The sequence below is a fragment of the Ictalurus furcatus genome, chromosome 3, assembly GCF_023375685.1.
Source record: "Ictalurus furcatus strain D&B chromosome 3, Billie_1.0, whole genome shotgun sequence".
In the NCBI taxonomy this organism is placed as follows: Eukaryota; Metazoa; Chordata; class Actinopteri; order Siluriformes; family Ictaluridae; genus Ictalurus; species Ictalurus furcatus.
In genome coordinates, this window is record NC_071257.1 from 9,372,957 (window position 1) to 9,661,314 (window position 288,358).

At 39.3% G+C, this 288,358-nt stretch overlaps 3 protein-coding genes across 7 annotated transcripts; 1 reads left to right on the forward strand and 2 right to left on the reverse strand.

The window, feature by feature from the left end:
* Nucleotides 1–10,117: 10,117 nt before the first annotated feature.
* arid4b (AT-rich interaction domain 4B) lies at nucleotides 10,118–176,074 on the reverse strand. 4 transcript variants are annotated; one of them, XM_053620692.1, is made up of 25 exons: nucleotides 175,621–176,074; nucleotides 171,008–171,045; nucleotides 153,272–153,382; nucleotides 151,520–151,585; nucleotides 141,143–141,233; nucleotides 139,586–139,665; nucleotides 136,378–136,469; nucleotides 134,290–134,431; nucleotides 105,586–105,879; nucleotides 105,043–105,122; nucleotides 97,327–97,403; nucleotides 95,730–95,878; nucleotides 83,247–83,319; nucleotides 70,344–70,438; nucleotides 63,866–63,963; nucleotides 63,500–63,683; nucleotides 61,499–61,710; nucleotides 33,619–33,801; nucleotides 29,925–30,009; nucleotides 29,640–29,832; nucleotides 26,205–27,398; nucleotides 25,595–25,708; nucleotides 25,087–25,314; nucleotides 24,794–24,940; nucleotides 10,118–11,412 (listed from the first exon to the last, which is right to left on the reverse strand). In XM_053620692.1, exons 2-25 carry the CDS (start codon nucleotides 171,011–171,013, stop codon nucleotides 11,276–11,278), a joined length of 4,131 nt encoding a protein of 1,376 aa, XP_053476667.1. In that variant the 5' UTR covers nucleotides 171,014–171,045; nucleotides 175,621–176,074; the 3' UTR covers nucleotides 10,118–11,275. The 4 variants fall into 4 exon arrangements, with proteins under 4 accessions (XP_053476667.1, XP_053476666.1, XP_053476669.1 ...); XM_053620691.1 differs by having other exon boundaries at nucleotides 10,118–11,415; XM_053620694.1 differs by lacking the exon at nucleotides 105,586–105,879 and having other exon boundaries at nucleotides 10,118–11,415.
* Nucleotides 176,075–176,136: 62 nt separating this feature from the next.
* Nucleotides 176,137–202,695, forward strand: ggps1 (geranylgeranyl diphosphate synthase 1). 2 transcript variants are annotated; one of them, XM_053620695.1, is made up of 4 exons: nucleotides 176,137–176,397; nucleotides 190,845–190,945; nucleotides 195,505–195,575; nucleotides 201,774–202,695. In XM_053620695.1, the coding sequence occupies exons 2-4, from the start codon at nucleotides 190,873–190,875 to the stop codon at nucleotides 202,524–202,526; spliced, it is 897 nt and encodes a 298-aa protein (XP_053476670.1). In that variant the 5' UTR covers nucleotides 176,137–176,397; nucleotides 190,845–190,872; the 3' UTR covers nucleotides 202,527–202,695. The 2 variants fall into 2 exon arrangements, with proteins under 2 accessions (XP_053476670.1, XP_053476671.1); XM_053620696.1 differs by lacking the exons at nucleotides 176,137–176,397; nucleotides 195,505–195,575 and adding an exon at nucleotides 188,483–189,148.
* Nucleotides 202,696–274,688: 71,993 nt separating this feature from the next.
* On the reverse strand, nucleotides 274,689–279,073 carry LOC128604866 (protein NYNRIN-like). The gene is made up of 2 exons (XM_053619973.1): nucleotides 276,229–279,073; nucleotides 274,689–276,119 (listed from the first exon to the last, which is right to left on the reverse strand). The coding sequence occupies exons 1-2, from the start codon at nucleotides 276,230–276,232 to the stop codon at nucleotides 274,969–274,971; spliced, it is 1,155 nt and encodes a 384-aa protein (XP_053475948.1). The 5' UTR covers nucleotides 276,233–279,073; the 3' UTR covers nucleotides 274,689–274,968.
* Between the last annotated feature and the right edge of the window lie 9,285 nt (nucleotides 279,074–288,358).

Below are 288,358 nucleotides of genomic sequence, written 5' to 3' on the forward strand. Positions count from 1 at the left end.
ACAGCCTCACAACATTAAGCTCCTTACACCCTCCCTGCTCCAGCTACCTCTAAAGGTTGCTGGGGAAGAAATGAGAGCAATTATTGACACTGGTAGCTCATATACCCTAATGCAGCACAATGTCTGGAGGAGACTCACCAAGAACATGGTCCACACTGGCCCACAACACCAGCAGCAGCAGAAATTTGCTCTCTAGAGGGTGGTATGATCAGCTGAGCACACCATCCACACTGAGCTCCCTGACGTGCAGTCTATCTAGAGCAAGCAGTGCTGGACCAAGGCCAAGAAAATAGTGAAGGACCTTAGCCATCCAAACAATGGACTCTTCTCTCTGTTATGTTCAGGGAAGTGCTACCGCTCCCTGAAGGCCAACACAGAGTTGGAGCTTCTTCCTACAGGCAATTTGGGCCATCAACTAGAACAGCACCAAGGACTATAGCTTGGACTTGCTTACACAACACAGATACCACCTACATTCCTTTAATACATCTTCTACTCAATCATCTTCAGTAACCACTTTATCCTGTATTACCCTATATTTATAAATATTTATCATATATGTGAGCAATTTCAACACAACTACCTCAGCTTAATATTGTACAACATTATATTGCACAAATAATTGCACATATCTGCACCATATCCTAATTATAGCCAGACTGTTGCTGCCACCCATCTTTATATCTTTAGAAAATAGATCCAATTACATTTATTAGATGAACTAAATTTATTAAAATACTGTGGACAGGTACAAAAACAAAATAATAAAGTGCACATGTGGGATTTAAAAAACAGTACCACCCATATCTCTAGCTAAAAAAGAGAAGAGTTTAAAATATGGGCCCATAGCTAAAAATCTCCTTGATAGATTAACCAGGGATTATATTCTTGGGGAAGTTAAGGACTATTTACGCCAATTTTAATTTGCATACTGTACATGACTGTGTTTGTAGTATGCTACTCCAACCATGATAAATCTGGTGTTAAAACATCTGGAGAGTTTAAAGACCCAGGCTTATCTCTTGTTTAATATTTATTTTTATTAGAAATATTTGAGTTCAATACTATTTGTCCACATATCTATACATATTTTAATATCTTAGGTTGGATAGAGAACTTTTTATGAACACGTTAAGGTAGATTAGAATTCAAGCCACACAATGCAAGAGTGAGAACATAATGTGCATTCTTTTCACTCCTGCATCGCTGCAGCCTTCAATGCTTCTTAGTTAAAATGTATGATTTCCCATGCGTTACATCTAACAACTGGAGAAGACATTAAAAAATGTCCAGAGTATTATGGACGACCTCAAAACAGACTTCTCAGATGCGTTCAATGGAAATGGATGCCTTGAGGTTACAGATGGAATGGAAGCAAATTAAAGTGTAGAACTGTTGAAGTTGCCAAAGAGATCACACCAGTAGAGGATGATGACCACAGTAGATCTGTAACTATCAGACTATTTTGCAGATTCTGATTCCTAAAAATTTTGAGCTTCCCTTGCATCTGATGAATATATAAGTATCTTTCCTGTGGTCCTCTACTAAATATAGAAGAAAGAGTGTATACCCAGGAAACAATTCGGCGTAGAATAGTCGGCGAAAAGTCGCAAAGATTACCGTCGATATGACATATAATCAAGCCGCTTTCAAGCTGTAAAATGGGGACACTTTTATACGCATTTTATCGTCGAAACCAAGCCTCTAAATGTAACGGCTCTAAGCGGATATTATACGTCGAATCCAAGCCTCTAAATGTAATGGCTCTAAGCGGATATTATACGGCGAAACAAAGCCTCTAAATTTAACGGCTCTAAGCGGATATTCTACGTCGAATTGTTTGCTGGGATCAGACTAGTATATTTACATAGATTTGAAGTCATTCATTACACAGGGAAATTTTCCCAAGAGCTAAGAATTAATTAATATTTGCAAAAATTGTAGTTAAAATTTGGAACAAGAAAAATTAGACGGTTGACAATAATGCTGCAGAGGGACAATCACTACATAAGGATAACTGCAACATATACATGAAGTTCCAGTTTTTGATTCCAGCATTGCAAGATATTAATAAAATTTTGTAATAATTCATATACAAATATATGCTCAATGATACACATGCATATAGTATTTTGTAATTGGCTGTATATACTTCATAATGTGGTGTAAATACACTACACAAATATTTATACACAAAGTTACACACATTACAATGCTATTTTTTCTAATCAGATGTGTAATCCTTTTTGTACCTATAATTTCTTGAAAAGTACACAAGTCCTCATTTTCCAACATTATGTGGCAAGATACAATTAAAGCATATAACATACCACATGCTTTAAAAAATCCATAATTAAACAATGCTTCAATAATGTGGATGTTAGATTCTGGTCTATGGAATTCCCATGACAAATCTTATGAATGACAGACAACAATGATGTAGTTTAACAAACTCCTTGAATATTTTTAATAAACATGCATGAATTTTAGTAAATGCAGACAAAGTGAATAGCTGAAAAATGACATTCAATATTGCAACACACAAAACAGCCAGATATAACTATGTATTGCTAATCAATGAAAACAATTTATTAATCAGACATCAAATAAATCCCAATGGAATTCTCAGTATATAGAAGCTCATTAGAATTGTACTGTTTGTAGGCTGTCACGCAAGGGAGAGGAATGAGATTCCAAAATTGGATCTGAATTGGACTCCCGCCCTATTCTTGTAGGATGCACTAGAGATCCCACGTAGCCCTGATGTGAACAGACAGTGGATATATCTGAATATATGACATTTCATTTGTATATACATATACTATATGACGCAGTCTGAACCAACAATTTCGGAAACAGTACACTACAGACATTAGCTACACATTCCTGAACGCAAGAAAGTGAACCACAATTCACTCATAATTTGAAACCTCCAAATCAATTATCAATATTCACAAAAGGTTTGGAATATGTATGCACTTTCAGTCATATGCATAGTGGAAAGGTTTTTGCTTTTCAAATGGATATAAAAACTAATGAATCAGACAACAATGTTACACAATGACACATTTGTATGAATAAGAAGAGAAAAAGAATCACAGAAGTTGTAGATTTAAATTCTAAACTTAATCATAAACACTCACATTATGTTTCTTGCCACCTTTCCTGGCTGGGGCATTTTTTAGGTAGCTGCCGATGGCCTCTCTGCAACTGGCAACAGTATATTCACGTCCATGGGCTCGTTCGGCAATATCTGTAAATATCAACAAAAACATTCAGCCTAGGAATGCAATAACAGAAAATGTCCAATTTCTGAAGGCAAAACTTTCTTTTCAAGAGTTTGCAAAAGGAGGCATATACTGTCATATATAAATTTTTTATCCTTCATACTCACAGTGTACAAAGCGATACACTTCCTCATGATGGTCCAACATAAGATACAATTCCGTCATTTAGTCACATAGGATTGTATGACATAATTTTGATATTATGATCAAAAACATCAGTTCATGTAAACATATAGATTTATTATTCTGAAATTTCAAACTCTGGGTGAACAGTAAAAAGGTTGGCTTACAAAAGAGTTGCGAAGTTTTTCGCTATTCTTCAGTTGTTGTTTATTGTTGTTATTGTTCAGTTGCAAACATACAACTGTATCATCAGCATAACAGTGGAAGCTAATGCCATGTTTATGAATAATTTGACCTAGAGGTAGCATATATAAAGTAAAAAGCAGTGGGCCTAAAACAGAACCTTGTGGAACACCAAATTTAACCTTGGTATGCGTGGAGAAGTCTCCATTTACATCTACGAACTGATAACGATCGGTCAAATAAGACCTGAGCCAGGAGGACTGTTCCCTTAATGCCAACAACATTTTCTAATCTATCAGGGAGAATAGTATGATCTATAGTATCAAAGGCTGCACTAAGGTCAAGTAACACAAGAAGCGAGACACAACCCTGATCAGAGGCCAGTAGTAGGTCATTCACTACTTTAACTAACGCTGTCTCTGTGCTATGATGAGGTCTAAATCCTGACTGATACATTTCATGAATGTTATTCCTATGCAAGTATAAGCATAACTGCTATGCAACAACCTATTCTAAGATCTTTTAGATGAAGGGGAGATTTGATATAGGTCTACAGCTGGACAGTTGAGAGGGGTCAAGGTCAGGTTTTTTAATCAGGGGTTTAATCACTGCTAATTTAAGTGATTTAGGTACATAGCCAGTGCTAAGGGTAGAATTGATTATATTTAAAAGCGGTTCAATTACTCCAGGACAAATCTGTTTAAAGAAACATGTAGGTAAAGGATCAAGTATGCAAGTTGATGAATTTGCTGAAGAAATTAACGTAGTTAGTTCAGTCTCTCTAAGGGGAGTAAAACATTCTAAACGTTGATCTGATATTGCTATATTATCATCTATAGGGTTAGTTACAATACTGTCTGGTTTTAATTTAATAGCCTGAATTTCACATCTAATATTTTCAACTTTACCAATGAAAAAAATCCATGAAATCTTTGCTGCGATGTAATGATTGTGTGTTTCTTTCTGTAGTGGTTATATTCCTAGTTAATTTTGCTACTGTGTTGAATAGAAATCTAGAATTGTTTTTGTTATCTCCTATTAAGGTGGAGAGAGAGACTTTAGTTCAGTAGACACTCCTTCCATGCTATTTGAAATATTACCAGTTTGGATTGACGCCATTTACGTTCTAATTGTCGAGTGGTCTGTTTTAAGGTACGCGTTTTATCGTTATACCAGGGTGCTAGTTTTTTTCTCTCTAATTAATTTTCTTTTGAATGGAGCCACTCTATCTAGCGAGTAGCGGAGTGTTGACTCTAAGCATTCAGTCGCCTGATCGAGTTCTTTCAGATCAGATGGTGATCCAAATCTAAGTGATGTCTCTAGGAGGTTGTTTATGAAGCTCAGTGCAGTAGCTGATGTGAAAGTACGTTTTACGCGGTAGCGAGGCAAGGTGGAAATATTATGATCAATACGTATTATGAACGAGATAAAATAATGGTCTGAGACAACTTCAGACTGTGGAAAAATTATAATATTTTCTATATTTAATCTGTATGTTAGTATGAGGTCAAGAGTGTGACCACCATTATGAGTAGGTCCGATTGACCCCTACTGAATCTAAGATGGACATAACCGCTGTTCTCAGAGGGTCTTCTGGGTTATCAAAGTGAATATTAAAATCACTGACGATTAATGCTTTATCTACAGAAACAACCAGGTTTGAGATAAAGTCTGCAAATTCACTAAGAAATTCAATATATGGCCCAGGGGGTTTCCAAATAGTAATTAGAGGAATTGACTTATTTTTTGTGGCTACATAAGTTATACTGGTATAAAGAATTTCAAAAGAATTAAATTTATGACTAGGTTTTTGTGTGATGCCTAGATTTTGACTATGGATGAGACCAACACCTCCTCCTCTACCAGTTAAACAAGGATGATGTACATAACTGTATCCAGGAGGACTGGCTTCATTTAATGCTATGTACTCGTTTGGTTTAATCCAAGTTTCCGTTAAACACATTAAATTACATTCCCGATCAGTAATGATTTCATTAACAATTGGAGCCTTAGACGCAAAAGATCTAATGTTTATTAGTCCTAGCTTCAGATTAAAGGTGCTGGATGTGCATTCAGTATGATCTAATTTTATGTTAATTAGGTTACTAAAACAAACATTCCGAAATTTTCTATGTATTTGTATAGCTCGGGGAACAGACACAGTCTCTATACTATGTACTACAAGTGTTAACTATTAATGTTAACTATTAACGTGTTAACTATTAATTGAACATTGCATATGATGAACGTTGTTATTGTAGGAAGATGTACTTATGGTAGGCAGTCACTTGGTGTGTAGTGACCTGGAGATTTTGTCTGCAGTTCGTCTCCGAGGCTGCTGGGGTGCAGGCCATCAGGACGAAACAACCTAGGATGCTCCCAGAACAGATTCCAGTTATTAACAAACAGCAGATTCTGTTCATTACACCAAGAAACTAACCAGTCATTCAAAGCAAGAAGTCTACTGAACTTTTCAGCTACACGTCTGTATGAGGGAAGAGGTCCAGAGATGATGATCTTCGTGGTGGGTGATCTGCGTCGTACCGTCTCCATCAAGCTGGCGAAGTCCCTCTTCAGAACCTCCGTCTGCCGCAGCCTGATGTTATTTGCCCCCGCGTGCAGCACGACCACTCCAATGCGCTCGTCCTTCTTCAGGATACCGGGTACCTGCGCAGCGACATCAAGGACACGAGCACCAGAAAAACAATGTGTGTGCACCTTACCCTTTGTTGAAGCGATGTTTTGCACAATGGAGTCCCCGACGATCACAGCGTTTGGTCTGGTCTGACGGAGAGGGGCAAAGCAGTTCCTGGTTGGGATCTCAAATACATTGGTGGAGAGGTCCTCGCCCAGGGTATGGTTCTCGCCTTTTGCTGCTGGTGCACCCAAGGTCCATGGTGTGTCGGCCCCGGTGTGACGGAGACCTCGGCTGGAAAAGTCTTGGGTGCACGGTCCCTGCACAGAGAAACACACGGCATAGAGGGGCTGGGAGTGGTAATACCACGCTGCGTGCTTACCTTGGATGAGTAGGCAGAAGCACAAGATGTTTCCAGCGTGGTTCTTCGCTCCAGCAGCTGGGCCTGCTTGTCGAGTAGGTCACGGATCTGTTTCTCCACATCCTCCAGTTCCAGCAGCACCATGTCCAGCTCGAGCGAGTCCTCATCTGCACTCAAAAGCGGAGAAACAACCGACATATTTGCTTTAAAAAACAGCGGTAAATGAGATAAATGTGAAATGTAAACAAGGCTAACGGTAAGGTGATGCTAGCGGGCTACAAGCTAGTTGCGGATGTTTGTAAGAACCAATAAAACTTAGCGACAGCGCAAGGTTACGATTGTTTTATCTAAAGTAGTATAAGTGATATTTGTAAACGTTGTAAAGATAAAAAAAGTATCATTTTAAAGTATAGAGATTAGAAGAAAATAGCGTCAGCTCGAGGGACACTGCTTCCTGCGACACTTCCTGCGACACCAAATTCAGACATGCGACACATTCAGATCCTCTAACTCCCTGAGAGTTTTGAGAGGCCGTGGTAAGAGCTGCAATATTAACAAACATTGAGCTGCAATATGAACAAACTATTTATCAAAAACAGAATACATCTTTACGTGACAAATTGTCATACATCTGACCTATGAATATTCACAAAAATAGCACAAAGTACTCACACAGAACGCACAGGAGTGGACACCAGGAACAAGTCCATCTCTGTGAAAACTCCACTGCCATCTAGGCCATTGAATGTCTTATCCTGTGGAGTAGGGTGAATGTCCACCTCATTCATTAAAGTCATACATATCAGAAAACAGTAAACTTTCAATCTCAGTGGTTAATATTCAAACAAGAGCTCATAAAGACTATGGAAATGTATTTTTGGTATTTTTTATGATATTCACCTGTTTAGTACGTGTGTAGTACTGGAAACACATGAAAAACTGTTTTTCTGAATTATACCCCTCAGAATTAACACACTGAGGCACACAACAATAAAGTGAAGAGCTGATTTAAAGTCTTTGGTAAGAAAATCTTCTCTGTTAAATGGTTAAAACGCTCATTCTGATGACAAACAACTTCTTAACAAGTCACATAAAACACCTCTCTCAGAAAGCGGCAGCAGTAACGCGCGCTCGTAGCCCCTGAGGTAAGACAGATAGCGCCATCTTGTGTGACTAACTGACTGAACTTAAGCTAGCAGCAAGCTAGTGTTAATATGTTCACTGAGAACTTTAAGAAACATAAAAAAAAAAAATCAGCTATTTACAACTTCAGATAAAATGCTGTGATTTAAAGAGGAATTGTCCATTTTAAGCTCATGTTAGCTAAAATTCATGCTGTGCTAAACTAAACTAATCTGTTCAGTAGCATGTTAGCTAGAAAGCTAAGATTTTGGTGGGGAAAGGGGTGTAAAAATAAAAACAAAAAGGTCCACAGGAACAAGTAAACCTTGAGCCTTGAACTTTAACATGTTAGATTTTACTCAAAAGAAGTATCTACTCTCTACATCACAGCTTAAATAATTTTCGGTAGATTTAATCTTAGGGCTAACCGCTAGTTAGCTGTTTTCTCTTTAAACTGTATAGCTGAAGCGCTGTTTAACGATTTAATTTAATTAAACTACATAACAGATTTAGAACTATATGTAAAGATAAGGAGAAAAAACATTACTTGCCTTGAGTTGGTGTCCAGCTGTGAACTGCTGTTCCTCCACTCAGATGAGAGTGTGAGAGAGAATGAACTCCAGCAGGAAAAGATGTTGTTTTCCCTATGGGGGAGGGGCAACTCTCTCTCAGCTCCTCACCTATCACTTCACATATTTATCTATATTATTAAAGTTAATACCTAAATCTGATGCTGGGTTTGATACGACTTTTTTTTTATATGATATTATGATTATTATTTCTTGAACTATTGATCTGAATTCTTCTGACACTTAGTGATAAGTTTCAGGCATGATCTCTGTGTCTCTATTATCGCTCAAGTGCGATCTCGACCACTATCAGATCAACTTACGTATTTATTAAACGCGATTTCGACCACATATTAGCAACGAAGGGATTGCGACTTCAGAATCTTTTATTCAGTTATATGAAATAAACAACATTTTTACACGTCATGGAAATACCTAGAGTATGATCTACTTAACAATCCATACATATATAACACAAACATACCAGTTCAAGATAAAGCTTATATGTACAATGAAATGCAACGTGGTGTAGGGACAATATTTGCGCATGCGCGTGCTTAGTTTCGTATGTTTTTCTATTTCGTATGTGCAGTTTCGTATGCAAGAGATGTCATATTCCCATAAAAAATGAAATAAAAATAAATCTTAGTGAACAATGAACAATCACATCTAGATATATTTCTTTGAAATTGCACAGCAGTAACTTCATTAATCAGTTTTTCCCCCCGCATAATTTCAAAGTAATATAGCGTTTCAAGAATGTTAACATTGTTCAAGCTTCTTTTCTACGTATATTCGACATCGATGATTTTTTTCGTCATGATCAAGCCTCTTTTCGACTAACTGTAGCTTTCATTTAAACGGCGGGGGTTCGCTTGACTTCGTCGAAAGCGCGTTTGTGTTTGTTGGGTAAGCTGAGTTCACATTTAAAGGTGTCTGAAAGGTAAAAAGGCAAAAAGATTTTTTGAAGATTTCTTTTTAAAAAAAGGTTTTAAAAATGTTCAACTGAAATACATTCTACTTATTCCTTCCATTTAAATATATCTAAGGATTTGCCTACAATAGCTGGGTTTCATGTCACTGTAGATAACACACTTAACACAGGAGAATGTGGACTAATAATAAAGCAAAACTGCAGGGTTTTCATGAAAACATCCATCCATTCATCCATCTTCTATACCTCTTTATCCTTTTCAGGGTCACGGGGAGACCTGGAGCCTATCCCAGGGAGCATCGGGCACAAGGCAGGGTACACCCTGGACAGGGTGCCAATCCATTGCAGGGCACACAAACACATACACATTCACACACCCATTCATACACTACGGACACTTTGGACATGCCAATCAGCCTACCATGCATGTCTTTGGACTGGGGGAGGAAACCCCCGCAGAACGGGGAGAACATGCAAACTCCGCACACACAGGGTCACGGTGGGAATCAAACCCCCAACCCTGGAGGTGTGAGGCGAACATGCAAACCACGAAGCCACCGAGTTGTAGGCAAAAGTTAGCTGTTGAAACTGTTGAGTTACTGAGACAACACCTAAGATTGTTTTACAGTGGACAGAGAAGTATGAGCAGGCACGCCTAGACTATAAGACAATATGAATTGTAGACATTCCCGCCCTCTCTCTTTCTCTCTCTCTCTGTGTGTGAGTGAGAGTGTGTGAGTGACTAATGCTCAGGGTGACATTGATCTGGAGGCTATCTCAGGAGCACTGGGTCTGAGGCAGTAATACACCCTGGATGGGATCCCAGTCCATTGCAGGGCAGTGTATAAAATATGCAAATATGCATATGCAAATTTTAATATATAACAAAATTACAATTAGAACTCACAAACTATTGGCATTTATTTAAAACTGGTGTTTTTCTGCTTACATTTGTACAATAAATTACACAATTTCCATCGTCTGATGTACTTGATAAATACAACTTAATTTGTCACATTTGCACTGTTATACATGGTCTCAAACTTTACAGTCCATGTACAGATTGGAAAATACTTTAAAAGCACATTAAAAAGCTAAGCACAAGAACTAAAAGGAGATACAGACAAAACAGGAAAGAAAAAGCATGTGCAACAATATGAAAACTAAATCTGAAACTTAAGTGTGCCACAAAAAGCCATATAATAAAAAAAAGAAAAGAAAAATGGTTTTACCACAATCATACACAGACAATACAGTTAAAAGTATAAACTGTACAAAAAAAGTAGAATATTATTACCAGTGCAAGATATTAAATAGGTCACCTCAAAACACACCTCTCAATATACAAATGTATTACAAAGGCATATGATTCCATACTTGTAGCCATCCAGTATAGATCTGCAAGTTATAGAACAATGGGGAAACACTGGAGGCAACTTCAGTATTTTGCACATACATATTTTTCATTATGAATAAAGATCTACATCATGGTAAGCTTTTTCCTGGTCAGGGAATAGCAGACCAAACCAACTAATTGAGTAGTAACATTTTCAAGGAAACATAAAGGTAAAGCGCGTTGCATAAGAGTGAGAGACATTTTTACAGAGCACCACAATTGATTTAATTTATGAATGCAGGACTTTAAGTCATTCTTGTCTTAATAGGAGATAGACAGACACAAAGAACTAATTCACTGTTATTCCAGTCTATAAATGCAGTATTGTTGACACTTCACAGAAAGGATATATTCTACATGGGCATGTTTATTGCTCAGAACTTAAAACATGTAAAAAGACTGTTGCATGCATTCTGACACCATATTCCACCCAATTTATCATGAAAAAAGTACACTTGAGTGTATTTAGCTTGCAGAGGAAACAGTTGTCAATAGAAAATAGTGCTTCCTGTTGTCTGGCTCCATTTTGAATCCGCTCAGTTTTTTGTGCCTCAGGTCAGGTGACTCTATTCATCAGCGTTAGTTTTGTCCCATAGCATGGGGGAATGCCACAGGCTTAGCTGGATGCTGGTTAAGTGCCATTTGCTGCAAGACAATTTTTCCCATCACCTGCACTCCAGCGAGACCCCAGAGTTCTGTGAGGAGCCTGAGACTGTGGGCTCAGCAAGTGTCAACATAACAGCTGCTGTCAGTGAGCTGGATGACGGTGAGGAAGAAGAGGAGTACAACACTGCTGCTGCACCTGCTTAAGTGAAAGTACTCAAGTTTAAAATTTGCTGCACTTTCAAAACAATGTTATTGGAGATGGAAAATAACAGATATTTAAGAGATACAAATCACCAAATAAGTACTTGCACAGTGACAATAGGACAGTTTTGTGCAGAATTTCAGCTTTAATTTGAGGTTATTGATATCCATACCGGGTGAAACGTAGGAATTGCATCATTTTTAGAGACGATGCCCCTTTTTTTAGGAAACCTTAAGAAACTGGACAATTTTCTGCTCAGTTGTGGCTGTGTGATCTCGTAGGACGTGCATATGACACCTGGTGATGTAAAGGGTTGTACCAGCTATATAACCTATAACATAACTTTTGCTCTTCATCAAGCAAAGACCACTGTGAGGTGCAGCCCAATGCTTATTCCTTTTGCTGTCCCACATTTGTCCAATGTGTGCCTAGCTAGTTTGCAAAAGCTTTTGATACATAAAAAATTTTAAATCAGCTACTTGCTCCATTGTGTTATAACAACAAACATCTTTTATTTGGTGAGTCCACAGGGGCACTGCTTTTGAGAGTTTCTGTCAACTTTCTATCCTGCTGTGGCAGGTCTCTAAACTAGCTTATGAGTCTCTAAACTAATGGAGCTTGTGGTCTAGCCAAATTTTGGCTTTAATAAAATAGGCATTTGCTCCTGTCCTCGGTGCTGTGGATTTTCTTTACATAAGAAAGAACATTACAATGCCTGCCCTACATTGGAATAGCCAAGGAAAGCTCAGATGCCACCTGATGCACATGAATTTTGCCACTGAGCTCAAACAGTCAACTTTTGAAATACGTGTGATGTTTGTTGGAATAATGCTCAGACAAACAATAGTGGAACGAGGAGGACCCTCTACTGTCCAAGTCTGATGAGTTACCCAACAGATAGTTAGAAAGAAACCTAGAGGAGTCTGGTGCCACCTGGGATGAACTGGTGGAGCAGCTATCAGGGATGTGTGAGACAGAGCAGACACATCCCCCTTAACTTCAGTTGCTGGCATTGGTCACAGCTTACGATGTGAATATCTGTATCTGTATATATGAACTCAACCTCTGTAATAACAGGCAATACCATTCAGAGGAAAAAAGGAGGACATAAGCTAGCCTGCCTGCAAAGAATGCAAAAGATACTTCGTTATTCACAGTGTTTTTTCATGTAGCTCAAAAGCAGTGGCCTACTCCCCCACTTGCTAAAAACCTACAAGAATCACAGTTGTTTCCCCTTCTCTGGTCCCAACAACAGTTAGATAGCATCTACTGATGTTTCCATCCATTTGGACGAGTGATTATGTTTAGCTTTCAAAAATTCACATGGTACATTTAAAAAAAAAAAAAAAATTAAAAGAAAATTACTGAGATTTTTTTCAGGAATATTGCCTGTAAAATACTGCCTTTATAAGTGTACTGAACCCCCCCCCCCAGAAATGCAGGAACAGTACGTGAGTTAGTGTTTGTTCAATGAGCCTATAGCCAATGTTTTTTTTTTCTTTCTACTCTGTCCGGTCCAGTTATGTGGAAACTTAGTTGCTGATGCTACCATTGCCATATCATAGCCCTGGGCCTGGTTATCCTCAGTTTACTCTCCACTGTTCTCTAGCAGTGCAACTTCAGCAGTGAACAGGCAATGTGCTTGTATCCTATGTTAATTATGGAGAACTAATATTAAAGTTGATGTGTTGAACAAATAAATAAAGATTATAGGTGTATTAACATAACTTTTCAGTGTTCTAAAATGGTTAATACTAATTCCAGGTTAATTCAATTGCATTAGTGCATGAAGCCACAAAAGGTACTGAACTGTCTCTTTAAGAGGAGTTCATACTCTCACCTGTGTGCATAGCTCCACCCTAAATTACCGCTTGCAAAATCTGCGGATGATTAAAACGTAGAGATGAAGTAGGATTTTTCAAAATAATTGTTCAGCCAACAGCTACATTTTTATTAACCACCATGTCGTTCTAGGGCACCCTAATGACTACTTTTCCTTTGTGTTCCAGTAAATACAATTGGAATGGCCTAGGCCTAATTATTAATCCTGACTGGATTTTTTTTTTATGCCCTGGTATCAGTGGTGTAGCTGTTCCTATTACTTTTCTGGATCTATATTCTGCCCAGAAAAGCATACTCATCAAATCTCGCATATTTTTATATGCTTAAATGGAGATCTGTTTTAGGTTTTCTGGTGAGGAATTTCGGTTATAGAGAGCAGCATATAGAAATTAAATTATTGTACTTATTGAACTTATTGTTTTGTTAATTGTTTTATTTCATGCATTAAGGAAATGTTCATTATAACCTACAGTGAAAGCTAAAAAAACAACCTTAACAATATACAGTCCTTTCTGAAAGTATTGTAACAGCAAGGCCAATTCTTTAGATTTTTCTATTAATTGAAGACATTTTGGTTTGAGATTAAATAAGATGAATATTAGATGATAGGTCAGAATTTCAGCTTTTATTTTCTGATATTTACATCTATATGTAACTTAGAACAAGACAACTTCTGTTTGAACCTACCTATTATTCAAGTGATGAAAAATATTGGAAAATGTGACTCAAGTGTGTTAGATTGATTGTTTAAACAATTAATAGCTCTGAATATCTTCCCTTGTTAAAGAGGATAAACCAACATGAACACGAGTGCTGTATATGGGAGAAAAGCAAGCCATTTTGAAGCTGAGAAAAGAGGGAATATTGTTCAGAGCTATTGCACAAGCCTTAGGCATAGTCAATACAACAATTTGAAATGTCCTCAAAAAGGAGGAAACCCCTGGTGTACCAACAACCAAACATCGAAGAGGTCAACCAAGGAAGACAACAGTAGCTGATGACAAACTGTTTGAGAGCTGGGAAGAAATACTTCAAGACAACAGTCAGTAACATCACTGACAACCTCCACAGAGCAGGGAAGGATTTATAATCCACCATTTGAAGAAGACTTTGAGAGCAGAAATATAGAGGCTGTACCACAAGATGCAAACCACTCATGAGCAGTAAGAATCAGAAGGCCAGGCTGGATTTTGCAAAGATATACAAAGATGCACTACAAAATTTCTGGAACCAAGATTACTCAGACCATAACTGAACTGAGCATGCATTTTACCTCCTATAGAAGAGACTGAAGGGAGAAGCCCCCCAAAACAAACAACAACTGAAAGAAGTTGTGGTAAGCCAGAAAAGCATCACAAAAGAAGAATGCAACAATTTGGTGATGTCAGTGTGTCTCTGTCTTGATGCAGTTATTGCAAGCAATATATATGCAGCCAAATAATAAGTGTTATTTATTTTAAGACGATCTGTTCCAATACTAATGATCACATAAATGACATGTCAGGAACGTATCAGGAAATGAAAGCTGAAATTCTGATCTATCGTTTCATGCTCATCTTTTTGATCTCAAACTCAAATGTGTTCAGTATATAACAAAAAATAATTAACTGACCTTGTCATGCCAATATTTTTGGAGGGGACTGTAGTTTGTTGTCTATTGTACAATTTAGAGTCTACTGTATACTTTAGTCTGTATTTATTATATTTGTTGACATGTTGACTGTCTCTGTGTTACTTATCCTCTTCTCCGACTTGTCATGCTGTCCCATGTTAATTGTTGCACCATGATTCTGGGGAAACTATATTTACAGTCCCTTCCAAAACTATTGGAATGGCAAGGCCAATTAATTCTTTGTGCTATACACCAAAGACATTTGGGTTTGAAATCAAAAGATGGACATGAGACGAGCGTTCAGGATTTCAGCTTTTATTTCCAGCTTTTTATTTAGATGTGTTAAACAACATAAAACATAGAAACGGTTGTATCAGAACACCCATTTTTTAGGTAAGCAAAAGTATAAAAAAAAAGTACATTAATGTCTTTAAGTACATTAAATAACACACATTCTATTTGGTTGCATATCCCTTGCTTGCAATAACTACATAAAGCCTGTGACTCATTTATATCACCAAATTGTTGGTTTCTTCTTTGTGATGCTTTTCCAGGATTTTACAGAAGCCTCTTTCAGTTGTTGTTTGTTTTTTTTGGGGGGGGGGGGGGGGGTGTGTTCTCTTTTCAGTTTCCTGTTCAAGAGGTGAAATGCATGCTCAACCGGGTTAATGTCTTGTGATTGAATTGGCTGGGATAAAACTTTCTACTTTTTCCCCCTGATAAAGTCTTTGTTGAATTGGCAGTGTGTTTTGTATCACTGTTGTGCTGAATGATAAAGTTCCTGCTAATTAACTTGGATGCATTTCTCTATAAACTGGCAGACAAAATGTGAATTCATTCTGTTGCTAGCTTCATGAGTTACATCATCAATAAAGATTAATGAGCCTGTTCCAGAAGCAGCCATGCAGGGCCAAGCCATGATACTACCTCCACCATGTTTCACATATGAGCCTGTATGTTTTGGATCATGAGCAGATCCTTTCTTACTCCACATTTTGGCCTTTCCATCACTTTGGCAGAAGTTAATGTTGGCTCTGATTCTTACTGCTGATGAGTGGTTTGCATCTTGTGGTATGGCCTCTATATTTCTGCTCTCAAAGTCTTCTTCAAATGGTGGATTGTGATACCTTCACCCCTGCCCCTTGGAGGTTGTTAGTGATGTAACTGACTGTTGTTTTTGGCTTTTTCTTCACAGCTTTCACAATGTTTTCACAATGTTTCATCTTGCTTTTTCAGGACATTCCAAATTGTTGTACTGGCTATGCCCAATGTTTGTGCTATGCCTCTGATTGATTTTCTCTCTTTTCTCAGCTTCAAAATGGCTTGCTTTTCTACCATATACAGCTCTCTGATCTTCATATTGGCTTATTCTTTTTAACAATAAATGCAGTCTTCACGGGTGAAACTGAAGGATAAAACCAAGAGTCGATGTTCAGAGCTATTTATTGTTTTAAAAAAATAATTCTAAAAGGACACCTTGGTAAAAAGAAACACTGGTCAGTAACATATTTCCATATTTTTGCTCACCTACAAATTGGGTAGTCTGATACAAAAGGCTCTATTTCATTTCTACTGACCGCCAGGGGTGGTGCTTTTTCAGCACCTGGATGTCCATCATGTGTACGTGCAGGTCGAGTGTTTATATCAACAAAGTCACCTGTGACCTGGGTGACATGTACCTTTTGCCCCGGTACTAAAGGCACGGTCACCCTGGAAACGACCTCTTGTTATCTTCTCACATTGGTGAGCAGGTTTCAGGAGTGCAGGCACCGCTGGTAGTCTTGTAACCCGAAGTAGGGTTGGAGCTATGAACTGTCGTCCTCGAAAGACTGTGGTTAGCGTTTTTTGTGATTATACAAATTCAGATAGTATGCTATCCAGCAAGAGGAAAGTGACTCTGCTATCAACGCCGTTTAGGAGTGGGCACACTCTAATTCGGCAATCAGCAGTTTACAGTTCATTTTCAGTTTGGTGTTTCTTGCTTTAACGCTGATACAATGCTAAATACTTGAGGTCGGGTTGGAATCCCCTCCCGTAATTTTCTGTTTATATGTAATGTGGAGTTATTCCCCACGATTTTGGTTGTTTCATTTTTGAAAGCGCGCTGTTGGTAAGCAACGAACCCCGATTGGGATTCATTGAATTGTGTTTCATCCCCGTGATTTAGTTTGTCAGTTTACTTAATTATTGGCTATATTGTGAGCATGTTCGCTCTTAACTGCACCATATTGCATATAATGCATAGTTACCATAGAGGGATCATTCCCCAATATTGTTATTGTTTAATTCACATAATTGACTGGTTGTGGCTACACAATGCCCCTGATTGGGGTTGATTGAAACTGGTGATTGCTTTCGCCCCCCGTGATTTAGCTCGTGAATTTATTTAATTATTGGCTACAGTTTGAGCGTGTTCGCTCTTAACTGCACCATATTGCATCGCAAGGAATAGTTATCATAGAGGAATAATTTCCCAATATTGCTATTGTTTAATTCTCATAATTGACTCGTTGTGGTAGGAGAGGCTACACAACGCACCCTGAAGGGGGTGATCAAAATGGAGGATTGTTTTTCGTCCCCGTGATTTAGTTTGTGGATTTCTTTAATTTTTTGCAGAGATACGGCAAAGTTTATATATTTCTCTCTTTGTGCTCAATTACCACCTGGCAAAGTGGTCACATGCTAAAACCCATGTGGATAGTAATTACTGCTGGTACCCATGTTTATGAGATGTGTTGATTGCCTGGCCCCTCTGGAACTAGAGGATGGCCATGAGAGATGTCCCTCTTGCCTGGGGGTTGACCACTTAACAGAGGGATTGACGGAGATGGCATGCATGAACTGCAGCTCCATGAGCTTAGCAGCACGGGCAGCCAGGCTGGCCCAGCTAGAGGGCAGGTTGGGCACTCAACCGCATCCTACACAGGCCATGTCTCCCAGCTCTCATAAGTGCTGTAAGACCGATTCGCAGGGGGCCGCTGGTAAGGGGAAACTCAGAAAGGTAGACACCTTGGCTTCTGAATTTGCAAAGATTAAGTCTCTGCTCCCTAATCTGCAGCCACCCAGTGCACAGCCTGCTAGTGGTCCCACTGCAGCTGCATGGCAGTCTCCTCCCAGGGTGCTGCCTCAATACTGTCACCAGCCTTTGAGACCCAGGAGGAGGATGCACTCTTCACTAGGGCTTCGGAGAGAGTAGTTATCGGGGGAGGTTATGACGAGGAGGGGGCAGGTGAGTGCTCCGATTCATCTCATCCCAATTCGCAGGCGACAAGCCACAGTACACTGAAGGACTTGGAGACCAGTCAGACATCAGTCAGGCCTGTGGTATAACTGGCCTTGGCACGTCTGGAATTAGATGCAGCACCTGTCCAGGTGACTCCTCAGAGCACCTTTTTCAGGAAGACCTCTCAGTCCGCAGCTCTGTGTCCCACCCTCAGCTCCATATACCGAGGAGCTGCAGAGGTGCTGGCAGACCCCAGATGTTTCTCTCATCTACCAACAGACTGTAGAGCACTAGTTAATATGCAGGATGCATCCGACCATGGCCTTGACCGCATGCACAATATATATGTTGCCGCCCTTGTGCTATCACCTGATGAAGCACTTCAGCCCGATGCATGCTACCCCCGGCCACAGTGCCAGTTGTCAGATGACAACTGTGACATGTGTCCATGTCACACCCTATGCTGGCCCTGTCCCAGACATTGCAGGCTTCGGAGGTTGACCCTTTTGCCCAGAGTCTGAGTGACGCCTCTTTGCAGACATTCGCCTATATGACCAAGGAGTTGGGGAGGCTAATGTCTTCGTTAACCCTCGCCCGATGCCAAATATTGCTGACCCAGTCTCCACTTTTGGAACCCTGCAGGAGAGCCCTCTGCTCTCTCCCTGTTATTCCTGGGGAACTGTTTGGCCCGGCTGCACAGCAAGCCCTGGAGCGCAGCCCACAGGTTACACAGGCCAGACAACAGTTTGCTAGTCTGCATCGTGAACAACCCGCTGGACAGAGGCCCTCTGAGGCAACAAATACGGCTCAGTACATACCACAGCCAATTACCCAGCCGAGAGCACAATGCCCAGAAAGATTTCGTCAACCAACCCCCACCCAGCCCCCTCGCTTGGCACAGCGAGGCCAGACTTCGTGCCGTCACCCCTCCAGAAATTATAAGGGGCGAAAGGGTAGACAATGACTGTGCCGTGGTTGGGTGCTTGACCAACCAGTAGTTCAGATGCTGGGAAGCACTTACATCAGACCCCTGGGTTGTATCAACCTTGTCACAGGGCTACAACATTCAATTGAGACGTCGACCGCAGAGGTTACAGGGAGTCAAAGTGATCTTAGTCAAGGACCCAAACAAGGCTCTGGCCCTACGCCAGGAGGTCTGGGCTCTCCTGAAGAAGGGTGCCATTGAGCAATTAGACAGTGCTTTACAGATCAGTGGATTCTATTCCACTTATTTTATTATCGCAAAGAAAGATTAATCGTCGGAGACTTTAATATTCATTTTGATAACCTGGAAGACCCTCTAAGATTAGCGGTTGTGTCCATCTTAGATTCAGTAGGGATTAATCAGAACGTAATCGGGCCTACTCATAATGGTGGTCACACTCTTGACCTCATACTAACATACGGACTAAGTATAGAAAATATTATCATTCTTCCGCAGTCTGAAGTTGTCTCAGACCATTATCTTATCTCGTTCATAATACGAATTGATCATAATATTTCCACCTCGCCTCGCTACCGCGTAAAACGTACCTACACATCAGCTACTGCACCGAGCTTCATAAATAACCTCGCAGAAACATCAATTAGATTTGGATCACCGTCAGATCACATAGAACTCGATCAGGCGACTGAAAGCTTGGAGTCAACACTCCGCTACACGCTAGATAGAGTGGCTCCACTCAAAAGGAAAATAATTAGAGAAAAAAAAATTAGCACCCTGGTATAACGATCAAACGCGAACCTTAAAACAGACAACTCGACAATTAGAACGTAAATGGCATCAAACCAATCTGGTGATATTTCAAACAGCATGGAAGGAGAGCCTACTGAAATATAGGAAATCTCTTGGCGATGCTAGAAAAATCTATTTCTCCGCCTTAATAGGAGACAACAAAAACAATTCTAGATTCCTTTTCAACACAGTAGCAAAATTAACTAGGAATAAAACCACTACAGAGAGAAACACTCAATCATTACATAGCAGTGAAGATTTCATGAAATTTTTCATCGATAAGGTTGAAAATATTAGACGTGAAATACAGGCCATTAAATTAAAACCGGACAGTACTGTAACAAACCCATTACATGACAATGTAGCAATATCAGATCAATGTTTAGAGTATTTTGCTTCACTTAGAGAGACCGAACTAGCTACATTAATCTCTTCAGCCAATTCATCAACTTGCATACTAGATCCCGTACCTACATGTTTGTTTAAACAGATTTGTCCAGGAGTAATTGAACCACTTCTAAATATAATCAATTCTTCCCTAAGCACTGGCTATGTACCTAAATCACTTAAATTAGCAGTTATTAAACCCTTGATTAAAAAACCTGATCTTGACCCGTCTCAATTGTCCAGCTATAGACCAATATCAAATCTCCCCTTCATCTCTAAGATTTTAGAAAAGGTTGTAGCAAAGCAGTTATGCTCGTACTTAGATAGGAATAACATTCATGAAATGTATCAGTCAGGGTTTAGACCTCATCATAGCACAGAGACAGCATTAGTTAAAGTAGTAAATGACCTTCTACTGACCTACGATCAGGGTTGTGTCTCTCTGCTTGTGTTACTCGACCTTAGTGCAGCTTTTGATACTATAGATCACACTATTCTCCTTGATAGATTAGAAAATGTTGTTGGTATTAAGGGAACAGTCCTCTCCTGGCTCAGGTCTTATCTGACCGATCGTTATCAGTTCGTAGATGTAAATGGTGAATTCTCCATGCGTACTGAGGTTACTTTTGGAGTTCCACAGGGTTCTGTTTTAGGCCCACTGCTCTTTACTTTATATATGCTACCCCTAGGTCAAATTATTCGTAAACATGGAATTAGCTTCCACTGTTATGCTGATGATACACAGTTGTATGTTTCAGTGAAGCCAGAGGACAGACAGAAGCTTAGTAAAGCTGAGGATTGTGTAAAGGACATTAGACATTGGATGTTAACTAACTTCCTTCTACTTAATTCTGATAAAACAGAAATACTTTTATTAGGCCCACGTGTAGCTAGAAGTAATCTTTCTGATCACATGGTTACTCTGGATGGTCTTTCTGTTTCATCATGTGCAGCAGTTAAAGACCTTGGAGTGATTATTGACTCCAGCCTATCATTTGATGCTCATGTAGATAATATTACTAGGATAGCCTTCTTTCATCTCAGAAATATTTCTAAAATAAGAAACATATTGTCACTACATGATGCGGAAATACTAGTTCATGCATTCGTCACCTCTAGATTAGATTACTGTAATGCCTTACTGTCTGGATGTTCCAGTAGGAATATAAATAAGCTCCAGTTAGTCCAGAATGCAGCTGCTAGAGTCCTAACTAGAACTAGAAGGTACGACCATATCACACCGATATTATCAATACTGCATTGGCTCCCAGTAAAATCTCGCATTAACTATAAAATACTTTTATTAACCTATAAAGCACTAAATGGTCTCGCGCCACAATATCTAAGCGACCTTTTGGTTTTATATAATCCGCCACGCCTACTTAGATCAAAAGATGCAGGCTATTTGACGGTACCTCGAATAGTGAAGGCTACAGCAGGGGGAAGAGCTTTCTCTTATAGAGCCCCACAGTTATGGAACAGTCTTCCTATTAGTGTTCGGGACTCAGACACAGTCTCAGTGTTTAAGTCTAGGCTTAAAACGTATTTGTTTACTCAAGCCTACCCTGACTAGATTCTGTTCTACTACTTCGCAGTCATAATAATCTTTTTTCTCCCTCTCTCCTTTCGCCGAGCCCCACATGAATTTATGGAGATACTAGAGATCCAGATCCTTTCTGCCTCTGGATGGAGCTCAAATCTTCTCTAATTCCAGACTGCTGGGACTACGGCTGCTCCTAAGGCCATACAGACTTCATATAAATCCATAATGAACTTTTTCACACTATCTGTTGTTACCCAGATGAGGATGGGTTCCCTTCTGAGTCGGGTTCCTCTCAAGGTTTCTTCCTCTTAAAACATCTTAGGGAGTTTTTCCTTGCCACCGTCGCCACTCAGTACTTGCTCAGTTGGGATAAATTCGCACCTTTAATATCTGTATACCATGTTGATATTTCTGTAAAGCTGCTTTGAGACAATGTCTATTGTAAAAAGCGCTATACAAATAAAATAAAATTGAAATTAAAATTGAAAGATGGTGGATTTCACCACATTCTGGATTTAAGACCTCTGAACACAAACCTCAAGCGTTTCAAGTTCCACATGCTACGTACAGTGGACGTGCTGCATGGCATCTGGCAGAACGCTTGGTTTACAATCATCGGTATTTTCACGCTCCAATCGCGCCCCAGCACAGGCAATTTCTCCGTTTTGCCCTCGAGGGAAGGCTTACCAGTTTTGTGGGCTGCCGTTCGAGATTTCACTGGCACCAAGGGTCTTCACCAGGTGTGTAGCAGTAGCATTGTCTCCATTACAGGCCAGGGGGATTCGAATTTTCCCATACCGGGATGACTGGTTGATCTATTCCCAGTCAAGGGTAGATGCCCTCAGAGAATCAGCATTGCTGGACTCCCATGTTAGCAAGCTAGGGCTTACAGTGAATTATGGAAGGAACTCATTGATGCCCAGTTGGACTCACAGTTGATGATGGCTTCTCATTTCTGAGACTGCTAGGTATTCTCACAGCAGCCTCATCGGGGGTCCCTTTGGGCCTTCTGTCATTACGGCCTCTCCAGATCTGGCTGAACGACCTCAGCTTGCATCCCACACAACACAGGCACAAGCTGGTCAGAATCACTGCCAGTGGCCTAGGGTGCCTACGCCCATGGAGGAGAAGAGCATTTTACCCAGGGGGTTCCCTTAGGCTGGCACAGCCTCCACCCTGGCGAATGGAAGCTACACCCCAAAGAAGTGTAAGCAATCTGGCACAGACATGACAGGGCAGAGGTGGACCTTCTCACCTCACTGCTAACGACACACTGTCCCCCTTGGTTTTCACTGGGGGAACCAACAAGGCCCTTGGGCCAAGAGGCGCTGGCCCATGTGTGGCCAAATCGACTGCAGTGTGCTTTCCCTCCACTACCGCTGATACTGCCCTCCCTAGACAGGATCCTCACGGGCAATCACAAGGTGCTACTAGTAGCCCCCAAATGGCCAGGGAGGGTGTGGTTTCCAATATTACACAGATTATTGTACAAGAAGCCTTGGTGCCTCCCTGTGAGGAGGTATCTCCTCTCACAGCTGGAGGGTCAAATCTGGCACCCGAACCCATCCCATCTGCAACTTTGGGTCTGGCCTCTGAAGGGCCAGAACCATTACTAAGGCTGTGTGATCCAGCAGTTGTTCAGACCATCCACAACTCCCATGCACCTCCCACCAATGCAGTGTACACTAACAGATGGAAGCTCTTTTCTGTGTGGTTCCAGGCACAAAATCAGGAACCAACACGCTGTCCCATACCGGTAATCCTCAGCTTTCTCCAATCCCATCTTGATGGAGGCCTTGCAGCCTTGACCATCAAGGTATACATAGCTGCCATCTCAGCCATGCATAATAAAGTAAATGGCATGACGATTGGGTCCCACACCCTTGTGACCCACTTCCTTAAAAGGTGCTCAACGTCTGAGACCTCCTCGACGAAACCAAGTATTCTCTTGCGACTTGCCTCTCGTATTAGAGGCACTGTGTCAGCCTCCATTTGAACGTCTAGAGAGGTCGGAATTGAGGTGGCAGTCTATGAAAACAGTTTTCCTCTTAGCCATGGCATCGGCTAGATGAGTAGGTGAATTGCACACCTTATCAGTAAGCCGAGAGTGCCTACGCTGGAGTTCTGGGAACACAGGGGTAATTTTATGGCCGAACCCTTCATTTCTCCCAAAGACGTTTTCTTCATCTTATACGAACCAGCCCCACAGTCTGTCAGCTTTTGAGCCCCCAACTCAGGAGGATGAGCAGGGGTCGAATGCGAGTCTGTTGTGCCCAGTGTGAGCACTAAAGTGTTATACCCAAATGACTGCTGAATTCCAACAGAAATCACCGTCTCTGGCGGTCATCTGAAATTCATAGAACCGCGGTTACGTACGTAACCATTGTTCTATGTCGTTTAACACATCTACATGTAAATACCAGGAAATAAAAGCTGAACTTCTAAACTTTCTTCTCATATTCACTTTTTTTTTTTTTTTTAAACTCAAATCCAAATGTCTTCACTTTTTAACAGCAAAATCAATTGAATTGGCCTTGCCGTTCCAATAGTTTCAGAGATGACTGTAATTTGATCCTAACTTTATATCTCTTTGTTATAAGAGGAACAACAATAAAAGCCTACTTACCTAATGATGTATATCGCATAAGCATTTTAGAGAGAAGCATTTTAACTTTTCTACCTTAATCCTCAAAACTCTGGAAATCAGGAAAATGTACAGACTCATTCTACTACAACTACTACTGAGTTTTTAAAGCCAAAAATATTCTTTACTGGCCAAAAATAATCTAACTTAAGCCCTAGTGAATGTGTATTCACATGGTAAAGGTAAAATGAAAGGCAGGAGGCAAACTGGATGTGAAACACCTGCATTACAGACCTCACAGTACTACTAAGAATTACCCATGGGCTGTCGATAGTTAGACAAATTGCAGTCACTAGTTAGACAAATTAGATTAGAAAATACCCTTTAATTAAATCTAACATTTTACTCTTTAAGCTAATAGACCCTTAATTAAAAACCTGAAAACTTACTTTCTCTTTCCTTTTTCTTCATACGTTTCCGTCTTCTGTCAATGGAGGCCACTTCGGATTTGAGCAAGAGATAGTGATTCCTGATGTCTTGCAATTTCTCCTGAAGGAATGCTATCTTCTCTAGACTACTCATCTTTTCTAAATCAGCTACAAAAGCAGGTTTGAAAGAGAAATAAGGCCAAATATATGAATGCATTTAACATGAACAATCTGATGACAGAATTCACTAAGCTAATAGGGTGATTTCATTGAAGTCTTTAAAGTGATTACGTTGAACTGCGTAAATTACTCACACATTTGAAAACTCCACTTGTAAGTGCGGGAACCCCGGCTGCTGCTATGCTGTTCTTTGGGATGCAGATGCTCAGCGTCCCCATGTTTGTGGTATTTATGGGATGATGGTGTCCGAGCAGAGCCCTTAGGTGGAGTTATGGCCTTCATGTCCTGTGTGCTGCTCTTGGAGATAAATGATTTGGCAGCGCTCACACTGAGACATTGGTCCTCACTGTCACTGCTGTTGGCTAGAGAGTAAGAAGTGCTTCTTACACCTGATTGAGCCTGATGTAAAATTAGTTTTTACATAGCTTAAATGCCTGAATTGTTCATTATCCCAATGTGTAATCTTTCACAGTGAATTGTTATTATTATTGTTATTATTATTATTATAATTATTATTATTATTGTTCCCTCTCTGTTGTGCATGCAGAGGATTATAGAAACTACAAAAAAAAGTCCTGTTAATCAATATTTACACCAAAATTTGCAACAAATTTAAACAGTTAATTGTGTTATTGATGTTACCTGTTTTGTGGTTCGTTTTGGGATGCAAGTTCAAGGTCTTGTGACTTTGTTTGTGTTTCTTTGATGCTCCACCTCCCTGGGAGTCTTTATGCCGCTTCTGATTAGATGATGAGACTAGGTAATGAACCAGCAAGCAAGAGAGAAGCAACAATAAGGTTACATGCTCAATCTTTTTAAGAATTGATGGAGGGTTTATTGGAGTAGCTTACTGAGTACTTGAAACCAAACCTACTGTATAATACTGATCAGCAAAATATGTTTATTACTTTTTTCATTCATTCATTCATGCATTAACTGCATTGTGCTGGTCAGGGACATGGCAATTCCAGAGCCAATATCGGCAACACTAGGCACAAGGTGGGAGACACACACACACACACACACACATAAAATCTACATTGGCATTGCCAATCCACCTACTGCAATGTTTTTGGACAGTGGGAGGAAACAAGAGAACCTGAAGGAAACCGATGTAAACACTGGAGAACTTAAACTCTGCACAGACAGTAACCTGAGCTGAGAATCAAACCCAGGACCCTGACGCAGTGAGGCAGCAATGCTACAAAAAGAAAAATGTGTAAAAAAAATAACATTTTAATTTATTGCCTACCTTTGGCTTTCTGCTCACTCTCCTGCTGACTGCTGCTGCTCAAACTCAGGCTACAGCTGCTGTTGCTGGACAGGTTTGCATCAAAAGCTTTGGAGGAGGATCCTGACTGCTCTTCCTGAGGAAGCATGTGAAACTCACAGCTCACAGTATCCATCTCTACCGTACTAGTGTCAGACTCACTGCGCCCACCAACACACTCCTCAATCAAAGGCCCAGCTGGTGAGGATGTGGCTGGAGAGCAGGATGCCAGGACAGAACTCTGAGGGGGTGGTGAGGATGAGTGCATTTCATGCAAGACCTCAGCAGACTCTGGCGTGGTGGGTGGTGTGTTGAGGATGGAATTGCTTCCACTGCTGGGATACTCCTGGTTGTTCTCTTGGCTCTCCTGTGGCTCCTCAGGTTTTTCACTTTTCTGCTCGCGCTCGGGCTCAGGATCGCTCAGGCCAGGTACCACTGGAGGAGGAGAATTTGCAGCTTCAGTGTCTGAATCAGAAAACAGCTCTTTGAGGGTTTTCTTAGGCCACTGAGCCTGAATACTGGACCATACATCCTTCTGGCCTTTGGTACGGCAGCCAGGTGTCCTGTCGTCCATTCCAGAGGTAATTTTAGCTCGCTTGTCAGGGACTTCCCAGAATGTTGAAGACCGGCCACCCTTGGCTTTTTCCTTCAGGCCATTGTACTTCTTTGAGGGCATGCCCTTGGCTTTGTGGTGCATTAGTAGCTCTTCTTTCGCCTGGGATTCCATTAGAGGATCACCCTCATCCTCAGAACTGCTGCTGGACTGCATGCCTCCATCCCGGGGACCAATGTTTCTCTCTTCCAGCTTCTTAAGTGAACTCTCTGACAGCCAATCACTCAACTTGCTGCCCCTGGTTTTGCCTTTGAACTGGATTTTATGTGTATGCTCAGTAGTTACATCAGCTTTTCTTCTCCTGATGCTTGAGGCCTCCCCCTCTGTTACTAACTGTTTATTTGTTTCTGGACTGTATTGGCTGGATGATACCTCTGCAGTGCCCATACTCACTGAAGCTTTGTGTCCCTCAGTGGATGGCTCACTTTCCCATTGTAGGGCTGTATAATGGAGTTCTGGAGGAGCTCTTCTCTGAGGGCTTAGCTGGCCTGCTGGGCAGTCATTATTATGCTCACCTTTCTCATCCTGCTCATGTATGCTGTGATCTCTGGAGCTCTCAGGTGCTATTACAAACATACACACACACACACACACACACACACAAAATACTCAAGTAACTGTCAAAGCAGGCTTTTGCCTTCATCAGGATGAAGCAACAGTGGTGGCTCTGTTATGAAGTGATTTTGAAGGGAACCAAGGGCTTCATTTATCAACCGTGCATACACATACTCTTGTGCGTAAACCGTGCGTACGCATGCTTCTATGTATTGAATGGGATTTATTAAAAATTTTGCTTATGTGTGAGGATGTGAGTATACTTCCACACGCTCCTGATCATGCATATGCAGGAACTAGTTTTAGAAGAGTAATTGCAGGTAAACTGACTATTCCACTTATTGTTAATCATATCAGTATAAGTGAGAGTAATTACTGATTTTGGTGTTCACAAGATGTGGACAGATGACAATTGTATATAAGGCACATTAAAAGATAGATTGGTATTATGCCTTATTTGAAAATTTGGCTAATGCAGCTTTGCAGAGGGAATGTGTTTTTAGGCAACAATGGAAACTCTGTGCTGAGAGTTAGAACTCCACCTCTGTTACAAACTGGCAGTGGAAATGAGCAAAAATGACATATTATCTTGCCATTGGAGAGTTATCAAATTTGTTATTCGGAAATTGAATGCATACGCAAATTTTTCTATTGTATTTAGATATTAGACAAACATGTCAGAAAAGTGCCAAATAAAGCATTCTTCATGCCACAGTACCTTTACTTTATTGTCAGTGAAGTTCATAGTGAAGTTTATAGATCTTTTGACATGCTTCATGTCGTCCGTAACAGGCTACTGTGCTTTTTAAAGGGAAATAGTTCAGTAATTTACCACATAATTTGGGAGCAGTTCTTTATGTGGATGTGCATGAGCACATCAATTTAGAATGTGTGGGGATTTATCAAATGGCCATATGTGCATAATGCATACGTGTGTGTGATGTACCAATTTTCTTGTGCATATGTGCAGCTCTTACGCACACATTTAGAACTTGTACTACACACGCTTTGATAAATGAGACCCCGATTATATCAACTAGAATTGTTTTTAGCAACTGTGAGCTACAAGCAACAATATGGAAAATATCGAGTAGGCAAAAGTGTTGTGCCTAGGAGACAGGTCAGTGCACTACTTTAATGAATAAGCAGTTCTTCCAATTAATTTTTGTTTTACAGTATGAAGAAAAAAAAATCATTGTGCACCCTCTTATTTTCTGTTGGCCTATGCTTCCAAGGCTTGCAAATTCAAAGCCTTAAAATACACCTAGATATATAGTGCCCTCCAGAATTATTGCCAATCATAAAAATTAGCTAAATTGATTGCATGAAATGAACAAAAAAAGGATTTTACATTTAATTTGGTATTCATGGAAATCTGTTTGTGTGCATGTGTTTAAATTCATGCATAAGAAGACTAACTAATGTAAACGTCAATTGATCGACTTCAAATCAAATAATTTTCAGGGATTACAAACTTTTATCTATGGATTATACTATCAAGCTTAAACTGCTTATTTACTGACATTTACAGCAATTAGCAGATGCCTTCATCCAGAGTGACTTACAGAAGTGCTTTGTAGTCTCTATCAAAAAGATGTCATCATTCTAGTTCACTAGGTGAGGGACTAAGGATACTACTGAGAAAATTTTGTTCATAAATTAAGACAAAAAAAAACTAGTCATTATGACAAAAGAAATGCCACAGTATAAACATAGAGCAGGCTGGTCTGTACATAGCCATATGCTATTAATAAAATATGCAGCTGACTGAAGATTTAGCATACGCCATGCTTATGTTTAAAAGAAGTTCCATGTACATGCGTCTTCAACTTTGTTAGTATAGGAAAAGACTCAGTGTTGAATTGAACAACTCAATGTTATTCTCTCTAGGGCAAGAATGATAGCATAGAAATATAATAAAATGCAAATAAAATGCACAATTAAAAAATAAAATAAAACTATACAATGTCAAAAATATCTGTACTTCAATGTGCTTTACTTATTTATCCTTATTTTCACGAAGCATGCCAATAATTCTCGATGGCACAAAGCAAAACTAAGGACTACCAGAAACAAACTTGTTCGTCACATCTACTGTCCTTTTACATTCAAGTAAACTGACTTCCTTGCCAGGATATGTTTATTCCTGTTTATAGCCCGTGATGTTACAAACAAATGTAGGGGACTAAAACAGTTAAAGGTTAAATAAAGCATGCAGTGCAAATGATGACCAGCATCTCAGAACTAACCTTGAAGGCCATTGAGATTGGAGGTGATCTTAAGGGATTTAACAGGACTCTTCTGGCCATCTGCATCTATAAATTCTTCCATTTTGGGAAAATCATCATTGCCAGAGACAGGTTTTGACGATCTGTTTGTAGGAGGAAGGTCTTCTCTGTCATTTAAATTTTCTATTCGGTCTCTTTCTCTTTCAGTTTGGTTCTAAACAAAAAGAAGAAAAGAACATTTTGTCCCAATCATTTCATTTTGGAAAAAAAATATTTTAAGGTGCAAACGGGTAAGCATTTTTTTACCTTTATTTTTTTCCTATGCTTAATTTTGGGAACATTCTTATTAGCTGGTTGGACAATCTTGTCGGCTTTAATCCACTCATCGTACCTTTTGAGAAAGAAGTAGTTACGTGAATAGTCTGCACTAAAGTTCAGCTAGTCTAAAAGACATGACAGAACAAATACACACTCAACCTGTAACAACTAGAGATGTATCGATACAATTTTTTTTCAGACTGAGAATGAGAACATGTTTTTGATACTTTCGGATACCTAAATGAGTAACCTTCTTATAAGAGTCATGTCAAGACCTCAGTCAGTCCACACCGGATACATATCAGCTGCATTTCCATAAGGACTACTGGCAGGAGAAAGAGAAACAGCGTACTTCGCTTTTAATCTGTCTTGGCAACTCCTATTCAATCAATCGTTAATATCCGTTAAGAGTAGGTGAATTTACATTTCTGTTGATTGGGTTTTTTTGTTTGTTTGTTTTGAGAGATACACTAACTGTTTAATATTTAATAATTAATGGGATAAGCCTAGTTCAAGAGAATCTCCGCCGACAACCATGCCCCCCTCTCAGCCAAGCCAAGCTAAGTCTCCTGTTTACCATTTATCTTAAGTACTTGAATGTTTTTTGCCCAACTGTCATGAATCAGGTGCTAATTCTGGATGTAAAGCATCCAGAAACTAAAAGAAGTCCAATTCACATTGCTAAGTCTCCTTTGCTCAAAAGGATTTACTACTAAGCCTATTTTGTGTATAGTTATCTGCTGCTGGCTGCAATAACAAAAATTGTTTACCCAAGAACATGACCTAAAACAGTGTACAGAAAGTGTACAGTCATGTGAAAAAATAAGTACCACCATATGAATTCATTTATTTATTTACATATTTGGACAAGCAAACATTTAATCCTCTTTGAAACCGTGCCTATTAATAAAGTTGATACACTATCAAATGGCATAAAATTGAAATTTTGTATTAATTTTCACAATTTATACGAACAAAAAACAGATCAGTCACATGGAAAAAGTAAGTACATCCCTACATTTATCACACCTTTAAATCCATAAAATTAGAATCAGGTGTTCAAGATTGGGTGCCAGTGATTAGAACCTGCTTAGTGTCTGGGGTTCCCTTTGCTATTGAGTAGTGTCATCATACCAAGGGATTTAAAAAGATCTCCAAATTATTTGAAATACATCATTCCACTGTAAGGAAAATAATCAACAAATGACCAATTTGTCCAGGACTGGCCGTCCCAGCAAATTCAGCCCAAATTCAGCCCAGACTGTCTGATGCAACAAGTAGTCACCAAGAACACCAATGCTTCTACAGTCAGAAAGAGATTGCACAAATTTGACTTGTATGAGACGCGTGTCAGGAAAAAGCTTTTTTTCCTACTACAGTTTGCCAAACAGCATACAGGCAAAGACTATGCCTTTTGGAACAATGTGTAGTCAAATCAAAGAGAGTTGTTTGGCCATAGTAACAGCAGAGATATTTGGCACAGACCAAAGACAGCTTTTCAGGAGAAGCACGTCATACCAACTGTGAAGGACGGTGGTGGAAATGTTATGGTTTGGGGTTGCTTCACTGCCTCGGGGACTGGATAGCTTGCATTCATTGATTCACCTATGAATTCTGAATCATATCAAAGAGTTCTTGAAGATAATGTGAGGCCATCTGTCCGAAAGTTGAAGTTGAACTGTGGAAAGTGGACCTTTCAACAGGATAATGATCCTATGCACACTAGCAAATCCAAGTAATGGCTCATAAAGAAGAAATGGAGGCCTATGGAATGGTCTAGTCAAAGCTCAGATTTGAATCCCATTGAAATGTTATGGGAAGATTTGAAACAGGCAGTACATGCAAGAAAACCCTTAAACATCTTGCAACTGAAAGAATATTGCATGGAAGAGTGGTCAAAAATTCCACCAAGTCTGGTGGACAATTATCCAAAACACCTACAAGAGGTTATTTCTGCTAAAGGGGGCAATGCTAGCTTCTGAGACCAAGGGTGTACTTACTTTTTCCACAGAAGAATATCACATCTATTGAAAAAGCTAATTTTCCTTGTGGTTTTGTTCAAGTATATCAACTTCATTAATAGGCACTGTTTCAAAGATGATAAAATTTTTGCTCGTCCAAATATGTCAAAAAAGGCGACAATTTCCATGGGGTGTACTTTGTTCTGCAACTACAGGTTACACAGTCACAACATCTTTGTAGATTATGATTTTAAATAATGTGCAGAGTGCATAGAAAGTGTGATTTTAAGATCTCAGTGGGTCTCCATTGAGTTTACTCTTCACTAATGTGGAAAAAACAAACTTGAAATGTACAACAAAGGCACCACCTCCTCTAGAAGGTCTTTAATGGCTTGAAATGCATTTTCAAAAGGAATTGAATGACATATTTACACAATGTGTCCGATGTAAATTGGCCTAAAGCATTAATCAATCAGTTTTGTTATGGATGTGTGTCACGAAAATGTCATTTAGCTCAAAAAATCAATTCTGTACACTTGTGGTAAAGTTCATTTTTGTCATCACTGCGAAGAAATCCCACAATGCCAATGACAAATAATGGAAAGATCATCAAGAACAACATACTGAGTAAGCACTGTTATTTTCACTCTTCAGGCTTGTTTGTAAACATTTTTTCTCACCTAGTGTATGCTGTTAGCAACGTACTCCTTGGGTTGAGTTTTATATTTACAATGTTTTATCAGACAAAGATGCAAAGTTCCACTTGATATTTTCACAGAGCACAGTTTTTTGCTTTGACTGCATCATTACTCGTGTAATATGTGCAGATCGTTGGCATTTCATGTTACATCACATAGCATCACTGTTGGTATTGGCACATATTTTCCGAGTACAAGTAAATGAGCATGGTATTATGTACCATATACCTGTATCGATGCATCCCTTGTTACAACTGTTAACTTAATAACATTAACACTGAAACATCACACAGTTCTCAAAATACACCATTATCTTCATGGTTAAGATGAGGTTGGCAGTACAATTGTGCTGAAAATGTTCATGATGTTTTTTCAACATGAATAAAAATATGACAGCTTGATTAACACATATATGAAGGTTTAAGTAGAGTTCTGTCCTGAAAGAGGAAATGATGATTATGATTAGACTATTCCTTAAATGTTAAGTGTATTCAGTCAAACATATTGCACAAATAAACTTCTTCTAAATCTGTAAAATCCTAATGCTTTGTGTAAATATTGCCAATAAAATGAGTGACCCTGTCACAGTGTTCCGACAATTCAGTGAAAAAACCTAGTCCACCTGCCCACGTTATATAATGGAAGCAGTTTTCCCCAACACTAACACATATTACTAAGAGATCCTAATCCATCAGAAACAGACACCAAAGTCATGCTGGGGATTCACTATTTCCATAACTCGAAATCATCTCAGAGCATTTGTTTTCCAGACAAGTTCAACCTATGGATAAACAGAATGCCAGTACTCCATTTAATTAAATGTCAGAGAAACACATCTGAGTTCATCAACTACTAGATGGCCACAATGAAACGCTATAGATGCTTTGAGATTGGGCTAGAAAAAGCTGACACAGTGACATCAGGGTTTAACTAGAAATTGGATCCTTTTCTCAGAAGAAGCGACCACTTTTTTTTTTCTTTTTCTTTTTTAATACATAAGGAATTCCCAGGGTCCTGCCTTACCTGACATTCCAGCCACAGTAGTGTACCAGGTAGAGCACCTCTCCCCCCTCCAGGTCTGACTCTTTCACAGTGGCTTCGTACGTCTTCTGATTGCGACCTCGCCCATACCTCACCTGCACCTTCATCCCAGGGGGGTAACACTCAAACTCCTCCCCTTCCTCCCACTCCTGACTGCTGTCATCCCTGTAAGAAAGACAGTTCAGCACTTCCTTTCCCTAAGCCTGCCCCAGAATATAGACAAGAACCCATCTCCACCCTCATAAAAAACCTGAGTCATCAGCTTCTATAGTGCCATCACTTGGTTGAATACGAAAATTCTACAGCCCTGAATGTATTTGTTGTCTATAATAATAATAATAATAATAATAATAATAATAATAATAATAATGTTTTTTGCTTGCCTGCGTCTCTTGATTCTCAATTTGAAGAAGTAAGGGTAAACTAAGGATTTATATGTTGATCATCACTATTAATCAGCAGTTACATTTATTTTTGTTATTTTTGTCATTATGTCAAACAGCACTTTCCTGATTATTACACAGCAAATGGGCTGCAAATTCATTAATGCTCTCATAATGCCAGGCTTCTGCTTCTACAGCTCAAAGTTATACACAGGTTGCATTATTCAAAAGGTGAAACTTGCAATTTACCCATTGGTTTCTCCAGTCTGTGACTGATGCATAGGTGCTGAGAGAACTTTAGCTCATACATTCTGGCTGTGTTCAAAGGTATCCAGCAGCTGGAAAGATAATTTTTACTGGTGCACTACGATGTTCTACATGGATATTATTGCAGATACTCAATTAGCCCTTCTTGTTTCCTCTACTGAATCACTGTCCTTATCATAGTTTACATAATCTAATTTTCAAAGCTGGCTTAATGAGAAGGTCTTAAACTTCAGCATGTACTTGGTAATTTTTTCTAATTTGAATTAACTATTTATAACATATCATTTATTGCATGGGTGCTTTATCAGGACACACCGATATCCCAAGACTGAAGCCACAGTAGGTTCAACAACAAAGTCTATCCTAGCTGTAGTGCTGCAGTGGTTGTCTTATGCTATGCCTTTAATCGCAAAGTATGGCCTTATAAAGAACAGTACAGAATAGTAGAACACTAGCTAAACATTACGGAACATGATAGCTTAATAAACAGGCTCCTTGTGATGCAACAGCCCTGGCATAATTTATGGAATCACCACACTTAGAGGTTGTTCACCCAGCTTTTTCACTTTGTAGGAAATAAACAAATGAAATTATTTTAATTGATTGCATATTTTTTTCCAGATGAAGTAGAGGAAAAAAAAAAAAAGGAATCACTCAATGTTGAGGAAAATATTATGGAATCAACAACAACAAAAAAAAATTACAATTAGCACTTTGCTGCTCCTCTTCAGGCTTTTATGACAGCCTGAATTCTTTGAGGCATGGACCTCACTAATGAAAAACAATATTCTACATCAAACTGGTTCCAACTTTCTCAAATAGCAGTTGACAGATCAGCTATGCAGGATGGAGCCTTGTTATGGACCAATTTTTAAAAATTTAAACCATAAATTTACTGGTGATGTTGTTGCACGGATATGCCTTTCCTGAAGAAAAAATTCAACACTCTTTACTCTGTGGCAAGACACATTACCATCCTGAAAAATTACTTCATCACCAAATCTATTTTCTATCGACATAGTGAGAAAAGTGTACAAAATTTCAGTCTCCATCTCGACTGGTCCTTTACCTGACATGCAACCCCATATCATAAATAAGTGGGGAAATTTTATTGTTTTCTTCAGGCAGTCATCTTTATATTTTTCATTAGAACACACGAGATAAAAGTTCCAGCATCATCTCCTTGGCCAATGCAGAATCATTATTAATCACTGAATACCATTTTCATCCAATCATCCACACTCCATGATTGCTTCTCTTTAGCCCGCTGTAACCTTATTTTCTTCTGTTTAGGTGTTAGTGCTGGTTTTTGATATACGTGAATCCCATTTCAATCAGCCGATTTCTTACAGTTCTGTCACAAACAGTGACTACCTTTACATGGACAGCAGTAATCTAATTATTGACCTTAATCTGAGTAAGATAATAATGTGATTAAGGTGTTTACATGAGTCGCTTTTAGAATACTCCTGTCATGTTCCCGTTTTACATGTTTTAGAACATAATTAGATTAACAGCCCGCGTCATTACGTCACCGACACCGTCCGACGTCCCTCCAGAATTTCACGTATCAACATACAGTTCGTCTTCGTTATGGTACCGTATACAGTTTTGGGTGTTTTTATTTATTTTTTTTACGAACGCTTTAAGTGCAGTTAATTATTTGTCATGCTATACGTGCTAATAGACAACTGCTTGAAGCAGTGGGTGTGTCCCAAATCGCGTAGTTACCGTCTATATAGTAGCCGAGATACATGTATTTTTCCCCACTACAGGCCTATAGTAGAAAAGTTTGCGATTTGAGACACAGCTGAACTCTCTTGTTCGCCGTAAAACGTAAAACTGCCGTGTTTGTTCGTGTCCTGTCGCAAAATGCGGTGAAAACTCTTACACGACGTTAATAGTGTGATTAAGGTGTTTACATGTCACTACTACACGTCCATAATGCGACTAAAATAGGAGTACTCCACCTGTCTTAATTAGATTATTGCTTACTTCGATTATCACCTTAATTAGATTAAGGTAAGTAAAAATTGCTGTTTACATGGTAGTTTCTTAGAGTATGGTCTTAATTGGATTAAGAGTGGATTATTGTTGTCCATGTAAACGCAGCTAGCGACACCTGCTTCTGCCCATTTGTTGTTCACTTGTTTTATTGTGCATTTTCTATTTTCAAGGCATACTGCTTTGAGTTTCTATCCTGATGCTTTGACATCTTCCTTGGTCTAACCCTATGTTTTCCTTTTATAACCTTCCCAATTTGTTTCTACCTGCACCAAATTTGATATGAACAACCAACATCTTTTGCCACACTCAGTGTTGGATTTCATTGTTTCAATTGACAACTCTCTTGGTGCCATGCTTCCTTTCAATTAGCCCAGTCCAACAGCTCGTTAAGGTCTGTAAGCACTCTCTTTTAACTGCAGACTAGTTGCATTTTTAGGTTTGTGCTTGTATTTGTTTTAGAAATGCAAATTACAAGGTGATTCCATAATTTTTGGCAAAAAATGGCAAAAATATGCCATTAATTACAACCCCAATTCTGAAAAAAGTTGGGACACAGTGTAAAATGTAAATTCAAAATCCCTTATTTTTATTTTAAAATGGTACACTTACTCAGTTTAAATATTTTCTATGTTCTATTGTGAATAACATATGGGTTTATGAGATTTGCAAATCGTTGCATTCTGTTTTTATTGACATTTCACACAGTGTCCCAACTTTTTTGGAATTGGGGTTGTAAAATATTTTAATCTAATTTGATTTAGGTATGTTTACTTTGTTCTGTTTCTGATTAAACTTTATGTTTACGTTCAGCCGGTTCCCTCCTCCTCCTTGCCCATTGTGACGTTCATTACCCTAGTGCTGAACGGGTGAACATCAGGCCTCCGGCCTGAATCTGGCCGCGGTGGAGTGTGACAAGGATGAGGGAAGGACCAGGCTGTGAGGATGCACGTCTAGCACCAAGTTATCTAATCTGTGGGAGAGAACAATGAAGGAGTGGCTGGAAGCGCCAGAGGGGAAGAGAGAGAGAGACGCACGTACGCTTTGCGTTCCGTTTGTGTTTCTTTTATGTTTGAGTTTTATTTATGATTAAACTTTATGTTTATGTTCAGCCGGTTCCTGCCTCCTCCTTGCCCTTGTGAAGTTTGTTACAGATAAATAAGACACCTACATTTTTCTACGGTTTAATAAATCCAGTCACCAAATTATAAAGTTGAAATTCTAGGGTCTTCAGAGGACTCAAACACAGTTATCTCAGTTTTACTCTCATTCAGGTGCAAGAAAGTGAAAGACAGTCAGGCCTTTACGTCCGAGAGACAGATCAAGAGATGATCTAAATCATTCCTATTGTGTCTGAGGGGCAGACAGATTTGGATATCATCTGCATAACAATAAAAAGACATACCGTGTTTCTTAAAAATTGAAACTGAAGGAAGCATATACAGTCATGTGAATAAATAATAGTACACCCCATGTTTTTGTTGGGTTTTTCTTTTTCTTTTTTTTTTTTTTTTTTTTACATATTTGGACAAACAAACCTTTGATCATCTTTGAAACAGTGCCTATAATGAAGTTGATATACTTCGTACAAAATTAGCTTTTTCAATCATTTACTCAACTGATCAATAGATGCCATATTAGTCTGTGGAAGAAGTAAGTACACCCTTGGTCTCAGAAGCTAGTATTGCCCCCTTTAGCAGAACTAACTTCTTTCAGGCGTTTTACATAATTGTCCACCAGGCATGCTGGAATTTTTGACCACTCTTTCATGCAATATTCTTTCAGTTGCAAAATGTTTGAGGGTTTTCTTGCACGTAATGCCTGTTTCAAATCCCCCCACAACATTTCAATGTGATTCAAATCCGTGCTTTGACTAGGCCATTCCATAAGCCTCCATTTCTTCTTTTTGAGCCATTACTTGGATTTGCTAGTGTGCTTAGGATCATTATCCTGTTGAAAGGTCCACTTTCAGTTCAACTTCAACTTTCGGACAGATGGCCTCACATTATCTTCAAGAACTCTTTTATATGATTCAGAATTCATAGTTCAATGACTGCAAGCTGTCCCAGTCCCTGAGGTAGCAAAGCAACCCCAAACCATAACATTTCAGGTGTATGAAGTGCTTCTCCTATAAAGCTGTCTCTAGTCTATGCCAAACATCTCTGCTGTTATTTTCCTTAAAGTGGAATGATGTATTTCAAATCATTTGGAGATCTTTTTAAATCCCTTGCCAGACTCATAAGCATCCACAACCTTTTTTCTGAAGGCCTCTTTAGATCTTGGCATAATGACACCACACACCTCAATAGCAAAGGGAACACCAGACAACAGATGTGAGAGGTGTAAATATGACAGGTTCCACCTGCACTCCCTAAGCAGGTTCTAATCACTGCCACTTAATCTTGAATAACTGATTCTAATTTTATGGATTTGAAGGTGTGATAAATGTAGGGGTCTACTTACTTTTTCCATGTGACGGATCTGTTTTTTGGTCATTTAAATTGTGAAAATGACTACAAAATGTCAATTTTATGTGTCATTTGATATAATGTATCACCTCCATTAATATGCACTGTTTCAAAGAGGATCAAATGTTTGCATCTCCAAATATGTCAAAAAAGCCAACAATTTCCATGGGGTGTACTTATTTCTTCACATGATTGTACAAGGGAAACAGAGTAGGGGCAAGAATAGAGCCTTGGGGAACATCCCAAGTAAGATGAGCAGCACCAGAAAATAAATTACCAATATTAACTGAACACCTTCTGTTTTTAAAATATGATTGAAACCAGTTAAGAGTATTCCCTTGAATGCCTGCATATTGCTTTAAATGAGAAATAGAACAGCATGGTCACCTGTGTCAAACGCAGTGTTCAAATCTAAAAGCACTAGCACAGCAAAATCACCAGATTCTACAGTCAATAACACATCATTTAAAACTTTTACCACTGCAGTCTCAGTAGAGTGATATTTTCTAAAACCTGACTGAAATACTTCAAAGATTTTCATTAAAGAAACTCTGTAGTTGTCGAATGACTTTTCTCTTATTTTTTTATTTTTTTTTATTTTTATATAAAAGATTTTGGTAAAAGGTTTGGATAAAAGCATCTGCTAAATGAATAAATGTACTGTAGGTCTAAAATGAGAGAAAACTGTAGGCTGTACACTTGGGGATGAACCTTTTGCTTCAGATAATCTGGAACAATACCAGTTTCAAGGCATTTATTAATAATTATTAGAAGACTAAATCCAACCACATCAAAAATTTGTTTAAAAAACGTGGGAGAATAACTTCAAGGGGAGAGCCAGTAGGCTTAGCTGACCCACAATTTCTTGTAAGAGAGAAAGAGAAATAGGTTCAAATTGGTTTAAAACACCAAAACAAGCAGGGGGAATAGAAGGATCCCATGCAGATAGGACAATATTAAGACTAATATCCCTAATCTTGTCCACAAAAAAATAAATAAAATAAAGACACAAAATACTAATAAATAAGGACTCAGCTGGGTACACAAACAGAAGGATTTACAACAGCATTTATAGTAGTGAAAAGTATTTTAGGTTTGTGACAATTTTTTTCAATGAGGTCAGAAAAATACTTAGACTTAGTAAGTATTTCACATTTCTCTGGAATTGAGTTATGGTGTCCCTTAAGATTTCATAAAAGACTTCAGCTTAAAACGAGTTTCAGCTCATCTACAGACCTGTCTGAGATCACAAGTAGTGTCATTTAGCCAGGGTTCAGATTTAGGTTTATTATGTTTAGCCTTCAATAGAGCCACCAAGCCTATAATGTAAGTGCAGATAAAATAAAACAAACTAAGGTGCTATTCGGAACTCAAGTCATGGAGAGAGAGAGATTAAGAGACAGACACCTCATTAAAGGCTGCTGAAAAATCACCACTGGTAGTTGATGTGATCAGATGAGACCAACAAACATGTTTATAAGATTTGACGATATGAAACAGTTGATGGATAGTAAACAAAATAGTCTTACGGCCAGAGATACTATAGTCATATATTTCAATGTCACAGACGGGCCATGGGGATAACAAAATCAAGTGTATGTGAGTGTGAGCTTTCACCAGTTGAACCAAATCAAATGTGTCACTAAGGCGCATAAATTCTTTAGCTAAAGAATTTGATGGACATCAGACATGGATATTAAAATCCCCAAGAATTAAAAGTCTACCACAATTAGAGAAAATTCATTTATACAATCTTTGTGATATTTAGGTGGATGATATATCACTGTGGTCTATTTCCAGTACAAGCAGTTGAAGTTCATAACTACAGTAGTCATCAGTCGTTAAAGTCCAGCAGCAAAGATTTTGTTTAAATATAGAAGCCAGACCTCCACCCTGACCTGAGGTACGAGGAGAATTGAAATATTTACAGTCAGAAGGTACCAGTTAAGAAAACAGGCTTAAATCCCCAGAAGTACACAAAGTTTCGGTGACAAATAAAAAGTCCAATCCGCATGAGATAAAAAAAAAGTCATTAAGAATAAAGGTCTTGTTTACCATCAATCTGGTGTTGATCAAAGCCATCCTTAGCTGCAGTGAATCCTTAATTGGCTGTGATGCCCGAGACAGCAAATGGAGATGGTGCAAAGACACTGATTATCCGTTTAGTTGAGTCTGACTCTCGGTCTTGGACTTTCCCTTTTGGCTGTTCTGCACCTAGGCCAGTGCCCGTTTTGCTGGTGTCAAGCCAGCGCGTTTTTGGCGGCTTCGTGTTCTTGTTCCACTGACCATTCCCAGCATCATTGCTTTCTCTGATAAACCGCATTGCATCACGTGGCCAAAGTAAGTGAGCCAGAGTCTGGTGATCTTTCCCTCAAGCGACATTTCTGGCTTGATGCTCCGGAACTTCTTTGTTGGTAACCCTTGCTGTGCATGCTATTCGTAAAAGTCTTCTCCAGCATCATTGCTCGAAAGCGTTAATCCTCCTTTGGTCAGCTTTTTTCAGGGTTCATCTTTCACACCCATACACTGATATGGGGAACACAGTAGCATGGACCAATTTGCATTTGTTTGTGAGGCTGACTGATTTAGCTCCTCCAGATTTGGTGCATGCTCAGCATCATACTACGGCCTAAGGCAATTCGTAGCTTGATTTCAGGGCCACAATCTCCAATTCGATGCATCATGGATCCCAGGAAGCAGAAATCCTTGACACATTCAATCTCTTCACTATTGATGGTTATTTTGACTGCTCCCTTTCCAACTGTTGTCATGATCTTCCTCATTTTGATGTTGAGGTGGTGGCCCATCATTTCGCATTCCTTTTTGATTCTTAGTATGAGGTGTTTCAGACCATCTTCCGTTTCTGGGAGTAATGTTGTATCATAGGCATAGCGGAGATTGTTGATATTTCTGCCGCCAATCTTGACACCGATTCTTCCAGATCTAATTTCCTCATGATTATTTCTGTGTAAAGATTGAAAAGAAAAGGAGACAGGATACAACCTTGTCACATGCCTTTCCCAATCTTGACCCACTTAGTGTCTGTGTTGTCTTCGGACAGTTGCTTCTTGGTCTGCATAAAGGGATCTTATCAGCTGGATCAAGTGTGCTGACGCTCCCAGTTCTTGCAGGGCCTTCCATAGCTTATCATGTTCGATGCAGTTGAATGCCTTGCTGTATTTGATGAAGCACATGTAGATGTTTTTCTGATACTTGTGACATTTCTCAATAATCAGATTTGCGATATGGTCACAGGTACCACGACCTCGCTGGAACCCAGCTTTTGAGTCAGGTAGTTCTACTTCGATGACTGGATGCAGACCCTGCTGTATGATCTTCAGAAAGACTTTACTGAATCAGTGCTATTGTACAATAGTTGCAACAGTCCCTTGCATTGCCTTTCTTAAATAGTGGGATGAATGCTGATCTCTTCTAATCCTTTGGCATCCTACTGGTTTCCCAGATCTTCTGGCAGATCGCTGTGATAGCCACTGGTGGAACAGCCCTCAGCATTTCTGCTGGGATGCAGTCAATACCAGTTGCCTTGTTCTTTGGTAACTGCTTCAGTGCCCATACAACTTCCTCGTCCAGGATGGCTGGCTCCAATTCCACTGGGTCGTCATGGGGTGGCTCAGGGTCGCTGGTGCTTGCATACAGCTCTTCTGTGTATTCTCACCATCTGATTCTGATGCCTTGTTGGTCAGTCAGGACCTTCCTGCTCTTTTCTTTGATTTGTTCCTTTGTGGGCAGTAAAGGGAGTTCGAATTTTCTTAACCTGTGTAAAGAGACCTTTTCGACAGTGCTCCTCCATTTGCTTGCATAACTGATCCCAGTATGCTTCTTTGTCCTTCCTTGCTGCACTTTGAAACTTCGCATTTAGCCTCCTAGCCTTATCTTAGTCCCTGGCAGTTTTGGCTGCTCTTCTTTTCTAGCTGTGATTTTGATGGTTTCTGCCGACAGACATTTCCTCCTTTTCTCTGGTTTCTTGTATGGTATGCGTTTCTTCACTGTTTCAATAATCATGGATTGGATTTCCTTCCACAATCCGTCTGGCTGTTTGCATGCCAAGAAGTTAGAATCTGTTCTTCACTTCAGTTGTGTATGAAACAGGAAACTTGGAGACATCAAATCACTTTTTTTGGAGCATTCTTTTTGATGTTTCAGAATTTCACCTTGATGGTGGCTATAAGCAGCTCGTGGTCAGAACAGCTGTCAGCACCAGGAAATGTTTTGATGGCAAGGACAGAACTTTTCCAGCATTGACTGCAAAGGTTGTACTGTACTGCAAAGGTTGTACTGCATCTGATTGCGATGCTGTCCACTGGGGCTGTCCAGGTTGACAGATGGCATTTCAGTTGCATGAACCATGTATTTGAGACGCTGAGATGGTTTTCATGACAGAATTGGACCAAATGATCACCAGCATCGTTCCTTTCACCCAGTCCAAACTAGCCTATGATGTTCACCTCTTCCTGACTGCCGACCTTCGTGTTGAAGTCACCCATGATATAAATTATATTCTTTTTTGGCACCTGTTCCAGTGCTTCCACGATTTTGGCATAAAAGTGTTTGATTTCATCTTCTGTAGCATCTGTCCTTGGAGCACAGAGCACATGTAAGACCATGATACTGGTGTAGCTGTCAACTGCACGGGCGATGTTCTTGTGTGTTATAAAGGTCGCTACGTTCCTTTTAAGTTCTTGACCAGAATAATAAACTGAAAAGTCATCCGATTGGAAGTGCCTGTTATATTTCCACTGTAATTCACTGATTTCAAGCAAATACATGTTGAGTCTGGTACTTTCTCGCTTGATGTCCAGTTTCCCTTGACTCATTCACATGCGATCTTGTGCGTTTTCATGCAGTATAGATCCTTTCTTTTATTGCAGGCAGCATCAGCAGCTGGGCTTCCCAAAAAATTTCATAAGTTCCCAGATTACTCACAAGTGATCTTTGCTCTTCCCCAGTCACTTTTTGGGTACTTACTGGCCTGGGGGGCCCACCATTGGGTACCAGATTTTAAGTATGTGAGAGAATTTCATGATTTTTCCAAGATTTTCCAGGGTAGGTCACCAGGTCTTCGCCCAACCCTCCCCATCTGCCAAGGCTTGGGACCGGCATGCAGGAGTCACCCTACACGGGAGTAAACACACTACACTTCGCCAAACACCATCGCCCTCACCTACACCATCACCTCGAGTGATGCAGAGGTAGTTCATCTGAAAAGACTGAAAAAAAGGTCTATTCCCAAAATGCACTGGTTCTAGCGAATACCAACGGATAAATCGTTTGCAGTCAGTTTCATGGCTGGCTGGAACAAGGCTGGAACTCCAACTTAGATGCCAAGAGAAGCTTAAGCTTAACGGCAAGGTCTCCTCATTTTCCTCATGTTTTTGGTGCTTCATCCCAGGTAGGAAACATGGCAGGTGGCACAGATATGCAGGTATGGACACCAGTAGAGGAGGGGGAGCGTAATGTGGACCTCTCTAAACTTGCATAAACAACTCATCAGAAGTAATTTAAATGTTCAGGAGTGTTTGAGGATCATATACCAGAAGCAGCAAGACATTTTGAATTGTAAAAGACATAAAACAAGCCGGGCAGCAAATGGTAAGCCACACACAACAGCACCATCTTGATTCCACTAAACAACATAACCAAGCCTCCTCCATGTTTCACAGTAGGGCTGATGTGACTTCCCAAAAAGATCCAGTTTTGTCTCATCTGTCCAGAGGAGAAGCAATGTGGCGTGTCAATATGCATTTTAGCATAATTCTAGTCTTTTTTTTATGCCTTTCAACAGTGAAGTTCTCTTGTCTCTTCTTTCATTAGTTCAAAAAGCAACGGATGGTGCGATCAAACACTGATGTATCTTGACCATGGAGTTCAGCTTGTATCTCTTTGGAAGTCTTCCTTGGCTCTTTCTCTACCATTTGCACAATCCTTCTGTTCAATCTGTGGTCGATTTTACTCTTGCGGCCACGTCCAGTGAGGTTGGCTACAGTCCCATGACCTTAAACTTCTTAATTTTTTGCAGCTGTAGTCACAGGAACATCAAGCTGCTTGGAGATGGTCCCAAAGCCTTTACCTTTAACATGATTCTCTACAATTTTCTTTCTGATCTCCTCAACTCTCCTTTGCTTTCTCTGGTCCATGTTTAGTGTGGACACAATAGTGCACACAATGATACCAAACAGCAGAGTGACGACTTTTCTCCATTTAAACACGCCGAAGGACCGATTACAAGATTGAAGACACTAATTAAAGAAGACAGTTAGTTTGAAATATCACTATTATCCAATTATTTATAATCTTTTCTAGGGGTACCAACAAATCTGTCCATGTCATTTTAGAATATCTTTGTAGAATAAGCAATAATTTATCTCTTTTCACACATCCTTTGTTTTACTCTATGACAGTGGTCACCAACCCTGTTCGTGAAGATCTACCTTCCTGAAGACTTTAGCTCCAACCATAACCAGCCATCTAATCATTGCCTTAAGAAGTCCTTGATCAACTAAAACAGGTGTATTAGATTTGGGTTGGAGAGGAAACCTGCAGGAAGGAAGATATCGAGGAAGAGGGTTGGTGACCACTACTCTATGACATCCCAAAGGCATGCAGGTATACATGAGACAATTGCTTTTAATTTCATAACTTTCCAGGAAGACTAAAGCATTGTTTCAATTAGCTGTAAGGGTACCAACAAATTTGTCCACAAATTTGTTTATTTGCTACGAAGTAAAAAAGCTGGTTAATATCCTCTAAGTGTGATGATTCTATAATTTTTGCCAGGGGTTGTAATTTTATCAAACCATTATGAGTTTATTAGCATTAAGGGAGATTCTTGAGAGCCTAATTTATTAGGACATTTATATTCATCCAAGCTTTTATGTATTGTGTATTTTACATTTTGCATAGTTGTACTGCTGAATCTGGCTGTAGTGATATCTGTGTATCATCAGCAGTGTCAGCACTCTGTTGTAAATAACGGGGACTGGATATAAAAGTTTAAATTGAAATCTTGATAGACACCATACTACACACTTTTGTGCAGTATGGCAAATGGTATTGACCATGTTAACCTCTTTGTACATATTTTCCTTAAGCCTAATCTCCTCTATTGAAGCATGTGCTCAGACAACACTGTTGTTACATCTTTGAGCTGAAATATCATAGAGTGCATATGTGGGCTAACCTGTAAGTGGACCTTTGATGATGACCCTATTACTTAAAAAAAAGGCCACCATTGGCCAATTAGCTTTCAACAAGCATTTAATAGGTTTAACACTGACCTATTGTCATGAAACTTGAATGGTAGTTTCGGGTTGGGAACCACGACTATCTGATGCAATCTTATGCAAATTAGTTTGTTATTTTTGCTCAAAATATAAAAACAATTGCCTTTTGGTCCATTTAGCTCTGCCTATGGAAATTTGTGATAATTTGTGATTGCATAATATCCTAAACTACCTTTTCAAAATGGTCCTAGGATTTTTAGCCAACTTTCACAAACTTGATGAAAAAATACTCAGGTGTGTGTGTGAACCACAATAATGATCAAAACATGACATTTCTAAACAATATGACCACCATATCTCAATTAATTCTAAGGAGGTGGAGACTAATTTACACATACAGCTCTAACTCATGTTTGCTTGCATGGTTTCATACAAAACTTGAAAGGCATGTACAGTACTAGTAAGCCATGCAACTTACTCAAATTAGCCACTGAGGAGTGGTGTTCTTAGTTTTTCCACACAAAAACAAGTACATTTCTGAAAAAGGTTAATATTGAAATTTCATTTTTCTTGTAATCCTTTGGCCGAACACATAAAAAAAATCCTTTTGGACCATTTAGCTACACCCACTCCAATTTAACTATATTTTTGCAAACTAGTCCTAGAGGTTTTTGTCCTATGTTCCCAAAATTGGTGGCAAATTACTCAGCAGTGTCTAATATTCAGGAATTATCAAAAGCATGTTGAGAATTGCAAAAACAAGGTGGCAGAGCTTGATTAAGTAAACCAGCTGTAACTGGAGACTGGTTATATGGATCCACAAGAAACTTGAAAGGCACATTCAGGCCAATGTTATGAGAAGGTTGTTACATGTTAAATGTTACAATTTCATACTTATAAATTTATGTTAATCTCTGGCTGTGGATATATTTATTACTATGATTATGATGATCCATCCATCCATCCATCCATCCATCCATCCATCTTCTACCGCTTACTCCTTTTCAGGGTCATGGGAAACCTGGAGCTTATCCCAAGGAGCATCGGGCACAAGGCGGGGTACACCCTGGACAAGGTGCCAGTCCATCGCAGGGCACAATCACATACACACTCACACACCCATTCATACACTACGGACACTTTAGACATGCCAATCAGCCTACCATGCATGTCTTTGGACTGGGGGAGGAAACCGGAGTACCCGGAGGAAACCCCCGCAGCACAGGGAAAACATGCAAACTCCGAACCCCGGACCCTGGAGGTGTGAGGTGAACGTGCTAACCAGTAAGCCACCGTGCGTCCCCCTATTATGATGATAATGATGATGATGATGATGATTATTATTATTATTATTATTATTAAGTGTTATTCTACTATATACTTTGTACTAATCAACAGGACTAGTTTGTGGAACATACGTGTACATACATTAAAGTAAAGCTAAATAAAAATTAATATTAATCAACATATAAAATGTATAAACAATAATATTACTGTATGTGAGGTTAACAATATGTTAAATTGTGTAGAATAACACTCAGGTGTGTGATTTGAGGCACAGCTTGGTACTGGAGGCTGAGCAGGACAGAAAACTTGCATGTAGACAATGTTAAAAGAAAGTACAGATGTGGCCATTAAAAATGAGCAAGAAAGAGAATGTGATCTTGCAGTACGCCGTGATACACTGTGGTATGTCACTCAGTCAGTCAGCGCTGGCAAGACCGTAAGGTGGCAGTCATGTCACATTCTTTGACCGAGCAAACTGATTTCTAAAGGTGTAGTAGACATGACATTGCATTACATTTAAACAAATTAGAGTTAAACGAATTTCCTCATCTTGATTGATAATGTTATTAAAAAGCTAAGGCTCTGATATTTGACCATTGTTTTATTCTAATGTTAATGTTAACAGTAATTTCATTAAACAGTAACAGAAGGTAGCTGGTAGGTCACTCCCCTGGCCTCAAGAGACACACTAGCGACCTACAGTATGCTATAGGCTATACAGTTGAGAGTTCTTTAGTGCGTACACCTCCCATACTTATGGTTGACGCTGGTTCAAGCCCTGCCCTGAGCAGGTGGACCGGCAACAAGAGAACATTTCAAAAATAAAGTTGTAGCATTATGAGATTGTGGTCATAATATATTGAGAATAAAGTCATAGCATTATGAAAAAGTATCATTTTGAGAATAACACATATTAATGGTAAAAATACGGCATGAATATCACAACAATAGAAAGCCGAGCCAGCAGCTTAATCAATGCAAGAAATGGATGTCAAGGATTTAGTTGAATCTGACTTCAGGATTGTACAGAAGCCCTAAGTAGCCATGCATTATTAATATTTTTCTTTCTTGTTTTCTCATGATCTCAACTTAATTTTCTCGTGATCTCAACATAACAAAAGTTGTTTTCTCGTGATCCCGACTTAATTTTTCTGTGTACTCGACATCCATCATCCAAGTCAATGGGTTTTTTGAATGGGTTTTTGGTTAAATGCTTGAAATAAGGTCTGTGTTTAAAAAAGCTCAAGATATGTTCACGTTTTATACTACGACATAAAATACATCAGTAATACGCCACTGGTCATTTTGTGAAGCTTTTATGTGTCTTGAAAAAGATGCTTGGTAACAAGTGGCTAAATGGAACTACAGAGGTTGTCAGGGACATTAAACGTCATCACGTCAAACAGGAAATCTCATTTACTACAGCCTTGTTGTGTTTATATTTGTGCTCTTACAAACTATTCCAACTCAAACTTTCGAACTTGTAGATTTATCAGTTTATAATATTTTCCAGTTGTAGTGTTTTTTTAAAATAAAGGTTGAAAGAGTTGTTGGAAGCATCGTGGTGGTGACACTGAAGTCATGCGACCATGGTGTAGTTTGTTTATAGCTTAACATTAGCTTTTACTTCTGCCGATTGTATTTACACTGCAAAATTCATAAAAGTTGTGTTCATTTGTGAAGATTGTCTTAAAGAACAAAAGTTTATCATAAACTTTAGTTGGTCACAGAGCAACTTATTTTCTGCAATAATCTAAAAACCAATGAAAAAAATCCTATTGGCTTTTTGTTGAGGGATCCAGGGTGATGCTAATTTCTGGGGTGGCCTACAAAAATACACCATCCCTGCAGGATTGATGACTTCCTCAATAGTGTCCAACACTTCAGAAGGGGCCATCCCTCTCTCTTAATGCGGAGATACAGTCCATCTCTACAGTGGCCAATTAAATTTATGATGGTGAAGATACCAACGTGCATGTAATACCAGTACCTTTCACAAAGCACAAGATTTTCTCGAGATAAAATTACGTCATGAGAAAACAACTTTTGGTTATGTCAAGATCACGAAAAAAATTAAGTTCATATCACGAGAAAAGTACTTTTAGTTATGTCGAGATCATGAGAAAATTAAGTTGTGATTAGGAGAAAACAACAAAGAATAAAAATTATAATGAATGGCGGCTTAGGGCTTCAGTTGGATTGGGTTCAGCAACAAAGAAATTCTTTGGCGGCGTCCGAAATCGCATATTATGACAGTACATACTGAATTGGAACAGTACGTACTAATCATTATGTGTGTATTATGACTACAATCTCTGACATACTACATCCGCCATGTTAGCACTGTCATGTAACCTTCGACGTCATCATAAACACAAAAATCTTACACAAGTTAACAATTTATTCTGGTATTGTAAACAAGTCCTGTTTAACCAAGGTTTAATACTTAAAATGAGCCGACGCAGTCTTCCGCATTTTTTTTCTGAGCTCGTCCGCACCAGTCCCGTTGCATCATGGGATTGTTTGACTTGCGTAGTGTGCATTGGTCGCATACTACAAAATCTCGCCGGAAGCGATACACCAACTGGGTATTTCTCACCTACTGTTGCTCACATACTTAGAATTCGGACATACTACCCCTCTGGTGTACTGCTTTTCATCTACTATATAGTAGATCAGTATGCAGTTTCAAATGCAGCCTTTATGTTTTTGAAGAGGATGAATCCTGTTACTTTTTCACCAGTTACTTATTGATGCGTGGAGCTCCCCTTCCCCTCACTATTATCACCTCTCAGGAATAAATGACTCCCCACCCCTCCTGTGTGATATCAAATTGAAGAATAAAACCACAGCAGTCTGGGCAATTTTAAAGCATCAAAGCCATAGAATGAAAGAATTAGTACATTCAAGCATTATTTTATATTACATGTTTAAATTGCTATGCATTCTTGTCTATACTTAATACAACACAACAAAACATTATTGTTTCAAAGACAAAAATATAATCGTGCCAGTAGCCTGTATTAATTTCTTTCATTACAAAACTAAAGTTTTAATTAAAATAAACAAATAAATGGATGATGTGTACTGAATATTAAAAAGCAGCCCATAGTTTTATATTTTTGCATAGTTTTTAATTTGACTATGTAATTTTTGAACTACTATGTAATTGTAGTTCATTCTCACGTTGAGGACATTAAGTTCACGGTCTTGAAATCATAGCTAGCCTAGGGCTTTAGCCCCGCTGTTTTTCCGGTTGTTGAAAACAGTAGCATTATGAGAATAAATTCATAATATTCTGAGAATAAAGTCGTAGTATTATGAGAATAAAGTATCATTTTGAGAATAACATATATTAATCATAGAAAAACAGAATCATCACAATGATAGAAAGCTGAGTCAGCAGCTTAATCAATGGAAGAAATGGATGTAGAGGATTTAATTAGCTAAATCAGACTTCAGGATTGGGTTCTGCAACATTGAAATTCTTTGTATTTTTGACAAAGAGTCTGACAAACGGGATTTACTACTATTATCACCTCTCAGGGACAAAGGACCCCCCACCCCACCTGTGTGACATCAAAGTAAAGACAAAAATACATTTTTTGCCAACCACAACAGACCACCGCCATACTGTATAGGTGGTTGCTCAGTGGTTAAGACATTGGACTACTGATCAGAAGGTTTTAAGTTAAAATCCCAGCTCTGCGTAGCTTCCACTGCTGGGCCCTTAAGCAAGGCCCTTAACCCTCATCTGCTCAGTTGTATAAATGAGAAAAATGTAAGTCACTCTGGATAAGGGCATCTGCCAAATGTTGTACAATTTAAATGTCAATGCTTACAAAAATACATTCAGCAATTTTTTTTTTTTTTTTTTTTTTTAAAGAAATTTTTTAATTGCTATGTGGGATTAGATTTTTAAACAAAAGCACAGCAAAGCGGGCTGGCCTTGGTCTCCTGTCTGGTTCCACTGAATCTAGGTATAGTTTTTTCTCTTTCTCCTGGGACACAGTTAAACACAGATCGGGTACAATCAAACCCGGGAGGATAGACCGACGAATGTGATGATGTGAATTTGAAGAAGTGTTTGGGGTTTCTGGCAGTCTCAGACAGAATGGGGAAATTACTGAAGAGTAATGGAGTGAAGTGTTAGGCAAAGGAGAAACTGCTGATGTACATCTTTGAACTGGTGGCTCACAATACGTGTTGAATGATGAAATTTCGGCAAGTGGACCCATTAATCGCCCATTAAATTTGCATGTGAATCCCAAGCTACTCATAAGCTATTCAAGCTACAGTAAGTGAGCATATGCATTTTACTCCCTGGATTGTTCAATGAAACAAACTGATTTCCTTTTCTAAAAAAAAAAGTTTTTAAAAAGTTAGTGATATTTTCACTTACTTTTCAAAAAAATTAACAACATTCGTGCTAACATATTTATGCTAACAATATTTGTGCTAAGTGCTAACAATGTGCTAACAATAATTAATGCTCTAAAGATGAAAAAATTCTTACTGCATTTGGAATACGCAGTGATTTGTCATTGTAAAATAATGTTACAAAGCCTTTTATTATATTTATGCATAGTTTTTCATTTCACTGTCATTTGCAATGCTTCATGGGATTGTAGTTCATTCATACGTTAGAGATTAAGTACACAGACTTAATCCATTTTTGTTATTTCATACAGTTGTTTGCTGGAGTTAATATTATTCTAAAATGTGAAAAAAAAGTAGAATAAGCAAGTGTTTCAAAACTTTTGACAGACAGTGTACCTTTATTAAATAAACTTTGTTTCTTTTGAACAATGCAGAAATTTGTGTAAAAAAACCCCTTTAATTTTAAATAAATAAACAAATGGATGAAATCTTTCACTACTACAGGTTCTGGAAGTAAAAATCGCGGAACTCTGCAGCAAATGCTCACTCCCAAGAAGCACTGAGAATGACGTAATCAAGTTGATGTCCTTACACTCTATAACTACTTAAATGTTTGTATATACCTTAATATTTTGCAATAAACAAACTGTATTGTTTCTATATTTATAACCAATGACCACTAAATAACAGTAGTTTTATATTTCTGCACAGATTTTATTTTTATTTTATTTACTTTGCACGTCAGAGGTTGTCAACCTTTTGTAACTAAAGCCCCCTAAGCCTCCCCTATCATGTGGCATGCCCTCACCCCATATTGGAGGAGACCAGATATAATGATTATCTATTCTATATAAAATCTCTCTATCTATCTATCTATCTATCTATCTACCTATCTATCCATCCATCTATACCTATTCTATAATCTGTTTTTGATAGATAGATAGATTTTTTTTGCTTTTGTGTTTGTTTTTTTTTTACTTTTTTAATTACTTTTTATAACTTATGATTCTTTAAATAACTTTTATAAAACTATATAACAGACAGGTATGGAACATGAATGATATAAAATGTTTCTGAACACTATAACTACTTTGAACAAGAGAACTGGGCTGTAATAACATATACTATTTAACATGTTGCATTACATTCGTCTTGCATTCTAAAAAAACATTTGCATGTGAATTATGAAAATTGGGATGAAGGGTGTGTCTCATTAGCCATGACATTGTTAAATCTCCGGCTCTCAGCCACTCACTGAACAGAGCAGATGCAGAGAGAGTTGAGAGTGCAGCGGGAAAGCAAGACCTTGCTCTTGCAGGACAGTACTGACGACATATGGAAAGTTGCTAAAGTTTGTCCAAAAAGTCGCTAGGCCCTTTATTTTTCAAAAAAAAAAAAAAAGTAGATAAAAGCTAGATAAAAGGCAGCTAAGCTCTGCCTCTCCCTAGCAAAAAGAAAATACAGAGGGAGAGGGAATGCAGGGTTTTTCCATTTATCCACAATCTATTTGAAAAGCGATAAAATATACAGTGTACCCGAATGATGCCCTGTCTGTTTTTTTTTCTTGAAAACAATTGGCACCCCCCGACTGATCTCTCCTGGTTGAGAATCACTGGACTACGTCATTCACAATGTTTCAGGAGAATGTAATTCAATTCCACATTGAGGACGTGGTCTTAAGTACACAGTCTTGTAGGCGTAGCTAGACCCTTCAGCCCCCTTGTTTTTCCATCTCAACAAACAAGATCCATCCAGTAAGTGTCAATGTCACATAGCTCAAATAGCTCCACTTGATAATGCAGTTCATCATCACCGTGAAAAATTATTGACCGACAAGTTCGAATCTCATGAGAATGGGAAATTTATATAAGCTTCTTTTTGGCTGAATTAGTGTAATCAAACCAATTATTTCACATCTTTACAATGACACCTAAACTAACATGTAATTGTCATATTTCAGCTTAGCCGCGGCTCGGTTTCCCGGGAAACACTGCTAACTACAAACATGGACGCTGAGGACTACACTTCCCACACACGCATGCGCTCACCTTCCCTGGAGGACAAACACTTCATCAGACAATGCCCTCTCAAGCAGCACCGTGACCTAGGAGATAGTGGAACGGCTAATCCACATCAGCCAGGGGAGAGTTTGGGTCCTTCAACCCAGATCGTATCTCAACCTGCATTTTTGCTACCTGTCATAGTGGAATACTCAGGACTGTCTAATACTTTAGAAGTGCTGAATGACTCAGGAGCGGCATGGAATTTCATTGACCAGACCACCGTACAGCAGAACAACATCCCCGTTCGTCCACTAATCACACCACGTCGGATTCAAGCCATTGATGGGGCCCCCACTGGTTCACCACTCATTGTACTGAGCCACTCAACCTCCAGACCAGCGCACTCCATCAGGAGAGCATGGTGTTTTACGTCACGGTGTCAGCCAGACATCCAGTGGTTCTAGGCCTCCCCTGGTCAGAACAACACAACCCAGGTATTTCATGGACTCACAAGGAGACCATGCACTGGTCCCCCCATTGCATAAACCATTGCCTTCAGACACCAGTGATCACACTAGCGACCACCTCCATCAAAAGCCCAGATAAAACCGCCACAGTCCACATTTCACCCGAATACCAGGACCTTAGTGAGGTGTTTACCAAGAAAAGGGCTAGTGGATTACCACCTCGTCGGCCCTATGACTGTGCCATCGATCTGCTTCCGGGAACTACACCACCCCAAGGAAGGGTTTACCCATTATCACAGACTAAACAGAGAGCTATGGAAGAGTACATCCAGGAGGCACTACAGCAGGGTTATGTAAGACCTTCTACATCCCCCGCCTCCACAGGATTTTTCTTTATGGACAAGAAGGGAGGAGGGCTCTGACCATGCATAGACTACAGGGGTTTAATCAGTGCTGCATCAAGTATCTCTACCCTCTCCTGTTAGTATGGGTCGCCCTAGAACAACTTCCGTGCCGCCACCATCTTCACAAAACTGGACCTCCGCAGTGCATACAACCTGGTCCGGATCAGAGAGGGAGACGAGTGGAAGACGGGGTTCAGCACCACCTCCGGTCACTATGAATACCTGGTAATGCAGTATGGGCTCTCTAGCGCTCCCTCAGTTTTCCAGTGCTTAATAAGCGACGTCCTAAGGGATATGCTGGGACATACCGTGATCATGTACATCGACGAGCTCTTGATCTATTCCAGTTTCAAGGAGGAGCATGTTCACCATGTCTGGAAGGTCCTGCAAAGACTACTCCAGCAATAGATTTACGTAAAAGCCTAAAAATGTGAGTTCCATAAGGACACCATTTCATTTCTGGGGTACATCGTCAGCCCTGAGGGGGTTACCATGGACCAAGTTAAAGTGAAAGCACTGGAAGAATGGCGACACTGGCTGCAGGGGGCTACACATCCCTTTGTCATATTCACCAATCACAAGAACCTAGAATATCTACGTACCGCCAAGAGGTTATCACCCCGTCAAGCACGATGGTCACTATTCTTCGCCAGGTTCCAGTTCACCCTGTCGTACAGACCCGGATCCAAGAACAGTAAGGCTGACGCCCTGTCTCGTCTGGACAGCATTGAGGTTCTGAGGAACCACGAGGAGTACATCATACCCCCCTCCTGTATTATTAGTGCCCTGGAGTAGGAGCTGGATCAAACACTAGAAAACATTCCCCAGTCACAGATTCCAGCGACATGCCCTTCGGGAAGATGATTTGTGCCAGAGCGGTACCGACAGGAACTCATTGTCTGGGCCCACATGGCGGTTGCCACAGGTCACTCAGGTGCACAACGCACCTACCATCTGTTGCGGGAAAAGTACTGGTAGCCTAATATGGAGAGGGAGGTACACAGAGTAGTGGCGTCATGTTCATCGTGTGCTCAAAGTAAAGTTCCACGGACACTCCTGGCCGGCAAGCTGAAGCCCCTACCTGTACCAGAACGCCCACAGTCACATATCTCCATTGACTTTGTTAAAGACCTACCGAGTCCCCAGGTAACACAACCATTCTGGTGACAGTAGACCGATTTTCGAAGTCAGTAAGGCTCATTCCACTACATGCCCTGCCCACCGCCTTCATGACAGCCGAGTTACTATTTCAGCATGTATTCAGGTACTTCGGCGTCCCGGAGGAAGTAGTCAGTGATCGGGGACCGCAGTTCACATCCAGGGTATGGTTTAGTTTTATGGAAAAAATGGTGATCATGGTCAACCTCACATCTGGTTATCATCAACAAGCCAACGGCCAAGTGGAACGAGTCAACCAGAAAATAGGCCAGTTCCTTAGAACATTCTGTGCCTCAAGCCCCGAGGACTGCAGCAGATTCCTCCCTTGGGCCAAATATGCACAGAATTCGCTGCGTCACTCAGCCACAGGTCTCACACTGTTCTAGTGTGTACTAGGTTACCAACCCCCACCTGTTCCCCTGGAATGCGAACCCCACAGAATCACCAGCAGTGGATCAGTGGTTCCAGAGGAGCGAACAGGTTTGGGCCAACACACAGACGGCACACATCTACAAGCGCAAAGCTGATCGCCGCCGCAGCGAGCATCCACAGTACCAGCCTGGTGATAGGGGGTCTAGTTGTCCACCAAGGACTTGAGACAACCACATGGCTGCAAGAAACTCACCACGAGGTACACGGGGCCATTCAAGGTCATCAAACAGATCACTGAGGTCACCTACCATCTGGAACTACCCCGACACAGTCGCATAGCTCCCTCCTTACACCTGTCACAACTCAAGCCCTTCATCACAGGACCTCTAGCCACGGAGGTGCCCTGCAAAACCCCTCCTGTACCACTGGAGATTGATGGGCAACCTGCCTACCTTATGAAGAGTATCCTTAACTCTAGGGGCAGGAGGGGTAAGCTGGAATATTTAATCGAGTTGGAGGGCTACGGGCCAGAAGAACAATACTGGGTTCTGGCGCAAGACATCCTAGACCCACAGCTCTGCAAGGACTTCCATGCAGCAGACCCTGAAATTCCAGGTACACGACCCCGGGGAGACCCAGAAAGGACTCTGCTCCCAGAGTGAGCCCTTTGGGGGGGGGGGGGGGGTTCTGTCATATCTCAGCCCAGCCACGACTCGGTTTCCCGGGAAACACCGCTAACTACAAACATGGCCGCTGAGGACTACACTTCCCACACACGCATGCGCTCACCTTCCCCGGAGTTCTAATCGCACACACCCGCATCCAATCACACACAAACTCTCACCACAGCACTTAAGAAACTTTGGATGCAAACAGACTTCGTGAAGTAAACGTTCAGTTGACTTGTTCTCTGCCGTTATCCAAGCCTTATTCTCGTGTTTTGACAAAGTGACTTTGACCAGTGTTTACGTCCCCGACCTCGATTTCTGCCTTGCCCTGTTTTGTTTGTTTGCCTGATCGCCTGACCACTGCCTGTTTCACGACCACGAACTTTGTCTATTTCCTTTGGATTATTCTGCCTGATTCTGTCACCCGCATCTGCTTCCGTCTTCAACCACGGTACGTGACAGTAATGGACAGCAACATATTGAGACAAATTTAATTTGGGTGCAGGCTTTTCTAAATAGATTATTTCATAGCTTTGTTTAGCTATTATTTGATGATAAAGAATGAACAAGCATTTAAACATTTTTGACTGGTAGTTTACTTTAAAAAAAGATTGAACTTTATCTGCATTAAATGAACATTTTTTCTTTTGACTAATGCAGAAAATGTTTGTAAAAAACTGTGGAATTAGCAGAAATAAACAATAACATTTTAGGTTTACAATAAAAACAGATGATATTTCTGATAATTAATTACAGCCACGTAAGTGTGGGAGCACTCCTAATGTGAGATTTAGTTGGGCACTGAGGTCCAAATGCGGGAGCACTTGAGTCAATGCGCCACCTGGTGGATATTCTGGGAAGCTTAACAAATGTATTTAATTCTAAGAAACTGGTCTGACTAGACCTGAGGAATGCTGCGTGGTAGGCTTCCTGATCCTTAATGAAAAAATGCACAGCTTTTTTAAGGCCACATCTGTATAGCCTTAGCAAAGTGAAGGAAACATATGGCATTTCAAAATCAAAATGCAAAAGAAAAGCCAAAGCAGACAGTACTGCAGTGCAATGTCCCTGTACTAATTGCTGCCACACACACCAACATACCCAATACCCCATCAAAACACACACCCACTCCCCCATCACAACACCCCCCCAATTCCTAGTAGTTCCACACCCTAGCAACAACGGGTTAGAAGGTGTTAGGCAGGACCCTGGTTTCAGAGTTTTCAAAATCAAATAAAAAGTTGGTTGATTGAAAGACCTTCTTATGGTGCTTAAAATGGAATTTTCAACTATACCAAAGAAGGGAACTAAAGGGGGACAACAAAACTAGCAGCTCCAAACAAACATCATTAATTTCAGCACGAATAAACTCGAACATGCCAAATGTAAATCCTCAATTCATGCCTGTACACATGCCTAAAGCCTGGTTCACACCGGGATGTTTGTTTTCAGCGCGCTAAACGGTCCGTTTTTCAAAGCGTTTTTTTGTGTTCACACCCACGTGTTAAATGCTGGCGACACACTGAATGAAAGTGCACATTCACTCACTGACAGTAGATGGTGCTTATTGACAAGCAGAAATAACCTGGTACACAAACTGTGAAGCTGCACATCTTCCCATTTTTGACAGCTGCTTGTCAATGAGAAGAAGGAAGAAAAATCATACAAAAAATATCATACAACTCCTACTATTTCTGCTATATGTTTATATGGTAGATAGAAATAGCATGAGTAGCCTATATGCTTGTGTGAGATTCAGAATTCAGCCAATATTTGCAGCCCTTCAAACAAGAGGTATCTATATATGCACACACACACCTACTATATAGAGAGTATTTTACACCTATGCCAGGTAATGTAAAATACAATAAACAATCAATCAATCAGCGGATTATCGTTGAGCAGAGGTGTGAAATATTTCAGGAAAGAGACAAAAGAAATATATTATGCCATTTAGTATATAAAACAACACTGAAAGAATGAAATAGATTACTCGCACATATTATATGTATAGTGCAGGAAATAAGTATTTTTTTTTAGTAAATATATTTTCAATGAGGTTATTCACATGAAATTTTGACCAGATATCAGTATTAACTCAAGAAATCTGCAAATATAAAGAATTCACAACAGTAAAGTCTATAAATAAAGTTATGAGTAATAAGGAAAAAGTATTGAACACGGTAAGAAAAAGCAGTTCTCTAAGGCAAGGTAAGGCAAGGAACCAGCTGAAATCTGTAAGTAATTATACCTCCAATCTGTGCAAATTAATATCAGCTGGGTTAGTAAATTGATGGTCTATAAAAAGGCTTTTCATTACCAAGGTGTCACACAAGCATCTCATGATGGGTAAAAGCAAAGAGCTCTCCCAAGAGCTTTGTGACCTTATTGTTGTAAAACATATTGATGGAATTGTATACAGACGTATTTCAAAACTTCTGAATCTTCCAGTAAGCACCATTGGGGCCATTATCCGCAAATGGAAGCAACATCACTCCGTCATCAACCAGCCACGCACACGAGCTCCTCACAAGATATCTGACCAGGGAGTCAGAAGAATAGTCAGAAGAGTAGCCCAAGAGCCAAGGACCACTCAGAAAGAGCTACAGAAACACTTGGAGGCAGCAGGTATCATCGTCACAGAGAAAACAATAGGCAATGCACTCCACTGCTCACACTCACCCCACAAGACTCCATTACTAAAGAAAAGGCATGTCGAAGCTCATTTAAGGTTTGCTACAACTCATTTGGTCAAGCCTATGAAATACTGGGAGAGTGTAGTCTGGTCAGACAAGAGCAAAACTGAACTTTTTGGCTGTCCATACTACACACCATGTTTGGAGAAGAAATGGTACTTCACATCAACCTAAAAAGACTTCATGGTGTGGGGCTGTTTTTCATCGCATGGTACTGGCAGACTTCATATAATTGAAGGAATGATGAATGGAGCCCTTTACAGGAAGATTCTTGAGAAGAATCTGCTGCCATCCACGAGGATGATGAATATGAGACATGGGTGGACCTTCCAGCAGGACAACAATCCAAAACATACAGCAAAGGAAACTCTCAATTGTTTTCAGAGAAAAAAAAAATCAAGGCATTAGAATGGCCCAGTCAATCACCTGACTTGAATCTAATTGAACAAGATTTAAAGACAATATGTTTAGAAGAATGGGCCAAAATCACACCTTAATACTGCGGCCGATTAATTTCTTCATACAGGAAGCATCTTGAAGCTGTCATTACAAACAAAGACTTCTCCACTAAGTATTAAATAAATTTCAGTTAGCGTGTTCAATACATTTTTCCTGTGTCATTCCACTTTATTACACATAACTTCATTTATGGACTTTAATGTTTGGATTTCTTTATATGTGTGGATTTCTTGAGTTAATACCAAAGTCTGGTGAAAATGTCACATGAATAGCCTCCTTGGAAATATATTTACTGAAATAAATGTTGACGTGTTCAATATGTATTTCCCCCACTGTGTGTGTGATATATATATATATATATATATATATATATATATATATATATATATACAAACACACACAAACGTAAGTAGTCTGGGTAATTCCAAGTCTTGAACTCTGTATCATCTTTCAAAGATTCCTTGTTTATGTGTGTAGCCATTTTATTTTGGGTATGTCATTTATTGACTCTCTTACAAAAATGGTGGATGCTAGTAAAGATGTTTTAATAGAACAACAACTCCTCCTTTTTTGTAGTCGGTGTGGCGTTCTTCATTACGTTGTTCATACGTAAAAGACAGCATCATCATACTGTATCAGACTCTTTTCTTTTTTTTTTTTTTAAACTCACTTTCTCTCGGCAAAATGGTTTTGTGCACGAGTGCCATCAAGATGCAGTTTTATGCAACTTCAGCAGCTCCAGGCACGTGACCAAAATCGTGAATCTCATTTGTTGGCCAGTTTTTCACACGGCACCTAAAAAAAAATTAACCCCTCGTTGTTAAAAAAGTTTTACACTTTGACGGCACGCATTAAACATGTGGGTGTGAGCACTCCTGTTGACAGCCACTGATTTAGACACGAGGTGTTAAATGGACCGTTTAACGCACTGAAAAAAAAACATCCCGGTGTGAACAGGCCTTAAGTCAAGTCAAACATGTACACTCAAGACAGCTACATTGTTTCAGACTTCAAAAGAGTGTGTGTGTGACTGTAAATTGTTACATAAAAAGGAGGTGACTGTGCTTTAATGTATTTTAATTAACAACTAGAGCATCTTTCAACATCTTACTCACTTGCTTTCTTTAACTTATTTTCACTGAATAATGACCTATGGAATTTCACTGGTTTTGGCAAGACTAAATGGTAAATGGTCTGCACTTATATAGCGCTTTTATCCAATGCACTTTACATTGTGTCTCATTCACCCATTCTCACACACACACTCACACTCACACACCAATGGTAGCAGAGCTGTCTTGCAAAGCGCCAACTTGCCATCGGGAGCAACTTGGGGTTCCGTGTCTTGCCCAAGGACACTTCGGCATGTAGAGTCATGTGGGCCGGGAATCGAACCGCCAACCCTACAATTAGTGGACAACCTGCTCTACTACCTGAGCCACAGCCACCCATATAGTAGCATACTTCAACAGTACAGTCCCTTTTACTTTTGTTCACTCTTTTCAAGTTGTAACATTTTTAAACCTGTGTCTCCTCTTTGCATTTGTAATTCAATCCAAAGTGCTGAAAATCACAGTGTAGCCTGGTGTTGCAAGTTACACCTACCGTAACAGCTCCTTGTTCTGGTCCTTACATGGTTCCACCTTCACGTTCTCTGTGCTTGGACCTTCTGTTGGTGCAGCTTCTTCAGCTTTGAGTTTGTGGGGCTCTTTACCAATACCATTGTCTTCCTCATCACTACAGATCCTGTCTTCTTCCTTCGGGCTTGTGATGTTCACTTTGGTCTTAAAAAGTCCTGCTTCTTCTGATTTCTCCTCCTAAAAGTAATTTTACAAACAAATATTTGCAAAATTCCACTTGACATATTATGCTTTTAATTCAGTGGTGTTAAACTCCGGCAACATCTGCATTTTTGTGAGCCTTTTATTCACTGTTAAACATATGGTTTTTCTATCAATTAACACAAATAGCCTGAACCTGCACAATTATAGTGTTAGAAAACTTAAAAAAAAAGTCATCATTCAATTCAATTGAGTTTTATTTGTATAGCGCTTTTAACAATGCACAGTGTCCTAAAGCAGCTTTACAGAAATATATAAGTTAAGGATATAAATTGTAAATGTATGAATTTATTCCTAATGAGCAAGCCAGAGGCGATGGTGGCAAGGAAAAAATCCTTGAGATAATATGAGGAACCTTGAGAGGAACCAGACTCAAAAGGGAACCCATCCTCATCTAAGTGACAACATAGAATGCAATTATTGCACAAATAAATTCCTTCTATAACTGTGTACTACATGGTCACATGTGTACTACATGGTCTGCAATTGTGTACCAAGGAAATTCATTACAGTTTTCACATGAAGTCTGCTTTGTTGAACTTATCCACTGTTCACTGATGAAGACTTGAGTGCAAAACTGTTCATGGCAATTACAGTCCTAAAGCTATCATAGCAATTGTAGTCCTAAGCAATCATAGCATAACTGTTATTAGACTACATCATTAGCTTTCTTCCATATTTAGAAAACAAGGGTGGATCTGGTAGATCAGTCATAAAAGTATTTTACTGCAACATTATTAACAAGGCAAAATAGGATGATGGTAGATCATGCCTGGAATGATTAAATAAAAGATTTGTGCCCCCATCGCTTCAACTACTGTCTGAATCCACCCAAAATGCTTGAGCGTCTTGCACTTTGCAATTTAATTGTACAGGGACTATCAGACACCTTTTCAAGCAAACAGACTACAGTTGTGGTTGCAGGCAATTAGGAGTAATAATTGGTCAAAGGAGCTCGGTTTTTGCAGTGCCCATTTCATCTCAGCCAAGTAGCTAACTATCATATCAGGGAAGTTGGTGTGCTAACTAAGATTTTAACAGGCTTAGCTTGCTTGTTTGCAAACATGACAAATTTATAATGCTTTAACAAACCTACATAGCTTGTCTACATCGAGAAAATTGCTAGCTAATTCTAGATAGCTACATCATATTTTTACTGAGTAATTTCCTATAATGGAGACAATTAGCTAGCTAAATTTGTTGAGCTAACAAATGAGTTAGCTCAACAAATATGGTATCTGGAATATGGTATCTGGCTGGGCAGCACCACTGCCTTCTGTCTCATGACATCCTAGATGTTGTAATTGTAAAACATTCCATCTTGAACATGCCCACAAACATCAAGAGTCTTGTCTGCCTTCAATTTCTCACTAGTATAAACACCCATAGCTTCTATTAGATATGCATATGTCCAGGCATTGCAGGCTCTCCACCACTCAGGATCATTTAGCCACTGACAGGGCACCAACCTATAAGGATCTTCTAGAGCCGCACCATTTGAAAGTGTTAGTTTAGCCAAATAGCACTCCCTGTCTTTTAGTGGTAATCCATAGTAATAAGTGGATTACAGTTTAGCTAATGTCAATCCAATTCCTAAATAAAATTCTTGATAGAATCTTCAATCAGATAAGCAAATAGTGTCAGGTTGCAAGGCTACTTAAGGCTTTTTGCAACCAGGTTGCCCACGCTTTTTTTCTGGTTACAAACACTAAAGTGTTTTGTGCTGCCACAGTAGCTGAAAGGCAGTGAGATGTGGTGTTGATACCTTGACAATATTTTTTGTGCTTAGTGATATCTCTGGATCAGATTTTGGGTCAACAGTGATTGTTCTCTCTGCTGGTCCTTCAATACTGTTATCGGTGTGAGAACTCTCCAATGCTTTAAATGGCAGGTCCATGTGGAATGTGATCCCTGTTGAGGTGCAGTAGTCCTCAAAACCATAAAGATACCTGTGGAACATGCACAAGTCTAACTCGAAAAGCAAAGAACAGTTTTTAAACTAAACGAAACAAATGACAAAACAAATGACTGTCAGTTAAATGAGACATATTAATAAAAAATTATGAAACTGAGAGACATCCAGTATAGTTGCTTTTTCATTGAATGATAACAGTTGGCTTGGACTACATACTTTCTGTAGGCGCATTTGACATTGTAACCTGCAGCGGAGTTCAACACAGGGATTCCCAGATCTTGATACACTTGTTTCCAAATAGATCCACTCTCAATCTGCCATGAAAAGAATGACAAAAGAAAGCAGAAGTAGGAAGAGAGAAGCAGAAGAGGAAGAGAGGAACAGTGGCTCAAAATGTGATACAGGAACCAGAAAACAACAAAAAAGGTGCTTGACTGGAAAAAACTCTGCATGACCGGCAAATTCAGATCATGCTTTTGTGTTTATTGTCACATATACATTACAGCACAGTGAAATTCTTTTCTTCACATACCCCAGCATGTTAGGAAGTTGGGGTCAGAGTGCAGGGTCAGCCATGATACAGTGCCCCTGGAGCAGAGAGAGTTAAGGGCCTTGCTCAAGGGCCCAACAGTGGCAGCTTGGCAGTGCTGGGGCTTGAAACCCTGACCTTCCGATCAGTAACCCAGAGCCTTAACCGCTAAGTCACCACTGCCCTCCAGTGTCCAGTTAAACTATTCACTTAAAGGAAATTTCTAAGTATATAAAATACATATAATTTAAGTTGTTTTCTATATCTTCTTTAATTCAATAATGTATGTATTTTTTAATTAATAAAGATTAAAGGAAATGACATGCTGAAGGAAAAAAGGCACTTTTAGCCTCTAATGCATATTAGCCACTGTTGTTTTATAGCAAGTCATAGCTACAGTGGTCATGTTCAAAAAATAAAATCTGATAATTCAATAATTTAATCTGCTAAAACTGACAACTATCACAGTGTACATCTTAGCTAAATAAGAATAACGCCACTGGTCATGGAAGTTTGTTTGAGGGACGGACTCTCTGTGTTCATATAGGCAGAACTTTAAGTGAAGTCTTTACTGATCTCAAGGGGACATTAGAGTGTTATATAAAGACAAGGCACAACATACACACAACTTAAAATTTGTTTTAAATTTTTAAAATTTGATTTAAAAAGATTATTGTTTTTTATATTTATTTAGTATAAGATGTAAATTATTTGAAATACATCATTCCACTGTAAGGAAAATAATCTGCAAATGGCACAGATTTCAAATTCAGCCCAAGAAGTCTCCAAGAACCATCACAGGATATGCTAATAAGTCTTACAACTGTTGGTGTCAAAATGCATGCTTCTACAATCACAAATTTGACATCCATGGGAGGCGTGCCAGGAAAAATCCTTTGCAAGACCACATTTTGCCAATGAGCATATAGGCAAAAACCAGGCCTTTTATAATAATGTGCTCTGGACAGATGAATCAAAGATAGAGTTGTTTGGCCACAGTAACAGCAGACATGTTTGGTGCAGACCAAAGACAGCATTTCAGAAGAAGCACGTCATACCAACTGTGAAGCATGGTGGTGGAAATGTTATGGTTTGGGGTTGCTTCACTGCCTCAGGGACTGGACAGCTCCTTGCATTCATTGATTCAACTATGAACTCTGCATCATAAAGAGAGCTTGAAGATAATGTGAGGCCATCTGTCCAAAAGTTGAAGCTGAACTGAAAGTGGACCTTTCAACAGGATAATGATCTTAAGCACACTAGAAAATCCACCAAGGAATGGCTCAAAAAGAAGAAATGGAGGGTTATGGAATGGCCTAGTCAAAGCTTGAATTTGAATCCAATTGAAATGTTGTGGGAAGATTTGAAACAGGCAGTACATGCAAGAAAACCCTTAAACATCTTGCAACTGAAAGAATATTGCATGGAAGAGTGGTCAAAAAGTTCAACAATTTGAACTTTCAACATAATTGCCTGGTGGACAATTATGCAAAACAAAGATATTTCTGCTAAAGGGGGAAATACTAGCTTATGAGGCCAAGGGTGTACTTACTTTTTCCACAGAAGAGTATCACATCTTATATCACAATAAATATTACAATTTTCAACTTCTTTAGGGCTTCAGTAAAGTTAAGACTGAAAATATGGTAAAGTGATCTTCCATTATTGTGAACAGTAACAAATTAAGAAATTGAGCATATAGTCATCCACCTAAAGTTAACTGAAAAGCCTGAAAAAGACCCAAAAAGTAGATCCATTATATGTGGAAAAGCAGAAGGGGATCACACATGTATAGAAGTAAATTGTCCGTGTATAACGACAGCTTAATCTCTGTATGCCCACATGCTATACCTTTCATATCAAAATGTTTGTGAATATAAATGGCAAGGGGTTCTAAAACCAGATCAAATAACAATGGGTTTAAGCAGCAGCCCTGCTTTAAATGCCCTGTTTTTTTTTTCACATTTTTCCCCTTTTGACGTGGTGCTCCATTCCGCTCACATTTCAGCTCATGAAAGTAACATTTACCCCAGTATCCTTATAAGTATTAGTACCAGTGACTATCATGTGACATATTCAAGAGCTTATAAAGCACAGGGTCATTAATAGTCATAACAAAAAATAAACATTGTCTGGTGCAAGAAAGAACTTGAAAGAAGTCCCGAGCTTCCCAATGCTACCTCCCAAAATGAAGCAGCAAACATTCCCCATCCTCTCAGAGACAGCAAGAGTGCAAGATGAAATAGCTAACTTAGCTTACCTTGACAGAGAAAAAAGAAAAATAAACACATGTAATGAAATAACAGCTATTCTCCACAGTGTGAAGAACCTACCAGTATATTCCGTACAAATAGAAGAAGGTTAACAAATTATTCTAAAATTAGTCCACATTTGTTTCTGCCAATCAGCAGTGTCTAGATGATTGTTTGTGTGATTAGTATGTGACAGATGCTCATTGCCAAGCTAATTAAACAGCTGATTGGATATTTGTCTGTACTGTCAACTCAGGATGGTAGTTACGACCATTGACTCAAATAAACAAGTTGCAGGCAATCGATAAGGTTAGCGTCAGCAAAGAATAAATTGTATATAAACTTTTTTTGTTAGAGTAATTCTTGTGGCTGATAACAATAACAACAGAAGATAGAGAAAATATATACTGTAACTAATGTAGCCTATTTTACAGCTAAAGAAATTGCTAAATGTTCTGAATTAAGTTATGTTAAACAGCGAAGCTAGTTATTTGACATTATATAAAGATACCTCAACTGAACTAACATTAGTATCTAATGTGGCTTGGTAGCTAAACAAATTTAGACTGTGTTCACACGTAGCGTCTTTTTATGATGAAATCCGCTGGTTGGAGTGTTTTTTCATCTAAAAAACAACAACAACAACAGCAACAGCAAAAAACGGTTCCAAAATGCAGTTGAGTGTGTTCCAATGGAAGCTCAGGGCATATATGAAAAATGGTCTACTCCATACAGTTATTATATAAAAGTGCTGACCATTTCAAAAAAGGCATTGGACTACAAAGATTCATAAGAGGATTATACAGGGCCATCAAAGCTAGGAAAGTGAAGGGTTTATTTGCAGTAGAAATAAATCAAGAAATTCTTTGTCTGTCTCATTTATGTCCTTTGGTTGCATTTTCAAAATAATTACATATGTATTTCAACATGTTTATTCTTCCTATGTATCCAAGTTAAGGTAAACCACATATATTTTCATTAAATCTTAAACATGATATTTGATTTACAAGTATGATAACATGATATTCTTTCACAAATATGGCAAGGATAATGGTCAAAAACATTGTGAAAAATTTTGAAAATATTTTTACATTTCCTTTGAATAATTTCACCACCCCTTTCTTTTTGCACTAGACGGCCTGCACTTGGGCTGAATTTGCTGGGCTGGCCAGTCCTGGACAAATTGACAGTAATTTGAAAGCTGCTCCACTTGTAATTTTTTTTCTTTATAGTGGAATGATGTATTTCAAATAATTTGGAGATCTTTTTAAATCCCTTGCCAGATGTATAGGCACCCACAACCCTTTTCTGATGACACCATACACCTCAATAGCAAAGGGAACACCAGACACTAGATATGAGAGGGGCATAAATAAGACAGGTTCCAACTTCACTCCCTAAGCAGTTTCTAATCACTGGCACCCAATCTTGAACACCTGAGTCTAATTTTTATGGATATGAAGGTGTGATAAATGTAGGGGCATACTTACTTTTTCCATGTAACTAATCTATTTTTTGTTCATTTAAATTGTGAAAATTATTACAAAATGTCAATTTTATGTCATTTGATAGAGTGTATCCATGTGGTGTACTTATTTTTTCACATGAATGTATGTATATATACACACACACATACATACAGTTATGTGAAAAAAAATGAAACCATGAAACTTGTTGGCTTTTTTGATATATTTAGACAAACAAACATTTCATCCTCTTTTATCCTAGGTATGTGTCCATGGTTACCAAGGGTCCTTTGGAGTCTCCAAAAGGTGATTTTGGTAAAATGCATGGACATACCCTTAGAAAAACAGGTGTTGCACTCATTTATAATGATAATCTAGGCGTGAGACAAAAACGTAGTCATGAATTCAACTATTTTGAAGTTCTTTACACTAGTATAATATATGTAGCCACAAAAAATAAATCTACAGAGTCGATTCTGCTAATTATTATTTACAGACCCTCAGGGCCATTTTCTGAATTCCTTGGTGAATTTGTAGATTTCATCTCAAACTAGGTTGTTTCTTTAGACAAAGAATTAATTATTGTCATAATGGTGGTCACATTTTTGACTTTATACTAACATACGGATTAAATATAGAAAATATAGTCACATTTCCGCAGTCTGAATCTATCTCAGATCTCGTTGAAATTGTGTATTGATATTAATATATGCATCCTGCCACACTACCGCGTCAAACGTACATTCACATCAGCAACTGCAGTTTTATTAATAACCTCCCATATCAACTATGATTGGATCACCATCTGATCCCAAAGAAATTGATCAGGCGACTGAATGCTTAGAGTCAACATTCCACTACACACTAGATAAGGTAGCTCCACTACCTTAAAAAAACAAATAGTGAGAAAAGCTAGCACCCTGGTATAACGATCACACATGCACCTTAAAACAGACCACTCGAAAATTAGAACATAAATGGCATCAAATCAAATTGGTAGTATTTCAAACAGCATGGAAGGAGAGCTTCCTGATCTATAGAAAATCTCTTAGTGCTGCTAGATCAGTCTTATATCTAATTGAAAAAAATAATCCTAGATTCTTATTTAACCTGTTAAAAGTCTGGTTGTTAAGTATAAATCTATGTTATGTACACAGCTTCTCTGTGTACATAGGTAATCATGCCATACATCTTTGGAAAGGCAAGAGTCTTGTGATTCGATTATATAAATCATTTCAAGATACAAGCACAACAGAAGCTACAATCAACTTCTCTGTTAGACCACCAACATACAACCAACCACTTACAAAACTGAGGTCTTGTTACGTTGGATCATTTGGACCTTTGCCAATCATGTAAAAAATATTTAGTCCAAAACACATTATTACATCAAGAAATACCCATGAATTGTGTCATTTCAAATTACTGGCAGATGTGCCTAATCTTTCACATATTCTCCGCTATAACTTCGGTTTGCTTGTGAATATTCCTTATCTCTTGACTTCAAAATGGCCGCTGGACTCTGACCATTCGATTGCCACCTAATTTGAACCAATAGGAGCTTCCATGTCCTTTCCATAGCCTTCAACAGACAATGAGAGTCTGTGCTGAAGGGAAGTGCCTTCCCATTTTCCTTCATGAAAAGCTCAATCCTATTGCAACCAACAGTGTGGTTGACTGGCACAGCATGCAGCCAATGAAATTCTGAAAAAAATGATATCCTGCTTTAGGGGTGAGTTTCAACACTTAAATTTAAAAGTCAGTGTGAAAAGCTGCATAACCAGTGGCAAGTTTTTTGGCTTTCTGCTCATAAAAGCGCACAAAGGGTGAAAAGTGTAGTTTTGTGACTATGACTGACTTTTGGAAGGTGAATTATGGTGAAATGGATGAGGAAAACAACATACCAACATTTATTATAAAAACTGTACATATAATACAATATAATAAAAACTGTATATTCAGACAAATAATCTTTAGTTTAAATTATGAATATACATTTTGTAGATTGGTGGATATGGTATATGATAGTTCTTAGTGTCACCTTTCATTAGTGCCCAAAATTATGAGAAAAAACAAGAGTAGTAGGCTGTTGAGGTGATTTTGGTAAAACGCATGGGCATACAATTAGAAAAACATGTGTAAAATATTAATTTTCTTTCGTATTATTATTGTATGTGTTACTGTTTCTTTTCCAGCCTTTCTTTTCCAGCCTTTTGTTGCCCCGTCCCAACTTTTTTTGAGATGTATTGCGGTCATCAAATTCAAAATTACCTTATTTTTTCCTTAAAATGGTACATTTCCTCAGTTTAAATAGATTAGGACTTTTATCTTTGGTCTAAAGTAAATAGGGGAGGCCTGTAACATTTATTCTTTTGTAATATCTGAGCTAAGGCCTGTCTCTAGTTGGAATGATGCTTCAGACTGAAAACCAGTAACCAAGTACTCACACTGTCAAATCCTCCAAGTTTGTGCACCAGCCTGTAGAGTTTAAAGAGGTTCAGGTTTCTGTAGCCAAGCACTGGTCTTTTGTTGATGGGTGTGCCTTGACAAAGAATGGGATAGAGACTATTAGTAAACTGTGTAAAACATGATTGAGTATACAATTAAACCATCCAGAAATGCAGACCTTCTAAGACAATATAAAACAGACCAAGTCCTCCAAATTTTACACTGAAAAGCTTTCTTTTACTTCGTTAAAAAAAAAAGAAGCTTTATTATCTTTTTTAGTGTATCATTTAAGGCAACAGCTGGCTCTGCCTTGAGCTATCACAAGAGGGAGGCACAGAGCAGTCAGAAAAATTGATAAACCAGCTTCTGTCACCAGAAGGATTATCTTCATTATAATCAGTGGCAATTAGCTCCACCTGTGTCTGGATCTATTTAAGGAGAGATCACAACTCACTCGGTGCTCAGTCTTATGGGAATCTTGCCATAGTGGTCAATTCTCAGAACAGACTGAAACAGCCAATTATTATAATTTTTTTTGGCTGTACAGTAAAGATATATTGGTTTGAGATCAAAAGATAAATATGAGAATATAGATAAAAATTTCAGATTTAATTTTCTGATATTTACATCTAATGTGTTAACTTTTTGTAGTTTGCAATAACTACATCAAGTGGGCAACCCAATGACATTGCCAAACTGCTGCATTCTGCATTTGGGATGCTTTTCCAGAGTTCTTGTTTGTTTTGGGAGGTTTCTCACTTCAGTGTCTGCTTCAGGAGATGAAATGCATGCTCAACTGGGTTATGGTCTGGTGATTGACTTAGGCAGTCTAAAACCTTCTAATTTTCCCCCGATGAAATCCTTTGTTGTGTTGACATGATGATGTTCCCCCCAATTAATTTGGATGCATTTCTCCATAAATTTGCAGACAGAATGTTTCCATAGACTTTGTGGCTACCATCATGAGTTACACATCATTAAGAAAAATTTGAGTCCATTCCAGAAGCAGCCATGCAAGACCAAGCCATGATGCTACCTCCACCATGCTTGACTGATGAGCATCTATTTTTTTGATCATGACCAGATTCATTCATTCTCCACAATTTGGCCTTTCCATCACTTTGGTAGAGGTTAATCTTTGTACATCATCAGTAACGATTAGCGATCTTGTTGCACCTGTCAAGGGGTGGGATATATTAGGCAGCCAGTGAACAGTCAGTTCTTGAAGTTGATGTGTTAGAAGCAGAAAATATGAGCAAGCGTAAGGATCTGAGCATCTTTGACAAGGGCGAAATTATGATGGTTAGATGATGGGGGCGCACAGTGGCTTAGTGGATAGCACGTTCGCCTCACACCTCCAGGGTCGGGGGTTATATTCCCACTGTGGCTCTGTGTGTGCGGAGTTTGCATGTTCTCCCCGTGCTGCGGGGGTTTCCTCCCGGTACTCCGGTTTCCTCCCCCAGTCCAAAGACATGCATGGCAGGCTGATTGGCATGTCTAAAGTGTCCGTAGTGTATGAATGGGTGTGTGAGTGTGTATGTGATTGTGTGCCCTGCAATGGCTTGGCACCCTGTCCAGGGTGTACCCTGCCTTGTGCCCGATGCTCCCTGGGATAGGCTCCAGGTTCCCCGTGACCCTGAAAAGGATAAGCGGTATAGAAAATGGATGGTTGGACGGATAGATGACAGGGTCAGAGCATATCCAAAATGGCAAGTCTTGTGGGGTTTTCATGGTATACAGTGGTAAGTGTCTACCAAAAGTGGTCCAAGGATGGACAACTGGTAAACTGGCAACAGGGTCATGGGTGCCCAAGGCTCACTGATGCGTGTGGAGAGCGAAGGCTAGCCCATCTGGTACAATACCACAAAAGAGCTACTGTAGCACAAATTACTGAAAAAGTTCATGCTGGCTATGATAAAAAGGTGTCAGAATAAACAGAGCATTGTAGCTTGCTACGTATGGGGCTGCGTAGCCGCAGACTGGTCAGAGTCTCCATGCTGACCCTTGTCCACCGCTGCTAGTGCCTACAATGGACACGTGAGATTCAGAACTGGAGCATGGAGCAGTGGAAGAAAGTGGTCTGGTCTGATGAATCATGTTTTCTTCTTGTTCTGGAATGGTTTGAGGAACATGACAAAGAGATCAATGTGTTGACTTGGCTTCCAAATTCCACAGATCTTAATCCGACCAAGCATCTGTGGGATGTGCTGGACAAACAAGTCCAATCCATGTTGCCCCCCTTCACAACTTACAGGACTTGAAGGATTTGCTGCTAACACCTTGGTGCCAGATACCACAGCACACATTCAGAAAGACATTGACAGGTCAGAGCTGTTTTGGCGGCACAAGAGAGATGCCAGGACCTAAGGATTCCCAGCAGAACATTGCCCATGGCATCACACTGCCTCTGCTGACTTGCCTTCTTCTCATAGTGCATCCTGGTGCCATCTTCCCCCAGGTAAGTGATGCACACGCACCCGGCCGTACACATGATGTAAAAGAAGAGTGATTCATCAGACCAGATCTTCTTCAATTGGTGCATGGTCCAGCTCTGATGATCACCTGCCCATTGTACACTTTTGGTGGTGGACAGGGGTTAGCATAGGCCCAATTGATTAGCCATCACATTTTGGCCCTTGTCAAAGTCACTCAGATTCTTATGCTTGCCTATTTTTCCTTTTATTTATCAACTTCGAGAACTGACTGTTCACTTGCTGTAGACTATATATTCTATACAAGATAATCAATGTTATTCACTTCATTTCACCTGTTAGTGAAGTGTAATGTTATGGCTGATTGGTGTATATACAGTTCCCTCCAAAAGTATTGGAACAGCAAGACCAATTCTATTGTTTTTGCTGTACATTGAAGACATTTGGGTTTGAGATCAGATGATAAACATGAGATGATAAATCAGAATTTCAGCTTTCATATTTACATCTAGAAGTGTTAAACAACTTGGAACGTGGCACATTTGGTGGCAGACCAATTGGGTATTTTTAGGTGAGCAAAAGTATAGGAACAGAGAGCCCTGAAGTCAGTTAATTAGGGTTCAGTGCTTTTTTGGTCATTGTCTTGCTGCATGATGAAGTTCCTCACGATTAGACTGGATGCATTTCTCTGTGAATTGGAATATTGTTTCTGTCGAATTCTGAATTAATTCTGCTGCTACTATCATGAGTTACATCATCAATATAGACTAGTGTGCCCATTCCAGAAGCAGCCATGTAAGCCCAAGCCATGACACTACCTTCACCATGCTTGACTGATGAGCTTCTATATTTTTAATCACGAGCAGAGCCATTCATTCTATACACTTTTCTCTACTTTTGTTGCTCATCTCTGTATTTCTTTGCAAATTCTGATCTGTCTTTCTGATTCTTACTCCTCATGAGTGGTTTCCATTGTGTGGTATGGTCTCTATATTTCTGCACTTGAAGTCTTCTTCAAATGGTGTATTGTAATACCTTCACTCCTGCCCTGTGAAGGTTGTTGATGTCACTAACTGTTGTTTTTGGGTTTTCTTCACAGCTCTCACAATGTTTGTCATCAATTACTGTTGTTTTCCTTGGTCAACCTGTTCCATGTGTGGTTCTATGCCAGTGGTTTCTTTCTTTTTCATGACTTTCCAAATTGTTGTATTTGCTATGCCCAATGCTTGTGCAATGGCTCTGACAAATTTTTCTTCTTTACCCTGCTTCAAAATGTCTTGCTTTTCTCCCATAGACAGCTCTCTGGTCTTCATGTTGGTTTATCCTTTTTAACAACAAATGCAGTCTTCACATGTAAAACTTGGGCTCAAACCAAGTGTGGACATTCAGAGCAATTAATTCTTTAAACAATCAATTTAACAGGGCACACCTGGGCAGAAAGAAACACCTATCAGTCACTTGTTCCAATATTTTTGATCATTAAAAATGGGTGCGTTCAAACAAGGTGTCATGTTCTATGTTGTTTAACACATCTAGATGTAAATATGAGGAAATGATAGCTGAAGTTCTGATCTATCATCTCATATTCATCTATCTGGCAGAGAAGGAGGTGTCACAGTTATTTATAACGATAATCTAGGTGTCACACAAAACCCTAGTCATAAATTCAACACGTTTGAAGTTCATACTTCATACTTACATAACATATGTAGCCACAATAAATACATCCACCCAGTCGATTCTGCTAATTATTATTTACAGACCCCCAGGGCCATATTCTGAAATCCTTTGTGAATTTGCAGATTTCATCTTTAACCTAGTTGTTTCATTAGACAAAGCATTAAATGATTTAGACTTTAATATTAATTTTGATAACCCAGAACAGAGGTTGTGTCCATTCATCCATTCTAGATTCAGTAGGGGACATAATAGGACCCACTCATAATGGTGGTCCCACTCTTGATATACTACTAACATTCAGATTAAATATAGAAAATATAGTCATATTTCCAAGTCTTAAGCTATCTCAGATCATTATTTCATTTAAATTGAGTCTTAATATATATGTATTTATATTGCGTCATAATATATGCACCTCACCATGCTACCATGTCAAACGTACACATCATTCACATCAGCTACTGCACAGTTTTATCAACAATGATTGGATCACCGTCTGATTCCACAGAACTTGATCACGCTACTCAATGCTTAGAGTCAATGTTCCGTTACATGCTAGATAATGTAGCTCCACTTTAAAGAAAAATAGGAAAAACTAGCACCACTTGAAAATCAGAATGTAAATGCTGTCAAACTAAATTGGTAGTATTTCAAACAGTACAGTATTAAATAAGAAGCTAGGATTATTTTTTGTTATTTTCTATTAGGATAGAGATATACCTTGACCTAGCAGCACTAAGAGATTTTCTATAGTTCAGGAGGCTCTCCTTCCATGCTTCCATAGAAGATAACAAAAATAATCCTAGCTTCTTATTTAATACTGTAGCAATAAGACCACCACAGAAACATGCACACCATCAATAGGTAGCAGCAATGATTTCATGAATTATGGCAAAATTGAAAATATCAGGAAAAAAATTCAGACCACATTTTAAAACAGACAATTTTAACACTAACCCTGTAGATAATAATATAACCATATCAGATGACTGATTAGAATGTTTCACTAATTTCACAAAAGCAACTTGTGTACAAGATCCCTGTTTCTTCAAACAGATCATTCCAGAAGCAGTTGAGCCTCTTCCAAAATGATAAATTCTTACCTTAGCACTGGATATATACCTAAATATTTTAAACTAGTAGTTATCAAACCCCTGAATAAAAAAAACTGACCTTCACCCCTGTCGATTGTACTACAGGCCAATATCAAAACTTCACTTTATTTCCAAGATCCTAGAAAAGGTTGTAGCAAAGCAGTCATGCTCATACCTACATAGGAATAACATTCATGAAATGTAAGATTAAGGCCTTATCATAGCACAGAGACAGCGCTGGTTAAAGTGGTAAATGACCTACTACCGGCCTCTGATCAGGGTTGTGTCTCCTTGCTTGTGTTGCTTGACCTTAGTGCAACTTTTAATACCATTGATCATACTATTCTCCTTGATAGTTAATAAAGGGGTGCTGGAATTAAGGCAACAGCCCTCTCCTGACTCAGGTCTTATTTGTCTGATCATTATCAGTTTGTAGATGTAAAATATGACTTATCTGAGAATACTAAGGTAAAGTTTAGTGTTTCACAAGGTTCTGTTTTAGGCCCATTGTTTTTTTACTTTATATATGCAACCACTGGGTGAAATTATTTGTAAACATGGTTTTACCTTCCACTGTTATGCTGATTACACACAGTTGTACACACAGAAAAGCCAGATGACAGACACCAGCTTAATAAAGTTGAGCAATGTGTAAAGGACATTAGACACTGGATGCTTATTAACTTCCTTCTACTTAATTCTGACAAGACAGAAGTACTTGTACTAGGACCACATGCAGCTAGAAGTAAGCTTTCTGAATACATAGCATCTCTGTATGGCCTTTCTGTTTCATCATGTGTAGCAGTAAAAGACCTTGTTGTAATTATTGACTCCAGTCTTTCATTTGAAGCTCATGTAGATAATATTACTAGGATAGCCTTCTTTCATCTCAGAAATATTACTAAGTTAAGACATATGTCACTACACAATGCAGAAAAACTAGTTCATGCTTTTGTTACCTCTAGGTTGGAACATTTTAATGCCTTACTGTCTAGATGTTGGAGTAGGAGCATAAACAAGCTCCAGTTAGTCCAGAATGCAGCAGCAAGAGACCCTATTAGAACCTGAAGATATGACCACATCACCCCTATCTTATCCACACTGAATTGGCTCCCAACCAAATTTCAATATTATAAAATACTACTCATGACCTATAATGGTCAGTGAATTACCTATAATGGTCACTGAATGGTCTCACGATGCAATACCTGAGTTTTTAAACTTTTGATGTTTTATGATCAGCTACGCCTCCTCACATCAAAAGGTGCAGGCTATTTGTTGGTACATCGAATTGTGAAGGCTACAGCGGGGGGCAAAACTTTCTCTTAAAAAGCCCCACAGTTACTGAACAGCCTTCCAATTAGTGTTCGGGACTCTGACACAATCTCAGTGTTGAAAACATTTGTTTGGTCAAACCTTATTTCTATACTGGGGCCATAGGAAGTTTACTAACTTAGTGCATCTCAGTGTGGTACAGAAACTGCTCAATCCAGGAACACAAAGCCATGCAGAGAGTGGTTCGCTTAGCCTGGTGCATCTTCGGGTCTGCTCGCCCATCTCTGCACACCTCCTCTACCAGGCGATGCAGTACAAGAGCTGCCAAAATCATCAGGTACTCCAACCACCCCGGTAACCGTCTGTTCAGCCTACTGCAATCAGGCAAGTGCTTCAGTAGTCTGATGGCTAAAACTGAGAGGCTTGGGAGAGCTTTTTCCCTCAGGCCATCAGACTGCTCAACACAGACATGTCCACCATACAGATCTCTTAGGGCTCCATAAGGACTTTACTGTCACCCTGCACTCCACTGACACGCTGCACTTTGCATTATTACTACATGTAATAATATACTGCATATTTTGTACTGCCATTTTTTGCACAATCCCTGCTTATTTTTTATATCTCTTTTTGCACATTCCTGTACATATTTCTTATCTTATTTCTTATATATGTATACATATATATGTGTGTGTGTGTGTGTGTGTGTGTGTGTGTGTGTGTGTATTTGTGCATAAATAATACATAATTGTGACAATATTCATTGTCACCCAGATGAGGATGGGATCCCTTTGGAGTCTGGTTCCTCTCTTGATTTCTTCCTCATATTCTCATTGAGTTTTTCCTTGCCACTGTTGACTTTGGCTTGCTCATTAGGGATAAACTTATAAATTTAAAATGTATATCTCTTGCATTTATATATTTCTGCTTGAAGTGACAATGTCCATTGTTAAAAGCACTATACAAATAAAATTTAACTGAATTCAATTTTGATTTCAAACCCAAATGTCTTGAATGTATAGCAACAACAACAGAATTGGCTTTGCTGTTCCAATACTTTGAGAGGGGACTGTATATTCACTAAATTCTGTTTAAAAAAAAAAAAAAATTTAAAATCTGGGCCAGGAAGTTGGTGTAGTCCTCACCAAATTGCATAAACAGGCAAATAACCTCAGTTGATTTGCTGGTGTGCTTAGGATTATTGTCCTGTTGCAAGACCCAATTTCAACCCAGTTTAAGCTTCTGAACAGATGGCCTCACATTTTCATCGTTGTCTTAATGACGTCGTTGTCTTAATGAAAGTTTCTGAGGTCCTGTGGCTGCAAAACAAGCCCAAACCATGCTTGACAGTTAGTATGAGGTGTTTGTGTTTGTATTTGTTTTTTGCCAGATATGCTGCTGTGCATGATGACTAAACATTACCACCTTGATCTCATCAGTCCAAAGGATATTGTTTCAGAACTTTTGTGGTTTGTTCAGATGCAATTTTGCAAACATAAGTTGTGCTGCCATATTCTTTTTGGAGAGAAGGGGTAGTTCTTTCTAGGAAAGCCATATTTGTCTTTTTCTGATTGTGCAGTCATGAACATGAACATTTAATGTGCTTACAGAGGGCTTTTTTTTTTTTTTTATCTCTGACCAATAAGCAATAAATGGTTTGTCCTTGGACTGAATTTGTGAAAGATGGAAGGGCGTACTTAATGTAATTTACTTTTACATTAAGTACGTAAGGGCGTACTTAATTTACTTTTTGGGAAAAAATGACTACATATTAAAATCTGTTTTGTTGTTGTTGATGTCACCTGAGGTTATTTGTTTTTTATTAAAGTTGGTGAGGACCACACAATTGTTATTTATGATAATTATGTTTGAACATGAGTCTGAATGTCATTGGTTAATTCTGAGCAGTCATGTCCCACCTGAACACTTAAGTTTTTTCTTACCTAAAATTATTATTTTTTTTACTTGAATTTTGTTAATTGTCATATTAAAGGTAAAATATGGCATTATGCATCTGGTTTAAGTCTTTACATCACAAAAACCTGCAATACAGTACACCCAGGTTTTACACAGTCATGTCAATAAATATTTGGAGATCGCCAAATATACTTATTTCCACTGTATTCCATTGTATATTGGAGTTGAAATTAAATGATGGTTATTAAAATTGCACTTTCAGACTTTTACTGGGTTTCTTCCCTTGTGATGGCCTTTACTGCAGCTGCCTTCAGTTCCTGATCAGGTGGCAAAGCAGGTTGTCCACTAATCACAGGGTTGGCAGTTCGATTCCTGGCCCACATGCTGAAGTGTCCTTGCTCAAGACACTCCCCAAGTTGCTCTCGATGGCAGGCAAGCACTTTGCATGGCAGCTCTCCTGTGGTTGGTGTGTGTGTGTGTGTGTGAATGGGTGACTGAGAAACATGGGTCATAGTCCATCTGCATTGTGAACCGCCATCCAATGCATCTGGCTTTTAAGCATCTGGCTGAATCTGAGCAGATAGCATAGCCCTATATAAGTCATAATTCATCCTTTTGTCAGCAGTCACAGCATCAGTAAATACAAAGGAATCAGTTCGACTGGCAGCCACACATGTCCATGCTGTGAGATGCGATGGTACACTTTGGATCATGAACAGGACCAGTTTCTCCATACTATTCTCTTATCATCATTTTGTTTTGTCCGACCATAGGATGATGTTCCAAAACTGTGTTTTTTGTTTGTTTTTAAAAAATAAGATGTTTGGAAAAAACTTGAGGCTTATTAGTGGTTTACATCTTGTGGTAAAGTCTATGTACTTACTCTGGTCTTCTCTTGATTAGTTACTTTGAAACAGATACACCAACCTCCTGGAGGTAATCTAGCCAATTCCTGTGAATGTTTTTTTCCCCACCAGGGAAAGAATGGTGTTCCAGGCATTTTGGTGTTCCTGAGATTTCCTGAAAAACCAGTGCATTCTTTCTTTTTAAGAATGTACCGAATAGTTGATCTGGCCACACCTAATGTTTTTGCTAGACATTTAATTTGAACTCCAATATGTTGTTGTAGACAGCTAAAATAACAATAACTTTGTCAATGTCCAAATATTTATGTACCTGCTGTATATAATAACAATAATAATAACAACAATAACAAATGAAACATATTATTTAAATAATAATAATAAAATAAAGAAAGAAAAAAACAATAACAAATATAGCCGCAAACAGCAATTCCGGGGCCAAGACTGACCGAGGCTAAGTGAGGAGATAAGCAAGTGTTGTTTTAGAATGATCATGATTTTATGACAAACTGGTCAGATATAATAAGTAAAAATATGCTTGTTTTCAAAACATTTAAACATGGCGGACAGGAAGTTTGCTCAATCATTACATTGTTGGCATCATTGTTCTCAGCACGAACTATGGACTCTATCAAGACCAGTATCATGACAGTAGGCAAAAGGAATCAACAGCTATTAGCATTTAAAAAATAACATTATAATTTTCAAAATGGCCGACAGGAAAATGTGATATCGTTCGACTCAGTATCTAACATTTGATCTAAAGAGACAATTTTCGTGATTTTCAGCTATAGTGTTCGAGTTCTAAGCCAAAAAAAAATCAGTTTTTGCTATGTCCTGACTAGTATGGGACGGCAGGTAAACTCAGGGCCTAATGTTGATGACAGTTGGTGGAGCTAGAGGGTTTCAGTCAGAGACTGCAAGTTTGCTGTATTAACAGTTCAGACTGTCCTCTATCTGTGTGCCAAATTTCATAACTTTCCTGCAAGCGGTTCTATGGGCTACCATAGAACTATAATAATAATAATAATAATAATAATAATAATAATAATAAAATATATTATTCTCTAGTTTAGGCCCAGACTTTTAAACCTTTGGCCTTTGTTCAAAACCCGCATGAGGTGACCTCCCTGTTACAGTATCATAGTAGTCCATATAATGATAATGAGTCTTTATTGATTACGTATACATTACAGCACAGTAAAATTCTTTTCTCCATATAGTCCATATAAAATTCATAATGCAAAACATCTAAAAACTCAGATTTCTTTACAAATGGAAAACGAGCAAAACAACATGCCAAGACATACAGTCCCTTCTAAAAGTATTGGAATGGCAAGGCAAATTCCTTTGTTTTTGCTGTACACTGAAAACGTTTGGGTTTGATGAATAGAAGATGACAGCAGAATTTCAGCTTTCATTTTTTTGATCTTTGTATCTAGAGGTGATAAACAACTAATAGTGCTGTGAAAAAGTATTTTCCCCATCCTGATTTCTTCTGTTTCTGTGTATGTAATACTAAATTGTTTCAGAAATTAAAACATCTAAGATAAAACAAAGGCAACCTGGTAAACAAAATACAGTTTTTAAATTATAATATTATTTATTGAAGCAAAAAAGTTATCCAATACCAATTGGGTCTGTGTGAACTGTATTTGCTCCTGTAGTTACTAATTCCCCAAATCTATGAAACTGCATTAATGGGGTTCAGCTGAAATAAGCAACCAGGCCTGATTACTGCCAGCCCTGTTCAATCAAATAAACAGTTAAATAGAACTTTTTCAACAGCAAAAAGTTGATTAAAAGGTCTTACCTAGTAACATACTATGTCAAAGTTGAAAGAAATTCCAGAAATGATGAGGAAGATGATGATTGAAATACATCAGTCTGGGAAGGGTTACAAAGCTATTTCAAAGGCTCTGGGACTCTAGAAATCCACAGTGAGAGCCATTATTTCCAAACAGAAACAACTATGCACAGTAGTGAACCATCCCAGAAGTAGCCGACCTTCCAAAATTCCTCCAAGAGCACAGCAACGACTCATCCAGGAAGTCACAAATGAGCTATGGACAACATCAAAGGAACTACAGGCCTCTCTTGCATAAATAAAGGTCACTGTCCATGACTTCAATATCAAAAAGACACGAGGCAAAAATGGCATCCATGAAAGAGTGACAAGGCGAAAACCACTGCTAACCTAGAAGAACATTAAAGCTTGTCTGAATTCTGTGGACTGATGAGTCGAAAGTGAAACTGTTTGGAAGACAGGGGTCCCGTTACATCTGGCGTAAACCAAACACCAACTTCCACAAAAAGAACATCCTACCTACGGTCAAGAATCATGGTGGAAGTGTGATGGTGTGGGGATGCTTTGCTGTTTCAGGGCCTTGGCAACTTGTAATAATTGAGGGAAACATGAATTGAATGTCCGGTCTTCAGTCCATAATTTGAAACTCAAGCACAACTGGATCATGCAGCAAGACAATGATCCAAAGCATAGGAGTAAGTCCACCTCTGAGTGACTTAAAATTAACTGTTTGGAGTGACCTAGTCAAACTCCTGACTGAGTCAAAGTCCTGAAGAAAGCAAGCCAATTCAAAGTTAAGAAAATTAGGAAAATCTGTCAGCACAAGCATTGGGAACAGCCAATACAACAATTTGGAATGTCCTGAAAAACAAAGAAACTACTGGTGTACTAAGAGCCAGACGTGGAACAAAAAAAAGAAAGGGATAAAGGTTAAAGGTATCACAATCCACTATTTGAAGAAGACTTCGAGAGCAGAAATAAAGAGGCCATACCCTAAGATGCTAATCACTCAGCAGCAGTAAGAATCAGAAGGCCAGAATTCACAAAGAATACAGATATGACCCACAACAGTTCTCGAACCAAGATTAACCTCTTGATTAATGTGTGGAGAAAGAAAGGATCTCATGATCCAAAACATACAAGCTCACTGGTCAAGCACAGTGGAGGAAGTGTCATGGCTTGAGTCAGCAAGGCTGCTTCTGGAACAGGCAAACTATTCTTTATTAATGATGTAAATGCATCCAATCTAATTGGGAGGAACATTATGCAGTATGACAATGACCCACAACACACCACCAACACAACAAAGGACTTCATCAGGGGAAAAATTCGGAAGGTTTTAGACTGGTCAAATCAATCATCAGACCTTAAGCCAACTGAGCATGCATTTCACCTGAAAACAAACAACACCTGAAAGAAGGTCTGGTACAAGCCTGGAAAAGCATCAAAAAAAGAACAATGCTACAGTTTGGTGATGTCACTGGGTTGCCAGCTTGATGTAGTTGATGCAAACAAGGGATATACAACCAACCATTAAATGTTACTTATTTTCATTTCCTTTAAGACTATCTGTTCCTATACTTTCCTCCCCTAAAAATTTGGTGGTCTGACACCAAAGGTGCCTTGTTCTCAGTTGTTTAACACATTCAGATGTAAATATCAAGAAATGAAAGCTGAAATTCTGATCCATCATCTCATATTCATATTAAGTTCTTAAACCCAAACGTCAACATTGTACAGCAAAAAACAAAGGAATTGGCCTTGCCGTTCCACTACTTTTGGAGTAGACTGTAATACACCTTTTATTAAGACAGTAGTCATCGATAGTGTTTACCTCTATCCTCCATGAATTTGTAAAGCTGTTGGAGGAAATTCTCCCTCTCCTCTGGAAAGGGCTCCACCTCCTCCTGGACAGTGGAAAATAATTGATTTTAAAGTTAATTTAAAAAGTGAGTGACTTGGGAGAAAAAGTAGAACAGACTTTTTGAATCAATGTATGTCCCACCTGAGATAAGAGTTTTCAGAAGGGCAAAACTACCAGGATACACAGAGAGCCATTACCTGCCTGGTATTGTGTGGTATTTCACAATTTTCTTCAGTCAGATTTGATTTTGAATAAAAGACACAACATTAATGCTATGTCATAGCTAAGGCTATTGTAAATTTTATAAGCATGTCTTCATTACTCTACAGGAAATCTAACGGTTCTATGAACTGGGGATGCACACCAGAGAGGCACACTTTCTAGGGCACAGATACAGTGGATTCTACAAACCCTTATTAAAATGGGAGGTTCTTGTGATGTAAATAGATAAATAAAACCAAGATAAATCATGTCAGATTTTTTCCCCATCTTTTACTGTGATATAGCAACCAACATAATTCAAGTGAAAAACAAACAGAAACATTTTATAGGAAAAAAAAAAGGAAAAGAAAAAAAACTTTCAATAACCTAGTTACACAAGTGTGCACACACTTTTACAACAAGGCATGTGATTCAGCTCAGAATTCAAACATATGAACAGTCATACATGTGTTATCAATAAAGTCATGCTGATTTACACCAAATAAAAATAATCTCTTTCTGTAGTATGTTCTTGACATCTTCCTTTAGTTCTGACTGCTGAAGCCATGGTCTGCAAAAAAGCTTACAAAGCATGTATGGGATCTCATGGTCAAAATCACCCTTCCCATCACCCCAAACTATGGTCACATCAGACCATAATACATTTTGCCATAAAGTAGAATATTTTCGGCAAAATTATGAGATATCTTTAATGTAAAAATAAGACGGTTTATCACCAAAAGAACACCATCTAAAGAAAAGCAGCCCTAAACCAAGATGCTGCCACCATCATGCTGCATTATGGGTATGTTCTTTTGTTGATGTGCTTTTGTTGCACCAAACAACCTTTGGGAATATGCAATTATTATACTTTTTGGAATGGGTCTCATCAGACCATAAAACATTTTGCCACATTGGTTGGGGTGATAATGTTGAGCCTGGATGTTTTTTTTTGTGTGAGAGGGCTCCTGTCTAGCTACCCTACCCCATAGCTCAGACATGTGAAGAATACAAGAGATTGCTGTCACATGCAGAGAGTAATCAGTTCTTGTCAGATATTCCTGCAGCTCCTTTAATGTTGCCATAGGTCTATTGGCAGCCTCCCTTGTAATTTTTTGTCTTGTCCTTTTGTTAATGGAGGGATCGATATCTTTAAACAAGCGAGATACTGTATATGCTTTGTAAATTCTTTGTGGGCCGTGGCTTCAGCAGTCAGATAAAAACAAGGAGATGTCAAGCAAATCCTACAGAAACAGCTGGTCTTTATTTGGGTTTAATCAAAATATTTTAATTGCTGACAGCTGTATGATAATTACATTTGAACAAGAGATTGAATAGGATTGGTTCATTCGGAACACAGCCACCTCCCCAATTATAAAAGTGTGTGTACACTTATGCAACCAGGTTATTGTAAGTTTTTTATTTTTCCATTTTTTCCCTAAAATATATGATTGTTTTCACTTAACTTTTATACACTGTAATTTCACAGTGTGTTAGAAAAAGTTCTGTCATGATTCATCTTGGTTTAATTTTACATCACAAAAACCTGCCATTTTGATAGCGGTGTGTAGAATTTTGCTGTTCACCCGTACTGAAGGTAATGATGACATAAAAAATTTATAAAATAAACATTACATATAATAATTCAAATTTGCCACTCCACAATAGTAGCAGCTATTATCTTGTTCTAATAAAAATCTAATAGATCTAAAAAATCTAAAAATATATACATATGCCAAAAGTATTGATACACCTAGGGAATTGTTTAAGTAAATATATGTAAAATCTCACAGCTGAAAAATGTATATATTTTTTATTTGCTCTCAGTCTCCATGGAACTGTTACCATATACCATTTCCGTGGGGTAAAACATGAGGTTGTACACATGTAAAATTTGTCTTAAATTACCAAAGGGAACAAACAAGGTCATTTCAACACAAAAGGAATTTATTGACCTGCACAAATAAAGGTAATGGATATAGAAATACATGAGAAGTTAAAAATACCATTAAGCACAATCAGGGCCACAACACAATGAGGTGGAAATAAAAAAAATAAAAAAATTGGACTCATGAACACTGTTCCCACACACAATAATAAGGATGCTGAAAAGAAAAGAGCACAAATGTCCCGTTTTAAAATGAAAGGGTTTAGTAGATTCTTGTGGTTGCCAAGTTTCAAAATCAACTGTTAAATGCTGCCTTCATAATAAAAATCCCCACCTGAGAGTATCTCACACAAATATTGAAACTGAACTTCATCAAACATAATTAGAACTGCAACTGGCATTGTGTTTTGTGGTCAGATGATCAAACTTTTTGATTATGCACACCATCAACATGTTTGATAAAAAAAGGGGATTGCATAAAAGCAAAAGCACCTGATAGCCAAAACCTGGTTGCTTCTGCCAGGAGGTTCAGACTTCTGTTTTTAAGGAAATAATAAAAAAAACTTACAGTATCTCACAAAAGTGAGTACACCCCTCACATTTTTGTAAATATTTGATTATATCTTTTCATGTGACAACACTGAAGAAATGACACTTTGCTACAATGTAGTGAGTGTACAGCTTGTATAACAGTGTAAATTTGCTGTGCCCTCAAAATAACTCAACAAACAGCCATTAATGTCTAAACCGCTGGCAACAAAAGTGAGTGCACCCCTAAGTGAAAATGTCCAAATTTTGACCAAAGTGTCAATATTTCGCGTGGCCACCATTATTTTCCACCATTGCCTTAACCCTCTTGGGCATGGAGTTCACCAGAGCTTCACAGGAGTGCCACTGGAGTCCTCTTCCACTCCTCCATGTTGACATCATGGAGCTGGTGGATGTTAGGGACCTTGTGCTCCTCCACCTTCCGTTTGAGGACGCCCCACAGATGCTCAATAGGATTTAGGTCTGGAGACATGCTTGGCCAGTCCATCACCTTCACCCTCAGCTTCTTTAGCAAGGCAGTAGTCGTCTTGAGGGGGTGTTTGGGGTTGTTATCATGCTGGAATACTGCCCTGCGGCCCAGTCTCCGAAGGGAGGGGATCATGCTCTGCTTCAGTATGTCACAGTACATGTTGGCATTCATGGTTCCCTCGATGAACTGTAGCTCCCCAGTGCTGGCAGCACTCATGCAGCCCCAGACCATGACACTCCCACCACCATGCTTGACTGTAGGCAAAACACACTTGTCTTTGTACTCCTCACATGGTTGCCGCCACACACGCTTGATACCATCTGAACCAAATAAGTTATTCTTGGTTTCATCAGACCACAGGACATGGTTCCAGTAATCCATGTCCTTAGTCTGCTTGTCTTCGGCAAACTGTTTGCGGGCTTTCTTGTGCAACATCTTTAGAAGAGGCTTCCTTCTGGGGTAACAGCCATGCAGACCAATTTGATGCAGTGTTCGGCGTATGGTCTGAGCACTGACAGGCTGACCCCCCCCCAACCTCTGCAGCAATGCTGGCAGCACTCATACGTCTATTTCCTAAACCTCTGGATATGACACTGAGCACATGCACTCAACTTCTTTGGCTGACCATGGCGAGGCCTGTTCTGAGTGGAACCTGTCCTGTTAAACCACTGTATGGTCTTGGCCACAGTGCTGCAGCTCATTGTCAGGGTCTTGCCAATCTTCTTATAGCCTAGGCAATCTTCATGTAGAGCAACAATTCTTTTTTTCAGATCCTCAGAGAGTTCTTTGCCATGAGGTGCCATGTTGAACTTCCAGTGACCAGTATGAGGGAGTGTGAGAGCGATGACACCAAATTTAACACACCTGCTCCCCATTCACACCTGGGACCTTGTAACACTAACCAGTCACATGACACCGGGGAGAGAAAATGGCTAATTCGGCCCAATTTGGACATTTTCACTTAGGGGTGTACTCACTTTTGTTGCCAGAGGTTTAGACATTAATGACTGTGTGTTGAGCTATTTTGAGGAGACAGCAAATTTACACTGTTACACAAGCTGTACACTCACTACTTTACATTGTAGCAAAGTGTCATTTCTTCAGTGTTGTCACATGAAAAGATATAATCAAATATTCACAAAAATGTGAGGGGTGTACTCACTTTTGTGAGATACTGCATATATGTAAACTGTGATTATAATATAGATGTACAAATCTTAGAGAAGTAAACCATTTAAAAATGATATGCGTTTAAATGTCAGAATGTGTGGTCTTGGGATCTTGGGATTTAGCACGAATGAATTAACTTTACTTAAAGAATGAATGTGTGTATATGCACAGTGATCAGCCATACCATTAAAACCACAATAAAAACAAAATTTGCACTCTAAAATTTCACTGCACGACCTTTAGCTTTGATTACAGTGCATATTCATCATGGCATTGTTTCAACAACCTTGCAACCTGGCAAAATTTATTTCCATCCAGAGTTGCATTCATTTTTGGATGAGATCTTGTATTGAGGACAGGAGAGTTGAACCACTCCATAATGTTTTCTTCAGCACATCCCAAAGACTTTCAATGGGGTTAAGGTCAGGACACTGTGGTGGCCAATTCATGTGTGAAAATGATTCCTCATGCTCCCTTAACCACTCTTTCACAATTTGAGCCCAATGAATCTTGGTATTGTCACCCTGGAACATGTCTGTGCCATCAGGGAAGAAAAAAATCTATTGCTGGGATAACCTGGTCATTCAGTACATTTCAGGTGACTTCAGCTGACTTCATTTTATTGCCACTATTCATTTCATAATGTTGCTGAGCCTAGACCTGACCAACTGAAGGAACCCCAGATCATAACACTTCCTCCAGAGCCTTGTACAGTAGGCACTATGCATGATCGGTGCATTGCTTCATGTGCTTCCCTTCTTACCCTGATGCACTCATCGCTTTGGAATAGGGTAAATCTGGACTCATCAGACCACATATCCTTTTCCCATTGCTCCACAGTCCAAGCTTTATGCTCCCAAGCAAATTAAAGTTGTTTTTATCTGATTAGCCTCACACTGATTAGACCACACTGCTGTTTAATCCCAATCCTGTTCGATCTCTTCCAATTGTGCTTGTGGATATGGTCTTACTTTCACTATTAAACATTGCCATAAGTACTACTGTCAATGTTTTACAATGTGCCTTCACCAAGCGTTTTAAGCGTTATCTTCGATCGCGATCATTCAGGATTTTAAACATTTTCTGACAACATTTCTTGCTCAAATTTGACGGTTCACCGTTTTTTCCAGGTTTTAATAATAGATTGGACAGTTTTGTTTGCTTGATACAGGAAAATAATTTGCCCCTTCTGAAACACAGTAACATCTTTTCCACGACCATGGGATACATCTTCTGATATGGTTGTTTAAGAAATGAGAAGCTACACATCAGCATCAGTTAGGGTTAAAATAATTGTTGCCAACTGAAACACACACACACACACACACACACATACATACACACACACACACACACACACACACATATATATATATATATATATATATATATATATATATATATATAAAATATAAATAACAGACACACAAAAGTCCGGTCATCTCATTGAGGTGTTTATTTTGCATTCTATCATTTTGGACTATGCATAGTACATGTGATTGTGGCGGCGGGGGCGTGGTCAAGTGTAAGCTGTGGACGGAGAGGAGGTGGGTCGAACCTGTGTTGGATTAGCCCAAGTTTACTGTTTGTGCTTTCAGTGCCTCCCGTAATGAGAGAGTGAGAGAGAGCTGGATCAGCACACAGACGTGCTGAAAAGCTTAAGTAAAAATAGAGAGAATAAAAAGACCTTTTGCCTTGTCCTCAGACTGCCTCCCACATCCTCATTCCCAACCCAACCCAGAAGTGTTACAGTGATATAATAATAACACAACACAAAAATGTCAAATGAAAGATAAAAAGTTTATTTATTACATTTCTTTTCCACACTATTAATAATAAAATAACAAATGGCAGTCATGGAATTAGAGTCTAATAAAACAAACATTCAAAACAAAAACAAGGCACAGCAAAACGTTAAACTGCAGTTTGGCACATATATTTTACACATTTATAGTTTCAAAAGAAATATAATAATGAAAATCTTAGGCCTATAATTTCCCATGCTACGTTGTTTCTCATTATTTTTATGACAGTTTTCTGCAATTGTTCATGGCAAAGAAGCGCTCTGCTGCCAAAGTAAAATCAAATGTGTCCAGTCTAGCCTGGTGACCTTCTTCTCCTGACGGCGGCTACGCAAGGCTCTTTTAATGTGAGCCAATCAGAGTACACTTTACAGGAGAAGCATGTGAAAAAGAAATTGCTTTATTTAGGTGTACAGTTGGAAACATACTTTTTCGGACATTTAGGATTTCTAACAGTCAAAACCAATATTTACCGGCTACCAGAAACTCTGAGATATATCTCCATCCATCCATCCCTCCATTTTCTTCCACTTACCCGGGTCAGGGTTGCAGGGGTAACAGTCTAAGCAGAGATGCCCAGATCTCCCTCTCCCTAGCCACCTCCTCCACTGGCTTCCCAGGCTTCCCAGGCCAGGCGAGAGATATAATCTCTCCATCTAGTCCTTGGTCTGTCCCGGGGTCTTCTCCCCATTGGACATGGACAAAACACCTCCACAGGGAGGCATCCATGTGGCATCCTAGCCAGATGCCTGAACCACCTCAACTGGCTCCTTTCAATGCAGAGGAGCAGCGACTCTACTTTGAACTTCCCTCCGAATGTCTGAGCTCCTTACTGGACCTCAAAGACTGAGCCCAGCCACCCTGCAAAGGAAGCTCATTTCCGCCGCTTATATCGGCGACCTCATCCTTTCAGGTCACTACCCAAAGCTCGTGATCATACGTGAGGGTTGGGACGTAGATTGGCCGGTAAATCTGTGTTTCGGCTCAGCTCTCTTCACCACAACATATCTCCACATAACTGCTGACCCTGCACCAATCCATCTATTAATTTCCTGCTCCACTCTACCCTCACTTGTGAACAAGACCCGAGATATTTAAACACCTCTGCTTGAGGCAGTATTTCATTTCTGACCTGAAAGTAACAACCCACCCATTTCCAGCTGAGAACCATGGCCTCAGACTTGGAAGTGCTCACCCTCATCCCGGCTGCTTCACACTGAGCTACAAACTGCCCCAGAGCATGCTGGAGGTCACTGCTCAATGACACCAACATGACCACATCATGACCACATCGACCACTAAGCACCTGCAGCAGGATCCTGAGAGGGACACGGTCATATGCCTTCTCTAAGTCCACAAAACACATGTAGACTGGTTGGGCAAACTCCCATGAACCCTCCATGATCCTTTTGAGTGTAAAGAGGTGGTCCATGGTTCCATGGCCAGGACAGGATCCGCATTGCTCCTCCTGAGTCCAAAATCCGACTAATGTCTGGCCCCTCCTCTCCAGTACCTTGGCGTAGACTTTCCCCAGGCATGTTGAGGACTGTAATCCCCCTAAAGTTGGAACACACCCTCCAGTCCCCCTTTTTAAAAATAGGGGCCACCACCCCAGTCTACCAATCCAGAGGTACTGTTCCCAACCTCCACGTAATGTTGAAAAGACGTGTCAGCCAAGACATCCCAACAACATCAAGACACACATATATACCACTTGCCTAATATTGTGTAGGTCCCCCTTGTGCCACCAAAACAGCTCTGACCCATCAAGGCACGGACTCCACAAAACCTCTGAAGGTGAAGCTGCAATGTACTGTGTGTTCTGAGACCATTCTATCAAAGCTAGTCTTAACTTTTTCAGCAATTTGTGCTACAGAATTCGTACCCCATGAACATCAATGAGCCTTGGGCACCCATTTAAAGTAGCGGAGCTATGGTCATGCTACTGAAAAATGTAGTTAAGTTAGTAACGTCTCTACTTTTACAGGTGTATCTCAAAAAATTTGAATATTGTGGAAAAGTTCATTTTTTTCAGTAATTTAATTTAAAAAGTGGAAATTTCATATATTCTAGATTCACTACACATAAAGTGAAATATTTCAAGCCTTTTTTTGTTTTAATCTTGATGATTATGGCTTACAGCTCATGGAAATCAAAAATCCAGTATCTCAAAATATTAGTTTACTTTAATTACTAATTAATTTAATTACTTTAAAAATAGTGTAGCTTTTCCAGTAACAAGTTACTTTTTCAAACCAATAGCGATATGTAGTGCAACCAATTGTTAAATTTTTTGTCCAATAATATAAATCGATAAGTAGCATAGATTATAAATTCATAATTATTCTGAATTATTCTTAAATTGTGTTTAATTTACACAGTCATTCATAAGCTGAATTACAATCATGACACACTAAAAATGTTGCCCATTTAAGTAGTTTCAATGTAGTTAGCTACTTTTTGTTAGTAACTTGTAGTGTAGCTAACTACTTTTTTAAAAGGGTAGATTGACTGTAGCGTAACTACTTCAAACTATGAGTAGCTTGAAAAACTACAGTTTCAAAGTAGCTTCCCCTGGAAAGCTGCCATTGTAAGATAATCAATGTTATTCAAATCACCGGTCAATGGTTTTAATGTTATGGCTGATCGGTGTGTGTGTATGTGTGTGTATATGTATATATATATATATATATATATATATATATATATATATATATATATATATATATATATATATATATATATATACACACAGACACACACACACACACACACACACACACACTAAGATAAGTATTTGCTACATCCTGATTTCTTCTGGTTTTTGTGTACATCTCATACTAACTTGTTTCAGAACTTAAACCAAAATATAAGATCAAACAAAGGCAACCTGAGTAAACACAAAATACAGTTTTTATGGCCAAGATGACAGGGAAAGCTATGGCATTTATCACACTTGTCCTCTACGTCCGGATATATTACAGAAAGTCTCGACTTGGACAGATGGACTCTGTGTAAAACTTTGAACTGGATAAGTCCAAGACAAGCACAAGAAGTGGTAGACTGTACCCTCCCTATAGCATGTTCCCAACACTCCTCACTTATCTGTACTCCTAACTCCATTTCCCACGCATTCCTAATTTTGGTGCTCGCCTCACTACCTAGTGCCAGAATAAAATCATAAATCGTAGAAATCATTCCTCTCTGATGTGGATTGTTTGAAAACAAGCTTTCCCAAGCCTGTTCAGGAGGCGCAGAGGGGAAATCAGGAAAACATCTAGAAACGAAATTCCGAATTTGAATATAACGAAAGAAATACGTCACACGGAGGTCATAAGTAGATGACAGATTGGCAAAGCTATCAAAGACACCATTGGCATATAGATTTCTAACTTGTTTAATGCCCTTGTCATACCACACTGAAAATGTGGAGTCCAAACACGATGGAGGAAATAGATGGTTGTTGTCTAAAGGACCCAAAGAGGATGCACCTACAAATTTAAAGCGCCGTCTAAATTGATACCAAGTCTTAAGTGTGTTGAGGACAACTTGATTATCAATATATAGGGAGAGTTTTGTAGGTAGAGAGGAATAAAGTAAAGCAGGTAAAGAGGATTCCCTACAAGAAGATAGTTCCAATTTACACCAAGAAGATCCAGGAGATTTAACCCAGTAACAAAGTTTATGGATGTGCACAGCCCAGTAATAGAATTGAAAATTGGGTAATGCAAGTCCTCCACTAAATCTACATCTCTGCAATAAAGATTTACGAACCCTTGGTGGCTTCCCACCCCAAATAAAAGTACTAATTATCTTATCCAATGAATCGAAGAATGATTTTGGCAGAAAAAGAGGAACTTGCTGGAACAAGAAAAGAAACTTCGGTAATATATTCATTTTGACGACATTGCTCCTGCCAATTAGAGAAAGGGGGAGGTTACCCCAACTCTGAATGTTGGATTTAACCTTTGAGACAAGGGGAGTGAAATTAGCTGATAAAAGATTAGATAAAGAACGTGTCACGTTGATACCTAGGTATTTAAACCCTGACTGACTAAATCGAAAAGGTAGATTTGACTGTTGAACAGAAAATGCTGCAGTATTGACGGGAAAACAGTCGCTTTTGTCCAAATTTAATTTATAACCAGATACAACACAGAAGGTCTCCACAACACCCAAGACAGCAAGCATAGAGGCAATAGGATTGGTTACATACAATAACAAATCATCAGCATATAGCGACAATTTGTATTCTACACCGCGTCGAACTATTCCTTTAAACAAGGGAGAAGATCTTAATGCGATGTTTTTCTTCTGCCCTGATCTCCATGGTTTTTGGTCTGGTTTTTTTTTACCATCATGTCCACTATTCTCAGGGTAGATTTAAAACCTTGCCCATTGATTGCTGTATTTGGGATTCCTGATGCCTCAGTTCCATTGAGCTCGATACAAAAGGATGTTATCGCTTTCACATCCCTTATAGCAAGATGTTCCCTACTGTTGCATTGGAAGTCTGCTAAATATCCATCTATCTCCCAGTGGACGTGATGTTTTTTTTTAAACTCGAGAAAATAAGGTATGCGATGAGGGGTTGTACTTACAAGTTTTTTTTTTATAAATGGCAACCCTTTATTGCATATTTTATGGAGTTACAGACACTTCTCACTTAAATTTTTGTGCCTGTTGTTGGGTTTTACAATATCTATATAACTAGTGATAGTTATTGGTTAGCCATGATGAGCCGGGGGGGGGGGGGGGGGGTTGTTTTCGGTGTTTGTACTTTTTAATTTTGTTTTCCTTTGTTAGTATAAAAAGAAAAAAACTGTGAATGACTGTTGCTGTGTGTTAGTCGGTTTGTTTTTCTTCTCAATAAAATATTTGGGGGGGGGAAGAAATGTTCAGCAGAAATGTTCAGTAGAAATGTTCAGCAGAAATGTTCAGTAGAAATGTTCAGTAGAAATGTTCAGCAAAAATATTCAGCAGAAATGATCAGCGGAAATGTTCAGCGGAAATGTTCAGCAGACATGTTCAGCAGAAATGTTCAGTAGAAATGTTCAGCAGAAATGATCAGCAGAAATGTTCACTAGAAATGTTCAGCAGAAATGTTCAGCGGAAATGTTCAGCGGAAATGTTCAGTAGAAATGAAACTGGAGATTGTTAGTTTGAGCTGAAATAAAAAATAAATAAATAAATAAATTAAAAAAAGGTACAGTTTTTAAATGATAAGTGTTATTTATTGAAGCAAAAAAGTTAGCCAATACCAACTGGGCCTGTGTGAAAATGTAGTAGTTACCCCATAGTTACTAATTCCCCAAATCTATGAAACGTCATTCAAAATGGGGTCAGTGGTAAGAGGAAAAGAGGGGGGCTAGTGGTATTGGTGCAATCTTAAACTTTCAAAGACTGGTGATGGGATACTGAACTTTAAAGTAAGAGCTGTTATCTCCAAATGGGAAAATTCGGCACAGTAGTGAACCTTCCCAGAAGTGGCCGACCTTGCAAAATTCCTCCAGGAGCACAATGACTACTCATAAAATGTATTTATGTATATTTATGAAATACAACATAAAACAAAGGCAACCTGAGTAAACACACAATACAGTTTTTATTTATTTTTATTTTTTATTGAAGAAAAAACCCCCCCCACCTATCACCATGTGAAAAACTAATTTAAAAGGTGCCACAACATAAAATCTGGTTGTGCCACCTTTAGCAGCAATAACAGCAACCAAACACTTCCATTAACTGGAGATGAGAACATTCTCCCAAAAGGTTTGAGGATCATCAAGGTGTGTTTTGGCAAAATTCAGACAAGCCTTAATGGTTTTCTGGGTTAGCAGTGGTTTTCTCTTCGCCACTCTTTCATGGATGCCATTTTTGCCCAATGTCTTTCTGATAGTGGAGTTATGAACAGTGACTTTTATTGCAAGAGAGGCCTGTAGGTCCTTAGATGTTGTCCTTGGCACTTTTGGGACTTCCTGGATACTTATCCAGGAAGTCCAAAAAGTGCCAAGGACAACATCTAAGGACCTACAAGCCTTAGATACAAGCCTTAGCGGTTATCTCCAAATGGAAAAATTCGGCACAGTAGTGAGCCTTCCCAGAAGTGGCCGACCTTCGAAAATTCCTCCAGAAGCACAATGACTGAGTAGTCATTGTGCTACTGGAGGAATTTTGTAATTTATTTCATTTGAAGATCTAAAACTATTTTGTATGGGATATACACAAAAACAGAAGAAATCAGGATGGGGCAAATACTTTTTTAGAGCACCATATATATATGTGTGTGTGTGTGTGTGTGTGTGTGTGTGTGTACTATTATGGATATGGTATAAGACTACACCGGATGTCCTTGGTTATTTGAATGTTCTTACCTCTTCTTCCTCACTGCTGCCACCATCCTCCTGCACCTCTTCTTCCTCCTCATCGTTTTCATCACTGCTGGAACTTTCATCCTTTATCTCAGTCCTCCATGCACTAGGCACAGTACCATTGCACTGGAAATCCCATGCTGCATTCAGCACTGATTAAACCAATGCACACACATGTACAAGATTACAGGATCAGTGAACACCACCAAGTTAGGTCACACTATTTCAGAAACTGTCCATATCAGCAATACCATAATGAACAAAATAAAGAAATATTTCAGCATTGAACACACTACGAATGACCTGACTAACTGATTGCAACCTAGATCTATAATTTCTTTAAATATTGGTTAGCACCATTAAAAAATTTATAGCAGTTTGGCTTGGAGAAATTCAGTCTTTCCTGTCTGAAAGCAACTACTGTATGATACTATTCATTTCATCAGTTTCAAAAAGAAGGCCTTACAAAATTATGAACACATGACCTGATGTGTCAAGACAAAAGGGAAGGGCTGTAGTTGTTCCCCTGGAGATGTAAATCTACAAGCCATGAGAATGAGATAATTAGGCCCTAGTGAATCTAAATTCATAGTAGCTGAAACATGAATATAAAGTCATAGGAAAAATATAATTACACAGAACTCAACCCATTGAGATGCCTTGGTGGGATCTTAAGAGAGCTGTGCAAAAATATCAATGAACTGAAGCAATGTTGTAAAGAAGAGTGGGACAAAATGTCGATGTGAGAGACTGATAAACAGACTTCATGTTACTATTGCTAAAGATGGTTCTATATGTTACTGAATTATATTTGTATTTATTTTTCCCCACCTGGTTTCTGAATGTTGGTTTACCTTTTGGGGGGAAAAAATGACTACATCTTGAAATATGTTTTGTTTTTGTCTTCACTGGAGGTTAGCAGTTTGTTTACAGAAGTTGGTTAGGACCACAAAATTGTTATTTAGGCCCTGATCAATAAAAACAAACAAACAAAAAGCTTAAAAAAGAATTGAAAGAGGGTGTACTTTCCTTTTCCCATGACTGTATGAATATTTTAGCTAATTATTGTGGTTGATGTGGTTCATAGTTTAAGGAAGGTAACTAAAGTTTCTAGTCTCTACATAGAAGAAAATGTTAAAAAAAAAAAAATAATAATAATAAAAAAAAGGACCATGCAATGGGTTTTCTCAGCCCACCACACATTTATCTTCCAAATGTCATTTTTTGTCAAACCTTTGAAAACAATGCCAGCTCACAGAGGCAGTACATAGCCCTTTTTCAGTGAGTCAGTGCTGGTGCCATTTTGGACATCTTTATCATGCTCTGAAATAAGTAGCTATACACCGTCATATGTACACACATTGATAGGACCTACATCACTAATATAAATTGTTGCATTATTAGCATGAGCAGCTCATTATTTGAAATAAACAGCAAAAAGCAACAGCTGTTGTTCCATGCCTCAGAAAACCCCCAGTTCTCCTCTCACAACAGTGGAAATTAGAATCCAACTGTGAAAAACATCCACTGGTTCCCTGAATTCACACACTAGCACTGTGTCAGTGTGAAGGGTAACTATGTGACCAATGTAGATGCTCACCTGGCTTGAGGCTGGCTTCTGCTTTTGGATCCATTTCGCCATCAAGTTCCTTAATGTCTTTTCGCAGAACCATGTGACTGAAAAACAAAAACACTATATTTTAACACAATAACAAAATTATTTTTATCTCCTACAGATAGATAGCTCTACAAATAGAGCTCCATTCTGAAGTTATTCTGGTCCTCCTAGCTCCTCAGAGTGACAGCTCTGAAAGTTGCTATCTCTGTAAAGCCACAAACACTGTGCTACTATTACACAATCACTGATACTTGAACATAAACAGTAACAATTATTGATGATTTTAATAATGAACAGATTTACTAAAGCAAAAGTGTATAATCATGTGTCCTCATGTAAACCTTAGGCCAGGGGTTTCCAGGCACCCTTTTCAGTACTTTGTGCTACCTCCCTTTGTCAAGATAACAGCTCTGAGTCTTCTCCTATAATGCCCGATGAGGTTTGAGAATACATGGCAAGGGATCTGAGACCATTCCTCCATATAGAATCTCTCCAGATCCTTCAAATTTCGAGGTCCATGTGGTGGACTCTCCTCTTCAGTTCACCCCACAGGTTTTTTATGGGTTTCAAGTCAGAGGACTAGGATGGCCATGGAAGGACCATGATTTTATGGTCAGTAAACCATTTTTGTGTTGATTTTGATGCATGTTTTGGATCATTGTCCTGCTGGAAGATCCAACCACGGCCCATTTTAAGCTTTCTGGCATAGGCAGTCAGGTTTTCATTTAATATCTGGTGATATTTGATAGCCCATGATGCCATGTATCCTAACAAAATGTCCAGGTCCTCTGGCAGAAAAGCATTCCCACAACATTAAAGAGTCACCAACATATATATAGCCGTGGGCATGAGGTACTTTTCCATATGGCTATCTCTCTGTGTGCACCAAAACCACCTGGTTTCATCTGACCATAGAACTCAAGCACATTTTAAGTTCCAGTAGTGTCTGGCAAACTGAAGACGCTTGAGTTTATTTTTGGATGAGAGTAGAGGCTTTTTTCTTGAAACCCTTCCAAACAACTTGTGGTGATGTAGGTGAATTCGGATTGTAGTTTTGGAGATTTTCTGACCCCAAGACGTAACTAACGTCTGCAATTCTCCAGCTGTGATCCTTGAAGATTTTTGGCTACTCAAACCATCCTCTTCATAGTGCATTCAGCCAATATAGACATGCGTCGAATTCCAGGTTGATTCATAACATTTCCAGTGGACTGGAAAGTCTTAATTATTGCCCTAATAGTGGAAATGGGCATTTTCAATGCTTGCACTATTTTCTTATAGCCACTTCCCATTTTGTGAAGCTCAACAACCTTTTACTGCACAGGTCAGCGATATTGCTTAGTCTTACCCATTGTTATGAATGACTAAGGGAATTTGGTCTGTGTTACCTCAAAAAAATATAAAATATCAGTGGGAATATACTTCAAATATATTTTTCTCGTATGAATTCATAGGGGTGCCAATAATTGTTGCACACCTATATTTAACAGATTTTTTTTTTATACACCTGTGTTTTGTCTGCAATTGTTTTATATCAATGAGAGCAGAGTATGTTTGTGAATTTTTTGAACAAAGGATCAAAAGTTTAAACAATAAAGAACAACTTTCACCGCCTTCTTTGCTCAAATTTACAAAGGGTGACAATAATTGTGGAGGGCACTGTATACAATCATGTGAAAAAATAAGTACACCGCATGGAAATTGTAGGCTTATATTTGTTTTTGACATATTTGGACAAGCAAACATTTGATCCTCTTTGAGCATGTAAAATGGACATTTTGTAGTAATTATCACATATTAAATGAGAAAAAAAAAAATCATTCACACTGAAAAAGTAAGTATGCCTCTACACTTATCACACCTTCAAATCCATAAAATTAGAATCAGGTGTTCAAGATTGGGTGCCAGAGATTAGAACATACTTAGGGAATGCAGGAGGAACCTGTCTTATTTGAACCTCACACATCAAGTGTCTGTTGTTCCCTTTGCTATTGAGGTGTGTGGTGTCATCATGCCAAGATCTAAAGAGTTCTGTAAGGCCTTCAGAAAAAAAGGTTGTGGATGACTATGAGTCTGGCAAGGGATTTAAAAAGATCTCCAAATTATTTGAAATACATCATTCCACTGTAATCTACAAATGGCACAGATTTGAACAAACTGCCAATTTGTCCAGGACTGGCCATCCCGGCAAATTCAGCCCAAGAGCAGACTGTCTGATGCAAAAAGAAGTCTCCAATTCTCACAAGATCTGCTAGTAAGTCTTGCAACTGTTGGTGTCAAAGTGCATGCTTCTACAATCAGAACTAGATTGCACAAATTTGACATGCATGGGAGGCGTGCCAGGAAAAATCCTCTGCAAGACCACATTTTGCCAATGTACATATAGGTAAAGGCCAGGCCTTTTGGAATAATGTGATCTGGACAGATGAATCACAGTTAGAGTTGTTTGGCCACAGTAACAGAAGACATGTTTGGCACAGACCAAAGACAGGAGAAGCACGTCATACCAACTGTGAAGCACGGTGGTGGAAATGTTATGGTTTGGGATTGCTTCGCTGCCTTAGGGACTGGACAGCTTAAATTGATTAATTCAACTATGAATTCTGCATCATAAAGAGTGCTTGAAGATAATGTGAGGCCATCTGTCCGAAAATTGAAGTTGAGCTGAAAGTGGACCTTTCAACAGGATAATGATCCTAAGAAAATCCACCAAGGAATGGTTCAAAAAGAAGAAATGGAGGGTTATGGAATGGCCAAGTCAAAGCCCAGATTTGAATCCCAATGAAACGTTGTGTGGGGATTTGAAATAGGCAGTACATGCAAGAAAACCCTCAAACAACGTGGTCAAAATTTCCAGCAAGCCTGGTGGACAATTATGCAAAATGCCTGCAAGAAGTTATTTCTGTTAAAGTGGTAATACTAGATTCTGAGACCAAAGGTGCACTTAGGTTTTCCACAGCAGAATATCATAGTATCACACTTATATATCATATAATATCTATTGATATTTCTGTTGAATAAATTATTGAAAAAATTTTCACTATTTTTCCTAGTGGCTTTGTTCAAGTATATCAACTTCATTAATAGGCGCTGTTTCAAAGATGATCAAATGTTTGCTTTCACATGACAATATGTATCTGTCTGTTCTTTCCCTTAATGTTGTTTTTCTCTGCTTGTAAATGGTGTCCTTGAATCCTTTGATACCTATTGTTTTTATACTTTTATCCAGCTCTGGTCAACAACTTTGTTGGATCACAACCAGCCCCATTGCCATCATGGGTCAGGACATTGAGCAGGTTGACAACAAGCTGACAACACGCTGGACTAGAAGGTCAACTGGAGGCTGTGTACAAGAAACAACTGGAAGCTGTGTACAAGAAAGGGATGAACAGACTGTACTTTCTGAGGAAGCTGAGGTCCTTCTTGGCATAAGTATGCTGAGGAGGCAGCATTAGAGCTGGAGATGCAAAAAAAACTCAACAAACTGAATAAGAAGTTTGGCTCAATCTTGGGTTGCTATCTGGACAGTTTCAAGGTAGTGGTGGAAAAGAGGGCACTCAAAAAACACACAACCATTCTGGACAATGAATAGCATCCCCTCCATGACATACTAGTTAAACAGAAGAGCTCCTTTAGTAGAAGACTCATTCAGTTCGGCTGTAGAAAGGAGCGGTACAGGAGGTCGTTTGTACCAACTTTGATAACACTGTACAACAGCTCATCATCAGCACTGCATTAAAAACAGGCATGAGTCTTTAATGGAAATCACTGCATGGGCTTAGAAACACCTCCAGAACTCATTGTCTGTGAACACAGTTCACCGTACATTCCACAAATGCTGGTTAAAGCTCTATCATGCAAAGAAGAAGCCATATGTGAACGTGATCCAGAAACGCCACCGTCTTCTCTGGGCCAAAGCTCAATAAAAATGTACTGAGATAAAGTGGAAAGTTCTGTGGGCAGATGAATCGAAATTTTAATTTCTTTTTGGAAACCATGGACAATGTGTCCTTTAAACTAAAGAGGACTAAAGAGGAGAGGGACCATCTGGCTTTTTATCAGTGTCAATTCAAAAGCCTGCATCTCTGATGGTATGGGGGTGCACAAAGGCACCATAAAGGTGCCATGAAAGGTATATACAGTGGAGGAAATAAGTATTGAATGCATGAAAAATTTTTTCAGTAAATATATTTCCAATGAGGTTATTCACATTAAATTTTCACCAGACTTTGGTATTAACTCAAGAAATCCACACATATAAAGAAATCCAACCATTAAAGTCCATAAAAGAAGGTATGTGTAATAAAGCAGAAAGGTATTGAACACACTAACTGAAATGTATTTAATACTTAGTGGAGAAGCCTTTGTTTGTAATGACAGCTTCCTGTATGAAGAAATTAATCGGCCACAGTATTCAGGTGTGATTTTGGCCCATTCTTCTAAACATACTGTTTTTAAATCTTGTACAATTGGATTCAAGTCAGTTGATTGACTGGGCCATTCTAACACCTTGATTTTCTTTCTCTCAAACAAATTGAGAGTATCCTTTGCTGTATGCTTTGGATTGCTGTCCTGCTGGAAAGTCCACCCACATCTCAACTTCATCATCCTGATGGATGGCAGCGGATTCTTCTCAAGAATCTCCCTGTAAAGGGCTCCATTCATCGTTCCTTCAATTATATGAAGTCTGCCAGTGATGAAAAACAGCCCCACACTATGACGCTTCCACCTCCAAACTTCACTGTTGGTATAGTGTTTTAAGGGTGATGTGCAGTGCCATTTCTTCTCCAAACATGGTGTGTGGTATGACAGCCAAAATGTTAAATTTTGCTCTCATCTGACCAGACTACACTCTCCCAGTATTTCATAGACTTGTCCAAATGAGTTGTAGCTAATTTTAAACGAGCTTCGACATGCCTTTTCTTTAGTAATGGAGTCTTGCGGGGGCTGAGCAGTGCATAGAGGTGACGATGGTACCTGCTGCCTCCAAGTGTTTCTATAGCTCTTTCTGAGTGGTCTTTGGCTCTTGGACTACTCTTCTGACTCCCTGGTCAGAAATCTTGCGAGGCTTGCATGACCAGTTGATGACGGAGTGATGTTACTTCCACTTGCTGATAATGGCCCCAATGGTGCTTACTGGAAGATTCAGAAGTTTTGAAATACATCTGTATCTGATTCCATCAATATGTTTCGCAACAATAAGGTTGCGAAGGTCTTGGGAGAGCTCTGTGCTTTTACCCATCATGAGATGTTTCTTGTGTGACACCTTGGTAACGGAAAGCCTTTTTATAGACCATCAATTTACAAACCCAGCTGATATTAATTTGTACAGATAGGAGGTATAATTACTTTCTAACTACTTATGGATTTCAGCTGGTACCATACCTTGCCTTGGAGAACTGCTTTTTCTTAGCGTGTTCAATACTTTTTCCTGTGTCATTCCACTTTATTACACATAACTTTATTTATGGACTTAAATGTTTCTTGAGTTAATAATGATGTCTGGTTAAACTTTCATGTGAATAATCTCATTGGAAATATATTTACTGAAAAAAATGTTGACACGTTCAATACTTATTTCCCCCACTGTATAGGTTTTAGAGAAACATATGCTTCCATCCAGATTCCATCCCATCTTTACTTCTAAGAGACTCTGCCTCTCTAAGATACACTTTTTGTACCCAATCATGTTACTGACCTGTTGCCAATTAACCTAATTATTTGCAAAATGTTCTTCCAGCTGTTTCTTTTTAGTAACACTTACTTTTCAAGCCTTTTGTTGCCCTGGATATATATATATATATATATATATATATATATATATATATTATAGACACACACACACATTTTCTTATTTATTTGTTTCATTTGTATAATATTAAATCACTTTTATTACACTTCTAACTCTTTATGCTGCGGTAATAGTTGAATTTCCCTCTGGGATGAATAAAGTGATCTAGTCAAGCCTGAAAAAGCAACATTCAGCCTCTCGGGATTACTATTTTAGAGCCCTAACATTTTCCCTTGGTGATGAAAAACCCCCTTACAAGATTTGGCCAGATCAAAAACACAAAACACCTTCTGGGAGGTAGGTGTACCTGTGTCAACAAGTCAGCAATCAAGAGAAGGCATCACCAGATGGTTTACCACAGGATGTAACCCACTGGTAAGCTGGTAACTGGTAAGACTAAACTTTGCCGAAATACATCTAAAAAAAAAAACAAAACCCATACAGTTCTGGAAAAACATTCTATGGACAGATGAAACAAAGATCAACTTGTACTAGAATGATGGGTAGAGAAGAGTATAGAGAAGGGAAGGAACTACTCATGATCCGAAGCATATCACATAATCTGTGAAGCATGGTGGGACCAGTGTTACCTACTTAACTTTTGGTATGTAAAAAGTGCTGTAATTCCTACACCATCTGGATGTAATTCACCCTCAAATTGAAGCTGAAAGTCAGAACTCAGAGGGCATATGCATTATTTAATTTCACCTGCAATATACTGCAGTAGACAGCTAAAATAACAATAAATTGGTCAATTTCCAAATATTTATAAGCCTGACTATATAAACAATTGAGAGTAATTTGAGCCATGCAGGTCAGCACAAGTCATGATCCAGTATTCATGGTACTCATGGTGCTCCAGTCCTATAAAGTCTGGTTTTATATACGAATAACCATAATAACCCTTTCCCCACCAACAAGAAAGTTGAAGTTACATAACGAGTTGAACCATTTACGTTATTCACTGTCAGACATGGATAGCGATCACACCTGAAGGTAGACTGCATAATGCTTCAGTGTAAGCAAACCTCCGACAACCATTTTCAAGAGAACCATATATTGGTTCTTTGAACTTCTCCAGGGCTCAAAAACAGCGTTCACACTTCACGAACTGGACCAAAATTTGGGCTCACACAGCCCAACTCCAGAAAAAAAAAACCACCACCACAACTGTGAACACAACCTCATTCTCTCTCTCCTAACAGGTGCACATCTGTCAACATGTCAGACATCCTTCATGCTTAAAGTTGGGCTGTGATGACATTTGAAGTGTCTGAGCTGGGGTACGACATATACGTATAAAGCTCCTGCCAATTCCAACCCAATACTCTAACTGTGAATTTCTATTACCAAGATTGTCAAGGTGACTCCCAGCATCTCAGGATCATCATCTGACTCAATAATCAAGTTTTTGTTTGTTTTTATTTTTTTTGACCAAACTCTACACTGTAGCTTTAGATCAAAATGTCTTTTTTCTCCTTTCACCACAGCAAACCCACCAAACATCGAGGACCAAATATTTGAGCTAATAAAACATGCCAACAGAGCAAGATACAACTTATTATCAATTTCAGCATTCCCAAATGAAGTGTGTTCCAATAATTTCAGTTTGATTAAGATATGCCAACGTTGCTCACATGCTGCCTTTAAGTCTTATTGGATACATTATAACACACTGTCCATTTTTCCCCAACCAAAACCACTTGAACACACACATCATAATTACCACCTCAAACTCATATGCACAAACCTACAAAAACTTGAAAGCAGCAACAGTTCCATTGTCTAGACAGCATCCAAAGGACACCAACACATGACTGTATTTATGTTTGAACTTTCTTTAATTTCTAAAGGTGATGAAATACTATATAAAAAAAAAAAAAAAAAAAACACTTAATGCTACTCACAACTTCCCATCCTTGAAGGAGCGGACAAACACGCTGTCTTTTTTCATCACGACATCCTCATGACAATCTGGAGAGATAACCTTTAATGATAAAAAGAACAGAAAGAAACAATGAGGAAAGCAATAAAAAAGAAGAATTCAAAATTCGCTGAAATTTTAATAATCTATATTTCCATCTTCACTTTTGTGAAATAATCCAAAATTTCAAAAGGTCAGTTTCTGAACTTTACATAAAAGCCTTTACTTGAATCAGTAAAATGAATGAATACAGTCCCCTCTGAAAGTACTTGAACAGCAAGACCAATTCTATTGCTTTTGCTATACATTGAAGACATTTGCATTTGAGATCAAAAGATGAGACAAGAATATGCAACAACAGATCAGAACTTCAGCTTTCATTTCCTGTTATTCATATCTAGATGTGTTAAACAACTTGGCACCGTTGGTGGTAGACCACCAAACTTCTTAGGTGAACAAAAGTATAGGAACAGATAGTCTTAAAATAAATTAAAGTAAATAACACTTAATATTTAGTTGCATATACCTTGCTCGCAATAACTGCATCAAGCCGGTGATCCACTGACATCACCAAACTTGTACAGGCTTGTACTGCAGCTTCTTTCAGTTGTTGTTTGTTTTGGGAGGTTTCTCCCTTCAGTCTTCTCTTCAGGGGGTGGAATGTATGCTCAACTGGGTTAAGGTCTATTGATTGAATTGGCCAATCTAAATCATTCCACTTTTTCCCCTTGATGAAGTCTTTTGTTGTGTTGACAGTGCTTTTTGGGTCATTGTCTTGCTGCAAGATGAAGTTCCTCCCAATAAGACTGGATGCATTTCTCTGTAAATTGGAAGACAGATTGTTTGTGTACACTTCTGAATTTATTCTACTGCTACCATCATGAGTTACATCATCAATCCCAAAACTGTTGTTTTTGGCCAACCTGTTCCATGTCAATTTTGCGTTCTCATTTCTTGTAGTTTCACTTTCCCTTCTGCCATATTTAAGTTTTTTCGAAGAACGCTTTTGTCTTTTGTTTTTTAGACTAAAGGTAGCAAGTAGACTCCATCCCATCAGATCTGTCTAAATCAGTGGCTTGGGGGCCGCCAGGGGGCACCCGGGGGCCTCAACAATTTGGTGTGAAATATATATATATATATATATATATATATATATATACACATACACACACACACATATACATGTATATATATATATATATATATATATATATATATATATATATATATTACCAGCAACTGCTACCAGCGACCTCAGAAGAAATGGACAAGCCTTTAAAAAGAAAAAGCCCTGACGACAAGACCAACAGCCCAGCTGACCCAAGCTCAGCTGCACAAAAAAGGAAGACCTCATGGCCAAATAAAATTCACAAGTATGAGGCTGCATACATAAAGTATGGATTTACTGTAGCACATAAGAATGGCAATGAGTGCCCAGAAATGCGTTCTCTGCCTGGAGATTCTCTCCAACGAATGTTTAAAGCCTTCTAAACTTCAGCGTTATTTGAAACAAAAGCACCCAACAGAGGCCGAAAAGACAGTAGACTTTTTCAAACGAAAAGAAGAGAATTTGGCTAGACAGTCGACCATATTCCTGCAGCAAGCTACTGTCCCCGAAAGGGCAGTGAAGGCATCGTTTTTGGCGTTATACATACCACATAGCTCGTGCCAAGAAGCCACACACAATTGGAAAAGATCTGATTTTATCAGCTACCAAAGACATTGTAAGAGAACTGCTTGGTGATGATGCTGCTCGGAAAATCGATGCAGTACCACTTTCTGATAATTCCGTAAGCCGACGGATTGGTGAAATGGCTGAAGATGTGTCCGCTCAACTTTTGGAGCAGGTGAGAACCAGCAAATATTTAGCTCTTCAGCTGGATGAGAGCACGGATGTATCTAATGCTGCTCAACTGCTTGTGTACATCAGGTTCATTTCCCAGGAATGTTTTGTTGAAGAAATACTATTTTGCAAAGCCATTGAAGGTAGAACCACTGGGAGAGATATTTTCAAGTTTTGGATGAGTACATAGAATCTAATGGACTTGACTGGTCTCGTTGTGTGGGGGTGTGTTCGGACGGGACCGCAGCCATGACTGGGAAGAGTAGTGGAGTGACCGCTCGTATCAAACTGAAAGCCCCGAATGCAGTTGCCACACACTGTATGCTACACCGTGAGGCTCTCGTCACGAAGAGGATTGATGACGAGCTTAACCAGGTATTACAAGACGTTATACAAGTTGTGAATTACATCAAAGCCCGTCCCATGAAACACAGACTGTTCACTCTGCTTTGCAACGAGATGGGTGCCTGTTTTGATGGATTGCTGCTTCATTCCAACATGCATTGGTTATCACGGGGGGCGGTTTTGAACTGTGTATATGAACTTAGGGGGGAGATTGCGGAGTTCCTCTCATGTGAAAAGCATCAGCTGGCAAACTGTTTTACAAATGCAGCCTGGACTCGTAAACTTGCATACATGTCAGATATTTTCCACCATCTAAATGTACTGAATCAAAGCATGCAAGGGCGTGACACCTACTTATTGCATGTGCAAGACAAAGTGCGTGCTTTTTAGAAGAAGATAGTGCTATGGTCAAACAAGCTCCAAGAGGGAATTACAGAAATGTTTCCATTACTTCACCAAGAGCTCCTATCATCTTATGAGTTGGGTACCATCTCTCCACTGATCCAGTCCCACCTACAGGGATATTTCACAGACTATTTCCCTGACCTTGAAAACACACATCTAAACTGGGTTAGGAACCCCTTTGCTTCTGGTGTAGGTGCAAGTCTCGATTTAAAGGCACAGGAGGAACTGATTGACATGACAAATTCATGTGATTTAAAAATGAAATTTGAGTCTGTTTCCCTTTCTAACTACTGGCTGCATGTGAGAAAAGACCATCCTGCCCTGGCTGAGAGGGCTCTGAAATGCCTTCTCCCTTTTGCAACAACTTACCTGTGTAAGTCTGGCTTTTCCACTTTAAAAATACTTAAAACAAAACACAGAGCATGTCTACATGTGGACAATGACATGCGTATGGTGCTGACAGAAATAAAGCCCAGGCTTGACAAACTGTGTTGGAGCCACCAAGCCCATCCCTCCCACTAGTATGTTTTCACTTTCGCACTCTCAGACAACCACACACACAGAGAATCAATTCCTAATGTAATGTAAATATGTAATTATTAATAAAAAAGGGGGATATATTCAGAAGTGTGTATTTTTAATGTGTTTTAAAGACACCTTGCAAAAGGGGGGCCTCGGTCAAATGTTAATGTCACTTGGGGGGCCTTGCCCTGGAAAAGTTTGGAAACCACTGGTCTAAACAATATCAACTTATCTTCGACTAAGGTACATTAAACACCCAATATGGCAAACATTCAGCTTGTTCACTATGTTGAGTGCAGGATGTTTAGTCATTCTTCCTTCGTCGTTAGTAATAGCTTTATTTGTCCTAAGTGTATTAGTTAGCTCTTTGACAGAGAAGATTACAGCATTAGAAATGCGCATCCAGATTCTAGAGAAGGATAATGAGAGTGGGAGCAGTGTAGTATCTGTAGGGGAAAGTCTGGATGCCTCAGGCAGAGATAGCAATCCCCAAACTCTGGCATTAGAGCCCTCACAGCGGGGCAAGTGGGTGATAACTCTGCGGCATAATCGCAAAGCCAAAGCTAACGATAAGGCTCACCCACAGGAGCACCGCTTCTCTCCACTTCACTTGTCCAACAGGTTTGCTCTCCTCAGTGAAGCACCCACTGAGAAACCTGAAAGAGCTCTGCTTATAGGAGACTCTATCTTAAGGCACGTGACATTAGCTAGGCCTTTAGGAGCTCCAGCAGCTTAGTTAGGTGGAGCCAGGGCACCGGACATAGAAGGTAATCTTAGGGTCTTAGGAAAACATAGGTTTTCAAAGATAGTTATTCATGTAGGAGCTAACGATGTATGCATTCATCAGTCAGAAGTTACTAAGAGTAACTTTCTTTGTAGAGGTGTGTAAATTAAGGAATGCGATATCCGATGCAGTAATATGCTCTGGCCCCATCCCAATGTGGCATGGCGATGTAGCTTACAGCAGGTTATGGTTGCTGAACTGCTGGATGTCCAGGTGGTGCTCTGAAAACAATGTGGGCTTTATAGATAATTGCAGTAGTTTTGAGGGCAAGGCAGGCCTGTTAGGGCTGGACGGTATCATCCCACTCTGGAAGGTGCTGCTCTCATTTCTTGCAGCATAGCACATAGTCTCAGCAAAATTGAAAATATTAGATAAAAAATTAAGATTATTAATTTAAAACCAGACAGTCTTATAACTAATATTGTAGATAATAATATAGCAATATCAGATCAACGATTAGAATGTTTTATTCCCCTTAGAGAGACCAAACTAATTTCACTAATTTCTTCATCAAAATCAACTTGTATACTAGATCCCTTACCTACATCGTTCTTCAAACATATTATTCCAGAAGTAAATAAACCCCTTCTAAAAATAATAAATTCTTCCCTTAGCACTGGCTATGTACCTAAATCATTTAAACTAGCAGTTATCAAACCCCTGATTAAAAAAACCTGACCTCTACCCCTCTCAATTGTCCAGCTATAGGTCAATATCAAATCTCCCCTTTATCTCCAAGATATTACAGAAGGTTGTAGCACAGCAGCTATGCTCGCACCTACATAGGAATAACATTCATGAAATGTATCAGTCAGGATTTAGGCCTCATCATACGAAAGAGACAGCACTGGTTAAAGTGGTAAATGCCCTACTACCAGCCTCTGATTAGGGTTGTCTCCTTGCTTGTGTTGTTGACCTTAGTGCAGTTTTGATACCATTGATCATACTATTCTCCTTGATAGACTAGAAAATGTCGTTGGCATTAAGGAACAGCCCTATCCTGGCTCAGGTCTTATTTGACTGATCGCTATCAGTTCGTAGATGTAAATGGAGACTTCTCTGTGCATACTGAGGTAAGGTTTGGTGTTTCACAAGGTTCTGTGTTAGGCCCACTGCCTTATACATTATATATGCTATCTCTGGATCAAATTATTCGTAAACATGGAATAGCTTCCATTGTTATGATACACAGCTGATGATACACAGCTGTATGTTTCAGCAAAGCCATATGACAGACACCAGCTTAATAAAGTTGAGGAATGTGTAAAGGACATTAGACATTAGATGCGTATTGACTTCCTTTTAGTAAATTCTGACAAGACAGAAGTACTTCTATTAGGACCATGTGCAGCTAGAACTAAACTTACTGATTACATAGTAACTCTGGATGGACTTTCTGTTTCATCATGTGTAGCAGTAAAAGACCTTGGTGTGATTATTGACTCCAGTCTTTCATTTGACGCTCTTGTAGATAATATTACTAGGATAGCCTTCTTTCATCTCAGAAATATTGCTAAGATAAGAAATATAATGTGCAGATAAATTAGTTCATGCTTTCATCACTTCTAGGCTGGATTATTGTTATGCCTTACTGTCTGGATGTTCCTGGAGGTGCATAAACAACCTCCAGTTAGTCCAGAATACGGCTGCCAAAGTCTTTACTAGAACCAGAAGATATGACCACATCACACCTATCTTATCCACACTGCATTGGCTCCCAGTCCTATTTCACACTGATTATAAAATACTACTACTGACCTATAAAGCACTGAATGGTCTCGCACCACAGTACCTGAGTGAACTTTTGGTCTTTTATGATCCGCCATGCCTACTAAGATCAAATGGTGCAGGCTATTTGTTGGTATGTCGATTAGTGAAAGCTATAGCAGAGGGAAGAGCTTTCTCTTACATAGCCCCACGGTTATGGAACAGCCTTCCAAATTGTGTTCGGGACTCAGACACAGTCTCAATGTTTAAGTCCAGGTTGAAAACATATGTGTTTAGTCAAGCTTTTGTGAATAGTTTTTTTTTCTTAGGTAAAGGAGAAGATCCAGAGGGCCCACAGACATAGAGTGTTGTGGTGAACTGGGATGTTTGGATGCTGTCGCCGATAACTTAAAAACCATAAAGATGGCTTTCAACTGATGATGGCTAGGACTACAATTGCTATTATAGCCTTAACACTGCAATTGCCATAAACAGTTTTGTACTCAAGTCTCCATAAGTAAATAGTGGAGAAGTTCAACAAAAGAGACTTCATGTGAAAACTGTAATGAATTTTCCTGGTTACACAACTGAACTATTTGACCATGTAATATTAGCACATTTATAGAAGGGATTTATTTATAATTGTTCTATCCGTTGTCACCCAGATGAGGATGGGTTCCCTTTTAAGTCTGGTTCCTCTCAAGGTTTCTTCCTCATATCAACTCAGGGAGTTTTTCCTTGCCACCATCACCTCTGGCTTGCTCATTAGGGACAAATTCATACATTTAAAATCTATATTCTGAATTTATATATTCTTTAAAGCTGCTTTGGGATAATGTTGATTGTTAAAAGTGCTATACAAATAAAACTGAATTAAATTGAATTGAATGTCTAGTACACCAGTGCTTTCTTTCTTATAATAATCCAAATTGTTATATTGGCTATGCTCAATGCTTGTGCAATGGCTGTGATAGATTTTTCCCTCTTTTCTCAGATTCAAAATGGCTTGCTTTTCTCCCATACAGTTCTCTGATTTTCATGGTGGCTTATCCTTTTTAACAACAAATGCAGTCTTCACAGGTGAAACTGAAGGCTAAAATGTTCAGAGCTATTCATTGTTTAAACAATCAATTTAACAGGGCACACCTGGGCAGCACGAAACATCTACCAGCAACATCTAGATGTAAATATGAGGACATGAAAGCTGAAATAGATTTTCCCTCTTTTCTCAGATTAAAAATGGCTTGCTTTTCTCCCATACAGTTCTCTGATTTTCATGGTGGCTTATCCTTTTTAACAACAAATGCAGTCTTCACAGGTGAAACTGAAGGCTAAAATGTTCAGAGCTATTTATTGTTTAAACAACCAATTTAACAAGGCACACCTGGGCAGCACTAAACATCTATCGGCAACATCTAGATGTAAATGAGGACATGAAAGCTGAAATTCTGATCTATCGTCTCATATTCATGTTTGGATCTCAAACCCAAATGTCTGCAATGTATAACGAAAAATATAGAACTGGCCTGTATGTCAATGTTGATACCATCTGTTTGTATTCTATCCTGTTGCTTAACAAAACTGAGTGCTTCAGATATCACATAATCACAATGCATCATTATTAAGACACACACATTCTTAAAAAAAGCCCTCCATCAAACTCATTAAGTTCAGGAGTGATCCCTGCATACCACTAGGTATGGGTATGGCTTTTATTTGTATGAAGTCCCTTTTTTGACAAACATGCCGATGGTCTTTTTGACAGTGGCCTTCTTGCCGACAGTCTTCATCTAAATATAAAACACCCTGACTGTTGAAGCTACAGTGTTGCTTGACTGTTCAGGTGCTTGTTTTTTTTTTAAGTAGTAGGTATTGAATTTTTTAATCTACCCCAATAATCAATAAACTATGCAATTCCGAAACTGTGACTTTATATTTACCTCCCCCATCATGGTGTACTGGCAAATGTTTGACTGTTCCAGAAAACCTTTCCTTAAAACTTTAAAAGTATAAATAAATAAATAAAATATATACTTAATAGTTATGAAAGGTGGATTCTGGAATCACGTGCCTCTCCTATATATATATATATATATATATATATATATATATATATATATATATATATATATATATATACACACACACACATACATACAGTATCTCACAAAAGTGAGTACACCCCTCACATTTTTGTAAATATTTGATAATATCTTTTCATGTGACAACACTGAAGAAATGACACTTTGCTACAATGTAAAGTAGTGAGTGTACAGCTTGTATAAAAGTGTAAATTTGCTGTCCACTCAAAATAACTCAACACACAGCCATTAATGTCTAAACTGCTGGCAACAAAAGTGAGTACACCCCTAAGTGAAAATGTCCAAATTGGGCCCAAATTGTCAATATTTTGTGTGGCCACCATTATTTTCCAGCACTCCCTTAACCCTCTTGGGCATGGAGTTCACCAGAGCTTCATAGGTTGCCACTGGAGTCCTCTTCCACTCCTCCATGACGACATCACAGAGCTGGTGGATGTAAGAAACCTTGTGCTCCTCCACCTTCCTTTTGAGGATGCCCCACAGATGCTCAATAGGGTTTAGTCCATCACCTTCACCCACAGCTTCTTTAGCAAGGCAGTGGTCGTCTTGGAGGTGTGTTTGGGGTCATTATCCTGCTGGAATACTGCCCTGCGGCCCAGTCTCCGAAGGGAGGGGATCATGCTCTGCTTCAGTATGTCACAGTACATGTTGGCATTCATGGTTCCGTCAATGAACTGTAGTTCCCCAGTGCTGGCAGCAGTCATGCAGCCCCAGACCATGACACTCCCCCCACCATGCTTGACTGTAGGCAAGACACACTTGTCTTTGTACTCCTCACCTGGTTGCCGTCACACATGCTTGATACCATCTGAACCAAATAAGTTTATCTTGGTCTCATCAGACCACAGGACATGGTTCCAGTAATCCATGTCCTTAGTCTGCTTGTCTTTAGCAAACTGTTTGCGGGCTTTCTTGTGAATCATCTTTAGAATGTTTGCTTCCTTCTGGGACGACAGCCATGCAGACCAATTTGATGCAGTGTGCAGCGTATGGTCTGAGCACTGACAGGCTGACCCCCCACCCCTTCAACCTCTGCAGCAATGCTGGCAGCACTCATACGTCTATTTCCCAAAGACAACCTCTGGATATGACGTTGAGCACGTGCACTCAACTTCTTTGGTCGACCATGGCGAGGCCTGTTCTGAGTGGAACCTGTCCTTTTAAACCGCTGTATGGTCTCGGCCACCGTGTTGCAGCTCAATGTCAGGGTCTTGGCAATCTTCTTATAGTCTAGGCCATCTTTATGTAGAGCAAGATCCTCAGAGAGTTCTTTGCCATGAGGTGCCATGTTGAAATTCCAGTGACCAGTATGAGGGAGTGTGAGAGCGATGACACCAAATTTAACACACCTGCTCCCCATTCACACCCGAGAACTTGTAACACTAACAAGTCACATGACACCGGGGAGGGAAAATGGCTAATTCGGCCCAATTTGGACATTTTCACTTGGGGTGTACTCACTTTTGTTGCCAGCGGTTTAGACATTAATGGCTGTGTGTTGAGTTATTTTGAGTGGAAAGCAAATTTACACTGTTATACAAGCTGTACACTCACTACTTTACATTGTAGCAAAGTGTCATTTCTTCAGTGTTGTCACATGAAAAGATATAATCAAATATTTACAAAAATGTGAGGGGTGTACTCATTTTTGTGAGATACTATATATTTGTTGAGTGATTTGTAATGAGTTAGTTATTAATCAACATTTATCTTTCAAAATATCAAATGATTTGAATGGCTTCTTCAAGCTTGGTTAAACTATTCTTAGTTAAAACATTTATTTTATTTTACATCTTCAATCATTAGAGAATAATGACAAATAATGTCATTGTTCTCTTACTTAGAGAAAGTATATCTAATCAGTATGTTTTGGGAAAGCTTCCTGGTCAGACCTATAGATCAACCAAACCCAACCTTGAGGAAGCTGTGTAACCGTCTATGTGTGTGTGTGTGTGTGCGCACGCGCACTCTTGTCACAGGACGTTCGGAGGTGAACTGATCATCTGACGAGACAACTGGAGCCTAAAAACTCAGATTGATGACCTCAGTAGTTCACGGTGTGCCTAAACCAGGATGTGACTGACATCCAGATAATCGATGGAGATATTCTTCTGATGCAGAGCCATATGTGGAAATTTTCTAAATTTATCTGTGCCTTAACCAATCAGAATCATTAAATTCCCCTACAGGTAAGACACTTTATTTACAGAGATATATTCACCTGATAGGGGATATTCAAAATGCTGCTGGTTTCACTACAGCCACAGAAGCACTCTGCTAACACAGCTAACAAACGACTTGTCTGAAAAGTTCTGTTTAACTGGAATATTTGTGTACTACACTGAATTTTTACCACCTGCATATATATACAGTCCCCTCTAAACTTTGAACAGCAAGACCAATTCCAATTGTTGCTATACTCTGAAGACATTTGGGTTCGAGATTAAAAGTTGAATGAGACGACAGCGGAATATGTATATATTTATCAGAGTTTCTGCTAAGTATGGTGCCTGGGAAGTAGTTTATTGGTCCAATGAGGATGATTCCAGTCATACGTTAATTACTACTGCTGCAAGAAAACAATGAAATTTTGGGCTATATAAGAATGACACCATCAAGTAAAATTAATATTTAATTAACTTTTTTTTGTGCCTATAGTCAACATGTGAATAATGAATAATGACATGTGCTTATGACTGCAACAAACAGCTGAGAACAAGAAACTTTTCGCTAATAAAAAAATATTAATGCTGCTAACAACATTTTATTTTTCTTTGTTTTAACTTGATTGAAATGTATTAAAATATATTCTCAAATGCACCACATTTCTGCATCTTTGCAGCTGGACCAGGATGATATGTCTGCATGATCTCAACATGTTCCTCATTGTCTTGATTAGGCAGATCAGAATTGCTTACTTTTAGCAAGAAACTGTTGTATATAAAATATACATGAAATAAACACGAGGGAGACCTAGTATGAGTAATATGTAATCTTATTGAGAATTCACTGGGCTGGTGGACTGTATGAACAGATGTTCACCTAAGACACACACACACACACACACACACACACACACACACACAGAGGCCTGGTGCGTATGCAGAAAACAGAAATTAATCTGTTTCATATTTTGTTTCATATTCTGTTTCATGAAAATCTCTTATAGGATAATGTACATTTGCCAATATAAGTTTATACTGCCATAATTATTATTATTATTATTATTATTATTATGGGCCAAGCACCAAAGGTGCACTGGCACCTATTGTATCTGTTAGTTTCCTCCTTGAGTCTGCTCTTCAGTCTACAGCAGCCCATAGAACCGTTTGCGGGAAAGTTATGAAATTTGACACACAGATAGAGGACAGTCTCAACATTAACCAAAGCAATTTTGGAATCCCAAACCCTCTAGCACCACCAACTGCGCAAAATTACACTCACATTTATGCTAATAACTTTTGAACCGTAAGTGCTAGAAACAAAATCATTTACCCCCTCATTCCTTGGCTCATTTTGAGTCGAATGGATTTTAATATCCGCCTGACTAGATTTTCCACCATTTAGAATTTTCTGAAAAACCTACTTTTTTGAACTCCTCCTAGAACGTTCATCCAATTTTCACAAAACTATAAAGATATCATCTTCAGACGATGCTGGCAAAAAATGATCAAAAGCTTTTTGATAGACCAAACCGTTCTCGAACAACGCGCAAATGAATCCGATGGCGAGCACACCAAAATGGACGTGAGGCTGTATCTCTGAAACGCTTTAGTGTATTCATACCAAACTTAGTGTATGTCATAGCCATCATGACTTGACTTATACAGTTTCAGAACAGCACCACCTAGTGATCATGAGATATGAAAAAAGGTTTGTCCTAAAATCATGAAACTGGTCTCTACTTATTCAGTGGGGCATAAATTGTTTGATATTAGATTTTCATATGTCAGCCATTTTTGTGGTTGGCCATCTGGCGGTCTTAAACATTGTATTTTATGAACGACTTGGCGCACTGTTACAAAAATTAGTAGGTGTCATCAGGACCATGCCCCAAAAGTACTCAAAAAGTTTCAGGACAGCGCCACCTTGTTGTCAACAATTATAATGCAATTTAAAAAATGCTAATAGCTTTTGACTACTCTTGCGCATTGTCATGAGATTGGATTTGACAGATTCACTGGGTCATGCAGAGAACAATGATAATGTATCTCCGATATCTCCGAAGTGCATTAGCATATTCAGACCAAACTTAGTACCTGTGAGTTACATCATGACTTGAGAGTACCTGCATTGTTTTCAAAAATTATAATGCAATTTAAAAAATACTATTTGCTTTTGATCAATTTTGCCCACTGTAACGAGACTGCTCCTGAAACAGAGTAAAACCGTGACCAATACCGTCACGATATGGCCGAATGGATCAGTAGCAGCTTTGCAGGATTGATCTGAATGCACTGATTGGAACATGTTTAAGGAAGCCACAACACATGAAGACTATATGGACTTAAATGAATACGCAATCAGACATGAGATATATAAGTAAGTGTGAGGATGATGTCACAGTCACCAGCACTGTAAACTCTGAACCCAACCAGAACCAATACTTAATACTGAAGTGCGCGTTTTTCTGAAAGCATGCAGCAAGATGTTCAAGACAGGAGAAAACACAGCACTATGCACAGCTGGGATCAAGTTAAATCCTGGCATTAAAATAGCCAAGACTACATTCACACAACAGGTACAGGATCACTTCAAAAGCAACGGTCCACAGCAATTGTAGTATGCAATAAAGAGAATAATGTATTACACCAAGAAGTCCCTTCCAGTATGCAACAAGAACGACTCCTTCCTGGATGCTTTAAATGACTTATGCTCGATTTGAGGCGTCAAACCCATCAACTGCAAGAAGAGCAAAATCTAGCCTTGACAGCTGGACACGATCTGTTAAAACAAAGGATGTGAGAAGAACTCTCCTAAAGATGAACCTGGAAAACCCGCGGGACTTCCCAGGACAAGTACTCAAGGAGTGTGCCCATCAGCTAACGAAGGTATTCACTGACAATTTGAACATCTCCTCAGCCCAAGCCGTTTTTCCCACTTGTTTCAAGAATGTGACAATCATTCTGGTACCAAAAAAAATCTCCAGCCACATGCTTTAATGACTATCGTCCAATAGCGCTAACCACTCTAGACTCTCATCACTATTCCTATTAGCACAACTGCTCCACCAAGGATGCTATCTGCTCTGTGTTTCACCTATCTTTATCTATATCTGGAAAACAAACACTCTTGTGTAAGGCTGTTGTTTATAGACTTCAGCTGTGCTTTTAATACTGTTATTCCCCTTAAGTTAATTGATAATCTCCTCTCACTTAATGTGCAATCCTCAATCTGCTACTGGGGCCTGGACTTTGGGTTTTAGACCCCAAACAGTAAGGATCAAGAACAAAACATCACGCACCCTTAACTGGAACGACCCAGGGTTGAGTTCTAAGCTCCCTTTTATTCACCCTGTTCACACACGATTCTGTTACTAAACATCAGAGCAAACAGATCATTATATTTGCGTATGATGCCACAATTGTGGGATTCATCACAAATAATGAGGAAGTGGCATACAGGGATGAAGTGCAACAGGATTGGTGCAAGGATAATAACCCTGCCTTAAATATAAGCAAAACAAAGGAGATGGTGATGGACTTTAGGAGGACACAATCTACACCAACCTATACAAAGTAGATATAAAAAGTGAACACACCCCTCTTAAAAAGGCAGATGATTGTGATATAAAAAAAATGAAACCAATATAAATCGTCAGAACTTTTTCCACCCTTAGTGTAAAATTACAACATATAAAAATAAAGTGATAAACAGGGAAAATAGGGAAAGATAGGAAAAAGAAAAAACTTGTAAAAATAATAAAAGTTGCATAAGTATACACACCCCTACATAAATACTTTGTTGTAGAACCTTTTGATTTTATTAAATCACTCATTCTTTTTGGGTAAGAGTCTATCAGTGTGGCACATCTTGACCTCGCAATATTTTCTCACGCTTTCTTACAAAAACATTCTTTGTCATACTGACAAACATGGTCATGCTGAAAGAGGAAATTCCTTTTCATCTTTAGCTTACTAGCAGACAGTTGAAGGTTTTGCACTAAAATTGTCTGGTATTTGTAGGGATTCATGATTCTTTCCACTTTGAAAAAAAAAAAAAACAGTTCTGGCTGAAGAAAAGCAGCCCTAAAGCATGATGCTGTGGGTATGGTGTTTGGTGATGGGCTTTTTTTTTGCACCAAACATACCATTTGGAACGGGTCTTATTAGACATTAACACATTTTGCCACATGGTTTGGGCTGATTTAGTTGGGCTTGGATGTTTTTTTGTGAGAAAGGGCTTCCCTTTCTGGCAGCTTCCATGGTATATTTCTGTCTTGTCCTTTTGTAAATGTCCTGTTCTTGGTAATGTCACTGTGGTTCCCCATTTTCTTCACTTGTTGATGATGGCCTTCATAGTGTTCATGGTACATCTAATGTTTAGGAAATTCTTTTATACCCCTCTACTGATATCTTTCAACAAGTGAGATACTGTACATGCTTTGTAAGCTCTTTGCAGACCATGGCTTCAGCCATCAGATGAAACCAAGAAGAGGTCAAGAAAGTCCTACAGAAACAATTGGTCTTAATTTAGGGTTAAACCAAATAATTTAATTGATGACAGTTGTATGATAATTAATTTTGAACAAGAGCGTGAATGTGATTGGTTAATTCTGAACACAGCCACATCCCTAATTATAAAAGAGTGTGCACACTTGTGCAACCAGGTTATTTTAAGTACAGATGTGCTTGAAAGTTTGTGAACCCTTTAGAATTTTCAAAATATCTGCATAAATATGACCTAAAACATCATCAGATTTTCGCACATGTCCTAAAAGACAACCTAAGTAAACAATTGAGACAAAAATATTATACTCAGTCATTTATTTATTGAGGAAAATGATCCAATATTTCATATCTGTGAGTTGCAAAAGTATGTGACCCTCTAGGATTATCAGTGAATTTGAAGGTGAAATTGGAGTCAGGTGTTTTCAATTAATGGAATGACAGTCAGGTGTGAGCACCCTGCTTTATTTAAAGAACAGGGATCTCTCTAAATCTAAAGTCTGATCTCACAACACATGTTTGTGGAAGTGTGTCATGACACGAAACAATGATATTTCTGATTACCTCAGAAAAAGAGTTGCGGATTCTCATCAAGCTGGAAGAATTTTGAATAAAAGAGCTTGGATTGCACCAATCCACAGTCATATTGTGTACAAATGGAGGAAATTCAAGACCACTGTTAACCTCCCAAGGAGTGGCCGACCAACAAAGATCACTCAAAGAGGGTTGAGTCCAAGAAGGACCAGAAGCAAGCAATTCATGTGAGGAAATCACCAACATCGCAGACTTGAAGCTGTTCTGTACTGAGGAATGGGCTAAAATTCCTCCAAGCCAATGTGCAGGACTGATCAACAGTTACTGGAAACGTTTAGTTGCAGTTATTGCTGCACAAGTGGGTCACAACCAGACACTGAAATCATAGGTTCACATACAGTGGGGGAAATAAGTATGGGATGCGTCAAAAAAAATTTCAGTAAATATATTTCCAATGAAACATTCACATGAAATTTTCACCAGACATCAGTATTAACTCAAGAAATCTGGAAATATAAAGAATTCACCACATTAAAGTCCATATATAAATTTGTGTATAATAAAGTGGAATGAGACAGAAAAAATGTTAAACTAAATGCAAAATATCAATGGGAATATACTTCAAATGTATTTTTCTCATATGAATTCATAGGGGAGGCAATAATTGTGCCACACATATAATTCACAAAGATTTTTTTTTTGGATAAACGTGTGTTGTGTTTGCAATTGTTTGATATCCATGAGAGCAGAGTATTTTTGTGAGATTTTTTTTTTTTTAGCAAAAGATCAAAAGGTTAAACAATAGAGACAATTTTTCCACAGCCTTCTTTGCTTATATTTACAAAGGATGCCAATATTAGTGGAGGGCAATGTATGTCATTTATGCAGAAATATAGAAAATTCAAAAGTTCAAAAGGGCTCACAAACTTTCAAGCACAACTGTATGTGTGTGTGTGTACATTATAAATATGTCCGTTTGTGTGTGTGTGTGTTTATACATTATTTATATATATATATATTATATATACGTATAAGAGATGAACCGATGTATCGGTCAATAATCGGTATCGGCCGATAAAGGCTATTTTTCTCGCTATTGGCCGATAGTTTAAAAACATCCGGTGATCAGGGCCGATTATATTCTGTCAATAAAAAGAGGGCGGGAACACACATTGATTTTGCGTTGTGTGTAAAGATGTCTCGTGGAATGACGACAAAACTGCAGTTTGTAAACTCTGTAATCTCTGCGCTGCTATAATTTTACGGGAAATGGGAATCAGGAGTTGTGTTTAGCATAACACTATGGGAGCGCTTCTCGCGCCTGACCGGCATCTGAAGCTTGTGTAAAATCATGCCTGTTTATAGGCCTGCCATGATCAGGTGACGTGGCAATTAAGCGTGTCGCGTGATATAAATATGGCACCTGTGAACCACGCCATCAGCCTTTATTATCTTCAGTGAAAGACTGCATGTCAGTTGTTTGTGTAAAGAAACAAAAAGACGCTTCATTTCCTCGCTATCTTTTCTCAAAATCTCAGAACTTTTCTATCCCTTTAAAAAAAAAAGAAGAAAAAAAAGGAATGAGCGAGAGAGAAAAAATGAGTGAGAGAATTCAGGAAGTGTGTTACGGCTTGCTCCCGTTTCATCACGGGGAGTAGTGCACACTTTCTGGGTGAAGTGTCTAGGGATATAGCATGCGATGGCAGCCTCGAGAGGCTGTGCATGGTAATGCCTACATTAAGCAGCTCGGCTTGTGACTCGCGCTCTTCTCAGAAGCTGAAGCGAGTTGGGTTTCAGAGCCTCGAGGATCTGGGATAGCCGCTGCCGAGGCAGCTAGCCGTCTCAGGTTCGGGGGATCTCTCATGGATCCGGAAGAGGAGCCAGAGACGAGTGCTGCTCTATCTCTTGCTCTGTCTTCCAGGTTAGGCTCTCCGCGGGATTTTGGAGCTCATGACGCGACTCCTCCTTCTGCTATGGAAAGCTAAAAGGGAAAAAACACACACACACACACACAAAAATAATAGTAATAGTAATAATTCCTCTCTGACACCGAGGAGCCAGAAGGGTGTACTAAAAACTGAGAACAGCATATAAAGAGCTGCTTGAAGTGATTACTAAGGCTGGATGAGCCTTTTTCTCCCCAGTGAAAGTAAGTCCCTCACACTGCAGAAACTCCCCTTTCTTCCAAGAGTGCATGACAAAATATCAGGCTTCTGGGGGAAAACCATGCATAAGCCGTATTTATAACCCCACGATGTTGGATTATTCGGCCATTGTGGGTAATGAACGGTATGGCTATTTAGCTATGCTGAAGGTGGAGGAGGTGCTTGCGAGCTACCTCTCTCCATCGACAGCAGGTAATTAGGGGTCCGGCTTTGCCATCCAAGCCACCGTGTAAGGCAACTGTGGCATTGCTGGGCAATGCCTATGCGATAGTAGTCTTGCTTGTGGCTCACTGCAGACAATGACAGTGTTGTGGACCTACCAAGCAGACCTGCTGAGTGAGCTCGACATATAACGGCATTCAGCCAGTTTCTTCCCTGTTGTCTCAAGTTCACCCGGGCATCCACAAGTGGAGCCCGGGCCAGCACTAGTGTGAGGGAGACCCAGAAGGCAAGTATGGCAGCCTGCCAACCCCCATGGACAGCCAGGGGAACCGGGCGGCCACACTCGCAGCCTGCTACTAGGCCTCATCTGAGAATGGTCATAAATGCCAAGCAGGCAAAGAAGAGCGGTCCTGAGGGGCCATGGAGGGAAGTTTTCAGTGTCCCAAGTTTTCAGTGTTCTCTGGTCAGCGATCTGTCACAGGGCAATGAAAATCTGATGCTTTCCCTCCAATAGAATGTGGAATAGTTAACATCAATAAAGACCATCTGGGAGCATGGAAACTACTGCCAAATGTGTCTCCGTGGGTTCTGTCTACCGTAGAAAAGGGTTACCGGGTCCAGTTTATAGCTCAACCCCCCGGTTCAGAGGTGTGCTTATAGGGGTTATAAGGATTCTACTACGATGAGGGCGTTTCTATCCCCAACATGCGCAGAGTCAATCCTATCAACACTGAGCAAGATAAAGCTGGATCTTGGGAGACTCTTGCCTCTTATGGGGCTATTGCACAGCAGACCGTTCAGTGGTGGCTGAGAAGTTGGGGTTTCCTCCAAGGACGAAACCTCTAAGAATAATCAGTGTCACGCGGCGATTCCTACGTGCTCTGAGAATTTGAGTGTCCCCGGTTTCTAGCCTTGGGTCACACTCTAGGGGTGTCTCCTTAGCGCAAGATGGTAATGACAGACACCTCCCTCATGGGCTGGAGCGCGGTCTTAGACAGCGGTCTCTGGTGCGGCCCTCATCTGGAGCGGCATATAAATTGCCTAGAAATGTAGGCCATATTTCTAGCACTGAAATACCATACCTTCTTCCTCAATTGAGAGGTCACCATGTGTTTACTGACAACACACCGGTGGTCTCATATATTGACCACTAGGAAGGATTATGTCCATGCCCCCTGTTCAGGCAGGCGCAACTAATTCTTTTCTGGGCAGAAGGAAAGTTTGTCAGTGAGTGCAATGTACATTCTGGGAATATGGGGGCAGACATCCTGTTGAGGCAGGGGAATTGGTGGCTCCATCCACAAGTGGTGGAGTCCATATGGCGAAGTTTGGCCAAGCGGGACTGCATATGTTCGCCTCAGAGGAGACAATACACGGCCCGCTGTGGTTCACCTTCACTCCTCCCGCACAATTAGGGCCGGACGCCATGGTGCACATGTGGCCAAGGTCACATCTGTACGCTTTTCCCCCATCACTCTGCTCCCATAAGTTCTAGCCCTGCTAGATGGCACTCCTTGGGAGGTTCCCATCCACAGGGATCCACTGTAGACCCAGCGAACTGCGCAATAGCTACAGTCCTGGAGTTCTTACAAGAACATTTCTCAGCGGGGTTGGCTCCTTCTACAATCAGGGTTTACGTGGCCGCCATTTCGGCCAGCCATGCCCCTGTTGATGGAGCCTCTGTGGGGCAACATCCTCTAATGTCAAGGTTCATGCGTGGTGTCAGGCGGCTGAGGCCGATCTGACGGCCACGCATACCTTCCTGAGACCTTTCTGTGGTCCTGGAAGGTCTGTCAGGGGCCCCATTTGAGCCTTTAGAGTCAGCCTCTGAGAAGCTTCTGACTCTGAAGGTAACTCTTCTGCTGGCCCCGACATCTCTCAAGCAAGTAGGAGATCTACAAGCTCTTTCTGTTGCCCCTTCCTGCCTTGACTTTGCCCCTGGATTGGCCAAGGCCTTCCTGTATCCTATGCCGAATTATAGTCCTAAGGTGCCTACATCGGCTGCCCACCCTGTGGTGTTGCAGACTTTCTGCCCTTCTCCATTCCCCACACCCCACAGAACAAGAGAGAATGCACCTGCTGTGTCCAGTAAGGGCTCTCTGTACTTACGTCCACCGCTCCGGCCAGTGGCGTAAGTTGGAGCAGCTGCTGGTCTGCTTTGGCGGCGACAGTAGAGGTGATGCTGTGTCTCTAATTGGATAGTGGAAGCAATCTCTATTGCTTATGAGGCGCGTGGTCTCACTACGCCTCTGGGTATAAGGGCTCATTCCACTAGGGCGGTCGCCTCCGCGAAGGCTTTGTCCAAAGTGGTATCCTTACAAGATGTGTGTGCTGCTGCAGGGTGGTCTACACCACACACATTCATTCATTATTACAGCCTGGATATTCATTCCACCCCGGGCTCGAGTGTCTTGCAGTGACCCTCGGGCTTGGGTCTTTTTGGACAGGCCGTACCCTCGGTATGACAGAGTGGGTATTCTTGTTCCCATAGTGTTATGCTAAACACAACGTCGAAGTTCCCTATGAAAGGGAACGTCTGGGTTATGCATGTAACCCTGTTCCCTGAGAAGGGAACGAGACGTTGCGTAGCTTTGTCATACCAGGGCAGGCCTGTGAATTGCGTCTTCACTTCACATAATAGAGGCTGATGTGCGCGGTTCACAGGTGCCATATTTATATCACGCGACGCGATTAATTGCCGCGTCACCTGATGATGGCAGGCCTATAAATAGGCATGATTTTACACAAGCTTCAGATGCCGGTCGCACGCGAGAGGCGCTCCCATAGTGTTATGCTAAACACAGCGTCTCGTTCCCTTCCCTAACCCAGACGTTCTTCATCAACCCCCCCCCCTTTGCTAGCGCTGAATTAAAGGTCCAGTACATCATTAAAAGATTCAAATGAGTGACAAAAAAGGTATATATTGCATAGTATAGTACTATATTTCATAAGAAGTTAATGTTAATAGGAGTTAATATCATTAAAAAAAAATGGTTTATATTAGGCCTATATATTACCAGTTTGATGTTCAATGATGAAGTAGAAATGCTTTTGTTTGTGGTGAGTGAATGTGAAGCCTAACAGAAGGTTTTTTAAAATTCAGTCAATTAATTCTGTTAATATGATTTAATAACATTCAATAAGTTAAGAAATCTTACTTTAATCTTCAGAATTTAGTTAATGTATTAATGTTAATTTGAGTAATGTGTTTTGTGTTTATTAAACCAGTTAGTGTGAAACAGCTATTTATTTGCATTTTCTTCAGAATTGTAGAATTAATTATTATTAATTTTAAAAATGCATAAAAGGCAGAACTATCGGTATCAGTTATCGGTATATATCACTCTGAATAATCGGTTATCATATCGGCTGAGAAATTTAGTATCAGTGCACCTCTAATATATATATATATATATATATACAGTGTATCCGGAAAGTATTCACAGCGCTTCACTTTTCCCACATTTTGTTTTGTTACAGCCTTATTCCAAAATGGATTAAATTCATTATTTTCCTCAAAATTCTACATACAATAACCTATAATGACAACATGAAAGAAGTTTGTTTGAAATCTTTGCAAATGTATTAAAAATAAAAAACAAAAAAAGCACATTTACATAAGTATTCACAGCCTTTGCCATGACACTCAAAATTGAGCTCAGGTGCATCCTGTTCCCACTGATCATCCTTGAGATGTTTCTACAACTTGATTGGAGTCCACCTGTGGTAAATTCAGTTGATTGGACATGATTTGGAAAGGCACACACCGGTCTATATAAGGTCCCACAGTTAACGATGCATGTCAGAGCACAAACCAAGCCATGAAGTCCAAGGAATTGTCTGGAGACCTCCGAGACAGGATTGTATCGAGGCACAGATCAGGGGAAGGGTACAGAAACATTTCTGCAGCATTGGGGATCGGGGGAGAAGGGCCTTAGTCGGGGAGGTGACCAAAAACCCGATGGTCACTCTGACAGAGCTCCAGTGTGTCTCTGTGGAGAGAGGAGAACCTTCCAGAAGAACAACCATCTCTGCAGAACTCCATCAATCAGGCCTGAATGGTAGAGTGGCGAGATGGAAGCCACTCCTCAGTAAAAGGCACATGACAGCCCACCTGTAGTTTGCCAAAAGGCACCTGAAGGACTCTCAGACCAAAGATTGAACAAACATTGAACTCTTTGGCCTGAATGGCAAGCATCATGTCTGGAGAAAACCAGGCACCACTCATCACCTGGCCAATACAATCCCTACAGTGAAGCATGGTGGTGGCAGCATCATGCTGTTTGGATGTTTTTCAGCAACAGGAACTCGGAACTAGTCAGGATCGAGGAAAAGATGAATGCAGCAATGTACAGAGACATCCTTGATGAAAACCTGCTCCAGAGCGCTCTGGACCTCAGACTGGGGCAAAGGTTCATCTTCCAACAGGACAACGACCCAAAGCACACAGCCAAGATAACAAAGGAGTGGCTACAGGACAACTCTGTGAATGTCTTTGAGTGGCCCAGCCAGAGCCCAGACTTGAACCTGATTGAACATCTCTGGAGAGATCTGAAAATGGCTGTGAACCGACGCTCCCCATCCAACCTGATGGCGCTTGAGAGGTCCTGCAAAGAAGAATGGGAGAAACTGCCCAAAAATACGTGTGCCAAGCTTGTAGCATCATTCTCAAAAAGACTTGAGGCTGTAATTGGAGCCAAAGGTGCTTCAACAAAGTATTGAGCAAATGCTGTGAATACTTATATACATGTGCTTTTTTTGTTTTTTATTTTTTAAAAATTTGAAAAAAGATTTCAAACAAACTTCTTTCATGTTGTCATTATGGGGTATTATTTGTAGAAATTTGAGGAAAATAATGAACTTAATCCATTTTGGAATAAGGTTGTAACATAACAAAATGTGGGAAAAGTGAAGCGCTGTGAATACTTTCCGGATGCACTGCACACACACACACACACATATATACATATACAAATACATACACACACACACACACACACACACATATATATATATATATATATATATACACACACAAAAAGTATTTGCCCCATAATGATTTCTTCTCTTTTTATATACATTTCATACTAAATTGTTTCAGAAATTAAAACAAAATATAAGATAAAACAAAGGTGACCTGAGTAAACACAAAATACAGTTTTTAAATAATAATGTTATTTTTTGAAGCAAAATTTATTATCCAATACCAACTGGGCCTTTATGAAAATGTATTTGCCCCCATAGTAAATATTTCCCCAAATCTTATAAACTGCATTCATAATGGGGTTCAGCTAGACTAGACGCAACCAGACCTTATTACTGCCAGCCCTGTTCAATCAAATCAACACTTAAATAGAACTTTTCAACAGCATGAAGTTGGTTAAAAGGTCTTACCCAGTAACACACTATGCCAAATTTGAAGGAAATTCCAGAAATGATGAGGAAGAAGTTGATTGAAATACATCCCTCTGGGAAGGGTTACAATTCTATTTACTGGAGAAACTGGAAAATATCTGGTCATCTCATTTCAGTGTTTATTTTACAATGTAACATTTTGGACTATGTATAGTATATGCGATTGTGGGAGCGGGGGTGTGGTCGACCGTCAGCTATGGACGAAGAGTAGGCAGGTCGAATCGGCAGGTAACGCGTGATTCTCATCTGTGTTATATTGAGCTTACTTGTGGGTGTGTGTCTGTGCTTTCAGTGTCTCCCATAACAAGAGAGCGAGAGAGAGAGAGACAATCAGCACAAAGACGTGTGTGTGTGTGTGTGTGTGTGTGTGTGTGTGTGGTTGAATGAGTCCGCTGAAAAGCAAAAGTAAAAATTGAGAGCATAAGAAGACCTTTTGAGTTGTAATCAGCCTGCCCCTTGCCTCCTCACTCTTGACCCAACCCAGATGGGTTACAGCGTTAATAATTACAGCAAAACAATCATGTACACATTACAGGAGAAGCATTTGAAAAAAAAGTATCTGCTCATACAGAGCTAATGTATGTCTGCCTTGTGTTAATATTTCTACCGGACATTGGGGCTGACAATTATTTATTTTATCGGACATTTTGAATTTTAATGGTCAAAAACCGGTATTTAACGGCTAATAGAAACTCTGATATAGGGATATATTGGGTAAGGGTTCACAAACTTTTTGATTGTACATATACAGACACACACCCACACACCCACACACAACTTCAACATGCTGCAAAACAATGAGCTAAAACACACTGCCAAGACAACAAAGGACTTCATGGGGGGGTGTGTTTTTAGACTGCCTAAGTCAATCACCAGACCTTAACCCAACTGAATACACGTTTCACTTCCTGAAGAGGAGACTGAAGTAAGCTAGAATACAAGCCTGGAAAATTTTATTTGTCACACACACATAACAATACACAGTACTATGTGAAATGAAATGCTTTTTATGACTGTCCATGACATAAAATAGAATTTACGTAGACCAAAATGTACTTGTATACAGTCAGAAAAAGGCAAAAGATAGTTGTCTTCAAATATATATAAATATATATACATATATATACACACACACACACACACACATATATATATATATATATATATATATATATATATATATATTTCAGGACATAAATACAGACTAAAGTTTATACTAAATATGAATAGAATAATGATGTATTGAAGGAATGTAGGTGGTGTGGCTGCTGTGTAGCAAATCCAGTCTCTAGTCCTTGGTGTTATCCTGGTTATGGGCCCGAATGGCCTGCAGGAAGAAACTCCTCCTCATCTTCTTTGTGTTGGCCTTCAGAGATTAGAAAAGCAACCCTGTCCGCAGCAGAGAGAAGAGTCCATTATTCGGATGGCTGAAGTACTTCACTATCTTCCTGCTCTTGGTCCAGCACCGCTTGCTGTAAATGGACTGCAGGTCAGGGAGCTCAGTGCAGATGGTGCACCACCCTCTGGAGAGCCCACCTATCCTGCTCAGTGTTGTTTCCAAACCAGGCTGGGATGTTTCCCGTCAAGAGTGCAAAAGTGAAAAAATTCTTTAGCATCTTAGAGCGTAGTTTAAAAGTCTCTTAAGTGTCTAAGGTCGCTAACAGGCCTTCTTCACCAGGGTGTTGATGTGACAAGACCATGATAGGTCCTGCCTGACGTGAACATCAAGGAAAACTGTTCACTCTCTACACTAGGGTCCCGGTGATCAAAAGGGGCTCCTACTTTGTGCTGAAGTCTACCATCAACTCCTTTGCCTTGCTGACGTTCAGAGGAGGTTGTTCTCCTGGCACCAGTTCTCCACGCTTTTAATCCCCTCCAGGTAGGCCTAATTGTCATTATCAGAAATCAGGCCCACCACAACAGTGTCATCAGCAAACTTGACAATGGTGGTAGAGTTGGAAGTGGCCACACAGTCATAAGTGTACAATGAGTACAGCAGGGGGCTCATGACACAAACCTGGGGTGCTCCAGTGGTGAGAGTGAGGGAGGGTGAGACATGCCCTCTCACCCATTCTGCTTGAGGTCTGTCTGTAAGGAGGTTCCACTGATACAGGGATGGGCTAAGTACCAGGTGCTCCAACTTGGTGGTGAGTTTGGACGGAATTATAGTGTTAAATGCTGAACTGTAGTCAACAAGCAGCATTTTACAATAATTGCCCTACCTGGTGTCTAGATGGCTCAGGGTTGTGTGTAGGTGTGTGATGGCACTCACTAGAGTGATTGGGATGGTATGCAAACTGTAATGAGTCCAGGGAATCAGGTAAAGAAGTGACCAGTCTTTCAAAGACCAGTCTTTCTGACCAGTCTTTCAAAGAACTTCATCACAGCTGAGTTCAGGGCTAGTGGGTGATAAGTGTTGAGGCAGGCAGGCTGGGGTTTCTTTGGAACATGAACGACAATGGACTCTTTGAAATATGTGTAGATTACCGACTGTGCCAGGTAGAGGTTGAATATTTCCTTGAACACCGGCACTAGCTGGTCAGTGCAGGCTCTAAGGACCTAACCTGCAATACCATCTGGTCCTGCTGTCTTCCTGGTGTTGACTCTCCACAAAGTAAATGGTAAATGGTCTGCACTTATATAGACCCTTTTAACCTTAGCGGTTCTACAATCACTTTACACTGTTTCCCATTCACCCATTCTCACACGCATCTCTGCTCAGCTCTGCTGCCATGCAAGGTGCTAGCCTGCCATTGGGAGCAACGTGGGCTTTAGTGTCTTGCCCAAGGACAATTCGGCATGTGGGCCAAGGATCGAACCACCAACCGTGCGATTACTGGACAACTCGCTCTACCACCTGAGCCACAGCCGCCCCACAAAACTCTCCTCACGTCGTGCTCAGAAATTATGAAAGTTTCCTGCTGACACTCTCCACATGCATTCTGCCATTAGTGCTCTTAGCAATGTTAGCACTGTTCACGCCATAAGCAATATTAGTGCCGCTAGCGTCTTTGGTGCTGTTAGCTGCAGCCTCAAAGCAAGCGTAAAAAGTGTTCGGCTCATCTGCCAGAGAATCGTCCACATTCACCATTCTGGAGGACGGTGTTTTACGGTGTCCCTTACTGTTCTTAGTCCCTGCCACCTTGTTGTCTTCGGTGTATAGCAAAAACAAAACAATTGGCCTTGCCATTTCAATACTTTCAGAAAGGAGTGCATCATCTACAGTCATATGAAAAAATATGTACACCCCATGAAAATTGTTGGCTTTTTCACATATTTGAACAAGCAAACATTTGATCATGTTTGAAACCGTGCCTATTAATGAAGTTGATTTACTTGAACAAGACCCCAAGGAAAATGATCTTTTTCTATCATTTATTCAACAGAAAACCCAATAGATGTGATATTCTTCTGTGGAAAAAGTAAGTACACCCTTGGCCTCGGAAGCTAGTATATTTCTTTTAAGTATAACTTCTTTTAGGTGTTTTGCATAATTGTCCACCAGGCTTGCTGGAATTTTTGACCACTCTTCCATGCAATAGTCCTTTAGTTGCCACAATGTTTGAGGGTTTTCATGCATGTACTGACTGTTTCAAATCCCCTCACAACAATTCAATGGGATTCAAATCCGGGCTTTGACTAGGCCATCCCATAACCCTCCATTTCTTCTTTTTGAGCCATTACTTGGTGGATTTGCTAGTGTGCTTAGGATCATCATCCTGTTGAAAGGTCCACTTTCAGTTCATCTAACCTTTTGGACAGATGGCCTCACTTTATCTTCAAGCACTCTTTGATATGATGCAGAATTCATAGTTGAATCAATGAACTCAAGCTGTCCAGTCCCTGAGGAAGTGAAGCAACCCGAAACCATAACATTTCCACCACCGCCCTTAACCAGAGCGACTTACACTTTTCTCATTTATACAGCTGAGCAGTTGAGGGTTAAGGGCCTTGCTCAAGGGCCCAGCAGTGGAAGCTAGGCAGTGCTGGGATTTGAATTTACGTCCTTCTAACCAGTAGTCCAACGTCTTAACCACTGAGCTACCATTGAGCTTTCTTCTGACAAGCTCTGCAGACAGGGTTACCATCTTCTATTACATTTCCCTCAGCATTTTTATAAAATCCAAAATATGACACACTTATATTTGTGTCAAACTCATACTGGGTGTGTGTGGACAGCATTTAACGAAAGTTTTATAAATCACGATAATCGCGCATGGTTTTAATGATAATTACATGCTAATACTAACCGTCTGGGAATTTTATCGTGGTTTATCTTGAAACCAGTAACCGTTTCATCCCTATTGTAGAAGCATTCACTTTGACACCAACAGTGGCAATACTTACTAGCAGATCATGTGATGAAATTTTGGGGTTCTTGGAGACTTCTTTTTGCCTCAGACAGTCTGCTCTTGGGCTGAATTTGCTGGGAAGGCCAGTCCAAATTGGCAGTCATTTGAAATCTATGCCATTTGTAGATAATTTTCCTTACAGTGGAATGATGTATTTAAAATAATTTGAAGATCTTTTTAAATCCCTTGCCAGACTCATAGGCATCCACAACCTTTTTTCTGAAGGCCTTGCAGAACTCGTTCGCTCGTTCCATGACACAACTTACCTCAATAGCAAAGGGAGACACCAGACACTAGGTATAAATATGACAGGTTCCACCTGTACTCCCTAAGCAGGTTCTAACCACTGGCACCCAATCTTGAACACCTGAGTCTAATTTTATGGATTTGAAGGTGTGATAAATGTAGGGGTGTACTTACTTTTTCCATGTGACTCATGTTTTTTGTTCATTTAAATTGTGAAAATTACTACAAAATGTCAGTTTTGTGTCATCTGATAGAATGTATCAACTTTATTAATAGGTACTGTTTCAAAGAGGATCAAATGATTGCTTGTCCAAATATGTCAAAAAAGCCAACAATTTCCGTAGGGTGTACTTATTTTTTCACATAACTGTATATACTGTATACATATCATCCTTGACTTGTTTTTTTCTTTTTATACCGTACTAACCTCCCCAATAGAAATTCAGGGCTGTTGGTACTCTTAGTCCCTTGACCTAGTGAACTAGCATGAGGGTAAATGTTTGGTAAAGATTGCAAAGTAAGTTGCTCTGGATAAGGGCATCTGTTAAATGTTGTAAATGTAAAAGATTACTGCGTAAAATCTGATGATGGTTGTGCCCAATGACCCATGGGTCTAAAAAAAATTATTTTATTAATCATATTTTCATATTAAAGTTTTATTTTCAGGTGAAATAACACAGTAAAAAAATCCAAAATCTAAAAAATATACCAACTCTTTTCTTCATGAAATGTGTCAAATGGTCTGTCAATTGTGTAGTGTAATATTGATTATATTACTAATACTCTAACTGAAACAAAAATACAGATACATATACAGGTGCATCTCAGAAAATTTGAATATCGTAGAAAAGTACATTTCTTTCAGAAATTTTATTCAAAAAGTGGAACTTACATATATTCTAGATTCATTACACATAAAGTGAAATATTTCAAGCCTTTTTTTTAATCTCTATGATTACGGCTTACAGCTCATTAACTCAAAGCTGCAAAGGTTTCCTGAGCCTTTAATCTCTCAGTCTAGTTTAGTACACACAACCACAATCATGGGGAAGATGAAAGCAAATTTTGCATTTAATTTGGAAATCAAGGTCCCAGAGTCTGGAGGAAGAGTGGAGACGCACAGAATCCAAGTTGCTTGAAGTCCAGTGTGAACTTTCCACAGTCAGTGATGATTTGGGGTGCCATGTCATCCGCTGGTGTTGGTCCACTGTGTTTTCTCAAGCGGAGAGTCAATGCAGTGTCTACCAGGAGATTTTAGAGCGCTTCATGCTTCCATCTGCTGACAAACTTTATGGAGATGCTGATTTTATTTTCCAGCAGGACTTGGCACCTGCCCACAGTGCCAAAACTACTAGTAACTGGTTTTCTGACCATGATATAACTGTGCTCGATTGGCCAGTCAACTTGCCTGAACCCCATGGAGACTCTGAGAGACACCAGACCCAACAATACAGATGAGCTGAAGGCCGCTATGAAAGTAACCTGGGCTTCCATAACACCTCATCAGTGCCACAACAGTTTGCCTCCATGCCACATCACACTGATGCAGCAATTTGTGCAAAAAGAGCCCCGAAGTGTTGAGTGGATAAATTACCATACTTTTCAGAAGGTTGAAGTTTCTGTATTATAAATTCTTTATTCTAATATTTTGAGATACTGGATTTTTGATTTCCATGAGCTGTAAGCCGTAATCATCAAGATTAAAACAAAAAAAGGCTTGGGATATTTAACTTTAAGTGTAATGAAGCTAGAATAAATGTAAGTTCCACTTTGTTAATTAAATTACGGGGAAAAAAATAACTTTTCCACAATATTCATTTTTTTTTTAGATGCATCTGTACATGGCTCAATATATATAACTGTTTTCTTTACAAAATCTAAAGAGAAAGCCTGGATCACCAATTCCTAAGTTAGTGAATTCTCTATTTTGGTTGCTTTTAAAGTTTACTGTACTGGTCAGATTTCATGAAAATTACTCACCAGGGCAGGAAACCACAATGTCTTCTTTTTATCCCCTGTAACAACACCTTCCACACCCACCACTTTGCCATAAAGTTCCTCATTCTGTTGTGGGTCGCCATCTTCTTCTTCACTGGATGAGGAAGAGGATTCTTCCTCTTGTCTATGGTTCATGGGAAACATTTACAATGTCTCATTATAAACCATGCAAAAACATACTGTCATACACGTGCACGTGTGCAAACATTTTCCCTAACAAACATCATTTACTGACAAACCATAGCAATTTAAAATTTAAAAAGACACCTCACAAGCAACAGCACAAGAAAAGCTTTAAATTCACTTTGTGTATGTAAACATGGAAGACATCATCCTGAAAAGGAATATATCAGTAAAACAAGCTCACAATTAGCATAAGGTCACTATTGTAACTGCGACTCAATTTAAATATTGCAAATAATTAGGGGTCAGTTTTTCCCACAGGAGTTTGTGAGACTGTGGTGGGTGGACTTCTGATCTTCTAGGGGGGTCTGGGGGCATGCTTATGGTGGCAAATCCATGGCAAAAATTATTTTTGTTATTTATATGTTGTTGGTTATTGATGATGTTCCCTTTGTGATCTACCACAAATCCAAACTATTTCCAGATGTTGCTCTCTGGACCTTTCTTGTCCACAAGCTTTTGTGGATTTTGAGCCGCAGCAGCTGTACAGTTAGGTAGTTAGTCGGGAACTTTTCATGGGTGCACCGTGCAACAAGAAGTCATGGCTGCGTCTGAAACCGCATACTTACCTACTATATAGTAGTCGAAATACATGTATGTATGTAGGTAAGTATTCGGTTTCAGACGCAGCCCATGACTTCTTGTTGCACGGTGCACCCATGAAAAGTTCCCGACTAACTACCTAACTACCTAACTACCTAACTAACTACTAATGAAAATCTGGAACTTTTTTCTTTTTAGTACCGACTTGGTACCGAAGTACCGGTACTTTTGCCAACCCTAATCCACACTAATAAAAACAAAAGGTTTTTCATCCAAACAAATAGTAGTCTCTCCACATCAAAATGTGATAGGAAAAAAGAGGAGACCAAAAAACACAAGAGGAGATAGGAAAATACTGAAATTGAGCATCCTACCTGGGCCAGAAAGTTTATAAAATCTATTTTTAGGTCTGGTTTATACTTCTGTATTAACACATATTTGTGTCATGATGTAGAGAGTGGGATTATGGGTAAGCCTGATACATAGAAATACACTGAAAGCTAACTATGTGTAGTACGTATCTGTTGTGCTGATTGATTGGCGGAGAGGTGTATGCACATCCGAAATATTGTGATTGATATATTATGTAGATATATTTTCGTGGTGAGTTATTTCTTCCCTCAGTTTTAATCAAATTCAGTTCTGACTTAATCACGCTGTTAGTTTATCAGACTTTTTTCTTAATAAAATGTTTAATCTATTATGAAACTCCTGCATCAGACAGTTATAAATGAACAACACAACCAAGTTTTCCCCCCTGCTTTTCATGCTTACTTCACACATGGCAGTATGATCACATTATTAATAATGGAATTATTTACAGAAAACTAAAATCATGGTATTGTGGCATGTGTGAATATAAAGTGTGAGGCTTCATACTTGCTGTAGCTCATTCTAATGACCAATGTAATCTTGCAGGATCATGAACTTTTTTCTCTTCTAATGGACTCCCAATAAAGGCATAATTTAGATAATGTAAACCACTGGAACTAATAATATCTAAGAATGCATCATTTCATGATTGTGGATTTAAACCCCACCACCACCCCTGGCAAACCTGGGGGTATCCAACTGATGGAAGATCTCCATTAGACCCTTACGTGATTCATCAAACCAGCTCATTCATTCATTTATTATTGCATTCATTGTTTGTGTGTATTTTTTCAAAACTAAGTTCCTATCATGCATGGCAATGCTAAAGAATCATGATTTTTAACTGAAAACGCCAGCTACAATTATGTGCACAGGGCTATTGGTAGTACCATCTTTTAGGCAAATATCAAATATTAGTCTGCTTTGGAAATTAATTCATCCAAAAATAGGAAACTTCTTAGGCACACTTACATGGCATTAGAGCGACGCCCGCGATTGCCTTTTTTCCCAATGACAGGAGTGCCAAAATGCTCAGGATTGGTCAAGGGAAGCCTGTCAAGTGTCTGCAACCATAACATTGAACACAAAACATCACCTGATAAATTAGACTTAAGCCATAACATTAAAACCACCTGCCTAATTTTGTGTTAGGTTCCCCTCGTGCCACTAAAAGACCTCTGACCCATCAAGGCATGGACTTCACAAGACCATGTGAAAATATTTTTGCATGTGAAAAAATAAGCACACTCCATGGAAATCGTTGGTTTTTTTGACATATTTGGACAAGCAAACATTTGATCATCTTTGAAACAGTGCCTATTAATAAAGTTGATATACTTGAACAAAACCACAAGGACAGATAGCTTTTTCAATCATTTATTCAACAGAAATATCAATAGATGTGATATTCTTCTGTCGAAAAAAAGTAAGTACCCTTGGCCTCAGAAACTAGTATTGCCCCCTTTAGAAGAAATAACTTCTTGTAGACATTTTGCATAATTGTCCACCAGTCTCTGATATCGGCTTACTGGAATTTTTGACCATTCTTCCATGCAATATTCTTTCAGTTGAAAGATGTTTGAGGGTTTTCTTGTACGTACTGCCTGTTTCAAATCAAATTTCCACAACCTTTTTTCTCAAGGCCATAGAGAACTCTTTAGATCTTGGCATGATGACACCACACACCTCAATAACAAAGGAACACCAGACACTATACATGAGAGGGGTATAACAGGGCTCTACGGTAACAATTTCTTTTAAGAGCACTTGTGCTCCTAATTACATAAATTTAGGAGCAGAGTCAAAAATTTAGAAGCACGGTTGAAGTTTAGTTGTTTTTTATTTTTTTTATTTTTTAGAGATGGTAACATTAATGTGCCACAATATAACACACAAGTAGGCATGAGAAAACTTGAGCTTGTCAATTATGACAGAATTTAGGAACATAGTCTGAGCCATGACAAAATAATTTACCTTCTGATAAACTAAATTTAAAATTTTCTGTTAATTTTACAGGCTGTATGCAAAAAAACAACAACCGTTAACCTGTTCCACCTTGTAAACAAATACAAAAAACCTCAATGTTCAGTCTTTGAATTCTACTCCTCTTAAATATATTTAAAGCTACACTATTAGACATTTTCCACTGTCATGGTTCTGGGCTGGAGTCAGTTCTCGAACCAGTCTGTGTATATTGTGTATATATCTGAATAATCTCATATAGGATGTGATTGGTTGAGTTCATTTATCCACCAGATGCAAAGCACTTTAGTTTAATGGTGTTCAGTAGGGATGCACCGATCAAGATTTTTATGACCGATACTGATCCAGGTCTTTTTTTTAAAAAAAGCTTTAATCAGGAGGTCTGTCATAAACAGTTAAATGTAAGCTCTCTGCCCATGGTCACTGTTAATTGAATTAAAATAATAGCAATGAGAAATACTGTTGGTTAATTCATAAATAAACAGGCATAAATAATTTATTTTTAAATATTTTAAACAATAAAGAGTCCTAATTAAAATTAGACTAACACAAGCATGATCCATATTAGGAAAAAGGCTAATAGCCTTCTAAGGACATAGCTTACTAAGCTTAATGTCAAATTGATATTAAGTGCATCCCACAGTAATTAAACATCATTTAATTTCTTATTTTATTTATATTTTATGAAGTTATTATAATATCTATTTTTTATATTTAATTATTTATTTATAACTAAGCACATTTTCTATCTTTACATTTAATTATTTTTTTGTTTGTTTGTTTCAGTTGTTCCTTTTAGATCGGTTCCTGCAGTACAGTGTTGCCATGTCTGCTGATAATATTGAGTTATTTTGGGCGTTTAAATCAAAACATGGTAACTGGAGTTCACTTTTCTAGTGATATCTGGCAACCCTTAGTTTAAATGAAGTGAATGCACTGTGCTTGTAAGCTGGGACGAGCTAGTGAAGAGAGTGAAGGAGAGCGGCAGTGTACTGTATGTGTACAGACTGAACAGTTGCTACTCTTGATTATGATTGGTGAGGAATTATTTAATAAAGAAGTTTGAATTAAAACCCACCTTGTAGCGTTAGCATTATTATTAATTTACCGATGTCTCTACACGAGCAGGTCGCAGGTGCAGGTCATTTTGGGTGATTAATAAAAGATGGCGGTTGTGAGATCGGGAAGTTGAGAGAAGCAGATGATGTACAGAGTTACTCTTGTAATCATAATGTCTCCTATGCAGTATTTACACACTTGTTCGGTTGACTGAGGTGATCAAAAGCAGTGTGAAAGTAACTGTTGCACGGTGTAGCTGCATTTTGGAGTTTTAGTTTTTATTCCGATTGTATTATACAATTACGAACAGGTCACTCGCACCGGTGCGAATAAATATTTTTTCACAGTCGCACAAATAACTTTTCAGTCGCAAATGCGAGTGAAATGGTCGCATTTTAGAGCCCTGTATGAATAAGATAGGTTTCACCTGCACGCCCTAAGCAGATTCTAATCGCAGGCACCCAATCTTGAATACCATCTTGAGTCTAATTTTATGGATTTGAAGGTGTATTAATGTAGGAGTGTACTTACCTTTTCCATGTGACTGATCTGTTTTTTGCTCATTTAAATTGTGAAAATTACTACAAAATGTCAATTTTATGTGTCATTTGACAGAGCACCTGTATTGATTGGCACTGTTTCAAAGAGGATCAAATATTTGCTTGTTAAATATGTAAAAAATAAAAATTAAAAAACACCCAACAATTTCCATGGGGTGTACATATTTTTTCCCATTACTATACATAATGTATATTAAACAAATGAGACAAAAAATATTATAATTGGTAATTTATTTATTGAGGAAAATGATCCAATATTACATATCTGTGAGTGGTAAAAGTAAGTGAACCTCTGCTTTCAGTATCTGGTGTCACCCCCTTGTGCAGCAAAAACTTGAAATAAATGTTTCATATAACTGTTGATCAGTCCTGCACATCGGCTTGGAGGAATTTTAGCTCATATCCCCCCCTCAAATTTATAATCATTGTACATCGGTATTAACATTAACTGTTAACTAACAACTGTTCAGATGCCTGCAAATCTGTGTTCGTCATTTTATAAAAAAAAAATGTAACAAAAATTAAAACAAAAAAAGAAACTGAAATATCATAGCAAAGTGATATGTAAATAAATTTACCTCACTCTCAGCAAAGTGACGTGCTCCTTTAAGGCACAGTGATGAACGCCTCAGGGTTTTCTCATCACCATCATCAAAAACTGCAGAGAATAAGGAACATGGATAAGGTGAAGGACTTACACCATCTCATACAAACAAGCTTCTGTAAGATCCATACACACATTCAAGATACGACAGTCAGGGTTAGTACAGATGCTTCATAATGAAATTCCAGGACTTTCAAGCACTGTTTTTTTTTTGTTTTCAAGGACTATAAGAGATGTCATTCAAACATAATATAATTTTTAATTTTTTTTGGAATTTAAAAAGAATAAATAAATAAATAATAATAAAACACAACCAATGTGGTGCCTTTTCCAGCCATGCTGGACAAAATTTCCATTTCCATTGCTTCTTCTTCACCATAATGTCAAGGTGAGTGACAGGAGCACTGTTTTCAACAACTTTCAATGGAAAGTTGCTAAATGTCGCTAGACGTCTTGTGCTAATTAGAATACTCATTAAGTCATTGTGTTGTATTTACATTCTGCCTAGTGTCAGCCCTTTACAGCTGTTTTCTTCTTTCCTACTCTCTGTGCTCACATACGGTATATAGTAATACAGCCGTATTACCAATAATGCTATTCTCATTTACATATTTTTTTGCTTCTGTTGTCAGACAAAAGAACGAGTATGAAATAGTGACTGAAAAGCAGCCCATTAAGACTACATGTTAACCAGCGGTCACTTCCAAGCCAATTACAAGCTCCTGATTTATAATCATGACACCCTCTGACAAAATCACCATACACACAAGTTAAAGACAACTAATGTGCTGTGATTTCGGCTATATCTAAAATGATCACTCAAAGAGAAAGTTAGAAGTGAGTGAATGTGCTACTCCACTCTGCCACTCAGTGAAAAGAGTGGCCACAGAGAGGTGTGTCTGTAGTGGGAAAGCAGGACCTCATGCTCGCAGGGCAGTACTGGCCACTCTCTTCAACGGAAAGTAGCTAAGGTTTGTCCAAAATGTCATTAGATTTATCACTAAGTGCTTTTTTGAGGAAATAAAAGTTGCTAATGGAGTCTGAAAAGTGGACCAGAGTGAGTGAATAGCGGGAGGAGAGGGAGGTGCTGCAGTGGGGAGTCATATTTTAAGGATTGTATTCATGGTCTATTGAAAATAGTTATTATAAATAAAAAGTTATTAAGCGATTTCAGATTCATTGACTTCATAATTCAAGCACTTTTTAAGCACCATTAGATTAAAAAAGCTAATTATCAAGGTTTTTAAATTATTAAATTAAAAAAATAAATAAATAAATTCAAGCGCCTCAAGCAACTTGTACGAACCATGTTTAGGACTCTCTTCTTATGCTATTTCAAATAAACTCACTAAAACCGCTTTCATTGTTACAACATAAAAAACAGTTCCTTTTCACTTATTTCTGAGCCAAGTATAAGTCTTTCTTTAGAACTGCTACAACACAGAAAGCTCTAGTTGAATTTAGACAGTTACATCTCAGTACATACAAAGCCAAATCAATACGTAATACCCACCCCCACCCACCCACTTACCGACTGTGTACAGACTAGCATCTGTGAGCTTTGTGATGGTAGCTTCCTGGTAGATTCCATCTTGGTTTTTGACTTCAACCACAGCACCCACCTAAAAGCCAAACACATCTGCAGAGCTTTAATTTTTCTGTACTATTTACATGGAAATTGGGTTTTGCTGTGCCATGTGTTTAATGAAAAAGTCCTCCCGGAATAATATGAATATACACATTTATTTTAACTCAGAGTCACTCATTTTAGCTTAAACTGTCAAATTTTCATTGACAAGGTGGTCTATTTTTACTTGAAGGTTAATGGATACCTGCTAATAGTGGTGAATGGGTATTCATCTCTAAAGAGAGTGATGCAGCAGTGCATTAATCCTTTAATCTGTTCAGCTCTCTCACCTCCTTATCTATACACTCTGCTCAAACAAAAAAGGCTCCAAAGGCCTAACATTTCATGCTATAACCATACAGCCATCAAAGACACTGTGAATGTAATCTCAAAGATCAGTAACCAGAATAGCTGAGCCTCTGCACAGTGTCATATAGCTGTATTGCATTGTGGAACTTTGAGTCCGAAGTTTGTTGTCTCCACCATTTCTACGTTGTATTTCTTTTTAATTTGACATCAAACATTATAGGAAAATAATGAATGAGAAAAGAGGCTCTTGTGCTTTTCCTAGCAAAAGCCTCACCCATTATCACTTAAATTTGAAATTGTTGGAAATTTTATCCATAAGCCTATTAACCACCACTGTAACTACAGTGGTGCTTGAAAGTTTGTGCATTTTCTATTTTTCTGCATAAATATTACCTAAAACATAATCCGATTTTCACACATCCTTAAAGTAGATACAGTGAACCCAATTAAACAAATGACACAAAAACTATTATATTTTTTTGAGGAAAATTATCCAATATTACATATCTGTGAGTGTGGACTTTTGGCGTATTCTTCAGCTTCAACTCTGGGTTGCTGGTGGGTTTCCTCAAATGAACTGCTTGCCTCAGGTCCTTCCAGAACATTTCTATTGGATTCAAAGTCAGGACTTTGTCTTGGCCATTCCAAAACATTAACTTTTTAATTTAATTTTATTTTATTTTTAACCATTTTTGGTAGAATGACTTGTGTGCTTAGCGTCATTGTCTTGCTGCATGACCCACTTTCTCTTGAGATCAGCTCACAGACAGATGTCTTGACATTTTCCTTTAGAATTTGCTGGTATAATTCAAAATTCATTGTTCCGTCAATGATAGCAAGTTGTCATGGCCACCATGCAGCGAAACAGACCCAAACCATGATACTACCACCACCATGTTTCACAGATGGGATAAGGTTCTTATGCTGGAATGCAGTGTTTTCCTTTCTCCAAATATAACGCTTCTCATTTAAATAAAAAAAAAAAATCTGCTTTGGTCTCATCCTTCCACAAAATATTTTTCCAATCACCTTCTAGCTTGTCCATATGATCCAATGTTCTTTTTGGAGAGCAGTGGCTTTCTCCTTGCAACCCTGCCATGCACTCCATTGTTGTTCAGTGTTCTCCTGATGGTGGACTCACAAACATTAACATTAGCCAACGTGAGAGAGGCCTTTACTTGCTTAGAGGTTCCTTTGTGACCTCGCAGACTATTACATGTCTTGCTCTCGGAGAGATCTTTGTTGGTTGACCACTCCCCGGGGAGGGTAACAGTGGTCTTGAATTTCCTCCATTTGTACAAAATTTGTCTGACTGTGGATTGGTGGAGTCCAAACTCTTTAGAGTTGTTTTTTTTTTAAATCCTGCCTGATGAGCATCAACAACTCTTTTTCTGAGGTCCTCAGAAAACTCCTTTGTTCGTGCCATGATGCACTCCCACAAACATGTGTTGTGAAGATCAGACTTTGATAGCTCTCTGTTCTTTGAATAAAACTGTATGCTCACTCACATCTGATTGTCATCCTATAGACTGAAAACACCTGACTCACCATCAAATTATCTGCTAATCCTAGAGTTTCACGTACTGTTGTCAAAGATAGGTAATATTGGATCATTTTCCTCAATAAATAAATGACCAAGCATACATTGGATATAAAAAGTGTACACACCCCTCTTAAAATGGCAAGCTTTTATGATGGAAAAATTTTAACTAAGATAAATCATGTCGCAACTTTTTCCATCCTCATTATGAAATTACATTGTACAAAATTAAGAAACAATGAGAAACAACAAAAACAACCAGAAATATTTTAGGGAAAAATAGGAAAAAGAACCTGGTTGCATATGTGTGCACACTTTTATAATTAGGGATGTGGCTGTGTTCAGAACAAGGTTATTATCGTTAACAACTAACCCGAAAACTAAAACTATCAGTGAAAAAACATTACTGTCAACTGAAATAAAAATAAAAATTTGAGAGATGGTGGGAGATAACCCCCCAAATAATCAGAACTAGCTATTAAACCCCCCCAATATTTATACCATGATCAACTGAATAATAAGTGATTTATTTTGTAACACTATTGGTGTTCCAAATCAATTGTTAGTTTGTAATAATAAATCACATAAACTAAGCTTACAAACTGCAGTTTTGTCGTCATTCCACACAAGAGACATCTTTACACACAATACGAAATCGATGTTATCTTTTTGATTGACAGGATATAATCGGCCCTGATCATCGGATGTTTTTAAACTATCCGCCGATGGCCGATAGCATGAGCTACTGCCTTTTAGAAATATTTAGAGATGCACCGATGTATCGGCCAATACCGATTATTGGCCGATACATCGGTGCATCTCTAAATACTTCCCATTACCTGCAACAAGGGTGCTAACACTGGACTATAGTTCACTGTGCACTACAGTGGCATGTTACAGTATCACAATAAATGATGTAAGTTTTAGTCAGTTACAGTGTGCATTCATTTGGACTGTTATTATGCTATGTGGAAACTGTTTTAATGAAACAATCATTTGATCATAAATGCTTGTAGACAGATGGATGGATGGATGGATGGATGAATGAGTAGATAGATAAGCAGAGGGAAATTATATAATGATACTGCAATTATAACAAAGCTGATCCCCCAATATATGTATTTATTTAATTTAATTTTAAAAATAAATATCTGGAAGCATACCTATTCACACTTCAATTCAATGCCCCCAACATTCAAACCAAATCTACACTCATGAGACAGAACTCAGTTTGGGATTTTTTTCAGTATGATTACCACAATATTAAAAAATACTAAACAATACTAAAGCTAAAGACAAACTAAAAGTAATGATTTTTCAAAGATAAAAACTAAATCAAAACTACTTATGCACCATTAAAACTAGCTGAAACGAAACCGAAATTGAAAACCAAAATACAAAACAAAAAAACCCCCCCAAAATTAGCGATATGTTTTAAAAATATAATAACCGTGGTTCAGAATGAACCAATCACATTCAATCTCATGTTCAAAAGTAATTATCATACAGCTGTCATAAGTTAAATTATTCTAATTAACCCCAAATAAAGATTAGCTGTATCTGTAGGATTTTCTTCACATCTTCTTGGTTTCATCTAACTGCTAAAACTACGACTTCCAAAGCATGCATGGTATCTCACTGTCGAAAGGAATCGATCAGGAAAGGGCTATCAAAGAATTTCCAATGTACCATTTAAACCTACCATGGAACACTGTGAAGTCTATCATCAATAAGTGAAGAAAATGGAGCACCACAGTGACATTACCAAGAACAGGACATCCCTTCAAAATTTACAAAAGGAAAAGAAAAAATCTTACCAAGGAGGCTGCTAAGAGACCTACAGCAACATTGAAGGATCTGAAGGAATATCTGACAAGTATTGATTACTCTGTGCATGTGAAACAACACTAAGATGGCATTCCAGGGCCCAGTTTTTAACAGGGCCCCTCTCTAACTACCAGGGTGGAGGAAAGTTTGCCACATTGTGACTGGATCTTAAGCCCAAAGTATACTTCACTTTTTACGCGTATGCTAGGAACAGCATACAGTATGCGTAATGCAAATTTCGTCATCAGCCGAGTATGCGCATACCGTACGCACGCCGCCAGATTTTTCTAACCACAAGGTGGCAGCAGTGACCCAGGGCTGTTGATTCTCAAGGTAGTCAAAGAAAAAAACAGAATAAATGGAAGAGACGGAGGTTAGAAAGTACCCACATTTGTATAAATCTAGCCTTAAAGAGTATAAGTATTTGTATATGGGTGCTAATCATGGCGAAAGATTGCCCAAGCATTGTTTTTCGTGTTGTTGTGATTCTTCTTTGGTGTCGTCCTTTCACACCAGAAGACCTGCTTTACCGCTTTGTACTGACTCTTGTAGGCCAGGAGGATGACGCTATAGTGAGCATGTTTAGAAAAATGGCCATAAATTTTGACCCATTTGTCACAGTGTCTCAAGTGTCAAGGAGATGGCTCTTGAGATTTGTAGTGTTTGTCCATTTAACACTTATTTTTTTCCCCCCACAAAGCCGACATATGGCTTCATCCAAATTTATTGACTCTCGTTAGGCACAATTCCCAAATGTTCCCAGATCGCAGATGTAACATTTGGTTTCCCAACAAGATCTAACACAGTGGTCAGAATAATGTCAAGACAGGACTGAGGTAAAACTGTTAAAGGATTTTTGATATCTTAAATAGTGTCGCCATGGTAATCAAAATTAATACTCATTTCTGGTGTTTCTGAGGCCTTCAGCATGCTTAAAATTTCATGAAAGTGAGCAGACCCACCAGCATTGTCGGAAATTAGGCGCGGAGGAGGGGCTCTGTAGTGACCCCTTTTGACTAAAGTGGTGGGGCCAGTTTTACTTACAGTAACCAAACTCGATACATTTATTGTTGTCATCAAGCCTGTCAACTTTCAAAATGACCGTCAATAGCTCCGCTTATAGCTTATTGCAGGCTCTGCATTTTTAAATACTCTGCCTTGGGGATTCATGTGATTGTCATCAAACATGAACAAAATTATGCCAATCCATTGAAGATGCTAAATTGCGAAGGGATTTTCGATATCTTGAACACAGTTTCACTATGGCAAGACAATAAATTTATGGTGATAAACAGGAAACAGGAAGTTTCTCATATCTTCTGCATGCACTGAGTGATTTAGATTAAACATGGGCTGTATGTTTGGTCACGGGGCTGAGCACAGGGATGTGACTATTCTGAGTCATGGTCATACCACCACCAACTGGAAGCAAGAAGTGTGTCAATTAAAACAGGCTTTCAAATATTCCTCTTATATTTACCCAAATTACTTCCAACTTGGTCAGATTATTGTTGAGACACGGCTGATGTAAAATTGATATTAAAATTGATATCTTAAGTAGTGTTGCCGTGATAACGCATGAAACTAATATACTTTTCTTTCTATATTTGGGTGTTTTACTCTACAGCACTTGCTTCACTATGCATTGTTTTCATACACCCACCAGGTGGCGATGGTATCGTAGTGCTTGGGCCAGTCACTGCTTAAAATTTTTTGTCTCATTTAATTGGGTTCTCTTTGTCTACTTTTAGGACTTGAAAATCTGATGATGATTTAGGTCATATTTATGCAGATGTATAGAAAACTTTCAAACACCACTGTAGTGGTCAACCAATATAGTGGCAAAGCCAACATATGGTATTTTTTATTAAATGGCCGACATCTGGCATTTTTCATTTTCAGTATTGGCCGATACATCATCCTATTCGGCCGATATGTGACAAGCCAGACTTTTGACGCCATATAGCGCATTCTTGCTTATTCTGGCCAAAACATGCACACTCCAACTTGATGCGAGCATCTGACAGACAGTAAGATGACCAATCATTGTTCGCTTTTTAGCGTGACGTTACATAATGTTACACAAAACACACTGTGCAACTAGGCCTGTCATGATAATTACTTCATTGACATCGTATGATATATTTGCATGGTCATTTTTGCTGACCTCGATTATGCCCATAAGATTATACACTATACATAAGAATGAATGTCACTATGTTCATATGTCATCTTTGGCAAGTAGAGATGGATGCAAATGCACTTTAAGTTACCAAAGACAATGCATGTGTCTGTGGAAGAACCAGTCACAGGATGTGTGATTGATTGTGAGGTAAAATGTGTTCAGTTTTGTGTGAATTTGTTTATTGCATATCTGTGTCCCCCACAGGAGTTCACAATGAGCTTATTTGTTACTGCTGGGCTGCGGATCTGACTTCTCACAGTACTGTCTGAATAAGACTTAGGCCTGTCATGATAACTACTTTTGTTGGCCGATATATTGTCCCAGAAATAATTGCAATAAAGGATATTGTCATTTTAAGACCATTTTATGGCACTGATAATGATAATATAATAACATAGTTTTTGTCTTCTGACAAAAAACACTTTAAATTTAGTCAATATTCCATGTCATATTTATTTAGTCAATTTTACTCTGACTAAAATGGCATTGAATATTAGATAACAGCATTTTAGTTGACGAGAAAATACAGCATCAACCAAGAAATTAGCAGTGCCAGATACCACAGCACACCTTCAGAAGTCTTATGGAGTCCATGCACACATAACATAGCTATAATTACAAAAGTATGGGGACATCTGAACAATCACACCTATGTGTGTTGTTGAATATCCTACTACAATTTTAGTCCACTCTTCTGGTAAGTCTTTCCACTAGATCTTAAAATTTAGATCTTGGTTATGGGGATGTGTGCCCATTCAGCCACAAGAGCATTAGTGAGGTTGTTCTTCTGTCAACATTCCAATTCATCCCATAAGTGTTCAATGGGGACTCAGTGTGCATGCCACTCAAGTTCCTCCACATCACCCTTGGCAAACCATGTCTGTATGGACATTTTTGCACAGGGGCAGGGTCATGCTGGTATACGTTTGGGTTAGGCCCAAGTTCCAGTAAAGCAGAATTCTTAATGCTACAGCATACCGAGACATTCTAGACAACTGTGCTTCCAACTTTGTTGCAACAATGTGGGAAGGTCCACATATGGATTTCATGGTCAGTTATCCAACCTACTTATGGCCATGTAACCCCTGGCAAAAATTATCGAATCAACACACTTAGAGGATGCTCACCCGGGTTTTTTATACTTTGTAGCAAATAAACAAATCAAAGATATGACACAAAACAAGTTTTATTTAATAGCTGAACATTCTGGCTTCGTGAAACATACCTCAAACAAGTTAAATGAAATTAGTTTAATTAATGGCACATTTTTTCCAGACCAAGTAGAGGAAAAAATATTAAATTACTAAATGTTGAGGAAACAATTATGGAATCTCTTTGTAATTTGCATTTCTAAAACAAATACCAGCATAAGTCTAAAAATGCAAATTAGTCTGCAGTTAAAAGACAGAGTTTACAGACCTTAAAAGAGTGCTTACAGACCTTAACCTTGGACTTTTTGAAAGGAAAAATGGCCCCAATAAGAGAGTTGTCAATTGAAACAATGAAAAGGATTATTAAACTCATTCAAGAAGGAAATCCAACACAGAATGAGGCAAAAGATGTTGGTTGTTCCCAGTCAGTTGTGTCTAAAATTTGGTGCCAGTATAAACAAAATGAGAAGGTTATAAAAGGTAAACATACAGGTCTACCAAGGAAGACGGCAAACGGCAGGATAAAAAACTCAAAGCAATATGCCTTGAAAATAGAAAATGCACAACAAAACAAATGAAAAACAAATGGGTGGAAACAGGAGTCAATGTTTGTAACAGAACTGTAAGAAATCGGCTGAATGAAATGGGAATTACGTATAGAAAATCCAAACGAAAACCAGCACTAACACCTAAACAGAAGAAAATAAGGTTACAGTGGGCTAAAGAGAAGCAATCATGGAATGTAGATGATTGGATGAAAGCGATATTCAGTGATGAATCACAAATCTGCATTAGCTAAGGAGATAATGCTGGAACTTTTGTCTGGTGCCGTTCTAATGAAACATATATATATGACTGCCTGAAGAAAACAATTAAATTTCCCCACTCATTTATGATATGAGGTTGCATGTTAGGTAAAGGACCAGGGAGACCTCAACAGTTAATGCACAGGTATACATTGACATTCTGGAAATTTCTCATTCCATCGATAGAAAATAGGGTTGATGATGATGAAGTCATTTTTCAGGAAGATAATGCATCTTGCCACAGAGCAAAAAGTGTTAAAGCTTTTCTTCAGGAAAGACATATCATCTCAGTGACATGTCCAACAAACAGTCCAGATCTCAATCCGACTGAAAATTTATGGTGGAAATTAAAAAATTGGTCCATGACAAGACTCCATCCTGCATAGCTGATCTGTCAACCGCTATTCGAGAAAGTTGGAACCAGCTTGATGGAGAATATTGCTTTTCATTAGTAAAGTCCATGCCTCAAAGAATTCAGGCTGTCATAAAGGCCCGAGAAGGAGCAACAAAGTACTAATAGTTATTTTTTTATTGATGATTCCATAATTTTTTCCTCAACACTGAGTGATTCCATAATTTTTTTCCTCTACTTTATCTGGAAGAAAATATCCCATTAATAAAAAGTATTTAATTTAATTTGTTTGAGGCATGTTTCATGAAGACAGAATTTTCAGCTATTAAACAAAAAAATTTTTTATGTCATATCTGTGATTTGTTTATTTGCTCCAAAGTAAAAAATCCGGGTGAGCACCCTTTAAGTGCGGTGATTCCATAATTTTTGCCAGGGGTTGTATAGTGGATGGATGGATGGATGGATGGATACATAGACCCAAAAATATTTGGACAGTGACAAAGTTAGCTGTCCATACCATAGTATACTAATGTTGAAATTAAATAATGAATACAAGTTCAAAGTGCTGTCTCTATTAACTTCCTGATGGGCAGACCCCAAGTGGTGAGAATCAGTAACTTGATCTCCTCCACCCTGACTGGACACAGGTGCCAGACAGGGATACTGTACCCTATGTACCATAGTACCCTCTTGTACTTCTTGTTCACGTATGACTGCTTTGCCAAACACAGCTCTAATATCATTTTCAAGTTTGCTGTTGACACAATCATCCTGGGCCTCATCACAAACAGAGAAGAGACAGCCTACATAGAGATCAGAGGTGTGTCACAATGGTGGCATGACAACAACCTCTTGGAATTTAGGATCAGCAGAGCTTCTGTGGAAAGAACTTCCACCTCACTAATGACCCCACATAGCCCATTCTCAGAGAGATGATATGATCTGCCCACAAGAGAATATTTCCTGCATAAGCTGAAGAAATCCTCACCAGTTTCTGCCACTGTACCACAGAGAGTTTGACTGGGTGCATAACTGTATGGTATGGCAGCTGCTCCACCCATAACCTCTAAGCTCTCCAGATAGTGGTGAGAACAGCAGAACCCATCATTAGCAGCACATTCCAAGCCCTACAGGATATCTACCAGTCACAGTACCTGAGTAAAGCTCACAAAATCATCTCCGTCACCCATCACACAATATTTTCCAGATTGCCATCCAGAAAATGCTTTTGGAGAGAAGTATAATTGTTCAATAACTACAGTTTTTAAAAGGCAGTAAAATAAAATAAATAATAAAACAAACCTCTGCCTGCCAATTAAAATTTCTCAGCATCAGAGAGCAAATATCCTGCCTTGTGAATGGGACTGGTGTTGCATGCACTTTGGCTTCTTCGCTATCATCAATTTTGTAATTGCAAGCTGTAGAGATGGACTTTATTTCTGCATTAGCAGAGAGGGGTGTCCCCTTCTCAAGTGTCGGACAATAATGTGGACGTTGTCGATCACTGACAGACACAGAGGTATTTCAGCTTGAGTCCCTGATCAAAGTAAAAAACTTAATCTGTTCATCCATGATGCTATGGGATTGTGCCAAGTTTTTCCTGCCTCCAGAACAATAAAAATGTTATTTCAAGTACACAGAAAAATTAAGTCATGGTCAGGAGAAAACCACTTTTATGTCTTGTGATATGCTGAGATCACAAGAAAAGAAAAGAAAAGAAAAGAAAAGAAAGAAAATAATAAGGCATGGCCGCTTAGGGTTTCTATAGGACTGAGAGAAAGGCAGACAAAGGAAAATCAGCCTGTTTATCACAGAGGCCTGTTATTGAACTCTTTTTTTTGTTTCCTGTCCACCAGCCTGGAATCAGTGCTTGGTCATGTCAGCCCAGGACATTTCAACTCCATTTTGGATTGTGGATATTTGCAATAAACCTCCTGCACATGGATCCTAACCTTGCCCCAGAGTCTTCCTCATTATAATTACATTAGTTAGTGTGCTTTTTTCCCTTTTGCTTTGTGAATTCCTGCATGTAATATATCACAGCTCTGCACTAGGTTTCCCAGGTTTAACGGTCTTCAAATAACGTTCCTAGCTATAACATACTTTCTTACCTTTAGATTTCCTCTAATGTGCTCATCATGCACTTCAGCAGTGGACAAGTCTGGTTTGAAGGTCACCTGTAAAAAAAAATAAAAATAAAAAAAGGCATGTTGTTTTATATCTAAATTTAAAACAGCAATATTACTAAATTAGTTTTTTTCTTGTATGATAAAAACATTTTAAAATTTTAATAGTGTTGGTAAGGACACAGCTTGTCCATACTCTGACTACAACAAATGCGTAACATGCTATACGGCAAACATTTTCCCATTATATGTTACGATACAAGACTTGGACAGGAAGTAAGCGCAGGAGTAAAGCCTTTATTTATACACTAAAGTCAAGATACTATGAGGCAGGAAACAAGGTCTAAACATAAAACTAGAGCTGAAACAAGAAACATGAACTTAAACAGGGTGTGGAAACACTACCACATTTAACTAACTTAAACATCTATCAATTACCTAGAAATGAGGCAGGAAACACAAAACTTAGAACAAGACTATGACAAGAAACTCTCGTTTAACTACGGCCTGAAACCATCGTTTAACAAAGACATGACACTCACGTTTAACTATGTCATGACACTCTCTTTTTACAATGATATGAAACTCGCATTTAACTATGTCATAGTTAAACGCGAGTTTCATGTCATGAATCTCACATTTAACTATAACATGAAACTCGCATTTAACTATGACATGAAACTCGCATTTAACTATGACATGAAACTCGTGTTTAACTATGACATGAATCTCGCATTTAACTATGACATGAAACTCGCGTTTAACTATGACATGAAACTCGCATTTAACTATGACATGAATCTCGCATTTAACTATGACATGAAACTCGCATTTAACTATGGCATGAAACTAGGAACAAGAAGCTAGACAAGACATGGAAACTTTACTGCGTGGCGCAATTACACCTTTCAGTCTCTATTAGTCTCTAATACCGAGCAACGTGCGCAGCAACGCGAGGGGTTTAAATAACCAGTCACAATTAACTTAATTGCTGACAGTTGGTAACACTTCAAAACACACCCTCGCACCTTCGCCAATAACTGAACAGGGCAGGGACAGAACAGAAACCAAAACAAGTGCACATGTCCATTGTAAACAAAGTCTTATCGTCCATGCACACTTCCAGCACGTGCACGCGCTCTCCAGCTGACCGTGCACGTCAGCGCCGCAGCGCCATCTGCCAGCGAGATCATGACATTATAAGGCTGAAATTTCCATTCCCACAATTCCATTAACCCTTATAAAAGTGAAGGATTGGGAAAGATAAGAAATATGAAAATAGAAAGGAAAAGGAATGGACACTGCATGGGAATATGTGGGTAAAGGAGAGAAAGAGAAAAAAAGACAGAGTGAGGCAATTGACAAATTATTTATTAATGGTAGTGAGATAAAGGTTTTAAAGCATCTGAATCAAAGATAAAAAGCAGATCTAACATCAGTGCTCGAAAGAGCGGAAAAACTACATGGGTTACGTGAAAGCAGGTAAGTTAACCTAAGGAAACCTTTATATGTATGGATGTAGGGTTATAAAGAAACATCTCTTAAATCATCTGAATGTAGTTGGTGTGAATGATAAATGCTGATAAAATCACTATTTTCATTAAATTATCTTTGAATTTAAGCTGCTGTTTGTTGCTTATATGACTTCATGTGCATTTTTATTAAATCAACTTTGATAAAAACTCATTTTTGTAACTTTCACCCCTCATATATTTCAGCCATGTTTTTCAAAGTTACCTTGGCCTTGACAAGTTTCTTGGCAGTCTTGATCTTGGCCTCACAGAAAGCCCCTCGGTACTTGGCACTCACATCAGTGCCAACAGTCAGGTATGCAGGTTCCTCTATAGTCTAGGGTTAAAAAGATAACAATAAATATAATAAATATTGTAATAATATAATACAAATTAAAATAAGACATTAAAAAAGCTCCACTGTGAGGAATCCACATACATTAAATTTTGTGTGTAAAAATATGAATAACGTCAACATGATTCACGATCCAGGGAATGATCCTTGTGAATCTTTGTGTGAAACTGTTCACACAAAGACAACTATGGCTGCTAGTGGCTAATGGCAGCTTTAATAATGAAACATAATGAAATGCCGCTTAAAGGACCCCAGTTTAACTTGCAACTACAGTGTCCCAGCTTTATAATAGATTAAGCAATCAGGGGCATCACGGGACATAGGGAACATAGAGATAAATTTATAGATTTTAAATTTATATCAGTAATGTCTATATTTCTGTAAAGCTGCTTTGTGACAATGTCCATTGTTAAAAGCGCTATACAAATAAAATTTAATTGAAAATTTTATTTAGCTCTGTTATGTTGGTTGCTTGTGTGTGTGTGTGTGTGTGCTGCTAGCAATGAACTCCTTGAGTTTTCTGTTTAAGATGTTATGGCATTTAAACAGTATCTTTAAGGGTGGAAGACCTGAGCATGGAGTACAGTATCAGTGAGTGGTTTCATTAAAATTAGTGAAAGGTGTCATAAATTGTATCTTGGGTAGGGCCGCAACTAAGGATTATTTTCCTAATCAATTAATCAGCTATTATTTTATCGATTAATGAAAAAACTTTCAATACCATTTTTTGTTTTATTTAAAATAAAATCCACAAACTGAGTGTTACAAATAAATATAAATATATATGTATATACATGTAACTATATATAACATGTGTATATATATATATACACACACACACACATATACATACACACACACACACACATATAAGAGAGATGCTCCGATGCTAACTTTCTCAGATACTGATAGTTTGGTGTTTCTGCCTTTTATGCCTTCTTTTAAATTAATAATAATTAATTCCACAATTCTGAAAGAAATGCAAGTAAAAACTTTACTGTTTCACAGTAATTGGTCTCATAAACAGAAAACACATTACTCTAATTTACATTAACACATTAACTAAATTCTGAAGATTAAAGTAAGATTTCTTAACTTATTGGATGTTATTAATTCATATTAAAATTGACTGAATTCTTAAAAACCTCCTGTTGTCTCACATTCACTCACCACAAACAACAGCATTTCTACTTCATCACTGACATCAAACTGGTAAAATATAATAAACTTTTTTATATATTAACATTAACTAGATATGAAATATACTACTCTACAAATATACTTTTTCTGTGCAATATATACTTTTTTGCCAACTCATCTTCATTTAAATCTTTAATCAGTGTACTGGCGCATTAATTCAGCTCGACAAAAAAAAATTAGTGTAGACGCCGAAACTCCTGCTTCACTGCTGCAGCGTCCGGTGTAAAAGCACTCATTTGTTAACATGCACGCCGAAAAAAATACGCAGTGCTTCTGCTCTGCTGCAGCATGTGGTGTAAAATTTTAGCAGTGCAGAGCTTACAAACTGCAGTTTTGTAATCATTGTCACCCAATTCAAAGTAATTGGGTGACACAAGAGACATCATCCACATAAGAGACATCATCTTTACACACAGCACGAATTTGATGTGCTTTCCTGTCCTCTTTTGATTGACAGGATATAATTGGCCCTGATCATCGGATGTTTTTAGTCTATTGGCCGATAGCATGAAAAATTGCCTTTATTGGCCGATACCGATTATTGGCCGATACATCGGTGCATCTCTAATAAATAAATAAATATATATAAAATGAAACATATATATAAGTAAAATATAAATACACACACACACACTATATATATATATATATATAAAATCTTAAGTATTTATTTGTTTATTGCTAGCATCAGTGGTTATTTTCATGGCAAGATCAAGGTAGGTAAAGCAGAGCTTTCCAGTCATTCATACAGCATTACAACAATAAAATCTTACATTTCAGCATTGTCAACAGCATCAGCTATACAAGGGTCTTCACTTTAATATTCAATAAGAATATTGAAAAGATATTTTGGAAGACATAAAATACATATTTTCTGAGTAAAAGCAATGTCTAGTATTGTTAAGAGCAGGACAGTCCATTAGTATATATTTATCCATTAATATATAGTCACTCTTGTTTTACATCACATGTTGGAGGTTCTTCACCACTGTAAAGCATGTGTAAGTCTTGAGTGTCCAATACGGAATCTTGTGTATATGGTCTGATTTTGTCTGGATTCAAAAGGGAAATTAAAGGAGACCTATTACGCAAAATTCACTTTTACATGGTGTTTGAACACAAATGTGTGTCGGCATTGAGTCGCTTTCGTTTTCTCTCCAATGTGACGTCACATTAGAACAGGCTCCGCCCATGACTGGTGATGGACTCTGCCGTATTAGCATAGATCCTCCCCTGAGTGAACTGCACACAGTCTGCCATGTTCTGTGTGCTGGAGTAGCTAAAGTGATTAGAAGAATGCTTTGTAAGTGTTCTGTTTAGGCTGTAAAAATAAATTATATATATATTTTTAAGCGTCTTTATGTAGTGGAGAAGTTTTTTTTTGATGGAAATGTGCCCAAAAAATTGTTAAATTTGTGTATGCTTGTGCGAATCATTTTACACCAGACTGCTTTGTGAACCAGGGTCAAAGCAATACAAAGCAGGATTTGCTAAAAATTTGATTCTCAAGGATGGATCAGTACCCATTGTTCCTGATCCAACTTTATATCCAGAAGACGCAAGTATCGCACTTCATATTTTGTGAATGTTTGCAAATCACCTTTATGAAAGAGATTGTTAGCAGATTCCACAGGTAATGCGGCTATAGTTACCATTGTCTCTGATTGTATTCAAGGAAACCAGAGCTATGTCATAATTTTTTTAATTAATTTATTTTTTTACCCGAAAACACTTACTGTCTGTATAATTCATAACCACCCCTTTATTATGCATTTTATTACAGATTTATTTATAACAAATTTATATATTTTTATTTACTATCTTTATTATATATTTTGAAAACTGTGTACATTTTGTGTGAATCAGTTTAGTATCAGAAGCACAAAGCACGAACTGTAAAGGCACATCCGCTGTATTTTCTGAAGCAGGAGCTGTAAAGGTAGAGCCCTCTTCCGGAAAGGGGGCAGGGAGCAGCAGCTCATTTGCATTTAAAGAGACATAGCAAAACAACATGTTTTTACTTCCACCCAAAAAGGGGCATTTACAGCATGGTATAATAAATGATCCTAACTCCACTGAACTCACTTTTATTGTCACTACAACATTTCATAGTGAAATGAAGTGTGAACAGCTTGGGTGCAAGTTCCAGGCATTGCAGCTATACATGCAACACAGTAAGAACACTCAACATGATAGAGTACACAGCATACATAATACAACATTAAATACAGGACTTTATAATATATAGCAGACTATAGCATTACAGAATACAATTCACATAATGTACAGAATAATGGTCTGAATATACAAAAGTAGAATATATAAATGTGCAGTAACATAGCACAGTACACATTACACAATACAGACAGATGCAAGTGATACTGTATACATGATATACAAAACGTGCAGTGATATACCAATACATACTACAAGTATGCATGGAGGAATTATTTTAGTAATATTAACACACACACACACACACACACACACACACACACACACACACACGCACTCTCTACAGATATCATCAGAGGAGGACCAGAACATCTCCCAGCCAACATGATCAAAACAGTCTTGAAGTACAGAATCCGACTGGTCCGACCAGCACTGGATCGTTCTGAGGGTGGGTGCTTCCTGTTTCAGTTTCTGCCTGTAAGCAGGCAGAAGTAGAACAGATGAGTAAACAGATTTTCTGAAAGGTGGTTGGGGGAGGGATTTGTAACCATTTCAGAATGGAGAGTAGCAATTGTCCAAAACCGTTCTCTTCACGTGTTGCATGTAACATGCTGAAAGTATCTGGGTGTTAAGGTCCTTAAATTGGCTTTGTTAAAATCCCCTGTAACAATAAACACAGCCTCAAGCAGGCTGGAGACCATGCATCCTATGTTTCTGTACAGTTCCTTGAGTGCCAGGCCTATGTTGGCTTGTGGGGGGAATGTACACAGCTGTTATGATAACAAATGCGAATTCCCTTGGTAGCCAGAATGGTCGACAGAGCAGCGTGAGGTATTCCAGATCGGGGGAGCAAGAAGAAGCCATAAAGTGAATGTTTCTCTGATCACACCATGTGTTGTTGATCATAAAGCATACATCTCCTCCTCTACTTTTCCCTGAAAGAGCTTTAGCTCTGTCCCCGCTATGCACAGAGAATCCTTCTGGCTCGGTAGCGAAGTCTGAAACCTCAACAGACATCCAAGTTTCTGTGAGACACATAATGCAGCAGTCCTACGGCTCTGGTTGGGAGGACAGTCGCGCCCTCAGTTCACAAAGTTTGTTGTCCAGAGACTGGATGTTCGCCAGTAAAACGATGGGGAGCAGGGGTCGGTTAGTATGGCATCGTAATCTGACAAGGACGTGGGCTGTCTTTCCCCTTTTTCACTTCCGAGGTCGTGGCCAAGCAGTGCAAACAAAGGGTTCCGATGTTATCCCAGTAAACAGGTTATCAGTGTGGAGGAAGTCTGGTTTCCAATGAGCAACCAATATCAAAAAGTGTTTGTCTGTTGTAGACAATAAGGTAGACAATGTCCAGAATGAAAAACACAAGAATAAGTGACAAAACAAACAAAAACTGCAGTGTTTGTTCGGTGGTCGCAACACGGCTGCCATGCTCGGTGCCATCGTTTCTTATCTGTGGGGTTTTTTGAGCTGAAACTTCACAGACACAGTCTGTGGACACCTGAGACTTATATTGCATTTTGTAAAAAGGTTTATAATAGGTCTTCTTTAAAGAATTGTCTTTCATTTATAACAGGGTTGATTTCATGTAGTTTGTTATGAATGCACTAGTCCCATTCCATTTGGCACTTTTTTGAGATGTACGAGTTTATTATTGGTTTAAGATCTGATGGTGGAATTTGAAAATCTGTCATTCTCAATTAGAGGGCATCCTTAGGAGCAATGACTGCTTGTTGTTGCCAGACAGCCCCATATGGCCTGGTATCCAGCCAAAAAGGATGTTGAAATTTTGTCTCTGTAAAGAATCCACTTTAGTTAGGATGCTGGCCATTATGCGATGCTCGGTCTTTAAGGATTTGAGTGCTTGGAAGGAAGATTTTGATTCTGTACAGATTAAAAAGTGCCTTTTTTTCTGTGGTCTCAATCTGCTCTAAGGCTAGGAGCAAAGCACAGGAAAAATTTAACTTTGTCCAAGAATACGAATCGCTGTTTTCCCAAATGTTACTGCTGCAGACACACAATTGTCCCTCCTAGTTCCGTCTGTATATATGGGTTTATGAAGTGGGAAACAACATCTTATAAGAACTGCTGCTTATATTAATTTAGGTAGGTCACCGTCTTGTCATGTTTGGTCAGAGGCATTATGGTGTATATTCCAGGGTGGTATAGGGCATGTATGTGTCTGTGCTAGGATGTCCAAGTTAATATCACTGTTCTCTAGATGGAGTTTTATTTGGATTCCAAACGGACTAATGTACGTAGGTTTGCCTTCATACAGTTGTAGATATTGAGAGTGGAAAACTGGAGAATGAGCTGGATTATTTTGGACTGCCTTTAGCTTGACTGCATAGTGCAGGGCCAGTTTCAAGAGGCTATTTTGAAGCGATGGTTCCCTTGCTTCGATGAAGCTTTGAACTGGTCCTGAAAGCTCCAAGGGAAAGTTTTAATCCTAGGTGGTGTACTGTATCCAATGTTTTGATTCAGTATTTCTTGGCAACACCGTACACTACACTTCCATAGTCCATCTGGATCGGGCCACCATTCTATAGAGACTAGGGCTGCAACTAACTATTATTTTCATAACTGTTTATTAGTTGGATTCATTGGCCTATTATTTATTTATTTATTTCAATTGATCGGATGGGGAGAGGGGCAGACTTTCAGTACCTTTTTTGTTTATTTAAAAACAAATCCACAAACTGAGTGTTACAAATATATAATTGGACAAACAGTTGTGTAAAGTTTTAGTCTGAAGTTTATAAGTCTGAAAAGAACCCAATACACACAAAATATATATTATTAATTTAGGACTGTAGTTTAATTCGGTGCTTTTTGTGTATCCATAAAAAAAAAATGCATAAATACTAAAATATAATAAGTTAGTATTTATTCATTATTTTTTATGGATGCACAAACAGCACCGAATTAAACTACAGTCCTAAATTAACAATAAAAACTCACTTTCACTGCACCTTGTGGTTTCTGTTACTCACTGCCTTTAGGCATGTTGTTTTACTTGTTTACTTTTGATCGTAGTGTTTTAATTAGACATAACAGATCTTACTCACGCTCCCATTGTGTATCACCGCATTTTTGTTATAATAAACGACAGAATTTACACTGCAAGCACGCAAACACAACATATGACAATAACCTTAAATTAAATTAAACCTTTTAAGCAACTTGCACCAGTTTCCCCAAGACTTTGCACACAGTGGAGCATTTTGGATATAAACACATTTGTGCTCGTACGTCACTGATCTCCGCTGTGTTTAATACAAAATGCACCCCTGCCTTAGAGGACTTTCTTCCTCAGTCACGTGACGATTACTCCTCCGTCTGATGGTGACTGAGGTCATGTTGGGAATAAAAGGTAACGTTGACAAACAATAAACTGAAGAAGGGTCACTGTCGGTGAATCTGGGTATCTGCTAAAGCTAGCGGTGTCAGAGTATGTGCGTATGATGTCATGCACCACCAATTTATACTTCTGGTTAGTAAAAAAACCGCTAGGGTTCTATTTGAGATGATATTACCTTTCTAAAATCCATACACTAGACGGTAGAGAACACGATGCATAGTGTGTGTATAGTACGTCATTTGGGACACAACTTTAATATTTACTCACTGAAGCATGTTTTCGGAATAGAAATAACGTAGTGAGTAAACGCACCCCGTGCCGCATGCAGACCAACTATTCACTAATGAGATTCGTTGACAATGATTTTCATAATTGATTTTATCAATTAGTTGTTGCAGCTCTAGTAGAGATGCAAAAAAGTAGTACGGTTTGCACCCCATCTAATTTAAACAATAATTTTATAATATCGATTGTTTTAAGGCATCTCTTTCTTAGTGATTTCATGTGTGGGATGAAAGAGTTTGCTGTCAAAAGTGGGCCCTAAAAACTTTTTTTTATGACCTTAATAGGTCATAAAGAGTCCTTCCATAAAGAGACAAAAAGTACAGAGATTGCAGAAGACAGAAGTGCATACAGTACGTATGGTCTTTGTTTGAGTGAATTTAAATCCATTTTATATTGCCCAGTTACTCATCTTATATATGCATATCCGTAGCTGCCTCTTGATTATGTTCATCCCCCCCCCCCCCCCATTAGTCGATTAATCTAACGATTATTTTTCCGATTACACTTTTTTATTTTTATGTTAGTTACTTTTTGGGTAGTCGATTAATCCTTTGGTTAATTTACCAATAAAAAAAAAAATATTGACTTCTGTCATTAATATGTCAACATTTTATTCAAATATTCTCTCAATTAAACAAATATACAAATAAAAATTTCCAACATAAAAAATAAAGCCTCATCCAAGGCTCACTGAAGCCCTGACCGTCCACAGTAGAAAGGAGTCTTTCCTTGACAGTCATGTTGAGAATGCCACCAGTAAGCCCAGCGGCCATGTGGAGGGCGCATACAGTGGAATCCTTTTTATGAACAAAATCTGACACAGCTTTGCCTCTTCCTGAGAGACAAAACATAAAATATCAGTGACATATTTCAACATGAAATCTATGTATGAACTTTTAACCAATGATGACTATTATCACAAAAGTTAAGATTCATGCAGTTCAGGCCTTATTAGGAAAGGTGTTTACTACAGCTGCGCTCATAATTACTGTTTGAGACTGACAACAGCAATTGCTTACAGGTACGAGTCCTGAAATTTTTTGTCCATTCAGCAGATTAAACTAGCTGCTTGAACACATGCTTGAAGTCACAACAGTATTATAACCATAGAGAATGTTTCAAAGATTAAATAAAATAAACAATGTTTTTCAGGTAGGAAACAATACAACACAAATTTAACTAGTAATCCAAAAAAAAAAAAATACGTAATCAAAAGGTAAACAGTAAAACACTGTTTTAAGTATATTAGTTAAATACATAATGATTCTTATTAAAGCTAAAGTTAGGGCAGTGAATGATTATCTTGCTTTCCTCTGTTATTTAACAAAACAGACCATAGCAGGTTTATTATGCTGCTGTGATTTAAAGAAATGCACGGCAAGAATTCCTGACAAGACGGTCATCTGACATATTTGTGCACATATCCGCAAAAGAGAAGTTAGTTTCGTACACTACACTGCCAGCTGGTTTTCTGTGCACGTGGGCACATAAAGCCTGTCAGCTCTCAGCATGTGAGTAACGGATCGATGTCTACTTCACTGTTTGAGATTTTAATAAACTCTTTAATATGAAGCACACCCCACACTTCATTTACTGTTTCGACATACTGCCCAGCCCTAGATTTAACATGTTTGAGTACATAAAAGGTCAATCTCCACAAACGATAAATGAAAATTTTACTGTGGACCCTGTTCAAGATCAATGATGATACAAAATTGTTAGCTCGCCCACCCTCAATTTCATCAATCAGATATTTTAAATAACCAACCACGGCTTTATGCTTTGTAACCGAGTGCAGAGTTTGTTTCAGATGTGCACCAAATCAGCTCATAAAAACGAAATGCTGTATGAACGCAGCCATATAAAGCACAAAATACAGCCTGTATTCTAGTGTTGTGTGAAAACTTACTGTAATAGTTCAGATACTTACGTTGTCGTCTCATCATTTTGAGGTCGGAGAGCCCCAGGATATTTTCTTTTGAGATGTTCATGTATAGCCATTGTGCTGTTGTGGAATGCCATTTCAGTTTTACACAGTGTGCAGAGCACCATTTTATTCGGTCTCTCTTTAAAAAATCCTCACACTTTTGATCGAGTTCTGCATGTTTGGCATAATGCCTGATTATCAGCATGACCGGGAGCTGAAGCTGCCATCATTAGGAATGAATGCAAACAGCGTGACGCATGGACGCACTCCCGGCGAATGGACGAATTTACGTAGTCAACGTAATCAATTACGTCGACGCATTATTCCAGACCTAGGTATGATTTATTGCCTCTTTCTAGTAGGATGGTACGTCTCCTGACTTCCAGATAGTGTTAAAGCTGTCCAAGTGTTTTAAAACCTGGTAATGAATTTTGTAGTATCAGCAGTATCGTTAGGGCAGATTGCAGCTTTTAAGAGTTCCTCCACTGTAAAAGGCTGGTTATATGGTTTCATGTTAACTGAAAGGAAGTTAAGAGGGATTTGTTCTTGTTGTGTCCGTATCATTTGGAACTCAGGGCGGCAGTTCTCCACTGAAGAATTTCTCTCATGTGTCTCTGCTAACTTGTCAGCTATTTCTTTTTTGTGGTTAGTAGAGAGCCTTGATTCTTGAGGAGTTGTATTTGGGTTCTGCCTTCCTTGCCCTCCATCTTTCGGATCATGTCCCATATTTTCTTTGTGGTGTTTGTGAGGTTAGACTTAAAACATATCTTTTCCAGCTCTGTCTCTTTGCTTCATTAATAATTTTTTGTGCTTTTGCTCTGCTGATTTTCAATCTGATTAGATTTTCCACTGTGGGATCTTTGTTAAAAGTCCTTTCTGTATTTTCCCCCCATCTTCAATAGCTTTTTTGCAATTTTCATCAAACCATGGGTTAGTTCTACAATTTGGCTTTGCTGAAGTTTTTAGAACGGATTCTTCCGCTAGACCAGTGAGAACGTCAGGGAACCTCTTTATAGGTTCTTGACTTCCTTGGGCTTGAATACTGAACTTCTTATGGCAGAGTGACTGAAAGGAGTACCAATTAGCTTTAATTAATAGCCATCTTGGGGTTCTTTGTTGTAATTCCACTTCAGTAAACTTTACTATCAGAGGGAAGTGGTCACTCACACATAGGTCATCCCATACTTTCCAAGAGAAATCAAGTAGTATTCAGGCTCACATATAGTAAGATCTATAGCAGAATAAATTCTATGTCCTGGGTGTAGTGTAGAAGCAATCATTTGTTTCCCCTTTCGATTTGTATGGCTGCCTCCCCATAAAGGACTGTGACTGTTAAAATCGCCCATGAGCAGGTATGGGAGTGACAACTGGTTAGCCAGTTTGTCCAGGTCACATTATGCTACAGAAGCATCAGGGAGTATGTAAATTGAGCACAAGGTTTATGGAGGGCAACAGCTTGCAGATTTGTACCTATTGGGATATAACTGAATTATGTCACTCCTTACCAAAATGGCTGATCCACCTGGTGGGCGTTGTACATTTTGGCCAGGCACATTAAATGTTATGTAGCTTCTTTTTTTTTTTTAAAAAGAGAAACGGCTATTGAGCCAGATGAGTCTCTTGAAGACAAAAGGCAGTAGGGGTAAAGACAGCTGTTAAGTGCTGTTATTTTTGCAGAATTACTTCTATCCCAAGACAGTTCCACTGGATGATGTACAGTGCAACCGTAAAGTATTCACAGCGCTTCACTTTTTCCACATTCTATTATATTATAGCCTTTTCCTAGTATGGATTAAATTAATTATTTTTCTCAAAATTCTACAAACAATACCCCATAATGACAACATGAAAGAAGTTTGTTTGAAATCTTTGCAAATTTATTAAAATTAAAAAAACAAAAAAAAGCACATGTACATAAGTATTCACAGCCTTTGCCATGACACTCAAAATTGAGCTCAGGTGCACCCTGTTTTCACGGATCATCCTTGAGATGTTTCTACAACTTGATTGGAGTCCACCTGTGGTAAATTCAGTTGATTGGACATGATTTGGAAAGGTACACACTGTCTATACAAGGTCCCACAGTTAAGAATGCATGTCAGAGCACAAACCAAGCCATGAAGTCAAAGGAATTGCCTGTAGACCTCCGAGACAGGGTTGGATCGAGGCACAGATCTGGGGAAGAGTACAGAAACATTTCTGCATTGAAGGTCCCAATGAGCACAGTGGCCTCCATCATCTGTAAACGGAAGAAGTTTGGAACCACCAGGACTCTTCCTAGAGCTGGCCGCCCGGCCAAACTGAGCGATCGGGGGAGAAGGGCCTTAGTCAGGGAGGTGACCAAAAACCAGATGGTCACTCTGACAGAGCTCCAGCCTATCTCTGTGGAGAGAGGAGAACCTTCCAGAAGAACAACTATCTCTGCAGCACTCCATCAATCAGGCCTGTATGGTTGAGTGGCCAGACAGAAGCCACTCCTCAGTAACAGGCACATGACAGCCCATCTGGAGTTTGCCAAAAGGCACCTGAAGGACTCTCAGACCATGATGAAACAAAGATTGAACTCTCTGGCCTGAATGGCAAGAGTCATGTCTGGAGGAAACCAGGCACCACTCATCACCTGGCAAATACCATCCCTACTCTGTGAATGTCCTTGAGTGGCCCAGCCAGAGCCCAGACTTGAACCAGACTTGAACCAGATTGAACATCTCTGGAGAGATCTGAAAATGGCTGTGCACACACGCTCCCCATCCAACCTGATGGAGCTTGAGAGGTCCTGCAAAAAAGAATGGGAGAAACTGCCCAGAAATAGGTGTGCCAAGCTTGTAGCATCTTACTCAAAAAGACTTGGGGCTGTAATTGGTGCCAAAGGTGCTTCAACAAAGTTTTGAGCAAAGGCTCAATTTTGAGTGAATACTTCTGAACATGTACTTTTTTTTGTTTTTTATTTTTAATAAATTTGCAAAGATTTCAAACAATCTTCTTTCATGTTGTCATTATGGGGTATTTTGTAGTATTTTGAGGAAAATAATGAATTTAATCCATTTTGGAATAAGGCTGTAACAACAAAATGTGGAAAAAGTGAAGAGCTGTGAATACTTTCCGGATGCACTGTAGCTCATTATCAGGTAGGTAGAAGAAGTACATGCCCTTTGCTTATGCATTTTGGAGATAGGCTATGACTATGAGAAATTGTGTTTTCTGTCATTAAAAATCCTTTGGTTGTTACGTCTTTTGAGGTCTCATTTCTTGATTTATATTTGATAGTTTTTGCACCATGTTATGTCTTCTTCCCTCTTGAGCTTTGATTATGTTAAGCTGATGTACTCTGATCTTCAGTAGCTTGAAGCTGTTTTGCCATCATTTGTCATTGGGTGCTTTGAATCTTCTTTTTAGATGGAGTAGAGCTTTTTATTATTATTATTATTATTATTATTATTTGTTGTGGTTTTTCGTCATTCACTCAAGGTAAATCTGTCTGATTCTCGGTGGTGCTCATGGTGGGTTTTACCACAAATGCATATGATTTCCTTGAATTAAAGGGTGGTGATCTGTCAACCATTTTATGTGCTTCTGTGTAGCTCACCCAACCGCCTTGGAGCCAAACAAGGGGCTGTACCAAGGATACAGGGGGATATACTCGAGCAGAGAACTATAAGTTAATATTACCCGATTGACCCTACGCCAACACCCTCCAGGGCAAGACTTGACTAGCCGATCGATTATACCGGGCCTGTCCAACCACCCGTCTTGGTGAAGTCTGAGCCAAAGCACTGTGTTGGACCTGGTGTGGCCACAGGACCTCTTCCTCCACAGTAACGGGTTCCAACTCACAGCAAACAAGTTGCCCCATTTGTCGCCTCTTACGATCAGCAAGGGGGTGCTGGGGACCTATTCTACCCCAAGTATTTATATACAATTTATCTTTTTTTTCTTTTTTAACGAATGCACCAAAAAAAATTAAGCCACTGTATTTAACTACAATCCAAAATTAATAATAAAAACTCTGCCTTATGTTTACTTTGCTATTACAGATCGTACTTGTGCTACCACTGTTTTATCACCGCGTCTACATTGCGAGTGGTGAGCAACTCAGCCTTGTTACAAATAGATCACTCCTGTTATAATCAACAACAGAATTTACACTGCAAGCATGCAGATACAGCATATAATGACAATAAACTTGAATTAAACTAAAACTTAAGCAACTCACACCAATATGCCCAACCCCTTGCACACCGGAGCATTTTAGATATAAACAAGTTTGTGCTCGTGCATCAGTGTCATGTTTCTTTGCTACTCAAGCTCCACTTTGTAAAGTCTGCAGGTTACAGTCCTCTTTGTGGTATTTAACACAACCCCAATACTAAAAAAAGTTGGGATGCTGTGTAAAATGTAAATAAATACAGAATGCAATGATTTGCAAATCCCAAACTCACATGTTACTCACAATAGAACACAGAAAACATATCAAATGTTTAAACTAGAGATGTAATGGTATGAAAATTTCATAGCACATTATCGTGACCAAAACTATCACAGTTAATCAGTATTACGGTATTGTTAAAATATGCTGAAAATGTACAAAAAGTACTGATACACACATTGAAGTCATTTAAACAGGTTTTATATTTGACTATAAAGTGATAGATGGTTGTCACTAGGCTTGCTGCGATAATCGGTGTCGGTGTTCGGCTGCACACCGATTACCTCACTTGCCCACCGCAGCACCGCCCCCCACTGTCATTTTGCGTTTTTATAGTAATAAAAATCATTTAGTTCAGTTAGAGAACATGGTGGAAGGCTGTTACAGCGCTCGGGAGAATTTCCAACCTTCCAAGTGGTTTTGTAACCAAGTCATTCTCTTCAAATGCTGTTGAGCTTTAAAATATGGTACATTTTATGTACAAGTTCATACAGTATAAAAACATCACAATTTTTACATATATTTGATAGGTTATTTTATTAAATATAAAAAAAATCTTAAAAAAAAAAAAAAAAAAAAGGGTGCATTATAGCTGTCACCTACACATTGTAGCTGAACTATTTCGGTTGGTTTTATGACCAAGTCATTCTCTTCAAATGCTATTGGAGTTAGAAATGTGTTTACCAATGTCATATGTAACTTTAGAGGCGATCCCTTAATTTGCGAATATTGAACGTCCAACATCAAGCCAACTTTATGCCAGTCTTTCCACCATCACTTTTAAATCGCTTATGAATGCTCGTGCGGCCATGCGCATTTCACTTCGAATTAGCCGCAATTCAGGGGCGGCAATTGCTTTAATGGTGGGTTCATTATTATTCTTAATGAAAAACACAACAACAAAACAATACAATGACAAAATCACTTATATTAATCGCTTATCTTGTCAGTCAGCTTGCCTCACTTTCGTCACATGATAAAGGAAATGACTCATTCGGCTCATGTTGAATTGAGCAGACGCGTTCAGTTTTTAATTGTAGCGTCCGTTTTCATGCTCAAAAAATAATGTTGCATGTCAGACCCATGCTGGGTGTGTGTGGACAGCATTTACCCTGAGTGTTACAAATCACGATAATTGTGCACAGTATTAATGATAATTAAATGTGACACGGTAATACTAAATCGTCAAGGAATTTTATCGTGAAACCAATAACCATTTCATCCCTAGTTTAAACTGAGTAAATGCATAATTTAAATAAAAATAAATAAGGTAATTTTGAATTGGATGGCCGCAACATCTAAAAAAGTGAAGAAGAAGAAGAAGAAGACGAAGAAGGGCCATCCTTGGCTTGTCCCCTAACAACAACAAGAAGGGGCTTGACCCCTAATAAATATTCTGCTGAATTTTCTATTTCTTTGACTTCTACTGTTCCACTGAGTATGGGTCACTCAGTGTTGTCAAGGACAAAGTAGATGGACAGAGAAATTTGTCCATTTTTAGTTCTGAATCAATAAGCTAGTGAAGCATGTCAGGATAGCAAGAAAGACTAAAATAGCACATACGCTCTATGTTTAAATGTAGGTGTTGATTTTTGTTTGTTTTTTTACACTATTACCTGTAACATTTCAAAATAGTAGCACCAAAAAAAAAAAAATTTTTTTTTTTTTTTTTTTTTTTTTAAGTCTTCATAGTTGTACATCTTCAGTTGTAAATCAAGCAATCCTAGATGGTGTTGTAACCCCTAGGCTTGGGATGATTGACAATAGTACCTGGAAACGCCAGTAGATTTCATCCTACATGATGGCTATGAGGTAGGACAATTCATGTGTCTGAAAATGTAGTGTCTTCAGCTTTAAGAATGACTAAAATAAATTGTGCTGTCTCTTGTTATATGGGTTTCTTTTAGCCTATTTTGTAGACCTATATGAACCAGCCTGTGTTGTCTGACTTTACACAGGGCAACAAAACATCTTTCTCTGATGTGTCTGACTCCCATGTCTGTGCTTCATAAACAGTAAGATGTGCTAGCCTAGCTAGCTAGGCATAAAATGTTTTTGTTTCCAAAACATGAGCGGGGGCTCATTATACAACAATTCAATAAATATCTCCACTGCTGTTCAACAGAGAACACATGCATGCACAGGTTATATGATTTCATATCAATTTTACAATGAGTATAGTTACAGCTAATACAGTGCCCTCCACTAATATTGGCACGAAATTTTAGTGGAGCAAAGAAGGCTGGGAAAATTTGTCTTTATTGTTTAACCTTTTGATCTTGTGTTCAAAAGATAAACCAGAAAAATACTCTGATCTCATGGATATCAAACAATTGCAAACACAAAACAGGTTTATCCAAAAGAAAATCTGTTAAATATAGGTGTGCAACAATTACTGGCACCCATATGAATTCATATAAGAAAACTATATTTGTAGTATATTCCCATTTATATATTCTATTTTTTAAGTACACCTGGTTGACTAGGAACAGGAAATTGTTCTACCATGACTGCTTCTCAGGGGTGTAAATATGAGGCAACACATAGGCCAAATTCCCTTAGGCATTCATAACAATGGGTAAGACCAAGGAATATAGCTGTGATGTGTGGTAAAAGGTTATTGAGCTTCCCAAAATGGGAAGTGGTTATAAGAAAACAGCACTTGAAACAAGCACTGAAAATGCCCATTTCCACCTTCGGGGTAATAATTAAAAAGTTCCAGGAAACTGTGAATGTTATGAATAAGACTGGAATTGGACGCGTGTCTACATTGTCTCTACGCATTGTAAAATGGATGGATGATTCGAGTAGCCAAAAAAAATCTCCAAGGATCACAGCTGAAGAATTGCCGACGTTAGATGCGTCTTGATTTCAGAAAGTCTCCAAAACTACAATCCGAACCACCTACATCTACACACTACAGATGGTTTTCGCTCACACAGAGAGGTAGCCATATGGAAAAGTACCTCATGTCTACAGTTAAATATGGTGGTGGCTCTTTAATGTTTTGGGGCTGTTTTCTGCCAGAGGACCTGGACATTTTGTTAGGATACATGGCATCATGGAATATAAAATATGAACTGATATTAAATGAAAACCTCACTGTCTCTCCAAGAAAGCTTAAAATGGGCCATAGTGCGATCTTCAAGCAGGACAATGATCCAAAACATACATCAAAATAAACACAAAAATGGTTTACTGACTACAAAATCAAGGTCCTGCCATGGCCATCCCAGTCCCCTGATTTGATACCAATAGAAAACCTGGAGTGAACCGAAGAGGAGAGTCCACTAGAATGGACCTAGAATTTTGAAGGATCTGGAGAGATTCTGTATGGGGGAATGGTCTCAGATCCCTTGCCATGTATTCTCCAAGCTCATCAGGCATTATAGGAGAAGACTCAGTCCTGTTATTTTTACAAATGGAGGTAGCACAAATTATTGACTAAAATGGTTCCAATAATTGTAACATATTTCTACAAAGATATATGTTTTGATAAACCTGTATTTTGTTTGCAATTGTTTGATATCCATGAGAGATTATTTTTGTGTATTTTTTTAACAAAAGAACAAAAGGTTAAACAATTAAAGAATAGACAATTTTTTCACAGCCTTCTTTGCTCATATTTAACAAGAGTGCTAATATTAGTGGAGGACACTGTACCTTAAGTTTATTTACAGACCCAACTTCAGTTCTGCAAGCATTCCTGCCCTTGTTCATTTATAAATAGAAGTCATCCGAAAGAGGGCGGGGAGGGCTTTAAAAACACTGAATAATACAATACAGACAATGATCAAAAACTAACAATTGATGCTTCTAGCAATTTTAGGTAAGCTACTGTGTTCCTAGCACAAGTATAGCTTACATACACATAAGAGTCTCTTAGCACTTAGCAGTCACCATGCAAGCTGAATGACTACACATGCCCTACAAAAAGCAGCTATAATAAAAAGTCAAAGCAACCAGTTTGCAAGACAAGAGGGTTTTTTTTGCGTGTGTGTTATGCATGGAACATGTAGATACATTGTACTGTTAACATTATTTAACTGACATGTGGCAGGAAAACATCTGTCCTATTATTACCCGAGGCTATCTAGGCTGTATGAATCATAGTAAAAATGTTAATAAGTAATATAGAGAAATAAGTCTTATATCAGTCATTATTTGAAACATCTGCATTTATTCTGGACCCTGATTCTAGATTTGAGAAAGTTTTAGCATCCATTAGCTTACCTTCATTTCTGTCCACAACTGCTGTGCTATTTCTTCAGCTAAAAAGGAGAACAAAATTACTTTATGACAAAGAAATAAGAGATTATTTAACCATGCATACATGTACATGAGTGAGCTTGTTGTAACTGCTGCTGCTTTACTATTGTGTTAAATGTTTTGAGACTTACATGAGGCTGAGAGTCAGTCAGTACGTTTACATGAACACTAATCCAATATTAGCCCGATTAAGACAATACTCTGATTAAGAAACTACCATGTAAACAGCTATTTTTTATTACATCAATCAGATTAAAGTCATACTCGAAGTAAACACAAACAAATTAAAATGTGTGGAGTATTCTTATTTTATATTCAATTATCGACATGTAAACACCTTAATCACACTATTAACGTTGTGTGTGAGTTTTTACCGCATTTTGCAACAGGACACATACACACACAGCAGTGCTCAACCATTTCATGGCAAATAAGAGAGCACCGCTGCGTCCAAAACCGTGTACTTACATACTACATAGTAGCCGAAATACATGCATTTCAGCTACTACAGAGTAGTTAAGTATGCGGATTAGCACATATGGCATGACAAATAATTAACTGCACTTGAAGCCTTCGTAAAATAAAAAATGAAATGTCCAAAACGGTTTATGGTACCACAACGAAGAAGAACTGTATGTTGATAAGTGAAATTCTGGAGGGAACGTCAGACGGCATGGCGTGGGGATGTAATGATGCGTGGGGACGTAATGACGCGTGCCGTTAATCACTATGTTTATAGCATGTAAACACCTTAATCACAATACTGTCTTACTCAGAGTAAGGTCAATAATTAGATTGCTGTCCATGTAAACGTAGTCACTCAGTACGTTTACATGGACAACAATAATCCAATATTAACCCGATTAAGACAATACTCTGATCAAGAAACTACCATGTAAACAGCAATTTTTTATTACATTAATCCGATTAAAGTCATACTCGAAGTAAACACAAATCAAATTAAGACATGTGGAGTATTCCTGTTTTAGTCGCATTATCGACATATATTACAGACATGTGAACAACTTAATCACATTATTAACGTCGTGTGAGAGTTTTCACCGCATTTTGCGACAGGACATGATCACACATGGCAGTGCTCAAACTGTTTTATGGCAAACAAGAGAGCACGGCTGCATCTGAAACCGCGTACTTACCTACTATAGGCCTATAGTAGGCGAAACACATGTATCTCGGCTACTATATAGTAGGTAAGTACGCAGTTTGGGACAAGCAGTCATCTGTTTGCACGTACAGCATGACAAATAATTAACAGCACTAGAAGCGTTCGTAAAAATTTAAAATAGAAACACCCAAAACTGTATACGGTCCCATAACGAAGACGAACTGTATGTTGATGCGTGAAATTCTGGAGTTAACGTCAGACGGCGTGGCACGGTGACGTAATGACGTGTGCTGTTAATTGCTCTATGATCTATAACACGTAAAACGATAACATGAAAGGAGTATTCTAAAAGCGACTCATGTAAAACACCTTAAATCAGAATATTGTCTTACTCAGAATAAGGTCAATAATTAGATTACTCACAGTCACTGACTATGTTTACATGGACAGCAGTAATCTAATTATTGACCATACTCTGAGTAAGACAATATTGTGATTAAGGTGTTTAGTTGAGTCGCTTTTAGAACACTCCTACCCGTTTTACATGTTATAGAACATAGTTTGATTAACGTCACACGTCATTACGTCACTGCACCACGCCGTCCGACGTTCCCTCCAGAATTTCACGTATCAACATACAGTTCCTCTTCGTTTTGGTACTGTATATAGTTTTGGGTGTTATTTATTTTTTTTACGAATGCTTCAAGTGTGGTTAATTATCCGTCACGCTGTACGTGCAAATAGATGCCTGCTTGAAGCCATGGGCGGTGTCCCAAACCGCATACTTACTGTCTATATAGTAGCCGAGATACATGTATTTCTCCTACTACAGGCCTATAGTAGGCAAGTATGAGGTTTGGGACGCAGCCGTGCGCTCTTGTTTGCCGTAAAACAGTTGAGCACTGCCATGTGTGATCGTGTCCTGTCGCAAAATGCAGTGAAAACTCCCACACGACGTTAATAGTGTGATTAAGGTGTTTACATGTCTGTAGTACATATTGATAATGCGACTAAAAAAAAAAAAAGGCGTACTCCACGTCTTAATTCGATTTGTGTTTACTTCGAGTATGACCTTAATCGGATTAAGGTTAATTAAAAATTGCTGTTTACATGGTAGTTTCTTAATCAGAGTATTGTCTTAATCAGGTTAATATTGGATTATTGTTGTCCATGTAAACGCACTGACTGACTGCTGTAGACCTTTTTCCAAGTTATTTTTGCTTTTGTTTGATGATAAAAGTATGAGGCTTGCTGTAGCAGTGTGTGAGGAACTATGGGGATATTAGCCTATGTTATAGTCGTCCATATCATATGGTACTGAAACACAATCTTTTCTTTTCCACCGGCAAGCGCTGGGTCAACATGCACAGCCTGACCGAAGGCGGACATTAAAATTCAATGTCTAAACATTTTGCAGTATTGTCAGGCTGATGACTATGCGACTCTAAAACCTTTACTCATACTGCGTGTTTGTAGCGAGATAGCTACACAGCAGACCCCGGGTTAGTGCGCGAGTTCGCCTAATGTCTGAGCTGCAGCCGGTGACGCCATTTCTGTGGCACACAACAGTCCGTACAGCAGGTCCAGCTGGGAACACGGAGAAATGGAGACACACTCGAGACAATCAACAATCACTCTGACACCGTCATATTTCTAACAAAAATCGTACCATATCGGCAGCAGCACTGAGCACTTTCGGGGTACTACAACAACAACAACAACGTCTGCCATCGAGCCATATTCGAGCTGTCTACAGTTAGCTACAATAACCAGTTTCCCCGAAGCCCAGTCCAGGATTACAGAAAAAGGCTTAGCTTGAGTAAGTGGGTTAATTCCCTGAAAAACTACAATGACAAAAAAATGACAATTTCTAGCGCGTTTGATAACGTATAAACACAGAGAGGTCACAGAAAAGCGACTTTTGGTGTGTAAATAGAGGCGAAAAGCAGCTGGGTTCCAGGCTGCCGGTATTGTGTCGGACTCGGTTTCCTCGTCGGGATGCGTTTCCCCCGGTTATATTTTCAAAATGGGGTAACAACCGATGTTTGTTGCGTTTTTATGACTTTATTAACACAACCACCTGCTGATATTTCTAGCAGTAAATAATGTTATATTTGTGAGAGAGTTTTCTGTTTGTAGAATTTTGGAAGAAATGCGTGTTCATTCACAGAACTGATTTTCTAGGCTAAATACGCGACCTTCCTCAAAAGACACGATACCTGGACATATTGATCATGTTTCTCTCTTTTTCACCTTAGTTCACGCTTCCTTCGCCGTTTAGACGAGGCCGGGGCCGGGGGGAAACAGATCCCGACGTAGAAACGGAGTTCAACACAACACCGGTTGTGCAGCTAGCTAGCGTGTTCTCTCTCTCTCTCTCTCTCTCTCTCTCTCTCTCTCACTCACTCACTCACACACACGGGGCTGATGACACCATAAAAAGCTCCTTAGAGCAAGGTCGAAAAAACAAACTCATTAAAACTTAACCAAAAAAGCATTTTGTGGCTTCTTATTTCTTGATGCTGACCTAATCACACACACACAATACACATGTCTAACAGGCTGACGGCAACAATGTCACTTCACACAATAACTCGTTTTTTTAGTCTTCGTTTGGGTTCGGGTAAGTGAATGAGAAACCCTAACAAATAAGGCTGCTTATAAAAACAGTACACTATTATCCCATCACTGTGGCTTGGCGACTCGACGGTGGATATGAAAAGCTTGCCAAAACAGTTATAGCCCAGCATTTCTGCTCCAACGACAAGATTTTGCTGGGAAACGATGGCGAAGGACAGAAAAAAGACATACCCCGAGGCACAAAAATAACGCATCCGTCCAGAAATTAATGTAGAGGTGAAGAAAAGACGTCACCATCGCCCTAGCAAACAAGCTCGTTACTCATATAACAACATTATCCGATCACTGCCCGCAACCCAGCGATTTCCCTTCGATCCAATCCAGCAACCTGCAAACACAAACAGGCGGCACACGTTTTCGGTCAGAACGGGCTTTGTTAAATCGCTGTCCTGCATGTAGAAGCCCTTACGTAAGGGCTTTCCAACGAGGCAGTGTTTTTCCCCGATCACTTGCTTTTGATGCCGAGAAGCAGCATAAAGCCATTTCACCAATCTGAATAAGAGTGGCCAAAAACCACTCAAGTTTTACATTTGCAAACGCATATAGCGAATTAACAAGCCATAAAGCGGCGCACTATTTCTATGCTATTAAGTCTGCCCTTGCCCAAGTACGTTAAAGCTGTTTTGCTCTCTGATCCACCAGTGTATAAGTAAGCACTATAGGAGCTGTTGATTTAAGCGCGTGGATGAAGCAACATCGCCATTAACCGCTTCATATAAACACGGTTCAACCTCACTCATATTGATGACCGAGCTAGCACTACCCATGATCTTTATCTAAAAAAAAAAAAGAAAAAAAGAATTCGTCTTACCTAATAAATACACTTAAACACGACTGCCCGATTTTGATATACAGCATTAGCATTAATCCAGTTGGGAAAACTTCAGGCTCGAGCATTAACGTTGAAATGTCACCCTAAACAGGTATATCCACGTCGTTAAGCAAATCCGTCGAAATGTCTCTCCAGACCCCTCTCCTTTTCTCTTCGGCGATCATCACCCTTCTAAAATTGACTGACGGGTATACAAACCCGCCTCCATGGCCATTCCACCCTCTTATTAGTTACTGTCTGTATAAATGTCCGCCCTCTCGATATCATTGGACCACGAGACCTGATAGGGGAAATGGCTTTGTAGTCCATGGGAAGGAGGGTAGAGTGTATCTGGGAGATGTAGTTCACACGAAGGATTTACGTTTCCGACTTGCCTAACTTGAAAGGGTATACAGATGACATAAAATACATTTCCCACAATTCTGTGTCGATGATGCGTGTCAGTCTCCGCCCTCTCTAGCACTATGCGCCATGGCGTATGCGGACGCTGGAGTTACGGGAAGAACACGCAGCGGTTCTGGCAGCTGGGTAGTGTCGAGTGAATTACCCACCATCATTGCAGTTTGAAGCTTAGTTTTCTGTTATGGATACACAGATTTAAGTGATTGGTTTAATTATTGTGATCAGGTAATCAGTAGTTCGTGAATACAATTAAAACATACTCTTGACTTTGGTGAGCTTACCAATGTTAGCTTCTTTAACTGAAAAAAATATCGTCAGCGGAAGCAACTGGATCTTAAATTCCATCGTTGGAAGGTGGGTGGCGCGTTTGTTTACCTCATAACACCTGAGAAATGAGCGCGTATATTTACATGGTTTTGCAGTTCCATAAACATGGCGTCACTGTTGATAGTTTTATTAACCTCTGCCACAACGTATCATTGACTATTTCGGGAGATTGTATTGTTATAAAATGGTTTTAAATGGGGTCAGCCATGTCTCACATTTTGATAATGGTCCTCTGAGACGTCGTGTATTGTACTCCAGTCTGTAGATACGCTGTAATTAAATTCATTATAGATAGATAGATATAGACTTTATTGATGGGAAATTATGTTACAGTGACATAAGGAACAACAATACATTTTAAAGCAAAATGGCAGATCTACAAAAAAAAAGCACTGAATATTAAATAAAAATATGTAATAAAGGGGAAATAAAAACAGATATGCAAAATGGCAGATCTACAATAAAAACACTGAATATTAAATAAAAATATCTAATAAAGGAGCAATAAAAACAGATGTGCAAAATGGCAGTGAATAATATTGTGAAGTGATCTCTGTGATGGGGAAATTAGGACATGGGGAAATTAGGATGTGGGAAACGGGCTCAGACACACATAACCTCAAGTAAAACTTTTACTTTGCGGTTTTAAGCACACTAAATACACACACATAGCTATCTGCTCTCTCTTGGCGCTCATCACTGAAACGCAAACAGACTCATTAACGGAATTCGGTGCAGGTGTGCAATTCTTACCACTCAGCTTCCGGAAGCCCTCTATTCACCAAACTGGCGCTGGACCATGCACCTGCCTCCACATACCCCCACCGTTTGACTCAGGCCAGGTAGCTGTCCTGCCTGCCGCCGACGATGATAGCTATGTACTAATACCCCTGGGGGCATCTCTGTGTGGTGCTCTATGAGGTTATTGCGACTGGGGAGAGGTTAGAACACAGTTGAAAACCTCATTTGCAACTTGGCAACATCCGTGATTTGGGACGGTGAGAGGTGGTCTCCAAGAGGGACTGGGGTAGATTGGGTCTCTGACTTTAGATTCACCTCTGGTCCCAGCTCCTCTCTTTCTGGAATGACCGTTGCCAAAGCCACAGACACTGACTCTCTCTATGGCTTGAGGAGGTTGAGGTGATAAATTTGACGCACCCTGCCTCTATCCGTCCGCCCGACCTCGTAGTCAACATCCCCAATCTCAAAGGGTCCTTGCAACTTGGCAAGCAATTTCGAACTCGATGTGAGAAGTAAAATGAGCCCTTGATCTCCCTTGTGTGAATTCCTGGAGCAGAGTAGCCCTGTTATACAGCCAGGACTGATGTTCTTGTGCCTGAGGCAAATTCTCCTGGGTTATGTGACTTAAAGTGTGGAGTTTTGCTCTCAGTTCAAGAATGTATTGGATTTAATTCTTGCTGTTAGAACATCCGTTAGAGCGAACTTCCACATCATATTTTTGAGCATTTGCTTGACCAGCCCATCTGTTTGTGGATGGTAAATGCTGATACGAATAAATTTAATCCCCAACAGTTCATACCGTTCGCATGTTTGTGACATAACAGTAGTGCCCTGATCGGTAAGGATCTCTTTCAGGATCCCAACCTTGGAGATAACACAGAAGAGCGCATCCACTACACTACGTGCTGAGATGGAGCGGTTCAACACTGCATATATGGCCGACCTGCTGCGATATTGGCTGCCTTAGGTCTAGGTACTCCAACTGACTCCCGGCCAGGAGCTCTCGGGCTGCGAGCTGGGCTTCCCCTGCGAGGAGGTGTAGCAAACAGGTCACCCACTGTTATTTGGAACATATAGCACTCAAACAGCTCTAGGGATTCATCGGGATCATCCTGGGGCCCCATTTGTGTTAAGGTGGTGCCGTCATGCTCTGGGATACCTGTTGCTCAGACCATGCTCTTGATCATCTGCCTGTACTCTGCTTGAGCCTGCTTGAGCACTTCCAGGCACTGCTCCTTTAGCGCCTTGTGCCGGGTCTGGTGGAGGCCGGCGAGTGACTTAACAAGTTCGGCCAGCGGCGATGACTCCATGGCGGCGTCCTCTTCGATTTCTCCTGGGTTTCTGCACTTGGCTCACTCTCTTGCTCATTCTCTTTCACTATCTCACTATCTCACTATCACTATCACTATCACTATATATATATCTCTCTCTCTCTCTCTCTCTCTCTCTCTCTCTCTCTCTCTTTTTCGATGCTCGTATCGCCCCTCTTTATTCTCTTCGCTGAAACACAAAAGGACTCATTAGCAGAATTTGCTGCAGGTGTACAATCCTTATCACTCAGCTCCCCAGCTCCCCTCTCTATTAAAAAAACTGGTGCTGGACCATTCCCCTTCCTAAACAGATATATACAGGTGCAGCTCAAAAAATTAGAATATTGTGGAAAAGTAAAAAAAAATTCTGTAATTTCATTCAAAAAGTGGAACTTTTACATATTCTAGATTCATTACACATAAAGTGAAATATTTCAAGGCTTTTTTTTGTTTTAATCTTGATGATTGCGGCTTACATCTCATGGAAATCAAAAATCCAGTATCTCAAAAGATTACAATACAGAATTTATAATACAGAAATGTCGATCTCCTGAAAAGTATGTTAATTTATGTACTCGATACTTGGGTGGGGCTCCTTTTGCATGAATTACTGCATCAGTGCAGTGTGGCATGACGGCAATCAGCCTGTGGCACTGCTGAGGTGTTTGTTATGGAAACCAAGGTTGCTTTGATAGCGGCCTTCAGCTTGTCTGTATTGTTGGGTCTGGTGTCTCTCATAGATTCTCTATGGGGTTCAGGTCAGGTGAGTTGGCTGGCCAATCAAGCACAGTAATACCATGGTCAGAAAACCAGTTACTAGCAGTTTTGGCATTGTGGGCAGGTGCAGAGTCCTGCTGGAAAAGGAAATCAGCATCTCCATAAAGCTTGTCAGCAGATAGAAGCGAGAAGTGCTCTAAAATCTCCTGATAGACACTGCATCGACTCTCGACTTGAGAAAACACAGTGGACTAACACCAGCAAATGATATGGCACCCCAAGTCATCACTGACTGTGGAAACTTCACACTGGACTTCAAGCAACTTGAATTCTGTGCCTCTCCACTCTTCCTCCAGACTCTGGGACTTTTTTTTTTTTACAAATAAAATGGAAAATGTACTTTCATCTTCCCCATGATTGTGGTTGTGTGTACTGAACCAGACTGAGCGATTAAAGGCTCAGGAAACCTTTGCAGGTGTTTTGAGTTAGTTAGCTGATTAGAGCTCTTCTCAGATTGACATTTCTGTATTATAAATACTTTATTCTAATATTTTGAGATACTGGAGTTTTGAAAAAAAAAAAAAAGAAAATGATTTCCTAAAACGTTCTTTATGGCAGTGGAGCTGGATGGGTCTGTTGGGAAATGAGCTTTGCTGTCTTTGTAGTGTGTCATGAAGTGGGTGGGATGGATTGTCCATGATGGAGAACAGTTTGTTCAGTGGCCTCCTACTCCTCACCGACTCAAACATCTCCAGATTTTGTCGAATGATATTTTCAGCCTTGCAAATGAGTTGATTAATCCTGCTGGCATCTCTGACACTGCTGCTGCTCCCCCAGCAGACCACAGCATAATAGATTGCACTTGCGACCACAGACTGGTAGATCTCCAGCATCTTGGTGCATACATTGAAAGATCTGAGCTTCTTCAGAAAATAGAGTCTGCTCATCCCTTATGTACAGCATCAGTGTTGGTCCTCAGTCCAGTCTGCTGTTCAAGTGGACACCCAAGTAGTGCTCGACAATTCCAATCTCCTCACCCATGATGTTTATGGGCTTGGTTGCAGTTCTCATCCTAAAATCCACCCCATCTCCTTGGTCTTGTTTACATTTAGGAGCAGATGATTCCTGCTGCACCACTCCACAAAGTTATCCACCAGTTCCCTGTACTCTGACTCCTGCCCATATCTAATATACCCCACCACCACAAAGTCATCAAAGAACTTCAGCAGGTGGCATGATGGAAATCTGAGGTGTACAGAATGAACAGAATGGAGACAGGACAGTCCCCTGAGGTGCTCCTGTGTTACTAATATGGTTGTCAAAAGTTTCGGTACCAAGTCGGCACTAAAAAGAAAAAAGTTGACGGTACCAGGTTTTCATAAGTACCGGTAATACCGAGTACTGACACAGGTAGTCAGTCGGAAACTTTTCATGGGTGCACCGTGCAACAAGAAGACGTTGTCTGCGTCCGAAACCGCATACTTACCTACTATATAGTAGTCAAAATACATGCGGTTTGAGACGCAGCCATGGTGACCTGCAGAGCAGATCACAAAGAGAACACCATCAATAACTGAAAACCGATTTGCAAACAGTGTAACCAAAGTTTTGTGACGAAAGAAGGAAACACATCTAACCTAAGAAAGCACCTTAAAGACTGATACCCAGATTTATGTCAGTGTTTTTTTTTTTGTTACTTATTTATCTTAAATTATCATTGTTAATGTGCTTTTGTTGTGTAGGAGCTCGCAGACGCTCGTTTTCCGCTTTCAGTGCTGTTACGACTAAGTGTGCAAAAATTATGTTATGTGCGGCTACTTTAACCGTGCTTTCAGGAAGAGCGGCTGCTTAAACGCAGTATTTATTCAAGCAGGTGAGTTTCAAATTATGGTAGTAGTTAGATTATAAAATGTTGTCGAATAGTTTAATTCGAGTGTATTATTGCAAAAAAAAATCCTTGTTTTTGCTTACTTAATGTTAGCATATGCGAGTTTAACGATAATACGTTCAGGAGTCCTTATTAACCATTTAATGCTTTAACTTTTATTGGGGTAAAATACATGGGAGGGCATGATGGGGTTTATTCATTTTACACACCAGAGGCTTTTTGATGAGTGATATATCAGAAATTTATGTGTTAGAAAATAGTAGATGTGTGACTAGCACTGTTTGTCTTTAATATCAGTCAGTCAGTCAGAAAAACATTTCTACTCTTGTCTGGATAACTCTAGTAGCTTTAATAATGATATACTTGAAGTATACAGTATGGCATTTTCTAAAATATATTTTATATTGATATTTAACTTTATTAATAAAATAGTGTGTTGTTAAATTAGCATGTTTTTGTGTTTTGCTTTGGTACAGAAATTGGTACAGAGTACCGTGGAATTTTACTGGTATTGGTACTGACTACTGAAATTTTGGAACCGCGACAACCGTAGTTACTAACCACCACATAAGACAGGGAGCTCCCCAGACGCACAAACTGGGGCCTGTCTGACAGATAGTCAGCGATCCAGGAGACAGTAAACATGCACCCACCCTGAGCAGCTTCTCACTCAGTAGAAGTGGTTGGATTGTATCAAAGGTACTGGAAAAATAAAAAATCATGGTTCTCACAGTGCCATCCCTACAATCCAAATGACCGTGAGGGTGTGCAACAGGTAGATGACTGCATCATCCACTCCCACATGAGGCTGACCTGTGGTCCAAGGTGGGCCAGAACCAGTCTCTCCAGTACCTTCATGACGTGACATTTGGGCAACTGGTCTAAAGTCGTTGAGGCCGAATGGAGTGGGACTGATACGATCAGGGTGAAGTTTCTCCAACTGTCTCCTAATCTGACAGATTGTCACAGTCATGCGGGGAAGGTTGCTCATGCTTGTGGAGGTTGGAGTTGGGGGGGTTGTGATCAGGAGTGCTTGGCAAGGGGGAGTGGGGGCAAAGCAGGGGTTGATTTGGTGTCTGAGATGTAAAGACTGATCCATTGTAAGAAGTTTAATTAATTAATTGAATATCGATCGCGATTACGATTTTGACTGCCCACGATTACATGAACATGATCGACTGCGATACTGACGTTTAAAGGTCATCTTGGCACTACAGTCATTGTCGGGGACATTAAACGTCATCACGCCGAACAGGAAAAATCTTTGCAGATAAACTGGTTCAGGTATGCTGTGCACAATTCCCCCAAAAAATGTGGATGAAGAGTCATCCACAGAGTAAATCTGTATTATGGAAAATGTTTTTTAATCAAGTTTGGAAAAGTTATCGGAAGCTTGGTGATGGTGACGTTGAAGTCGAGCAGCCGTGGTGTAGTTTGTTTACAGCATACGGTTAGCTGTTTATTTCTGGCGATTGTATTTAGGCTTCATAAAATACAAACTTCATAAAAGTTGTGTTCATTTGTGAAAATTATCTTGATGGACAAAATGTGTTAGTATTGTAAACTTTTTTTGGTCACAGAGCACAAATCCTATTGGGTTTTTGTCGAGGGAACCAGTGTGATGCTAACTTCCGGGTTCCTGTACAAAATGATGTCATGCCTGCACCACTCTATTGGATGATTTGGCTGTGTCTCTCCTCCTGTAAACACTGTTATTGCCTTTTCTGCATAGGCAAACTTTAAACGAGCTTCGACATGCCTTTTCTTTAGTAATGGAGTTTTGCGGGGTGAGCGTGAGCAGTGGAGTGCATTGCCTATTATTTTCTCTGTGACTATGGTACTTGCTGCCTCCAAGTGTTTGAGGAGCTCTTTCTGAGTGGTCCTTGGCACTTTGGCTACTCTTCTAACTATTCTTCTGACTCCCTGGTCAGAAATTTTGTGAGGAGCTCGTATGCGTGGCTGGTTGATGACAGAGTGATGTTACTTCCACTTGCGGATAATGGCCCCAATGGTGCTTACTTTAAGATTCAGAAGTTTTGAAATACGTCTGTATCCGATTCCATACATATGTTTCTCAACAGTAAGGTTGCGAAGGTCTTGGGAGAACTCTTTGCTTTTACCCATCAGGAGATGTTTCTTCTGTGACACCTTGGTAATGAAAAGCCTTTTTATGTGCTAACCCAGCTGATATTAACCTCTTTTACCGGTAGCCAAAAAATGGCATTTTTGTCTGTTTTGGGGGTACCTGTGTTCAGCATTGATTTGTTTTGTGATATCACACACCACAGTAGTGGTTAATGGCTCATATGAAAGTAGACACTTAAGACTTTAAGAATTAGCAGTTATTTCAAGTATTTGTTCTTTTACCTAGCCTACCTGGGGCAATATATTCAGAATTTATTTTTTTTTAATTATAAAAAAAATTATTTACTTTTAACACAAATGTTATATCTTCACAGCAAATGTTGATATCAACCCCATTCCTGGTCTCAAAGATGCCCCAAGTACTTGTCCATGAACACCCAAAATATGAGGAAGTTATCTCTAACCACTAAAATTGTGTGTAAGGTTATCCAAACACAGGTAAAAACCTCTCCAAAATGGCATAAAACCTCTCTAAATGGCACAAAGCTTATACAAATGGCACAAAGCCTTTAAAAATTGCAGACTTCTAGAAATTGCAAACATTTTTTTAAGAAAAGGCACAAAATAACCTCTCCAAAAGGCACCAAACGTCTCCAAAAGGCACCAAACCTCTCCAAATGGCACAAAATGAAAACAAATGGCAGTAGCATGAAATTACACAATGTATAATTTCACACACACAAAAAAGTCTGAAACATACTTATAAAACATAATGTTTATTAAAAATTGTGCCAGAGCCCCAGGTGAATGAGCACTTGCTCTCCTAATGGCTGAAATGATAGACTCACGAGTGACCCCTCTCCTCTGAATTCTCTGGGTAGATGGAGCCCCTCAACTCAATCCACATAGTCTTCCTCCAAAAAAAAAAAAGGAGCCACTCGGAAATAACTGCTCCAGAATCTGTGATGCATTCATGTTTTATCGGGAACACGCCGCCGCTATAAGACGCCAATAAATCGCACGCTGAGCGAAAACCAGTGGAAAACTAGCGATCAGAAAAAACTGCCAAACATGCAAAAACCTGCTGTATAAAGTTTTGCAGGAAGACCGCTAGAGCGGAGCTGCCATTTCCTGATAGTTTCTCTGCACGGCCCTGTAGCGCTGTGCTGATTGGCCTGTACCTGCTGACACATATCTCAAGACGCATGCGTAAAATGTTTGGTTGTGCTGATTACGCGTTTGATTTTCTCAGCCTCTGAGTGGTCAATCATGTCGAGTTTGGGCTTGTTTGAAAGCTAGAAGTATCTACAATTGGTCCAAGTGGGTGTCAATCAAGTTAGACTGCCCGATTATAATTTAGGAGGTGGGTTGTTCAGCATAGCCAAAGCAGATTAGTTTGTTTTTTTTTAGATGGTGTCTCAGGTCAGTTTATGGCTAATTACTAATTTCCAGAGGGGTGGGATACCAAAACACTTAATGCATTTTGAAGAGGACATTTGTGACTAAATATGGAACTTTGCATTTGTTTTCTTCAATAAAGCTGATGGACTTTATACCGATGGAAATGTGCATGATTTACAAAACCGCAAACGAACTGGATTTTCATCTATGTAGGTAATGTAAGGTAGTAAACGTTAATACAAGTCCAATCTTTGGTTTAAATGTTATAATTTTATTGTGGCAGTTGTATACGGTGTTTTACTATCAAAAAGCTTTAGTCGTACTCTCCGATTTATCTGTCTCAATGTTTTCGTGGAGAGGTGTGAATTGTTTGCCCAGCAGGGAGCTCAAACTCCGCCCCTTTCCCATCCCCCTGCTCACCAGCAGTTAAGCACACAGACATAAAACTGCACACACAGAAAGCCACAAGTGTTCTGACTAATCTTGTACCAGAACTGCGGCGATACAGTAATTCATTTGTTTATACTAATTGAAAATGTCCGATAAGTCGTTTTCCATTCCGCCGGCGGAATGAACACTAGTGTCGGGGCGAAAGGGGCTAATTTGTACAGACAGGAGGTATAATTACTTTCTAACTACTTACATATATCAGCTGGTTCCTTGCCTTACCTTGCCTTGGAGAACTGCTTTTTCTTAGCGTGTTCAATACTTTTTTCCTGTCATTCCACTTTATTACACACAACTTTATTTATGGACTTTTATGTTGTGAATTGTTTATATTTCCGAATTTCTTGAGTTAATACTGGTGTCTGGTGAAAATGTCATGTGAATAACCTCACTCAAAATATATTCACTGATAAACAATTTTTCCGTGTTCAATAATTATTTCCCCCACTATAGATATATGGCGAGTTCAAATCCCATCCGTTAGAGACTATACTTTCTACTCTTTTAGACATAAGACACCAGACACATTCTAGAATATGTTTTGAGAGCATCAGAACACTTCCTGCTGTACTATCTGATCATAACCCGCTGTTGACAATGTTTACTTACTGCTGACATGAAAGATCTCCCAGATGGCAATTTAATATATCTCTTTTAGAAGATACCAGGTTTTTAACAGACTTTAGAAGGAAGTTGAAAGATTTTCTAAATATAAACCTTAATATTGTGGACAATCACATGATGGTTTGGATTGTTATAAAAGGCTATATTCGAGATTTCGTTATCTCTTTTTCATCCTCTTTAAATAAAATCGGGAAGTCATAAATTGAGGAACTAGAACAAATTAGTCTCTCCCAAGAGATAGCGTTGAAATACTCAGGATCTGTTGAAAATGTATTGAAGATCTCCAGATCCAAGCTAAATTATCTGCTTAGAAGGAAAGCTGAATTTATTCTGCATAGAGTTTGACAGAATTATTGCCATAAAAGTCCAAGACCTAGCAAGTTACTGGCATTACAACTTAGACGGGGCAAATCCAGGGCTATTATCGACACCGTTCATTCTCCTACAAAAGGCCTAGTAACCAATCCTAGAGAAATTAATAAGCCCTTTGCAGATCTTTTTAAGGATCTTTATAAGCCAAAGGACAGCATGGACATGGTTGAGTGTCATAAATTTTTACATGACATAGATCTACCACAATTAACGCTAAGTGAATCAGAGTAAATGAGCCATCCTATAACACTCGAAGAACTGTATACAGCATTATAAAAGGTAAAGAAGGGTAAAGTAGATGGGCCAGATGGGATCCCACCAGAATTAATCCTACATTTAATTAATCCTGCATGGGACATACTAGGACCAATTATGCACACCGTGATAAATACAGCAATTGTAAAGGGAAAACTTGAAAAACAAATGTATACGACTCTAATTTCTTTAATACCAAAAAAGACGGACCATACAATATGCTCAAATTTTAGACCAATTTCGTTGATAAATTCAGATTTATGCCAGGGTTTTAGCCCTACGTCTTGAAAAACATATCTGTAATTTAATTCATAGTGACCAATCTGGCTTTATTCCACATCGTTAGCTGCAGACAATGTACTCCATTTGCTACATGTAATCAGCGACTGCAAAGATAAAAATATCCCTTGTGCAGTTTTATCCTTAGACACAGACAAAGCCTTTGACAGATTAAATTGGGATTATTTATGCTGGGTGCTAGAAAAATTTGGGTTTGATGAGAAATTCATTAAAATGGTTAGAATTATTTATGATAATCCATTAGCAATCATAGCAACAAATGGCTTACACTCACAACCTTTTTATATTCTGAGAGGAACAAGGCAAGGATGCCCCCTTTCACCAATGTTATTTGCACCCTCCCTCGAACCTTTAGCACAAAAAATAAGACAGGAACAGATTTGTTCCATTTCAATAAAGGGTACCCAAAATGCAATATCTCTTTACGCAGATAACATTTTATTGTGTTTTACTGTATTATCTGGCTACAGGTCAATTGGTCTAAATCATCTCTTGTACAAATCAAATATCCTACCTGGGGATTAATATACAATCTTCTCTAAAAGGTATTGTGTATATATAAACTATGAGAAAATCTTTCAAAAGTTAAAAAAAGACATTGATGGATGGAGGACACTTCCTGCTTTGCTACAATCCAGAGTCTTGACTGTGAAAATCAATATATTACCTCGGGTAAATTTTCTCAGTGCCATGATCCCATTGCCACCCCTCTCAAAATGGTGGAAAAGACCCGATTCTTTAATCTGCACCTTCCTTTGGAATGGAAAACAACCCAAGTTAAAATTGGCCGTGCTGCAACGCACTAAAATGGAGGGAGGTCTTTCCCTTCCTAATTTTGAGTTATAACACGAGGCATTTCAACTACGTACAGCCAAGACATGGTTTGAGTCTTTGGTTTCACCTTGTAAAGAAATAGAAGAAGCAATTGTCAGACCAATTAGAGTTCAGGCTATACTTTTTTCCTGTACTTTCTGTGAAGCATTGTGAATAATATTTGGTCCTATTGTGACATACACCATCAGCACTTTCAGAGCAGTGGAGAAACTGTTAGGTTACAACAACAAATGGCACCTACAGACTCCTTTATGGGGCAACAGGAATATTAAATGTGGTTCTGAACCATTGACATCAGAACAGTGGTCAAATCGGGGAATAAGGACTCTTGCTGATATGTGGGATGATAATGGTATGCTCTGTTTACAAAATAGTGTTGCAACTTAGAATGTCCCTGTGTCATCCTTCTTTTTGTTCCTGCAGTTTCGCTCAGCCCTCAGAGCATATGGAGTCCCATAGGTGTCACTATTTCCCCTCGCGCAAAGCACTGGAGCTCGCAGCGCGCGCTAAAAAACCTGGAAGTGTGCACTCGCACTTCAGGTTTCGGCGCGGGCTGCAAGGTCCAGCTCTTTACGCAAGGGGAAATCGTGACAATGGGGAACAGCTCTCGAAGTGCACCTAGTCTACAGCTGGTTCTTTAATCCCTCACAACAGATAGTGTCAGCTATCTATCCTTACTTTCTTGAAGTTAAACAAAAGTGACTACCACTGTGCACAATCTGGGAAAAGGAGATATCTGTAGATCAAATTGATTGGGAGAGGGTATGGAGTAATATTTTCTGTGCGTCAAAAAACACCAATGAATTCATTTTAAGTTCTGCCACATGTTATACTGGACACCAAAGAAGCATTTTCGCATTAAACTATCTCCAACTCCCCACTGTGTTTGTCCTTATTAAGAAGTGGGAACATTTATGCATATGGTGTGGGAATGTGAGAAGGTTTTCATCTACATTGTCTGATATAATAGGAAAACAACTCCCAATGCTACCAGCTGCTCTATTTCTTAATGACGATTCAAGTTTAGGTTTAACAGAGAGACAAAGGAAGATTTCGCTAGCAGGTCTAACATCTTCCAAAAGATAATTGCATAAAGATAGCTTCCTTCTCATATTCTATCTGTGCGACACTGGTTACTTCAGTTTCGTGACATAAAAATGCTAGAACTTACAACAGCCAGAATAAATATGGCCAGAGCTTCAACTCTTGAGTCATGGAAAGCTACTGCAGATGAACTGACAGAAAGGCTTCAAGATGGTAGAAATTGGATATAATTTGAACTTGTGCACCTCTGTTATTTGTATTTACTTTACTTACCCTAAGGTTTACATGCTGCAATCTGCATGGGTTTTTTTTCTTTTCTTCTGTTTTTACAATTATTCTCTATGGCATACTTTCATGTAACCTTTCAAGCTTCTTATTTTATTAATTTATACATGTATTTATTTTTCTTTTCAAGATTTACCCATTGTGAGAAATTTAAGGAATTTGTTGTGGTTGTAATTTTTGTAAGGATCACTGTCTCTGTGAGACCTCTTGTTTCTGCTCAGATCTCAGCATGTCTAGCAGACATCTCATCATGGATGGCATCTCATCAGCTGAAACTTCATCCCTGTAAAACTGAACTACTGTTCATTTCAGGATCTTGTGATCTCCCTGGACAACTCTCTGATCCCACCTTCGGTTACTGCACACAACCTTGGGATAACCATGGACAGTCAAGTGACAATTTTCCTTTCACATTGCTAATCTGACATGCTCATGTCAATTTCTCTTTTACAACCCCCACCATGCTGCACCGTTGGTATGTTGTTTTTTTGTAAGACGCATGCCTTTTTTAATTATGTAATTTTTATACCTTTTGGAATTGGTCTCATCAGACCATATTTTACCAAATGGTTTGGGTGATATAGTCGAGCTTGGATGTTTGGGTTTTTTGTGTGCGAAAGGGCTTCCATCTATCCACCCTACCCCATAGCCCAGATGTGTAGAATATGAGAGATTGTTATCACATGCATCTCCTGATCAATACCTTTCAACAAGTGAGCTATCATGCACAGTTTGTACTCTCTTTGCAGACCATGGCGTCAGCAGTTGGATGAATCGAAGTAGATGTGAAGAGAATTCTATAGACACAGCTGAGCTTTCTTTGGCGTTAATCAGAATAATTTCATTGTTGACAGCTGTATGATAATTATTTTTGAAAATTAGATTGAATGTGATTGGTTCATTCTGAACACAGCCACATCCCCAATTATATAAAAGGGTATGCACCCTTATGCAACCAGGTTGTTGTAAAAAAAAAAAATTCCCTATTTTTCTTTAAAAGGTTTCTGATTGTTTTTCACTTAATATTTATACATTGTAATTTCACATTGAGGGTGCAATTTCACATTGAGACATTATTAATCTTGGTTTAATTTTTTTACATCACAAAAACCTGTGTTACGACCTAGTCTAGGTTGAGCCACACAGAGTAATCAGCTCACGGTTCAAAGGGAAAGACCTCTAAATAAGGGAAGCCAGGAACGACAGACACGAACAGAATTCAATTAAGTTTTGGTATATTGTACAAATTGGCAAGTATATATACAACTGTACTAGAACACCAGGCGTATCTTCAGGGTGGGCCAAGGCCAAAATAATAAACAAAAGAACTCTTGGTTTAGAGAGCTTTTTTACCTAAAAGAAAACCAACAAAAAATACAAATGTACTTCCCTGTCTCTCTTATCCAAAAACAGAGACAAAAAGAACCCCACTCCCAAAAGAAATGGCAGCCACACCCCTACTGTCAGTAAACCGAGTGAAACATATATACAGTGTACAGGGATAACCAAACTCGGTCATAAACGGGCAAAAGTCAGAACCAGAGCAGTAGTCAGAACCAAGAATACTATAATCACAAGGGCAAGCAACATGAACCAAACACAATCTCCTGACACCAAATCACAGGGAACCACTTCCAACATCCTTTCTTTCTCTGCTTCTCCCTCTCTTTTCCTCTTCCTCTTTAAATATGGTCACCTTTTAGTGATGTCATCATCGGAAGCAGGAGCAAGGCAGTCTAGGGCAGGATGGAAACTGGGAGGGAGTTCTGCACACAAAACAATACACACAAATAAAGACCCAACTTCCCATCCCAAAGATTAGCGGATTGTAACACCTGCCATTTTAACAGATGTGTGTAGACATCGTATATAATCCAGATTAACAGCCATTAACCCTGATCCTCAAACCACCATTTTACTTGTATCTCCCAAATATCAGTAATACTGCATTTTATACAGTATGGTGATCTGCGTCATCGTACCGCATTGATGCATTTTAATAGTTTGCTCCTGTATTGAAAAGGCATCTAACATATGCTGCTTGTCAGGTTGTGTCCTTAAAGTTTGTCAGTCTGTAGATGTAAAGGAAAATTTTAATTGTAACAGATCAACTTCTGCCATATGAATACTGTTTGTTCTGCTGTTTATACCTAGTTTTGTTTCCATTGCAGATTTTAATTATTGTGGAAGTTGCAAGGGATGGACAATCTTGAGGGAAAAGCTACCGAAAGGATTCTACTAGAACCATACAATTACCTGCTGCAGCTGCCAGGTAAACCATTTTTACACTTTTTCTATCAGACAGCATGATACTGAACAATACAATAGACCTCATGGGTTGGTAACCAGTAGTCAGCTAATCTATTTATTACTCATTACTCATTTAAGCATCTAATCCATTATTAATGTACTCCTTGAAATTCACAGTGCAAACAAGCATGCCAGTACTGCAACTTAAGATAACTGTGCTGCCTTTCTAGCTACCCAGTGCTTTTTCAAAATGGCAAATGCATTTGACCAATCAATTGTCTGCGCTATTTGCTAGCTCTGTGCATGTGTATGTGCAGAATATAAATCCCCCTATAGAGTGTTAAATTTCTTAATGTTTTATGGTAAACTTTTTAATAAGAATATTTAGAATTAACATGAAAAAAACATGTATCCTGAATGTTTAAATAATTAAAGTTATTATTATATGTTTCGGAAATGTTAACTGTGTTTGTGTGTGTGTGTGTGTGTGTGTGTGTATACATACATCAAAGTTATTCAACTCCCATTGCAAATCAGGCTATTGTCAAAATGTACAAACTTTCAGCTGTTTGCAATGAACAAATCAAACAAAAGCAATTGAAATAGTTCAACACAAAGAATGCTTCAATTGGTTTCCCCAAATTGAACTGAAAATGCATCTTATAATGACTTCTCCAATCTCAGAATTATGTACCAACTGGGTCTGTGTGAAAATGTATTTGACCTTGTAGTTACTATTTCCCCAAATCTATGAAACTGCATTCATAATAGGGTTCAGCTGGACTAGATACAACCAGGTCTGATTACTGCAAACTCTGTTGAATCAAATCAACACTCAAATAGAACTTTTTCAACAGCATGAAGTTGATTAAAAGGTCTTACCCAGTAAAATATTATGCCAAAATTGAAAGAAATTCCAGAACTTTTGAGGAAGAAGGTGATTGAAATACATCAGTCTGGGAAGGGTTCCAAAGCTATTTAAAAGGCTCTGGGACTCCAAAGAACCACAGTGAGAGCTATTGGCTCCAAATGGAAATAACTCAGCACAGTCGTGAACCTTCCCAGAAGTGACTGACCTTCCAAAATTCCTCCAAGAGCACAGCAAATACTCATCCAGATAGTCACAAAAGAGCCATGGACAACATCAAATGACTCTCTTGCTTCAATAAAGGTCACTGTTCATGACTCCACTATCAGAAAGACACTGGGCAAAAATGGCATCCATGGAAGAATGATGAGGTGAAAACCACTGCTAACCCAGAAGAACATTAAGGCTTGTCAGAATTTTGCCAAAACACACCTTGATGATCCTCAAACCATTTGGGAGAATGTTCTGTGGATTGATGAGTCGAAAATGGAACTGTTTGGAAGACAGTGGTCCCGTTACATCTGGTGTAAACCAAACACCGAATTCCATAAAAGAACATCATACTTACGGTCAAGCATGGTGGTGAAAGTGTGATGGTGTGGGGATGCTTTGCTGCTTCAGGGTCAGGGCAACTTCCAATAATTGAAGGAAACATGAATTCTGCTCCCTACCATAAAATCCTAAAGGAGAATATCCGGTCTTCAGTCCGTAAATTGAAACTCAAGTGCAACTGGATTATGCAGCAAGACAATGATCCAAAGCATAGGAGTAAGTCCTAGTCCTAGAAGTAATTGAAGGACTGATCTCCAGTTATCGGAAGCATTTCACATTAAACATCAGTAAGTAAATATCAGTAAGTGAAAACTGAAATTGTGATGTGATGTACAGTATCTCACAAAAGTGAGTACACCCCTCACATTTTTGTAAATATTTGATTATATCTTTTAATGTTACAACAATGAAGAAATGACACTTTGCTACAATGTAAAGTAGTGAATGTACAGCTTCTATAACAGTGTAAATTTGCTGTCCCCTCAAAATAACTCAACACACAGCCATTAATGTCTAAACCACTGGCAACAAAAGTGAGTACACCCCTAAGTGAAAATGTCCAAATTGGGCCCAAAGTGTCAATATTTTGTGTGGCCACCATTATTTTCCAGCACTGCCTTAACCCTCTTGGGCATGGAGTTCACCAGAGCGTCACAGGTTGCCACTGGAGTCCTCTTCCACTCCTCCATGACGACATCACGGAGCTGGTGGATGTTAGAGACCTTGTGCTCCTCTACCTTCCATTTGAGGATGCCCCACAGATGCTCAATAGGGTTTAGTCCATCACCTTCACCCTCAGCTTCTTTAGCAAGGCAGTGGTCGTCTTGGAGGTGTGTTTGGGGTCGTTATCATGCCGGAATACTGCCCTGTGGCCCAGTCTCGAAGGGGGGGGGGGATCATGCTCTGCTTCAGTATGTCACAGTACATGTTGGCATTCATGGTTCCCTCATTGAACTGTAGCTCCCCAGTGCTGGCAGCACTCATGCAGCCCCAAACCACGACACTCCCACCACCATGCTTGACTGTAGGCAAGACACACTTCTCTTTGTACTCCTCACCTGGTTGCTGCCACACACGCTTGACACTATCTGAACCAAATAAGTTTATCTTGGTCTCATCAGACCACAGGACATGGTTCCAGTGAGCCATGTCCTTAGTCTGCTTGTCTTCAGCAAACTGTTTGCGGGCTTTCTTGTGCATCATCTTTAAAAGAGGCTTCCTTCTGGAACGACAGCCATGCAGACCAATTTGATGCAGTGTGCGGTGTATGGTCTGAGCACTGACAGGCTGAGCCCACCACCCCTTCATCCTCTGCAGCAATGCTGCCAGCACTATTTCCCCAAAGCACTATTTCATACGTCTATTTCCCAAAGACAACCTCTGGATATGACACTGAGCATGTGCGCTCAACTTATTCGGTCGACCAATGGCGAGGCCTGTTGTGAGTGGAACCTGTCCTGTTAAACCGCTGTATGGTCTTGGCCACCATGCTGCAGCTCAGTGTCAGAGTCTTGTCAATCTTCTTATAGCCTAGGCCATCTTTATGTAGAGCAACAATTCTTTTTTTCAGATCCTCAGAGAGTTCTTTGCCATCCAGTGACCAGTATGAGGGAGTGTGAGAGCGATGACACCAAATTTAACACACCTGCTCCCCATTCACACCTGAGACCTTGTAACACTAACAAGTCACATGACACCAGGGAGGAAAAATGGCTAATTGGGCCCAAATTGGACTCACTTTTGTTGGGTGTACTCACTTTTGTTGCCAGCAGTTTAGACATTAATGGATGTGTGTTGAGTTAATTTGAGGGGACAGCTAATTTACACTGTTACACAAGCTGTACACGCACTACTTTACATTGTAGCAAAGTGTCATTTCTTCACTATTGTCACATGAAAAGGTATAATCAAATATTTACAAAAATGTGAGGGGTGTACACACTTTTGTGAGATACTGTATATTTATCTTTTCATCTCAAACCCAAATGTCTGTTGTGTATAGCAAAAACAAAGATATTGGCCTTGCTGTTCCAGCACTTTCGAAGGGGATTATGTTTGTGTTAACATGGTTTTTGAAGAGAACTTATGACAGCAACTTACCCCACAAGTCCCGCTGATTAGTCACTGCTCCTCAGTAGAAATGGGTGATTTCATAACATTATATAAAACTTTGTATTCATCATTATAATTTAGCACCAACAACCTAAATTTGAGACTTCAGTCTTTGTGTGTTTTTCACCATTTTGATTTCTTTATTTTTGGCCAAATAATATTGTTTTGAGAACGGCAATACTACACCTAGTATTGGTATCAAAGCCTATCAAAGTTTGGTATTCTGATAATCCTAGTTACTGTAACAGACACATGGCAGTGAAAATTTAACAAAAAGGAAGCTTATAGTATTGTTGGGGTACTGTACCACAGTGTAATGTAGCAGTGGAAAAGTGATAATTTAACGCTATACATACACAAGCACAAAACAATCAAACGATAAAAATTTCAGTATTATATCAGCTAGAACGGATTACCAATATTGAAAAGGAAATATTGATTTTGGTTTATGCTTATGACTAATTAAATACCTAGAGAAATTGGTTCTGTCTGTTTATTTGGCAGAAACTTTGCTTTATTTTATTATAGTGTCTTTTCCCAGGATTCTCCATTTTTGTGTGTGTGTGTTAAATCTTGATGTTTGAGTTGAGAAAGAACGTGACTTGGGGAGTTACCAAATGTCCCATCCATAATGCCTTCATAATATACAGTACAGTATATGGGCTGGTGAAATGCCTGGGGCTTGTTGGTGTTCTGTCCTACATAATAGGATAGAGCGTGATCAAATAGTGTGATAAGGAAATTTCAGCCCCATATTCAAGGCTTAAGTCAAAGAATTGCCAAACACAGTTAGGGAGTTGGACTAACTTGAAGATTGCAGACTTGCACAAAATTTAAGGACATTATTGTAAGTACATAAATGAAACTGGATCTGAAGCACAATGGCACAGTCAAAGATCAGCTGTTCAGCCACCAATTCCATTCGTTTGCTGCACAAGTTGTTACACAGCCAATAACAAACTGAAAGGGCATTGTTTTCACAATGGATAACACGTGGAAATTGTATAAGTTACTTTCATTAATGTAATGTGTTCTTACTAAATTCCCAGGGAAACAAGTCCGAACTAAACTGTCCCAAGCTTTCAATCACTGGCTCAATGTACCTGAGGATAAACTTCAGGTAAGAGCATGTTTATCTTAAAATAATAATAATGCTGTGTTTTTAGAGATATTAGTATATGAATTTAAAAAAGCAGAAAAAAGGTGTTATTTTATTTAAGTAACATTTTCTAGTGTTCTCCATCTTTGTGTGTGATGTTATGACTTGATATTTATTATGATGTATATTGCAGTGCTCTCTGCAGATTAATTAAAACGCTGTCCTTATCAAAGGAAAATACAACAAGGAAAAACTTCTAATACATAATAAGAAAACCTTGGGAGAATCTGAAGACTGGAGTAGTAAAAAACTTATTCTGGTATTGGGTGTAGACTCTTTTAGGATTTGAGGTGCTTTTGTTGTTGTTGTTTTGTCTACTTCCATCTGATCATTTTGAACTGCAATATCATGATTAATTACAGGTATATGAAAGTTGACCACAATTGCTTTCACTGAACCTGCAAACTAATGACATCAGCTTGATACTGTTTCAGTTTATGCTCATTTCTAATAAATCAGACATTTCCTCTTCTATAGTTATTGTATTCACGTCTAAATAGAAATATAGCTAGTATCCAAATGTCATTTCTGTAGGACCATGGTGCAACACATAACAGTATAGTAGTACAGTACACAAGTCTACATAAAGTGCAAATACACAACAGTGTGAGGTGGGTGCAAGACAATAAGTACACATAACAAAACACACCGAATAATAAATACACAGAACAGTGAATACACAACAATACAATAGATACACAGTGCAGTGACAACAGAACAGTGTTCTGTGGGAAACCTAATGCAAGAATGGGCCGCAATGAATGTATCAGCAATACTGGCAGCAATGGTAACAGCAAACAGCATAAAAAGAAAGTGTCTAATGCATCATTGTAAAGTGTGGTGGGCAGTAGTATTGAGTCATACTGGCTTAGGGCTTTGACTACCCCAGGTGAACGTTGAGGGGCAGCAAAGTGTTGAGTAATCTGACTGCTTCAGGGAAGAAACTGTGCCTGGTGGTGGTGGCATGGATACTCCTGTACCTTCTGCCAGATGGCAGGAGCATGAAGAGTCTCTGTGAAGGGTGGGAGGGCTAGTCAGGATGCTCTCTATCATCCCTCTGTAGAAGGTAGTGAGGATGGGAGGGGGAGGTTGGGTCTCTTCAGACTCCATAGGAAATGGAGGCGCTGCTGGCCTTCTTGGCTAGGTAGGTGGTGTTGAGTGTCCAGGAGTGGTCATGTGCGTACAAGGGGCCACATGACCTCAAAAAAAAATTTGCTAAAAAGAGGCTAATGCCTCTTAATTAAACTGTAGCGGTCTGATTCACAGCAGTTTCAAAGCACATGTAGCTCCTTAAGATTCTCACCCTGAACTAACAGACACCAAAAAAGGTGCAACATTTAGACTACGGCACCAGCACCATAAAACAAACAAGGGGAATTACATAAAGATAATTATCACAAGAACTACAGAACTTTTGAATTAAAATCTTTGGCATTGGTCTTCTGTCTTTTTTCATTTTCAGTCGCTTTTCAGAGGTATGACTATTAAAAGACTTAAAATAAGGTCGACAACATTATCAGTGTTGGCCATGTTGTACTAAAATGCAGCTAAGCTTTTAGCTGAAGAAAATAGTGACTGCTAGCTTGCAGTCAGTAGACTTCTAAACAACTAAACAACAGAAATTAACACAAATAATTAAACAGAACTTTCCCTCTTTTCCCCCTCGCTTTTAAATCGTTTATGAATGACTGCCCATTTTAATTTCGCAATTCAGGGGGCAGCAATTGCTTGAATGGTGATTTATTATTATTCTTAATGAAAAACACAACAACAACAAAACTGTACAATGACCAACTCACTTATATTAAACATAGAACTTTTGAAATAAAATTTTTCACCATCATCTTGTCAGTCAGCTCACCTCACTCTTGTTGCATAATAAATTAAATCTGATCTGTGCTGTGATTCTGACTCATTCGGCTCATGCTGAATTGAACAGATGTGTTAAGTTTTTAATTGTAGTGTCCGTTCTGAACTAAACGGACAAAACTGAACTAAAAGAATTTTACTACTACAAAAAAGCAAAAAGACAGTGGGGGCGGTGACGCAGTGTTCAAGTGATGCAGCGGAACACCGTATAACACCGGGAACACCTATCGCAGCAAGCCTAATGCACTGTCAAATAAACGTTGAGGGGTTTTTTCCCCATGCAGAACCCATGCACTCCCATTCGCCCCCACAGATGGACTACGTATAAAAAAAAAAATTCTTGTTGTGCATGAAAATCCCAGGAGATCACTACTTATAGCATTGCACTGCTGCCACACGATTGGCTAATTAGATCATTACATGAATGAGCAGGTGTACAGGTGTTCCTAATAAAGTGCTTGGTAAATATATGTCTTCAATTATGTGACTGTGATGATCTACTATTTGTACTTCTTACTTGAGGTCAGCTTAGAACAACTTGCAACTTAATTCATCTTTAATATTTTTTTTTTGTTTTATTAAGTTTAAGCTGCAGTATCGCACGTTTTTAGTTAAAAATGAACAAAGATCAATTATTGAGCAAGTACATAAAAAATCAGTGTTCAAAACTGTTACCATACCTTACCCCGATTCGCAACGATAAGGTTAAAATAATGATTTACATCAGCCGTGGTTAGACACAGCACCTGGTCAGCACATCTTGAAGGGAGGCATCACTGTCACAGGCGGTTGGTGTTGTCTTGTAGTTGCTGATGGCCTGAATGCCCTGCCACATGAGCCACATGTAACTGCTATCTGTGAAGTGACTGGATTTTCTGGGCGTGTGCATGCTTTGCTTCTCAGATGGCTCGGGACAGTTTGGCTCTCGCTGTTCATTAGGGCCGCCTTGTCATCTGCCCTGAAGGCAGAGTCTCGGGTCCTCAGCAGTGCACACACTTCCTCAGTCATCCACGGCTTCTGGTTGGAGTGTGTGGTGATGGTCTTGGAGACAGTGACATCATCAATGCACTTGCTGATGCAGCTGGTCACTGATGCCATGTATTCCTCCATGTTGGTGGAGTCGCTGTTGGTTGCAGCCTCCCATGTGCTAAAACAGTCTTGAAGAGCAGAGATGGCCAGGTTTTCCACCTGCTTCAAAACTGGTTTGGCGCATCTGACAAGCGGTCTGTATGCTGGGATTAGCATAAAGGGATATGGTCTGAGTAGCAGAGGTGGGGACGGGGTTCTGCCCAGTACACACCGGGGTTGTTTGTGTAAACAAGATCCAGCGTCTTTGCCCCTCTCGTTGAAAAGTCCACACGTTGGTGGAATTTAAGGAGCTCTTATTTGAGATTTGCATGGTTGAAATCTCTGGTGATGATAACAAGTCCATCAGGGTGTCTGTTCTGCAGTTTGCTAATAGCCCCATACAATTCACAGAGCGCCTCCTTAGCATTAGCGCTGGGGGGAATGTATATTCCGGTTATAAGAACAGTGGAGAATTCCCGTGGTAAATAAAATGGTCTGGATCTAACAGTCACAAACTCCACCAGCGATGAATAGTAACTAGAGACTAGCAACGAGTACTTGCACTATTCAGTGCTGATGTAAACACACAAGCCACGTCCACGAGCCTTACCACACAGAGTTTGAAACATCAGAATGAAGAAAATGTGTGATCTGTGACTTTAACTTTGGCATGGTTGTTGGTGCCAGAAGGGCTGGTATGAGTATTTCAGTGAGTGCTGATGTCTTGGGATTTTCACACACAGCAGGCTCTAGAGTTAACAAAAAATTAAAACTTGAGTGAGCATTGAGTGAAATGACTTGTTGATAAGAGCGGTTAAAGAAAAATGGCCAGATATCTGACCTACCAGGATGTACAGTATCTCACAAAAGTGAGTACACCCCTCACATTTTTGTAAATATTTGATTATAACTTTTCATGTGACAACACTGAAGAAATGATACTTTGCTACAATGTAAAGTAGTGAGTGTACAGCTTGTATAACAGTGTAAATTTGCTGTCCCCCTCAAAATAACTCAACACACAGCTATTAATGTCTAAACCGCTAGCAACAAAAGTGAGTACACCCCTAAGTGAAAATGTCCAAATTGGGCCCAAAGTGTCAATATTTTGTGTGGCCACCATTATTTTCCAGCACTGCCTTAACCCTCTTGGGCATGGAGTTCACCAGAGCGTCACAGGTTGCCACTGGAGTCCTCTTCCACTCCTACATGACGACATCACAGAGCTGGTGGATGTTAGAGACTTTGTGGTCCTCCACCTTCCGTTTGAGGATGCCCCACAGATGCTCAATAGGGTTTAGTCCATCACCTTCACCCTCAGCTTCTTTAGCAAGGCAGTGGTCGTCTTGGAGGTGTGTTTGGGGTCGTTATCATGATGGAATACTGCCCTGCTGCCCAGTCTCCGAAGGGAGGGGATCATGCTCTGCTTCAGTATGTCACAGTACATGTTGGCATTCATGGTTCCCTCGATGAACTGTAGCTCCCCAGTGCTGGCAGCACTCATGCAGCCCCAGACCATGACACTCCCACCACCATGCTTGACTGTAGGCAAGACACACTTGTCTTTGTACTCCTCACCTGGTTGCCACCACATACGCTTGACACCATCTGAACCAAATAAGTTTATCTTGGTGCAGAAAATCATGCAAAAATCAATGCAAAAAATCATGCAGATACAGGTCAAGAACTTCATGTTCACATCAAACATCAGAATGAAGAAAAAGTGTGATCTGTGGTTTTGATCGTGGCATGGATGTTAGTACTAGATGTACTGGCTGGTTTGAGTATTTCAGAAACTGCTGAGCTCCTGGGATTTTCATGCAGAACAGTCACTAGAGTTTACACAGAATGGTGCAAAAAACCAAAAGACATTGAGTGAGTGACAGTTCTGTGGGTGGAAACACCTTGTTGATAAAAGAAGTCAGAGGAAAATGGCCAGATTGGTTTGAACTGCCAGGAAGGATACAGTAACTCATATAATCACTCTTTCCCACCATGGTGAGCAGAAAAGCATCTCAGCATGCACATAATATTGAACCTTGAGGTGTGGATGTCCACAATAGCAGAAGACCACATCAGGTTTCACTTCTGTCGGCCAAGAACAAGAATCTGAGGCTATCATGGGCACAGGCTCATCAAAACTGGGTAGTTGAAGATTAGAAGAAGAAAAAAATCAATGAGTCTGTGCCCATGATAGCCTCATTCTTGTTCTTGGCTGACAGGAGTGAAACCTGATGTGGTCTTCTGCTGCTGTAGCCCATCCACCTCAAGGTTTGATGTGTTGTGCATTCCGTGATACTTTTCTGCATCAGTTGTAACAGTTGTGAAGAGGGCTTATTTGAGTTAGTATAGACTTCCTGTCAGCTCAAACCAGTCTGGTCATTCTCCTCTGATCTCTCTCATCAACAAGTTGTTTCAGTCTGCAGACCCTCTGCTCACAGGATTTTTTGTTATTGTTTTTTGCACCATTCTGTGTAAACTCTAGAGACGGCTGTATGTGAAAATCCCAGGAGATCAGCAGTTTCTGAAATGCTCAAACAAGCCCATCTGTTGCCAACAACCATACCACGGCTGAAGTCACAGAGATCACATTTTTTCCCATTCTCATGTTTGATGTGAACATTAACTGAAGCTCTTGACCTGTATCTGCATGATTTTATTCATTGGGCTGCTGCTACATGACTGGCTGATTGGATAATTGCATAAATGAGTAGGTGGTGTAGGTGTTTCTGTTAAAGTGACCAGTGAGTGCATATACAAGTGTTTAGATCAATCAGTATATGCATATTCACTTGAACATTAACTATACAGTTCCCTGTTTGAGGAGGAAATTATAAACCACTCATCACAACTAGGTGGCTAGCTTCTTGCTAAGAAAAGATTAACATGCAGGCATCCATGTCTCCCCCCCCTTCATCTGTTGAACGTACCGAGGTGGAAAATGACGTCATTCCAAACAGCTACATTTTGGCCACTATCCTTTCTTCTCTGAGCTAAATTTCCACTTTCCATATTCTTATATTTTATTTTATTTTATTTTATTTTATTATGTTTTCCCTTTGATATACCGGTCTCTGTCTGTTGTTTATTATTGGGTATTTGCAAAAGCCCTTTACAGTAGTGTTAAAAAAATATACACATGTACTTCTGTTTAAATCAGAGTAATCAAAGATGTCAGATTGATGAAGCAAAGTCCTAGTTTATGTCTCTCTTGTCTTGCAGGTAATCATTGAGGTAACAGAAATGTTGCACAATGCCAGTCTCTTAATCGATGACATCGAGGACAGCTCCAAGTTGCGGCGTGGTTTCCCTGTAGCTCACAGCATCTATGGCGTGCCATCCGTTATAAACTCTGCAAACTATGTCTACTTCCTGGGCCTAGAGAAGGTGCTGACGCTGGAACACCCTGAGGCTGTGCACGTGTTCACTTGCCAGCTCCTGGAGCTGCACCGTGGGCAGGGCCTGGATATCCATTGGCGTGACACCTACACTTGCCCAAGTGAAGCAGAGTACTGTGGAATGGTACTGCGTAAGACTGGCGGATTATTCGGCCTAGCAGTGGGCCTCATGCAGCTCTTCTCAGAATGGCGCTGTGACCTGAAGCCTCTACTAGACACACTCGGGCTCTTGTTCCAGATACGTGACGACTATGCCAATCTCTGCTCACGTGAATATGGTGCAAACAAGAGCTTCTGTGAAGACCTGACAGAGGGCAAATTCTCCTTTCCCACCATTCACGCCATCCGTACACAGCTCCATAGCACACAGGTGCAGAACATCCTACGTCAGCGCACTGAAGATGAAGATGTTAAGCGTTACTGTGTGGATTATTTGGAGAAGGTGGGCTCCTTTGCGTACACCAGGCAGAAGTTGCATGAGCTAGAGAAAGAGGCATACAGGCTGATTGCAGAATTAGGGGGGAACCCAGAGCTGGAGGGACTTATAGAACATCTCAGCCACATTTACAAGGAATGAGAGGAAGCATCTTCTTCTAATCACAGTTTTCAGATAAATACTCTCCAAAGAAGAGATCTGTGTCACTCCTGAATTTCTTATCCCTCTCTGTGGACTCCTCTCCCTTCATTTGTCTCTGTTACCCCATGTTCATTTTGGCAAAAGTGAGATTAAATGGTTTTCAATATTGCATTTCTTTCCCCCAACTAATTCACCAATTTTTATAAATGAGTAAATCACCTCAGTTTTGAGATACATTATAATAATTGACTTATAATAATTTTCTTACATTCTAAAGATTAATTGTGCTCTCTGTTGTGACTGCATTATACGAGGGCAGCAAAAACCTAAGCAAACAGCATAACAAATGAAGCCCAAATGTCTTCAGTGTATAGCAAAAACAAAAGAATTGACCATGCCCTTCCAATACTTTCAGAGGAGACTGCAAATGTGCTAAAGGAAGAAAGTTTACAAAACATTTTCCTTCTAAGTTAATTTGGACATAAGATTAGTTTAAGGTGGATTTTACTTTTTGTTTTTATTCAATACACTGGCAATCCAAAGTACAGTGAACAGTGTAGTAACTTTACAATAAATTAAAGAAGCAAGCATTATTCACTGCACCAAATCAAAAAGATAAGTTGCTGGCCCGGTTTTTTTTTTTTGTTTCTGTTTATATTTAGATGGCAGCTATTGGAGTTGTGTTGTGTTCAAAATCCAGCATATGCACAGTAAATACACATTTATATATTTTACAGTATTTCACACTTTGAGTTTTACTTCCTTGACTTGTGGTTCCATTAAATCTGCTTTTGGCTCAATTTCTTGTTGAGAATACAGCTTTGATGAAAGTCTTTAGAAGGTTCTTTATATACAGGTCAAAATTGAATTCTAAACAGCTTTTGGCATGAAGGCTGTTCACCTTTAGAATAAAATGGATAAAGGAGGCACAAACACAAATTAACTTTAGCATGATGTGTATTTTACTGATGGTGATACTGCAAAAGATTAGAAAAAATCCCCATTGGAATTGGTAGGGGTTTTTCTTTATATTTTCTATTCTTATTGTTATTACTATTATTATTTTTATTATTATCATTAATAGGGGGTCAAGCACCGAAGGTTATTGTTGTTATAGCCCCCAAACAGGATGTGAGGCTGTATCTCAGCAACAACTTTGTGCACTGACAAAAAAAACTTGGTAGATAACTTCAGGACCATGACCTGAGCCTATGCTACAAATTTCATACCAGCACCATCTACTGGTTACAATAATTTTTTCTGCTCCTCCTCAAATTTAGTCCAGTCTTCACTACATTTGGCTCACATCATCTTGAGACCTGTCTGAATAAAATTTATCAAAGGAATTTTGATATTCAAAACCATTCTCCTGTAACATGCCGATAGATACAGGATGTGAGGGTGTATCTCAGTAATGCATCTACATATCAAGAAACATGCTATGTATCTTCAGGATCACACCCTGAATGCACCCAGGAAGTTGTGTGACTGCGTCACCTTGTCGTCAAGAAGTATAACAACTTGAATTTTTTTCCTTATATCATTTAAAGAATTTTTTCCTATAATTCCCTGGAGAATGCTGATGTGAACCCACACCAACATCGTAATTCAAGTGTACTTCCTGTCAACTATCTTGGATTTTGTCAAAAACTGTTTTTTGTTACTCCTCCTACAAATTATGTCCAATCAGTACCATATTTGTCATACATCATTTCATCTACAATATCAACATACCAGTGTTGATATTCCAAACAGTTTGCCCATAATGTGCCAACAAACCTGATGGCGAAGCCACCAACCAGGAAGTGACCTTTCACACTGACACAAATCTTGGTAGGCATTCTCAGGACCAAGCCCTGAGGCTATGCAACAGATTTTATGACAGCACCACTGAATGGCTAGAATCGTAGAAGTTACAATAACATCCTGAAAATCCATCCATCCATCCATCTTCTATACCGCTTATCCTTTTCAGGGTCATGGGGACATCCTGAAAATGCTTCCATTTAAGTGCCTTTTTTGCTACTTCTCCTCCAAACTTTATCCAATCTTGATCAAATTAGCTCACATCATCTTGAGATCTGTCTAAACAACTGTCTACTGCCATTCTAGTCATTCGATGTGCTATTACACATAAAACACATGACTGACAGGGTTTAATAGTAAATAATATTTTTATTGAGCAATTTAAAATAAATAAATAAATAAAAACACAATATAAGACGGACATAAGGTTGGTCTTAAAGCAGAAAGCAGATACTTGCAAAAAGTGGGGGGGGGAGGCCCAGACTGATGAGAAAAGCATATACCTTAGATGTTTTTAAATTGCAAGAAGAAGAAAAAAATCAGGTCAGAGCAGTAGCAATCACAGCCACAAGTCAAAGTAGCAACAGACAACACCACAAGTCACAGCAGGAGCAGCAGCAAGGCCACACTGCTACTCATTTGTTCATTTAGACCTGTCTGTGGTCAAACCATACACATCATGAGTGAAACTACAATCTACTACATGACTCTTGAATCTGCTTTCCTTTCATTGCTTAGGCAACAATTGTAGCACATTTGTGAATGTGCAACTCACCAAATCTAGGTGCGTGGCCAAACCAAAGGTCCTACTGACATGAAACTTGGTCAGTACATATGAAGGAGGACCCAAAAATGTCTGGAATTCAAATGTGGCACAGACACTCGAAGCAGTTGCAGGTTTTTCCAGTAGGTAGTATATGCTTACATTCTGGTGAGTCAGTCTCCCAAGTGGAGTCATAACTTCTGGATGTATCTGGATCTACAGTACTGTGCAAAAGTTTTAGGCACCCTATTTCATTTAGTACAAAGTTTGCTATAGATTTTTTTATCTTATGACTTCTACATTATCGAGTCAGTACAAAAGCATTTTAGATTCCCAAACATTAGTTTTCTAGCACAAAATGAAATGTTACAGGAAAATGTTTGTATGTCATTAAAGAAAGCAGCATATTACGTTAAGAGACCACTTTTCACTCAAAATTCACAATGCTGGGTTTTGCTGCAAAAATAAGGAGCAAGTGCAACAGTCAGAAGAAGTCTCCAGAAAAACTGTGGCTGGTTCTGGAACATGTTCAATAAAATTTACAGCTCATTTCCTTATAAAACTGCACTAATTGTACCTGAGACTACTATTTTTATTTTTAATTACATTTTTTGTCACACCAACTATCATCTTTGTTTCATTTACTACTGTTACTAGTAATGTTCTATAAATATAGAAACATTTAATTGAATTATTTTGAAGGCATCTTCTCTCTACAGCATTTCTTTACATATGCCTAAAAATTTGCACAGTACTGTACCATCTTTGGTACATCTTTTGGCTTTGGCATCTTTTGGCTTTGGTATTTGTGTCATTTTTTTCTATGGTCCAAAAAAAAAAAAAAAGCATGTCAGGGCAAATCACACATCAAAGGAATGATGATCGCATTTTATTACTTTAAAGGACTCGTCCACAGGAAAGCATCTGCAAAAAAAAGTCCAGAGAAGTTGTGCACCCAAAACCGGATCTTGCACCGCTACAATGCCCCTGCACACACTGCATTGTCAACCAAGGAGCTTTTAACCAAAAACATTGTGATGTCACAACATTGGTGTAAATTCTTATTATTTTGTTTAAAGATCCAATTTTTTTTCCCATCTAGAACCACCCTTCAGAAGCTACATAAGATATTTACATGTTTGCCCAGAAGAAAAATAATAACAATTTACACTGATCATCCTGTTCAAAAGTTTACACTTTTCCCCTGGCTCTTAATGTATTGTGTTGCCTTCTTGAGAATCAATGAATGTTTGCACCTTTTGGAATAGTTGTGTACGAGTCCCTCCATTGTCCTAAGTGTAAAAATATGGATCTCAAAATCATATAGTCACTATTGGAAAGGGGTCAAATATGCAGAAGATGCCAAATAATTTGCAGGACCTGGTGGATTTTTTTGAAGAAGAGTGGGCAGTTATGCTCAACAAGGGACTCATGAACAACTATCAAACAATATAAAAACAGTCGTTGATCATTCAGGTAACGACACACAGTATTAAGAGTCAAGCATACAGTATGTAAATGTTTGAACTGGTTTATTTGTGTAAACTCAGTTATTATTGTGTCTTGTGGACTATATGTAAACATCTGTTATATGAAATACTTTATTCACTGCAATAGTAAATAAACAAACAAAATGCAATTTTTATGATCCCTCTTTTTTTATTATTAGGGCTCGAGCATCGCTGGTGCAAGGTCCTATTGGATCTGCTCCGTTTTCAGATTTTGCCATTTCCAGGTCTCATACTTTAACAAAGTCCTTATAGAGATTTCATTGGATCGACATCATATTTGGACAGTCTCATCTAAAGGCACTGATGATGCTAAATTGCGAAGTGTTTGAGTTTTCACTGCACGGCATGGGCATGGCGCTCTCACAAATTTCAATGTTTCGCCATGAAACAGGAAGTTGTTATAACTCAAACATACAATGTTCAATCTGTACTAAACTTCACATGTTTGATACGAATTCTGGCCTGAGGACCTCTACATGCCAATATTCAATTGTAGTCATAGCGCCACCTGCTGCCAATAGGAAGTGACATGTTTTACACTGATGTATTCCTAGCAACATATAAAAATATGCCAGCAAATTCTAAACATGCTAGCAACACACTGGACATGTTAAAACATGCTAGCAACACAGCTAAGTGCTAAACCATGCTATTACTGCTATTACACAAAATGTTGTTATAACTCAAGCATACAATGCCTAATCCTCCCAAAACTTCACGTTTGATAGAAATCCTGGCCTGAGCACATCTACATGCCAATATTAAGTTATAGTCATATTGTCACCTGCTGGCAAGAGGAAGTGACATGTTTTACACTGTGATGCACTCCTATCAACATATTAAAATATGCCAGCAAGTGGTAAATATGCTAGCAACATGCTAGAAACATGTTACACCATGCTAGCAACAATTAGCTCAAGTGCTCAAGCATGCTATTAATGCTTAATTCATTAATGTAATGAAACAGGAAAATGTTATAACTCAAACATAAAATGTTCAATCTGCACCAAACTTCACATATTTGATATGAATCCAGGTCTGAGGCTATTTACGTGCCAATGTTCGGTTACATTCATAGCACCACCTGCTGGCAACATGAACTGTCATGTCTTACACTAATTCAGACATACAATGTTCAATCTGCACCAAACTTCACATATTTAATATGAATCCTTGCCTGAGGACATCTACATGCCAATATTTAGTAACATTCATACCGCCACCTGCTGGCAACATGAACTGACATGTTTTACAATAACTCAGGCATACAATGTTCAATCTATGGATGTCACGAGAACCGATACTTCAGTACCAAGTCGGTAAGGAAAGTACAGAGGTTGCGATTCTTCCGGAACTGATGGGGGCAGCATATACGTATAAGTGTTTTAGTAGGTCCACAAGTGTTAAAGAAAAAGAAGAATGCTGTCGTGGAAATTAGACAACACTCGCAGACTCGTCCTCTGAGGTAAAAAAAGGTTTATTACAAAAAGATGGTTAATACAGGATAGAAGAAAGCAGGATAGAAATATGAGAGCTCTCTGAAGCGCTTGTGCTGAACCACTACTATATATGAAACGCAGAGCATGATACACTTCTGTGTACCGAAGAAGCAGTTTGAGGCAGTTCAAACAGGCTTTGTTTCAGGGTCTTAGATGATGTGCAGACGAACCTTGAACAGAAGAACATGTTTGTGTCTCTATAAGCAGATAACATTCTGTACTGATCTAAGTGACATGACATGGTCTTCTTAGGCGTTATCCTCTCATGAGAATGAACAGAACAAGAACAAAACTATTACAAAGTAAAAATGAATAATTTTCCTCACATTTCCCCCATTTTATCATTACAAAATATGATAACTAAAATTAACAGAGAAATTACTATGCTGTGAATACATCAGAACTTCCGAATCCTTTTATGGTTCAACTGAATTCAACATAAAACAGACATAATGAAGGTGCTAAGGCTGTTTTTGCGGATAAAGTATACTGTAGTCAAGCAACCTCATTTTAGAGTGAAATGAGAATCGTCATGGTCAAATGCATATTTACAATAGACGTGAAATGGATGTCAATGGGTCGTCATCGTCAGTGTTGCTGGGAGAATCTGATACCCAGTCAGGTTTAGGACACAAGTCAGGTTGGTCATCATAGGGATTGTAATCAGTCTTTGTCAACATCAGCGTTTGGTCATTAGTGATTTCAACGAGCGTGAAAGACTGCTCCGAACAAGAGAAACAATACACGGCAAAATGAGCAAGACAAGAAGAATCATTGCACCTATTGGTACAGGGGTTCCCAAACTTTTCCAGGGCAAGGCACCCCAAATGGCATTAACATTTGACCTGAGGCCCCCCTTTTGCAAGATGTCTTTAAAACACATTAAAAATACAGACTTCTGAATATATCCCCCTTTTTTATTAATAATTACATCTTACATCTTTACATTACATTACATTAGGAATTGATTGTGTGTGTGTGTGGTTGTCTGAGAGTGAGTATTTATTTTTCACACCAAATTGTTGAGGCCCCCCGGGCGCCCCCTGGCGGCCCCCAAGGGGGTCCCCACTTTGAAAACCACTGTATTGGTAGACAGACGGTTAATATCCTCGAGCCCCGTCCCCCGAGTACTGAGTTCAGCCAATCAAATCCCATCTCACTAGTCTGCAGAGGGTTGCGTATCGCAGACCGCATGTGTTCAATAATAGAATAACCATTATGTGTCTGCGTGACGAGGGGATGTGTTACGTTGTGTGGGTAGCACTGTTGGCAATGATTCTTATGACCAAAGGTGATACAGAACAGTTTACAGAGGCGGCCAATATCTTGGCATAGGGGCTTTTAACTACTAATTGTCGTCCAATCTGCAGCAATAGTCTTCTAAAAGAAATTTGCGGGCTTATGTGGGACCTATAGAAATCACATCGCCTTAGGCACTTAGTCCCGTCACCACAATCAGCTACATACCAAATTTTGGTAAAAGTGTGTGTGTCATGCACTCTTTCTGCTGCAACTATGTGATTGGCGTGATTGATCATTAAGTCTTCCACTCAATAAACTTCAATATCGCGATTTGGTTTATCTTTCCAGCTTAAGGGTCTACCCCACTGGACCCCCAGTGTTGTCAGGAACGGTCCCAGGTATTTGTGAGTTTAATTTTATGACAGGGCTTACTAACTGATACCACAAATACCAGGAGAAGTGTGCACGATTAGGAATAGGTTTGTATGTAGAGTAGATGTGTAGGTCAACATCTAATGATTTATGTCTAGTCTGCAACAGTAGTCTGTGGTCAGGGAGCTTTGGGGTGTAAGAGGTGAGGTAGCAAAGTCATGTCATCTAACCTCTGTCCTGGTCACATGGCTATATGAAGTTCAATCCTCCTAAGAGTACAGTTTCCATGCCATCAACATTTTCTCCAAAAACAACATGTCCGTGATTTCACATGCTACTAGATACCATTTGGTGTCTTGTGTTGGGCAACCACAAGGAACTACTGTGAGAATGTGTGTTTGAGTGCAGTGTGTCGTGTGTGGGTGTGTATATGCAGATCGTCACTTGTGAGCTTCGGGCCTCCTAGAGGCCTCTTGATAGAGAATCACTTTCTAGTCCTCCTGTCGAAGTCCCGTCTTCATTGCTCGGCTCTGGCAGTCTCTTACAGTGGCTGGCGTGCATCCACGTGGCTCTCTGGTTGACCTTTACCACGGAGTGAGTGACAAAAAGGATCTAGAATGGCCCTGACCACCGTGGCTTGTTCTACCTGGTCCTGCGGAAGTCCTTGATCACGGTCCACTCTCTGGGCTTCAGATCATGCAGCGAGCCTGTGGCTGGAGCTGGAAGTGCTGTCTTGACCTGCTTGTGGATAGAGTGCAGAGTAGAGAACAGGGTTCCACAGTAATTTAACATTGTATCATCACATGCTGCAGTGTTGGGAAGAGGGGCCGTCACAGGTCCAATTCCTGTGTGTGGAGGTCTCCCAAAAAGTATCCCAAAGGGGCTAAGCCTATCCTAAGCCTGTTTCAGAACAGAATTTGTTCAGTCTGTTTTTTAGTGTCCCATTTTCTCTCTCTACCACCCCAGCACTAGCTGGATGATATGCACAGTGCTGCTTTAAGTCAATACCCAAATATTCACCCACCTACTTAAGGGAATGGCTCACAAAAGGTGTGCTATTTTCACTGGAGATTTCTTGTGGGAGTTCCCCATCTAGGAATTACTTCTCTAAGCAATGCCTTTGCTACCGTGTCTGAGTCCTCTTTGTATGTAGGGACGTGGCCTTCTCTACCTTCAAACCCACGTTATGAGTTGTGCAAAAATTATAAACAAATTTTTTTTTTTAGAGTATTTAGAGAAACCAATGCTTTTTCACAGCTATCATTCTCCCTTTTGATGCATGGTCCCTGCCGTGCATCAACTTTGAAGACAAGGACAGCCCTGGGGGCACCGCCAAACTCCGTCAATAACCGTGCAGCCTGCTTTGCGCTACACAGCTTTTTCCTCCACTGTAGCTCGTATTTGGAGGTCTGAAAGCTGTAAAAAAGGGATGATTATTTTCTTTTGATTATTTGGGACCATAGATGCAGCTGCTTGCTTTGCTGCACTGTCCGCTGGAGCATTTCCTAGGAAAACAGGGTCTAATTTGTTAGTGTGTGCATCACATTTGCATATTGCAATAGCTTTAGGGAGTAGGACTGTGTCCAGCAACTCAGAGACTAGTTTGTGGTGGGCTATGTGTGTTCCTGAACTCGTCAGGAAGTTCCTGTATTTCCAAATTGTTCCAAAATTATGTACTACCCCAAAGGCACATCTACTGTCTGTGTAGATATTTAGTAACTGTCCCTCAGCATGTCTTCATGCCTCTATGAGAGCATACAGTTCAGCTGCTTGTGCTGAAAGATTTGAGGGGAGACTTCCTGACACTAACAATTTAATGGTGTCAGTTTCACACTGTGCCCTGGAGAAAGTATTAGAGGTGCTATGCTGTCCTTTAGCATTTGGTTGTAGATCGTTCGTGACTCACAATACCCTTAACACAAGCAAGTGAAAGTGTAAGGATGTCCGTCAAATATGAATGCAAACCAAAACTGTCTTTATCAAGAGTTATACTGAAAAATGCATTAGCTAAATCTACAACTGAAAACCATTCGCTATTTGCTGGAACCTGGCTTAATGTAGTGTAAGAATTTGGCACGTCTGGAGCTCTCTGTTTGACTACTGCATTAACCACTTGCAAATCTTGTACAAATCTCCATTCATCAGGTTGTATGGGGTTTCTTTGCTTCTCTCACTGGAAATATTGGAGTGCGCACTGACGAATCATGACAGGGAACAATGACCCCTGCTTTTAGTAGTGAATTAAATACTGGCCTAATTCCCTCAATAGATTTTGGTTTAAGAGGGTATTGAGATTGTCTGGGTCTAAAGTCAGATTTGGGCGTGATCACGACTGGTGTTGCACTTCTAATCAAGCCTACGTCATGTTTCCCTTGGGCACACAGCTCGAGAGGCACCTTCTTCAATTGTGGGTGTATCTCTAGGGGTGTGGGGCTTGTCCCAAGGTTCAGAAACATTCCCTTGTCATGACAAATGACATCCCGGTTAACCTTGCACATTTCCAGAAAGAATTTTTATAAACTCCCAGTGTCAGGCTGTACCATATGTTGGAGGTGGGTTTCTATTCCTAATCTGTAATTTTCCCACTCTCGCATTATCTAACCCACGGTCCCACATCTTTCCACTGTTTATTCTTTATTTTGGATAATGAGACGTGAGGCGCTGATTCTGGGACAAAAAATACATGCAACTGCATGTCACTCAATTTGACTGAACACGCACAAAATTTGTCACACCAATATAGTGCCTTTAGGTACAGCTCTATGCTTTCTGGGATATCCACAAACCATTCTTTCTCAAAATTAAAGTCTCTTCCTTCATGCACTTGTGCTGTGCAATGGAGTGTAGAGGGCGGCATAAAATCAACATAGTTGTCCTTCATCTTATTATGTGCTGACACCATCAGGTGAGCACAGGCGTTAGGCTTGTTATGCTTGGACCATTGATAAACACAGAGCTCTGTTTCTCTAACAAATGGAGTTCCCAAAGATGAGTCATCAGTTATTGTTACTCCTTGAGGTGAGGAGATCAAATTTAAGTGTAAAACACACATTAAGTCTCTGCCCAGTAGATTGACTAGACATGAAGATGAAATTAGGAATTGGTGGGTTACTCTTTTCCCATTTTCACATTCATGAACTAGCGGTTCAGAGAAATGTTCTAATACTGAATGGCCTGTTACGCCCATGGAGCGCAGTGACCATGAACTCATCTTTGCGGATTCTTTTAATTCACAGTGTTTTATTACTGAATACGTTGCTCCTGAATCTACCAAAAATGTGACACTTTGCCCATTAATTACAAGAGATATACATGGTAACTGTGTAAAAGGAGAGGTGCTGTATTTTAAAAAGGTTAAGGGCCATGACTGGTTCAGACATTTGTGAATTGTCAGTCAACAGTAATGTTGGATGTGGGTGCTTGCATATATTCCTGTTCTTTGTGAGCTAACTGATAGTTTGGGTGTCTGATGTCACCTCTTCTGTTCCCAGGTGCCACACCCTTCCCTTCCTCTGCCCGTCAGTTGGCTTCTGCTCTGGACAGTCTCTTGCAAAATGTCCAACTTTTCCGTAGATAAAACATGTGAAGTTGTATCTATGGGGGTTGCCACTTAGCCTTCCTCGTCCGCGTCCTTTTGGTTTTCCTCTCCATGCCACCCCTCTTCCTCTGCCCCCCGGTTGTTGTATCCGCTGAGGCTGCACACTAACAGCTTGTAATATGGTTAGTCTGGCTGTGTTGTGGTCTTTTCCCCTCTTCTCTGTCTTTCTGTCCTTTGCGATGGCACAGGGATGGTGTTTGTCAGCCTCTGTTGGAGCGCCGTGATTTGTGCTCTGTACCATGTGTTGACTCCATCATCCCACTGTGGGTTGATCAGGCGGACATCACCCTCTGGGAATTCACGTGAAACCTTGGTAGTTCATGAGTGGTGGGTCTGAATTCTGTGCAGAATATCTGAAGTTCATCCCCAAACTTTTGTCCTTCTACTTCGCGGAGCGCCGGCAGATGCGTCATGCTGCTCCTGATGTCCTCCAATGTCCAGAGTCTGTGAACTAGCATAGGGCTTCCTTCTCCGGCCACTTCTAGCATTGGGGCATTTACCACGGCATGCATTGTCCCTTCTCTGTCCGATTTTGTTGGTCTGAAGCCCTCAGGCAGCAATGTTGTTGGTCCCTTCACTTGGGATCTAGCGTGTAATGCCACCAGTGAAGACAGGACGGCTGGCAGATAGTTCGGTGAGGGTTTGTGGCTCAGTTCTGACAGGTGCGCATAGAGTGGCATAGGCTGGGCTGCTTCATCGTGAGAAGGTGCCTCTGAAACTGCAGGTTCCTCCCTCCTTACTGGCTGTGGGCGTTGTGGGGCGGAGTCCAGGTCGAGATTGGCTTTCTGCAATTTAGCACACTGAGAAACAGATGAGGGCCCTACCTGACATTTTTTCTCTCTTTTATGTGCCTCGCTCTGTCATTCAGCAAATGCCTTCCAGTCAGCCAAAAACTGCACTTTGCTCTTTGTTTTAGGGGTCTCTCTCTCCTTTGTCTCCAAATTAAATTTCTGTTGTTCTAACTGTCTGAGACTAAAACTACCTTTTTCTGGGAAAGCACATTCTTTAACCCATACATCATATTGGTTCAAACATCCTTCCCCATAATTCACATGCATAAATGTGATATTATTACCAACATATGAGCACCCTGTCAGAGGATGTGCTTTGCTACATGTTTTGCACATATTTTTTTTCTTTTACAACTTCTGTAACTTTCAAAGTTTTAATCAATTTAACGTGTTATGAAAACCAAGTGAATATGCATTCTTGTGCACAGACAGAAAATGTTCAAAATGTGTGTCAAATCTCTAGACATTCAATTAATCATATAACCTATAGGTCCAATAGAACAAGCCTTAAGAATGTAAAGGAGTTTACCTGTGAGGGTCCACATACAGCAATTTGGTAGTACTTACAGTTTTCCCTTCCCTTCTTTTATTTCTCAGTAAAATTTACTTGTGCATTAAATTTGCCAAACGTATCATGTACCACTGATATGATGGAATGAGTCAATGGGGCATTCCACTTGATAATAACCCGTTGCAAAAATACTGCGCCTCTAGCGCTTCTTAATAAGTACTCTCTTTAGTTATTCATTGCTCAAAACGGACTCTTTCCGTTAGCGAATATCTTTACCTTTATTATCTCTCTCTCTATATATATATGTGTACCCGTTGGTATATATTTTAGTTTTGAAACTGTGATCTAAGAAACACCAATATCTCTGCAGTTGCAGAGGCAAAGTTCCTGGAACTTCTTATAAGAAATCGTTCAATGGAATACACGCATTTCTTATATCATACACTCCCTTCCATACAAACAGCAATACACAATGACTTTAGAAAATTCTAATTTACCTTAAGGCTGTTTCTTGATGATTCCTACCAATCAGTGGTAAGGCTGCATCGGTCTTTCGCGCTGCAAAATAAAGGACAAACTGCTTGCGTGTCATCCCGGACTTCGGGGTGAAACTTTTCCATAAGCATCCTCCAGTTTGCTTGTTGTCCAGAAAAGCTGAAAGAGTCGCGCAGCCCACCCAAGGATGCCAAATGGCGTGGAAATTAGACAACACTTTCAGACTCATCCTCTGAGATAAAAAAGGTTTATAACAGAAAGATGGTTAATACAGGATAGAATAAAGCAGGATAGAATAATGAGGGTGCTCTGAAGCGCTTGTGCTGAACCACTACTATATATATGAAACGCAGAACATGACACACTTTTGTTTACTGATAAGAAGCAGTTTGATGCAGTTCCAACAGGCTTTGTTTCAGGGTCTTAGATGATGTACAGACGAACCTTGAACAGAAAAAACATGTTTGTGTCTCTGTAAGCAGATAAACATTCTGTACTGATCCAAGTGACATGATATGGCCTTCTTAGGCATTATCCTCTGATGAGAATGAACGGACCAAGAACAAAACTATTACAAAGTAAAAATTAATAATTTCCGTCACAACGCTTACAAGCACACTAAGAAAAACTACAGAAAATGGCGACAAGTTTAGCTCTGCCCCGACTCGTTGAGAAGAAAGGTGATAAGAGTTGAATATGGAAATACTTCGCATTCGAGGTGGATGACAATGGACGTATAATTGATGCTCTGAAGCCGGTGTGCAAACGATGCCATCGTTCACTTCAAACGAGGAAACACCTCGAATTTGGTGAAGCACCTGAAAGACACACATCCTGATCTCTTCAAAGAATTCAAGGTGGATGAGTTTCAAGTCATATTAACATCATACAAACTGAAAAACTTCTAATCCTTATCCTGAAACACAGGCCATATATTATGTTTGTTTGAGGCAGCTGGCATTGTTGCCGTGAAACCAGCTAATGTTATGCTCCATGTAATGTTTGTGATAGCCAGTTATTTGTTAACGACACAATCTCATTGCAACGTTATATACTACCTCCTAACGGGCCACCATGCATCGCCATTCAGCCTGTGTCCTGTCAGCAAAATGTAGCCTAATGTAACTAGATTAAATAATTATTTTAATGTTAATGGTTTTAATAAATCTTTTTGGACTGAGACTGTCAGTGAATTTAAAGTAATGCTTGCATTCAGAATATAAGGTGTGTGTGCGTGCGTGTGTGTACACGTGTTTATGAGTGCACCTTAGCACCTGTAGACTCCACTGTTTTAGTCATTGTCAGACAGTATGTATGATAACTAAAATCTCTCTCTCTCTTTCTCTCTCTCTCTCTCTCTCTCTCTCTTGCCAGTATCAGCCAGAGGAGGATGTCCACCAAGAGAGTCAGGAGACATTAACACAGCCAACCTTAACAGAAGCTCTTCAAAGGTACAGAAAATATGACAAAAACTCAAACAAAGCAAGGAAATTGGATAGGGCAGTTGCTGAATTCATATGGATCAAGTTCCTGTCTACACTGAAGAAAAGCATGGATTCCAGCAAATGCTTTAGCAGTTCAACCCCAGATACAGTGCATCCAGAAAGTATTCACAGCGCTTCACTTTTTCCACATTATGTTATGTTACAGCCTTATCCAATATGGATTAAATTCATTATTCTCCTCAAAATTCTACAAACAGTACCCCATAATGACAACGTGAAAGAAGTTTGTTTGAAATCTTTGCAAATTTATTAAAAATAAAAAACAAAAAAGCACATGTACATAAGTATTCTCAGCCTTTGCCATGACACTCAAAATTGAGCTCAGGTGCATCCTAAAAAGGCACCTGAAGGACTCTAAGACCATGATGAAACAAAGATTGAACTCTTTGGCCTGAATGGCAAGCGTCATGTCTGGAGGAAACCAGGCACCACTCATCACCTGGCCAATACAATCCCTACAGTAAAGCATGTTGGAGGCAGCATCATGCTGTGGGGATGTTTTTCAGCGGCAGGAACTGGGAGACTAGTCAGGATTGAGGGAAAGATGAATGCAGCAATGTACAGAGACATCCTTGATGAAAACCTGCTCCAGAGAGCTCTGGACCTCAGACTGGGGTGAAGGTTTATCTTCCATCAGGACAACGATCCTAAGCACACAGCCAAGATAACGAAGGAGTGGCTACATGACAACTCTGTGAATGTCCTTGAGTGGCCCAGCCAGAGCCCAGACTTGAACCCGATTGAACATCTCTGGAGAGATCTGAAAATGGCTGTGCACCGACACTCCACATCCAACCTGATGGAGCTTGAGAGGTCCTGCAAAGAAGAATTGGAGAAACTGCCCAGAAATAGGTGTGCCAAGCTTGTAGCATCTTACTCAAAAAGACTTGAGGCTGTAATTGGTGCCACAGTGTCACTGTTTCCCCTTTAGGCAGCGCGCTGGAAAACATGAGGGTGCGCGCGTGCGTGCACGAGCAAGGTGCGCGAGCGCCTGCTCTGTGAATGTTGACAACCGTGACATTGTTTACTATGGACACGTGCATTTGTTATGTTTCTTTTATGTCTTCTCCCTGTTCTGTCATTGGCTGTTGTTTGAGCGTGTGTCTAGATTAGTGTCAGCCGTCAGCACTTAACGCGCTGATTATGTCTGCTTATATACTGCTCGCCTCCCAGCACATGGCACGGAGTATTAGTTTAGATTCGATATGAAAGATAGTCATAGTCATAGTCTTAGTTATAATCCATGTTAGGTTCCTTGTTAGAGTTAGTTATGTTAAACTTTAGATTTAGTCCACGCTGGTTTTTCCACTCCCAGTTCCATGTTTCTTGTTTTGTATCTTGACCCTGTTTTCCATGACCGCGACCTTGATTCCTGCTTTGTCCCATTTATGCCTGTTTGCCAATCGCCTGCCCTTTGCATGCTTTTGGATTATGTTTTTGGATTACCATTTGGATTTATCTTCAAGAGTTCGCGCACCCAGGGCAACTAAAAAGCCTGGATTTACTGGAGAGGGGATTCAATGGGATGAACATGGCTGACATACCTTTCCATCTCTATTATGAGTGGGTGGACCGGGTAGCATCTGCAGCTCCGCTTCAGGTTCCGGCCAACGTGGTGGAGGTGGCACCAACCTGTATAGATGAGGGCTGCTGGAAAGAGGCTCCGCTGCGGTGTCCTACATGCAAGAAGCTAGGTCTCCAGGAAGCATTTTTCTGCTCAAAGGGATGCTTCAAGAGCAGCTGGCGTAAGCACAAACTGCTTCACAAGAAAGCCCCCGTGGAACTACAGCCAGAGCTCAACGTGGCAACCTCAGAGCTCCAGTTTGAGACCCATGAGGAGGTCTCAGCACCTGAGCTCCAGCCAGAGGTCAACATGGCAACCTCAGAACCCAAGCTCGAACCTGAGACCCATGAGGTGGTCTCACCCACCGAGCTCCAGGCAGAGGTCCACGTGGCGACCTCAGAGCTCCAGATTGAGACCCACGAGGAGGTTTCAGTGCCTGAGCTCCAGCCAGAGGTCAACATGGTGACCTCAGAGCTACAGCTTGAGACCCACGAGGAGGTCTCAGCACCCGAGCTCCAGCCAGAGGTCAACATGGCGACCTCAGAACCCAAGCTCGAACCTGAGACCCATGAGGTGGTCTCAGCCGCCGAGCTTCAGCCAGAGGACAACGTGGCGACCTCAGAGCTCAAACCTGAGACCCATGAGGTGGTCTCATCCACCGAGCTCCAGCCAGAGGTACACGTGAAGATCTCAGCCCAAGAGTTTCAGCCTGAGACCCACGAGGGGGTCTCAGCTCCAGAGTCCCAAGGTAATGCCACGTTCCTGTTCCTGGACAAGGAGACGGCAAACTCAAACTCTGCTCACGTCCAAGTCTGCTGACATGACCAATCAAGTTATGCACACGCCAGAGGCTGTAAATATGTTCAACCAAGTTCTGGTCACAACCGAGTTTGCTGAAACGGACAACCAAGCTCTGCTCACATCCAAGTCTGCTGACATGATCAACCAAGTTATGCTCACGCCCGAATCCGCTGACACAGCCTACCAAGTTCAGCCTGCAGAGTCCACTGAGGACATCGCTCTGCGTTCCTGTTCCGATGTGGACGTTACTCTGCTTTCCTGCTCTGCTGAGTACGTCGCTCTGTTTGCCTGCTCTGCTGAAGACGTCGCTCTGCTTTCCTGCTCCGCTGAGAATGTCTCTCTGCTTTCCTGTTCCGATGAGGACGTCGTTCTGTGTTCCTGTTCCAATGAAGACGTCGCTCTGCTTTCCTGCTCCGCTGAGTACGGCGCTCTGTTTGCCTGCTCTGCTGAGGATGTTGCTCTGCCTTCCTGTTCTGCCAAGTACGTCGCTCCGCTTTCCTGTTCCGCCGAGAACATCGCTCCGCTTTCCTGTTCCGCCGAGGACGTCGATCTGCTTTTTTGTTCCGCTAAGAACGCCGCACGGTCTCCTGGTTCAGCTGGGGACATTTTGCCTAGGGGGCCAGGACTGCCAATGGAGATGGATGTTTCATGGCTCTCCGGGAGGAGTGGCCTTGGGAGGGGGTTATGTCACGGTTTCCCCTTTAGGTAGCGCGCTGGAAAGCATGAGGGTGCGCGCGTGTGTGCACGAGCAAGGTGCGCGAGCGCCTGTTCTGCGAATGTTGACAACCGTGACATTGTTTACTATGGACACGTGCATTTGTTATGTTTCTTTTATGTCTCCTCCCTGTTCTGTCATTGGCTGTTGTTTGAGCATGTGTCTAGATTGGTGTCAGCCGTCAGCACTTAACGTGCTGATTATGTCTGCTTATATACCGCTCGCCTCCCAGCACATGGCGCGGACTATTAGTTTAGATTCGATACGAAAGATAGTCATAGTCATAGTCATAGTCTTAGTTATAATCCATGTTAGGTTCCTTGTTAGAGTTAGTTAGGTTGAACTTTAGATTTAGTCCACGCTGGTTTTTCCGCTCCCAGTTCTATGTTTCTTGTTTTGTATCTTGACCCTGTTTTCCATGACCGCGACCTTGATTCCTGATTTGCCCCGTTTATGCCTGTTTGCTGATCGCCTGACCTTTGCATGTTTTTGGATTACGTTTTTGGATTACCATTTGGATTTATCTGCCTGTGTCTCTCTTAAATTAAACTATTAAACTGCATTTGCATCCGTCCTAATCTCCCTTACATCTCGAGACATGACACAAAGGTGCTTCAACAAAGTATTGAGCAAAGGCTGTGAATACTTATGTACATGTGCTTTTTTATTTTTAATAAATTTGCAAAGATTTCAAACAAACTTTTTTCATGTTGTTATTATGGGGTATTTTTTGTAGAATTTTGAGGAAAATAATGAATTTAATCCATTTTGGAATAAGGCTGTAACATAACAAAATGTGGAAAAAGTGAAGCGCTGTGAATACTTTCCGGATGCACTGTACCAGTTACCAAGCGGAAATTACTTCATGTACACAGAGATCACAAAACTATACACCGAAACCAGAGACCTCATTTCAGAGCATCTCAAAGAAAAAACATTTTAAGCCTGCACAATGGATCTGTGGACAAACAGAGCTGCAGACACATTCATTTCCATTACCATGCAGTAATTCCATAACCAAGTCCTGGGAGATGTACTCCTGGTGCTTGGGCTGTAGTGGTCTGAACACTGAGCACACAGGGGAGAGTTTGAAGGAGGCCTTTGAGGAGAAAATACAGGAAAAATGGAAATTGAACATTTCTAGAATGGCAGGCATCACAACAGACAATGCGTCCAATAACCAAAAGGCCTTCAAAGATAATTACACATGCATCCCATGTTTCAGTCACAATTTACACCCTGCTGTAAATAAAGCAGTTGCCATTGACAGGGTATCTGCAGCACTGTCAAGGCTTTGCAAAACAGTATCTGCATTCACTAGATCACCAAAGTTCTCACACCAACTCACCAAAAAACAGACAGACCTCTCACTCCCAGAACAAACTCATACATGACGAACCCACCAACTGGAATTCATCGTATGATATGGTCGAAAGGTTTTTGGGGCAGCAGCAAACTATGTGCCGTGCTGACAGAGAACCGAAAGAAATGGCACCTGATGCCTAAAGATATGGACATTACAATTTTAGAGACTTTAAGAGAAGTCCTTGGACCACTGAGTCCTTTTACAGATGCACTCTGTGGTGAGAAACACACAACCCTCTCATCTGTCTTACCACTGCGTTGGGAGATACTGTCTTGTCTTGATGATGAAGACAGTGAGTCTGTACTTGCTAGGGAAATGAAAGGTGCAATCAAAGAAAATCTCAAGCAGCGTTATGATGAGGAGTTACAGCTACTTTTGAACACTGCCACCTACCTGGACCCTAGGCTTAAAGATAGCTTTGTTTCACTTGAGGCTGATGTGAAACAAAGGCTTCTGGATGACGAAGGTGGAGCCCATGTGCCAAGAGGAGCAGAGGCTTCAAGCCAAGACAGGCCATCTAAAAAGCCGAAGACTGATTTGAAACATCTCCTTTCGAGTATCTAAGGAGAAATTAAAGGCAGTGAAGCCACAGCAAATCTGGAGCTTTCCACAAGTGACCGTTCCACATTACCCCTGCTATCGGAGTTTGCCAGAAGGTATCTCTGCATTGCTGTGTCAAGCTGTGCTTCTGAGAGACTATTCAGTACTTCAGGGATTATAGTCAGTCCAAGGCATTCAAGACTGACCCAAGATAACAGATATGTTGGTGTTCCTTTCCAGAAACCTTAAACTGGTCAAGAAAAGTTCAAGAAGCCATGAAAAGTGATGCCATTTTTGTTTGAATCTGGTATTGCAATGGTAAAGTTGTACCTTAAAAAAAGTTAAACTTTTGTTGAAAGTTGATATTTTTTGTAATTATTTGTGAATATGCAATTGATCTATTGTGTAATAGTTTAATTTTATTTATTATTTGAAAGCTACATGCCACTGTTGTGTTTTTAAAATGTTCAAATGTTTAAATATTTATTATATATCTATTTTGTAATTGCTTTTTTATTATGTGACTGTTGCTACTATTGTTGTTTTTTTTATAATGCTCAAATGTTTAAATAAAGGAATTAATGCTTAAGTATTTATTTATTTATTTATTTATTTATTTATTTTACACACCATGGTATTGACTTTGGTATCGACTATCGTGTATTTTTGCTAGTATCAGTACCGTTTATTTTGGTATTTTTGGTATTGTGACATCCCTAGTTCAAGCTGCACCAAACTTCACATGATTTATACGAATCCTGACCTGAGGACATATATGTGCCAATATTCAGTTATAGTTATAGCACCAACAGGAAAGTACGTCAAAAACAACTATATAAAGTCTAATAAATGGAATGGCGTTCCCCTGGCAGAGCAGTCCCAACGTCCACCCAGGTGCGAGGGCCCGTTTATCGTTAGTTGCAGCTTTAATTCTTTACTTTTCCTTTACTATTTTTAAAATTATTATTACTTAACAAAAATCACACAAATAACAATAAAATTACTTACGGAATATGACACTGTATATGAACATCCCATTATTAATGTCTTATTGAGTAGCATTTTTTTTTTTTTAGAAAGAACTCTTCAACACCTATATCAATTATATCACATTGATCGTCTCTTACTGACTCGACTTATGCAACATAGTCTTTCAAGTGAGCTAGAGAACGTCTCTCTCTTGCAGACCTTCTCAGGTTTGTAGGTTGGTTAATCTCTTTTTCAACAACAGTCAATTCTAGTGATTGTCCTTTCTCAATGGCAGACATTTCCTTCTCTGCTGGTGCATTGACAACATCCGTACTCAGCAATATAGAAGTGTCACCATCTTGTTCCTTCTCTGTAGGCAGTACAGTCTCGAGCATCCTGTCTGTACTGCGAGTTCTTATTTGGTCCACATGTCTTTTCACAGTTTGTCCATGCCACAGAGCAGTGTTGTATGAAAGAGGTCCTGTACAACTTTCCACTACTGCAGGTATACATTGGGGTCCACCACTGTAGTTCCTCACATACAGTGAATCTCCAACTTCAAAACTTCTGAGTTTGCAACTTTTGTCATGGCCTTCTTTTTGTTTCTGCTGTTTTTTTCACACCTTTGGTCTTCACATCAGGAAGGAGTAAGTCAAATGTGGATCTCAACTTCCATGACATTAACATCTGAGCAGGTGACAACCCAGTTGTTGCATGAGGAGTGATTCTATAATTAAATAAGAATCTTGCTACTCTTGTCTCCACAGTGTCACCTTACATCTTTTTCATCCCCTCCTTGAAAGTTTGAACAGCGCGTTCAGCAAGGCCGTTTGAAGAAGGATGGTAAGGAGCAGACGTCACATACTGAATACCTTTTCTCTTCATGAAAGTTTCAACTCTTCACTTGTAAAGCATGTTCCATTGTCTGACACTAATGTTTTAGGCAATCCATGTGTACTGAAACACATTCTCAGTTTCTCAATGGTAATTTGGGAAGTGGCATGTGTGACAGGATAAACTTACATCCACTTGTAATGAGAATCTACCAGAATTAGGAACATGCTTCCTATGAAGGGCCCTGCATAGTCTACATGAAGTCTTTCCCAGGGTGAGCCTGGCCACTCCCACAGTTGCAAAGGAGCTTGAGCAGGTGCTTTTTTGAAACTTTGACACACCTCAGATTTCTGAACCACTCTCTCAACATCCTGATCCATATCAGGCCACCACATATATGATCGGGCCAATCCCTTCATTCTCGACATGCCGGAATGGGTCTGATGTAACTATTTCAATACAGCAGCTCAGCCTTGTGATGGTATGATGATTCTCGCTCCCCAAGTCACACATCCATCTTTGACACTCAGAGCATCTCTCCTGTGATAGTACGGTTTCAGTTGTGGCTCTACTTTCTCAGGCCAACCCTTTATTATGTACTCATGTACATTGTAAAGTGTTATGTCGCGTGATGTCTGCTTCTAAATTTGTGCTGCACTTACAGGTGAGTCACCCATTAACTCCATTGGTAGCACTTGATCATTAGTGTCATCAGGATCTCCCTCACCTGGCACTGGGAGTCTACTCAGCGCATCAGCATTTTGGTGGTACTTTCCTGGCTTGTACACAATGTTGTACTGATATGCTTGAAACATCACAACCCACCTTTGCACTCTGGGTGATCCCATTTGAGGAACTGCCTTCGTTTCATTGTACAAATTGATCAAGGGCTTATGATCACTGCAAATTGTAAATGCACGACCATATAAGTACTTATGAAATGTTTTAGCTAAGCCTTCTTTGTCCAACTGTGAATAACGCTTCTCCACAGGCATTAGTGTTCTTGATGTGAACTGCAGTTTGGTTCCCACCTACCTGAGATACTAGGTACTATTTTTATAGGTATGTCTATCCAGTAGATATAGTCTGTGGAATGTGTTGAAATTTGGCCAATTTCAAACCATTTTTATCCTTTCATTGGGTAGCTTTCAATGCTGACTGTCTTCACTGTTTGTTTTGTGTGTGGACCATATACTTACGACCTGTGTAAAAACTTTTTTTTCCAGTGTTCTAAATTTTGTGTAATTCTAGGGGGGTGAATGTAATGGGTATAGAACACACTACTTAAATTTAATGTGTAGAATTACACAAAAAGGATGTGTACCGGATGTGGCTGTCTGTTTGTCTGAGTATTTTTCCTTTTAACTGTCGTGATGTCATTGATTTGTATAATTTCCTGTTTTGGCTCCACCTCTTCCCTTTCGTGTTATGGTTGAATGGGAGAGAGAGAGAGAGGAGAGCGAGAGGAGAGAATAAATGAGAAGTCGACCCAGTTGCCATCCACCTTTTCCTTTGGATAAAATAAAACACAACGCAGACTACAACCAGTTACACATATTCACCATCATAAATGTAATAATTGTCCACTGTAGAGATGGACTTTATCTCCCCATTAAGAGAGAGAGGGGTGTCCCCCTTCTCAAGTTTCTAACACTAATGTGAAAGTCGTCAATCCTGTAGGGATGAGGTATTTTTTTAGGCCACCCCAGAAATTAGCATCACCCTGGTTCCCTCGACAGAAAGCCAGTAGGATTTTTCCATTGGCTTTTGGGTTATTGCAGAAAATAATCTCCATGACCAACAAAAGTTTATGATTCTTACATGTTTCGCTCATTAAGATAAGATTCATAAGATTTTGAAGCCTGTTCACTCGCCAGAAGTAAAAAGCTAAAGTGAAGTTATAAATGAAGTACACCACGGTCGCATGACTTCAATGTCACCACCACTACACTTCCGACAACTCTTTCAATCTTTATTTTAAAAAAACAAACAAACAAACCAAAAAATACAATTGGTAAATACTATAAATTGATCAATGTAAGTTGGAAAGTTTGAGTTGCAAGAGCGTGAGTATAAACATAACGAGGCTGTAGTAGTTGAGTTTTCCTGTTTGGCATGGTGACATTTAATGTCTCTGACAACCTTTAGCCACTTGTTAAGAACCGTTTTCAAGATGGGTAAAAGCTTTTTTTAAAAATCACGAATGGGGTATTACTGGTGTATTTTGTAAAATGTATAAAATATAAAAATGTAGTATAAAACATGAATATATGTTGCGCTTGTGTTAACCACAGACCTTATTTCAGGCATTTAACCAAAAACCTATTCAAAAAGTCCATTGACTTCAGGATGATGGATGTCAAGTACACAGGAAAATTAAGTCTAGATCACGAGAAAACATCAAATAAATAAATAAATAAATAAATAAATAAATAAATAAATTAAAAGGCATGGCCGCTTAGGGCTACTGTAACATTCTGCCTTTGTGTTGTCTTTGTTATTAAAATGCATGTATTAAATGTATTAAAATGGAGAATATTATCACACGTGATTTGTCACACGCACATTTTGCTTGTATTTTCTCATTTGTAAGTCACTTTGGATAAAAGCGTCTGCTAAATGAATAAATGTAAATGTAACACAACATAAAAATAAATAAATAAATAAAAATTACAGAGTCTAACCTAACTCCCTAGCTGATTCAAAACAGAAAACAAAAGAGCTACTCAAAATAAACGGCACCTAAGCCCTACAGCTTTTGTGATACCAAGAAAATAAATATTTACAGTAGGTTGCAATATATACAAATAAGGCGTACATGCAGCCACAACATATAAGGAAAGACAGGGGAAAAGGACAGCACAATAGTCTACCTAAACACCACGATATGAACACTTCAATCACTCGCTTTTACTCGTACACAGTATAAGCAATAAGCGAGTTCACTCAAGCACCAAGAAAACATTCGCTACTCAATCGTACCCACGCAATCACAGATACAATCCGCATTCCTCCCCCTTCCTTCTTTTAAAAGACTTAATCTTTTGATCTTCTCCTCTCCAATCCCCATGCACAACGTCAGCACGTCCAATTAAGGCGGAGTGATCTGTGAGACACAACAAGGTGGGAGAGAGAGAGAGCGAGCGCACGCACCAGCATCAACACAACACGTCTCCTGACGTAATAAAGAGTTTAATTTCCACATTAGCATTTATTAGTAGTTCAAAAGCAAACTTTAAAATGATTATTTTCTGTTTCCTTTCTCTACAGAGGTTGGTTCACAATTCAGGACAATCAGCTGATATACCTGAATTCCACGGTTAGTCACCATTTTTTTTCCCCAATCTGAGATGGCGGTTCTGTCCCAAACGCTAACTTGTTATCTAGAGCCATCAAATGTGGTCTTGAGGGCTTAAGAAAGTTTGAGTGTTCATGAGGTGTTATTCTTATGATCAGGTGTAACCATGAGTTAATGTTGAAATGTAACTTTTTTTGGTTTAATGAAATGCACATGAAATGGGACGTTAACTACATTATCAGTAACATGCATCTATGTGTTTAAGCTGAATACACACAATATTCTGACTGCTATTGTGCCAATTAGCGAGCAGGCTATTAACTAATAGCTAACTACTAAGCTCTTTCTCCTTGACAGAATTAGCCCATTGTAATGATAAACAGTCTGCGGCTGTGTGTAGTTAAGAACTTCAACAGCACCAGCCGCTACTTCTGCTTCAAAGTGGCTTCACCTACAAAGTAAGTCCAGCTTGCATGGCTTATATAGCAGTATAGAAACTTCTTTAATTAACATCTGGTTTATTACAGTGCCTTCTTATTAAAGACACTGTGTATGTGTGTGTGCTGTAAAGGAGCAGTGTGCTCCAGGCTGATTCAGAGATGCTGAAACAGGCTTGGATCAGAGCCACTGCAACGTCTTTTAGGGACTCTGAGGTAATTTGATTGCAGTTCACTTTGTACGATTGTCTTTTTCTCATGTAGAGCTGAACTTAAAACTAAACACCAAATAAAAATGTTCATCTTCACAGCCAAGCGTAATTTGGGCCCTAATATATATATATTAGCCCCCATGGCCCCTGTCTGTCAGTTACAATTGGTAACCTGTTATGTTTGCATATTTTAATTATGTATGCTCGTAACATATCTGTCTTTTTTTTCTATAGATTAATGAGTTGAAGGATTAAATACAAGAGATGATTTAGAAGCATTCGGCGGGGATGGCCCAGGCAAACAGAAGAAAGATGCACTTAGATTGGAGCTTGAGCTACTGAAGAAAAGACTGGCTGAAAAGACAAATGCTGACCAGAAAAAAAAGTGCATTGTGTAATTTCATCTTTCAACTTGGTTCTGTTTTGTAGATTCACTTCTGTTCATGAATATGCTTTTATGTGTTGTAAACATAGTCTTGATTTTAAGGAATTATGCAGAATGATCACAGTCTAGATGACCAATTTTTTTGAAACGCTTTTCTGCTCACTAACCTCACAAGTAGTATAGCAGATGGTCAAATGGTCATATTATACATGCACTGGAATAATATGACCCAGCTTAGCTTTCTTTGTTTGTTAGTTTTCCAATGTGTCAAAATGTAATAATTATATGCAACATTTAAAATAATTAAAATTCTGATTATCTTGTTCGGTTTTCTGGAATGTTCTGCAAAACAAGCTGCCAACCAGCACAAATCTCCCCCCTCCTCTCCCCATTGCTGTAGAGCTGGACCAGCTCTGTCCCGGAAGGCAAATTGGGATTTCCATCACCACATGGGATATGAGTGGAAAGAAGGTGGTTAAGAATTTTTGTTGTGCAAAAATCATATTTTTTTTTGTCATTCTCAAACAAGATGATTCAATAACATTCCAATATCAACATTAATGGGAAGTTTTACATGTGATTTGTAGGAGTTTCCAGAGCATGTTCATGACATGGTTCCCTTCAGACAAGAAATGTACGTCATTGGGATGCAAGAAGGATGTCCTGATGGGTAAGAAATGTGCTGTCTGTCTTTCCACCCAAAATTTACCCTTGTCACCCAAAATTTAGTTTGGAAATCCAAACTGAAATTGGCTTTTTAATGGCTTTTTAAAAAAGGCACAAAAGCATGTCTCTGCTTTATACTTATTTAACAATAAAGATTATGGACATGCAATTTATAAAGTCAGGGCTCTACAGTGTGACCATTTCACTCGCATTTGTGACTGAAAAGTACTTTGTGCAACTGTGAATAAATATTTAGTTGCACCGGTGCGAGTGACCTGTTCGGAGTTGTATAAAACAATCGGAATAAAAACTACAAAAAAGCATCTACACCACGCAACAGTTACTTTCACACTGCTTTTCATCAGTCAACTGAGCAAGTGTGTAAATACTGCAGAGAAGCCATTATGATGAAAAGAGTAATACTGAACATCATCTGCTTCTCTCAACTCTCCGATCTCACAAACCGCCATCTTTTATTAATCATGCAAAATGACCTGAACCTGCGATTGTGACATGCTCGTGTAGCCACAGCGGCATCGGGAGCGAATAAATTAATAATAATACTAAAGCTGCAAGGTGGGTGTAATTCAAACTTATTAAATAATTCCTCACCAATTATAATCAAGAGTAGCAACTGTTCAGTCTGCAAACATACAATAAACTCCAACTCTCCCTTCACTCTCTTCACCAACTCTAATTGACAGAACTGGCATAAAGTTGGCTTGACTTTGGACTTTGGATATTAGCAGATATGCAGAAATTAAGGGAAATCTCTAAAGTTACATACGACATTGGTATACATGATTCTAACTTCAATAGCATTTGAAGATAATGAGTTACAGTCACACAACCAACTGTAAAGTGTTCATCTCAGTGTCAGCTATAAAGCACACCTTTTAGATTTTTGATATTTAATAAAATAAATGATGAAATCATGTGTAAATATTGCCATGTTTTTCACTAACGAATGGGCTCATACACAAAATATACCATAATTTAAAGCTCAATAGCATTTGAAGAGAATGACTTAGTCACAAAACCAGCTGTAAAGTGTTCAACTAGGTGTCAGCTATAACGCACACCTTTTAGATTTTTCTTATTTAACTCTTGTAGGATTTAACCATTGTAGGGTTAGGAGCACATGCTCCTAAAAGAAATTGTTACCGTAGAGCCCTGAAACACCACCAAACCTACATGCATCCACCCCTTTTCCCTTGTAAACTGTTATATTAACAGAAATCAAGCAATAAAATCATATAATCATGCAATAACACCATTACTAGGCATATAGTGCAGCACATTTAGTCTAAATAATAGTTTCATACCATGTGTAATGCCTTTTTGAGAACGAGACACACAAAAAATGGCAGACTTTGCAATGATTAATCTGCATGCATTATTTATAGTATAATTTATACTAGTCTTTAGTTGTCTGAATCAGACAAGAGTACATACTTGAAATAACACAAAATCCTCAAGCTACAATAATTTGACAGCTCAAAACAAGTGGTTTCTGGGCAGGGTTGTGAGGGTTTACAGTTATAAATTCATAAAAAATCAGTAACGTAATCCAAGTATCACAATATGAAAGTAATGTAATCTGATTACTTTTGGATTTTTAAAGGTCACATATGTAAATAAAGTCAAAAGAAAAGCAATATGATTTAAAATATTTTTATTAAGAGCTTAAAAACAGTGTTATTATGAATGCAGACTTTAATACACTAAAGAAGACACTATTAGCATCACATAAATATATATAAAAATAAAATTGGTTTCACTCTGCCCAATCCATCCATCCACCTTCTATACCGCTTATCCTTTTCAGGGTCACGGGTAAACCTGGAGCCTATCCCAGGGAGCATCGGGCACAAGGCGGGGTACACCCTGGACAGGGTGCCAATCCATTGCAGAGCACAATCACATACACATTACGGACATGCCAATCAGCCTACCATGCATGTCTATGGACTGGGGGAGGAAACCCCCGCAGCACGGGGAGAACATGCAAACTCCGCACACACAGGGCCATGGTGGGAATTGAACCCCCAACCCTGGAGGTGTGAGGTGAACGTGCTAACCACTAAGCCACTGTGCGCCACTCTGCCCAAGTTTTAAATTTTTTTCTTAAATTATTTTGAATGTCCATTCCATTTTGAATGTCAATGTACCTCTGCCGTCATTTACACATTTGTCTGGCCATGTTATACGAATATTGTTTCGATTCAGGACAGCTGTCATTTGCTGCTATTGTCAAGCAACTGTTTGACGCCGTACACAACAGCGCTTTAATGGTTGAGGGGCAGGAATTTGGCCAGTGGTTGCTGCAAGCCATTTATAATTGACCTATTGGTGTGCAAGAAGGTGGGAATTACAGAGAGGGGTTAAACCATTGTAAATATACGCAGAATATGTAGCAGTATTAGACCATAAGCACATCATAATGAAACTAAAGCCTAATCCTGGACATTTTTTCAAATTTAGACGCTTTTTTAAGGTCTGAAAAAGAGGACATGTTTAGGAAAATGAGGACTTATGGTCACCCTAACAAAAGCATTTCAGAGAACAATTTGTGTTCATTTCTACCAAATGAACTTTGTGCAAAATTTATTTGCACATGCACCAGGAGGTTGCTCATGTGAGCCACAACTGGCAAGAGAGAACCAGAACTATAATCAAGCAGCTGTCTATATTGTGTTCTGTCAAAAGGTTCTTTAATTTGGTTTTGAATTTAAAAAATTGTAATCCTGATAGTATTCCCATTTTTTTACAAAATGCACCTGCAATCTGATTACTTTGTTTTTTGATGTAACTGTAACGGACTACAGCTACTAGTTTTTGTGTCCTGATTACGTAATGCATTACATGTACTCCATTAATGTTAATGTATTCCTGTCACGATCTTGCCGGCAGATGGCACTGCGGCGACGATGTGCACGATCAGCTGGAGAGCACGTGCACGTGCTTGAAGTGCACAAGGACCATAAGACTTTGTTTACAATGGACATGTGCACTTGTTTTGGTTCCTGTTCTGTCCTCAACTGGTTCAGTTATTGGCGGAGATGCGAGGATGTGCTGTGAAGTGTTGCCAGCTGTCAGCAATTAAGATAATGGTGACTGGTTATTTAAACCCCTCGTGTTACTGCGCACGGCGCGCGGTATTAGAGTAGAGACTAATAGGGAAAAGACAGAATGAATAATGGTGCCAGGCGGTAATGTTACCATGCTGTCTATTTTTCTGTTCCTTAGTTAAACGAGCGCTCATGCCATAGTTAAACGAGCGTTTCAGGCTGAGTTAAATGAGTGTTTCATGCCATAGTAAAACGAGTGTTTCATGCCTGAGTTAAACGAGTATTTCAAGTCAGTCTTGTTCTAAGCTTTGTGCTTCATGCCTCATTTCTAGTTAAAGGATAAATGTTTAAGTTAGTTAAATGTGGTAGTGTCCACACCCTGTTTAAGTTCATGTTCTTGCCTTCAGTTCTAGTTTTATGTTTATTCTTTGTTTCCCACCTCCTTGTGCATTGACTTAAGAGCTAAATAAAGACTTTACTCCTGTGCTTACTTCCTGTCCAAGTTGTGTTTCATAACAATTCCTTTAATCCCCAAGCCTGTTTATGGGACAAACTAGCAAGGTTGCTACCTAGCTTCCTAATATCGTAGTATGTTTCATGGTGATATTATGCAACATATATTGTAACAAAATGCTGTTCAGCTAACTATTGTATTTATTTTGCTGTATTAGTGTTTGTCTTGTTGTATAACACTAAAAAGTTGTCTAAAAATTGTATTTAAAAAAGTGATAGATGACTAAGTAGCTAGCAGCTGCTCCTGGGAACCTAGACTAGAGGTCGACCAGTAGTGGATTTTACCGATACTGATAAGTAAGTTGGGCAGTACTTGCCGATAACTAATCAGGCAATAGTTGAAATTGACACTGACTGGAAACATAACACTCTAAGTAAAATATTGCTGAACTTTACAAAAGTAAAAACAGTACTGACTGTACTATGAAAATGTACTGTACCTTTTAAAATGAAATTAATATTAATATATACTAACTATTAATAATTATAAAAGTAAACAAACAATATACCAATATACAATCCAAACTGAACTATCATCTATCAAGGAGGTAACTCTGGACTTCAATTCCCATCAGCCACTGTACTACAATATGTCACATGACCACCTGCACCTGAATATACTTTCTGTTAACGAGCACGCTTATATATAGCCATTGTTTGCCCTGCTTCCCTGTCTTATGTTTGTCTTAGTTTACCCTTGTCCATGTTACTGTGTTTTGGTCCTGTTGGTTTATGTGTAGTCTGTGCCACAGTCTTTTGCATCAGTCTTAGTACCTTTTGTGTTTTGTTGATTTATATAATAAAACATTTAATCTGTGATTGCTTCCACATCTACCTTTGAAACGTGACATGAACCAAAAAGTAACACTCCAAATAACAAATAGAAATAGAGACCTTCAAAAAGAATCAAAACCACTTCAAATAACACAACAAAATTTCTCAGTGACAGTTTTTATTTTGCCTCTGGAGGCGAGAATGACTCTTCTTTTTGCATTAAACATCCTTTACCAGTATGAATGACTTGATGGTTTTATCCTTAGTGGATGTAACCACCCAGTATGATGTAGTCTTCTGGTTTGGGGACTTTAACTTCCACCTGACTGAAGACCATGAAAAGGCCATTTTGAGTGATGTCAGTGTGAACAACATGGATGTCCTCCTCCAGCATGACCAGCTCAGCAAAGAAATGAATAATGGTTAGTCTTGGAATCAATCTTTTTCTCTTTTGTTAAGTCCTGAGATTACATGCTAGAACCATTCTTTAGGTGCTGTTAGGTTGAAAATGTACATTCTGTTACGACTGTTTTATGAGTTTGAATCCTGATGGTTATTGATGAACATGTCTAACCATTAATTTTTGCTCATAGGTTCAATCTTTACAGCATTTCGTGATGCCCCAATCCACTTCGTTCCCACCTCTAAATTTAATATCAACATTTTTATAACATCTATTCAAAGAAGCATATTCCAGCATACACAGTTAGGAAGCTTTACCTTAATCCACTTTTTAATAGTCAGGATACAGTGGGTTCTGCTATTTATATTTTGACTAAACAATTAAAATTTTACATTGCAGGATCAGATACTTTACAGGAGACAACAACAGGAGGATATCAAAGTGATCGGGTATGATTCTAGCACATCTAACAGAACCTCAGATCACCTATCAATGGCATATTCAAGGTCAAAGTCCAGCCTGGTACAGGGAAGTAAGTAGTTTGTCACAGTTCTCTGTTCTGAAAACACTGCACATCAGCTGTCATGACCATACAGTGAAGAGATTTGAAAATTCACTGTTAGCTAGTTTAGCGGTTTCAGTTAGAGAGACTAAATGCTAATTCCACCTAACTATTTTCTAGCATTCCATGGAAATGGAAAGCTGTCTTGTGCTCCTGGGGTGTGAATCTATACAGGACTTAATCAGCACAAGAAGAAGAAGGAGGGCATTGTGGAGACCACAGGTTAGGAGTGAGCTTGAAACACTCATTTTGATGGTTGTAAAAGCTGCTTACTCTCCTTTCAGTGTAGTGTACTAGTACTAAAATGGCAGTGAAACTTTTTATTCTCCCTCAAAAGTGTCACAATTACCTTTGTGTAACAGTTAGTTGAATATAAGATGCAAAAAAAACACCAAAAAAAAACCCACTGCTGTTGGATGAAACTGAATACAAAAATGCAAAACACTAACATTGAGGACTCTGCTGAGACAAATGTACAACAGTGAAATAATTAAAGTTTTTAATTAGCCAATTTAACATTTTCTTATTCAACACTTGCTGCATTTTTCCCTACACGATATGTGGACGCAGTGTGTCTGGGGGGGGCCTTTGGAATAGGATGTTCAACAAGCATCTATGGGTGTCATGGTCTTGTGTCCAAGTACGTTTGGCCATACAATGTAGGTTATTTCTAGGCCAACTGTTGTATTTTAAGACAAGGGAGTGATTATTTAGACATGTAAGTTATACAATGAAAAACCTGAAACTGAATTTCTTCCCTTATTTGTTAGCTACATCTTTGAGGGCTTAAGATGAATAAGAAAAATGTGATGATCTTCAAACGAGACTTGCAATTTCTGTCAGGCTTTAGCTGAATACGCTCATATGCTAAAAGTGCCAATTAGCTAGTAGGCTAGTCACTATTAGCTAAAATGTTCATATTCACAACCAAGTGGCTTGGGACCTGTTGTTATCTTTGCATATTTTAATTATGTAAGCTCTTTGAAATGAATGAGCATGTAACATATTTGCCTTTCTTTGTAAATAAGTGGATGGAATGAGGAGGAGATGGCCCAGGCAAAAGAGAGGGAAAATGCACCGAGGCTGGAGTTACTGAAGAGCCTTCTCTTCAAAATGGCAGAAATGGCAATGGCAGAGAAACCGGGAGCAAGGGAGCAGCTGCCGGAAGCCGAGAAAAGAAATAATTCATCACATGGCCGGAAAAAGAGAGCTTGAGGCTTTTAAGGAGATGAATAGTAACAGAAAGGTGGGAAATTGGCAAAGACAAAGAAGTATGTTTTTTGATTTCACCCTTCAACAGAACAAACTGAAAGGTGGTTTGCTCTGTTTCTGTTATGTCCACTTGCTTCTGTTCATGATTATTCTTTTATGTGCTGTGAACTTAAGGAATTATGCAAAACCACAGTCTGGGGTTTTATTGACCATATTCACACACTGGCCAAGTGCCTTCGTAATTCAGTGCTGGGGATGCAATGTGTACATTTGAATGTCCTCTTCGCCAAGATTTTAAAAAACATACAGTATATCATATTGTAGCTCTCTCTTTGCCGGAGTTAGAAAATATTAATTTTTGGACATTTCAACAAAGTGGAAACTCCAGTATAAATCCAAGTCCTTTTGAATTTCAGTTGCCCAATTCTAGCTACATGTGGTAAACACGTCAACTTTTTAAACCATTTTTCTGCTCGTTAACCTCACAAGCAATATGGCTAACATGTGAATATGATCAAATTATATTTGCACTGGAGTAATATGCCCCAGCTCAGCTTTTTTTTTTGTTAATGTAAAAAATTTTACTCATTACTCCGTTCTGTTTTCAGAAATGTTCTGTAAGACCAGCTGCCGAGTGCAAATTTCCTGAAATGTGCCAAACCTGGTTCTGAAACCAGGTCTGAGGGAGCCACCTCAGGACTATTATGAGCACACAGACCTGTTGGGACCTGATCAGAGAGGCTGCTACATATGACCATGCCACAGATTTTGAGGAATAAATTGGATCAATTATGTTGAAATGGACAATCCGTGCACAATTTCTTGCTTTTCCGAGTATTCTAATTAAGTACCACGTTGTTAAAATTAGTTTCAGGTGGAGTTTCCAACGTGTCCCAGAGAATACTGAGCTACAAAAAGATCAGAACAGGTCTAGCCCTTCCCCAGCGTCCTCATGACACCAAGCCTGACCCTAACTGTAAGTATTACTTTCAAATGACTTTTCTTTTTGCATTAAACCTCCTTAGCCAGTAGGAATGACTCGATGGTTTTATCCTTAGTGGATGTAACCACCCAGTATGACGTAGTATACCCCTACTCTTTTACGAAAGAGTTCTGGGATTTTTGAGTCAGGACCTTGTGTGACCTTAAATGAGGTTTAAGGTCCAAAAGACATTGCTGTTTTTAAGAGTATAGTGGTCCTGTCACTATACTGGGGACATTAGGCCCCACACAGACCAGAGGGTGAACACCCCTTGCTGGCCTCACTAATACCACTTCCAGCTGCAACCTTAGTTTTCCCCGGAGGAGGCCTCCCATCCAGGTGCTGACCAGGCTCAACCCTGCTTGGCTTCAGTGGGAAACCAGGCAAGAACTACAAGGACATATGGCTCTGACTGTTACTAAATGTAACTATAAATGGAAAAAAGTACTAGCTGTCTGTCATTAATGAATAAATATTTTGTTTTTATTTTCACTTTATTTTATTCAGAATTGTTTGTCCTGCTGCTGTCAGTCACTGGTGTGTGTGTGTGTGTGTGTTTTACTGGCTGGACTGATGAGCTTCTGTCTCTGCATGTGTATCAGTAAGTCTTTAACTTCATCTTTTATCAGAAACTTAGTGTGCTAAAATTGATTGTATTGATAATTATGGCATGATTGAACATGTTTTTATTTTTAAAGGAAGCAGAAGACTGAGAGGTTAGAAACGTATTGTGGTTAGCTGAACAGCGTATTATTAAATCCTGGTTTTATCACATCTAAGTAGGGATGTCATGATACCAAAAATCTAGTAGTCGGTACCGATACCACCAAAAGTACACGATACTCGATACCAAAGTCGATACCACGGTGTGGTATAAAAATAAAATAAAAAAACTCTCCTGGAGGACATCCTCCTCTGGCTGATACTGGCAAAGAGAGAGGGCGGGGGTTATTTTAGTTATCAAACACTGTCGTGCACTCCTAATTGTGCGTGCGCACACACGCATGCACACAGATGCGTGTGGGCGCGCACACACCCACCTTATACTCTGAATGCATTAGTTTAAATTCACTGATATGGTGGCAGACCAAAAAGATTTATTAAAAGCATGAACATGTGAATAATTATTAGTGACATTAGGCTACATGTTGCTGACAGGACACGGGCTGAATGGCGATGCATGGTGGCCCATTAGGAGGTAGTTTATAACATCGCAATGCGTTCGCGTCGTTAACACATAACTGGCTATCGCTAACATTACATGGAGCATAACGTTAGCTGGTTTCACGGCCACAATGCCAGCTGCCTCAAACAAACATAATATAGGACCGTCTTTCAGGTGCTTTGCCAAATTCCAGGTGTTTCCTCGCTTTGTTTGAAATGAACGATAGCATCGGTTGCACACTGGAAACCGATACTAGCTTTCCTCTCTTTTCCTCTCAATGAGTCGGGGGGGAGCTAAACTTGTTAAGCTAAGCTAATCTTTTGTAGTTTTTCCCATGTGCTTGTAGGCGTTCCTCTTCTTCTTCACTTGTGGACCGACTAAAACACTTGTGTGTATTTGCTGCCCCCTTCAGGTCCGGAAGAATCACAACCGCGGTACTTTCATTACAATCGGTACTAACGGAAATGCCGAAAAACAAGTACCGTCACGTTTTAAGAATGTTGGTACCGACTTGGTACCGAAGTATCGGTTCTCGTGACATCCCTACATCTAAGCATCTAATAGCCGTGTATAAATGTATAGCGGTGTATGAAATCCATTGTCATAATAAAATAAACAAAACAGCACTGTAAACAAATACTGGTGTAAGTGAAACTTTCTTTTACACTTAAATGATTTTTTATTTCAAAGCACTACAGTTTTTTTTTTTTTTTTTTTTAATCTAACAGTTAAAGCTGAATGTGTGTGTAAACTGTTCCCCCTGCAGACTGTGATGAGGTTTACACAGAGGTGATGTACACACTCTCCTCTCAGCAGTCCTCAGAGGAAACGCAGCTCCTTTCAACTTCCTCTGAATGATGGACACTGAACGGCTTCTCTTCTGTCACACACGTCTCAGTTTAAAGTCTGAACTAAATAAACTCTTATGTTAAATAACACAAATGTTCCTAACAATTAATTTGATTCTCATGAATGCTTATCCTTTAGAAACAGAAACTGTACATCACTTATATTTACATTGAGCTGCTGAAAACTATTTAAATGTTGAAATTTATACGTACAATAAATAATTTTTTGTCAGAGGTGCAGCTTAAATCATTTGAATCTTGCTTCTTATACAACCCAGCTGTGTGGATTATTTTAAAATGGTCTTAATCCAATGTTGGCTCATACCTGCATTTATTTTTACAAAATACATTTGATTTGGGCTCATAATCCGTAATTACCGACAATGACCAGGAGAAAAACACAGTAAATGTTCTCTCAAATCCTAGGAATTCCTACTCGGGAACACAGGATGGTCTCAACTCAGTGAGTGATGTCAAAACAACATGGCAGGTTACAGCGTCTGTGCCAAACAAAATAGCACTTCTTAGATTGATAGATCAGTTTATTCAATCCAGAGGGAAATTCACCAGTTTCTTACATTTAAATGGGTTAAAGCAGGGGCCAACAAATAAATAAACAAAAAGTGGGGTTTAAAATGGGTATGATGGGGTCAACTGACAAATTTACTGATAAATTGTGTGTGTGTGTAATATAATTACTGATCTTAAACACCTTGGGAGACTGGAGGTAGTGCAGTGATGTGGAGTGATTTCATCCACCTGGATTAAAGACAAAATGTTTGCTGGAAAACATTTCCTCAATGTGCAGAGTTAGAAGTCAGTCAACGAGAATCACCATACAAAACTTGAAGCTTTTGTAAACCTCTTCTGATTAATTGCGTATAAACTGTTCAGAAGTTAATGTAATCACTGTGGAGCAATAAGTCAAGGGTGGCTGTGGTTCAGGTGGTAGAGTGGGTTGTCCACTAACCGTAGGGTTGTTGGTTTGATTCCCGGCCCGCGTGACTCCACATGCTGAAGTGTCCTTGGGCAGGACACTGAACCCCAAGTTGCTCCTGATGGCATTTTAGCACCCTGCATGGCAGCTCTGCTACCATTGGTGTGTGAATGGGTGAAAGAAACAGTGTAAAGTGCTATATGAGTGTGCCATTTACTATTTAAGTCTTCTGTTAAATACAAGCTGTGGGTTTTCCTTTGACTTATGCAGTCTGCTTCCTGATTCTGCTGACTTTTTAAACAAACATTTCAGTCATTTCACTTCATCCAGTGGCTGTGAAATGGTACCGCTCGTCCTCCTGTTGGGATTACGGTTGTAGATGTTCATCAGCCCCAGCTGTTCATGTCTGATAACCTTGTCACAGACAAAGCATCAGTGGGGCTTCAGTGTGTTGTTCCAGTGAATGTTAAACTGTCTCAGTGCTATTTCTGCCTAGAGGAAGGCGATAGAAATCTGAAACTCTGATCCTCAAAGGGCTGATGTGGACACCCTGATTTAGGATTTATTATTTTTATTTTTTTAATGGCTGACATTTCTAGTATGAACACTAATTCCATGTTAACTCTTACATTTAGAAAAATGAAAATTTTGATCTTTGATTCAAAGATCAGCGCTAGAAGTGAATACATCATGAAGTGTAACATATCAATAAAAACGTTTCAAACGTCTGAAGTAAAAACATTATAATAATCATCCCTTTTATCTTCTTGTTTGAAATAACAAAACAAGAATTCCATATATCTTTCCACTTTCCTTTTGAACACACGCCCTACATACATTACAGTTTTTTCCCTTTTTGCCACAACTCTTCGTTCCCATATTGCATTTTTCATCAACATCACAAGCAGATTGATAACTTTTTTGTTTTTACACTTTTTAGCCAATCATAACATCACCTTACTCCATTCTATGTCTTTCTCATTTTGTTCCCCTCTCAGATTTTCAATTATTCTCTTGCATTTCGCATTAAAATCTTCCAATTCTTTCAGCATAAAAACAAATGTAAAAACCCTTCAAAACCTCTATGATCGTCCCTTTCATATTGTCCCATATACTTTCTTCTTTAAAATCTTTGAATTTCTGTTGCCAGTACTCATTAACAATGTTTTTTTTTTAATTTAATTAAAAAAAAAAAAAAAACTCCATCTCTAAAAAGACTATAAAACATTTTCACAGTACAGTCTTTGAAAGCACCCAGTTCTTCTCCCACCTTCACATATACATCTCTTCCTTTTTTCCCCTCTTCCATGCTTTAAATTCTTTTTATCCACTCTTTGGGTATTGCTTTTTTGATTCCTTCCTACTTTATTTACATAGTTTATTATTTCTTGTCTGCTAACGTCCTCTTTCGCCTCCTCCATTGCATCTACTATATACTGTACTGGTAAAAACCCTTCTTTAAATTCATATAAAACATCTCTAACTCTTGTGATTCCCACATCCCACCATTTCTTTAAAAAAAATCATTTTCCTTGATTTAAGATGCCGTTGCTTAGGAATAGAGGCTGATTTAAAATGTTGTATCTGGCTTGCAGATTATAATGTACATTGGTTACAAATATACTCTGGGCTCTCATCATTTCCTTATAGAATTCTGTTAACCCTTCTATCATCCAGTTCTTTGTTTTCATCCATAAAATATTATCTCCCAAATTAAAATTCCCACATTTATTGAAAAAAATGATTCCATTGTTTTTTTCCATGTCGCTTTATTTTCATCATCCAAATACTTTATTATTTTCACTCTCAAACTGTTTTTCCTTTGCTCAGCATCTATTTAACCCAATCCTCCCTTTTCCATTGCACCTATTAAAGTGTTGTATGCAATTCTTGGTAGCTTCCTGTCCTATAAAAAATCTAAAAAAACAAAAAAAGAACAAACATTTTTTATGCCTTCTTTCTACCCACAACGACATAGATGATGCATATAAAATATACCATAGCTTTGACTCCATTAACACATTCAGAATTGAAACCTTCTAGGGCTGCACAATTAATCAAATATTGATCTCGATTATGATTTTGACTGCCCACGATTACATGAAAATGATCGTCTGTGATATTGACCTTTAAAGTTCGTACTCTGCTGCATATCAAATCAAGCGCTTCCTAAACTTACAGCCAGTCACCATAGAGTGGCACAGGGATGACATCATTTTGTACACCAAAATCCGGAAACGAGTTAGCATTTTAGCCCTTCCGGTTCCATCCCAAAGTCAATGGGTTTTTTGAATGGGATTTTGGTTAAAAGCCTGAAATAAGGTCTGTGGTGAACACAAGCTCAAAATATTTTCACATTTTATTCTATGACATAAAATACACCAGTAAAACCCCACTCGTGATTTTTTTAAAAAGCTTTTACGTGTATTGATAAAGGTGGTTGCTAACTGTCACGTAATGAGGGTTTAGGACAGATGCAAGTGCAGATAAGAGCTTTATTGAAGAGGCAGACAAATCCAAAACGTGAGACAATAGCGTGGTCAAAAACAGGCAAAAGGTCAGGCAATCAGCAAACGGGCATAAAAAAGGCTAAACAAGAATCCAACAACGAGGTCGAGAACAGGATCAAAACTATGAGACCTGAAACTATGAACAAAGGTTTGGTACACAGAAAACTCATGCAATACTTCGTGTCGAACAATGAGACACAAGGGGTTTAAATGACAATTAAGGGTGAACAGCTGAGGCTAATGATAACCAATGACAATACAGGGGCAGAAACAGGACAGAAATCATAACAAATGCTAATGTAGAAAGTAAACAAAGTCAATGTCACAAAAAAACAGCCGGAAGCCTGCACTTGCACTGCAAGCTTCACTTCAGGTTTCAGAGCACGATGCGAGTTCCAGCACTTACGCAAGGGGAAATCATGACACTTAACAAGTTGCTAAATGTGACTACAGACGTTATCAGGACATTAAATGTCATCACGCCAAACAGGAAAAGTCTTTGCAGATAAACTGGTTCAGGTATGCTGTTCACAATTCCCAAAAAATGTGGATGAAGATTCGTCCACAGAGTAAAGCCGCATTAAGGAAAATGTTTTAAATCAAGTTTGGAAAAGTTGTCACAAGCTTGGTGATGGTGATGTTGAAGTCGAGCGACCGTGGTTGTAGTTCGTTTATAGCATACGGTTAGCTGTTTATTTCTGGCGACTATATTTAGGCTCCAAACTTCATAAAAGTTGATGGACAAAACGTGTTAGTATTGTAAACTTTTGTTTAACACAGAGCTTATTTTTTGCAATAATCCAAAAGCCTATGTGAAAATCCTATTGGGTTTTTGTCGAGGGAACGATTGTGATGGTAACTTCCTGGTTCTGGTACAAAATGACATCCCTGCACCACTATGTGTCATATCTCAGCCCAACCATGACTCGGTTTCCTGGGAAACACCGCTAACTACAAACATGGCAGCTGAGGACTACACTTCCCACACACACGTGCGCTCACCTTCCCCGGAGTTCTAATCACACGCACCTGCGTCTGATTACAAACACACTCACACTACAGCATAAGAGAGACTTTGGAAGCGAAGAGACTTTGTGAAGTAATGTTCTGTTTACTAGTTTCTCAGCCATTCTCTAAGCCCTTTTCACATGCGTTTACTACAGTTACCTTTGACCAGTGTTTCCGTCCCCAACCTCAATTTCTGCCTAGTCCCGTTTTTTTGTTTGCCTGATCTCCTGACCCTCGCCTGTTTACCGACCACGAACTTTGTCTTTTTCATTGGATTATTCTGCCTGATTCTGTCACCCGCATCTGCTTCCGTCTTCAATCCACGGTACGTGACATATTGTGTGATTTGGCTGTGTCTCTCCTCCTGTAAACACTGTTATTGCCTTTTCTGCATAGGCCTGAATTGTTTTTATTTGGTTGCATATTGTTATATTTGATTGCATATTTTCATTTGGTTGATGGCATTTTTATTTTTACTTATCCTATATTTTGGGTACAATTTTATTTATATTTTGCTTCTACGAGATGATGCACTTTAAGGACCAGTCTAATTTGATGCAAAGATTTGTACATTAGCAGGAATGTAGCATAACATGGATGTGAAAGCAGCGGTCTTTTTATTTAAATGTGAAAATGCAATAAAAATATGTTGTCCCTAAAATCAATGAATAATTGTGATCTCAATATTGATCAAAAATAATCGTGCAGCCCTCAATCCTCCCCTTTTAAATTAAGAGTCCTCAATTTCCAAAAATTCAATCTTCTTTTGATACCTCTTAATATGTCTTCCCACATGGTTTCCCTTGCTTACGTTTCATCCTTCCCAATTAAAATACCTAAGATCTTTATTTCTTTTGTTTCTTGAAAGTAAAATGATTTCTTAAATCTGTCACACCATTAAATCTCATATACACTGTTTTTTCTTCATCTACCTTACCTCCTCACCCCTTTCAAAACATCTGTACAATTTCCATTACTTTTTTAACATTCCCCATTTCTTTATTATCACTGTAGTATCTGCATATTGAAATATTTTGTCCTGTTCTCTACTTCCTTCAACACCTATTCCTCTTATTTTGTTTTCTTGCTTTATGGCTAGGCCTAGTGGTTCTGAAACTAGTGAATATAAAAGAGCTGACAGTGGACATCCTTGTCTTATTGATCTTTTAATTTTAAAACACTGTGTTAAAAAACCCATTACATTTATTCTCATTACTGCGCCTCTATATAAAATTCTAATCCATTTAATAAAGTTCTCTCCAAAACGCTTCAAAATTTCAAATACATAAATCATGTTCCACTCTGTCAAAAGTTGTTTCAAAGTCTAAATTATTTACATAGTCTTCTCTGTTTTTTACTTTCATGTACCTTATCATGTCTTTTATGCTTATTGTTGTGTCTGCTATGTCTTTTCCTTTTACACCGTACACTTGCTTTGTCGTAATTATGCTTGGCATTACTTATTTTTATCTGTTCGCTAATGTCACGTAACCACGTAATGAAGGTTAGGACATCTGCAAGTGCAGATAAGATTTTATTTAGAGAGAGACAGGCAGACAAATCCAAAACAGGAGACAATAGCGAGGTCAAGAAACAGGCAAAGGGTCAGGCAATTGAAAACCATGAAACAAAACGAGGAACCAGTTATAATAGCTTGGTACGGTGATAACACTCAATACTACACAAAGTCATGGTGTTCAAAAAGTCTCTTTTATAGCGTGGAGTGAGTGAGTGTGAGATTGGCAACAGGTGTGTGAGATTAGAATTCCGGAGAAGGTGAATGTGTGTGGGGGAAGTCCATGGCGACCATGTTTGTAGGCCGCAGTGCAGATTGGGAAATGTAGTCACTGGTTTGCTGTGACATGACAGCTAAAATTTTTGCCAAAATCTTTAAATATGTATTAAGCATTGTAATCAGTTGGTAGTTCTTTAGGTCTACTTTTTCTTCTTTTCTTTCATACGTCAACTTCATCAAACCCATTCCCATTCTTTGATTCATCTCTCCTTTCGTAAAAACCTCTTCATATACTTATTTTAAGATGCTGGTTATAAAGTCCTTAAAAACTATATAAAACTCACTCCCCAAACCATTTATACCTGGACTATTATTTTTATTTAATTCACTTATTGCAAGTTTTATCTCTTCCTCTCTTATGTCTTGTTCACATTCTTTTTGTATCTTCCTCTCCTACTTTTGTTTTTATTTGATTCAATAGTTCCACAATTTATTCTTCTTTTACTCCTTCTCTAATGAATAGCTTTTCATAATACACTTTTTTTCTTTCAAAATTTCCTAATTTTTTTCTACTACTTCTCCATTTTCTCCTTTTATTGTTTCAGCTTTCCAGATCGAAAAAGAATTTTGTGCACTTTTTTCCTTCCACTATATACTTTGCTTTGCTTCTCAACCTTGCATCTTGTTATTTCTTTTCTTCCATTTCTTTCAGTTTTTCCACTATTACTTTTTTTTGGTTTTTATTACTTTTATTACTTTTTATTTCTCATTTGATTATTTTTCCCATCTTTCCCTTATTTCTCTTTCCTTATTCTTTTTGCTTTTCTGTATTTGACTACAGTATTTTAGTTAAAATTTTTTCACTACATACTTCACATTTTCACACCATATTCTTCCATATTCATTCCATTTTCTTTTTCTTTTTCAATGATTTTGTTTACCTTTACTCCATACACTTCATTCTTTAAAACCTCTGTGTTTAAGACCCATACTCTTGGCCCTCTTTTCACTGTACTCCATTGTACTCCACAATTACTTTCTTCTCTTCATGTTCCATTTCAACTGCCATATATTTCCCAAATTTGTCATTATACACTACATTACATGTTATGTCTCTATATTCTTTTATTAAAACTGCTACTCCTCTGCCAAACCTATCATCACCATTGTTATATAAGATTTCCCCATTCCATCTTTTCCTTATTTCACTTATATACCTTATATATATTGGCTTGTTTTGTATATTGTTATATATATATATATATATATATATATATATATATATATATATATATATATATATATATATATATATATATATATATATATATATATATATATAATATATCCTCATTTGTAAGCCACTTTGGATAAAAGCATCTGCTAACTGAATAAATGTAAATGTAAATATTCTTCTCTCCAGTTAGTTTCTTGTAAAACAATAACAACTTCCCTTTTACACATTTCTTTCACTTTTTCAAATTTTCTTACATCTAGAAGTCCCCTGGCATTAAAAGTAATGAGTTATTATATTATAGTTATTATGAATTATTAGCAATACAGATCTATTTCTATGTTGTTGATAGTTGTGTTGTGCTGCTTTATAAACACTTATTGTGAGTTATAATACAATTGCTAACCTTTATAAATGCATCATTGATGGCTTTAAGTAAAGTGAAAGCATAGGATGCAGTCTCCATACTGAAAATGTTAAAAAATCATGAAGAACAAATGATACACGGATTTATAACAGACACATATATGATGCAATGGAACTCCCATAGTGCACCGGGGCAAACAAAACGAAAACAAAACATTAAAAAACTCGTAATTTCTAATTAGTTATTGCAGTTAATGATTACATATTCATTACACATCTTCTTTTGCCTGTACAATTGTTCAGATGTTTTTTCCCCAAACTTCCATGATTGAAACGTGTTTCCATAATCTGTACCATAAATAATATAACTTTACTTTTTTTATTTTTTCCTTTATTATTCAGTCCCCCCGCCCCACTCCTGTTTGTGTTTCCTGTTGTGGATAAAAATGACATGAAATAAACAGGAGGGAGACCTAGTATGAGTAATATGTAATTTTATTGAAAGTTCACAGGACTGGTTGGATTCACACTTTAAGATCTTTAAGAGTAACACACTATGGTTTATTAGTCACAGAGAAATATAAGAGCTGAGGAGGGCAGGCTGAGAAACAGACACACTCTCGTACAGTCAAGGGCAGGCGTGCAGACATAACACACACAAAGGCCCAACGCCCACACATAACATTGAGATAACAACATGAGACTAAGGTCTCTCTATAATTGTTTTCTCTCTCTCCCACTTTCAATCCTAATGGTAGTCAGAAAGTCCTCTTTCAAAACATAATGGTAAATTTGATAAGCCTCTTTTTAAACATCATGGTAATGTAGATAAGCTCTTTTTAACCCTATTGGTATTGATATCATAGTCTTTCTAAAATATATTGGTTATCTACTGTGTAAATACAGTATAAATACTGGAGCTTGAGCTCCAGGTGTCAGATCACTTCTGAGAATTCTCATCGGTGTGGATCTCGTGTGGTGGAACGGAACCAATAAATCTGGACCCTTGCTTCTTCTCACTCATGGCTGGTGTCTTTTTTTCTATCTCCAACTGGGTTTACAGATGTGAGTATTTGCTTCTATGTTGAATTTTAAGTGTCTTTGGGTAATAGGCTAAATTTGGGCCAGCATTTGGCGACCACGAAGGGACTGGGTTAAGATCTATATGTCTGTAATCTCTCCCGTGGGACTTCACTCTCTAAGCAACAGATAGGCCGTGTAGGAAGAAAGCATTGCAGACGCCTGTTATTTCAAAGCTCTGTCTTAGTGGTCTGTTGTTACGATTGGAAAGCCCCCAGGGTGGGAAGAAAGACTAAAGTTGGTCTCCAAAAGAACCTTGAGTGAGTGAGAAGAGGTAAGAGAAATGTGAACCGATTGTAATTGCATAAGGGGTATGTATAAGGTTCATAAGACTGTTTAATTAAATTGTATGTGTTGTGTGAGTGAAAGTCCTGCAATACCGCTGGTTAAAAATTGCAGGGCTGGATAGGAAGCAGGTGGATATGAGGCCTCAAACCCCAGATACCAGCCACTCCAGGTGGCGGCTGCTTTGGTGGGGGACCCTTAATACTGCTGGTGAAAGATTCCAGGGCTGGATAGAGAGGGGTTAAATCCTGGGCCCAGGTCCGGGTCACGCAACTCGGGGAAAGGATCCGTCAAGAGAAGCGTGCCCGGTGTATGAATGTGTATTAACAAATGTGTGTGTGATAATATAAATAGGTGTAACAGTGTATGAATATAATATTGGTGTGAGAGCTTGCATGTGTGTGTGATAAACTCCAAAAATTAGTTTTGGAGATAAGTGTGAGTGAGTGTTCTTTTCTGTGCAGGCCTGCTTCTGTGTGAAAGGGAAAAGAAAAGAAAAAAAAAACACACTATGTGTGTGCTCTTCAGATTGAGATGGGTAACACAGAACGTTGTGAGATATTTCTGCTTTTTCATTGAATGTTTGAAACTGGTACAGACTTTGTGTGAGTCGGGTGGGACTGTTTGTATTATAATTACTTTGGTATCAATAACTGCTGTATGAATGTTTTAAAAATTGGGGAGCAGTCAAGAACATTCTAAATATTTTAGACATCTGCCTGATTGCCCGTTGTGTAAATCAGAACTTCTAGGCCTGTAATATATAAAAACATATTCCCAGACTGTGTGATCCAGGGAAAACGGAAGACTGAAGGTGGAAAAAAGTATGCATTTTCAGGCCCCAGAAGCCATTGTTGAGAAGTGAGTGAGTCAGACGCTCGAAATGTGGAGGAGAAAGTCCATTTGGACCTTTCATTTGTATTCCATAAATTAAGTTATAATAAAGGGTTTCTCTTTTATGACGTGTGAGCAGAGAGATAAAAAAAAAAAGGAATAGTTTTCTGTAGGCCTAAAAGGAGGTCTTAGCCCAGATTATAGAATACATGGTTTGGTTTGTCATTTACACATACAGCCTTATAATCTCAATAGCTCAATTGTAGTTAGCTTGCTCTTTCAGCAGCCTTTGGGCTATGGATCGTTCGATGGGAGATAAAAAGTAGTCGACACAGAGTGTTTCTTTTTTGTCTATATTGCTCGTTTCATTCAGTGCCTTGTCTATAAATCCTGCAGAGATGTTTGTAGTATTTTAGTAACTATTGTTATACAACTTGAAGTTAGTAAGTTATAAAAAATTGTGTTCACAGTTATGGTAATTAAGTACATAACACTTAAATTCCTTTTAAATAATGTGGAAAAACTAGTTGGAACAACATGATTTTTATGAGTAATCAAGTTAAAAACTTGTGTTTATTATACAGATTATTAAATGAGTTTTAATTGAATACATTTGACTGTCGAGGAAAAGGTGATTTCTCCAACTCAGTGTGGTTTGTTGGTTGAAATTAATTTAAAGTTGTCATAACTCAAAAATGATTGGTGTTTTGCAAAACTGTCTGTGTGGTTCGCCTGAAAGAGTTTTATGTGTGTTTATTGTTTGTTTAGTATTATGGTGTTACTGTGCGTGTTCCAAGTTATGAGGGAGGGTCTCCGTCCGGCCCGGCTCCTCAGTTTCCTGGCATGACACCAGACTGGATTGAGACCGTGTTGAGCGGATTGTATACAGTTCCATATTTAGATTGGGTACACGGCTGGTCAGAAGCATGCGCGCCGGAGCTCCAAATCATTCTTTTAATTTTAATTTGAATCCTGTGTGTTTCCCTGTTTGGAAACTGAATGAAAGTGTTTTGAGTTCCATGATGACGTTCATCTAAACACAGAGCGTGCAAGAGAGGGAGAGAGTGCGTGCGAGAGATTTTTTTTTTCCTTTTTTCTTCCCCTTTTTACAATCTTTTAGTTATCAAATTTCACACTACACATTAAAGTCAAGGTGACTCTATATATATATATATATATATATATATATATATATATATATATATATATATATATATATATATATAATATATATAAATGCTTAAACATATTTCTGTAAAAATTAAAATCAATCAGTATTTTTTGATGTTATCAGTCCAGTCCGGAGAGAACTTTAATGGTAGTTTATGTGTTGTGCCACGTTCTTTCTTCTGCACAGGCATATCGACATCTTTGCTTGACTAATGATAAAATTGATCAGCTGACATTTGAACCTGTTCCTTGTGAGTGATGTACTTAACAAATTAATTTTAAAAAAAACCCTGAAAAGTAAAACACACCCGAAGTTACAGTCTCTGCCTAACTCTGAGGCCAAATCACAAGGACCGAAGTGAGACGTGTGCAATGTGGTCCGTATCAGGCTAGGTCACATCCTCCCTGTTGAGATAATGTTGAGCCTAAACATTTGGTTTTAGAGAGCACTGTACCTTCACAGCAGTAATAAATGTAAGTAAGTCAAGTGAACTGACTCACTAACAAGAGCTGGAATAACCATAACTAATTTGTGTATCTGTGATTCCTATATGGGTACGTGTCTATACATTGTTAAGCAGTGTAAGTGTGAGTTCTTCTGGCATGTGGTATTCATGTTGCATAATGATGAATAATTTCTGCATATTTTCTCTTTAAATGCTGGTTATGTCCAGTGATGAATAATTAGTAAGATCAGATGGCAGTAGTAGTCTGCACATTTTGAACTCTCTGTAAGGTGTTGTACGCCTGTTACAGATGTGATATCTGAGTCCATAACATTAGAATAAGGTGGTGATTACTTAATGTGGAATTCGGGTTTTGCAGGGAGTACGAGTATCTGGATTAGGCAGCCTTGCATAATGGTTCCTTTTGCTGACATGTTGTGCTGATGGGAGTTTGTGAGTTAGTTTAATTACAGTCTCTTTGCAACAGTGTAGTTTGCAGTGATTTGTTTCTTTTCTGAACTGTAGATTGGTGAATAGAATAAAGTAGTTGTGTAAATATACAAATATATATATATATATATATATATATATATATATATATATATATATATATATATATATATATATATATATATAAATATATAATATATAAAATTATACGGTGTGCTATGGATATGTCATACAAAGTATACGAGTTGCAATATTTAAATAATACAGAGCAGTGGTCACAAACTCGAGGAATGGAGCATATACTGCACAATCTGTGAAGTGAATTGATAAATCTTTATACGGTAGCTGTGACTGAGCTGTGAACTGGATGCAGGTGTGTGTGTGATCTGGGAATTGCAGTCCATGGCAGCCATGTTTGTGGACCGCAGTGCAGGATGGGAAATGTGGTTTGTGACATGAGTAGATTTAACACTACCTTAATATGGTCAAATACAGTTTAAATGAAATGGATACATTTATAGAAGGAATCTTATGCCTTTTCACAAGTGGGCGCTCAGCCAAGGAAACAAATTGGTGGTGAATTGAAACAAAGCTCATAGATGATAAATTTTATTTTAGACTAAGTTAAATACATATTCACATTACTCCTAATTAGATATATTTAAATAAAGTGAACACAATTTAAATGTCATGTATGAAGGGTCTGAGTGATATTTTGAGAGTGGTACAGTTATAAGTTAATAAGGGACGAAGGGGTGCATGCATGTCTACCATTTAGACTAAACACTATTGTTGTACACATAAAACCAAATTCACTAGGTTGTTTTGAATAAAAATTAATGGGATAAAAGTGACTAGAGAACTATAAATACATGTCTAGATCTCAACCTCATTTACTTTATTTTAGTTCTGTATTGTTGGGATTATCACTCCTTAGCACAGATGGGATATTAACATGTTAGGTTAGTGTACATCACAAATAGTCCTAGACTAAAGGATTTTGTTTTTCATGCACCAGAAGGATATTAAGAAAGGAAATCAGGAAGGGATAAGAATGAATCTTTGCCAATTGGGTTTGTATTTTTAAAGTCAACAGACTAGAACTCTTTTACAGATTAACTAAACATGAGAGTGGAAGACCGCTTTATGAGAGGTGTTATTCGTTTGATTAGAGAAGTTGAGATTACTTTAATAATTTTTAAATGATTTGATAGACCAACATTATTTAATCTCTGCAGCAATATTTCATGATCCACTGTGTCGAAGGCCTTTTATAAATCGACAGACAGGGAAGTGCAGAAGGTACCGTGACATTGTTTTAGGACTTTCAAAACAGCTGTTGTGCTGATATGTTTATATGACCTTAGACTTTTTTGCAAACTGATAACATGTCAACGGTTCACTGAAAAGGCTTTCTAAAAGGAACATAGGACAGGAGGCTTTGGGATTGGACTGTAATGATCTAATATAGTGGGATTTCCCTGGTTTAATAAAAAAAAAAAAAAAAAGCTGATTTCCAAACTTCTGGTATAACCCCGTTGTCTAATGAAAGATTAAAAAGATAAGTCAAAAGAGATGAAATAATATCAGCTGCTAAGTTTAGAAATACAGACTCCACACAATCAGGGCCTTGTGATTGATTTATATCGAACAATGTGTGTGCTCTGTAAACATCAGAAGTCTCCTCATTTTGAATGTTTAATGGCTTTCTGCATTATTAAAATCAGTATACAGTGAATCACTTGAAAAGTATTCACCATTTGTAATAGGCCTAGATCTGGGGCATAAATTGAACATTTAATGATGGGTTTTACAGTTGTGTGTTCCCAGTTTTCTGTCTCCAGTTTCCAAAGTGGACAGTGATGATGGCACCCCTCATCCTGAACTCGCTAACATACCTGGCACATTATGGATTACATAAGGTTGAAGCACGGCAAGTAACATGTACACTGTAATAAGCTAAAGTGATGTATAGTCATCCTGTGCCCTGTAAACAATATCTTCAATCCTCAGAAAAGGATGAAGGAACATGCCCACTTAGTCTAGCATTATTACAGCAAGCTGTGATAACAACTGCGATAAGTTCTGCAATACAACCCACCCAGTAACCAATGTTTAAGGCTGGAAGAGGATGGCATTTTACACAAAAGTTGCACAGTCAACTAACTAGTCATCCCAGTAGCTCCATTATTTATAGTATGTTGTGTGTATATAGAATATATATATATATATATATATATATATATATATATATATATATATATATATATATATATATATGTCCCTACTGTAACCCATTCCATTCCACGTGATATTATTATTGATCAGCGCTTTTTCCAAGTGACTGCATGTGAGAGCTCAAGGCCGTTACTCCCCTTAACATTCCTAGATCAGTAGTACACCTGGGAGCGTCTCCTTCGGGGGCTGTGGGCTCCCCTGCGATGTGCTCCTCTGTGGTCATAGACTCCCTTGCACGCTCCCAAGGCCGACAGGACATGATTGGGGTCATCCTCTGCCCCATAAAGCACAACAAATGTTCCTGGACGTTATCAAGTATGGTCTGCAGTGGATCACTGATTGCTCTCTACATGACAAAATCCTGAGATCTGGGTGTTCTTTGGACAAGCCTGACATTGAATGGACTTATGCTCTGCACCTGTACTGTGGCTGGCAGACTTCAACAAAGACTTTGTCTTACATGTGACTGAAAGGGGGGACACCACTGGGGGGGGTCCCGGCTCAGGAGTGTGCGGCGCTTGCAGGGCTATAGTTTATGTATTGAAAACATTGGATTTGGTGGCACAAGGATTGCCAGCACGGTGCGTGCCGCGGCTGGAGATGCTCTCTTAGTGCAGATCACTGGGAAAATTGCTCTCTCACACATCGATCTTACACTCATCACACCAGGTCATTTCTATTTTGAAAGAACAGGATATGGGGATATGGGGTTAGTCTATGTGCCACCCAAAATTGAAACTCTTAAACCCATTAGTGTGCCTAACACTCCAACTGTAGTGTTGTATTTCCTAATTAATTCTGTGGAGCCAGTCTCAGAGAACACTCACGATTGCCTAGCCGAAATTCATATTTCCTCGAGCTTAAAAGTCTGAAGTTTCGAGTCTGAAATTTCACAAACATTATGAGCACCCTGATCTGCCCAATTGGTTGCATTAAAAGCTATCACTACAGAGTGCAACCTGGTTAAGGGTAAAATTGCTAATATATATATAAATATATAGATAAATACTGACGTTTATGCCCATGGATTGTGTCATCGGTTTGGAGTTGTGCGAATGCAGTGAGGTTTTAGAATAAATTGGAACGCCACTTTAACATACCGAGCAAATAGTTAATTGAATTCTAATTGTACCTTCTGCATTTTGCACTGTATGTATTACAGATGCCCATGATTTTAACCAGTGTGCGAGGGGGAAGGTAGAGGAATGATCTCTGTACTTACAGGCAACGGTGGAGGATAATCTGAGTGTGAGATTTGTGTTCAAAAATTTTTTTTCCTTGACCAGGGATAGGTCCTAGATCTGGCATACCATCTCAAGTTTAACGTAATTTGTGCTGATACTAAACATATTTCGGTAGATGCTCTATCTCTTGCACTAATGACCTATCGCATGCAGACTAACAGCAATATGTATCTAACACCGCATGAAATGCTTACGGGTCGACCCATGTCTGTGTCTGTTCCTTATGAAGGACTGCCACTGGAGTAATTGCAGATGGCTCAAAAAACATATATGAGACAACTAACTGTTATGTATGAAGTTATCTATTCACAGGAAAAGAGCTGGGTGCATTGTTATGGGTGAGGCGTTACCGCCTCAACGGGGGGAGGTGTTCACCCGGAGGAGGGAGACCAGGAGCTGAAGCTGACTACAAGAACTACAAGGCAGCAGCTGACTACAAGAACATGCGACCCCCGGAGGATGCTCGATCCAATGACGAGGTGGTGGGGAACACGTGAAGGTCCGGTACGAAGCTGATGTCAACGGGGGGTCTGCCCAAGAGAGAGAACTCTCGTCTATCATAGAACTCTCAAGTCAATGGCAGACCAGGATGAGAAGATGTGATGATCCATACCCTGGGTGTAAGTGCTAGCCTAACCTCTCCCCAAAGGGTGGCTCTCTACAGTACGTAAAGTGCTTGAGCTGAAGACAACCAGCATACAGAGAGATACTTCCAACAGAGACTGTCAAGTTGTATTGTTATAAAATGTTTGTGATATGACCCGTGACATGTGATGTGCAACAAAGTGTGACGCACTCAGGCACGAGAAAAGTATAATGGTGCTGTCGAGCACGTAGTGCTGGCAGGATGGGAATTTTTCCTCATAGGAGGTTTTTTCGCCCACCCCTGACTGCGAAGGATTGGGGTTTGTTTTTTTGGGGGGAAGCAAGACTCTGCAGTCCCGACAAATACAAAACTGTGGGCTGACAGGCCCAGTTGAGAAAGATAGGGACGTGTAGATCCAATCCTGATCAGTGTAGCGTAGAAGTGGTTACTGTAAGGGACCCATTTGATTACGAGGATGAGCGCAGGAATTATGGCTTCGTTAGAGTAATCCTCCGACAGCTAGCGGGGGACGGCCATGGGGTGCGGCAGAACCAGTTTCTCCACAGATACCCGCTTAATTAAGGTAGTTTATGAGGCTTTATAGCCTCAGATGGGGGAATGTTGTGGATAAAAATGACATGAAATAAACAGGAGGGAGACCTAGTATGAGTAATATGTAATTTTATTGAAAGTTCACGGGACTGGTTAGATTCACACTTTAAGATCTTTAAGAGTAACACACTATGGTTTATTGGTCACAGAGAAATATAAGAGCTGAGGAGGGCAGGCTGAGAAACACACACACTCTCGTACAGTCAAGGGCAGGCTTGCAGACATAACACACACAAAGGCCCAACGCACACACATAACATTATGAGATAACAACATGAGACTAAGGTCTCTCTATAATTGTTTTCTCTCTCTCCCACTTTCAATCCTAATGGTAGTCAGAAAGTCCTCTTTCAAAACATAATGGTAAATTTGATAAGCCTCTTTTTAAACATCATGGAGATGAGCTCTTTTTTAACCCTATTGGTATTGATATCATAGTCTTTCTAAAATATATTGGTTATCTACTGTGTAAATACAGTATAAATACTGGAGCTTGAGCTCCAGGTGTCAGATCACTTCTGAGAATTCTCATCGGTGTGGATCTCGTGTGGTGGAACGGGACCAATAAATCTGGACCCTTGCTTCTTCTCACTCACGGCTGATGTCTTTTTTTCTATCTCCAACTGGGTTTACAGATGTGAGTATTTGCTTCTATGTTGAATTTTAAGTGTCTTTGGGTAATAGGCTAAATTTGGGCCAGCATTCCTCCCAAGTAAAGTCTGGATATGGAAGAGTCTGGCCATGTACAACTGAAGCTAAAAATCTGTTTAACACATGATGCTGTTTCACCTTTACTTTTGAAGATAGGGAATATTTTACACAGAAAAATTGGCTTTTGCTTTACACATTGTTAGGCTAAAAATAACAGGATTGGTTTGTATGACTATTTACAGTGTTCGGATGTATTGGACCCGGTTATTTATTTATTTAACTATATATTTATTTACTTACTGATTTTTTACTGCTGTTATTTAACAGTGTTTCAGTGTAAATGACATGGACATGGTTTACAGTGGAGTTTGCTGTGTTGTGTGTTTTAGTGTTCTGACCTGTACAGTGTGTTGTATCCTGATCTTTGCCTTTTAATTAATTTAGCTTGTCTGGTTTTATTTAATTAGAATAGTGAATATGTGCTTGGTTTATGCAGTAGGTTAGGAAGCCAGTTATTAAACACTGACATTGACCATGATTTAGCAAAACATGATTTATCAATCAACATGTTGCTGAGCTCCAACTACTGAGTGCCAGCACCAGGCATGTTTAGTGATATGGGCTTAAAAGAAACGGTTTCATAATGTACTGTCTGAGAACAAAACAAACCGGTGTTCCTAATAAAGTGGATGGTGATACTGCTAGTATATAGCTTGCATTTCTAGTTCTTCCTGTATAAACAGACCATTTCCCCTACACACCACTTTATCAGTGTAAAAGATATTTAAATGTGTAATAAAAATGCTTTTTCCTCATTATAAGTTAATTTCTTTACTTACCCAGAGACAGCTCTATCGTTTCCTCAGTCTCCTCTAGGAGGATGTTCTGGAAATCTTTAAAGACTTCAGTCTCAGCTCTCATCATGATTTTACCACTTTCATACAAATTAATAAGATTACTTAATAGTATTTAATAATATTGTATATTTAATAGATTATATTTAATAATCAAAACTGAAATAAAAACATTTCAAAATAAAATCATGTTCCAACAAAGCAACAATAAAATACTTTTACATTTGGTGCACCATACTGAACCACATGAACTGAATATCAGCAGTTCTCCATTTACATTACTGATGTCATGATGTGTCAGCTCAAACCAGTCTGGCCATTCTCCGTCGATCTCTCTCTCACATAAACAAGGTGTTTCTGTCCACAGAACTGCTGCTCACTGGATGTTTTTTCTTAATCACACCGTTCTCAGTAAAATCTAAAAACTTTTGTGTGAAAATCCCAGGAGATCAGCAGTTTCTGAAATACTCTAACCAGCCCATCTGGCACCAACAACCATGTCATAGTTAAAGTCACAGAGATCACAATTTTTTCGCCATTCTGAAGTTTGAACATTAACTGAAGCTCTTGACCTGTATCTGTATGATTTTATGCATTGTCTTGCTGCCACATGATTGGCTGATTGGAGAACTGCATGAATGAGCAGGTGTTCCTATTAAGTGGACAGTGAGTGTGTGTTCTTCTGTTTCTGCCTAGTGAATAGGATGCAGACGACTTCAGTGAGGGAGAAGATGTTGAACTTGGGCTACTACAAAAAGCACTCGATAAGACCGTCCTCTCTGTCATATAATACATATGCCCTATGATATGACTTACAAATATATTTCACTTTCTGCTCCTGTCTCCGCGCATTGGGTTGTTACCCTGACTGTATCCAGCTGGCCCTGTTTAGGTCCTAATTAGTTTCTCTATTGATTCCCTCTTGTTGCACCATGTAGTGGAGGAGTTTTATGGCATGTTGGGTGCATGTTATTAAGATTAACAGCTATTAAACTTTTTTTAAACTATTAAACTATTAAAAACAAGATTATGAAAATGAGTTTTAAGGTGTTTTGTAAAAATGTGCAATGATGGAGGTAAGAATATTCATAATGTAAACTGATTTTAGAAACTTAGCCAATGTTTTGTGTAGACCACAACATGATATTAGATTAAATGCATCAATGTTTTCTTGTTCCAGGTGGAGAATATTGCTAGGTTCGTGTATATCATGGCCCCTGGCAGCTGAGCCTCCTGTTCAACAGCATGAATGCTCTCCAGAGTCTTTCAACAAGCTCTTGAAGGCTGGACTCAGCAAGAAAATGCTCCCGAACCTTCTGAAGAGCAGAAAAAGTTAACCAGTGTGTAGTAGATATTGATGCGCTGTGCTGTACTGTAAGAGACTTGTAATCATAGGGGCTGATATTTAATTTGACCAAATTATCTACCTATCTATCTATATATCTATATATATATATAGATATATATATATATATCTATATATATCTATATATATATATATATATATATATATATATATATATATATATATATATATATCTCCATCTATCCATCCTCTACTACTTACTCATTTTCAGGGTCACGGGGAACCTGGAGCCTATCCCAGGGAGCATCGGGCACAAGGCAGGGTGCACCCTGGACAGGGTGCCAATCCATCGCAGGGCACAATCACATACACACTCACACACCCATTCATACACTACGGACACTTTAGACACGCCAATCAGCCTACCATGCATGTCTTTGGACTGGGGGAGGAAACGGGAGTACCTGGAGGAAACTCCCACAGCACAGGGAGAACATGCAAACTCCGCATACACATGGCCCCGACGGGACTCTCTCTCTCTCTCTCTCTCTCTCTCTCTCTCTCTATATATATATATATATATATAAATTATGCCAGTATTTTTGAAGTTCCATGTTTGTTGCACAAATCTCTGCTTTGATGACTTTTTTTGTAAGATTCCTGCAGGAGTTTGATTTTTAACTTGATAGTGTCCAGCAGCTCCATCAAAGCAAGTCAGTAAAGAAGTGATGAGAGGTCAATATCTTTTATTTTTATATTTCTATATGTTTATCTACAGTGGCAAGAAAAAGTATGTGAACCTTTTGGAATTTCATGGGTTTCTGCATAAATTTGTCATAAAATGTGATCTGATCTTCATCTAAGTCAAGTATTGACAAATATAATGCGTCTAAAATAATAACACAAAATAAATTCTTTGTCTTTTCATTTTTCACAAGATTTCATGTCTTTGTTGAGAACATCCAAAAAAGACCTAATAGTGATTGTGGGAAAAGTATGTGAACCCTCACATGAACCCTCACATGTTAATGACCTCAAAAAAGCTAATTGGAGTCAGGTTTTAGCACACCTGGAGTCTCGTTATGGAAATGAGTTTGGAGGTGTGGACTACAGCTACTTTGACGGATAAAAACCCCTCAAACTTTTGGAGTTTGCTCTGCACAAGAAGCATACGCTTATGTGAGCCATGCCTCGCCAAAAAGAGCTTTCAGAGGATCGACGGTGAAGAATTGTTGATTTACATAAAGCTGGCAAGGGTTACAAAGTGATTTCAAAGGCTTTAGAAATTCACCAGTCTACAGTTAGGCAAACATTCTACAAATGGAGACACTTTGGGACTGTTGCTACTCTACCAAGAAGTGGGCGCCCAGTCAAAATGACACCAAGAGCACAACGAAGACTCATCAATGAAAGAAACAACCCTGAATGACAGCCAAAGATTTGAAGGCATCATTGGAACTGGCTAATGTTGTCTCCCCCCATCTATATAGAGGAAAAATAAGTCACAAGCATGACGGTCGGTGTTATTTCCACGAGAGCTTTACTCGAATGGAAAATTACCGCTTTTCCTCCAGGTATATGGGCGGAGACTAAAGCAATCGATCCCAGAGTGCAGGATTCAGACCATCCTAATAGATGACTGATTAGCATTATACTCACTTGAATCATCAATGTATTAACACATTAAAATGGAACAACAGTGAAAAATAAACACTCTTAACTCTTTATTGCACTAACATCTCTGTTCATGATTCTACAATATGTAAAACATTGAACAAGCAGGGTATCTACAGCAGGACACCATGAAGGAAGCCACTGCTTACTAAAAAGAACATTGCTGCATGCCTGAAGTTTGCAAAAGAGCACACTGACACTCCACAGTGGTATTGGCAAAATGTTTTGTGAACTGATGAAACTAAGCACTACATCTGGCGTAGAAAGGGCATGGCATATCGTCATGAAAACGTCATCCCAATCGTAAAGTGTTGTGAAGGAAACGTCATGATTTGGGCCTGCTTTGCTGCATCAGGTCCTGGCAAGCTTGCAATCATTGAGGGGAAGATGAATTCCCAGATATATCAGACAATTCTTCAGGATAATGTGAGAATGTCTGTACATCAGCTGAAACTCTGTAGAAGTTTGGTGATGCAACAGGACAACGACCCAAAACACCGGAGCAAGTCCACAACATAATGGCTTCAGAAAAAACAAAATCAGCCTTTTGGAGTGGCCAAGTCAGAGCCCAGACCTCAACCCGATAGAGATGCTATGGAATGACTTGAAGAGAGCCATACACATGAGACGTTCAAAGAATATGACAGAGCTAAAGCAGTTCTGCCAGGAAGAATGGGCTAAAATTCCTCCTGAACGATGTTCAGGTCTGATCCACAGCTACAGGAAGCGCCTGGTTGAGGTTATTGCTGCCAAGGCGGGGTCAACCAATTATTAATTCTAAGGGTTCACTTACTTTTTCCACTGCCATCTTGAATGTTGAATGAGTGTGTTCAATAAAGACATGAGGGATCAGACTTTATTTTGTGTTATTATTTTAGACACATTATATTTGTCAATACCCTTGACTTAGATGAAGATCAGATCACATTTTATGACAAATTTATGCAGAAAACCATGAAATTCCAAAGGTTCACATACTTTTTCTTGCCACTGTATATAACCCACCTATTTAAAATGACTGCAATGGACATTTCCCTTCTACACCACCAGAGGGGACCCTTTCCTGAATGTTAAAACCTCTGCTTCCTTTAAGTAAGTAAATAAATTTTATTTATATAGCACGTTTCACACAGGGAAAAGTAAAAGGAAAGTAAAATATAAAACAGAATAAAACCAAATAATAACAGAAATTAAACAATAGTAAAAAACAAACAAACAAAAAAAAAACCCAACAATTAGATTAAAACGCCTGGGAGAAGAAATATGTTTTAAGCCTCTTTTTAAAAGTGGTATCAGAAGGTGCAAGGCAGATGTCAGTGGCAATTGATTCCATAAACGAGGGGCAGCAACTGAAAAAGCTCTATCCCCCTTTGTTTTTAACCAGGAACGAGGGACATGCAAAAGAAATCTATCAGAAGATCTTATAATTCTGTTCGATAAATGTGGTGTAAGAAGATCCTAGAGATAGGAAGGAGCTTGATTATTAAGAGTTTTAAAAACAAACATCAGAATCTTAAACTGAATCCTAAAATGGACCAGGAGCCAATTTAAATCCCTGATTGTTTCCTGTTCCCATGCTATATAACCATGTGAACATAAACTTTGGTGTGAAGTGTTTAGTTAGTGTAGTTTAGTTGGTGTTTGCCTGCGAATTGTCTTTGCTGCTTGCCTAGTGCTCCTGTTTTGATGTAATTTCTGATGACTGATATTTTGTCCCTTCCTTGCCTTGTGATTTGTTCTGGATATTATTTTGGATTCTCCTGCTGAGTGTGTGTTTTATGACCTGGATGTATAGCTGCTTTGAAACCTTCTACCTACATATACACCATTTTCTGTCCCAGGTGATGATCTCCTTTTATTTTCAGATTCTTACTGAGGTGGTGTTTTCCACATACTCCTCACACTTATAGCACTTAAAATCAAGGCAATCTTTCACTAGATGTTCCGGCCTAATGCACAGCCAACAGGTCTTCACCTGATGACTGTGCACTGCTCAGAAATTGTGGAGTCCTTCTGCTGTTTCCAGCTTTGTGATGTATGGTAGGGAAAACACTTCTCTAGGGAACCTTGTTTTGACAAATCTAGTGCCATCCTCAATGTTAGTGCCTGGATATAATCTTCTTTTAATTTTGGATATGGGGAAGACCCCTATCCGTTCAATTTCTTCATCATTCAAGTAAACAGGCAAATGCATAAAACAGACAACATATTCGTATACAGTTTTTTTTTTTACCTCACTGATAGCTCCTTTCATTATCAATCCATCCATTAAGTTGTCTCACATTTCTTCCTTCTCCAGCACCAGTTCATATTCTTTTCCTTGTCTCTGTCTCACTGCCAAAATTTTTCCCTCTCCCATTCTTTCTGTTACTGCCTTAATAATATCCTCTGCTTTTGCATCTTTCTTTCCATCCAAATTCACAATCATTGGTGCCTCTTTCAGGTGCTTTCTTTGATCATAACTAATGATATGGCATGGCTTAATACAAAATTCATCAAGCAAAAGTTCCCTGTTTTCCCCTTTTTGAACAAAATGAACAAAAATATTTCCCTCCACCTGCCCTCCAAATCCAACTCCCCACACCCATTTTCTTTTAACAAAGCTTTTAAAAAATCAAATAAATTAAAGCACCACATTCCAAAAATTAATGCATGAAACTCTCATGACCACTATTACATACATCACACATCACATTCACATCATTATTTATTTTATTTAGCACGTATAGATTCTGTTATGCCCTATTAAACTGTCATTATTCTCACACTCTATACTGTTGTATTTTAAATTTAACCATATTTCCTTTACATCCAAATCTCCAAACACTCTATACTTTTTCTGCCACTGGCTCTTTTACCACATCCACTATTAGTGTCAGGACACGGCGAGTTCGCAACTACTTGTTCCCAGAATGCAGTGCCAACTACAAACATGGCCGACGAGAACTACACTTTCAGGCCATGTACGCGCTCAAGTTCGCCGGAGTACTGAGTGCTAACACCTGTGCTTCATCATAGGTTATAAAAGGCCTTGTTAACTTCAGCGCCTCATGAAGTAAATGCTCAGCAGCTGTACCTCTGACGTTCACCAAGCCTTTGTCTGTGTTTCAGAATTCTACGGTTTTTGGATTCATTGCCTGTATTTGGATTGCGTTTCCCTGCCTAGCCCAGTCTGGATTGTTCGCCCGATCACCGGACCTACTGCTGTCTACCGTGTTTCGTCTCCCACCTGATCCTCACACTCTAGCCCTGTTTGTCCGCGCTTGCCTCCGACAAGGTACCGTAATAATTAGCCAACCATACACTTTCTTCACACTCATATTCTTAGTTTTATATTTCTTCTCACCCTCCCTCACATACATCTCAGGCATGCCTTTTTCTGATTTTTCACACATTTCCTTTCAATGACAGTTGCCAATTCCGAAGGTATGCTAGATTTAATTCTTTCATAAACTTATTTACCTATTCCCTTTAGGGCTGCACGATTATGGCCAAAATGATGATCACAATTATTTTTTTTTATCAATATTGAGATCACAATTATTTATCATGGTTATTCATTGATTTTAGGGACAACATATTTTTATTGCACTTTCACATTTGAATAAACAGGCCCCTGCTTTCACCTCCAGGCTGTGCTACATTCCTGCAAATGTACAAATCTTTGGCTCAGATTAGACTGGTCCTTAAAGTGCATCATTTTGTAGAAGCAAAATGTATATAAAATTGTACCCAAAATATAGGATAATTAAAAATAAAAATGCCATCAACCAAATGAAAATATGCAATCAAATATAACAATATGTAACCAAATGAAAACAATTCAGGCCTATGCAGAAAAGGCAATAACAGTGTTTACAGGAGGAGAGACGTAGCCAAATCACACAATAGAGTGGTCTAGGGATGATGTCATTTTGTACCAGAACCTGGAAGTTAGCATCACACTGGTTCCCTTAACAAAAACCCAATAGGATTTTCATATAGGCTTTTGGATTATTGCAAAAAAAAAAAAAAAAAAAAAAAGCTCTGTGATCAACAAAAGTTTACAATACTAACACGTTTTGTCCAAGATAATTTTCATAAATGAACACAACTTTTATGAAGTTTGAAGCCTAAATACAATCGCCAGAAATAAACAGCTAATCATATGCTATAAACGAACTGCACCATGGTCGCTCGACTACAATGTCACCATCACCAAGCTTCTGACAACTTTTCCAAACTTGATTTAAAACATCTTCCATAATACAGATTTACTCTGCGATTGAATCTTCATCCAATTTTTTTGGGAATTGTGCACAGCATACCTGAACCAGTTTATCTGCAAAGACTTTTCCTGTTCGGCGTGATGACGTTTAATGTCCCTGACAACGTCTGTAGTCTCATTTAGCAACATGTTAGCAATCGCCTTTTTCAATACACACAAAAGCTTTTTTTTTTTTTTTTTTTTTTTTTTAAATCACGAGTGGGGTTTTACTGGCGTACATTATGTTGTGGAATAAAATGTGAAAATATTTTGAGCTTGTGTTCACCACAGACCTTATTTCTGGCTTTTGCCCAAAATCCCATTCAAAAAACCCAGTGACTTCTGGACAATGGAACCGGAAGGGCTAAAATGCTAATTCGTTTCTGGGGTTTTGGCGTACAAAATGACGTCATCCCCACACCGCTCTATGGTGATTGGCTGTAAATTTAGGGAGCGCTTGAATTGATATGCAGCAGAGTTTTCTATGAGCAGAGGACGAACTTTAAAAGTCATTATCGCAGTCGATCATGTTCATGTAATTGTGGGCAGTTAAAATCGTAATCATATGATCAATATTCAATTAATTATGCAGCCCTATGTTGCATAGGTGTATATTTCTGTTGGTTGAAATTCCATGTGGATTAGCTGTCTCAGATTAACATGTAAGAAATCACATTATTTCTTTAATGCTTCACCAACCAGTAGTAAAAATTATTTATTAATTTACATTTATTTTATCAGGTTATTTTTCAAATTAAGAAGGAAATACCCTGAATTGTCTGAACCTTTACCTACCTCTGGGGGAAAATGTAAGTGCTTTAAATCTAATGCATAATTTTGATATTTTACATATATCTGATATTCCTCCAGTCACATGCAATTATTGACATCCACTTCACTCTGAGTGTTGTTGCAAAGGCTGTATAGTAGTGGTGAGTATTTATTTAAATATACTATAAACAATAAGTTTTAGTTATGTTAGTATGATGTTGCAAATGTTAAAGAATATATTTTATTTTTCTCTCTTCCCCCTCCAGTGAATATGGCAGTGTAAAGGGTGCTCAGTTGCAGGTAGATTGGAGCTACTTAACCATTATAAACTTAAACATCCACACTTTGGACGTACCTTCTTTTATGCATGTACATATTCAAAATGCCCATACACATTTAAGACATGGAATGCTTTAATTGTACATCAATGTACAATGCATTCTACACAAGTTAGTCAGACACTTAGAGTTGTCTGTATTCAGCTGCCACTTATGTTCATGCAAGAACTTAACAAATGAAAGGGAATACTTTGTTCGTATCAACTAACATCTGAAGAAAAATGAAAATATTTGTTGTATGTTTGTTGGTTATAGTCTTCAAAGCTGTATTTATGGAAACTTTAAATCTCACAAGACTCAGAGACATACATCTCACACCCTAACTGATTTTAAGCCAGGTACTGTGAGAACAACTACAGTAGCATCTGTCATTAGATCATTCACTTTCTGATGGCAAGATTGAGAAGTGTATAGAAGAGTACTCATCTGCTACTTCCCTAGATTGGAGTGATAAATACGAGGTACTCCCAAGTGCAATTGAGCAGCAGCTTTCAGCAGCCTTACTGAAGTTGGAATATTTAGTCAATGTGCCAGGCACAGCTATTGATAAGTTCTTAAAAGAACTTTACTACTTGATAAGCTCTGCATCAGTCCCACTATCTAGACTCTAGATTCTAGAGGTTATGTAACCGACAACCTCGAAGTTGATGACTATGTAGTTGAGGAAATCACCACCGCAGTTTGTTCATCTAACCGTGCTCCTAAAGCAGTTTAAAAAGTTGGCCCTCTTAGCACTTCATATCAATGTAAATGATATTACAAGGAAAAATTGTAATGTGGAACCAATTACCTACATACTTGATCATAAAACGAAACTGTCTTTTCAGTATATCCCACTGTTAAAATCCTTACAGCAGATTTTAAATAGAAAAGTCATTCTTGACAAGGCATAGAGGAAAGGAAGACGTTGCACTTGACCCATCTTATAAATACCTGTCCCCTAAAGATGGTCAGCATTTTAAGGAAAACTGCTGCTTGAATTCTGATGAGTTACGAATATCACTGTCTGTATGTGGATGATTTTGAGACCTGCGACCCTCTAGGGACCTCTTGAAAGAAGCACAACCTTTGTGGTGTTTATTGGATACTAGCAAACCTGCCACCAGGCTCTCATTCATCTTTATCAGCTATTTATCTTGCTGTGCTTTGCAAAAGTGATGACTTAAAAATGTATGGTTATGACAAAGTTTTGGAACCTCTCCTGAAAGATCGTAAAACTCTGGAGGACCACGGTGTGTATGTCCCCTTTATTAGGTACATCTTTTAAAGGTACAGTGGGAATCTGTGTTCTCAAACACATATGCCTGTGACAGACTAGAGGACATCGGGATTGTCCTTGAGGGCCAGATGATCTTACAAGATTTGGATAACTTTGCATTAGCTGCTACAATATTATTTGGACTAATGTACACTTTGAACCTCAACTACACACCTGAACTGAAATATACCTTTGAGGTACTACAGAAAATGGTCATGGAGCTGGAGGGCAGCACACTTTCAAAGAAAGCACAAGTTCTCAGATACAGACTCTGAGTGAGCTGTTTCCATGTTATGGCAGGTGGGCACAAGGTAGTTTCCCGTGTTTGCCTCTTGGAGTAAGGACCTTTGTTTCCAGACACAGAAAGTTTACTTGTACAGCATATATCTGAGTGAAACTTTTAGGTTGGCCACAGTGTTACTGTATTTATTTTTTTTACGGTGATGTTTTTAGCTTGTCACGTATTCCTCGTAATTAAGGTAGGATGGATGCAAATGCAGGTAAGAGTTTAATGAGAGAAAGACAGGCAGACAAGTCCAAAACATTAGACAATAGTGAGGTCAAGAAACAGGCAAAGGGTCAGGCGATTGGCAAACGGGCATAAACAGGGCAAGGCTACAATCGAGAACGAGAATAAGATCAAGAACCATGAAACAAAACAAGGAACAGGGTAATATCACTTGGTACAATTGTAACACTAATACTTCGCAAAGACATTGTAGAAAACAGTCTCTTTATACTGTGGAGTGAGTGTGTGAATTTGGATGCAGATGTGCAATAAGAATGAGTGTTCTGGGAATTGCAGTCCATGGCAGCCATGTTTGTAGGCACAGTGCAGGATGGGAAATGTAGTCACTGGTTTGCTGTGATATGACAATAGTATGTGTTCTGTTTATTTATTTATTTATTTTTTATTGTTTCTCTCCTCCTCTGTCAATTTGCTTTGTTAAGGAGAATTTCTCTTATTTGACATCACAGCAAAATGCAAAGCTGCTATAGGCAACTTTATTGGCAGTTTTAAAATAGAAGAATAATTTACTGACACAAATGTTTTTTTGTTACGTTCTGTGACGCTTTATAAAACACAAACATCAAGGGATTAGGAAACTTTGACATTTGTCATGCGGGTTCAGTTTTTCCACCTCTTTCATGGTGTCCTCTTTGTTTGTTTTGTGCCATTCTACTGTATCTGAATGGTCTGAAGATGGAGGATGTTGCTGGCTCAAATTTAGCCTATTACCCAAAAACACTTAAAATTTAACATAGAAGCCAATACTCACATCTACATCTGTACCCAGTTGGAGATAGAAAAAAAAGACACCAGCCGTGAGTGAGAAGAAGCAAGGGTCCAGATTTATTGTTCCGTTCCACCACACGAGATCCACACCGATGAGAATTCTCAGAAGTGATCTGATACCCTGAGCTTAAGCTCCAGTATTTATACTGTATTTGCACAGTAAATAACCCATATGTTTCAAGAAGACTATGATATCAATACCAATAGGGTTAAAAAAGAGCTCATCTACCTTACTATTATGTTCTAAAAAAGGGCTATTCCACTTACCATTAGCTCAAAAAACAGGGCTTTTCAACTTACACATAGAATCAAAACCAGGGGTTTTCAAATTACACATAGAATCAAAACCAGGGCTTTTCAAATTACACATAGAATCAAAACCAGGGCTTTTCAAATTACACATAGAATCAAAAGTGGAGAGACAAAACAATCTAGAGTGACCTATTATCTCGCGGGGGGGGGGGGCAGCTTGACTCAGCTACCCTTATAAATGGCTCCTCATTGTTTTCTCTTAAAATTAAGGCCTTCCTTGCGAGACAAGAATCTTCACCATCTGAATTATGAGTAAGTTACATTTCCCTGTATTTCTAGTTTATAATTTATTTTCATATTTGCTCTATATCTCTATTTTATATATAGTTATACTGCTTGAAAAACGGTTTACTGTACTTCCTACTTCATAATGTCCTACATATCCTACTATTCTGTATTTTATAAAGAGTTTTCTATTATTATAAGATATTACCCTTATATTTCCCCCCTCTGAGGCTATAAAGCCTCATACACTACCTTAATTAAGCGGGTGTCTGTGGAGAAGCTGGTTCGTTCTGCCGCACCCCATGGCCGTCCCCCGCTAGCTGTCGGAGGATTACTGTAACGACGCCATAATTCCTGCGCTGTCCTCGTAATCAAATGGGTCCCTTACAGTAACCTTCTAACTTCTACGCTACACTGATCAGACTAGGAGCTGAGGAGGTTTTATAGACCTGGTGGGAGACGTGCTAGCGTTGTGCGCCCCGGGGTCTCATAGTAGATTGATAGCTGGAGAATGGGCCTTAGGACCCCCCTACGTCCACTTTGCGCCGGACCCATGTAGATGTACCTAGCCATAACTCTTAACCCTTAACTTACTTCTCCTTTCAACTATATATATATCTTATTTCGAATCTAACTACCTTGATTATACGTTTGTTTGCCTACATCGATTATAAGTGTGATTAACTGAGTTCCCCTAATCATTCAGTACTACTACTACTGCCGTCGCCAGTTTACGTATGAGTGGCCACTACAGTAACTATTTGATTGGATCTACACGTCCCTATCTTTCTCAACTAGGCCTGTCAGCCCACAGTTTTGTATTTGTCGGGACCTGCAGAGTCTTGCTTCCCCCCAAAAAACAAACCCCAATCCTTTGCAGTCAGGGGTGGGCAAAAAAACCTCCTATGAGGAAAAATTCCCACCCTGCCAGCACTATGTGCTCGACAGCACCATTATACTTTTCTCGTGCCTGAGTGCGTCATATCACAAACATTTTATAACAATACAACTTGACAGTCTCTGGTGGCAGTATCTCTCTGTGTGCTGGTTGTCTTCAGCTCAAGCACTTTACGTACTGTAGAGAGCCACCCTTTGGGGAGAGGTTAGGCTAGCACGTACACCCAGGGTATGGATCTTCACATCTTCTCATCCTGTCTGCCACTGACTTGAGAGTTCTACGATAGCAGACCCCCCGTTGACGGCAGCTTCGTCACCATCTCGTCAATTGAGCATCCTCCGGGGATCGGGGGTCGCATGTTCTTGTAGTCCGCTGCTGCCCTGTAGTCAGAATTCTCTCGCTGCTCCGGGTCTCCCACCTCCGGGTGAACACCTCCCCCCGTTGAGGCGGTAACGCCTCACCCATAACAATGCACCCAGCTCTTTTCCGGTGAATAGATAGCTTCATGCATAATAGTTAGTGGTCTCATATATGTTTTTGATTCATCTGAAATTACTTCAGCGGCAGTCCTTCATAAGGAACAGACACAGACATGGGCCGACCCGTAAGCATTTCATGCGGTGTTAGATACATATTGCTGTTAGTCTGCATGTGATAGGTCATTAGTGCAAGAGGTAGAGCATCTACCGAAATATGTTTAGCATCAGCACAAATTACATCAAACATAAATCAGGGTATGCCAGACCTATCCCTGGTCACGGAAAAAAATTTTGAACACAAATATCACATTCAGGTTATCCTCCACCGTTGAGTGCAAAGTGCATAAGGTACCATCAGAATCCAATTAAACTATTTGCTCGATAAGTGGCATTCCAACGCTTTTTCTAAGACCGCATTGCATTCAAACAACTCCAAATAGACGACACAATCCATGGGCCTAAACGTCAGTATTTATCTATATATTTATATATTAGCAATTCTACCCTTAACCAGGTTGCACTCTGTAGTGATAGCTTTTAAATCAGCCAATTGGGCAGATCAGGGTGTTCATAATGTTTGTGAAATTTCCGACCGAAACTTTTAAGCTCGAGGAAATATGAATTTCGGCTGGGCAATCGTGAGTGTTCTCAGTGACTGGCTCCACAGACTTAATTAGGCAGTACAACACTACACTTGGTGTGTTAGGCACACTAATAGGTTTAAGAATTTCAGTTTGGGTGGCACATAGATTAACCCCATATCCCCATATCCTGTTCTTTCAAAATAGAAATGACCTGGTGTTATGAACGTAAGATCGATGTGTGAGAGAGCAATTTTCCCAATGATCCGCACTAAGAGAGCATCTCCAGCCACGGCACGCCCCGTGCTGGCAATCCTTGTGCCACCAAATCCAATGTTTTCAATACATAAACTACAGCCCTGTAAGCGCCCCACACTCCTGAGCCGGTACCCCCCCCCCCCCAGCAGCGCCCAACCCTTTCAGTCACATGTAAGACACAGTCTTTGTTGATGTTTGAAAGCCATAGTACAGGTGCAGAGCATAAGTCCATTCAATATCAGGCTTGTCCAAAGACTACCCAGATCTCAGGATTTTTGTCATGTAGCGAGCAATCAGTGATCCACTGCAGACCATACTTGATAACGTCCAGGAACATTTGTTGTGCTTTTATGGGGCGGAGGATGACCCCAATCATGTCCTGTCGGCCTTGTGAGAGTGCAAGGGAGTCTATGACCACAGAGGAGTACACCACAGGGGAGCCCACAGCCCCCGAAGGAGACGCTTCCAGGTGTACTACTGATCTAGGAATGTTAAGGGGAGTAACGCCTTGAGCTCTCACATGCAGTCACTTGGAAAAAGCGCTTGATCAATGATAATATCATGTGGAATGGAATGGGTTACAGTTGGGACATCTTATATATTGTCGCGACGGACCGACAGCCGGCGCGCAGGAGAAGAAAGTCGCTCCTTCCCCAACTGCCGCACTGGCACGAAGCGGACAGCCTCGGGCCAAACACGCCATCAGCCGGAAGGACCGTCACGGTGTGGCGGGACCGTTGACGCTACACCGGCCGGCGATTGGGGAATTCGTCGGGAAGATTCCACCACTCAGGCGACGAAGGAGGAGGATAAAAGGACGCGCTTCCGGCCGTACGAGAGAGGAGGAAACGACGGCGAAGAGACAGACTCCATGTGAGCTCTTCAGCGGCATACAGGCGCGCTAACATTGAGCACGACGGCAAGATTGACTCACTCCGGCCGCTAATCTCTCTCGCTCTCTCTCTCTCTCTCTCTCTCTCCGAAGGTGCGAGCGCGGACGAGACCGCCGGCTGGTGAGAACGCACGCACCGGTGGATGACGTCACGGGAGACCCACACGCTCGTCTCAGGAACCCCGACACGCCCCCGAGAAGGTCACACGACAGCCACACCCCCACGAAACCCCACGCACTCACACACCCTCGCACCCTCACGACGGACAGCTCACACTAAGATAAATAAAAACCACCCATTGTGACTGCAATCTGTCTCTTGTGGGTCTGTGCTCTGCCCTTCCCCCGAGCTAACTCCCTACAATATATATATATATATATATATATATATAATATATATATTCTGTATACATCATACTATAAATAATGCAGCTATAACTTTTGTGTAAAATACCATCCTCTTCCAGCCTTAAACATTGGTTACTGAGTGGGTTGGTTGTATTGCAAAACTTATCATATTTGTTATCACAGCTTGCTGTAATAATGCTAGACTAAGTGGGCATGTCCCTTCATCCTTTTCTGAGGATTGAAGATATTGTTTACAGGACACAGGATGACTATACTTCACTTTAGCTTATTACAGTGTACATGTTACTTGCCGTGCTTCAACCTTATGTAGCCCACAATGTGCCAGGTATGTTAGCAAGTTCAGGATGAGGGGTGCCATCATCACCGCCCACTTTCGAAAATGGAGACAGACAACTGGGAACACACAACTGCAACACCCATCATTAAATGTTCAATTTAAGCATCAGATCTAGGCCTATTAAAACGGTGAATATTTATCAAGTGATTTACTGTACCCTGATTTTAATAATGCAAAAACAATGCAAAATGAGGAGTTCAGTTTTTAACATATTAGGACTTCTGATGTTTACAGATCACTCAAATTATCCAACACAAGGCCCTGATTGTGTGGAGTCTGTATTTCTAAACTTAGCAGTTAATATTATTTCATCTCTTTTAACTTATCATTTTAATCTTTCATTAGACAACGGGGTTATACCAGAAATGTGGAACTCAGCTTTCTTATTTATTTATTTTATTTTATTTCTTATTAAACCAGGGAAATGCCACTATATTAGATCATTACAGTCCAATCCCAAAGCCTCCTGTCCTATGTCCCTTTTAGAAAGCCTTTTCAGTGAACATGTTATCAGTCTGCAAAAAGTCTAAGGTCATATAAACATATCAGCACAACCGTTGTTTTGAAAGTCCTAAAACAATGTCATGGTACCTTCTGCACTTTCCTGTCTGTCGATTTATAAACGGCTCTCGACACAGTGGATCAGGAAATATTGCTGCAGAGATTAAATAATGTTGGTCTATCAAATCATTTAAAAATTACTAAAGTAATCTCTACTGCTCTAATCAAACGAATAAACACCTCTCATAAAGGGGTCTTTCACTCTCATGTTTAGTTAATCTGTAAAACAGTTCTAGTCTGTTGACTTTAAAAATACAAACCCACTTGGCAAAGATACATTCTTATCCCTTCCTGATTTTTATTTACCAGAAGAATATTGAGAAAGGAAAGCAAAAATCCTTTTAGTCTAAACATTTGTGGTGTTCACTAACCTAACATATTAATATCCCATCTGTGCCAACGAGTGATAATCCCAATAATAGAGTAAATGAGGTTGAGATCTAGATGTGTATTTACAGTCCTCTAGTCACTTTTATCCCACTAATTTTCATTCAAAACAACCTAGTGAATTTGGTTTCATGTGTACCACAATAGTGTTTAGTCTAAATGGTAGACATGCATGTACCCCTTTGTCTCTTATTAAATTATAACTGTACCACACTCAAAATATCACTCAGATCCTTCTTACATGACATTTAAATGTTGCTTACTTTGGAGGAATGTGAATATGTATTTAACTTAGTCTAAAATAAAATTTATCATCTATGAGCGTTGTTTCAATTTACCACCATTGTTACCTTGGCTGAGCGCCCAATTGTGAAAGGCATAAGATTTGTCCTATAAATGTATCCATTTCATTTAAACTGTATTTGACCATATTAAGGTAGTGTTAAATCTACTCATGTCACAAACCACATTTCCCATCCTGCACTGCGGTCCACAAACATGGCTGGCTGCCATGGACTGCAATTCCCAGATCACACACACCTGCATCCAGTTCTCAGCTACCATATAACGACTTATCAATTCACTTCACAGATTGTGCAGTATATGCTCCATTCCTCGAGTTTGTGACCACTGCTTTGTATCATTTAAATACTGCAACTCGTATACTAACTCGTATACTTCGTATGACATATCCATAGCACACCGTATAGCACATATGTATATATATACACATACATATACACACCCACACATATATATTTGCATATTTACACAACTACTTTATTCTATTCACCAATCTACGTTTCCGAAGAAAAACAAATCACTTCAAACTATACTGTTGTGAAGGGACTGTAATTAAACTAACTCCCAAACTCACATCAGCACAACATGTTGGCAAAAGGAACCATTATGCAAGGCTGCCTAATCCAGATACTCGTACTCCCTGCAAAACCCGAATTCCACATTAAGTAATCACCACCTTATTCTAATGTTACGGACTCAGATATCACATCTGTAACATGCGTACAACACCTTACTGAGAGTTTATACAGAGTTTGCATATAATATAAAATGTGCAGACTACTACTGCCATCTGATCCTACTAATTACTCATCACTGGACATAACCAGCATTTAAAGAGAAAACATGCAGAAATTATTCAACATTATGCAACATGAATACCACACGCCAGAAGAACTCACCCTTACACTGCTTAACAACGTATAGACACGTACCCGTATAGGACTCACCGATACACAAGTTGGTTATGGTTATTCCAGCTCTTGTTAGCGAGTCAGTTCATGAAGGTAGAGTGCTCTCTAGAACCAAATGTTTAGGCTCAACATTATCTCAACAGGGAGGATGTGACCTAGCCTGATACAGACCACATTGTGATCAGCCAGAGACTGTAACCTCGGGTCTGTTTTACTTTTCAGGGTTTTTTTATTAATTTGATCACTCAAACGAACAGGTTCACATGTCATCTGATCAATTTTATCATTAGTCATGCAAAGATGTCGATATGCCTGTGCAGATGAAACTATGTGGCACAACACACAACACATAAACTACTATTAAAGTTCTCTCCGGAATGATAACATCAAAATAATACTGATTGATTTTAATTTTTACAGGAATATGTTTACGCTCATATATATATATATATTGAGTCACCTTGACTTTAATGTAGAGTGTGAGATAACTAAAGGATTAGAAAAAGGGGAAGAAAAAGAAATCTCTCGCACACGCTCTCTCCCTTTCCCGCGCGCTCGGTGTTTTAGACCAAACGTTATCCTTGAACTTAAAACACTTTCATTCAGTTTACAAACAGGGAATCACACAGAATTCAAACTAAAGTTAAAAGAATGCTTTGGAGCACGCGTGCTTTTGACCAGTCACAATCTATATATGGAACTGTATGCAGTCAGGGGTATGATTAGTAAATTATACAATGAAGGTATGATTAGTCCTTCTGAACATCACCATCTGGTCATAGAAAAAGAACAGGTATGCTATTAGCCCTGTGGTAAAAGGTACCCTAACCCCTAACTACTCGGCTAAACCAGTGCTCTCCGGAACCGATGGTAGCGGAGTGTGTAAAGATCCCTGTGGAGACTGAAGCTCAGGAGGCACGCTTAACTGTGCTTCAAGGGCCTGCCGCGTATCCAAATCAATAGTGCTCATAGGCATGGCGGGGTCGTCAAGGTCCGTCCAGAGAGTGGCAAGTGTTGATAACAAATCCTCCTCTGTTGGGGTTACTTGCGGGCCGGTAGCTACGACACCCGCTTCTACTCGGGGCGAGATAACGCGGTCAATATCATCGTATGGAGGGGAGAGAAGCGGAGAGCCAGTTGGGCTACTGGCATCAGACTGGGCCGGTCTATCTAGCATTTCCACAGCCCGCCGCTTAGCCTGGGCTCGAGTGCCGTAGGCCGGGCCCATAGATGATGCATCCGAATCACTGTCCCTGTCGGTTAACACCTCCGTCTCAGTGGGCTGCCCTGTATTGGCAGGGCCTGGGGTTGCGGGTCCACGCCGTCCCATAGCTGCTCCGGCGCGGACGCACTGGTTCAAGTGATACCAATGATCTCTCCCCACAACTTTCACAGCCGTGGCTGTTGCAGCGACCACGGTGAAGGGCCGAGGGGGCTCTTCCTCTTGAAAGTACGAATGTGTACTTTTTCCCCGGGTGCCACTTGACGTACATCCTCCCGTACCTCGTTCCCACCGTGGATTGCCTTTCTAACCTGTGAATACAACTGTCTGTGGATTTGGGTGAGGATTTGCATATAATCCTGCATTTCGCCCTCCAATTGGGCCACAGACGGCCCTGTGTATGGACCTTGGGTGTACGCCATAGGCATTGGGCGCCCAGTAAGCATTTCATGAGCAGTCAAGTGCGTCATACGACTGGTCTGTGATCGTATCTTCATCAATGCAAGTGGTAAGGCTTGGACCCAGTTTAGGTGAGAGTTATCGCATATTTTTGCCAGTTTATGAACTAGGGTACTGTATCCTCGATCCACCATGCCCTGGGAATCAGGATGATATACACAACCTAGCTTATGATCCATCCCCAAGGCAGATGCAACATTCTTGAGGACGTTATTCACGAAGTGGATGCCGTTGTCCGAACTCAAAAAATCAGGGATACCGAATCGAGGTATGACCTCGCAACATAAAAATTTAGCCGCGGACCCCGCGTCCTCCTCAGAAGTCGCCGTCGCCTCCAACCACCTGCTGAAGCGGTCTACTATCACCAGAAGGTAGCATTTCCCTTCTACCTGGAGGTCCGCTCCCATGTCTACATGATTCATCATTATATGCCGAAACGGTCCCGTCGGCGGGGGAATATGTCCTAAGGGGGTGGTAAGGTTCTTTCGCACGTTGAAGTTGATGCACACATCACATGTGTTCAACACTTGGTCCACCTGAGAGGCCAACTGAGGGGACCACCATTCCTGACGGATTTTCCGGATAATTTCGGCCTTATTGGCGTGATCCAAGCCATGGGCTTCTTTGATCAAGGGTGGGAGGAGGCTGACTGGGGCTATACACAACCCTTCTACACTGCGCCATATCCCAGTACCCGCCTCTTTTTGTGCCCCACGTTTTATCCAGGTCAAAATTTCGTTTACTCCTGCGGAGTTTTGTATCCTCACTATACGGGCTCCATTGTCTTCCTGTGGATGCCGCAGCTGGCTGCTCTCCCCGTCCTGAGTTGGGGACATCATCTGTGTAGGCCCTGTGGCAGCTTTCGCAAAAAAAATTATATTATTATTGTCATTTTTTGGGGCCTTTACCTAGACACCACATTCATAATTTATAGAATATAAATAAAAGGTCCAAATGGACTAACTCACTCATTTCTCAATAATGGCCTGACAATACACACTTTTTCCCCACCTTCAGTCTTCCTTTTCCTGGATCACAAAATCTGGGAATATGTTAACAGGTCTAGTAGTTCTTATTTACACAATGGGCAGTCTGCTAGCTGTCTAGAATATTTACCATGTTCGTACATGCTCCCCAATTTTTTTAAACACTCATACAGCAGTTATTGATACCACATTAATTATAACACACACAGTCTCGCCGACTCACCGAAAGTATGTACCGGATTCAAAACATTCGAAGACCGCAAGATATCTCACAATGCTCTGCATTACCAAGCTCACTCTGAAGAGCACACACACAGCATCTTTTTTTTTTTTTCCCTTTCTCCATACAGACGCGCAGCGGATAAGAACAGACAGGAATACACACATACCCCCCTTTCTATCAACAACGCCGGCATACTCCACACAACTCCGTATGTATGAAGCTTACAGTCATATAAATTAAATCCAACTTTCCCCAACACTAATTTTTTAAATCTCATCCAACACACATATCTCTTTAGGTATGGAGCACTAATAAACACATTTTTCCCTGTCTACAAAACTCACATGCTCTCACACCGCACTCATATTATAAGCACATATATTATAAGCACACAAATTTGTTATTACACATTCCATTCATACACCGGGCACGCTGTATTGCGCGACCCGGACCTTGGCCCAGGATTTATTCCCCTCTCTATCCAGACCTGGAATCTATCTTTTTCCAGCGGTATTAGGGGTCCCCACTAAAGCAGTCGCCACACCTTTAGTAGCCGGTATCTGGGGTTTGAGGCCTCATATCCACCTGCCTCTATCTCAGACCTGGAATCTTTCACCAGCGGTATTGCAGGACTTTCACTCACACAACACATATACAATTTCATTACACAGTCTTATGAACCCTACAATTACAAAATTACACTCTTCTACAATCTACACTTCTCTTACCTCTTCTCACTCACTCAAGGTTCTTTTGGAGACCAACTTAGTCTTTCTTCCCACCCCGGGGGCTTCCCAATCGTAACAACAGACCACTAAAACAGAGCTTTGAAATAACAGGCGTCTGCAATGCCTTCTTCCTACACGGCCTATCTGTTGCTTAGAGAGTGAAGTCCCACGGGAGAGATTCCAGACATATAGATCTTAGCCCAGTCCCATCTGGGTCGCCAAATGCTGGCTCAAATTTAGCCTATTACCCAAAAACACTTAAAATTTAACATAGAAGCCAATACTCACATCTACCTCTGAACCCAGTTGGAGATAGAAAAAAAGTCACCAGCCGTGAGTGAGAAGAAGCAAGGGTCCAGATTTATTGTTCCGTTCCACCACACGAGATCCACACCGATGAGAATTCTCAGAAGTGATCTGATACCCTGAGCTTAAGCTCCAGTATTTATACTGTATTTACACAGTAAATAACCCATATGTTTCAAGAAGACTATGATATCAATACCAATAGGGTTAAAAAAGAGCTCATCTACCTTACTATTATGTTCTAAAAAAGGGCTATTCCACTTACCATTAGCTCAAAAAACAGGGCTTTTCAACTTACACATAGAATCAAAACCAGGGGTTTTCAAATTACACATAGAATCAAAACCAGGGCTTTTCAAATTACACATAGAATCAAAAGTGGAGAGACAAAACAATCTAGAGTGACCTTGGTCTTACTATTATCTCGCGGGGGGGGCAGCTTGACTCAGCTACCCTTATAAATGGCTCCTCATGGTTTTCTCTTAAAATTAAGGCCTTCCTTGCGAGACAAGAATCTTCACCATCTGAATTATGAGTAAGTTACATTTTCCTGTATTTCTAGTTTATAATTTATTTTCATATTTGCTCTATATCTCTATTTTATATATAGTTATACTGCTTGAAAAACGGTTTACTGTACTTCCTACTTCATAATGTCCTACATATCCTACTATTCTGTATTTTATAAAGAGTTTTCTATTATTATAAGATATTACCCTTATAATATCTTAATACTCCTTTTTATTATTCTTATAAAGTTATAATGTTATGTGCGTGTGTGTTATGTCTACATGCCCACCCTTGACTGTGCGAGAGTGTGTGTGTGTGTTAGCGCTCCTCAGCTCTTATACTTCTTTTTGACTCTTCGACTAATAAACCATAGTGTATTACTCTTAAAGATCTTTAAAGTGTAAATCCAATTTGTCAATATCCGCCTAATACCACTTCTGTGTGTCTAGGTGCCCATCGTCAGTCCTTCTTCTTCCCTTTACTGGATCTGGATCTGGATCTCGATCTGGACACTCATTATCAGCTTGCGCATCTCACTGCTGATATCATGGTGCTACTTAACTTTCTTCGCAGCACCCCCTCTGGAAATGGAAATGCGGGGTTCCCCCCCCTCTCCGATACAGAATCTGCCCCATGAACGTGTGTGTTGACGCCTCTACACAGCCAAAACCCCCCTCCAGCTTTCAGTCTGAGGAAGATGTTACCTTCGATGACCTGGGCCCCGACCATTCTTCCCTCTTCTCACCTGTCAGTCCGCCCCACTCTCAGTGGTCCTCTCACTTCACCTTCGCTGACTATCCCATGTCCCCAGGACGCACCCCATTTTCTTCCCCCCACCGCTCTCCTCAAGATTACGCACCCACCAGTCCTGTGAATTATCAATAAACTACATATTACTCATACTACGTCTCCCTCGTTTATTTAATGTCATTTTTAACCACAACAATGTTCAGGTTCATGGCCATACCAGCTTAGAATTTAATTTGGGCTAGTCTATCTCATTTCAATAAGGTGATATTGGAAGCTATTTTTCTGTTATTTCATACACAAATAACGAGATGAAATTTTCAATGCCGGGGAAACGTGTGAGCCTGGTTGGATTAACGCACTCTGCTCACATACCGTTAATGTAAAAGTCCTTTATTTTCTTGTCAGAAACAAAATGATGAATGAATACTTGTTAATAATTAAACCTTGCTATTAAACCTAATGTAAAATTACTTGTTCTGAATGGCAAAATGGCTGTAACACACCGGCCCCTAATTTATGTGTAACAAACAATTGCTAGAACATACATTAATAGCCATTCAAACATCAACATACAAAACATTCAAGTATTGTGCAACAATCAGGTCAGTACATATTCATGGCTAACATAGGTTCTGGTTGAATATTAGAGTCCATTCAAATTCATGTGTCTAAGTGTGTGTGTGTATGTGTGAGAGAGAGAGTCCATGAAATAGTACATCAAAAAAGGGGGTGCAAGCAAAAAGAATGTTCATTTGAATAGTCTGTGCTGGTAAAAACCTTGAAGTCGAGATTCAAAATTCATAGGCTAAGTAAATCAACATTTAAACATCAATGTGTCTATTACAGAATACATTATTATGCATTATTATTATCTTCTGTAAGTCATTGCATTTGCATACAACTTATTCTGCTTCAAGCAAAAGACGTAACTTAGTAATAGGTCTTTCTAGCTCGTTGGTTTGTGTCTTAACGCGTACTTTACGTACAAACCCTTTAGAGTCTTCCATAGTTTCTATAATGTGCCCCATAGACCATGAGTTCCTGGGGGCAGAATCGTCGATAATAACCACCACATCTCCAACTAAGAAACTTTGGTGGGGCTGATTCCATTTCTGATGCTGTTGCATAATGGGGAGATATTCTTTGATCCATCTTTTCCAGAATAAGTCGCTGATATATTGCACTTGCTTCCAGCATCTTTTTCCAGAGGTTTCTAGTTTATCAAACCTGGTGGTAGAGTGGGCTTTCCTTTTAACAGTAAAAGGTGATTCGGTGTTAAAGCTTCGAGAGTGTTAGGATCATGACTCGAATGTGTTATTGGTCGGTCGTTCAGAATAGCCTCAACTTCACAAAATATGGTACTGAGGGCTTCGTCATCAACCATTTGTTGTATAGTGATCGAGCAAAGAATCCTTTTAGTCTGTTGTATGAGATGTTCCCAGACACCACCATGGTGAGCTCCGTGAGGTGGATTAAAGGTCCACCTTATTCCATCCAGCAAGAGTGTGTTCTGTATTTTGTTTTGATTCAAGCTTTGTAGTGCCTGCTTCAATTCTCAATTTGCATTCACCAAATTCGTTCCGTTATCTAATCTTATTTCTTTGACTTGTGCTCTTCGACAGATAAACCTTCTTATCGCATTAATGCAGGAATCTGTGTCAAGTGTATAGGCTACTTCAAGATGAATGGCACGGAACGTTAGACAAGTGAATATAGCACCATACCTTTTAACAATATTCCTTCCTCTTCTTACCTCAATAGGTCCAAAATAATCCATTCCCACCAGAGTAAATGGAGGGAGGTCCATTGATTGTCAGAAGGGAGATCAGACATTTTCTGTTCTCCATGTCTTTGATGCTGATGGCGACATGTCATGCATTCTCTGATGATCCTTCTAGCCAATGAATTGGCACGAGGAATCCAAAGCCGTCATCGAAGCGTGGAAAGCATGTAATTTCTTCAACCATGTCCAACGTTTTCCGGTACGAAATGAAGAATGAGTTCTGAGACGTTGCTACCCTTTGGCAGGATAACAAGATGTTTTGCCTCTTCGGGTAATACAGATTTGCTTAACTGACCACCTACTCTTATGATGCCATCAACGATTGTTGGATCCAGCTTGTATAGAGAACTGGATGTCTTTACAGCCTTTCCTTTACTCAAGCATGAGATTTCCTCAAGAAAGTGCTGGTTTTGCATAAAACTGACAATTGCCTTCTCGGCTTTATTGAGATCCATCGCTATAAGTCTGTGAGTCAACGCTTTCTTTTGGATGGTTTTGTCAGATTGTGTTATTTGTCTTTTCCTTTTCATTACACCTCAGTTTAAGTGTGTCTTTGACCTTCAAAAGCAATGCCACGGCCAGCTTGAGGTCTTTCCATTTGGAAAAGTATGAAATCAACTTGCTGGTAGGACAAGATTCTTCCATTGGCTTGGTGGATGTGACATGAACAGAAGCTTGCTGCTTTATCTCAGGATCATCGCTTGAAACGGTATCCATGTCTCTAAGTGTCTTTGGCCACTGAGAGCATTTGTGAAGGATTTCCGGTTCTTTGATCCATGTCTTACAATGTAGAAAAGCTTTGGCTGATAAGCCACGTGAAGCTGCATCGGTGGGGTTCTCTTTTGAAGAAACGTGCCGCCATTGCTCTACCTTTGATAGAGAATGAATTATTGAGATTTGATTTGCAACGTATGTCTTAAATCTTTTACTTGTGTTGCATTGCAAGACCCTCATGCTGTCTGACCAGAAGATGGAATCTGATAATGTGAGTTGTAACTCTGTCTTCAGCATGTGATCCATTCGTACAGCTAAGACTGCCGCTGCCAATTCCATTCTGGGGATGGTAGTACACTTAAGAGGTGCAACTTTAGCTTTTCCAAAGGCAAAGGACACACAGACTTCACCTGTACCATTTGTGAGCCAAAGGTAGGATATGGCGCCATAACCTACTTCACTAGCATCACAAAAGTGGTGCAGCTGTGCAGATGTGAAGTCTTCAAAGCCCGATTTACCTTGAAAGTGTCCAGTAGATGGAGCGAGTGAAGCCATTCTTCCCAACTCAATTTCATCTTACATAAGCTTTGTAAGAGCCTCTTTGCCACAAGAATGATAGGAGCCAAAAAGCCCAAGGGGTCATAGATTGAACAAACGATGGATAAAATGCCCCTCCGGGTTACCTCATGGGAGTTGATGCTATGCTGAAAGTAAAGACAATTCTTTCGTCTTTAATTTATTTATTCATTTTCATGTGGTTCATATTCAAGTGATTCATTTACGTATGATTCATTTACATGTGATTCATTTACTAATTTGCTTCTCTTTAAATCCAGTTTTAGACTGTGATATTACAAAGGTCTTTCCAGATTATTACTTGCTACACTGTATGAGATAACCCCAGTAAAATTGCCTGAATTCTATAATATAATTTGTTCACCATGTTAGGTTTAGATCCTCTAAAAACAGATTCGCAATTAAATAACATTACATCCTTCAAAGCATTGGCATGTTCTGCTTACTCTCACAATCATCCAAACACCCACTCACCCAAAGTCTCCATAAACAAATGAGACAGCAGTGTATCCTACAGAAATCGAACGTTGTGAAAACAATGTGAAAACAACTCGGAGAGTAAGCTGAACTAACCAACAAAATTACCAAGACTGAAAAACAGTCTGCACACAATAATAAATATAATGTCCTTACCTTTTAAAGACTTGTAACAAGTAATATAACAGTGTAGCACGTAAAGCCGAGGGGATAACACTAATAAAATTAAATAAACAGAAACTCTAACCCAGTCAGAGCATCAAAATAGAGAAGCACATTAATACAGAAGTAAATTTTAAGAGGAATAAGTCCACAAAATCTACATGAAGTAATGCAACGACAATATCTTCAATAAGAATCTGAATTCTGTAGAGCTGGAAGGCCGAGTGCAAAAAATAAAAATAAAAGAAGAGCGAAAAAGACTCCGCTGTGTAGGTGATGCAGTTCACCCCGATATCAAGAGTTTAACATAGTCTCCTGCTTCCTCCACTGAAATAAAGTCCTTCTGAACACCATTATATGTAATGCGAAGCCGAGCCGGGTGAAGTATTCCATAGCGAGTGCCCTCAATACCATGAAGTTGACGCCGAACCTCGTTAAATACGGCCCGGGCCCAGGCCGTCTTGGTTTTGTAATCAGGGAAAACGGAGATGTTCAAATCCCTCACTTTAATCCGCTGGATCTTTCTCGCACGGCGTAAAATGTCAACACAGTCACTGTGATAGTGGAATCTGCACACAATAGCTCGTGGTCGTTCACCAGGCTTGGGCTTTGGCTGAAGGGTCCGGTGGGACCGGTCCAAAACCGGCTCCTTCTCCAGACCAAACGCTCCTTTTAACAAGGCTGCTACAGCAGCAGTTGTACATGTGTCAGGGCCCTCTGGAACTCCCACTATCCTAACGTTATTGCGCCATGACCTCAACTCCAAATCCTCACATTTATTCTCTAATTGAGTCACGGTCGCAGTGAGAGACTCGATAGTAGTCTTCATATGAACTATGTCATCGGTGCAACCGGAGAGCGCGTGCTCCATTTCCCCAACAGTACCTTTCAGTGTTGATATGGTAGCTCCGGTAGAAACTTTATCACTAGCCAGCTGTGTCTTCATGGCCTGCAGGTCAAGCTGGATAGTAGACAGCGCACCCCCGAGAGTCTCCTGGAGCTTCTGGAGCTCCTATTTAAAAATATCGGCGATGTCCTTCCTCAGTAAAGCCAGCAGCTCAAGCCTGAGTGCAGCGAAGTCAGGGTCACCGCTCGGCGATGTGGATTCAGGGGGAGAAGGGGACTCACTCACGGCGCGCACACTTGGCCTCAGTCGTGTCTGAATGCTACCACGGGTTTTCGTGTTCTTTCAAGACATTTTAATGTACCACAAAGTTAAAATTGCAAACAAGGAAACAGAGTAGAATAAGTCAAAATATATTGTATGACCGAAAAGCGCTAATTAATTACAATCTTAATCGAAATCAGCAGGAGCCTCCTACTCGCGTCCTACTCCGTCGAATTCCGAATCCTCAAAGATAATTCTTTCAACGTCCCATTGAGCACCAAGAGCCCTTTCCATTGGTAGTTGCTCCTTACGTAAATCCAAAGCTCTCATTTCGTTTGCTCTAGCCTCTTCAGGAATTGCAGAGAGCATGGTACGATCACTACTGATCCATTTGTTTAACTGGAAACCACCTTTTGAGCATACTTCTGTGAGCTGCTGTTACAGAAGTATTGCTTGCTCTGTACTGTTGACTGCTTTCAGGCAGTCATCTACACAAAGGTTCTGCTGGATGGTGTTTGTGACTTCTTCCAGATCCTTCACCTGATTGTCATCTGCTGTTTTCAGTAAAGTGCACATTGCACAGCTGGGGGATGAAACTGCATCGAAGATATGCACAAGCGTCCTGTGTTCCATGAGCTCTCTAGAGAGATCTCTATTTGGCCACCAGAGAAAACGCATGAAGTTAGCATCTTCTTTTGTTACTCAAACCTGATGGAACATCCCTTCTATGTTGGCAATGAAGGCTATGAGGCCTTGCCAAAAGCGAAGCAATATGCCAAGTAGTGTATTGGTAAAGTCAGGGCCTTGAAGCAGTTCCTTATTTAGAGTAGTTCCACCAAATGTTGCAGCGCAGTCAAACACCACACGCAGTTTTCTTTTGTGTGGGTGGTAGACACCATGGTGAGGCAAATACAGTTTTAAGCCTGCCAACCTGTAATATATTTTATACAGTTAATCTGTACAGGAATCTTAGTCTGTAAATAACTTGGAGACCTATTTGTATATTTTTATTCCCTCTTATTTGTGGTTTATGCTGGCTCAAATTTAGCCTATTACCCAAAAACACTTAAAATTCAACATAGAAGCCAATACTCACATCTACCTCTGAGCCCAGTTGGAGATAGAAAAAAAGACACCAGCCGTGAGTGAGAAGAAGCAAGGGTCCAGCTTTATTGGTTCCGTTCCACCACACGACATCCACACCGATGAGAATTCTCAGAAGTGATCTGATACCCTGAGCTTAAGCTTCAGTATTTATACTGTATTTACACAGTAAATAACCCATATGTTTCAAGAAGACTATGATATCAATACCAATAGGGTTAAAAAAGAGCTCATCTACCTTACTATTATGTTCAAAAAAAGGGCTATTCCACTTACCAATAGCTCAAAAAACAGGGCCTTTCAACTTACACATAGAATCAAAACCAGGGGTTTTCAAATTACACATAGAATCAAAACCAAGGGATTTCAAATTACACATAGAATCAAAACCAAGGGATTTGAATTACCCATAGAATCGAAAGTGGAGAGACAAAACAATCTAGAGTGACCTTGGACTTACTATTATCTCGCTGGGGGGGGTGCCGGGGGGGGGGGGGCAGCTTGACTCAGCTGCCCTTATAAATGGCTCCTCATGGTTTTCTCTTAAAATTAAGGCCTTCCTTGTGAGACAAGAATCTTCACCATCTGAATTATGAGTAAGTTACATTTTCCTGTATTTCTAGTTTATAATTTATTTTCATATTTGCTCTATATCTCTTTTTTATATATAGTTATACTGCTTGAAAAACGGTTTACTGTACTTCCTACTTCATAATATCATTATATTACCCTTCTACTGTTCTACATATCCTACTATTCTGTATTTTATAAAGATTCTATACTATTCTATTATTATAAGATATTACCCTTATAATATCTTAATACTCCTTTTTATTATTCTTATAAAGTTATAATGTTATGTGTGTGTGTGTTATGTCTACATGCCCGCCCTTGACTGTGCGAGAGAGTGTGTGTGTGTGTGTGTGTGTGTGTGTGTGTGTGTGTGTGTGTGTGTGTGTTAGCGCTCCTCAGCTCTTATACTTCTGTTTGACTCTTCGACTAATAAACCATAGTGTGTTACTCTTAAAGTGTGAATCCAATTCGTCAATATCCGCCTAATACCGCTTCTGTGTGTCTAGGTGCCCGTCGTAATTTTTCCTTCTCTCCTTTACTGGAGGGGCTGGATTTGAATCTGACCATTCTTCCCTCTTCTCACCTGTCAGTCTGCCCTACTCTCAGTGGTCTCCTTATTTCACCTTTGCTGACTATCCCATGTCCCCAGGACACACCCCATTTCCTTCCCCCTACCGCTCTCCTCCAGACTACGCATCCACCCGTCCCGTGAATTACCAATAAAATTACATTTTACTCATACTAAGTCTCCCTCATGTTTATTTCATGTCATTTTTATCCACAACATTTATATTGTGAGTTTATTGTGCATTTTTAAAATCTTGTGAACTGTTAAGTATCAGTCCTCCTTGTTCTTGTGTTGCGGCTGTTACAGCAGAAGACCACATTGGGTTCCATTCCTGTCAGCCAAGAACAGGAATCTGAGTCTACCATGGGCACAGGCTCATTGCCTGACAGGAGTGGAACCTGATATGGTCTTATGCTTTTGTAGCCCATCCACCTCAAAGTCTGATGTGTTCTGCATTCTGAGATGCTTTTCTGGTTACCACGGTTGTAAAGAGTGCTTATTTGAGTTACTATAGACTCCCTGTCAGTTCAGACCAGCCTGGTCATTCTCTGATCTCTCTCATCAATAAGATGTTTCAGCCTGCAGACCCTCCATTCACAAGATTTATTATTTATTTATTTATTTATTTATTTATTTATTTTTGCACAATTCTGTGCCACCACATGTAGCACCAACAACCGTGCCATGGTTAAAGTCACAGAGATCACTTTTTCCACATTCTGATGTTTCATTAACTGAAGTTCTTGACCTGTATCTGCATAAGTTTATGCATTGTGCTGCTGCCACGTGTTTGGCTGATTAGATAACTGCATAAATAAGCAGGTGTATAGGTGTTACTATTAAAGTGGATGGTGAGTGTATACTGACATGTGCCAGGTGCCAAAACATGCTTAAGCTATCCCTGTTGCCATACAATGTCTGTCCTATGGTCAAGGAATATTTCTTTTGGCTGAACAAGGTAAGAAAGTGCTTTTTCATTTTAAAAAGGAGTGTCTTTCATCTATTTATATTTCATGTTTGACAATTTTTTGTGACAAACAGTTTGAGTTGGGATGAGTTGAATCAGGTGGCACACTCAGAAGAGCCTTAATAGCTTGTCTATAGCAAATGTTAGTACTTCTTCCCTGGGAATTGTAATTCTGTCATTCTTTCCAATTATGTACTGCCATGTAGTCCCCTTCAGACTTTCAGTGCAGATCAGCAGGGGCTGTTGCATCTACAATGAAGCCTGTAAATCACAGAGGGATGTGATGTTGTTTCCAGCCCAAGATGAAAATATAAATATTAGCAAAGGTCAGTTTGGCAACATCACAAAGTGTTTCAGTATAGCTCATCACCCACACCATTACTGTATTTTTAATATACATTAGATCATTATAAACATCTTGTGATAACAGTCAAGGTTACAAACCTCCTAAGTAGTTTCTACTTGTAACTTTTTGTGAAGGGTTTTTTGGGTTGTAGGGTTTTACATAGAGCTTGTAAGCTGAAGAACCCTTAAAGTCTAATGTCCCACTACAAAATCAAAGTAAGCAATTTATTGTAGACTGCACACTACAGAGGTTAATTGCTAGTGGTGGCTGAAAGTAAGGACAATAGCATTGTGTAGCACTTCTTGTGTAAAAATGAGAGAAAGAGAAGGAGAGAGAATTATGAGCACACAATTTCAAGAAAAAAATTCCAAATGAATTGACTTCTTTTGAATGTGAAAATACCTTCAATCTGGTCTTCCATTTTCTCAACAAGAGATGCAACCTCAACATTCTTCATGACAGAAACTGCTTTCAGCTTGGAAATGATGCTAGGTTACCATTGTCTAAGGCAGTGGTTCTCAAACTGATCAAAATAATTTTGGGGATCACGAGACCATTTAAAAAAATAAACTTTCAATCTTTTCTGATGACAAATATTTTTCAATATTTATTTACAGTAAATATTTTCTTATTATTAAAGACAGAACTGATTAAAGTGTTCTAAAATTGTTAAATGATATTTCACAACTCTAAGATAAGACATCACTTTGTGGCAATTGGCTCGCTAGTTATCACATACAGCGTGCAGTTGCATGTGGAAACCATAACTGAAGAAATGGATCAATTTATAATTTCCAAGTCTTAAAATGTTGAGGAAATTATGGACAGTCTGCCTGAGTCACCTGAACTACCTCTACTAAACGAAAGGGTAAGACCCCATCTGATCAACGTTGGAAATGTAGTAAATATCAAGAAGAATTCATAAAGTATGGATTCACTTGCCCTACTGGGGTGAGTAATACTAATCGTAGGGTTGGCAGTTTGATTCCCGGCCCAAATGACTCCACATGCCGAGGTGTCCTTGGGTAAGACACTGAACCCCAAGTTGCTCTGGATGGCAAGCGAACACCTTGCATGGCAGCTCTGCTACCATTGGTGTGGGTGTGAGTGTGTGTTAATGGGTGAATGATGACCAGTGTAAAGCACTTTGTAGAACCGCTAAGGTTAAAAAAAAAAAGCGCTATATAAGTGCAGACCATACTGTAAACAACGTACAC

What these genes read in the sequence shown, in the direction of transcription:
- arid4b (XM_053620691.1), bottom strand. An exon ending in AACTTGGAGGATTTGACAGT is followed by an intron (nt 63,964 to 70,343) that starts GTGAGTACTTGG and finishes TTTTCATGGCAG; the next exon opens with ATTGAGAGTGGATCTATTTG. An exon ending in GCACAAAAAATATTGTCAAG is followed by an intron (nt 61,711 to 63,499) that starts GTATCAACACCA and finishes AATTACTTTTAG; the next exon opens with GAGGAGAAATCAGAAGAAGC.
- ggps1 (XM_053620695.1), top strand. Translation starts at nt 190,873, where the DNA reads ATGGACAATCTTGAGGGAAAAGCTACCGAAAGGATTCTACTAGAACCA. An exon ending in TTACCTGCTGCAGCTGCCAG is followed by an intron (nt 190,946 to 195,504) that starts GTAAACCATTTT and finishes CTAAATTCCCAG; the next exon opens with GGAAACAAGTCCGAACTAAA. An exon ending in TACCTGAGGATAAACTTCAG is followed by an intron (nt 195,576 to 201,773) that starts GTAAGAGCATGT and finishes CTTGTCTTGCAG; the next exon opens with GTAATCATTGAGGTAACAGA.